Source organism: Ovis aries, chromosome 2 (genome assembly GCF_016772045.2).
Source record: "Ovis aries strain OAR_USU_Benz2616 breed Rambouillet chromosome 2, ARS-UI_Ramb_v3.0, whole genome shotgun sequence".
Lineage (NCBI taxonomy): Eukaryota > Metazoa > Chordata > Mammalia > Artiodactyla > Bovidae > Ovis > Ovis aries.
In genome coordinates this window covers 154,591,806-154,880,163 of record NC_056055.1, presented here as the reverse complement: position 1 = coordinate 154,880,163, position 288,358 = coordinate 154,591,806, and the positions used below count along the sequence as shown (strand labels likewise).

The 288,358-nt window shown below is 37.3% G+C and overlaps 1 protein-coding gene across 4 annotated transcripts; it reads left to right on the top strand.

Annotated features, from left to right (window-relative positions):
• The first annotated feature begins 86,688 nt into the window (after positions 1-86,688).
• KCNJ3 (potassium inwardly rectifying channel subfamily J member 3) lies at positions 86,689-270,683 on the top strand. 4 transcript variants are annotated; one of them, XM_042243848.2, is made up of 4 exons: positions 86,689-87,870; positions 97,814-98,030; positions 218,512-218,572; positions 267,389-267,423. In XM_042243848.2, the coding sequence occupies exons 1-3, from the start codon at positions 87,169-87,171 to the stop codon at positions 218,553-218,555; spliced, it is 963 nt and encodes a 320-aa protein (XP_042099782.1). In that variant the 5' UTR covers positions 86,689-87,168; the 3' UTR covers positions 218,556-218,572; positions 267,389-267,423. The 4 variants fall into 4 exon arrangements, with proteins under 4 accessions (XP_042099782.1, XP_060267131.1, XP_004004738.2 ...); XM_060411148.1 differs by lacking the exon at positions 218,512-218,572 and having other exon boundaries at positions 97,814-97,832; positions 267,389-270,683; XM_004004689.6 differs by lacking the exon at positions 218,512-218,572 and having other exon boundaries at positions 267,389-270,683.
• Positions 270,684-288,358: the final 17,675 nt, after the last annotated feature.

Below are 288,358 nucleotides of genomic sequence, written 5' to 3'. Positions count from 1 at the left end.
CAAGAAGGTTTATGCCATACCCAGGTCTGCTGCACCCAGAGCCCCTGGCCCTGTGGCAGTCTGCTACTGACTCATACCTCCATAGAACATGCTCAAACAGTTCTGTCTCAGTCTCTGCAGGGTCCCTGGGTCCTGGTGCACCCAAGGTTTGTTTGAACCCTCTGAGCATCTCTGGAGGGAATGGGGTTTGATTCTGTATGCATATTGGCCTCTCCTACCATCTTGCTGGGGCTTCTCCTTTGCCCCTGGACATGGGGTATCTCCTCACAGCCACTCCAGCACTGCACAGGTGCCGCTCGAGTGCCTACCATCTTTCTGGGGCTTCTCTGAAATTGGACGTGGGGTATCTTCTCATGAAGTGACTGGGATATCTGCTCATGAAGACACAATGTGACTTTATTCCAGCGAAGTGACTGGACAGTCACTAAGACAATCACTTCAGTTCAGTTCAGTCCCTCAGTCGTGTCCGACTCTTTGCGACCCCATGAATTGCAGCACGCCAGGCCTCCCTGTCCATCACCATCTCCCAGAGTTCACTCAGACTCACGTCCATCGAATCAGTGATGCCATCCAGACATCTCAACCTCTGTCGTCCCTTTCTCCTCCTGCCCCCAATCCTCCCCAGCATCAGTCTTTTCCAATGAGTCAACTCTTCACATGAAGTGGCCAAAGCACTGGAGTTTCAGCTTTAGCATCATTCCATTCAATTCCACCCAGGATTGATCTCCTTTAGAATGGACTGGTTGGATCTCCTTGCAGTCCAAGGGACTCTCAAGAGTCTTCTCCAACACCACAGTTCAAAAGCATCAGTTCTTCGGAACTCAGCTGTCTTCACAGTCCAACTCTCACATCCATAAATGACCACTGGAAAAAACATGGCCTTGACTAGACGGACCTTTGTTGGCAGAGTAATGTCTCTGCTTTTCAATATGCTCTCTAGGTTGGTCATAACTTTCATTCCAAGGGGTAAGCGTCTTTTAATTTCATGGCTGCAGTCACCATCTGCAGTGATTTTGAAGCCCAAAAATATAAACTTCACTCCAGCGAAGTGACTAGACAGTCACTTGGTTAACCAGAAATTCCTCCAAATTCTCTGATAATCATCCTGACTTAAAGTTTTTTTCCTCCCATGGAGTTTTCCATTTGCATCATGAATGTGGACTCTCTTTAACCAGGGTTTGTATGCCTTGCTTTTTGAGTTGGAAATATGTCTCCTTCATGTTAGTTTTGTCAGTCTATTTCATCTTTTTTGCCTCCTTCATAGGTGAACTCATTTTGACAGAGTCATTGTTCTTAACAGGCAATAAATTCACCTATGTTTGTGGGTTCTGCTTCATAAAGCCACTATAGATTTTACTTACTGCTGATTCATATTTTATACTCATGAATTTAGTTATCTTCCATCCACTTCAATGTTTCCAATCTAAAGAAGGTGTTCAGTTGAAGTTCTATATCAGTACTGTGAATTGGCTACTACATAAAATTAAGTTGTACTCAGCTACAAAGAAACAAAAACCCAATACAACTCTTTTTTAAAAGGAGAGATTTTTTATCTCATAAATCCAAATATAGAGCAACTACTAGGTTGATTCAGAGGATGAATATTGATAATACAGCTTCTTTCAATCTTTTTGCACTGCCATTCTCATCATATTGAGTTGTCTTTTTAGATTGGCTACATTCGTGTCCCCAAGAAGACTGTCAGTTCCAGACATCCAGAAAAACTTATAGTCCTTGTATTTTGTCCCTTTGTAAGAGCTAAGAATCTTTAGTAGGTGATGTCAACCAGATTTCTTATCACATCTCATTGGCCGGAATTGAAACACTTGCTCTGTCTAAGCCAATCAAGTATAATGGCAAAACTAATGAGGTCACTGGGCTTCCCAAGTGGCTCAGTGGTAAAGAATCCACCTGCCAAGCAAGAGACACCTGCCAAGAAGGAGACCCAGGTTCGATCCCTGCGTTAAGAAGATCCTCTAGAGCAGGAGATGGCAACCCACTCCAATATTCGTGTCAGGGAAATCCCATGGACAGAGCAGCCTAGCTGGCTATATTCCATGGGGTCGCAAAGAGTCCGACACGACTTAGCGACTGCACAGCAGCATAAGCAATGGGACCATGATGATTGTTTAGATTCATCTTCCCCTCAAACATCGGTCATCTAATGCTTGAAGAAAATCAGGGTTCTGTCTGCAAGGATAGAGAAGTATAGGCAGATGGGAAATCAACAATATTCACCACTGAAATATTATTGAAGAATGTTTTTTCTGGACTATTTTGAAAATTTCTGATTACATAGAATAATATCTGGTAGATAACACTCCCTCAATACCTGCCTGAACTTTGGAGCTTCCAGTATCTATTGATTACTCATTTGGAGAAAGTGGAGAGGACCAGATATCAAGGTTGCTACCACAGGAACATAGTCTCAGGAATTTGAACGGAATATTGGAAACTTTTAACACTGGTCTTTGCTCAACCCCTTTTTCAGTGCCAATCATTTTTCTATTAGAATTTGTTGAATTCTTGCTGCTCTGTGACTGCTCAGATATTTTTTTTCCCCCTTATCTATTTTATCCAATTAGTAGATTTAATTTTCAAGCTTCTCTTTCATCAAAGTGTAACTGTCTTATATCTACTGAACCATGTCTGGTTAATCTAAGAAACTAAACTTTATAGTCACTGGAACTAGTAGATTTGTTTAAAAAGCCATCTCTCAAGCAATGTAAGTGTATTTTGACAAAGATGTGGAAGTTCTAAAGATTACTCCAAAAAGTACACTCATCCAGAAAGAATCCTCTAGTCTGTTGCCCACTTGGCATTTGACATTTGACCGTGCATTGGTTATATCACTTCTCAAAATTAAATCTTCCTACCTCCTTCTCTTTAACGACCAGGTGAAACAATGTATCTGAGGATGCTGTCATTATGAGGTATTGCCTAATTTACCACTAAGAAGTTCTTCTTGGCACTGGAAGCAAAATACCCAGTTTAAGAGCCCAGAACCATGCTGAATGGTGCTCCAGCAAGTTGTAGTTTCAATTTTCAACAGAACCAAACAGTGGAAATTCTGATAGATAATGGTATCAAAAATCTCTGGGAAGCCAAGGAATAACTATTTTACAAACTATTAATGTTTAATGTCCATCTACCTAAGAATAATCTATTTAATTTCTATAATTGATGAGCAGTTATAATGATACTAGTCAGAAAGTAAATATTGTAATGATTATGCCAAATTCATCTCTTCATACAGAGAGATTATCAGCTTTGTATACATGAAGAAGAATAAGGAAATTCTGACGAAATCTCACATTGGTGTAATAAATGTACGGCTTTACAATCTATATATTTTCCAAAATTCAGTAGAAAGTATGTCTTCAATGCCCTGAGTATTTAGAACAACCAGAAAACTATTTGAAAGATTTTGATGATAGAAGAGGAGAATTTGTTTCCATTTCTTCAAACTTTTTCTCTTCCTCCAGTTTTTCCAGATTTCCTATCTATCTTTCTTCTCTGAATATCAAAAATAATTTGTACTAACTTGATAGGGTCTTGGAAAATGATTTAAATTATTAAAATATAGTTTCTGTAGGTATAAGAAGTTCATGTAGGCATTCTATTCTCCCCTATTTCAGAGTGACTTCCTGCCCTTCTCTGTATTTTGTGGCCTTCTGCACTTTGTCTGAACACAGACGACATCTTTTATGTATAAAGTTTCAAGTGAAGTGCTATGAATCATTTACTTTTTAATGTTGCCCATTCAGTATTTCCTCTTGCTGTCAAATAGAAACCCATATTATTCTCTCTTAGATTTAAGCGTGATGAGTTGGCTTTTGCTTGGAGTACTTTTCTATTTTGCTTCTGCATTGTTTCTCGCATCAGGCTTCTTTGCTCCCTGATGCTATACGCCCACACTATTTCTTTGTAACTTGGCCTTGTTATCCAGTGAAATAAGACATTCCAAAGCTCTAAGCATCTGGAAACATGATGATTTAATGATAGAGAACTCAATAAAATAAGATCATGAATTACATAGAATGAAATTTAATAAGTGTAATTTGAGAAGTACCTATAATGATCAAGACCAAAATCAAAGTTTATTCATTTGTCAACCATAGGTAGAGTGTGATAGGACAAACATTAGCATGGGTGTCTGAAAAGGTCACAAAAAACCACTATCATCTTATACAAGTCACTTTATCATCCTGACCCTCTGTTTCCACATTTATAAATATATGAATTTTGACCTAAGTGGTCATTGCGATCTCCTTCAGGTCAACTAATCTCTGATAGTTAATATGATAGGTATCTCCTTTAGGTGACAATGAACTTCCCTGCTGGCTCATACAATAAAGAATCTGCCTGCACTGCAGGAGACTCAGGTTTGATCCCCTGAACCAGGAAGATCCCTTGGAGAAGGGAATGGCTATCAACCCCAGTATTCTTGGGTGGATACTATCCATTCCCAGTATTCTATCCATTCCAAGTATTCTCCACCCTGGAGAATTCCATGGACAGAGGAACCTGGCAGGCTACAGTCTATGGGGGTCACAAAGGGTCGGACACAATTGAGTGACTAACACTTAGGTTGTATTACTTTTTTTTCATCTGTAGGAAATAAGATTTTAATGTTTCTCTTCTCTGAAAATGACTTCTAAAGCACAATTTGTAATTAGAGTTCAGTTGAGTCTCATCAGAGGGTATAGATATTTTAGGTGGTTTTCCATAATGAGTCAGAAAATTTCCCAAGAGAATTTAGGACAGGGCAGCTGAACATAATGTTTACTAGAGAATATTGGTACATTTTAAAGAAATGAAAACTATTTGAAAGGATATTGCCCTATCTTTCCACTCCATTTTTTCAGTCTTTAATTCTACAATTTCAATCTGAGTCTTAATATAAGATTTTGTTATTTATACAGAAAATGTATTTGGTAACTGTCCATTTGCTACCCAGTCTGATTAATGCTGCAGAATAGGTTCATTGTCTGTAATGTATCCCTTACTATCCAAGTCAATGTATCTTTTTATTTTAAATGATAATCACTTAGATAAACAATTTGGATAGAAAGGAATATTATTAACTTTATTTGGTTCTGGGATTTTGGATATCAAGAATTCAGACAGTAAGATTTGAATGTGAAGGATGGGGAACATACCATGAATACTTGGAGAAGTAGAATTTCTTATTGAAAACAGCATGAGAATTCAAGTAAGAGGGGTTCTCTTGTCTTTTTGTGACCGTTAACTATTTGGGAGACCTGGAACAAAGGAATAGAAAAGATACATGTGTTAGTATTCACAGCTGTAAGTAACAGAAAGTAGCAACTCTAGCTAATGAAATGAAATTTGATTTATTGAAAGGATCATGGTAAGACTTGAGGGAATGAAAAGAATAGACTGAAACTAAACTTTATCTGTTCTAAAGGGCTAGAAAGCAAGAAAAACAAAAATTATTTCAAATCTACGAGAGCTAAAGGTATAAGACAAAAGACATAATCAGTCACTGCCCCCATGTCCCACTTGGATAAATCATCTCTAAATATCCAGGCTTGCGGGACTAAAAAGAATAGGCTGAAACGAAACTTCGTCTGTTCTAAAGGGCTAGAAAGCAAGAAAAACAAAAATGATTTCAAATCTAGGAGATCTAAAGGTATAAGACAAAAGACACAAACAGTCACTGCCCCCATGTCCCACTTGGATAAATCACCTCTAAATATCCTTCCACTCTTGCCTCAGAGGCTCTAGATTCAATGCCTTTGAAGGGAGACCAGGATGGTGTTGTACCTCGGGCCCAGGTGTAGATGGCCAGCATAGAGGAAGATGCAGCACCTTTGACAGCCACAGTGTCAATTGCTCACTGCCTCCAAGGTGACCAAAACGGGGAGGCTTAATTCCTCAGGAGGGAATTTAGGCGCCACAAGTAAGGAGGCAACTTAGCAGACAGGAACTAACTAAAGTCCATTGCCTAGAAAATAAACAGATACAAAACATTTGTTTTATTTGATCTTTGTCTTCAAAATTAAGTTATTCAGAAAAATCATCCCAGTATCTTATTTAGCTCTACAGTGCTGTAAATTCTACTATGATTTCTATAAATCATGAGTACTGTAAATATAGCTATTACTATCTGTACTTACCAATGAGGATATTCTATAGAAAAAACAAAACATAAATTATTAAATAAAAACTTTCATTTTCTAGAAGCTTTCAAAAAAGTGCAGAATTTTTTCTGATGGTTTATGCAAGTGTCTTAACATCATGTAGTAGGTAGGAAGGTGTCCCAAAAGATCTATAATGTTTCCAGATTAAAAAATAGATATAGACTAAAAAGCATAACAAGAAAGTGTTTTACAAATATGATTGCATTCTTACCTCTTTAATACAGGTAAGAGTCAGAGTCAACCATATGGTTCAAGTAGCTATTAAGAACATGGACTCTAGACTGAATCTGAATCTTGCTACATACTGACTTACTATCTTTGTGATTCTGGGCAAGCTCCTTAACTTTTGTAGGCCATAGTTTTGCTTATATCAAAAACAGAGAGAACAAAAGTTATGCATACCTCATAGAAGGGTCATGATGAAAACATGAATTAGTGTTCATAGTGAAAGTGAAAGTGAAGTCGCTCAGTCGTGTCCGACTCTTAGCAACCCCATGGACTGTAGCCCACCAGGCTCCTCTGTCCATGGGATTTTCCAGGCAAGAGTTCTGGAGTGGGGTGCCATTGCCTTCATAAGCACTATGCAAATATAAAATTAAAACAGACCTAAAATCATCCTGCCAAAAGTATACTCTCATTAATTCACATAAATGATGTATGTAGATATCCAAAAATTGTTTCTTTCTTCAATTCATTGAGTGTCTATGTAAAACCCCACATTATTAGATGCTTAATAAATATACAGGAAACAATAAATATACATGAAAACTTAATAAATATGAAAAATCATGAAAAAATTACATGAAAAACTAATTTATAAATTTTATTCATCATGTTACTTTCCACTGTGATTGCTTAGGATAGAAGCAATGTGTTGTAAATATCATATAATTTCTGAAGCTGATATTGTTTTATCAATACTAATGCCTTTTGACTTCTACTACTAGTACACTGTTAAAAAGCTATTTCACAAGACTTAAATCCATCACTAGGTAGTGATAGACTAGAAATCCTACTAGGATCTGTTCATTTACTTTTGTATTGTACTTCTAAAAGGTGAAAGTGAAAGTGAAGTTGCTCAGTCATGTCCAACTTTTTGTGACCCCATGGACTATAGCCTACTAGGCTCTTCTGTCCATGGGATTTTCCAGGCAAGAATACTGGAGTGGGCTGCCATTTCCTTCTCCAATCCATAATATATAGCTCTCAGGCGAGAAAACAATACTGAAATCTTTGTGCAGCATTGTTGAATCACATCTCATTCAAGGGATGTAGATGTTAAAACAACTTTATAATAAAATGATCTCACTATTAAAATGGTTGCAAGAAACTAAGACTTCATCAGCTTTAAAAAATTAATTCTTTGTTTAATGTTTCCCCCTTAGTTATTTATAGATCTTAATTATACCTATTCTACCTATAGCTGTCTTAGTTTTGGACATATACATTTACTCAGAATCTCATAAGAAAATTAGCTTGTTTAGTATATGCCCTTTTTCCTTTTATATGAGCTTTACAAATAAGAAGTGACAAGATTAGCCATCCAGGAAACCACAATTAAAGGATATGGTTTATTCATAACTGTTAATCAGTTGGCAGAAATTTCCTGTCAGCATTCTGATAAACCAGTCACAAAAATAGCCAAAACCCTCTTTGACATAAAGAGAGGCAAGGCTAATTTGTTAAAATGTTAGCCCCAGTTTGACTAATATACGGGCTTAGTCATTATGTTTTCTAAAATGTTCACGATAATTTTAAAAATCATTAAATAATTATCACTTTGATCTGAACTACTTTTATTCTTGTATTTTAAATATGAAAATAAAAGAGAATTAGTTTATTGTCTGAGATCTGGACTTCAGAATTTTTCAAGTTTTTTACTGCCTAAAATGAAAATGGAGCATTCATTATACACAATCCTTATCATTATGACAAATTTATTTGATGATAAAGAATAAAGGAAAAGTCATTTTCCCCATCAAGTTGGAGTAGACATATTGATACATAACTAGAGGAAATAGTGGTCAACCTCAATATTCATGTAGTTGATCTCCTTGTTAAAAATGCAGATTTCTGGATGCCATTTCCAGAGATTCTGACTTGTTAGATTAAACAAACAAACATTAGGACATTCTGGTGCCAAAACTCAAGTACCAAATTGGAGAACAGTGCGTATATCAGACATTTTTCTTGATTTTTGCTTTTGTTTTTTTTACAAGCCCATTGGTAATTGGGTGGGCAGCTCATTACCTGAGGTGTAGCTCTCACTTCAGCCTTACTCTTGGCAAAAATCCATCTTGTTAACAGAGTTTTGACTGTAATAGCAGGTAGCACTCTCCTCAGGCATCCTGGCTCAAACAATGACAGCAAGTACTTTAAGTGACACTTTTTTGCACTACCCATGACCTGTGAAACTGCTATTACTGTCAGTGAAAGGATGGAGGAAATCAAGTGAACATGGAAAGGAGAAATCCCTTGCTTTTAGCCACTAGTATTTTCTTATGATGAGATAATCTGTCAGTGGCTGTACTTGTTATCTCAGCATAAATGACAATGCACTGATTTACTCACATCAGATGCGCAAATTAGAGAAGACGAAAAGCTAGCATCCTTTAACACTCAAGCTTCAGAGGAGAGATTCACTGACTCTCTCTCTTACATGGCTAATTTGCTTTGACCATTTCATACTAATATTGTGTGGTTCTACTGTCATTCATTTTTCACCTTGAGTTCTGCCAGCATAATCAGTTCAGTTACCATCCTCCTCAGGTGCCCCAGTCTTGCTATTGCAGACATCACCTTTTTACATAAAAAATAGGTATGTACAATTTTAATAATTTGTCAAAACACGGCTTTTTATTTATTTTATTTTATTTTATTTTTTTTTATTTTAGTTTTTTATTTTTTAAATTTTAAAATCTTTAATTCTTACATGCATTCCCAAACATGAAAAAGCCCTTTAGAAATATCTAAATTATTCCTTAAAAACACACAAGAATAAAATGTCATATTACATGACAAAACTTGTCAGTGATATGATGCAATTAATGGTCTGTGCTACAATTGCCATAGGGAAGCTTTTCATACTTTTATAGCCATCAGGCATTGAGTACATATTAACAAAAAATGCATTTATTTTCTTCTTTACATATTATTATCTGTATAGTTGGACAGTATAAGTCATAATAAAGTGTTTCAGTAGAAAGGATGTTTTGAATTCAAACATGTTTGTTTCGATTTTGTTTGTTGTATGTTTGGATTTTGACCCCTTCTGTTAATGGCAAGTTTACTTAGCCTATTTGAACTGCGGTTCTAACTCACAGGATTTTTCTGAAACTGTTATACATAAATAATCTTAAAGGTAAAAATTGAATCTCACTAAAGCTGGGTCTTTCTATGTGTATAGACGTGGAAAATGTGTTAGTTTATGATGCTCTCAACCAGATATATTTATGTTGTAGACTTCCAGTAGATGGTAAATCACATGGGCATAAAAAGACATGTGGTGGCAAAGACAGAGCAGTGGTTTTGGTGTCCTGGAGCTAACATACACAAGATTAGTAGCTTCATTCCGTATATAGTCTTATGCCCTTTGGGTAATCATATTTTGTGGGGTTTTAAAAAGTTACATAGCCCCCCACATTATTTTAATTTTAGAATTTATTTATATTTACTTGTCTATAGTGAGAATTTCAGCCACATACACAAAACTCCCAATGAAAATGATAGTAAATATAGAGCAAGAAAGTCATAACTGAATAATACAACAAATGGCTAATATGGTAAAAGCAAAAAAAAAGAAAAAATTCAGACCTCATGTTTGTTTCCAAGTTCCTTTTAGCCAGGGTAATATTTGTAAAATAAGTTATAGCATTTTGTAATCATAGGAGAAAATGCATATCATCTCTTGAGCAGAAACAAGAAAAATTTTCACATGGGCCTTCAAAACAGATATTTGATGATTAAAGGGAAATATCACTGATAAATTCTTGATAAAAATAGAAGCAAATTTTATATGACTATTCAAATCTTTAACAGTCTTAAGAAACAAGTATTTATAATTCAGTGAAAGTCATTTTAAGAAGCACTAAGAAAATGTGATCCATGCGTACATTTTTCTAGTTGTTTAAATAACAAACAACTAATAAATAACACTTACAGAAGTGGATAAAGGATGGAAAGCATTTTGCTTAAACAAATTCTCATGATTATTATTCCCATAAGTTGAGTTTTTAAGAGTGGATAATTTGATATGGGTTAGTAACACTGGTGTTCTCCTGGCTGATAGCAAAATCAGATTCTTTGGAGATGAGCTAAGCATGCAACAAAACTGATAGGATATTAGGAAAATAGCAAAATACATTCATGATTTTTTCTTCACTAAAGATCTGCCTACTTCCACATATGCGGTCTGCGAGACCAAAACTTACGTCTCATGATGGAAATATTTATAAATTATTTTTCTATTCTCTTCTTTCAATCTTTTGCATGATTAAAAAATAATGTCCTTGTCTGTTTCCTTTTCTAATTTCCTGACCATCTCTTACTGAACTCTTTCTTCTTCAACTCTCAGGGACTGTCTATGTCCTACTTCATCAAATGAGGCCTGTATTTTTTAGTTCATTAACAGCTTCCACTTCTAAAGACAAATTTATCTATTTCTCAACTTTATCTCCTTGCCTCTAATCACAAATGATGCTAGGTTTGGCTTTTTTCTTAGATCAGTCCAAACGTTTACCCAGATCAACCCCATGTGTGCCTGCCCTCCATGTCTCACTGTGAGCTCTGCACTCTACTTCATACCACTCTGCTGTTCTGTGGCAAGCGTGTAGGTGGCCTCCCTATGTTCTCTGGGCCTCACCCCTGCATCTCTTTGTCTGGGCTTTATCTAGCGGCAGTGCTGCTCTGCTCACATCACCTCATGTGGAGGTCCTAGAGAATTAATCACCCCTTTCCCAGACCTGTCTTCAGCCCTCAACTGATAAGAAGGGCTGAAACCAGGTCAGGGTTTCCATGGTAGCTCAGATGGGTACAAAAGTCTGCCTGAAATGCGGGACACCCTGGTTTCATCCCTGAGTCAGGAAGATCCCCTGGAGAAAAGAATGGATATGCAAGCCAGTATTCGGGCCTGGAGAATTCCATGGACAGAGGAGCCTGGCAATCTATCATCCATGGGGTCACAAAGAGTTGGACATAACTGAGCGACTTCACTTCACTTCCTTGACCAAGTTTCAGTCCTCAACTGATGATTTAAGAAAGCTAGTATATAAACAGTCCAGCTCTCTTGCCCCCCGGATGAGAAAACTATTAGGTAAGTCCAAAGTTTATCAACAGGATTAAATTCTAGAGGGTAGAGTTGTAACTGACTTAGTTATATACCCTTTATCTGCTGCTGTTGTGTCTATCTCACTTCATCTCTGCTGAACCTAGGTGCTTCCTGAGATTGCTTCCCAGAGAAATAGTTTAAAACTAAATCTTTGTCTCAGAATTTGCTTTTTTTGAAGGGAAAAAAAAAATTTCCTTGCATCTGACTCTGAGTCTATCACACAGTCAGAATTTTATAAGTGACTGTTGAATGAATAGATGAATAAATAAGGTTGATGAACCATGAATTTTGCCATATTATTAATTTATATGAACTTCACTTGTCTTTTAAAGTTTGAAATAACTATTGTTCGGTACATATTTTTGCATGACATTGAATTCAGAATTGTGCCTTGATTGTCATGAACTTAGATTGTCTTTGCTAAAATTACTTCACCTTGTCAGTGAATATTCTTCCATGTTGATATTTTCTAGATTGTAAAATGTTTCTAGAAGGATAAAAGTGTGTGCAGTCTACATAGTGTGAATGGTTTGCAAATAGCAGAAATTTAAGATAATGATGCCAGCTCTATCTTTAGAACAGATCACAATGGCAATTGAAGGGTTTGCCTATTGGTGTGAAAATATATCTTTGCTGTGTCTCTTAAACGAAAAATAAAACCTAGTCATAGCAGGTACAGCTGTGCTAGAGATAAGCTTCATTGGACTCCCTTATTATTTCTCAGCTCTGTTGGACCATTATGCCCCTGAATTTTTTGTGATCATTATTTGGTTCTCCTAGTTTCAACATAAATGTAAATAAAATTATGTACCATGTCAATGAAAAAAATTCCGCCCCCCGCCCAAAATAAATATAGATAGATACAGTGTCAAATGAGGATTTGAAGATGTTTTTCTCTCTTTCTCCCACAGTCCAGCAGAGGGAGCAGTGTGTCACCCAGAAAAGCCTCAGCCACCCACATACCTGAGTATTGGACTCTGTGAGGTAAGACAGATTCTCCCATTTACTCTCCCATACAGATAACCTGTATGAGGTTATCTCTGAAAGAAACAGAGCAGAGCTCAAACAAAACTGCAGGTGAAGATGGAAAGGAGAGTCACTTTGGTAAAATCCAAGAGATTGCACCAGACATTTCTTAACCTTAAATCTGTTTCTTTTACTGATGCATTAAAGATTCCCCTGAAAAAGACAACAGTTTTCAGAGAATAGAAAGACACTCTAGAGCCGTACAGGTCATAGATGTCTTTACCAGATTTAGTTTGCTAGGAGCAGTAGATGAGATGATTCAGAGAATGAACCTTGAGATCACACTCCAACTGAACCAGGTGCAATTGCTGGCTCTTTCACATATTACTTGTGCGACTTTATTCAAGGGAAGGAAGACTTTTAACTTTCAAATTCCTCACCTTAAAAACAAAAATCATAGTATCTACTTCATAGAATGGTTGGGAGTATCAGATGTGTTAATGCCTGTGAAGGGCTTAACATAACTAGCCCAATAGTATTTTAGTGAATGTTAGCCCTTTATTAAATTGATTAAAATCCTTTACCGTGGCCCTGAGGAAAAGGAACATGTTAATGTGAATTTTACTGTTAATAAAGAAAAAGGGGAAATTACGTCAAAAGGAAACTCTAGGGAGGAGATAAATGATGGGTATCAAATTTTGGAGGCTGTCCAGCATGTCCACTGGCATTAGGCACCTGAAAACTGAGGCACGAAGGGAGGGAAGGATGGAGAGGTCACCGAAAGAGGCAGGGAGATGATATTTAACTCAAACACTGTCATTTTTGTATACTTAACTGGCTTAACTCTGCCGGGCATGTTTTTCAGTCACTATGATCAAAATGTTAAAGACAAAAATGAGATAGCTAAACTCATTACTGAACTATGTTTAAGTCAGTTTTTCTTTAGTGTACAAAGCACAAAAATACAGGCAAAGACGTGAACACTTGGAAGACACGTGAACACTTGGTATCAAAGGCAGCTGGAAATAAAGGTGCTGAGCGTCCTTTTTGGAGTGGCAGTCTCACTTGAGCTCTGTTTGCTCCTGTGCGCATGCCTTAAGGATGAGCTTTGTGTCCCGTCTCCTTGCCAGTCTTTCCGGAGCAACATCTATCTCTCTGTTTTAGATTTTTAGGAGGCATATTCTGAGTTCTGTGAGACCAGAGATGACCAATAATCTGCACATACCATGCTCTGATGCTTTCCCTTTTCTCCATTTCTCTTGAATTTATTTGCCCTTTGAAAATCAATAATATCACATTCCATAGTCCACGTGTTTCACCTGTATTTCTCCCTCACGCTCCCCGACCCCCCACTGCCATTCACGTATATTGAAGAGATGTTGCTGTGGCAACCTTCTCTGAGGAAGCTTGGAGCTGTTCTATTATGACATATTAAGGAAGATTATAGCAGAGGGAGTCGTTTTTAAAATAGAAGAAGTTTAACCAAATTTATATCTCAAAATTAAGAAGCACCAGGACTCAGGTTGTAAAAATATTCTGTAATTGAGTTCCTCATTTACAAATATTATTAGTGTTGTTACTCTTTGTACTCATTTTTACTTTGGGGTTTGGAAACACACTTCCATCTCCCCCTTTTTACCCTAGAGCACACTGCAAATTGGCATCTGGTACAATTGTTCTCAAGTGTGTTCCTCCATGTGTGCTATGATAAGTGTTCCTCTCTTTAGTTTCTTTGGTTCTCAATAAATATTAACTCATAATTTCCTTTTTCTCCTCTGAATTCCCCTTTGTGAAACATGGGCTTCTCTGTTCGATGAATCTGTCATGTCCAAGAGAGTCGTGAACTTCGCACATTATGGAAAAGCTGTGATTTCTAAATGTGGCTCTCAGGTGGGTATCAAGAGAGAAATATTGGAAGCAAAGTCTAGCCTTCTGTTGTGTCTTTTCCTCTCTTCATACCTCAGTCTCATGTGCCTAATTGCAGTGGACTTGCTGGGCAGTCTTTGAAATTCAACACTCATCATTTATCTCCTCCCTAGAATTTTCTTCCTATGTAGTTATCCCTTTTTACTTATTCATTCTAAAATTCACATTAACATGTTCCTTCTCAGGACCATCGTAAAGAATTTAACAATGTACAATGCAGTGTACTCTACATGCGTTTTTGTTGTTCAGCTGCTCGGTTGTGTCTGATTCTTTGCAACTCCATGGACCTCAGCATGCCAGGCTTCCCTGTCCTTCACTATCTCCCAGAGTTTGCTCAAACTCATGTCCATTGAGTTGATGATGTTATCCAATCATCTTATCCTCTGTCACCGCCTTCTCCTATCCTCAATTTTCCACAACATCAGGGTCTTTTCCAATGAGTCAACTGTTCGCATCAGGTGGCCAAAGTACTAGAGTTTCAGTATCAGCATACATATGAGTCATTATCAGGTATACAGAAATTAATTTAATTTGTCTTAATACTTGTTCCATGTTTGGGGATTGATTAACTAAATATGTTAAGTCATTTGTTTTCATATCAATTTTTTATTCACTAGCATTTGTATATAGATGCCTGCCACTACTTGAAATGTGGTAAAGCAGTTCAGATTTTCAACGAATATTTTGCAGATTCTAAGGAGTAAGGCTATTACCCTCTATAACATTTTTGATATAAAATAATTTTTAATCTTCAAAGAATTAAACATGTAATATTTTAATTTTAGTATATGTATAGCTAATTTAGAAACTGTATTTACTGAATTACATGAGTGAGTGAGTGAAGTCGTTCAGTGGTGTCCAACTCTTTGTGACCCCATGAACTGTAGTCTACCAAGCTCCTCTGTCCATGGAATTTTCCAGGCAAGAGAACTGGAGTGGTTTGCCATTTCCTTCTCCAGGGGATCTTCCTGACTCAGGGATTAAACCCAGGTCTCCCGCATTGCGCGCAGACACTTTACCATCTGAGCCACCAGGGAAGCCAAAAAGGGGACTCTGTGGCTACATAAGCCTGGAAACAAACCCAGGCCTCCCACATGGCAAGTGAGAATTCTACCACTGAATCACCCATGCACCATCTAAAGTGTTAATCGCTCAGTCATGTTTGACTGTTTGCGATCCTATGGACTGTAGCCCACCAGGCTCCTCTGTTCAGGGGATTCTCCAGGCAAGAATATTGCAGTGGTTGTAATATTCTCCAGGGGATCTTCCTGACTCAGGCATAAAACCCCAGCCTCTTGGGTCTCCTGCACTGGCAGGTGGGTTCTTTACCACTAGTGCCACCTGGGAAGGTGTCTACTTGAATTACTTGAGTTTGATATAAAATATGACTTCAAAACAGAGAAGGAAATTCTCCAGAAAAAGAACTGAGGGATTTATTATAAAGCATTGGTTTACATGATAATGGACACTGAGAAGTCCCACAGTTTGCTGTCTGTAAGTTGAAGACCCAGGAAAGCAAGTTGTGTAATTTGAGCAAGGAGCTGGTGGTGTGGATTCCAGACTTGGGACTAAAGGCCTGAAAACAAGGAGTGCAGGGGGGCAAGAAAATCCATGACCCAGCCCAGTGGTTGAGCAGAGAAGCAATTCAAATTTCCTCTGCCTTTTTTATTCTATCAGTCCCTCAAAGGATTGAATGATTGATCTGGGGACCAATGTGGAGATTCTGCCTGCTGCTGAGTATACCAATGCCAATTATGTGTTCTAAAACTGAGGAAATAACCACAGGTTCTATTCAGGGATTCACTGATCCCACTGTCAGAGGGACCTGGGCTAAAACTCCATTGACCACATGACCACTATAAGCCCCTACTCTGACTAGTAGTCCAAGGTGATGTTTTAGGTCTCCTAGAGTTAGTGTCTGGAGAAGGCACTGGTGACCCACTCCAGTACTCTTGCCTGGAAAATCCCATGGATGGAGGAGCCTGGTGGGCTGTAGTCCATGCGGTCACTAAGAGTCGGACGCGACTGAGGGACTTCACTTTCACTTTTCACTTTCATGCATTGGAGAAGGAAATGGCAACCCACTCCAGTGATCTTGCCTGGAGAATCCCAGGAACGGGGAAGCTTGGTGGGCTGCCATCTATGGGGTTGCACAGAGTCGGACACGACTGAAGTGACTTAGCAGCAGCAGCCGTTAGTGTCAGTTTCAAAACTAGCGCCCAGTATAATTCCCCAAAGACATAATGAGTTCCACTTTCCCAGTGAACAATTACCTGAGTAAAAGGCTATAAGACATTCAGAAAGGTTGGAGGAAAGAATAACAATATAAAGTATTGATAGGGTTCCTGGGTCCTTCTTCAAGGAGATTTGACCTCCTCTTTGTTCAAGGGGTTCTGGGTCTATAAACTGGCTCAAATTTGAGATTTCATTGAGAAACTATGTCTGTTTTTGAGATTCAGTTTAGATTTTTGTTCACTCAACATAGAATGTTTGTGCTTCTATAGATTAAGTAAGAATTTAGTAGTCTTCATTTCTATTTTACTTATAGAAATACCATGATCATCCAGCCAATGCCATACGTCTGTGTGAGTCAAACTATTCTGATTCCAGCTGTGACTCTGCTGCTCCTTAGAGAAACCATGCCTACTCTGCCTTTGGCAGTTGAATGCCACCACTTGGCCTCTGTGACCCGAGAAAGCAATTACTTCTTTTGCATTTAGGTTTCCCAATTGAATATCTGCGGTTCCCACTATATTTAGTCTGGCTTACAGAGAACAAGTACAGAGCTATTCAAAGATGCCAGGGCTCTCTCATGAGTTTATTCCTTACAGTACTGTTGAAAAATATGTCTTTTGGACTCTCCCTGTGGGCTTCCTCAGTGGCTCAGCAATAAAGAATATGCCTGCAATGCAGAAGTCAAAGGAGATGCGGGCTCCATTCCTGGGACAGGAAGATCCCCTGGAGAAGGAAATGGCAAATCACTCCAGTATTCTTGCCTGGAAAATCCCATGCACAGAGGAGACTGGTGGCTCATGGGGACACAAAAAGTTGGACACAACTGAGCACAGCCCAGTGTGAGTGAGAAAGCCTTAAGACAAATACACTCTGACATTCCAATCTCCCTAAGCCTTTGAATCCACTCCTCTATACTAAACCAAGGCAGTTTATATATTACATAACCAAGAAATAATACATACACATATGTTTTTATATATTAACATATTAATTGGATACATAATCTGATAAAATATATATTAATATTATACAATATTAATGGTGTGGATTCCAATCTTGGGACTAAAGTCCTGAGAACTAGGAATGTGATAGGCAGGAGAAAATCCATGTCCCAGGTTGGTGGTTTATATATGTATAAAGAGATTTATTATAAGGTATTGACCCACATGATTATGGGAGTTGAAAAGTCTTATGATCTACTATTTGCAAATAGTTTGAAGGCTTGGGAGGTGGAGAGTAGATGGTGTATTAATAGATTCTAATCCTGAGCTGAAGATCTGAATATCAGAAATATCAAGGGCCAGAGACAACTGATATTCCAGCTTACAAGTCTGAGAGTGAATCTAACTTTCCTCTGCCTTTTTGTTCTATTCAGGAACTAAATGAATTGGCTGATGCCCATCCACATGGGAGAAGGCCATCTGCTTTACACAGTCCACCATTCCCAATGCTAGTCTCTTCTGGAAATGCAGACACACACAGGAATAATGTTTAACCAGCCACCTGGGCATCCCTTGGCCCAGTCAAGTTAGCATAAGAAATTAACCGTCATGTAAAGATTTAGTACACGTTCAGAAATATCTTTCATTGTAATATTCTTGATGTGCTGGACATCTTACCAGCAGGATTGCCAGATGGGCTAGCAATATGTAGCCACTAGAAAAATGAATTTTATGTTTCAAATTATTTCCCCTTCATTCATTTTTTAACAATTAATCATCCAATTCTGTTTCATCCATCTAAAGAATTAAAGATTTTAAAATTTAAAAAATAAAAAACTAAAATTAAAAAAAAAATCATCCAATTCTGGGATATGATGATTGTTTGCTTCTCAATTACATTTTTTTTCTGGAAAATTATACAAAATCACATGGTGCTTCTTTGAATGTAAATTTTCAAATATTTCAGAATGACATATTACATTTACATAGTCATTGAAGAGTAGAAAATTTAGCAACATAGTGCAAATTTTTTGCAAATATATTTAGACATTTATGTATCTTTTGTATAATGCTTAAAAATTTTTATACTCCTAACCCCTTTTGCCTTTGGTTTGCTCACCTGCAAAAATGAAAGATGTAATGAAATTATTTCTCAATCTGTTCTTGCAATTTCCTTTTTTGATTCTAAGTATATATTCAGAGGAAACTCACGACCATCACCCAGTTTGACATTTTATCTTCTTCCATCTTTCTGAATTATAGTAATTGTCTCCATCATTCATACTATTTCACAAATTGGGCACAGTGTATTCTTTGAGATCTCTGTCTCTTTCAACTCCATTTGAATTTCTTTCCTCAATTTATTACAAATGATTTTTATGTATTTTCAATAATAATTCAATTATGATCAAATTTTGCTTGGACAATTGCAATTGTCTTCTAAAGGATCTCCCTAAATCCTTCCTTCAGTTCAGTTCAGTTCAGTTGCTCAGTCATGTCCAACTCTTCTCAACCCCATGGACTGCAGCATGCCAGGTTTCCCTGTTCATCGCCAACTCCCGGAGCTTGCTCAAACTCATGTCCATCAAGTCAGTGTAGCCTGGCGGGCTACAGTCCATAGGGCCGCAAATAGCTGGACACAAGTGAGCAACTTTCACTTCACTTTCACATAACTGTGCAAATTTAAGGTTTACAACATGCTAATTTGATACATTAATATATTGTAATATGATTGTCATTTTAGCAATAATTAGCACCTCTATCTTCTTTCATAACTATCTTTTTTCTCTTTAGTGCTTGGAATCATTAGTTCCAGTCTTTTTGCTAGTTTGATGATTATAATACAATATTACTGTTTTTATTCACTACACTGTACATTAGATCTCTAAGCCTTATTTACTACTCCGTAAGTTATTAACAATCAAGAAGAGGTGGCAAGAATACAAAGAAGAACTGTACAAAAAAGATCTTCACAACCAAGATAACCACGATGGCGTGATCACTCACCTAAAGCCAGACATCCTGGAATGTGAAGTCAAGTGGGCCTTAGAAAGCATCACTACAAACAAAGCTAGTGGAGGTGATGGAATTCCAGTTGAGTTGTTTCAAATCCTGAAAGATGACGCTGTGAAAGTGCTGCACTCCATATGCCAGCAAATTTGGAAACTCAGCAGTGGCCACAGGACTGGAAAAGGTCAGTTTTCATTCCAATTCCACAGAAAGGCAATGTAAAAGAATGCTCAAACTACTGCACAATTGCACTCATCTCACAAGATAGTAAAGTAATGCTCAAAATTCCCCAAGCCAGGCTTCAGCAATACGTGAACCATGAAATTCCAGATGTTCAAGCTGGTTTTAGAAAAGGCAGAGGAACCAGAGATCAAACTGCCAACATCTGCTGGATCATGGAAAAAGCAAGAGAGTTCCAGAAAAACATCTATTTCTGCTTTATTGACTATGCCGAAGCCTTTGACTGTGTGGATCACAATCAACTGTGGAAAATTCTTCAAGAGATGGGAATACCAGACCACCTGATCTGCCTCTTGAGAAACCTATATGCAGGTCAGGAAGCAACAGTTAGAACTGGACATGGAACAAGAGACTGGTTCCAAATAGGAAAAGGAGTACATCAAGGCTGTATATTGTCACCTGCTTATTTAACTTATATGCAGAGTACATCATAAAAAATGCTGGGCTGGAAGAAGCACAAACTGGAATCAAGATTGCCGGGAGAAATATCAATAACCTCAGATATGCAGATGACACCACCCTTATGGCAGAAAGTGAAGAGGAACTAAAAAGCCTCTTGATGAAAGTGAAAGAGGAGAGTGGAAAAGTTGGCTTAAAGCTCAGCATTCAAAAAACGAAGATCATGGCATCTGGTCCCATCACTTCATGGAAAATAGATGGGGAAACAGTGGAAACAGTGGCAGACTTTATTTTGGGGGCTCAAAAATCACTGCAGATGGTGATTGTGGTCATTAAATTAAGAGACGCTTACTCCTTGGAAGAAAAGTTATGACCAACCTAGATAGCATATTGAAAAGCAGAGACATTACTCTGCCAGCAAAGGTCCATCTAGTCAAGGCTATGGTTTTTCCAGTGGTCATGTATGAATGTAAGAGTTGGATTGTGAAGAAAGTTGAGTGCTGAAGAACTGAGGCTTTTGAACTGTGGTGTTGGAGAAGACTCTTGAGAGTCCCTTGGACTGCAAGGAGATCCAACCAGTCCATTGTAAAGGAGATCAGTCCTGGGTGTTCTTTGGAAGGATTGATGCTAAAGCTGAAACTCCAGTACTCTGGCCACCTCATGTGAAGAGTTGACTCATTGGAAAAGACCCTGAGGCTGGGAAAGATTGAGGGTAGGAGGAGAAGGGGATGACAGAGGATAGATGGGTGAAAGGCATCACTGACTCTATGGACATGTGTTTGAGTGAACTACAGGAGTTGGTGATGAACAGAGAGGCCTGGCATGCTGCAATTCATGAGGTCACAAAGAGTGGGACACGACTGAGTGGCTGAACTGAACTGAACTGAAGTTATTAATTGGGCAAGTTATTAATTTGGGCTTCCCTGGTGGCTCAGACAGTTAAGAATCTGCCTGCAAAGTGTGAGACGTGGGTTCAGTTCCTGGGTTGGGAAGAAGCACTGGAAAAGAGAACAGCTATCCACTCCAGTGTTCTTGCCTGAACAATTCCATGGACAGAGGAGCCTGGCAGGCTACAGTCCATGCAGTCACAGAGTCAGACACGACCAAGCGACTTCCACTTTCCCTTACAAGTTATTAATAGTAGAGTTAAACAACAACTGTCCTGTCCCCTCACCCTGCAACAATTGTTATAAACTGCAATGAAGTATATTTCAAGATTCTTATATTGTTTTACCAGTTCATTTGCTTTGTTTTTACTAAAAAATAATTCCATAATCATTCATAAAACTCTATTCACTACCACAATCATTTCTAAGCACAGTGTTCTTCAAGTTCCATTCTAAAACAGAGAGGAATAGAAGAATGTGAATCAAGAATGAAGTGGCTCTTACAGAATATTTTGTATAAATTGTGCTATTTTCTTATCTCCTTTGTGTTACCCCAAGGAAATCCAACCAATCCATCCTAAAGGAAATCACTCCTGAGTGTTCATAGGAAGGACTGATGTTGAAGCTGAAACTCCAATACTTCGGTCACCTGATGAGAATAGCTGACTCATTTGAAAAGACTCTGATACTGGGAAAGATTGAAGACGGGAGAAGGGAACAACAGAGGATGAGATGGTTGGATGGCATCATCAACTCAATAGACATGAGTTTGGGTAAACTCCAGGAGTTGGTGATGGACAGGGAGGCCTGGCATGCTGCAGTCCATGGGGTCACGAAGAGTCGGACACTACTGAGAGACTGAACTGAACTGAACTGAACTTATGGTATTGTATTTCAAAGAGTTAAACCCAAATATATATGTAGGTGCAAATAGTAACATTTCATTACTTCATTATGACAGTTCATGTAGAGAAATGGAGAACATGCAATCCTTTTGATCTACTTTATGGAAATGTTGACGAGTCCCATATTGGTTAGATGTGAGCTCACTTGGTTCTTATGTTAAACTCAAAGAATCTCAAATCTACTTGTTAGTCTGTTTCACTGTTTCAAGGCCCTTTTCACCTCGTCTTCCTCCTGGGCAAAAAGATGACTGATAACATTATGCTTTATCACAGTCACTGTGATTTTCATCATTTGCAAATGAATCAAGTCACTAATTAATTCATGAGACTGATCAACAACACTTTTCACCAAATATTCAAACGCTTTCATGCATTTTGTCACGTGTAGTAAAAACAGCCACTCATTTCTCACTTTTAGCATTCAGAATTTTAGCAAGATATTTCCAAATAAATCTGTGAAATCAGTTGATTTAATAATTATAATTTATTGTAATTTTGATTAAAAAAGTTTATTTACCTTAACTAGGCATTTTCTCTGTTTTTATGTTCTTTATTTTCTTCCATAATAAAAATTACCAGTATGACAGAGTTCAAAAAGTCAGAACATTCTTTCTCACTAAATGGCTATACATTCCCCCAAAAGAACTAGCTCTTAAAATTCTCTCCATTTTATTAAATACTTAGTAATAATTTTTCAAGCCGTCTATTTTTTCTTAAAGTTAATTGCATTATCAAAAGTAATAAAAAATCAAGAAAAACAAAATCTTTGATACAACATGCATTTGATAAATAATAGTAAAATAGACTTTGGCACATAAAGCTTTTGATGAAAACTATCACTCTCATAGATCTTTGAGGTCATGTTCATTATTAGAAGCCTAAAAATCACTGCAAATGGTGATTGCAGCCATGAAATTAAAAGACGCTTACTCCTTGGAAGAACAGTTATGACCAACCTAGATAGTATATTGAAAAGCAGAGACATTACTTTGCCGACTAAGGTCCGTCTAGTCAAGGCTATGGTTTTTCCAGTGGTCATGTATGGATGTGAGAAGTGGACTGTGAAGAAAGCTGAGCGCTGAAGAACTGATGCTTTTGAACTGTGGTGTTGAGAAGACTCTTGAGAGTCCCTTGGACTGCAAGGAGAGCCAACCAGCCCATTCTGAAGGAGATCAGCCCTGGGATTTCTTTGGAAGGAATGATGCTAAAGCTGAAACTCCAGTACTTTGGCCACCTCAGGCGAAGCGTTGACTCATTGGAAAAGACTCTGATGCTGGGAGGGATTTGGGGTAGGAGGAGAAGGGGACGACAGAGGATGAGATGGCTGGATGGCATCACGGACTCGATGGACGTGAGTCTGAGTGGGCTCCGGGGGTTGGTGATGGACAGGGAGCCCTGGCGTGCTGCAATTCATGGGGTCGCAAAGAGTTGGACACGACTGAGTGACTGAACCAACCAACCAAGGTCAATATAATGGCAACTGAAAACTCAAGACTCAAAATTTTATGTATTGCATTTTTCTACCTATCTCTTCCATCCGAATTTTATCTTATGCATCAAATTTCTGTTTTTATCTATATTTCTACATTCTCAATTAAAATTATGCTTTTAAAATGACATATAAATTGAGATTAAAATTACTAGCTTCCCATTTTTTAATCTTTGCCTTGAATAAGTAACTGAAAGAGAAATGTTAGTATAATTAATTGTAGTATCCACATGAAATTTAGCTGATTTATTAGAATATATACTTCTTGGAGGGTGAATCAAGATATATAGGAAAATTATAAATTCCAACACATGTAAAAATATGAATTTCAGCAAACTCTTAGGACTCACTGAGTAATCACACAATCCAGTATAATTGCTCAAGGAGCCAAGACTACCCATTAGCCCAGTTTGTACTGACTGCATTTTATAGGATACACTAGTATAAAAGTTTGAGATTCATTAGTCTATGTTCATAGAAATGTTACTTTTTTGATGTCAGGAAAAAATGAACGCTCCCACATCAAATCAGGATCCTAATAATTGCCTGGTTTGGGTATCAGGGTAATGGTGGCCTCATACAATGAGTTTAGAAGCATTCCCTTTAATTTTTTGAGAGAGGTTGAAAAGGGTAAGTATTAAATCTTTTTTGAATGTTTGATAGAATTCACCTGTGAAGCAGATGTTCATGTAACTTTAGATAAATTCTCTGCTCTCTTCTCCCTGTCCCCTTCTCCTTCTGGGATATCTATTTTCCTAAAATTTCCCTACCTAAAGAATTTTTATAGTTCTTATAAGATTTGTGTCATTTTTCTTTAGATCTTAATTTTCTCTCTTCTCCTACCTATATCACTCCTAGATTTGTATCCTCAAGTTTGCTAATTCTCTCTTCCATATAGTCTGCTCTATTTTAAAGGCTTTTTAACTCATTCTTTGGGCTTCCCAGGTGGCACAGTGGTAAAGAATCCACCTACCAATGCAGGAAGGGCAAGAGACATGGGTTCGATTCCTGAGTTAGGAACATCCCCTGGAGGAGGAAATGACAATGCACTCCAGTATTCTTGACTGGAAAATTCCATGGACAGAGGAGCCTGGCAGGCTATAGTCCACGGGGTCACAAAGAGTCTGACATGACTGGGCACACACACTCCACTCCAATGCATCATTTATTCCATTTGTTGAATTCTTTAGCTCCAGCATTTCTGTTTGGTTCATTTTTAGAGTTTAAATCTCTGGCCAAGTATTCCTCCTGTTCATAAATTTTATTTCAAAGCTCATTGAACTGCCTTTTTGTTTCCTTGTAGCTCACTGAGCTTGTTCATGATAGTGATTTTGAATTCTGTTAGACTGACTTTAGTTTCTAGAGAACTGTCGTTTTATTTCTGTGATACTGTGCTATAGCGATTCATAGTGCTTGAGAGTAACTCCACCAATGCATTTGAAGTAACAAACACCCTCTTGGGTAAATGCCCCACCCTCCCCCTTGATTCTATTTAATAGTTTAGAATTAAAGGCACTTCCCTTTATGTCCAGTAGGTGGCAATATAGCACAAGTTGTTGATTTCTCCTACCTGTGCTATCTCCGGTTATATTTGGGAGTTGGCACTTTCCACCTTTCATCACCTCTCAGAGGTGTTGCCTGGTGCCATCGTTGTCCCTGCTTGTGGGGGTCATTGGTGCTACTTGTGTCATTGGCATCACTGCCTGGGGCACCAGGATTGGAGGCCCTTCTGCCATCTCTGGGGTCTCCTGTGTTCCAGGCTCTGCTACTGTGGCAAGAGGGTGAGGGGGATGGAGGAGCCAGGGTCAAGGGAGCCTCTGCTATGTCTGGGACTGTCGGGTTTGTGGGAGCCGCTGCTGTGGACAAAAGTGGGGGGGTAAAGGTACCTCCAAGACTAGAGGACAAGGTCACGGGCCCCGCTCCCACTGCTGCTGGGTTCCCTGTGGTCACAGGGATCACTGTGGCCCAGAGGCTGAAATTGCATGTACTACCCCCCTGATGCTATGGTGTTCTCTGGGGCGGTAGGCTGAGCCACCACAGCTAAGTGTCTGGGACTGAAGCATCACTGGTTCCTCTGTCCCCTGGTTCTGCCTTCCCTGTGTGTTCATGTCCACCTACCTTTCCAAGTACAGGTGTGTGGAATACTCCTGTTGTATTCAGTAGAGACACCTTTGTTGGGCCATGGATGTTTCACTGGTTGCAGATTGAAGGGGAGAGACAAAGGGAATGTCTTATTCTACAATGATACTAATGTTACTCCCTAAAAACATTTTTTAATGAATTTAATCTATACAAGTCTAATAAAAGAAGTGGCTATGAGCAAATTTTTATTGCCTGCAAGCTGTTACACTTAGAATTAAGAGAACTGAGTGATTTAATTCAACATATGAATGATAAGCCTATAAATGACAATAGAACTCTGAACTTCAGTAGCCACAGGTCTGCGAAGCTAAAGCATAACCTCTGTAGACCTCAGATTAGAATGGTCAAGAATTGGTCAGTGACTTCCAGCTGCTCTAATTTTTGCCTTTGCCTTGGCTTCAGATGAAGCCACGTATATTCCTGTGATCAAACATATAAAATACCTCACTTGTAATCAGTCCACCGTCTTATGCCAACAATTTTCAATCAATGCATGCCTGAAGTATTCTTCTTCATAGCCTTTAATTTTTTTCACTGTAAAGCTTTCCCACTTTGTTGCCTGCCTTCGCTGCTGCTGCTGCTAAGTCGCTTCAGTCATGTCCGACTCTGTGCAACCCCATAGATGGCAGCCCGCTAGGCTCCCCCATCCCTGGGATTCTCCAGGCCAGAATTCTGGAGTGGTTTGCCATTTTCTTCTCCAATGCATGAAAGTGAAAAGGGAAAGTGAAATCGCTCAGTCGTGTCTGACTCTTAGAGACCCCACGGACTGCAGCCCACCAGGCTCCTCTGTTCATGGGATTTTCCAGGCGAGAGTACTGGAGTGGGGTGCCATTGCCTTCTCCTGCTTGCCTTTAGGTCCCTGGCAAATGCAAGTGATAGTGGCTGACTCCCTTGCTATAGTAAAGCTGTAAATAAATAGCCTCTATTTGTTCTCATTTTGGTAATCTTTATTTCCAAAGTGACATTCTGCCGGGGGCGGGGAGGGGCGGTGTCCTGGGTCTTCACTGCCATGTGTGGGCAATAGTTGTGGTGCACAGGCTTAATTGCCCCGGAGCATATGGAATCTTCCCAGACCAGGAATTGAGCCTCTGTCCTTGCATTGGCAGGCAGATTCTTAACCATTGGACCACCAGGAAAGTCCCAAAGTGACACGTTTTTGAGCCTTAATAGTTGGTGGGGTTTTGTTTCTACTTTTGAAATTAAAATAATATAAAAAATTATAATAGTCCAGTTGCAAATTGGTTTTTATAGTTAGTTTTGTGTGGAATCCTATAATTACTAAGTACACTCAGTTCTTTTCTCATTGCCAGATATCTTTTCCACATTGTATCGTATATTGTTTCTTCTCTTCCTATTATTATTTGCCTAGACTGAAGCGACTTAGCAGCATCTATATAGTTTACAATATAGTAATAATTATAGTTACAAGTTGGTTTCACACATGCAATCTCACTTAATCCTCATTACAAACAGGCTATTTTGATTTTATTCTCCCCATTTCAGAAGTCAAATTACTGTTGCTAAATGATAGCACATGGCAAGGCCAACCTTTGGCCCAAGATTCTAATTCTGGTGTTCCCTCAACTTCAGAACATATAGTGCGTGAGAAGACTGGAAGAGCAATACCATAGAGAAGTCAATCATTGAAATAAGCAAAGCTCTAAGTGTTAAGGTGCAAAACTTCTATTTAATATATCAAACTTGACTCCTATCCTATGCAAGCTATCAAAGCAGGGAGACTCCTACTGTCTTCTCTTATTGTATAAACCAATTTAATCTTGAATTTTTCATTTATGATGATGGACCTGTAAAATTTGAAAATGATTGCTAAACAATTTGGCAGTCTTTACATGACATCCAAAATGTTGTTTAAGATTCCATACATGTGTTTGTGTATACACACACACACACACACACACACACACACATTGTATAGGTATATATGGGGGTTTTCCAACTTAGCTTAGAGGTAAAAAATTTGCCTGCAATGCAGGTGCTGCAGAAGACATAGATTCAGTCCCTGGGTGGGGCCGATTCCCTGGAAGAGGGCATGGCATATATGCCAAGAATACACTCCAGTATTCTTGCCCGGAGAATTCCATGGACAGAGGAGTCTGGTGGGCTGTAGCCCAGAGGGTCACCAAGAGTTGGACATGACTGAAGTGACCTAGCACACACGCATAGGTATGTATATTATATAAATATACATATAATATACATAAAATATATATGTATATAATATAATATATAACATTCTATATTATAATATATAATATATGCATATAATATACATATAATATATACACATACATGAGTGCTAGGTCACTTATATATATTTTTAAATTTTTCTTTCCCTTTTCTCTCCTTTGAAAAAAGCCCAGTTTGCTTCCTTTGGTGGTTAAGCTAAATCAAAGTGGGAGGATTACAATGCATTGAGCAAGTCTGAAATTTGTCTCTATTTCCTTTAATCATAACTGTCACTAGTTGAGTTTTTGTAGTAGAGTGCCATCTCCCTTTCTGTGCAGTGTTGACATGGAAATTCCATTTCCAACCTCTCCTCCTTGCACCGAGGCTTCTATTCTATAAACATTTCATTTTATTCCTCAGCGTGACTCATATAAAGAGTTTCCCCTACCCAATGTGTTAACTGTAGGTGGAAATTGTACTTGATAAATTATAAAAGGATAGAATTAAAGATTGAATTTCTAAGCTTGTTTTTACTGATAAATGGGATTTTCAAGCTTTGATGGTATGTTTTCTCTTAAGCTCCTGGGATTTTTACTATTTAGCTTTGAGATTGGATGAGGATATGTGCTTTTTATTTGCTAACGAAAGATTAATTTGGTTGCTATGAGATCGATTTCATTTTGCTTTCTGAACATATTTTACTTTTCAGCTCCTTTAGGAAGTTGAAAATTCAATAGCATTTCCTCTTATAGTGAGTTGGCAAGGGTGTCTCAACTTGATATGAAGATATTCTAGCAGTGTTTTAATTCATATCTTCTAAGCACAAAATGTATTTTTTCAGAGTTCTTTCTCACTGCTTATAATAATAGGGGCAGATTGATCATTGAAACCCATTACACGTAATTTTAATTAAATGACTTTATTGCACATAAGGGATTGCAGACTTGATTTTGGGGTGACTGTATGGGACCATCCTCTCCCATGACTTTATTGCACATAAGGGATTACAGACTTGATTTTGGGGTGACTGTAAGGGACCATCCTCTCCCATGCTTTTAACAGTTTCATTTGTACCTTGAAATATGGTCCACCTGACCATGACCTACTGATTAAGTTGGGTTTCTGTTGGATTTCAAAATAACCTTGAATACCTTGTATTCAAATTAGCTATTTGAAACTTCCAGGCTACGTTTGCTCCTGTGTATTTTCTGGATTGCTTTCAAATACACAATTCAAAGATTAAATCATGTTAAATTAACAAAAGTTATGTAATTTACGTTTAAATAACTCCTGGATATTCAAGACTTGGTCATGCACAAGTTCAAATGGCATGATTAAAGGCTAAAACAAAGTAAATCCTATAATCGGCGTTAGAACTTGACCTCAGTGATGTGCAAGGCTGATTTTCAACTTTTTCAGAAGGATAATACTAAACAGAGTGGCAATTTGCATAGTGATAAAATATATAGTCTGTGAAGCCAATCTGGATTCCATTTCTAGTTCTGCCACTTCCTAGCCACGTGCCCTTTAACAAGTTACTTTTATACCTGTTGGAGGAGAAAATCAGGAAGGTGTTACACCAGGTGACCCTCGAGCTGTACCTGGGCAGGGCAGCTGGCACCTGCTCATCCTTGCCCCTGTCTGTGGAATGTACACTCTGTCCACCATGTCCACAGTGGGAGCCGTTCTCAAGGATGCAGCCTTAAGAGATAAGATGTTGGTGAGATTGTCTGGACAATACACATGACTAAACACACTTATGGCTGCTGTATAGACTTTTAAAATTCTGGTGGGCAGGTGCAGACATGCAGAGATCTACTTGTCTTATGACTGCCCAAGACAATCCTTGAATGCAAGTGCCTTTGCTTATAAAATCTGCCAGCTACCCATCTGTAGTGGTCTACCTCTTTCTTTGGTATTTCCTGGTTCTCTGTGTATGGGAGCCAGCTCGTGCACCAAGATCCCATAATTCAGTTTCTCTAAATGAGTATAATAGTAGTGCCTGACTTCACAAGATTCTTGGAATATTTAAATGCAATAATACCTTCAAACACATAGGATCTGTTCCCTCTTCCTTGATGTTTCAAGTTGTTAAGTCATGTCTGACCTTTTGCGACCCCATGGACTACAGCCTGTCAGGCTCCTCCATCCATGGGATTTCCTAGGCAAGAATACTGGAGTGGGTTGCCGTTTCCTTCTTCAGGGACTCTCCTGACTTAGGAATTGAACCCATGTCTCTTGCATTGCAGGCAGATTCTTTACTGCTAAACCACCAGAGAAGATCCCTTCTCAAACACATAGGAAGCACTTGATAAGTGATGATGGATTATGAATCCATAACTGTTTATTCTTGATTACCTGAATTGTTTTTCTCACTAAACAAGTTTAGAGTGTGGTTACAATATAGAAATATGCCACACATAATTTGTTGTTTTACAGCTTTATTCCAGCGTAGATTCATCAGGGAACATGTGTTTTATTCAGATTTGTCTCATGATGACAATTTGGATTCCATTTCAATCTAATTAATTTTATCATTTTCAAGAATGTGCCAGACCTTCATGAAACTCAGAAATTACATTCTCATAAACCCTACAAAGCTTCCTGATTCATGAGCCAAGACCTTCACGCAAGAAAGGGCAAAGCAACACTTTGAAAGAATTTAGCACCATTGCAAAGCTGCTTAGAAATACAGCACATAATATTTGGCTGCAGACCATCATCTCTGTTAGGAAGCTTGGAAACAGAATGGCACTGTATCCCACAAGGTGTTATAGTACATAATGGTCAGCAGCTCTCTATTAAGACTCTTGAGAGATGATTGGTGCTTGGGTCAAAATAAGTTCTGCTCCACATGCCCTTCCGTGCTCTGGGAAACATCCCCTTTACCTTAAAAGGAGTTTATTCTGGGAAAAAGAAAAAAAAAACAATACAGCTGTAACAGAAGGACATAAAACTAATTATATTAATTTATGCCTCTCTATTGATTTTATTCAAACTTCATTGCATTTTGTGGATGTGGATGTCATGAATTTTTCACTTCTAAGAACTTTAGGATGTGACAGTTTGTTTATTAGAAATGAATTCATGATTATCTTTATTCTTCCATTTAGATCTAGGACATGAGCTCTGTATTTTTCAGCTTTTGGCTAAAAGCAGAGTTTCTAAGTTATTTGTGTTTGAGGATAACCTGGAGAGGGAAGTGGAGTTGCCAGGTGATAGAGAAATGACAGAGTGGTTAGCGCAAACCACAATTGATATAAAATCTAAACCTTTACTGAGAAAGTATGCCTATTCCATGGAGTGGTGCCCTGAGAAATACTGCAGCTTTTCCTTCCAAAGGCTTTTATTAAAAAATTACTATATGCCAGATACTGTGTTAACTGGTCTGAGAGATTCCCAGGTGAACCATGCATTCTTCCTTTGTTAAAGTGTTAAGGGTTTAAGAGCAGATCTAGACTCATGAGCTCAAATCGGATGCTGTGGAAAATGCTATATGAGAACTTATGCACACCAGGCTTTGACTACATGGCAAGGAGAGATTAATTCTGGCTGAGAGCTGAGGTTGCTGCTAAGGGTAAATTTTAGAATATTACTGAGCTGAATGTTCAGAGATAATGGTTTTCCAGGCAGAGAAATGAGGTCAGGACATTTGAAGCTGAGAAGGAAACACATATAACTACACAGTATCAAGAGGAAACATGGTATACTTGCAGAAAAGTGAGACACTCTCATCAGATTTCTAGGTTGGAGCCTGCAAATGTGTAGAAGAAAGATACTAGAAGAAAACCAACCCAGAGAGGTGGAATGGGGTCTGGTCATGAAGAGCTGTTGAAGATATGCTGAGCAGTTTGATTTTCTTGTAAGGAAAATCACTTTTTGATTTAGAAAGATAATACTTTGCATGTGGAGGACAGATGTAAGGAGGAGAAATTCATGGCCAGGAGTTCAAACAAGAGGAGACTGCAACATCCCTCGTGAGAGATAAGGAAGAATTTGGCCTACAGGGTTACTCATTGAGGAAAAAGAGTAAATAAATACATGGCTGTTTTAGGTGAAAATTATAAGATTAGAATTCTAATTTGAAGAAACTTGCAGCTAATTCAGGAGGAGATAACTAATGACATCTGAAAATATGAGTTTGGTGCTCAGGAGTGAGTACTGACTTGGATATGTCAATACGTAGAGGGTCATTAGAACCATGAGAAAGGAGGAAAGCAATCAAGGAAACATAGAGATCAAGAGAAGAAAAACGAATGTGATCAGAATGAGCTTATCTGGTCAGATCTGCTCTAATGATCAGAAAGAAAAAGTAGCAGAAGTGCAGAGAATGGTTTTTGTCAGTTAAGATGATTTGGATGCAATGATCTTATTTGGGCTGGCTTAATAAGGAGAAGAATTATCTCACATGGTGGAAGTCCATTCCCTGGACTTTACAAGTAAGGTCACATGACTTTTCAGCCTTAAGCTCTTCCTCAGGCTGGTTTCACTCATCAGCACCAAATGGTTACTAGAAGCACTTAAGGCTATATGCTTGACAAGAGCGGAGAAGGCAATGGCACCCCACTCCAGTACTCCTGCCTGGTAAATCCCACGGAAGGAGGAGCCTGGTAGGAGTCTGCGGGGTCACTAAGAGTTAGACACGACTGAGTGACTTCACTTTCACTTTTCACTTTCATGCACTGGAGAAGGAAATGGCAATCCACTCCAGTGTTCTTGCCTGGAGAATCCCAGGCAGGGTTCTCCTGGGGAGCGGAGGGAGAACCTGGTCGGCTGCCGTCTATGGGGTCGCACAGAGTCGGACACAACTGAAGTGTCTTAGCAGCAGCAGCAGCAGCAGCTTGAGAAGAGAGAGAAAGAAAAAATACTTTTAACCATGGAAATAAAAGATGCTTTCTTCAGACTGTTAGAGCCAAGTAAAGCCTGTGCCCATCTCTGGTCAAATAACAATCACTTGGAGAAGGCCATCTGGCTCACCTACATGAGGTATAGACTGGGAATAATTCTGACTTACAGAATGCAAGCCACTCTGGAGCTGAAAATGCTGTCAGCTTCCCTTGAGTGACATGGGCTGAATTGGGAGAAGTAGATATTTGAACAAAATGACTGTTATATTAGGTAAGAGGAATAAAAAGAATGGTTTCTAGATAAGCAAACAGTCTCTACCACACTAGTGTACAAAGACAAACTGACAATTACTAAAATTCAGGCAAGTTGATGTTTACTTTATACACATGATCAGATATTTTTCCTAAGGAATGATTTTTTTGTTGCCAGTTTAGGGCTGAAAGGAAATAGGATAATCTGTGTAGCAACTCCATCATAGCACTGGGTTAGTTTTCTGAGAATGGAATCTCAGGCAGCATTTGATATCTAACACTTGCTAATTCTAAAAAATTCTATCAAAATATAATTGATCTATAATGTTGTATTAATTTCCACTATACATCAAAGTGATTCAGTTACCATTTAATTCTAAGTATTTTGCTGGATTTTCTTACATGCGTTGCCTCAACCCTACAACACACCAAGGAAATAGACGGTCAGCTTTTCATAGGATCAGATCAGCAGTTTAAAGTTGAACCAGTGTTCAAACTCAGTCCTTAAAATCCCCTAGACCAGAAAGTCAGAGTCAGCACTCTGGCCACCACACATCACCCCCATTCATCAAAGGCAAATGAACCAGGATGGGAAGAAAGTTATGCTTGGGAAAACAAATGCAAAGAAACAAAGTTTTTAAAGGCAAATTATACAGAGTTTGAAATCTCAAGGCTGGTGCACTGGGATGACCCAGAGGGATGGTATGGGGAGGGAGGTGGGAGGGAGGTTTAGGATGGGGAACACATGTACACCCGTGGTGGATTCATGTTGATGTGTAGCAAAACCAATACAATATTGTAAAGTAATTAGACACCAATTAAAATGAATAAATTTATATTAAAAAAAAAGAAATCTCCATGAGTTGTCAGGTACTCTAACAATTAAGCTGAAGTTCAAGATTGTTTGAACTGAACTCTAGCTGATGCAACAGGAAGTAGTCAAAAAGACAAGGGTTAGGAGAAGGCTATTTCTTTGTTTTCTGTATCTTTAGGTACAAAGATTTTCCTGTATCTTTAGGTACAGAGCTTCCCATGGCTTGGCTCCTCATTTGAGACCAATGGCTGCTGACTGATGCTAAATCTTCTATTGAGAAATAAAATTTCCTATCTGAGTTGAATTGGCTCAACAATTTGTACAGAATTTTTGTATAAAGAATGTAAATGCCTGTGGTTGACAAGGTGTAGGGAAGGTGGTTCATATGATAATACTGCTCAGTCACTTGGAGAAGGCAATGGCACCCAACTCCAGTACTCCTGCCTGGAAAATCCCATGGACGGAGGAGCCTGGTGGGCTGTAGTCCATGGGGTCGCCGAGGGTCGGACACAACTGAGCGATTTCACTTTCACTTTTCACTTTCATGCATTGGAGAAGGAAATGGCAACCCACTCCAGTGTTCTTGCCTGGAGAATCCCAGGGACGGGGGAGCCTGGTCGGCTGCCGTCTATGGGGTTGCACAGAGTTGGACATGACTGAAGTGACTTAGCAGTAGCAGCAGCAGCAGCAGCAGCACTGCTCAGTCACTGACTGCTTAGCCTCTCCAACACTGACTGACAGCCAACAGCATCCTCGCCTATAGAGGGAGTTTGCTAAAACCTCACCAAAAAGGCTTAAACTCATACCAGTTCCCAAACCAAAACTTTTAAGGCACTGTTTATGATTTCTTAGCCTTTACATGCTCTTGTTTTTCATAAGACATTATTGTTTCATCTACCAGCATTGGGCTTCCCCAGTGGTTCAGATGGTAAAGAATCTGCCTGCAATGAGGGAGGCCTGGGTATTTGGATCCCATAGTGTAAGCAGGTTTCATTTTGATGAAGACTGACTTAGAATTTCATATCCTAGCGCTCTCTGTAAAATCCCGCATCATTTCCTGAGTTGCAGCTCCACAGTCTTCAGAGAGAGGCTCTTCTGATGTTTTGCTGCCCCACTGCATGTTACCTAGCCTGAATTTTACTGTATATTCTAGCTCAGACCCTATTCTGAGATTCTGTTTCAAAAACATGCAGTGTTCCTAAATCCTCCTTTTAGAGCAGACTTCTTCCTGGTCTCATTAATTAGTCTCCTTAGGAACTTGAATGCTGACTCCTACTAGTTCAACTTGCCCTGGGTCTGAATAGTGAAGGAGTTACCAAGCAGCTTACCTGCTGTGGTGAATATTTCAGGTAGCCACACTATACCAGGGGGCAATTGACCCCAAGATATCTTACAATAAATAAACTGTCCTGCTTCACAGATGGACACTGAGAACACTTGTCATTGTCAACTCCATTGCCTCTGTAACTTTTAGTGGATTCTCAAATATTTCTATTATTCATAAAGTTTATATATCAAATTTTAAAGAAATAAAATATATTTATAAATCACATATATATCACATATTTTAAAGAAGTACCTTATTTATTTATTGGAAGGGAATCAATCAAACCCAGAAAATATACTATGATAAGTTTGGAAAGGAATTCAGACCTTACACTCAGCCTATATAATTTATGTGATTGAAAAATGAAGTGCTTTATGCAGTTTGCAGAGTCAACACAAATTCAGCCCAGCTTGTACTATTGAAAAATCATGACTTTAAGAAACCTTAAAATCAAGGCAGACTATAAACTCTAGACCTCCTCTATGGGACATAAAGAAAAAAATATATTTCCTCAAACCACTTTTATATTTTCAATCTGTCAACCTGAATTGATGTCACTAATTTGATTACAAATTCATCTGTATTACTTCTGGCTTGACAGGAGCTCAGGCTGCAATATCCAGCTCTTCTGGGATTCTGATACTGTCAGGAGGCCAATTTTGTGAAACATTTTAGAGAGAGAAATAGTATTTATATAAAATGGGGACATTGTTCATGCAATTGATTATATTTGATTTATGTTTCTGTCTTTTCAATTGGGTAAATATCTGCAACTGAATCCTTTTAACGCTTTTCCTCTCACAGTTCCCTGTTGTGTATAAGGTGATTGAAAAAGAAATCAAACATTTTAAAAATATATTTTCAGTAAGTTAGGTATATAAGATTATATCATCAAACCAAATTGAAAAGAAGGAACATGAATATCATTGACCATGTTCAACATAGCTCCATTTCACCAGGCACACGTCAATTTTGTGATCTAATTCTTTTAAGATCCCTCTTTTGCATGTTGTCTTCCATGATTGAATAAGAGTTTTACCATGTGTTTCTTCTTTCTCTTAAATGTGAGAAAGAAGTTGTACAACATCAAGGTTATTAATTTATCTCTCTCAGAGTCTTATAATTTGCTATCCAGGAATCTGAGGATTTGGGCATCTATTCTTAAATTATTCATTGTATATATGGAGTGTGTACATACAACTTCCCTGGTGACTCTAGGGTAAAGAATCTGCCTGCAAGGCAAAAGATGTGGGTTTGATCCCTGGGTCAGGAAGATTCCCTGGAGAAGGAAATGGCAACCCACTCCAGTATTCTTGACTGGGAAATCTCATGGACAGAGGGATCTACAGATCCCATGGATGGAGTCACAAAAGAGTAAACACAGCTTAGTGACTGAACAATAGCACATACATATACATTATATATTGCTTTTCAGATATATTATTTATTTATATTATCAAGGATTATATCATGTTAAACTAAAAGTGAAAACTTATATTTCTTGACCACTGTTCGGTTCAGTTCAGTTCAGTTCAGTTCAGTTCAGTCGCTCAGTCGTTTCCAACTCTTTGCGACCCCATGAATCGCAGCACACCAGGCATCCCTGTTCATCACCATCTCCCAGAGTTCACTCAGACTCACGTCCATTGAGTCAGTGATGCCATCCAGCCATCTCATACTCTGTCGTCCCCTTCTCCTCCTGCCCCCAATCCCTCCCAGAATCAGAGTCTTTTCCGATGAGTCAACTCTTCGCATGAGGGGGCCAAAGTACTGGAGTTTCAGCTTTAGCATCATTCCTTCCAAAGAAATCCCAGGGCTGATCTCCTTCAGAATGGACTGGTTGGATCTCCTTGCACTCCAAGGGACCCTCAGGAGTCTTCTCCAACACCACAGTTCAAAAGCATCAATTCTTCAGCACTCAGCCTTCTTCACAGTCCAACTCTCACATCCATACATGACCACTGGAAAAACCATAGCCTTGACTAGACGGACCTTAGCTGGCAAAGTAATGTCTCTGCTTTGGAATACACTGTCTAGGTTGGTCATAACTTTTCTTCCAAGGAGTAAGCGTCTTTTAATCTCATGGCTGCAGTCACCATCTGCAGTGATTTTGGAGCCCAAAAAGATAAAGTCTGACACTGTTTCCACTATTTCCCCATCGATTTCCCATGAAGTGATGGGACCGGATGCCATGATCTTCATTTTCTGAATGTTGAGCTTTAAGCCAACTTTTTCACTCTCCTCTTTCACTTTCATCAAGAGGGGCTTTGTAGCTCCTCTTCACTTTCTGCCATAAGGGTGGTGTCATCTGCATATCTGAGGTTATTGATATTTCTCCTGGCAATCTTGATTCCAGCTTGTGTTTCTTCCAGTCCAGCATTTCTCATGATGTACTCTGCATATAAGTTAAATAAGCAGGGTGACAATATACAGCCCTGACATACTCCTTTTCCTATTTGGAACCAGTCCGTTGTTCCATGTCCAGTTCTAACTGTTGCTTCCTGACCTGCATACAGATTTCTCAAGAGGCAGGTTAGGTGGTCTGGTATTCCCATCTCTTTCAGAATTTTCCATAGTTTATTGTGATCCACACAGTCAAAGGCTATGGCATAGTCAATAAAGCAGAAATAGATGTTTTTCTGGAACTCTCTTGCCTTTTCCATGATCCAGCAGATGTTGGCAATTTGATCTCTGGTTCCTCTGCCTTTTCTAAAATCAGTTTGAACATTAGGGAGTTTTCGGTTCACGTATTGCTGAAGGAAGACTGGCTTGGAGAATTTTGAGCATTACTTTACTAGCATGTGAGATGAGTGCAATTGTGCGGTAGTTTGAGCATTCTTTTGCATTGCCTTTCTGTGGAATCGGAATGAAAACTGACCTTTTCCAGTCCTGTGGCCACTGCTGAGTTTTCCAAATTTGTTGGCATATTGAGTGCAGCACTTTCACAGCATCATCTTTCAGGATTTGAAACAGCTCAACTGGAATTCCATCTCCTCCACTAGCTTTGTTCGTAGCGATGCTTTCTAAGACCTACTTGACTTCACTTTCCGGGATGTCTGGCTCTAGATTAGTGATCACATCATCATGATTATCTGGGTCGTGAAGATCTTTTTAGTACAGTTCTTCCGTGTATTCTTGCCACCTCTTCTAATATCTTCTGCTTCTGTTAGGTCCATACCATTTCTGTCATTTATCGAGCCCATCTTTGCATGAAATGTTCCCTTGGTATCTCTAATTTTCTTGAAGAGATCTCTAGTGTTTCCCATTCTGTTGTTTTCCTCTATTTCTTTGCATTGATCGCTGAAGAAGGCTTTCTTAGCTCTTCTTACTATTGTTTGGAACTCTGCATTCAGATTCTTATATCTTTCCTTTTCTCCTTTGCTTTTCGCCTCTCTTCTTTGATCACTGTTAAAAGATATTAAACAAATGTTTATTTTTCTAATTTGGCATACAGGGTAGGTTAATTACAGTGTTATTTTATTCTAATTTTGGATATGTTACAATGCCACAAATAAAGGAAAGAGGGAATTTACAAAAATAATACTTTTTGAAGTACTCTAAAAAATTAGCACTTTTAAATCCTACATAAATATAGGAGGTCTTGAATATAACATTTCTCAATAAAAGTTCTGATCCAAAAAATGCATATTAATATAGATTTAAATAATAGGAAGTGAGAAAATTGCATTAGTTTGTACCATGTAGACATTAGTTTGTCACTCACAGACATAATGTACTGAATAGATGAAAAAACATTAAAAGTTAGCAACGCAAAGATAACCAAGGAAAATCAAGTCTGCTGTTAAAATGCAGAAAACACGTGCATACAATGTACCATGATTTATAAGGAAGGTTTGATTAATAGAGATGTCTCAAAATTACTAATTTTGATATAAGTAATTTCATATAACTAAGTGATGCACTTGGATTTCAGAAATCAGTGTTTTGGTATAGTAGTTAAAAACACATGGAAAATAGTATCAGAGCCAAGAGAGAAGATGTCCTTGAATCAACTTCAGCATTATAAATAACTCTAACTATCATATATGCTTTATTTTTTAATGGTTTCCTTAAAACTAGATTTAGTGAATGACCCAGTGACAACATTGAATATTTGAAATTATTTTATCTAATTTTTATATTCGTGTAATAACAGAAATGTAGTACAGTATATGGTTAATATAAGTTTAATTTGATAATATAGTATCCCCAGTAAGATAATTTTTAAAAATCACAACGCATACATTAGAAGAGGCTAACTCTAGATGTCAGAATGGTATTGAAAGGCCAACTGAATGATTTAAGCTTCTTGTCATGTTTCATGAAAAATGCACATTTCTAAATGTTCTTTTCCAGAGTTAAGAAATTCAGTGTGGCTATCAGCCAAAAGGAAGGGGTACACTAATACCTAAAAATGAATTTTAAACACACAGGAGGTAATTGTTATGAGCTAAAGCAACCAAACTTGGCAAATATAGAAAATCAGAAATGTTCTCTGGAAGATCAGAATATATGAATGGTTACTGAAGTATAAAGGTGTAAAATGAACATATAATTTTTGTATGACAGAGGATAGTAATGAGAAAAATTAGAGTTATTGAAATGGAAACCAGTAAAGCATGATTGCAGAATGTGCATCGTTGTCACTTCTCCTGTTGTAGGGATAGATTTCATGTCATAATAGGGTTACCATGAAATTATCATGCAGATCAGGATACATTTGAGCATGAATAAGAGTGCTAGTAGTCATTACTACAGGCAAACTGAGACATGTATTCACCATAAGTGGCAAAGGTACTTTCAAAGAATGCCTCTGCCAAAAATTTACTCATACCCTTGCCAGTGCTATAAACTTTCTGAATATGGTGATTAGTTTCTGTATGCCTCTTTCCTTCCCAGTGTAACAGGAATAATAGTTGCATTTGGGGTTGCTATGTAGAAGTTTCCTAAAATTGCTATATAATTTTCAAATATTATTTTGCTTTGTTTCTTCATACTATTCCATTAATAACTGCACATAGCTTACTTAAGAAGTTTAGATTATTTCCAATATTTTGCTATTACAGAAAATACAGGAATATTATTTCACATGTATGTGAGAATATATGTATATATTATGTGAATATATATAATATATTTCTGTAAATTGTCAGGTATGGTATTGATGGGTCAATGGGTCTCTGCATTCAGTGTGTTTCTGAACTCTCAAAAATTTATTTTGGAACATGTGAAGATATACAATTTATAGTATCAGAGATAATCAATTAAAGAATAATATCACACACATATGTATTTCTGAAATTTCCCTCTTATAACAATAATTGAATTACTTAAATCCAGAGAATTCTCTGTGGCTTAAATATTTCATTGCTAAATGATGATGTCTCATTACATTTTCCCCCTGAATTTTTGTCACTTCCTCAACTTCCATTTTTAACTTTTATTTTAAAGGAGTATCTGGTAGAATTTTGTGTTTGCAATGGAGAACAAGGAATGAGAAAGAAAAGGTAAAATAATGTGGCAAATTGGTTGTAGTAGAAGAAAGATGACTTGATGATGTTAATGGCCTTTTTAATTCATTTGGAGCACACTGAAACAATTCATTTCCCTCATGCTTAGCAGAATCATATACATTTATTAAGTGATTTCTTGTATCACTCCTATTTTGGTACTCTCATCCCAATGGTGTACTCTTCAACTAAGTACCAATTTCCATCAGATCACAGTAGTTAATGCTAGTTAATTATTTAAAATGAAGCAAACATGCTGAGAGGAAAATCAATATGTCATTATTATTACCCAAGTAAACTTTAAGATGCTGGAGTCCTCAGCGGCCCTGGAAGGATCTGAGTCAGGTTATATACGTGACCTTTCTGACTTGATTCCTTCTAATGCATTTAAGACTTGTTTTTAAGCTTTTAAAACTGGGTCCTACTCTAAGGGTGCTTTCAATCCGCAACTGAGGTGTGACCCACATTGGATCTCTACTAAATGTCCCTCGTATTCAACATGTGTCTCTCTTCTGACTTGTGGGGACTCAATGACACCTGACTATATGATCTCTTGAAATTATTTGATTTATAGTAACCTGATAATTTCTCTTTCTTTTAAAGGTTTTTCTACTCTGCCTTGAGAGTTTTCACATGCGCAAAGTAGTGTTTATCCATATACTCTAGAGCACCCTGTGGCCCCCTGGATCTCTACCACTTAGTGGAAAAGTTGAGAAGATAATATCTGCAGAAATCGCACTCATATAATGATTATTTAGAAGTTGATGGATAAAAACTCCAGCTTCCTCATCCTTTGGTTGGGATAACTCTGAGACACATTTTACAATATCTCCTAAAGTTCTCTAAGGAGATTGAATTTCAGTTATCTGCAGAGGTAATTCTGTCAATAATGCATCCTTTATTAATTTTTTCTTTTCCTTTTCTTATATCTCCACTCCTCCGAAAAAGTTTTTTTGGAGTCAACTCACTTCAAGAATATTTTTACTTCTTTTACTTTTACTTCTTCTAGGCAGAACCTATTTTACATAGCTTTTAAAATCCCTTTGTGTTTTGTTCATTTTGATTGAGAGTTGTGTTTTAAAAAGTATAGAAAAAAATTAAAAGTAAGAATAATTTTTTATTCCTCTAATGATGATCTCAGTTATTTGCATCATGAAACCTATGTCCAGAGCAGGGATTGGCAAACTTTTTTTCCTGTACAGATTCAGAGAACAAATGTTTCAGGCTTTGAGGGCCACATGACTTCCGTCACAACTACTAAGCTCTGTCAATGAGCAAGAAAACATCATGGACAGTATAAAAATAAATGAATGCAGATTTTTCCAACAAAATAATTTTAGTTAATTTACAAAAACAAGTAGCATGCCAGATCCGACCCACAGGCTAAAGTTTTATGACCTCCAGTTTATAGAAATGTGCAACCCAATTCCTTTTTGGTTTTCCTGCCTAATTTCTGTTCATGCCCCCAAAATCTCCACTTCTTTGGTAGTTCTCTAGTATTTCTAAATACTTTTCACAAAATATATTGAACAGCTTTTCTGGATCTCAGTGGGAGAGTTTGTCCATATTACCTAGTTTCTATTACTGAAACTGGAACTCCTATACTTTACTTGTAGTTATCTGTGGTTAGTTCCTCTCATTTGAAAATTTCCTAGTTTATTGACATTTAAGTATTTTTTAAAAAACCTTTTTTTAATTGGAATATAGCTGATTAAAAATATTTTGATAGCTTTAAGTGGACAGCAAAGGGACTCAGCCATATATATACAAGTATCCATTCTCCCCCAAACTCCCCTCCCATCCAATCTGCCACATAATATTGAGCAGAGTTACCTGAGCTATACGGTAGGTCCTTGCTGGTTATCCATTGTAACGATAGAGGTGTGTACATGCCCTTCCCAAATCATTGATTCTTGTATTTAAAAATTCATATACATGGTTCTTCCATTACACGGACCTCCCAGACATTTCATCTTGTTTCTAACAGTGATCATGTCCCCCACTATGAATGAATCCTCCACTGCTAAATATCGCCTACGTGTTGTCATAATTAATGCATGTTTCAACTTGAGATCAGTGTCTTCTTTGTTTCTTGTTTTTTTGCCTGTAGAACTCCACCTTGAGTTCTAAAAGTCTGCTTTGCTCCTTCCTCATCTCCCAGACCAAAGACTTTACTGTATCAGAGCTTAGTAGCCACTCACTATCTTCATGACCTCTTCCAGTCTTGTGGTTTCTTCTCAAGCCAAGGCAGGAATGCAAAGGAGGGTGGGTCAGAACAAGTTGAGGAAATTGTTCACAACCCAGAAGCTGGGAATTAATTTTGGAGTTGTGGATTTTATTCAAGGCCAGTTGTGAGGCCAAATGCTAAGAAAAGAGATAGTAAAGAAAAGAAACCTTGAAATGGGTTGTATTCTGGCCTCAGAAAGAAAGCTTTCTAGACACTTTCTCTTTCAGTGGAAGCAAATTACTGAACTCTTCCAGGCATTATTCCAGGATATGAATAGTTTAAATGCATTAGGAAGATCATGAAAAGACTTTTAAGTAAAATTAAAGTAGTTCTAATTGTTTGCAAACAAATTTCCTTTTTCTTTCCTACTCTTTAACAAGCCAATTAATTAAGAAGAATCTTTTTCTCTAGCTTTGGTCCACGGAATTCCAAGTATATCCTATTGAAGATGAAGGAAAACATTGCAGACATTACCTCCAAGAAGCTTGGCAGCTAAATTGGTGAAAGGGCTGAGACTTCTGTAAGTTCTGAAAAATTCTTCCATGCAGCATCTGGAAACTTTTGTTCTAGTTTAGTCCCTTTTCAATACCATCATCATAATAAAATGAAACCACCTCTAACCCATAATTTGTACCATCTGGAGATAAACAGGAACTAAGCTCTCCATTGCATCTAACTTTGCCCCTTCAGAGGTACTCCCCCTTGTAGTTTTCCGTGAATAATCTCACCATATTCTTATGAAAGTTTAAAATTTTATGACACATAATACTATTTCTTCCACTCCAGAAAAATTCTAGGTCCATCCAAAGTTCCGTGCAGTCTATTAACTTGACTCTAGAGGTTTTCCTAGGAATACCAAAGCACTAATTCCTACATGCCAAGTTGAAGATTTTTTAAAAAATGAAAATTAATTTTAATTCTATTTAAACAAATGCAGAGATATATAGAAATGTCTACATTCCTATTTCTAGTAAGATAGGGGAAATATTAATTAAATCATGTTGAAATTAGAAATTCTCTTCCAGGTTCTAATGCATAATTGCCTCTAATAGGTCTTTATAGTAAGGTATCATTTTTTAGAAAAGTATGATATAACAGCCAATGTGGTATAAAGACCTGGTTACACCACATAATGCTTCTATGTTTGAGAAAATATTTAAACTCTCTTTCCCTAAATAACCTTATCTGTAAATGGGTTGTGAAGATTCAATAAGATAACTACTCCAATAGTGCCTGAGATATAAGAAGCACTCAACTGATGGATTCACTCATCCTCTCTATCTTTATGATAACTTTTTATTATCATGTTTATCAGCTTTTGTAAAGAGTATATAAAACCTTACAAAAATCTTCAGTAAATATTAACAGAGAAAATAAAAATATGCTGTACCTAACGCAACTCTATAAAATGTTAGCAGGTCAGAAAGGCTTATACAACTATTCATAATTGCCAAAATGGTTACATTTTCATGAATTTTTTTCAAATATTATTTTTGATATATTATTAATTTAATAAAAATGAGTCTTTTGTTGCTTTTCAAATGATCCTCTTCTCCTGACAATTGGGGCTTCCCAATTGGGAAGTGATAAGGAATCTGCCTGCCAGTTCAGGAGACACAAGACACGTGGGTTCAATCCCTGGATTAGGAAGAGTAGGAAGTAGGAAGATTTCAGTTAATCTTCTGACAATTATCTAGCTCAAATTTATTTTCAATTGGTCAGTGAAAATGTGCATAGAATATCTTCTTACAGGACTGGCAGTGTTACCTTCACTGTCCTCTATTGATCATCCTTAAAAGGTAATTTATCTCTTGGTGAATTTTTCTGAGTCAATACATCCTAGGGCAGAGAGTTCTCTAATTGTTAGAAACTATCTCCTTATACTGAGCTTAAATCTATCCCTTAATTACAGATATCCGTTTATTCCAGTTCTGCCTTCTGAAGCTCAAAACCTGTAATTCTAGAATATTTTCAGGAGAATATTCCTTCACTCTTGTGAGAGGATTTAAAATAAACCTAATCAAACAACGTGTTTATGAATGTACACATCTGATTTATTCTGAGCTTAATCTTGAGTAAATAATGGAACATATATATAAAGAAATTTTGTGGCTACTTTTTATTTATTTTAGGATTCTAATTTTAATGTGATTTATAGTATTAGTTACATATATAAGGTATTTCAGCCATTGCTATTGGTAAAATACATCACATTGTTTTAAAATTCAATTTTAATTCAAAATTATATATGCAGTTTATATTCAAAATATATAATTTTTATATATTTGTAAAATATATAAATTCAAAATATATAATTCAAAATAATATGTGCAGTTTAAATTTTTTTTAAAGCATTTCCTTTTATTATGTATGATGTTCCTATTAGGATATGTGTTACAAGCTATAGTTTTCAGGCGAAGAAGTTTTTTATTATCTTCACTTTTGGATCTATATAAAATATATTTACATTTATTTTTAGCTTTTGAAAGGAGAAATGTTTTGGGGTACAGTAACCATGCAAATATTCCATCAGGAGAACTTTTAGAGAGCTCTGAGTAATAGAAAGCACAGCTTAGTAATCATAGTTATCTTTCTGGTAGCGTTTTCTTTCGCAAACTCTGTTACATAGAGTTCCAAAGGTCACTACATTGCAAAAAGTGACCATGAATATGAATGTGAAGTATTTCTTTTCAATTTTTGGTAGCTTATCTTTAACCTGATTTTTATTTTGGAGTATCCTAAAATCCAGCACTATTTGAACTTAAAATACTTATTCTATAAACACAGTGTTTAGAAGTAGAGTGCATTGATTGTTTTAAAAGATGGCCTTTTATTTAGTTACCCATTTTTATAACTTTTACAATTTAAAGTTAATTAACTTCAATACATACAAAATGGTACTCAGCATGGTGATTTCACTTCTTGCCAAGATTCTGTGATTCTTAAGTCATATTTAGAGATGTAATATCATTTTTCCCTCCTCAAACATATGAAGATAAAACCGTGGAGAAAAGGTAGAGTTCTAAAACTATATTCTTTAACAGTTAGTATTTGAAGGTAAAAGACATTATTTCACAGTAGAATAAAGGCCATTATTGTCAACCCCCTATTAGAATGATTGACTGTGAAGTGTTTATTTTCTCTAAACTTTTCCTTTTCTAATTTGTTCCTCTATTTAGAAGCTGGAAAAAGAATGAGCAAATTAACCAAAAGAGACTTTTATATATTTTCACAAAGCAACCAATGCTTCATTCAACAGACCATTGAATAAAACCAATATTTATTAAGCATCAACTCTGCAGTAAACTAGGCATTTCCATAAGTATATTTAACCCTATAGGTGAATGCTGTTATTTCTATTATTTGGATAGAGAAACTAATGCTAAAAAATTACACGAATTTGCCTGGAGTCATGCAATACATTGAAGTTTCAACTTTAACATAAGAAAGTCTTAATTCTATAGTTGTGGCATTTCCCACTTTATACAGCTGCTGCTACAATAACAAGATACCAGATGATCAAATTAGTTACATACATAACCAGAGTTCGTATGAGACATTCCTGATGTAAAACCTTTGGAAACTCTATATATTTAACATGTCAAACATTCTTTTAAACAATTATAGTATGATATAATATTGAATGTATTATATTGATACAAAATAGGTTTGCACATAGAATTAAAATTGATTACTATAATAACTCTTTGAATTAGGTGGGATGATGATATATTGACCACATAATTAATAGATAAGGAAATACATGCAAAGAAGTCTTAGTGTTATAGGTATAGATAGAAAAGTGTAAGAGTTTTAAGAAACTCTTAGAGCTTCTCTACCCTGTCCCTTTTCCCTGTGTAAAGACTCTAGACCCTTCTGCATAACCACCACTCATCCTCACAAATGCCGATTGAGATTTACGCGCGCACACACACACGCACACACATTTTTTCTGACTTTGCAATCTGAATTTGAGCACGGTATCAGACTTGGTACTTGATAAGTTTTGTGGTAAGAATCTATAAGAGATTTATAGAATTTCTTCTTCAGAAGTAATTTAAACTAGGAGTGATTAGAAGTAAATATAATGTTTTTTTAGTCGATATTTCAATCCTCTACTTGTATAGCTTTGAAAAATTCATCATAATTTTTATAAAACATTAACTTAAAGAAGCAGTAATTCACAACTGATTAATTTTTGTATAAAAATACAAGAAAAAAGTGTTCAGAGCTATTTTGGCTTAAGTAGTTATAATATTGTTTGTTCTTTTTGTTCAACATAGTTCTGCATTTGGCTACTTCTGCCCCAATGTGATGCTGACATAATATTAATATTTGACAGTGAAGGGCATTTAGGTCAACATATCCAAGAGCCCTGAAACAAAACCGGATAACACTTGAAAAGGTTTCTTTCACCTTCATAGGAAAACTGGAATACAAAATGACAGCTGTGCCTTAGGCATAATTTTTGAAATTTGTCTTTCTTCCTGTAAGGACTATTTTTCTGAATATGTTTCTTACCAATATCGTGCCCTTATAGACATGTTTGAGCAATCCAACATTTTACTTGGTTCAGTAATTCCCTAAAATGCCTTCATATTCCAAATGTAAGTTTTGTATAACTGATTCTGGGCTAGTGAATCTCAAGTTTTCAATCAGGAATGTATGGAACTTACTGAATCCATCATTTAAATTTAACAGACATAAAAATTTCAAATTGCCCTGTTAACTTTTAAAATTGGACACAAACATCGCTGTTCCCTTACCCATTCTTAACATTCTGGGAGCAGAAAATTCCTTTGAGATTAAAAATTGAGACAAAAGCTATTTTTTGGTGCCAAGAAATGTAACTAAATGATTGTCTAAAAGGTGTTCAACCACAATGATGCTCATAAATTTATCTTAATACTGGTACTTTTTGGCTGTTGGAGTAAATAAATGACATTTTACATATAGATCTTAAATGACATATTAACCATAGATCTTTCAATAGAGAAATTCTATTTATCTACTCATGTATCATCTACCTAGCTAGAGAAATGACTGGGCATAGGTACAGAGAGACATTTTCCAATTTTACAGACAGATAAAATAAAACCATCTAGCTGCAATTAAGATTAAAAGAATACAAACTGAACAGTATATTCAAAAACAGAGACATTACTTTGCCGACTAAGGTCCGTCTAGTCAAGGCTATGGTTTTTCCTGTGGTCATGTATGGATGTGAGAGCTGGACTGTGAAGAAGGTTGAGCACCGAAGAAATGATGCTGTGGTGTTGGAGAAGACTCTTGAGAGTCCCTTGGACTGCAATGAGATCCAACCAGTCTATTCTGAAAGAGATCATCCCTGGGATTTCTTTGGAAGGAATGATGCTAAAGCTGAAACTCCAGTACTTTGGCCCCATCATGGGAAGAGTTGACTCATTGGAAAAGACTCTGATGCTGGGAGGGATTTGGGGCAGGAGGAGAAGGGGACGACAGAGGATGAGATGGCTGGATGGCATCATGGACTCGATGAACCTGAGTCTGAGTGAACTCCGGGAGATGGTGATGGACAGGGAGGCCAGGCATGCTGTGATTCATGGGGTGGCAAAGAGTCAGACACGACTGAGTGACTGAACTGAACTGAACTCAGGAGGAGGAAGAGACATAAAAGCTTTCTCTCCAGGAGTACACCCTGAGGAAAAGCTACATGAGGACAGGGTGAGAAGGCAGCCATCTCGATCCAGGGAAAGGGCCCCCATCTGACACCACGTCTCCTGCCCCCTTGCTCTCAGACTTTGAGTTTCTAGAACGTGAGAAATATAACTCTGTTATTGAATAGTTGTGTTATCTTGTTAGAGGTAAAACAAGTTTACATGCTAGTAAGTTGTAGATCTAGGGCTGAAAAGTACTCTCTGCCATATTCCAGAGCGCATACAGTTAACCATTAAAGTATAAACTTAGATGAACAGTGTTTTATCTTCCTAGCAAGATAAGGAAAAGAGTGAACAGGGTGAATGAGAGATCCTGTTCAATAATTTACCTAATTTCTGGGTCATTCCTAGAAGATACTTAAGCATTTGCTACATTTATATTTGGGCTTCCCTGGTGGCTCAGCTAGTAAAGAATCTGCCTGTAATACAGGAGGCCCCAGTTTGATTCCTGGGTCAGAAAGAAATCTTCCAGGTTTGATTCCTGGCTTCGATTCCTGGCTTTGATTCCTGGGTTGGGAACGTTTCACTCCCTGGGTTCGATTCCTGGGTCAAGACCTAGGTTCTGTTCCTAGGTCAGGAACTTTTATATTTACTTCAGAGATTTTTGACAGTCCTAAGGCTTTACTTCTGGCTGCCTTAGAATTAAGGTTTCACTAGACCATTAATTTTTAAGATACAAGTGATTTGTTGCTAGGAACGTGTAGTATTCCCCATTTTCAGTGCTACATATTAAATTTAAATGAGCATAATATGGCAGTTGGTATAGGTAGACTGTTTATGTCCCTCTACCAAAAATATTATGTTTAAATCTTAACCCTCAAGATGATACTAGGAAGTAGAGTCTTTGGGGGTAGTTTTGTGGCTCAGTGGTAAAGAATCTGCCTGCCCGTGCAGGAGACACAGGTTTGATCCCTGGGTTGGAAAGATTCCCTGGAGAAGGAAACGGCAACCCATTCCAGTATTCTTGCCTGGGAAATCCCGTAGACAGAGGAGCCTGACAGGCTACAGTCTACAGAGTTGCAAAGAGTCCAACATGACTGAGAAGCTGAGAGTGCAGAGTCTTTGGGAGGTGATCAGGTCCGGAGAGCAGAGTTCTCATGATTGGAATTAGCTCCTTTAAGAAAAGAGAGCTCCTTCATCCTTTCTACCATGTCAGGACACAGTGAGACGACTTCTGGGAAGCAGGAAGCAGGCTGTCACCAGACACTGAATCAGCCCATGCCTTCATATTGGACTTCCCAGGCTCTAGAACTGCACAAAAATACATTTATTTTGTGTATACTGTATGCAGTTTATGGTATTTTATGATAGCCACCCAAATGGACTGAGACAGTGGTCCGGGATAAAATTGCAGCTATGAAGTTTGTCAGAGAGATGAAGCAGATATTAAATCAGATGCAGCTATTTTCATTGCAGTTAGACTCATCCTAAGTAAATTAACCGGTTAATATTTTTGAATGTTGGTAGACTTGTTTTGAGCAGACTCAATTTGAATTCACATTCATCTGTCACTCATTAGATTAACAAATATTTAATAGACTTCTACAAATACTCTCAATATGTTTGATTTAATCATGATGACATTGCAAATATGAAGACTAATGAGTTTAAGAGAAAAACTTAACAAATGTGAATCTCATGAGTTTTATATTTGAATATCTTTGGCAAAATGGGGCAAAATTATAAGAAATGAGAAAATAAGCTCTGGAAAAACCAATGTCTTTAGTTTAGCTGTGTAAAAACCTCCTTTTACACATAAACTTTTACTAGTTTTGCTGTAATGCAACACTTTGATCTGAATTTCAAATTCTTTGCACCTTCTCATGAATATTAATATAAATATTGCTAAGAAATTGCCAAGATGGGCAAGAGTAGGAAAAAAGGAAAAAATTACTGGCTTGAATGAATCCTTAGATTTATTAACAGAGTAAATCAAACCAAGGAGCAGAAGTCAGACTGATTTGTGGTGTAGGATTTCAAGATTTCAAGCTCATTAACCAATGGAAAAAGGTAGGGAAGTGGTTTAGGATTTTTTACAGTACAATGATACTTTAAATGTTTTATTGGGACCTTTAATCTCAAAGATCTAATAGTCTCATGGAGAGAAAAAGAACAGCAATGTCTTATGCAGACTATAGAGATATCAATTGTGTGAATGAAGCAGGGATTTCAGGCTAGATATACCTCTGAATTTGGCCCCATCTTCTCTGAAGATTTACCCAGTCAGGAAGAAGTAGTGTAGGGCAAACACAAGATGAAGACACTGATGATGCATTTTAATGTTTATAAGTGAAAAGCACAATTACACAACATGGTACCACGCCCACTAAAAACAAGTTCTGGGGCTAGCAGATATGTTTATTTCTGTCCCTTCACTTCATTTCTGCCTTTGTTCTATTTTCCTGTGTAACTTAATGCTGAACCTAAAACTTTGACTCCTATCTTTTATTCTTTGCCATGTTCACCTTAAGCACACTTTTCTTCTTTTAATCTATGAAACATTATCATAGGTGAACTGCATCTAAGATAATGCATCTGATCTCATTGCATTTTTTTCAGACAGGCCCATGTAACATAAACTGGGGGATAGAAAGCCACTCTTGTGTCAAATCCTACTTGTTTGTCATTCTCAGCGACCTACTGCTCTCCCCAACCTCAGCAACTTATCCCCTCCCTCTTCCACCTTTATGCCCTCCTCCTAAAAGTGATCATATATGTAACTCAGTAATATCTCTGAATATTCCATCATTCCCAGAAATGGATGGAATGGATCATGGTGGAAGATCAACACTTTTCAGAAGAAAACTGAAAAACGATGTCTTGAAGGCAGCAGGTAGGATTTGATTGGATTTGACAGGTAATTGGGAAGTTCTACAGAATGGAGCAAATTATCCCAGGTATATATGTGCGCATCTATTTAGGGACATTTAGCAGGAACTACTTTTACAAATGAGGTCAGCCATGAGATGATGTTTGAAGTGATTCAGAATTAGACTAAATATGTGACTGAAAAATGGAAGAAACTAATCTTAAATAACTTGAACTCTGAAACACTTTTCATGTTATTTTTCTAGCTACCTCATTCTCTTCTCCCTTTCTAGTAGAATAGAGTCATTTACATCTAATCCTAAATTGTTTTGGAAAGTACATCACAGGCATATTTCGATAGTCAACCTAATTCCACACCTGACACACAGGGATTTAATTTTCATTGCAATTAAACTAATTAGTTGATATTTACAACATTCCATGCTTTTTTTTTTTTTCCTGTGAGACAAATTTCCTCTGTTCATCAGTGGAGAGGCTGGAAAATCAACTTCATCATCACATCTTATACCTGTTTCCCTTCTTCTGTAATCATCTAGGATTTCTGAGCATCTGTGAAGCAGAAATCAAAGATGTTGGCTAGGTTCCTGCTCATTTGCTTTTTAGCTGTAGTCACTTCTCTGCTTCTTCATGCTGAAGTTCTGCCCTGTGGTCTATCCTTTTTTCTTGGACACATTTCTTTAGAAAGCTTAGAAATTCCCCTAACAGCAGCCCTCCTTGCTGATAAGCCCCATGGGCATGCAGCCATTTCATTTGCGTCTCTGTTCTCTTGGGGAAGCTCTCATTCTGTCCATGATCTACCTTGTCTATTTTCCCCATTAAAACATTTTCCTACTTCCAAACTCCTTGCAGGGACTTTGTACAAAATTCCGCTCAGGGGACCATTAGAAACTCAGTGCTGGTTTCATCTAGAGTTGGACGGAAATTCTAAAATTCATATGGAAATTCAAAGGTCAAAAATAGATAAAGCAATTATGGAGTAGAACAAACCTGGATGACTTGCACCTCAGGATGGAAGACATATTATATAGTTACAGTAATTAAGTAAATGAAGTTTTGGAGCAAGTGTGTGTGGCGGGGGGCGGGGGGCAAATTGCCAATAGAACAAACTAGAATCTAGAAAGACACCTTCATGTTCAATTACCTGATTTATGAAAATGCAGTGTTCTTGATGTGCTCAATCATTGGATATGCACATGAAAAATATAAATTTTGACTCATTTCTCATACCAGCAATGTTTGGAGTACCAGTCTCCATATCTTCATCAACACTTATCAACCATTCTGTTTTATTTTTGGCATATTAATTTGGCTTTAATTTGCATCCCCATGTTCATGCTGAGTACCTTGCCATTTGTTTTTTGGCCTTCTGATTTCAAGACTGAATCTAAATGGGGATCTTCTATAACATACATCTAATCCATCAAAAAAAGAACATAAATACTTAAATTGCTGAGCTAGACAACAAGAAGGGAAATGCTTGGCAGACAGAGAGCTGAGAAATTCCAACCAGAATTAATCCTTTCTATTCATCTTTTCTCTTCCAGAGCATGGCTTGAGCCTATATTCTGGCATCCATTTAATTCTTGTTACTAGAGTTGGACAGTTTGATGTCCTTCTGCTCCCATTAGTTAATAAGCAAGATATCAAAAGCCATGTTGTTGTTTTTATCTGGATCCACCAAATAGGCTATAGAGCCAGTTTAGAAATGCAGTTAATATGTGTTGAATATTGTAACATTGAGATTGAGAAGAAACCTCTTAAGCTGGATATATTAGTTTTACAGGTCTGAGAATGAGCTTCCCAAAGCCTATTCATTTGTTATATTTTAAAATCAAAGCTAGTGTCCTCCAAGAGAGCATACAAAGTCATAATCTTTTGCTCTATAACATTAAAATAATATATTTATGAGTGGGTTATCAGACAAAGGAAAATATACTTTTTAAAAATACCCATTTCAAATAATATTATAAACTCATTTTTTTAATCTTCTAAAAATTTTATTTTCACTGTCTTCAGAATTGAATTAGAAACCAAAAAGTTTTTAAACATAGTATTATATGTTTAGTTAGGTAAATGGAAATATTTTTCCTATTTGCCATCTTCTGCCTTAAAGAAGGATTATTTCTTTTTTCCAGCTGATATATTATTTATAGTATAAGATTTGAGCATTAATCTCTCTTTTTTTCATAATTTATTTTTTTAATTTTTATTTTACTTTACAATACTGTATTGGTTTTGGCATACATTGACATGAATTCGCCACGGGTGTACATGAGCTCCCAAACATGAACCCCTCTCCCACCTCCCAACCGACATCATCCCTCCTGATCATCCCTGTGCACCAGCCCAAGCATCCTGGATCCTGCATCGAACATAGACTGGTGATTCGTTTCTTACATGATAGTATACATGTTTCAATGCCATTGTCCCAAATCATCCCACCCTCTCCCTCTTCCTCAGAGTCCAAAAGACCCCAATGTTCATCGCAGCACTGTTTGTAATAGCCAGGACATGGAAACAACCTAGATGTCCATCAGCAGATGAATGGATAAGAAAGCTATGGTACATATACACAATGGAGTATTACTCAGCTATTAAAAAGAATACATTTGAATCAGTTCTAATGAGATGGATGAAACTGGAGCCGATTATACAGAGTGAAGTAAGCCAGAAAGAAAAACACCAATACAGTATACGAACACACATATATATATGGAATTTAGAAAGATGGTAATGATGACCCTGTATGCAAGACAGCAAAAGAGACACGGATGTGTATAAACTCATTTTTATGAACGAAATTTGTTGATCGAGTTTGAATGTCCTGTTTGTGACGTTAAACTATGGAAAGAATACCTAGGCAGCTTCCGGAGAACCTCTCTACTGTAGACACTTCCAATAAATATTTTCTCAAAATATTCATAAAAGTACACACCACAATTGAGAGAGGATGAGGAACACAAGGTGACTAATTGGATGAAGATACATCTTTAAGAGTTATCATCAAATATTTAAGTTGCTGTTTGGGTCTCTAAATTGTGACCTAAAAATAAGTTGCTCATTTATCAATAATAGTCCATTTAAAACATAATTAATAATGTTGCCCTAAAAGGCTTATTAACATATCACACAAGACATGGTTTATTTTAGAAGTTATTTTAAAAGCATGAAAGGACAGAAAAGGAAGTTTCTAGTCCAAAGAAACATTATATTTTCAGCTCCATAATTATTGTCATTTGCAGCGCTGTAAGGGACTTAGCAGCAGCAGCAACAGCAGCAGCAGCAGCAGCAAAGCTTTAATCCAGGGGAGCTCATCAGTGGAATATGACTCAGTTTGATCTGAAAGTCCTTGAGAGGAGGAGAAATATCTGCAGATGGTGGTTCATCTGCATCGTGTAATTACAGTATATGTTCACACTCTAATAAACCTAAAAATATATGAAGACCAATATAGCCAATCCTCTGAATAAGCAATAACTAATGAACATCTGGGAATGGCTGCATGACATATAATTGAGTAGATAATTTCCAAATCAGTCAATGAAGTGGTGGCTGTTAATTTCTTAGTATAAGTACATACTCCAGTGCCATCTAGCTAGACTCATTTGAAAGGACTTCCCAGACGGTGTTAGTGGTAAAGAACCCACCTGTCAATGCAGGAGATGTTAGAGATGCTGGTTCAGTCCTTTGGTCGGGAAGATCCCGTGGAGGAGGACATGGCAGCTCACCCCAGTATTCTTGCCTGGAGACTGCCATGGACAGAGGAGCCTGACGGGCTGCAGCCTATAGGATGCACGGAGCAGGACACGACTGAGGCGACTCAGCACTCATGCAGATTCGAAACATTTCTTTATGCAAGTTATAATATGATACACTTTCAAACAAGTCTGTATATGAAAATGTACTTATTGGAGATAAACCACCACACGGTTGGGTGAACAACTGGTAACTGATAAAAATGATTCTAGGAAAAGCAAACAACTGGGAAAATAAATAAGGCCTGTTCATATATTTACTATAACTGTAGCTGAGCCATACAGGGGAAAAAAAAGCACTCTCAGGAAAAAAGATTCAGAGAGGGCCAGCTAGTACTAGCCTCAGTTCCAAAGACATTGCATTTTCTGTTGCCTTTCTAATTCAGTTACACTTACCATTTTTGTGGCCTTTGCAAAAAATGAATTGCTAAGCTTATTCATTGAAAAACATTACATTCTATAAGATAATGGTATTCTTAATTTGTTATTTAACTTAGTGTTCTGGGCTCCTGGCTTCCTGAGTCTGCTTCAACAAGAGGAGCTCTGGTTTTATTTTCATCTTTCAAATGACATTAATGCTTGTTTTAGTAATGCACTGGGCTAACAAAAAGCAAGGTTTGAAATATTTTATTGTAAAAAGCCAAGTCAATACTTGACATCAACAGGTGAAACAATCAATGTGAAATTTCAGGAAAAAAGCACAACACGCTTGACAAGTAGATATTTTTTAAAAGAGAACTTTACTGTCACTTATCTGTAAATGTTACATTGAAGACAAACTTTTTAACCTACAGGAAATACTGGGGCTGATCTTATGTAAAGAAAAGGCACATGAACCAAAATAATTAAAGTCATAATTTTGGATTTGGATATGACTTTATCATTCATGTTTTCCAAAATTCCAATATTACCCCTTCCTTAGTTTTTGGATGAAAATAGTAAATGTGAATAAAAAGAAGAAGGCAAAGCCCTTTCTCTTATTCAGTTGTAAGCACTGAGCTAAGCTTTTAAGCATTGCCTTATTTAATCTTTAAAACAATTTGTTTAAAGGAGGTACTACTTTTATTCCAATTTAATATAGAAACTTGGCCTGGACAACGAGATCCTTAAAAATCTGTGACCAACCTAGATAGTATATTCAGAAGCAGAGATATTACTTTGCTGACTAAGTTCCGTCTAGTCAAGGCTATGGTTTTTCCTGTGGTCATGTATGGATGTGAGAGTTGGACTATGAAGAAGGCTGAGAGCCGAAGAATTGATGCTTTTGAACTGTGGTGTTGGAGAAGACTCTTGAGAGTTCCTTGGACTGCAAGGAGATCCAACCAGTCCATTCTGAAGGAGATCAACCCTGGGATTTCTTTGGAAGGAATGATGCTAAAGCTGAAACTCCAGTACTTTGGCCCCCTCATGCGAAGAGTTGACTCATTGGAAAAGACTGATGCTGGGAGGGATTAGGGGCAGGAGGAGAAGGGGACGACAGAGGATGAGATGGCTGGATGGCATCACTGACTCGATGGACGTGAGTCTGAGTAAACTCCAGGAGATGGTGATGAACAGGGAGGCCTGGCGTGCTGCGATTCATGGGGTCACAAAGAGTCAGACACGACTGAGTGACTAAACTGAACTACATCATTCTTGGTTCCAAAGTCACTTCCTTTTTGTTATCTCTTCAAGGAAGTAATACTTTGAGAGAATTCAGAGTGTGTCACTGTGTGAGTAAACTGGCCCTATTTGCTCTTCAATTCATATTTTTCTTGGGTATGTGAACAAAAGCAAGAATAAATAATGTGTATGTCAGTAAACTAAAAATTTAATTACCTCTTACTTAGGTATAAAAATATGATTAAGAAAAATGTTTTCAACTTAGGCGTCAATGATTATTTTTTCCCAAAGTAGACACTACATTATTTATTTTGGTATAATAGATGGTGCTTGGGTTATTATGAATTTGAATGTATGCATTTCTATTAACTTATTTTCTAATCTCTCAACTAGTTTATGAGAAATACAAACGTTTGGCTCAAAACCAAAATAATACGGCAAAACAATTATCCTTCAACTAAAAATAAATTTTTAAAAATGACTGGTTCTATTTCTTTGGAAAGATTTTTTTTTTTTTTTGCTTTGCTTTCATAAGATAGCCTCATTTGGTACTTTACAACAAATTTTTTTTTTTAGTCCTAAATCTGATACATTTATTTAAGATGCTATTTTAAAGTGATTTTTCTACCTGACAAAAAATTATTTTAACATCTTTCATCTGACATTTTGTACTTGGTTGTCAGAAAATCATGTAAGTTGCTTAAGACAGTATACATTTTTTTAATGAATTAACTTTTGAGGTAACCCTGGTTTATAGCATTATACAAAGTTCACGTGTGCACTTTATATTTCTACGTCTCTAGACACTGAAACATGCTCATCACCAAAAATTTCCTTTTCCTCCATCACCATACAGTTGATCTCCTTTACCCGTGTTGTTCTTCCCCCACAACTTCCCTTCTGGTAAACACTTCTCTATTTTAGTATCTATATGTTAACTGTGTTTGTTTTTGCTTAGTTTGGTTTGTTCATTTACTTATTTTCTTTCTTTTTTATATTTCACATAGGAGTGAAATCATATGATAAGAAATGTAGGAGAAAAGGCAACCCTCATACACTGTTGCTGGAGATGTAAGTCAGTGCAGCTCCTGTGGAAAAGAGTACAGATTCCTAAAAAAAAATTAAAAATAGACCTATTGCATGATCCAGCTATTTTACTCCTGGGTATTTATCCAAAGGATATGAAAACACTAATTTAAAAAGATACATCCACCCCTATGTTCATCTCAGCATTATTTACGGTAGCCAAGATATGGAAACAACCTAAGTGTCCACCTACGAATGAATGGATACAGAAGATGTGTATTTACATACAAAAGAATACTACTCAGTCATACAACAGAAGATATCTTTCCATGTAATAACAGGGATAGACCTTGAGGATATTAAGCTAAGTGAAATAAGTCAGATGAAGAAAAAGGAGAATAGCTCTTAAATGTTCTCATTACAGAAAAAACTAATTATATGATGGATGTATTAGTTAACATTATAGTGGCAATTAGGTTGCAATATATATGTGTATCAAATGACTGTGTTTTACACCTTAAAATTACATAATGTTGTATGTCAACTCTATCTAAGTCTAGAAAAAATAAAAATTAAAATACTATGTTTGATTTCTGTAATGATGTATGTTCTCTCGGCCAAGTGGTACTTCTTTGCAAATTATTTGCCTTGATTTCAGGAAACTGAAACAAATAATCAACATCTTTTACAACTTGTTATTCATATAATTTATTAGAATGGTTACTGTTAAAGACTGAATTCTAAACCCTCAAAGTTCATATGTTGAAGCCCTGACCATTAGTATCGTATCATACGACTGTTTTGGAGATGCCATGGATGTGTTCTGGCACAGAGGAAAGTTTATATAAGTCACAGGAACAAAGCAGCCACCTACAAGCCAAGGAGAGAACCCTTAAGAGAAACCAAACCTGCTGACATTTTGATCTTGGACTTCCAGCATCCAGAATTGTGAGAAAAAGTTGTTTAAGCCACCCAATCTATGGTAATTTATTATGGCAACCCTAGGAATGAATATATATATATATATATATTATATATATATTAAGTTTCTTGGTTGTATAAATATGTGTGAACATAGAAGAACAGAACTCACTGGGACAGAACAAATTGAAAGCTTACCTCTCATCCTTTGTTCATGCAGTAACTTACAAGACAAATATTTAAGAACTATGGAAAGATAGCCAATTTATAAGTGCCCTAAATCTATGGGATGAACATCTCATCATTATTTTCCTGTCCAGTTTTAGAGGGGGTAATCATCATAATCATTATCCTCAATTACTGATCATTTGAAGGATGCGACATTAGATTAGATTCCAAATTCTAATCATGTCAAGTCATCAAACATTAGAAAACAATTACCTGATAATGAGTCAATCTAAATAGTTTGGATCACAAAATCTTCTCTTAGTCTCTCTCTGCTTCTATATTTCCTCAAATCCATTCTTCTCACTCAAAAGAGTGACCATTCTGAAATGCCTTTGACCATGGAACTTTTGGGAAAACACTTTTGAATTGTTCCCTCATTAATTTAAGATAAATGTCAATCTCTGGAGCATAGCACAAAAAGTCTATGGCAACTTGATGACTTCTGCCTTGTCAACTTCCCTCCCAGGCCCTACCCTACTCTGTAGTCCAGCTGCCCAACCTACTGTGTCCCTGGGTTTTCCTTTTTGACATTTCACTTGCCTCTCTCTTTGCTTGATTAGCCTTTCTCAAACACACCATGCCTGACAAATGAGTGTAGTGGTTAAGATTAAGAATTCTGATATTAGACTTAATAGGTTCAAATCCCAGTTCTGTCATTAATTAGCTGTATGATCTGTCTCTGCTTTAGTTTTCTCATCTGTATGTATCTACAAGATTAAATTCAGATCAGAATTAACATCTTAGGACTGTTACACTTAATAAGTTAATTCATGAAGAAAAAATATTATTTGACTCGTTATAAACATTCAGCAAATGTGGTCATTCAGTCTCTAAGTTGTGTCCAACCCTTTGCCACTGCAAGAACCGTAGCACGCCAGGCTTCTCTGTCCTTCACTGTCTCCTGGAGTTTCCTAAACTCATGTCTATTGAGTTAGTGATGACATCCAACCATCTTATCCTCTGTCAGCCTCTTCTCCTCTTGCTCTCAATCTTTCCCAGAATCAGGGTCTTTTCAATGAGTCGGCTCTTTGCATCAGGTGGCCAAAGTATTAGATCTTCAGCTTCAGATTCAGTCTTTCCAGATTAAGATTTAGGATAAGGGTCTCCTCCTCTGGGAAACTGTCCATGAATAGAGTAGCTAACCTCCAAGTTTTTCCAATGTTACCAAGTCCATATTACACTTTATTTTAATTGACAAATACACTAATAATATCTGTGATACACTTAGAGCATCTTGAAAAGAAGAATATGGTCTTATTTTCATTGCATTCCCAGAGCATATCACTGGACCAGATATATAGAAGGGCTTTATAAATATTCATTGGATAAGTGAACAAAACAGTGGAAGAGCAGTGTTTGATTCAAAGATTAAAAAGGCTTAAAATAAATACTTGAGAGAGATGTTGTTCTTATACATAAATCAATTCATCTAGAATGACAATTTTCATTGCTTCTACCAACTAGCGTTTTTAAATATTGAATCACTAGGAAGAAATTTTCATTATGAAACCAATACAAGTTTATTAATAAAATTAATAAATAATTACTTAAATGTTTGAAAATATGAACAGGAAAAATAAATATGAAAAATCCATAATAAAATCATCCAAAGATAACTGTTGTCAACATTTTAATATATTTTTATCTTTTTACTCTTTAAAAAAGAATGTACATACTTTCTACATTATTCCAATATCTTCATAAACATAAACCACACAATAGATGTATCATTGTTTACTAAAATATTTTTTTTATTGTAGGTCATGGGTTTGACCAATCTTGTTAGGCTATAAACAGTGCAAACAATAAACAGCTTTTTATATGAACCTTGTTTCTGCATATAGAATTATTCTTGGAATGCCATGTGAGTAATTCAATTTCCAGTTCAAAGTTTGTGGACACCATTAAGATACTTCAAATCTACTCATAAATTGGCTTCCAAAAGATTTATATTAACATATATTTTGTGAATTTTTCTAGTATTTAAAATTACTATTATAATTATGGAAATGTTTACTTATCAAATATATACCTTCCTTTGAATTATTATCTGTACTTTCTTAGTTTCCTTTGCTGTTTACTCACATCTTGCTAGAAAATGATTAATAATTTCCCTATATCTTAGGACAGGTCTTACAACAGGTATTGAGAATTAGCAAACATAACAAAACCATTCTTAATGATCTTTTTTTCTTTGGAAAATTTGATGGAAGAGCAAAGAAAGAGAAACCAAAGGCATGGAAGAAGAGAATAGGTGGCTACCTGGAAAGGATGTCTTGCTGCTAGATGAGTCTCATTTCAAGGTCTATCCCTCCTTTTTTTAGGATTAGAAATTAAATTAGAGACCCCAGGATTGTGGAAGAAAGTTTTCTGTTAAATGCACTAAAGGGAGCTGATGAATAAAAACCTGAATGGCAAATGATTAATAATTAGTCAGAATAATAATTATGTTTACTGCTCAAGAAATCTTACATGAGAAAGCACATTATTATTAAAAAGTCACTGGGTGACCACGCAGTTAGAAAATGGAGAACTAGTTGCAATATATCTATGGCTGGTGTTGTCAAGTCAGGAATAGAATTCAGCCTTCACTCCTACTGGATGTATGTTATACAGAACCTGTGATCTTATTTATGGAGCACTGTTGGCATGTCAGCAACTTCCCATTTGGCTTATTTTTCCTCTGCCTTCACAGCAGAGAAACTGGCCTCTCGTTAACAGTCTTACATTAGGTACGCTAATGTTCATAGTTCACAGAGTCTAGTTTAGCTGGCTGACAGTCATTTTGCCTAATGATGAAGACAATGATGGTCATTATAGTGATGATTATATTGGGCCTAAAATTGCTTTATGCTTTTCTGCTTTAGCTCTTTGTTGTTGTTGCTTAGTCTTTAAGTCATGTCCAACTCTTTTGTGACCCCATGGACTATAGTCCAGCAGGCTCCTCTGTCTATTGGATTTCCCAGGCAAGAATATTGGAATGGGCTGCCATTTCCTTCTCCAGAGGATCTTCTCAACCCAGGGATCAAACCCACATCTCCTGCATTGGCAGGTGGATTCTATGCCACTGAGCCACCCGGGAAGCCCTTAGTCCTCTATAAATTGTATCTATGGTTTAACTCAATAATCACAACTTTTTTTATTTATGAATTTCATGTCTAGGATGAAAAGGGAGATACCTTATTCCCATGCGTGCGCGCGAGCACACACACACACACACACACACACACTCACCATGAATATCATCCAATTTCTTTGATTGTCTATATACAATTGATTTGATAGTATATAATAATGGTGAAATGAATTTCTCTTTCTTTTACATTATAGGAAGTCAGGACCATACAGGTAAGACCATTTATTCCCTTTTGTATGTGTGTGTGAGCTCAGTTGTGTCCAACTCTTTGCGACTCCGTGGACTACAGCTCTAATTTTACAATTTTACAAGCAAGAATACTGGAGTGGGTTGCCATTTTCTTCTCCAGGGGATCTTCCTGACTCCAGGATTGAATTCATGTCTCTCGTGATTTATTCCCTTGCCTAGTTATAAAGGAAGCACAGCTTTTCTCTTTAGAATTCTTTCATACCCAACACCAACTATGACCCAACACCAGTTTTGGATTTGTCTGTGACTTTCTTTAAAATCTCTCAGATTCTGCTGAATTTCAAAATTCAGTTGCTAACTCAATCTTTTACATCTGCCATTGAGGTCACCCAAATCACCTGAAGCATCACTGAACATTTTCTTTCTGGCTGCTGTGGCTGCAGTGGATTTATCTTTTTATTGTGTCATAATTCCTGTTTGCCAGTTGTTGCCAATGCTGAGCCTGTCAATTGGACCCACAGATCTCTGTAGCAGAAAGCAGAGTGCCGGACGCAAGCCATTATCCCAAGAGCGTGTGTGAGCACTTTTAGGAACAGCCTCACTGCAGTTGTTTTGACTATAGGGCGAGGCTAATGAAGCAACTTCAAGAATTTTTCATAGTGAAAGCAATTACCCAGATATGGGGCTTGAACAACAACAACATGACCTTCCATCATAACACTCTCTTTATTAATATTTTAATTACTTCTACACAGATACCCGGTAATATTGGCCACATTTTATCTGGTAATTTTGTTTTTCTGCAACCCCTGGATCATAGGTCAAAAAAATTGTTGTAGCAAAATTTGGGAGGAAAGAGTCACTATATATTTATACTTATCATCATATTCCCAAAAAATGACAAATCCTTTTTTTTTTTACTTCATTAACTTTGCTGACTGCTGAGTTCTTTTTGCCCTTGGTTCTAACATACACAAGAAAATGTATATTACTTAAGTAATAGAACAAAAAAAATCTATAAAAGATATAAGACTTCTGAATATTTCAAAGTATTGACAATGATATCATGCCAATATGAATATTATGATTATATACAGATTAGTCTAATTTACTGCATTTAATTTGTTATTTTCATTCATTGATAATGCCACTTCTGATTACACATCTTCTCAACAAAATCTGGGTGTGTCTTTGTAGAAAAAAACTAAATTTACCCCCAAGTAAAGCACAAAAGCTTAATTTACTAGAACTTTTGAGGCCAAATATACTTATACTTGGGATATTTTAGTTTTTGTGCAGGCTGCTCTCCCAGGATCAAGTGAATCTTAACTCATAACGTAGACATTATTTTTGTGTTCTTGTCATATATTCTGTAAAAATATACAGCCCAACTGAATTAAAATATAGCAGGCAACATAGATTGGTGGTGGTGGTGGTGGTGTATGTGTGTGTGTGTGTGTGTGTGTGTGTGTGTGTGTGTGAAGAGAGAAGTGAATGTGTATATCAACTTGTGATTATCTGTGGTGAAACTGTGCTTTACATTCATTGGCAACATTTATATTTTAACATAATTGACAGTTCCTAATCAGCTTAATTACCTGTTTGTTGACTTACTGTTTTAATTAGCAGGTCTTGAATTGCAAATAACAGAAAGCTCCACTTTAATTGGCTTAAAAAATAAAGGAACATTCTGGTTGAGTAGATTTATTGGTGGAAAGGGAAGGACGGGCTCAGGCAGGGATTTATCCTGAGGTTTATAATATCATGAGGGATCTAGCTCTGGGTCTCTCAGTTCTGTCCATCTTCATTTATTGGTTTTTCCTCCTGATGACTTTATTAAACTGGCTGCAGCAGACTTAGGCCTCACATCTATACAAAAAATCGTCTAGGGAAGAGAGCCCAGTCGCAGCACACCAACAACCCTGAGGTTTACCATTCTCAGGTAAGTTTAGAATGAATATTCAGGTCTGAACCCCACGACTGTGCTGAAGAGAATAGGATGTACTGAGTCAAGATCACATTCCTGCACCTGAAGCTTGCAGGATGCTCAGCTCCCATTACCAGTACCGGAAGGTAGGAGGGGAGCCAGTTTTCCTGGAAACACTGGGATGTCTAGATAAAAATTAGGGACTGTTAAAAAAGGATAGGATAAAAACAAAAATGCATACTGAGAATAAAATTCACAACTAAGTTGTTTTTTTTTTTTTTTAAATCTGCATTGCCTACCGCAAAAATAGTCTGTGGTACTCACATGCTCATTTCGCTTTTCTGTATGGACTGACATGATTCTAAAAAACATTGAGCCGTTCCTTGTGGTGTCAGAGAGTGGGAGTCAAAGAGAAGTTCGGCGGGGAAGCAGAATGCAAAGAAAGCTGGACCATTTCCCAGCTCTCCTGAGTCAGGTCTTCACAGTATGGCTTCATTAATCTCTTTGAAGTAATTTCTCAGAACATCAGACACACATTCGAATGTTAGTACAAAAATATCTTTCCAAGCCAAATACGAATGCTTTTCACACCATGTATCATTTTGGATTAACCATATCTCTCTGATCAGGTATAACTATTCCTCCGGGTTTTAGGCAGCAATGGCTTCAGGTAGATCTATGAATGTTATGGGCTTCTGCCAATCGCAGCACCCCCAGCCAAGAAGATGGGTTGTCAGCTAATGTTCCTAACTTACGAGTCCAGGTAAAACGACAGTCTGCTTAGATCCTTCCACAAGGAATCCTTGCGTAGTTATATTAATAGTAAATTTTTAAGATTTAAGAAAGATTTATTATTTAAAAAATGCAACTCTAGTGGTAAAAATGGAGGCCAAATGGCTTGATATTTGTGAGTATGAGGTCTCTTCTGTTTCTTTCACTCTTGGTCTTTCACTATTGGCCTCCACTTTTTTACTACAGTGAGTTGGTATAAATTGCTGTTTTATAAACAGATAATTTATCAAACACACCTAAGCTTTATGATAAAGAAGAACAAATAAATGCACCTCCTAATTATAAATTATGTCTCCTATAGTTATAACCAGTTTACTGTTTCATCTTATTTTTCATCTGTTGCTCCTGCGTCAATGATCTGTCAATTATTTCTTACTTTATCTTCTGGGAGAATATGTGTGCTGAAAGAAAACCACCATGTCTTTGACTACTGTCCACTAATTGTCTGCATTCACAGCTCTGCCTGTGTTAGAGATCACAGGGCCCACTCTTGAGATCAGCCAAGCCATAAAGAAGGATCGTTTTGTTAGAAAACTGAATTTTTCTCAGAGAGGCTGCTGGTAACTTCTGGAAAACTTTTAGTAACTACTTTTCACTAGTCACCTATGGTTTCTTGATGCCATAGTCATTGTTCAGATTCATTGTGGAAGTATAACTCTACAGCCAAGAAAATCAATTCCCTTAGTAGATTAGACAACATTTAGACATATTTCTGTAATATCAGGAATAACTCATGTTGGCATATGTGGGTCTATTAACAGATAAAATAAAAATCAAAGAAACTTACTGAAATGATTAGAACTGGATTTCCATTGACTGTAACTGCTATAGAAACTGCTTCTTAATTGCATCTTCCCTTATGTTCTAAGCCAAAGAGAAAAGAAAAAAAACTGCTTTGAAGGATCATTTGGAAACTATTGATCTCTTTTTTTCCCTTCTTCTCAGAACAGCAATGCAGTATCTTAAGCATAGATAAAAGAAGCACATCTTGACCATACTTTAAATAAGTTAAAAAAAATTCTTAGTGCAACCATTTTATACTTTTTAATTCAGCTCATTTCTCATCTCTGTAATAATTCATAGTCCCTAGAACCAATGTGTTATCAAAGAAGAGAGAGCACTGAGTTTGTCAGTATGACAATTAGTCCAAAATTTATTTCTGTATTTTAGATATACATATTCAACTTTGTGCATTTAAAACTTAAATGCCCAAGATAGAATTAAAAATTCGTTTGTTTTGCATTGATCCTAATTAGTAAAATGGTAGCATCTTGTGATCTATTGCTTGTAGAAACCCAGGAGTCATGGCTCACTCCCTCACTCTTTGCCCACACCCAGACAATCAATTGACAATTTTACATCAGTTTTATCTCTTAATGTACCTTGAATCCATCAACTTTTTATTCTCTACTGCTATTTCCCTCACCCAGGTCACTTAATCTTCTGATGTTCACACTTTACCCTCCCTACCCAATTCATTCTGTCCCAGCTGTCAGCATGAGCATATAAAAAATCCTTAAGCCTGATAAGGACACCTTTTTATTCAAAAGCTTTGAGTGGTTTCCATGACTCCTAGAATTAAAAATAAACAAAACTACTGGCCTTGACATTGCACATAAAGACTGATATCAGTGGTTCTCAGTACTTGCTTCAATATTTCAAGTACCCCAAGGCAGATTGATTTTAGTATTTCAGTTTTATTTCTGATATTCAAGGGACAGAGTCTGGTTGGTTTATCCAGTCATGCAGGGTGGAGTGGTGAAATGGGCATTCTCAGCAGATTATGGAGTCCTGCAAATCAATCAATACAAATTCCAGAACCCAGCTTGAGAAACGTTAGAAGTTGAGTAATTGGGCAACTGCTGACATTGTTTTCCCTGTGTATTAGTTAGAGTTCTAATGAGAAACAAAACCAATAGGACAGATTGATCTGTCTATCTATCTGTCGGAGTAACCTCTTGTGATTTTGGAAGACTTAAGTCCAAAATTTGATGGGGATAGGCTAGCAGGTGAGAACCTTCCTTGGTGGCTCAGATGGTAAAGCTTCTGCCTACAATGCAGGAGACCCGAGTTCGATCCCTGGGTCAGGAAGATCCTCTGGAGAAGGAAATGGAAACTCACTCCAATACTCCTGCCTGGGAAATCCCATGGACAGAGGAGAGTAGTAAGCTACAACCCATGGGGTCGCAAGGAGTCGGACACGACTGAGCAACTTCAAAGTAAGTAAGTAAGCAGGTGAGAGACTCAGGAGACTTGCAGTTCAAATCCAAAGGCAGTCTTCTGGTGAAGCAGGAAGATGTGCTGTTGCAGATGGAGTCTGAAAGCAGTGTGCTGGAGAATTTCCTCTTTCTCAGTTGGGAGTGGGGAGGTCAGCCTTTTGATCTAGGTAGTCATTAACTGATTGGATAATGTTACCCACATTATAGCAGGCAATTGGCTTTACTCTAAGTCCACTGATTTAAGTGTGAATTTTGTCAAAAACTTCACAGAAGTTCTTGTTTTCTAATCTTCACAGAAACATTAGAATAATGTGGAACCATCTATCTGGGCACCATGGCCAAACCAGGTTGACACATAAAATTAGCCATCGCACCCTATTCATTCACTTTCTTTTGTGTAGCCTTTCAATAGATTGTTATAAGTGAAGGCAGGGTATGTATAAGTGTTATCTGTTAGTTCTGGACTTTTTGCATAAGAATTACAAGAAAAACTTGTTAAAGGACAGATTCCTGAGTCCCAATACAGGTTGATGTAGTCAGAACTTGCCTCTTTTAATAAAATTTGGCAAATCATTTTCTACCCAGTAAAATATTTGTGTTTCTTCTGAAATACCCTAATCAAAAAGTGTTTTTTATTATATCCTTGGATTGTTTGTTTTAGTACTTACATAATAATGATCAGTGTGCTTATTTTCCATTGTCAGCTTTGCCCTGAGTTCTCAAGGTCTCAAGCCAACAATTTAGTGAAGGATATGAATACAATCCAGAAAAAAATACATGATCTTTTATTTATTATTGTTATTGTTGTCAAGAATATGAAATCATCCACAATATTTGCTTGGAATGGCATTGAAAAATTAACCTTGCCCTGTGTTCCTTTCATCTGCCTTGAAGAATAGTTTAAATTTAATTATAAGTAAACTATATAACCTTTGGGTCATATTATATATTCTTCTGGTGAATAGAGATACATATGAGAGGAACCTGTCTTTATTACTGTCTTATAGTGAATTAGTGAACCTGCTCATAAAAACATTTTCAAAATAATTTCCTTAAAGAATAACTCATTTCAAATATTGGTTTGGTAGCAAAATGTTCAGTGAATATTTTTATACTACATTGCTTTTTTAAGATTCATGATATGCATTAAAAAGAGATTCTGAGTAGTCCAGTTAAAATTATTTCATTTTTTTCTAATATGTCCCCAATTGGTTTATCTACAAAACCATATTTATATATGACAGTATTTTAACATACTTCTGAAACATATTTTTGAAAGATCCTACTTTAGCAATTCCTATCTCTAAATATTCATTCAATAATAACCATTTTTGAGATCCTACTCTGTTCTAGCCAATAGATTATACTCTGCGGCATACAAATATGAATAGTAGAGTTCTTATTATGATGGAAGGCTTAATTTAGAATTTCCAGAAGCATAAATGGTTGACATATATTTCAAAACTAGGATTGAGATGTTTAACAGATGCTTGAACAGTGGAGTACCAGGAGTTGAGGGTTATATATTTGTCTTCCAGGCAAACTTGAGGTTAAAAAATATTGTTTAAAAAAATAATCCTTCTGTGAGAAGTGGGAACAAGGGAGGTTTTAAAACAGGATAGGGACATGATCAATTAAAAATGCTTTCAGGAAGATCATTTGGCAGGAATTTGATGGAGGGACTATAGTAAGAGAGCCTGGTGAGAGAAAGAACAGATGGGAAGCTATTGCAATATTTCAGATGAGTGATCCCGAGTTCCTGAATTAAGGCAGTTGCAATGGAATTAGACAAGATAAGCCAGACTTGAGAAACATTCTGAGAAAGAATTGACAAGAGAGGCTGATGTGTTGAATATGGGAAAGAAAGGAGCCAATGATGACTCTAAGATTTCTATCTCAGGGCATGGCAGGGATAACAATTTCAATAGTGCCTCAAGGCAGAAGAACGACTACTGATATGTCCTGGGAAAGGAGTACTGATTTCAGACTTGAGCCCACAAAATTTGATATGGGTGTATAGCAGCAACATGGGAGAAATACTGATATGGAACTCGAAAGAAATCAGGGTTGACAAAATAGATTTGAAAATGATCAGCCTATGTATAATTGTATTTGAGAGTGTCAACAAGAACATGCAGAGGGCATGGAGCGAGGACAAACAAGGCAAGGATCTGGCAAACCTTACATGTACTGTACAAACCTGGGTGAGAGTCCTTGAGGAGACCAAAGACATGCAATTCAGTGAGACTGAAGGATAACAAGGAGAGGGCAGGGTTCTGGACCACACAGAAGGAAACAGCTTCAAGAAACACATCAATATATCCCTCAGCACTGCACAGAATTGGGACTTCCCTTATCATTTACTTTTGCTTTGCAGTCTCCTCTATCTCCAGTGTTTTTATAAGCTTTTTAGAGATGAATATGCATCAATATCACCTTTTATTTAATGGTTTCATTTTCTATTTTTTTCTGTCTCAGTTCAGTTCAGTTCAGTCACTCAGTCATGTCTGACTCTTTGCGACCCCATGAATTGCAGCGCTCCAGGCCTCCCTGTCCGTCACCAACTCCCAGAGTTCACTCAGACTCACATCCATCGAGTCAGTGATGCCATCCAGCCATCTCATCCTCTGTCGTCTCCTTCTCCTCCTGCCCCCAATCCCTCCCAGCATCAGAGTCTTTTCCAATGAGTCAACTCTTCGCATGAGGGGGCCAAAGTACTGGAATTTCAGCTTTAGCATCATTCCTCCCAAAGAAATCCCAGGGCTGATCTCCTTCAGAATGGACTGGTTGGATGTTCTTGCAGTCCAAGGGACTCTCAAGAGTCTTCTCCAACACCACAGTTCAAATGCATCAATTCTTCGGCGCTCAGCTTTCTTCACAGTCCAACTCTCACATCCATACATGACCACTGGAAAAACCATAGCCTTGACTAGATGGACCTTTGTTGGCAAAGTAATGTCTCTGCTTTTGAATAGGCTCTCTAGGTTGGTCATAACTTTTCTTCCAAGGAGTAAGCGTCTTTAAATTTCATGGCTGCAGTCACCATCTGCAGTGATTTTGGAGCCCCCAAAGTAAAGTCTGACACGTTTTCCACTCTTTCCCCATCTATTTCCCATGAAGTGATGGGACCAGATGCCATGATCTTAGTTTTCTTAATGTTGAGCTTTAAGCCAACCTTTTCACTTTCCTCTTTCACTTTCATCAAGAGGCTTTTTAGTTCCTCTTCACTTTCTGCCATAAGGGTGGTGTCATCTGCATATGTGAGGTTATTGATATTTCTCCCGACAATCTTGATTCCAGCTTGTGTTTCTTCCAGCCCAGAATTTCTCATGATGTACTCTGCATATAAGTTAAATAAGCAGGGTGACAATATACAGCCTTGACGTACTCCTTTTCCTGTTTGGAACCAGTAAGCATTGGCATATAGGTTCAAGTTGATACCTGACTTCCACACAATAGTTAATTTATTTATTTTTTTTGGTTTCAGATACACACTACTTCAAAATGGTTCTCCCTCACCCCTTCCATCTCACTGTTTTACCTGCTCCAACTCCAATAGCCAGAACTAACTGGGGGTAGACTGTGACCAACTTCACAACACAGACTGCCTGCCCTAAGGCCTTCTTATTGAAGAGTAGTGATGTAGAGGTATTTGTAGCTGATGTCAAAATATATACAAGCAGGGGACGTATGTGTGTGGGGGGTATGCATGAGTGTTGTAGGAACTGGAGTAATTAATCTTTTGGGGATACATCCTTGACTAACCAATAACAGGTTGGGGGACAACTAGAGATCACTTTTTTTTTTTTTTTTTTTTGCCTTATGAGAAGCAGTTGTCCATAATGCCTCTTAGAAAATTGTCTTTTGAGATGGAGCAGTTAGTCAACTCAATCCTTGCATCTTCTATTGTCTTTTCCCCCTTCCTAAACTCATTATCCTTTTCTTCACTCTCACTATCTAGGATTGTATTCCCTGATACAGGGGTATCTCATGAATCTTTGCCACAGAATCTGCTTTTCAGGGATCCCCAGTTAAGACATTCCCGGGACGTTCTTGGAGGTCTAGTGGTTGGAACTTTGTTTTCCAGTGCAAGAGGTGTGGGTTCAATCCCTTGTCATGAAGTCAGGATCCTACATGCCTTGTAGCCCAAAATATAAGAACATAAACAACAGAAGTCAATATTGTAACAAATTCAATAAAGACTTTAATAAAAGACATTCCTTAACAATAACAATGCCATTTATTATGAACCCACTCTGCGTCACTAGTTTGGAATTCTTTTAGGTTTTTATGTGGGTTCTGGGTATGTAATCTGTTTAGTTAGTATCTCTTTAGCCTGTTTATTATAACTATATAACATATTTTAGTATGAGATTTACCAATTATCTTTAGAGAATCATTTATTTTCCAATGTTCTTATTTCTTTTGGTTGATGCATAATGCTATCAATGTATAATGTGATCACTTGTCCATGTGATCCATGGGTAATGTTATCAAGTTACAGCTGTGCTTCATTCACCAGGAGTCTGGAAAGTCATGAACAATGCAGTAGTTATGAAGTCCCTACATTTCTGAAATAAAGTGCCAGACAACCTTGAGACATGCTCAGAGATCATAAAATTGGTTCAGTCAAAATTATGTTACCTGCTGCTTAAAAGGCTGTAGTGAGACAGCTTTTCAAAGAATTGACAGATTATTGTATGTCCTTTTCGCAATCTCTCAAGAGGGAAAAAATGAAAGACAATGCCAGATGGAAGGATTTTCAAGAAAATATTTTGGAAAGCTTGACATAGTTTCCCTGGAGCTTGGGGGACCCTGGAACAAGAACCTGAGTCACACCAGGAAAGTGGAACAAAGCTTTGCTTTGGTAGAACATCTGAAGCAGCGAAATAAGAGGCGTATCCCTGGGAACAAGCTGTAAAATATCTGTGGGGAGTGGAACTGGCTGAGGACCATTTTGGAAAAGCCCCCAAGGGTGTTCCTGCTTGGAAAGCAAAAGAGAAAAGAGATGCACTCCCAAGACAGAAAGCTAAAGACAGAAATCTAGGCAGCCAGCACTGTCCATCTGCAATCAGAAGGCACCAGAGAAATTCTGAGGGTTCTCAAACAGAACCCTCAAAAAACCTTTAAAAAAGAAAACGTTCAAGCAATAAGGCAGATGCCTAGAGGTTCGAGTCCTTTTAATTCTCTGTCACTTCATGAACTTGAGACAGTGAGGCTTGGACTAAGGTGGATGCTAGTAGCAGGGCGCATTATAGCTGCTGAGGGGCACTAGGGTGACTCAAGTTGAGGCACTGTCTGAACCAGCCCCCGATGGTTGCCTTTGGAGCACAACTGGAAGACTGTTTTCTCTAGCCAAGGTTCCAGTTCTGGTGAATAAGATTTTCATATCATATATAAGGCTACCTCTCAGAAAGGCAAATCTGGTCCCATGAGCATTGGATCAGGGTAGAAGCCAGCTTCCTACCATCTCATGGACACAGAACACATGTCTTCTTTTGCATTATCTCTCAACCATATGGGGCCACAGTCTTTACCATCCTAAAGCTAAGGCCTCCTCTGTGCATAAGGAAAGCAATTTCCAGTGATTCCAAGATGGATTACCTTTCTTAGCAATGCTAGCCTCAGTGATTCCACAGTAAGTTTCTATCTTATCTGTCTTGTAATGTAGCATCAGCTTTTCACATTAAAGAAAAAAGAAGGGAAGTCCACACATCTAATTTCATGTAAGGTGAACAGACCGAAAAGTACTTATGACATGTGAGCTCCAGAGGGCCACTGAGCTCTACTCAGCACAGAGAAGTATGGTTGGAATGTTCTGGAGGTGCAAAGACAGAGTGTATAAGTAAGTAGAGAAATAATTTGACCAATTACTTTCTTGAAAGAGACCAAATACTTGACCAAATACTTGAAAGAGAAAAGGTTGTGCAGTCTCCTTCTCTGTTGTTGCTGTCCAGTTGCTAAGTCTCTTTGAGACTCCATGGACTGTAGCTCACCAGACTCCTCTGTCCCTGAGATTCTCCAGGCAGGAATACTGAAATGAGTTGCTATTTCCCTCTCCAGAGGATCTTCGTGACCCAGCAACCAAACCCATGTTCTCCTGCATTGCAGGCAGATTCTTTGCAACTGAGCCACCAGGGAAGCCCCTCCTTCTCTATAGTTAACCTCTTTTTCTGTTGTTGCCACTTGATCCTAGCACTTTCTTTTTCAATTAATGCAACTTCCACCATCCATCATATTTTTGTGGGGAATCTTTTGGTGGTCATTCACTATTGTTGAGATATAAGTCTATGTCTGGTCAAGTAACAGAGGCTTTTTTTTTTTTTTTTTTCCTATTTTTTCCTGCTCTGCTGCCTCTCAGGGAATGGAAGTTTCCACTCAGGGGAGGAACCTGTGTGTACTGTCAGCTCTGTCACTTCTGACACTCTGTTCTCCCCTTGAGGAATCACACATGGAGCTGCCTCTTCTGGGCATTTTACTCTCCCTCTGTGACAGCCCCTGTTCTGAAGCTAGGATCAAGATTATTCCATCTCATAGCAGGTAGGCTAGGCACCTTTTCGATATCCCAATGCTCAGAAACCAAGCTTTTTAAAAATAGCTCTTTCATGCAATGTTAATACCATTCCACAAGGGTACCAAAGTGCGCTGTTTATACTCAACATTATTTTCCTCACAGAATTCTTAATGAAACAGCCTCTTCTTTTTGAATTTAGGCTCCCATGAATCCTTCTCCAGACCTGCACATCTGCAAGACTCATAGATTATATTAGACCATTAGTTCCTGGATGAGGACATTTGGTGTGCTAGGTAACCTATGGCACAATTGCTCATCCCTCTATGACTAAGGCTTTGTTACTAGCTTCTCAACCTCACTCCTTCTTCTCTCAGAAGGAATGGACTTCCTTTCATGAGACTTTTAAGTCCTTCAAAGAATTCACTTTCATCAGTTCTGCCTCCTCATTCCTCAGAGCATCCCGGAAGTGGACTCGGTTTGGGATGAATTTGGCATCTCTCCCTCACCCTATTTCCATTCCATTCTATCAATTAAATTCCAGAGACATGAAGGATATGCCCTTCTGAGTGCTATAGTTTCTATTTGTGTTGAGGAGATTCTCTGCCACGACCCAGCCTCAACAGGAATAGCTCTGCTTTTATCTGCTTTATTTTTCCTTTCTTGTAAGTTCTCTTTTAAGAAGGAGTTCTGAGAATATTATTCTTCCTTACCTTCAATTACAGTTCTAGATAGTACATAGGGTCATGAGTTATTTAGCACTGGAAACTCTTCAAAGTAACCCTGGTATTACTGGAGCCAATTAAAACTTACAGCAAACAGATGATGAATGCAATCAAATTCTGAAAAACAATATAAATATTTCTTATTTCCACATACTCATAGTGACAATTTCATGAAACTAATTTATTACTTATAGGTGTTTTGACTTTTGAAAATAAAATACTCTTGCTTTAGAGATGTATGTATTAAGATGTTTCTTATGTATATATACATATGTGTATATATAAAAATATATATACTGCTACAAGTTTTTGCTTTTATTTGAGGTAAACCTTAAAGTGATAGCTTTTCATACTGTTTGAAAGGCATGTAGGATTGAAGTATCAATGTCACTTTTTATAGTACAGCTATTTTACCTTTAAATAGCACCAATTTAAATGTGCACTATTATGTTAGGTGGGTTTACTTTCTAAAGTCACTATCTGAAATACTCTGATAGGATTTTCAGACTGTTATTTGTACAGTTATTTTAATAACTTAGCCCACCGCTATCTCTTAATTTCCAAATGCCCTTTTCTCACTTGTGTCACTTTGTAACCCACACAGAACACAATGAAAGGTTAATGGTGCTAAAGCTGGTCTGGTGCAACCACTGGTCTCTTTGACTTAATAAGGAAAATGTTTTTAAATAAATTCAAAAAACAAAATCAGGACTGTAAACCAAGGGTCACGTTGGAGGCCCCTTACTCTTCACAGAACTATTCCAACTTGATTTGACCCGTATGGCCTTACCCAATCCAAAGCCCTCCCAAGATGTGTCTGTTTTCAGGGCTTATTTCTTCCTGCATCTTTTTATCTTTCAGATCTTGCAGCTGCAAGGACCATCTTGGCTTTCCTTTATGTTATATCAAGAGGAATGTGTGTCTCAAGCACTTCATTGGGTTCAAAAACAATCATCAGACCAATGAACTTTGTAAATTTCAAAGACTGTCATTGGGAGGTCTCCCATCAGCACTGAGACTGCTCTCAGTTCTTCCTCTCTTCCTTTTGTCCTTCTTGCTCTCTCAAGACTAACAAGCACCTCTTGAGTTCTGACTTTGAAATAGCTCCAGCCACTTTCACATGTCTCAGACTCTGCTCAAACACTTCCACATCACAAAAAGTGTTCTGGTGAATACTTCTTTCACTGTTTCATTACAGGAGAAAGTTAAGGAAAGTTTTATTCTGTTTCGCTTCTAGCAGGAGTTTTGTTGTTGTGGAGAATGGATGAGGCCTGTCTTTTTGTTGGACTGCTAAGAAGCCCATTCTTTTCTTATACTGATGCAAGGACTTGGGTAGGGGTGGGGGTGGAACGAGGTGACCTGTGGGCTTCTTCCATCAATAAGCAAAGGTATGCTGAATGAATGAATGCAAGTGCCCATTAGACCACAAATAGTAGACCCAGGTGGCGAAACTTCAGATACAGCCAGCATTGAGTGAGAAACAGGGAAATGGGAGAGTGGGGGGGAACGAAAGGGCTTTCCTGGTGACTCAGCAGTAAACAATCCACATGCCAATGCAGGAGGCTGAGGTTCAGTTGCTAGGTTGGGAAGATCCACAGGAGAAGGAAGTGGCAACCCACTCCAGTATCCTTGCCTGAGAAATTCTGTGGACAGAGAAGCCTGGAGGGCTACAGTCCATGCGGTTGCAAAAGAGTCGTACCTGAATTAGTGACTAAACAACAACAGGGAATGAAAACAGGCACATTCATTTCTGTTGACTCGAGAAAACAGAGTTTGTAACTTGTAATTTACAATGTTACTAAAATCTTTTGACTTTAGTGGTTGCTTCAATTTCATTATATTTCTGTGGCCATAAAATCATCTGTAGGCTAACAGCAGGTGAGATATTCTCCCTGTGGATATTTTATTCATTTATAGATAATTTTTATTTGTTTTTCAGTGAATTTGAAAATATTTTGTGCCAAATATTAGACACTATGATTTATGCAGATTATCAGTTAATTCTCACATCATACTACCTCAAAAAAAGTTACTTTTATCTCATTTTAACAGTAAGAAACGCCAGAAACAAAGAGATCAGTAACTTACCTAAGATGACAAAGCCGGAAATTTCAAAGCAAGGATTCATATTCCAACAACTGGGGGCAGTATCAGAGGTCACAGTGAAGACCCCCCCAAAAGCCTAGCGATTCAGTTAACATCGAATTGTGTTTTGAACATCTAATGTATTAGTACCTGTCAGGATGATGATTAGAAGAAAATGTTAGTAGAATGTTATCCCTAATAAAACAATGTTTTAAAATTACTTTTAATATTTGAAATGTATGGTGACAGATTTATAATCACCTTTCAGATTTTACTGGTTAATTTGATAAAATATTTTCACAATACTTAGTTTTATCCCATTGACCTACCTTAGAGAGAAGGAAATGGCAACCCACTCCAGTACCCTTGCCTGGAAAATCCCATGGATGGAGAAGCCTGGTAGGCTACAGTGCATGAGGTCACAAAGAGTCAGACAGGACTGAGCAACTTCACTTATCTCACTTAGCTGGGAAAGGAGACAAAGGATTCAGGACCAAAGGGGCTGGATATCTTAGTCCCTTTGTGTATATATTGCAAAGATTTTATCACTGTGTCATATGGGTTTATTTTGTCTTATCCAAACTTTATTGGTGATAGCAATCTCCTGTAAATACATGGACTTCAAATTCAATACCAGAAGAAAAAACATCTGAAACAACTTGCAAATAAAGGAGAAAAATAAATGACACTTCTCCTCCAGTACGACTCTCCACTTGATAGCAGGGATTCAGAAAGTCGTTTTAATCATTAAACGCTTTGCATTAAGTTGTTTAGTCAATATTTTTTCAATCAGGAGAATCACAGTTGTGTCTACTGTGTTGGCTGCTGGTAACATACCTAATTTAATGTCACAGCTTAAATGAATTCTGCTGACTACGTTGTCCTTCATCTGTGTTACCTCTAACAATTGGTATGCAACCTTTTGCAGCTATAGAGGCAGCCTTGTCATTCATTGGTATTGTCAAGAAGCATAAATAATCACTATGTGACATTTTGACACAAGGGTTTATTTAGTGATGTTTGCATTCTGACATTGACAGAATATGTGAGGACATTTCATCAGCAGCAACTTTAGCCTCACAGAATGCAAAAAAAGATACGTACTTTACTGATGGCTAGAACTGGGCTGTGACCTCCCTATTCCATCCTCTCTTTCTTCCCTTCTCTAATTGTTGCATCTTGGTCTTTGATTTTGCTAAAAACTACTTGCTGAAAGAATTTTATTTCTACATACATGGAATTATTTGGTCCATTATTTGGTCATACATCCATTATTTGGTTATTTCACAGTATGTTTAATTTCGTTCTTTGGTTGCTCATCTTTATGCAAAACAAAAACAATATAGAAAGGTAACTTTTGAACAGCAGGCATCTTCTTTATCTTACCTGCATAATAGATTGCTAACACCTATCCACTCTCTCTAGAGAAATTCACTAATTAAAAAAAAAAAATGTGTCAATCACCTAAGCTCTGTTTGGAGGAGAGACTTTTCAATTAGTAGAGATGAGAGAGGGAAAAAAAGAGTAGCTTTGGAGAATCATTACATTTAATTATTACTTCAATGCCAAGATGCTTTCAGAGCTACAGTATAATCTATGGTGTCATAATAAATAGGTAGAAGCTCTTTATGAATAAACTAGATATGATCTTTACTTTCAGAGCAGTTTTGACAATAATTGCTTAGTCTAGCCAACCAGAAATTTGAATTGCTGAAGCACCCACTTTGAAAGTTGGAGGAGGAACCATGTAACAGGGAAATGCAGAGTTTTAGTGTACTTCCTCCACTCTACCCCTGGAGTTTACTAACACAGAGCGCCTCTTCTGTTATCTCATAGGGAACATGAAGATGATCCCTGGATGGCTGGATCATCACTAACATGGGTGAGTTTACGATGTCATTTTACTAAATGAAAGCAAAGCTAAATGAAAAAAAATTTTTTTGAGAGTTTTCTCTGAGTTAAAAACTGGGAGGAATTTTAGAAGCGTGCATAAAAAGGACATTCCGGTTTCCAGTTGTGATTGTCTTTATTTCTGTAATTGTTCTTTACCCACTCTTCTCCAGCTAATCATATAATACAAAGCATATATTAGCTGAGATCTGCTAATCTCAGCTTGGCTGTCAGCTGACGCGGCCACCTAGTTTCACGGGTAACGTGCTCTGCTGCAGGTTGATCAGTGATCTTTGTGACAGTTTTAATTTTTGTGCTCTTTCTTCTTCCCTCCTTTTCTTCCTTCCACTCTCCCTCCCTTTCCTAGTTTCAGTTATTTTAATTCAGGCAAGTATGATAAATAGTGGTGAAGAGAGATTATAAAGGTAGGATTTCTAAATTTACATCTGCATTCAGGGAAAGTTGTAGAAACATTATTAATGAAAAAACTTAAAACACTAACGGGCTTAAGAATTTAGTGGCCCCAGATCCTTCTATTTAGTTTCATTGTTTACGAGTGTGGGTGTTAGGACTGGATGAAACTGTAAGCAACCTGCACTGCGTCCTGCTTTGCCCACGTGCTTTTGCAAGGAGGGAAAGATCTTCCTGTTACTTTGCATTCAGATCTACAGGTGTTGGACTCTGGTGATTTGTGACAGTTCATAGAACAAGGGGTGACTAATGCCAACTGTCTTTTTCCAGTTAATCAAAGGATGGGGCCTTTGAGGAATGGGGAAGAAAGAGTGATGATACTTCTACACGTGACACTTCCCAGGGAAGCTCCTCCACCATAAGCAAGCAGTTCCTGCAACCAATGTTTCCCAGTCCTAGCTGTGTTGTCAGAACCACCAAGGGGGCTTCTGAAAAATACTGATGCCTGGGCCTTATGCAGAGAGAATCTGATATAATGACCTGGGGTGAGGTCACAAGGAGATGCTAATGCACAGTTATTGATAGAAACTATAACAGGATAATTAGACTTCAGAAAATTCTACATGTTGTTCCACTTTCCTTTCTGGGGCTTCCCAGGTGGCACAGTGGTAAAGAATCCACCTGTTAATGCAAGAGATGTGAGAGACACAGGCTCAATTCCTGAGTTGGGAAGATCCCCTGGAGAAGGAAATGGCAGCTCATTCTTGCCTGAAAAATTCCACAAATAGAGGAGACTGGTAGGCTACAGAACATAGGGTCTCAAAGAGTCAGACATAACTGAGCACACACAGCAGCACTTTCCTTTCCAATCTGGGTTTCCTGCTATGAAATGTTGCTTGATTTCCATCTTCCATCTCTTTATCATCTCATGTATTTTCTTTCATAACTTCTCTTTTACTCTCTTCTCCTGTCCTATGCCTAACTGTTTCATGACTCTTGTCTCTCCCTGTCAAGCTGCCTCAGTCTTGGAAGATGCTAAAAGAAGTTTTATATATATATATATATATATTCCTACCCTCTAGAATACTATAACTGAAGACAAGATCAGCTTGGCCATAGACTATTACTCCCCTTACTCCTGCCAAAAAAAAAAAAAAAAAAAAAGACAGAGAGATTCATGTCTTTGTACCAGGACAAAACTGAAGATTTATGAACACACTCATAAACAGTTGTTTAGACTATACTAGTATTTCTGGATATTTGTAACAAAACTTCTGAAAAGACTCGGATAGATTCCACTTCTCTGATTAGCAGCCATGGAGGTTTGCCATTTGATCTGTCCTGGAGAATGCCTTCAGCTGGGAGGAGCGCAAGGGATGGTCTGGCTTCTGGTGACAGCATCTTCCTGGTCTGCTGCAGCATTCAGCCAAAGCTGCGTTCTCCTGAGGGCATCCCCTAGCCAATGATAGCTCAGTGAGCCCATAGGACAGGGCTTCCTGTGCCTGACTTTGTATGGGCACTATTCCAGGGGTCAGCTTTTGCTTCTCTTGGGGTTGGCCAATTTGCATCACAGTCTGAGTATCTCTCTATTCTACTTCCTCTCACCTTTCTTTTCATTAGCATGAGATCAACATCACAGCCTAAAGGCTCTTTCTGCTTCATCCTGTCTCTTCCTCTTTTAAGTGTCACCTCTAAGAAAACTTTTGCCCTCCTAGCTTTGTCTCTGTATCTGCATTCCAGATAAACTGTACTGACACAATCTGTCAATCTTCTAACATTTTAACGAAAATGGCAAAAATTGCATTTTTATTTTCCCATAGTGGAAACTAATTATAATCTTTTCTGTGTATACTAGCACAAAAATTAGCATGAAAAATGTACTCTATCGTTCCAAAATGCTACTCTTCATATTTTTTCTTCCAGTATTTTAATGTTTAACTTTTTATAAGTGATTTCTTATCCCATTATGTAGAAATCTTACCTCTTAGAATTCTGGACATTAAAACTCTGTCTTCAGATATCTAAAATAAACTGATTTGGATAGAGATAATTTAATGCCTAAAAATATAAGTGATTCATAGGTTTGGAAAACTCACCTTCAGAAGCATTTCCTAAAGAGACTCGTTCTTCTGAACTTTAACTAAAGCAATCTTTTCCCTTTAGATGCTTACCACATTGTATTATTATTGCTGCTGTTAACATATTTTATTTACATTATGTTGTTATCATTTCTGACCTGCACAACCCTTGGCATAGTGCTGGGCACATGGTTTATGCACTGTGTGCGTTGTATTGAACTAAGCAGCATTTTTGTACATATTTTGATATCTGGGACTTTATCAGTGTTCTCAGGGGAGAAATTCTCAGACATATAACTTCAACTGACATAATTCCAATAGGAAATTATTTTTTCTTTCATATCCTTAGCAAACCCTTGAGTCTGATAATTATTTCTTTTCTAATAAACATTAGTTTTGAAAGACTTTTTAAAAGTCTTTATTCTTTCATAAACCAGAGTATTACCACGTACAGGACTGGAGTAAAGAGCAGGTTTATGTCAGGAAAATTCGCACTAAATAAACGGTCTTCAAGTGACAATGGCATCTTGCCTTTCTCTGAATCCTCTGGCAGAGGCCAGGATTTGGAGCCAAGATGAAGGACTGGGTGAGTCATCTGCTATGGTATGGCAGTGCCTCTGTTCTCAAGTCTGTGCAATCAGATCTCAAACTGATTTCTCCCTTTCATTTTTTTTTCCTTCTTTTTTTGGCAAGAGAGAAAATAACTTCAGTATTTCTTTTTTTAGGAGGATTGAAAAAAAAAAAAAAAACCCACCATTCTATTGCCCAAAATTGCATACAGAATTTCAAAGAGTGACCTCTTCCCAAATATAGCAGAGCTTATGGTGGTAATGGGATGTGTTACCTTTTGAAGCATAGGAGCTTCAGATCCCAAGCCTGCCCATCCCTTCACCAGACTCTGGAGAATGGTAGGATTAGGAGTAAAGGAGTATTAAATATAATACCATTTTCACCCGGGAGTAATTAATATTTCTGGCCGTGCAGACTGTCCCATGGTGGGAGTCACAGTAACAATAAGTGAATGACGAGGAGATGAACCCCAGGTATGCTGAAATGTTCAAAGCCTTGCTTTTTTCACAGTTGACAGACTAAGTCATTTTTAGAATTTGGACTTCTCGGGGGCAGAGGGTTTTTTCTTTTACATTAAATATACTCTTTTCTCTACACTGTTCTGTTATATAATAGGGTGAATGCAAGTGCAAAGTCATGCTTTTTCAGTATTAAAACACAGAATCATATCCTTCATTTTTAAAGTTACAGTTATTCGTGTTATTACTAATTTTGGACACAGCAAATAAGACATTGCCAGAATCACTTTCTGGGAAGAATAAATGTGTAGCTTGTTTAGAACTGAGTTGGTTGTTAAATATAGCTTTGATTCCTTCCCCTCCTCCAGCCAAGAACCGCATGGTAGTTTTGTTGATAACCTACCACCCTGTCTTTAAATGGTAGCTTGTGTATTCTCCAGTTCTATTTTCCACATTGCTCTGGCTTTGTGGCCTTGGCTGAAACTGTGTGCCTCTCCTGTCTTTGACCCATTCTGTCCATGGTGTTTCACTTCAGTGCATCAGACAGCACCTGATTAGGTGGCCTTCTGTCTTCCATTCCCTACACGTCTTGCCTGACCTCAGCACCGTGGGGCTGGCTGCTCTCCAGAACCTCATCATGGAAGCAGCCGCCCTGACAGGGGAAGATGTGCTTGGTTCATCTTTAAACATTTTCAAGGAGTGGGACTGGATGTCACAAACAGGTCAAAGGCTCAGTCACATGTAAAGTGTGACAATGATGGCATCCTGAAAAATCTTTAACTTATCAGGCAGCACTGTTTCTCTCCAAGAGAGACCTTGAAAACAGGGAGACATGCTTTGGGATCTCATCTATACCATCTTGCTAGCTCTGAAATAGGAATACAAACTATAAAGTTTCAAGCAAGTTTTCTGGCACAGTACAGTAGGCTCAGTAGTTTATGTTCTTTCTAAAAATGTATTAAATATTTACCTTTGGAAGGCAGGGTTGGGTAGCTGGAGTGCTAGATAGTATCTAAATATCAAGAGGAGGATGTTCAGGGTGTTTACCATTTTACAAGGGAAATCTTGGTAAATTCTGAACTCAGGCACAGACCAGAAAGTAAAAACCATATTGCAAATCTAGGGGAATTAGAATTCAGAGAAGGGATGATTGTGGCTAGTGGGAGCATAAGGTAAAGGTGGGGGAGATGGCACTTGAAATAAAAACTAAAGAAATTTCCCCCTTCGCTTATGTATACTCTAGAGATGGTGATTTGGACTTTTCAGGGATAGAAAAAGAAAACTTAAAGTGACAGGACAGACGTTGAGCAAATGCAGTTAATGTTTGGGAAACTGCAGAACCAAAGTTGTCTGAATCAGAGACCACATTAAAGGGAATGGAGGAGATAATTTTGGAAAGATAGGTTAGGCTATATTCTGGTGGACCTTAGATCTCAACCTGTATGAGCAGTGTGGTGGAGTGGAAGGAGTCCCTGGCTATGGAGCAGGAATCCCAGATTCCTTTCTATGCACCTGGGAAAAGACGGCAGAGCAACCAGGTTCTAAAGATTCATTGCTTTGGGTTCAAATCTCAAAGTTTCTACGTATTGTCTGTGACATTGACCCAAGTGATTTCCCCCTTCTAGCCTCTAGACTGGACTATGCTTCTTAACATATAAACTTGTTTATAAATTTGATTGTTGGTTAGGGATTTTGGGAAGGTCATGTATACACTGCTATATTAAAAATGGATAACCAACAAGAACCTATTGTATAGCACATGGAGCTCTGATCAATGTTATATGCCAGCCTGGATGAGAGAGGTGTTTTGGGGGGGATAGATATATGTATATGTATGGTTGAGTACCTTGGTTGTTCACTTGAAACTATCACAACATTGTTAATTGGCTATACCTCAATACAAAACAAAAGTTTAAAGTTTGGGGAAAAAGATTGGTTGTTGGAAAATGGCAAAGGTTTTTCATAGAAAAACTTTTTTTTTTTAAGTGCGAATGTTTAAATGCTTGGAAATGACACAATTAAATGAAATAATCAAATAACTCTTTGGTTTCCATGCCACTGATAAATGGATTCTAAGGAGACAGACCTAGTAATATTACCTAGGACAGCCTGAAGGAGTAAAAGGCTAAAGGTAAGAACATCGTTTGACTTTGGGTCTAAAACGAAATGACAATTTGAAGAGAGTAGCATTTTAAAAAGAGAGATCAGAGGGACAATCAAAGGATTTGGCAACTGACTGAATATCAGTTCGAAAACTAACAAGCACAGGAAAGATTGCTTTAATTTACATGCTCTTTTATATTAAATTATTTAAGTGACCTGATTTAGTGATAACTTTTAACTTTGCATTACTCAGTGCATGTGGAGTTTCTAGTGATATATGTATATTGGTATATGCTATTGATCGAATAAATATTTATTATGGACCTAGTATATGACAGATAGTGTTCGAGGTGTTAGGGACAAGATCTGTGCTTTTCCATTCCAGGACTCTGACAGAATGAGGGAGAAACAGGAAACAAATGAAGAAAATAGTAGCTGGAAAAAGACGTATCGTGAAGATGAACTAAGTTGATGTGATAGGGGGTAGCTGAGAGGCTAGTGAAAGAGCTCCTTAAGGAGGACACATTCAAGCTGAGGTGAATGATTGAAGAAATCAGCAACATGGAGTGCCATGGCAAGAACATTTCAGAAAGAGAACACAGATAAACGAAAGTCCAAGGATGGCTCAGTGGGTTTCAGGATTTGAAAGAAGCCAGCCTGGCAAGGGCATCATGACTTAGGAGGAGAGCAGTCAGAGATGAGAGGAGAATATGTGCTAGTTCACAGCTTGAGACCAACTCCAAACACTCATTCCTCATCTCTTGGCCTCATTGCAACTTTACAGCCCAGTCTATGACATCCTTTGCAGCTATAAGTGTTAATGAAACCACATTCATTCTCCTTTTCAGGTATCAACTTTGGGAAAATGTTCAAACTCCCAATTTTCCAGAATAGAAAGCTGAGGGTCAAAGATGTCTTGTGCAACTTGTTCAGGGTCACACAGTTTGTAAACAGCAGGGCCAAAACTCAAATCAGGTCTATGATCCAGGCCCAGAGAAGTTTCCACTTCCCACAGGGTCACTTTCCCTTCTTATGTAATCCTAAAGAATCAGTCACTGACCTCTTATCAGAGAGCCTGCAGAAGTCTGTAACCTGGGGTAGGGATTTTAACCAAACCACAGGGCAAGAGTCCTCTACTTATGGCTGACCTGCACTAAGGTTGAGAGAGAATTAGAAGAGAGCACCTATTGGAGGAGAATTAGTAGAAAGATTCATTTTCCTTTGCCTGGGAGTCTTACAGCAGTCCCTTGTATTTCATGATTTGATGATTTTCCAACAATTCAATTTTATGGATCTGGACTGAATGGAATATGCCATGAGACCATGGCATCTTAGAACAAACATGAAATGTGGTAAACAAACTGATGTTTCCACATGGGCACTATATTAGCTATTTCTGCACTTTGCCCTTCCATCAAGTTACCTGCCAGGCCTTCATCCAGCCTTCATCCGTCAATTACAGCCACACATTAACTCCGGACATTGTAAGCCTTTCTAGTAGAGCCATTCTCAGGCAGGACTGTGAGCTCTCCCAGGAGTGTCTCCCGTCTCTTCTGTTCCCATCTTGAGCCTCCTCTGCTACTTGGAGCTCTGAGTTCTGAACAGGCTTATCACGAAGCCAGTTGCGGTCTCTCTTTATGGTGCATCCTTAAACCCAGGCATCCGTGTAAAGGAGAGCCCTAGTTATACAGACACATTATACTTCTCCCGTTTCAAAGAGAAGCCTTTCCTGCTTGTTGGGGGGTTTCTGCCTGATGCAGAGGGGCGAGGAAGAAGAGTTGGCTGGCTTTGGGGAGCAGATTTAGAGTCGCATCTCATTGGAGGGGCTAGCTTTTTCCTGAGCTGCCAGACACTGCAGGCTCAACTGAGGCGCGGAGGTGCAATTCAGGCTGGTGAAACAGCGGGGGAAGCAGGACAGGCGGGGCTAGCGCGGCTCTGCAGCGGATCACAAGCACCCGCACACACACCACTCTCCCGCCGCCCCCGGCTCGCGCCTCGCTCCTTCCCACCCGGGCCGCAGAGACGCGGACCAGGAGTGGGGGGCCAGGGAGGGAAGAGGAAAAAGGCAGGCGCCGTGAAGCCGAGGAAAAGCTGGAGCGGCGCTGATATTTCACCTGAGAGTCTGACCCGAATCCCGAAGCTCAGACCCCCTTCAGCAGCACCTTTGTCGCCAGCCAGGAGAGCGCGGCGGTGCCTAGGAACCCTCGAGTCCCTCTCCCAAGTCTTCCCGTGACCGGTGCACCAGGATCCTCCCTGTGGGGGCCGCGCGGTGCCCCCAGGAAGGCGCGGAGCTTGGGGGACCGGCGTTGGCGCCCATCGTGGTGCGCGGGGAAAAGTGGAGGCGAGAAGAGCCCTGAGGGCAGAGTGCGAGGCCCTGCGGCCGCTGCTGCCCGCGGTGCCGCCTCCTGCCCTCTCCCTTCGGGTGAGTGCCGGGCGGTAGCGCACAGCCACGTCTCTGCCGGGCGCGGGGGCGGCGGGGGGGCCCTGGTGGCGCCCGCGGAAACTCCGCGGCCCGCGGACGGCAGGCGGACGCGTCTCTAGAGTCCGGAGAGGGGACTCTGAGCCGGGAGGACGTGGGTAGGGACTGCTGCACCCGTGCCCGGGCAGAGATGCCTTTAGGCGGGATTTGGGCCAAAAGATAGGAGGCGGGAGTGCCGGAGGGAGCCGGCAGCCGTCCCGGGGGGTGGGGGGGTGGCGGGCAAGCTGGGAGCGGCGGGGTGGGGGGGGAGGGTCTGGTCGGAGCAGGTAGTGCTGCTTGGGCAACCCGGCGAGTTGGCCGGTGGGGAGGAACACGCTGGTCAACTCGTTAATTTTAAAGCAGTCAGTTTGGGAGTGCGGCAGGATAGTCAGGGGGGCTGTGAGAAAGCGAGAGGTGGCCCTGGGATGCCGGTGGTGGGGGCAGAGAGGAGAAGCCTGGAAAAGCTTGGAGGCGAATTCGCGCTTGGGTTCGTGGTCCTCGCAGCCCTCCTGCCTTGAGTGTGGGAGAACACTTTTTTCGGTTTTAAGACTCAGCGTGGAGAGAAAGCCTCCGTCCCAGGGGAGGAGAGACGTCTGCGGGGGGCAGAGACCGCAGCTACCGCCGGGTGCGCCCCCCACCCCAGGCGCGCCGGCTTTGGTCCCCCCTTTCTCTCCCGCCCCCACCTCCTTATTGGTGCTGGTTTGCAGCGCTCGGCTCCTGCGCCTTCGCTTCGCGTTTGAATCTGGCTCGCCCCTCCGTATTATGTCTGCACTCCGAAGGAAATTTGGGGACGATTACCAGGTAGTGACCACCTCGTCCAGCGGCTCGGGCTTGCAGCCCCAGGGGCCGGGCCAGGGCCCGCAGCAGCAGCTTGTGCCCAAGAAGAAGCGACAGCGGTTCGTGGACAAGAACGGCCGGTGCAATGTCCAACACGGCAACCTGGGCAGTGAGACGAGCCGCTACCTCTCGGACCTTTTCACCACCCTGGTGGACCTCAAGTGGCGCTGGAACCTCTTCATCTTCATCCTCACCTATACAGTGGCCTGGCTCTTCATGGCGTCCATGTGGTGGGTGATCGCCTACACTCGGGGCGACCTGAACAAAGCCCACGTCGGCAACTACACGCCCTGCGTGGCCAATGTCTATAACTTCCCTTCGGCCTTCCTCTTCTTCATCGAGACCGAGGCCACCATCGGCTATGGCTACCGCTACATCACCGACAAGTGCCCCGAGGGCATCATCCTCTTCCTATTCCAGTCCATTCTCGGCTCCATCGTGGACGCCTTCCTCATCGGCTGCATGTTCATCAAGATGTCCCAGCCCAAGAAGCGCGCGGAGACCCTGATGTTTAGCGAGCACGCGGTGATCTCTATGAGGGACGGGAAACTCACGCTCATGTTCCGAGTGGGCAACCTGCGCAACAGCCACATGGTCTCCGCGCAGATCCGCTGTAAGCTGCTCAAAGTAAGTGCTATCCGCCCCCTCCCCACCTGGCGGCCGCCATTCCTCACGCTCGGGGGAATTAACCCACGTGAGAGCTATCCTCAGGCTCCTAGTCTGTCTTACGCTACAGGCAAACTTGTTTCTTCGGGGTGGAGGATGGGGCAAACAGAGTACAGTCGACAGTTCTGTTCTTTTCCCACCCATTCTCTTGCAGTTGTTTGTTTTATTCTTATTTATATTCATCGGACGTACTTGTATCGCTTTCTGGACACTTACGGAGTGGTGTTGGCTCCTGGACCTCTGAGGTAGAGGAAGGCCCTGTTGTCCTTCCTACCCTGGCTCTTTTCCTCTTTAGAGAGATTTGAATTTGTTGTCAATACACCACTTCAGTAAACTTCAAGTAGTAAAACTGAACAGGCTTTTAGTCTGAAGACAAAAGGTGCTGAACTTGCCTCAATTTTCACCTAAGACTTTATTTATTTATTTGTAGTTATCTCTCTCCCTTCATCCCCTCCCTAATAATATCAGCAAGTGGATTATTGCTTCAGACCCAATAACTCTGTGGTTATCTTTTTAACAAGTACACAGATGGGAGAAGCAGTTTATAAAGTGGAAAAAATAACACCTGGTTGTTATCAATTTTTATTTTTACTAAGTATTATCCTAGAGAAGTATTCTGTGAAAGCGGAGTGCCTTTCCATGCAGTTAAATTAATTTTATTCTTAATTGCTTGTTTCTATGAAGCCTTTGTCAATTACAAATTTCACCTGAAACTTCCTAGTATCTATTAAAGAAGATTGCTTCCTACCAACAGCCCTATAAATGCTAAAAGAAATCGCTTCTGGAGTGATTTTTAAAGCAAGGTCCATCTAGTCGTTAGAGGGCACCACTACAAACAAGGAGAGAAGCCCACTCTGCTCACTAACCCAATTAGAGTGAGGGATACAAGCCCAGTTCTCTCTGTGTTATTTAGAGTTCATCTTTTTGAGGGATTCTCCTTAGTTTTCAGGTGTTCATAAACCAAGAAAGATGACCCCGATACAATCTCAACAATTTCTCTGAGATTGCATAGAAAGCTATTGCCCCATTCACAATTTAGCACTAATAAAATGAAAATCTAAAGTATTTAGGTTGACATTTTACCTTTGAGATCTCAATTCTACTTCCCAGGTCTATATGGTTTTATACAGCTTCAGTTTACATGGCAGTTAAAGTAGTAAAAAAGTGCTTTTAAAAAGTTTGGCTCTTGTGTCTTTTTTATTATTCATTTATAAGGTCTTGCCCTAATTAGTTTTGACTATCTTGCTCAGTATGGTGTTAGAATTAAAGTAGCTCAGTTGTCCTGTCACTTCACATCATATGCATATTTCCTATGCTACAGACACTAAATACACAAATTGTGTGTAGCTTTCTGGAAACTTTTTAACCTAGTTCCAATGTATATGTTAATTAAGATAATTGTAAATAAGTAATTTGAGTAGATCATATTCTTTATAAAACTCCAATGAGCTGCATGTAATTTTAAAAACATTTTAACTTAGTGTATCCTGCTATGGACCACTGTTTTAACTGAGTTATTTGGATCAGGCTAAACATGCTGTAGACATGTTTGTTGTATGTGCCTGTTTCTATGTATAGAACGAGATACATAACCTCTTTTAGGTTAGGTGTACTGAGAACATTTTGTAAATATATTGCAAAAGTCTCTATCGTGGAAACCATGTTTGTGTGTCACTTTGAGATTCTTACTGAAGAATAGTTTACCATATTGATTGCTCTACTAGAAATTAAAAATTAGACCTTAAAGATCAGTTATTACTATTCTCTAGTTTTTCAAACACATAAATACATTTATTAAAACAAATATCTTTCTAAGGAAGCATATTTAGATGTTTTTAGATTGATCAGAAGTCAAATAAATATAATTAATATACATAGCATGTTTTGGTTATTGTTTTTGCTTTTTACAAAGTTATAGTGAATCAGAAGCCCCCAGTCTCTAGTGGTTCAGGATGCTGATAGTGATTTTTCTGCATGAGACCATGTAGCGCACGTACTGTAAGAAGTGTCTTTATTAAAAAAAATAGATTTCTAGTGTTGGCAGATTTGGAGCAAGGTGCTATATTAACACAAGGTGATTAAAAACATCTAATTAAAACAATATATATACTATTAAAATTCTTTACTTTTGATATGTTGGGAAGATGTCAGGGTTAAAAGTAAAATTGATTGGCATGTTGCGTCAGTTTATCTCTAAACAAAATTATGATGAAATTCTGTCCTGATTTTTTTGTGAAGGGAGAGCGTTGATGAGTGGCAACTCTTCATCCAGTCACTTACTGTAGTTTGCCTGAATTTGATTTGTCCAGTAGCCATGGTGACTAAAATGAATTCTCAGAATTCTTGTCATTTCCTTAGACTTCATTAAAAAGAAGCCATGTTTTATTGGGAAAATGATAACATTCAGCGAAATTAGAGGGAAGATTTGCCTTTAGTAAATGACTCTTATTTTCTCTTAGGGACTGAGATGAAGTGACCCAAAGCAGCCAAATATATTTTTAAAGTGAAGCTATATCAAAAGCTTAAAGCAATAATATTTTGATGTTAGTCTTATGCATTCTTATTAAATATTATATACATTTCAGTTTCTTCTCTTAACCCATGTTTGACATTTTAAATGTAAAATTTATATATCTTTAATACAAAGAAATACATAGATTTTTAAGGCAACAAAAGCTTAATATTTAACAATAGTTATTATAGTCTGTATGAGTTCTTCCTATTACCTAATTTAATTTCATTTTTATTTTTTTCTATTGCTGTTTTCTTGTTCGCTGAATAAAGCCTATTGTAAATATTAATGTAAGAATTCTATTTGATGATTGTAAAGCGCTTTCTATTCTTGCAAAGACAGTAAGAACATTCACGTGGCTTTCTAGTCCTCGCCACTATGAGGTTTTTCATGCACTTTTGGGGGTTCTCTTTCTTGATGGAAGTTTTTTATAGTTTTTCTGCTTAATTATTAACTGTTGTTAACTTACATGAAAGCAAATTTTATTTCAACTCTATCTGTATTTTCTGAGCTTGCAAATCCTGAAATTTATTTTGATATTTAAATATAGATCTTCCAACTTTATGCTTGGAGTGATCAGTCCTTTTCTACTTAGGAAAAAATGAAAGTAGATTAAATAAAAATTTTAGAATATAATTGGAAATTATTCTTTAAAATTTATAATATTATTATAAATACAGCTATAGGAAGCTCTTTTAAGATGAGTGGTCTTTCTCTTTTCCTCTTTTCATCCCCATAGTGATGTTTTGTTTGAATTTTCAGTTTATTTTAGCTGTCTTTGTACAAAAATCTAAAATATGGGAACTAATGAATGGCACAGTTGTGTTAAGTTAACATAACATCCACTTTAAAATTTTAATAAAAATGCCTGAGTTAGGGAGTTGAGACTAATGGTTGATACATTGGACCTTGTAATTTAGTGTTGGATTAAAAGGATTTGGAAATCTCACTCCTTCCCGCAAATCTAATACTAAAGGTTGACTGCCCCCGACGTCCATCTTAATAGGGAAAGATTTAAACTTTTTGATGCCTCATGTAAGAGCTTGCACACTTACTGTGCAGAAGCCGTTATACTTACATGTATACATGTGTATATGTGTGTGTATGTATATAGATACTCAGTCAAACCTTGTTTACATAAAGTAAACATAAAATCAACTATTGTTAGATACATAATTTAAAATCAAGTGGTAAGGATATTTTTTTCTCATGGAAATATAATTTTATTTTTTCATATTTTTATTCATGGAAAATAGTCATCTTCTTTCTTTCCTAGGATGTCAGCTATGTAACCCTTAAACTCTCACTTAGTGAAAAGTAACGGCTCCCAATTATCTTTTAATATATCACTTACATTATTTTTATAGTCATGTTTTCTGTTCTCCATTTATATGGATACTCAAAATTGGATGTTATCTGGTTTCCTCATATGATTGTGATCCAGTGCAGATGCTATAAAAAACAAAATTGAATCTGCAAAACTAATAAGCTCTTCATTCTCTTCATATGTCTTAATCTTTTAACCACAGTGATTCCTGGACCATATAATTCGTGATTTTTTTCATATATTTATTAGTTTGTCTTCATTCTATACCTTGCACTTAAATGTAATTATGATTTTTGACTCTATATGACCCTATTTTATATGACTGACTCTTTTCCCCAGTTGATCTTGGCCAGGTTGCACTTTAGTTTTAATCTTGAGATTATTAGTCATCTCTTTTAAATAAAATAATTCACAAATGAATACCTATTAAAAAATACTCTTCTCCTGAACATTATACATGTGGCTAGTAAAAAGATTCAAGAAGTCTAAGACTGAGTACCCCAGAACTCTTGGGCTAGATCTTAATGTCAGTGAGTTTTTTTAGGTGGGTTTATTATATCTTACTAAAAAAGTAAAGTTCTTATTTAGCCTAGCTTTGCTTTCTCTGACACAAGTACAATAATTCTGTAATAGGTATAGAATTTGGGTTCCTTTTAAAGACTATAATTATTCTTCTTCTTTTAAATAGTAGTAATATGTTGTTTTGTTTGTTTTTTATTTTTGATATGGTTCCTGTAAAGTACAGGGTGGCTTGTGCTTAGGGGAATACAGCATGAACAAAAATAAGGACATAGAGACCCACAAATACACAGCAGTAGGTAAGAACAAATGAAGTGAAGCAGGGAAAAACACTTGATAGATTTGAGGGTGTTTGGTGAGTAGGAGGACAATGTGCAAGTAGGGTTACAAATCTCATCTACAGTTATTATTATGAATTTCATAAAAAGTCCCCAAAGAATTATAAAGCTGTTCTTTCATTTGAATGGAATAAAAGCCTCACAAAAATTTATTATAAGATAAATTACATTCCATTCTATAAGTTACTTTCTTTAAAAAAAAAATGAACGTATTTTTATGGGATAATTGGCTTAGCATTAAAAAAATCTTGGTTTTAGGTTTGATGTTGGTCATATTTTTTCCACCTGAGTATTGATGGGATTTCAAACTTAAGGAGTAAAAAATGTACAATTGTAGTTTATCCAGATGAAATTCTAGGTCCATACTTTCCTCTGCCTGACTCTAATTTTGGTTTGATCCCAAAAGCATTGCCAGAACAGCTTTGAGTCACAAGACATTGTTGTTCTTTATCTTTGTACCTGCTTTTGGCTCATTTCCTAATTTTAGATTCCACATGGTACCCTGACGTCATTGCGTATAATTTTCTAACTTCAGCATATATTCAACATATACATAGACACACACATATTCCATTTAAAGAGAAGTGAAATTTCAGATAGAATAGTGGAGAGATGGTAGGCAAGAAGAGCCACCCTCTCCATCTTCACCTACTTTGTTCTCTTTTCCTTTCTGAACCACTGGCCCTCATTGCCTTTTCCAGTGGAGACATGTGAAAGGTGGTAGAGGGTAGAACAAGTCTTAGAATATGATAAAGGTGCATCTCACATGTCAGATGTTAGTGATTAAATGTTTTCTTTCTTTTTTCCCCAGATTCCCCTTGGCTCGCCTCTGAGCTAGGAAAGGGCACAATAGTTATAATTACAACACAGTTATGGGTTAGAGAGATGGGAGAAAGAGCAAAGAGATTGATTGTGTTGGTAAAGTTTGTCCATGTTGAATGAATGTTGGCAACTGACCACAAATTTCCCAGAAGGAGAATGAATAAATGTGGATCTGGGTATGCCAGGGTCAGTTGTAACTGTATCCCAGAGCAGTGTGTGTGTGTATGTATGTGTGTGTGTGTCTTTGGATATGTACTCAGCAAGTCTTTCACTATAATAAGAAAGGTATTTGTCTGTAAAGTACATGACCATGATAATCCCTTCCAAGCATCTGTGATTTTTGATTCTTTTTTCACCTATAGTCAGAATTTGTAATTGATTATCTTGCAGCCCTTTTTGGACTCTAAGGGAGTTCAAAGTCATTTGACATTAGCTGCTTCTTTGAAATGAGTACTTGTGACTATAAAATGAGTCACAAACCTTAAGTTCTAGACAGATCCATGTGACTTCTGACTGAAGTATATATAACAGAAATTATATATTTCAGTAATAATATTTTATTACAAAGAATAACTTTATTGCCAAAATCTAAACTGTATAAAATAATTTCAAATATCTATGATATTCTACTTATAATGTATTTGAAAAAAACACTTAAACAAACTTTATGCCTTAGATTTCCTTGATTTTTCTCTTAATTCCCAGAATTTTCGATATGCAACCAACCAGAAAAGCTTTAAAATTTCAAAGAGATCTTTATTTCCTTTTGAAAAGTTAGTCTATACAAATGAAAATAAAAGTTATATGGAAGTCATTCTGAAGTCCTAGTGTTTTCAAATTATGTTCTAAATTTTAAAGAATTAACTAATTTTCCATGAGCTGTTTTTCATTCTACCTTTCCCCCACTTATTGATCCAGTAGTTTCAAGACTCTAAGTGATTATTTCATCAAGTAAAGTCAACCTCAGAAATTTTAATAATTTACCACATTAATCTTAACCCTTAGCAGGTGTTTTGAATTAATTCTTTGATTTTGACTGTATCTGTTTACATATTTTTATACAAAAATGATCATGACTCTGTGTTCTCCTTGGAATTAGGAGGTTTATAGAGCTAAAAGACCATGTAGACTAGGTACAAACTGCTCTACTAATGAAAGATTCTTCTTTTATCATAATTCTTAAGATAACATAATAAATTAGGGTTAAATAGGTTTTTCTCTAAATTTTTTCTGCCTATTATCATTTCTGAGTGAAATACAGTAATTGTTATATAAATAAGATTATTAGAAATAGATGAAATATTATTGCTACTAACTTATCACATACTCAAGGTACAGATCATAGTTTAACTTTATAAAGGCACCTACCTAACCTCTTTTTTCTTTGTATTTCTCATGTATGTATTACAATCCCTTGAGGAAAAATTCTCAAACTCCAGTTATACAAGCTGTATCATAGGCTTCCCCCCCTCCCCCGCCTTGCTCCAGAAAATCTCTAGAATTGCACCAGAATTAGAAAATCCTAGATTAGAATTCCTTGTAAGCCTAGAATAGAATGTGCCTGCTTCTAAAGAGATATTTGGTAGGCATATATCAGTTTCTGGAATATTGTATTTGGCTGAGCATTGATAAGATAACCTTGCTCTTGCCAGGAGCTCTGACTTCAAACAATTCCTGTTCTACAAGCACCTGCCAATCCCATCCCAACCTTTAAATAGAACAGCTTTCCTTTTAATTCACAGTGATTAATAGGCTTCCCCCAGTCTACTACAAAGTCAGAGAAGCAAACAGAAATTAGTGAGGTAAGCATATTGATAGCTAAAATATCTCTTAACCAAACAAAATGGAAGAAGACTTGAAAGATAAAATTGTGGATATATGTAGTACCTCAGAGTCATTTAAAAAAAGGTTTAGGTTTACCCACTGGGAAATAATTTTCAATGAATGTGCAGAGAATTTCACTTATCTAAGAAAGATGTAATTGTGAAAAACTTTATTCAGTGAAATGAAGTATTACTTTCCCTATAGTATCACAAAATGAATGCAGTTAACTTCGTTTAGGCCAAGACTTAGGATATAAAGCATTTGGAGGAGGATATAGGCATAATTTTGAGTACATGGAACACATTTTTAAAATCAGAAGATAACGTGGAGTCTGAATGGAATAGATTCATGCATATTTAAGTGTAAATTACCTCCATATGAATTAACTGCTTTGCTAAAAATAAGATATTTCTTGTTCTAGGTTGGCGTTTTCCTGATAGCCAGTCTGTTTCTAGGCCACTTCTTTTCATGGGTTGTAGAATGAGCAGAGAATACGAAGCTAATAGCTTACTCTGAGAATGAGGCACATGTGTAAATAACAGATATATGAGTGAGGGAGATGAATTTCAGTCTTGGTGTATTATATAAAAGTAAGAAAAATATATGTTCTTTAGGGGAAATTATTTTAAAATGAATGGGAAAGTGAGCTTAAAATTATATTTGTGAATATTTTTATTTCATGCAGAAAAAGCAGAGCTTAGAATAGTTGGTAAAATGACCCAAATTCTGATATTAACTATAAATGTCAGAATACCACCTTGTGTTTATATAGCACCTGTTTCTTAGTAGGTGGGAGAACAATGACCCAGGATTTTTGCTTTTATTTTTGCTTTGTATTTAGCTTTTGCTGCATAATCAATATAACTATACAACTGTATACTTGGAAAGATACTGGTCTCATCTGTATTTTACCAATTTGAGAATATATACTGAAAGATAAGTGAGTTCTGTTGGCTTAGAAATGATTAGTTTTCTCCAACATTGGTTGTTAGAGCTGCTGTTTTTATTTTTGCACCATCAGGTTTTGCTGTGTGTGTGTGTGTGTGTTGTTTTTTTTTTTCCCTTGTCAGTAATCATTTTCTTCTTCTTTTTAAAAATTTAATCAACTACTCCTAGGGCAGAGAAGAAAAATAGTATCCGTCTTTTCATTGGATGTTTTTCCTACTCAAAACTCCTGAGTATCACTAATTACAAAGTAGCTTCATTAACTGACTAGCTTTGTTTTTAAGAATCTGCAATTTCTGCTATAACAGTTTGTCACCAACTTTAAAGTCTTGGTTCTATTTTGCTATGGAGGGCAGCTTACTATATACCATAGTTCTTAGTGTTTTCAGGCTCATTTACAAAACCTTTGTCTTTTCTGGAACTCTAAGAGGAAAGACTCTGTCTTCAATATACTGATTCATTGGACAGACCAGTGTTATGGAGTCTGTTTTGTTTAATAAATTAGCTTTGCAAAGAGTCTCTTAAAATATATTGGATTCTTCGAAACCCCATTTGACCAGCAGCAAGCTTCCCTCCACCCTGATTTTTCTGTATGCAGCTGCTTAACCCAGCTTTTAATTTATCAGCATCAGCATATAAACCTAAATATTTGCCTTTTGTGGTCCTTGTAAGTTAGATAGGGAATACGAATATGGAAAGACCAGATATGGAAAATGAATAGAAAAGGGAAATAAGTTTATTTTCGTGGTTTGCTAATTGTTTATAATCCTGTGTTTAGTTTTTTTTCACATGTAAGCAGTTTGTTGAATTAACCTTTTCAGTGATTTTATTGAATGCCACTGTCTTATAAAAATTTTAGTAAGCTACAGGTTTGTCTAATACAGATATTTTAAACTACATTTTGACTTAAATTCATTTGAGCATAAATTTTCACTATTTTTATAATTCATTAAATAGGTAGAGAAATGAACAACTTTAATGCAGCTATTTAGTAGTAGTTCGAAAACCACTAGTTAACAGCATCTGCCTTTCTTTTTATTATGTGAGCTGTTGTGTACATAACATTATTTAATATGATAACATCTTCACTATCCTATTCTAGTTTATATCTATTTATTACTTTTCAAAGGTCCTGGAAAAATAAATTATTATACTTGCTTTGTAATAATGCAGTAAATCTGTTTTTAAATTATGATCAACCTTTTATCTTTAACTAACTCCGTAAGAATTGCCTACTTATATGCTTTGAGAGGAAGAAACATCTGGCATGCAGTGTGTTATCATTTAGTGATTTATGTCAAGCCATAGCACATGTACAGTTAGTTCCACAGTTTGTGCTAACAGCCATTGTTGGACCAGGCGTTTCTCCAAAGCTCATGAGTTAGGGAGTGGTAATTATAGTAAGTCGTATATTATAAATAATGCATGTATGTTCCACATGAGTTATGTGGGATTTCGGCCCATTTGCTAGAACATAGCTGCATAATGATTTGTTTGGATTTTGTTGCAGATGATTGATAGTGCAGAATGTTGGCAATAATGTAAATTACTGTTGGGCTTCCTTGCAAATTTCAGTACAAGTGGTGATTTCTTCTCTTTTTCTGTGTGCTTGTCTAGTCTCGGCAGACACCTGAGGGTGAGTTCCTTCCCCTTGATCAACTTGAACTGGATGTAGGTTTTAGTACAGGGGCAGATCAACTTTTTCTTGTTTCCCCCCTCACGATTTGCCACGTGATCGATGCCAAAAGCCCCTTTTATGACCTATCTCAGCGAAGCATGCAAAGTGAACAGTTCGAGATTGTCGTCATCCTAGAAGGCATTGTGGAAACAACTGGTGAGTAAAAACATAGCTATGCCATCAAATTTCTTTATTCCATAATAACTTTATATTACATGCATAATACCTCTCATAGATTGGGCTAAATGTCTCAGCTCGCAAATGAAAGTAATGATTTGTCTGTTATTTCTTTGTAACATTCAGTTGATACTGCTTTGAAAATGAAGATTTATTGTTGTGATGATTGCATGTGTAATGTTAACTCAGAAGTACTTACTGCAAGACAAAAAAGGGAACTGAGATGACTCCTAGAAATGGTTATGATGTTCTAGTTTAATTGTGGAGTTGGATTTCCTATAATCATATTTTTTAAAAGGTTTAAGGTTAAAATAAATTCAGGGCAATTAGTGAGCAGCCTGAACTCAGCAGGCATATTCTTGCCTTAGGGATGGTGATTCGGGTGTCACTGATAGAGCTTTGATATGCTACTAAGTGCAACCTCAGTGGAAAATTCCCTGTGTGTACATGTGTGTGTGTGTGTGTGTGTGTGTGTGTGTGTGTGTGTGTGTGTGCTAAAGCAGCATTTTAATTTCAAAGTAGGTCAGTAGATTTCCCCAGCTGAACCTTGACCAAAAATTTTTAAAGAAGATAATTTCTTCCTTTTCTGCTTTGCTATAGCTAGCTGTGTGCTGTATGTTTTTCTTTAAGATGCAATGTTGGTAATGCTGCGAATACTCACAATTTGCTACTCTCTGAGGAGAACAAGGTTGGCAAAAGAAAAATAACAGTAAATCAGAGTATATTATTTGGGACCTAAGCGTTGCCGGTTGGTTCACAATCTGCTGGATGCTTGAGACTAACAATGGAATATCTACATAGTTAAATCTGTCTGTCTGTCTCTCTTGAATTTTATCCTTGCTACAAATAGTGAGAAAGCAGAAATATTTTCACTTTCCATTTTTTTTCTGCCAATATCTTTCTAGTCATCTTAAAGTGCTAGTTATTATGTATAAACTATAGCGCTGAAAGTTTTAATAACACCGGCAATAACATAGATGCATTCAAGCCTTATGTCAAGGTAGACGTTACATAAGGAAAGAATCTCCCACCTTGACATAAAGCTTTGTCCAAGGAGCAGGGTGAGGTAAGCCATTGTAATATTATAGATCTGCTACATAATACATATTTGAAATGTGGGCAAGAGACTTAATCTCTAGAAACTTCTTTCTCTTCTCTCTAAAAGGAGAAAGATATAATAATCACCTTGAAGCTACTTGTTGTATTACTATTATTTTGTTAACATTAGTGCTTCACTTTAAAATTTAAGGTTTGGCGGACAATGAGTAAAGACTTAATTCATCAATCTTTATCTGGAATTTGATTTCTGTGGACAATTTTATGGTTTAAATTCTCTAGATTTTTAACTTACAATTGAAATCATGTAATAGTATATTTAAAAATATATATTGATACATGATTAAACCAATCTGTAAAAGCTTCTAGTTCAAGAAATCTTTAAATTTCAGTTTTATTCGCCTCATTTATTGAAGTAATAATATATTGTTAGCGCTTAAACAGCAGATGGTTTTTATTGATTTGTTTTTATAGCATATGGTTCTACTTTTGACACAGCTGGTTATTGTTTATTAATTGATTATTATTCTAATTACTGCCACAGTGAAATTTCTGTTTCACTAGACAGTCTCAGAAACATTTCACTAGTTCTTTCTGCCCTATCTGTCCATTCATCCATTTTCCCCTACTTATCTCTAGTTAGTGTGTACCTCTTAAGAATGAGAAAATTCTTTTACAAAATCACAATGTAATTAAGAAGAAAAACCAGAAATTAGACAATGATAGAGTACTATTACTTAGCTCATAGGCTACCTTCAGTTGCTTTGCTATCAGTGGTTTAGTAATTTCCATCCTGGCTATTTTTTCCTGGTTCAACATCAGTTTAAGGATTATGCCCGTATTTGTTTACTTGTCTTCTCAGTCTCAAGATGGAATAGTTCCTCAACCTTACTCTGTGTTCTTGACCTTGATGTACTTGAAGTATAAAGGCCAGGTATTTAGTAGGAAGTCTCTCAACTTGGATTTGTCTGAGCCTTTCTTATTCATTAGTTCTTTCAAATTTTGACTTCTACATGGGCATCTTAAGGGAATACTAAAGCAGACTGTTTTTTAAAATACTCATATGTGTTCTTGACTGAACTGATGTGTCTCCATCAGATTTCAGAGGATCATGGTTAGTAAATGATATTCTACATAAAGTAATTTGGAGTTTTGTAACATTAAATTATTCATTAGGACTGTAGATTTCATTTTAACAATTTCTCCCTTCTCCTTTTTGAAAAATAATGAACTGGCAGAGAGTACTTTCCACAGAAAATGTGAAAACTTGACTAGAAACTGAATTTATTTAGAGATTGCCTTTCATGGAGAAAAGAATAAAGTCTACCTCATCTTAACCTCTTAACTAAGCCTGTTTTCTAGATCCAGTATAGCAAGAAAAATAGCAAAACATTACTCATAATTTATACATGTTATTTCATGGAAAATTTATCTGACATTTTGTTTGTATATATGCCCTAACTAATTAAATCATGTACTGTTCAAACTCTGTAAAATCTGTCTATATTCTCAGACCTTCCTGAGTCTGGTAAAAATATCATAAACATTCTTATGTCCATATGATCATTTAAAATTATACTGAGATTTATTTAGATTCATTTTTCAGGATGTTTCCTCCTTTATCCTTTCATTCATAATACTTTCTCATAATAGTTATTTGCTTAGAATAAGGCAAATATGATCTTTGGGGATGTTTTGAACATCAGTAATACCATTTTTTAAATATTATGACCCTGCTTATATGCATCCTGCTTATATGCACAGTGTTCTTTGGAAGGACTGATGCTAAAGCTGAAACTCCAATACCTTGGCCACCTCATGCAAAGAGTTGACTCGTTGGAAAAGACTCTGATGCTGGGAGGGATTGGGGGCAGGAGGAGAAGGGGACGACAGAGGATGAGATGGCTGGATGGCATCATCGACTCGATGGACATGAGTTTGAGTGAACTCCGGGAGATGGTGATAGACAGGGAGGCCTGGTGTGCTGCAGTTCATGGGGGTCACAAAGAGTCTGACACAGCTGAGTGACTGAACTGAACTGAATACCATTTTAGCTCCAATGTTTTTGTTTTTGTTTTACAGGCTTGTGACTAACTGTTTACCCAGTGTAACTTTTCATCAACTTAACATTAAACCACTAAGATTTTTTAAAATCACTCATTCATTCACTGGATAAATATATGAATACATGCTCTGTACTTGGAAAATATTTGAAATTCTGGCAATATAAAACTTGCTTCCCAGTCTTAGGTTGACAGTCAGGAAAGGTCTCTCTGAGAAGGTGATAACAAAGTGGAGACTTGCCTGTCAAGAAGGACCTTCTGGGCCTGTCTGGAGGAGAGTACAGCAGAGGTTGAGAAGCAACTGGTGCAAGGATCCTGAGTCAGGAACCAACCTGACTAATTCCAGGAACTAAAAGAAGGAGGTGGTGGTTAGGATAGAGTGAGCAATGTGGAGTGTGGAGTGAGAAGTCAGAGAGGTGAGGGACACCTCTACATGACAGACGATTTTATTGCATTGCTACAGCAAGTGCTGGGATTTGATTCAAAAGCAAAGCCTGCATTGAAATGCTAAGAGTAGTAAATTAGTAATCTCAAACTCTATATAACTAACAAAAAGCTTTTTTTCATATAAACTGGATTGCATGCAGTTTACTTAAAAACAAGTGACCCCAGTGCCTAGGGAATGTATTAAACTTTCGACAGTTTTTGTATTAATAGTACTAAACTTACAGCCTTTACCCCCCCAACACAAGCACACCAATGCTCACTTGGCTACAGTCCTCTGATGAGAATCTTCTGATGTCATTTGGTTTTTGCCTCTTTTCTGTAGTCACAGTGGGAATGGTGGTGGTGATGGGAGGGGGAAAGGGTGGAAAATTAGAAGCTTTCTCATTTCCTTGAGAGTCTCAGCTTCCAGCTCAAGACTCACAAATAATTACTTTCCCCACCTCCTTGGAAATACTCCTCAGTGATCAGGTTCAGGGATACTGCCTTGCTTGCTTCTAATGAGCTGGTCTTTTACTTCCATCAAGGAACAGAACATCCACCTCTTCATGAATAACCTCTGCTTCTTGGCTCACATAGCAAATTTCTAAACATAGGTTACCTCCAACTCTTGCTCTCTTTGCTGCTTCTCCCAGGAGGGAGAGCACTGCTAGCGGCAAACAGCATTGCAGATTTGGCTCATTAGAACCCGATGCTTTCAAACTTCAATCTGCTCTCCACTGCTATTTGGCAGTCTTCTTAATTGTCTTTTCTGCACTCCCAGGCTCTGTCCCCATGGGATCTATTTTAGCCCTTTTCTCTCTTTCCATGCCCCCAGTCCCAGCTGTCCTATGCCTTAGCACACCGTATTTCTGTTTAGTCTATCAAAAAGAATGTGACGCTTCAATTTTGATACATTTTTTTTGCCCTCTTTGTCTATTTCTCATGACTATCTTCTCTTTTTCTTTGCTGGTGTCTATGGGTAAAATGTCTTTATTCTTCTTCAAAACCATCTCCTTTATTATTATATTTATTACCTGTGACTCAAGTGCCAATACTTATCATACCTAATACTTGAAATAACTGACTCTTATTTCTCTCAAATGTGTTCCAATGTTTTCTTGATAAAAAATATAATCCAATTATTTATTCCTTTATACTCGAGGTTCTTTCTGCAATTCAGAGACATCACATTCTCTCTCTCCTTCTTTTTTGTTTCTTCTAATTGTTATTTTCCAGTTGTTCGTTATAACCTGTATGACTGCCTCTCCCTGTATTTTTTCCTGGATCGCTGCCCTTCCCTTCTTTCCTTTTGAATCAAACTACTTGATTTTTTTGAATGAATCCACAAAGTACTTTCAAGTCCGTTATTTCTCTTATCTCCAGCTATGAGAAGGAAATGGCGACCCACTCCAGTATTCTTGCCTGGAGAATCCCATGGACAGAGGAGCCTGGGAAGCTACAGTTCATAGGGTCACAAGAGTTGGACACGACTTAGCAACTAAACTGCTTTATGAAGTCTCTCACCAGCCTTACACATGCCATCAATTTCCAGGACATTCTACTCAGATGTCACTTTTTTGATTCAGAGTCAACTTGTCTAAATACAAAGTAATCATCTTATCCTCAAATTACATCCTCATCTGGAAAGTTTCTCCCTTTTAATCATGGCTGTTTTATCCAAGATCTCTTCCCTTTTCTTCTGTTTTAAAAATTATCCAATTAAATCATTTCACAAATATCTATTGAGTACCTGTTTCAGGCTAAACGGTATTCTAGACTCTGGGGACATGTTAACAAAACACAATTCCTGTTATAATCACATGTGGAAATCAGACAATAAAATGAAGAAGTGCCTCGTTGAGAATGTTAGAAAATAAATGCTATGGAAAAAAATAAGAAAACAAGGCAAGAGGGATTAGAGTTGTAGGGAAGTCAGGGTAGGCTGCAATGAGAAGATGACGTTTAAGTCCAAACACAGTACCTTGAGTAAAGCAAATCCCTTTTCTTTGAAAGGGATTCTGGATAGAGCTTCAGCAATTGTAAATGCTCCAAGAGAGCTGGTAACTGGCTTCTGCTCTCTCTTAGTGATGTTTCTTAATTCAACTCTTCCTCTTTAAGTTCACTTCTAAATCACAGTAGTTGTCTCAGGAATGGATTTAGTATTTGCTTACATGGAGACTATACATTGAATGGTTGCTTGGTGAATTTGCTTCAACACTACTATCATAATAAACCTGGGCTCAAAAAGCCCTAATGCATGTGTTCCTTCCTAAGAAAATTAGGCTGCTCTGCTTCCTGTAATGTCCATACACTGATGCTCCCTTTTGCTCCTATATCTGCGATAATACCATTTTCAGAGAGCATTTCTGTCTTTTCCTACATGGTATGAGAACTGCCATATTTATTTAGTTATCCCTGGACTCTGTAGTCCATGTGCTTTCCTTTAATAACTCATCTAACATGCTGTTTTACTTTCTTATTATGAAAGGGCTATTATATGCATTTTCATTATAGAAAAAAATTAAAAATGCATATATGCAAAATAAAGACTTTACTCTTATTTTCAGCTACTGTACAGTTAATGTATAGATCATTAACCTTTTGAGTGTGTGTATTCAGGTATATTGTTATTAAACATATGCTGTTTTATAACCTTCTTTATTGTATAATATGTGTTTAACATCTCTCATGTCAAATTACGGAGAAGGCAATGGCAACCCACTCCAGTACTCTTGCCTGGAAAATCTCATGGACTGAGGAGACTGGTAGGCTGCAGTCCATGGGGTCGCGAAAAGTCATACACGGCTGAGCAACTTCACTTTCACTTTTCACTTTCATGCACTGGAGAAGGAAATGGCAGCCCACTTCAGTGTTCTTACTTGGAGAATCCCAGGGACGGCGGGGCCTGGTGGGCTGCTGTCTCTGGGGTCGCATAGAGTCAGACAGCAGCAGCAGCAGCAGCAGCAGCAGCAGCAGCAACGTGTCAAATACTCTTCATTTTAATGACTTTATTGTATGCCAGTTGTATGTATTTGAATTTTTATTACCTATCTCCTAGTCTGGAATCTTTAGCCATTTCCTTTTTACTGAGATAAATACCCTTATAGGCCATAGCTTTAATTTACTACTAACTTTACTATTTTATATTAATTCTTAGAGATGTAATTCCTGGGTGAAGGAACATATATATTTATTTGTTTTTAACATCTATTTCAGGGTTGCTATATAGAAAGTTGATACCAGTTTACATCTGGGTATGAAGGTGCCCATTTCTTCATACCCTTGCCAATAATGAATATTTTAATCAGTTTTATTTTTGCCAATTTGACATCATTTTATTCTAATTGATTACTAGCAAGGTTGAAATTATGGTATTTATTGACTATGAATTTTATCCCATGAAGTCTCAGACACTGTTGCTCATTTTGCTTGCAATTTATTGTATACATAAATTGCTTATATAATTAGAACATTATTTTGAAAAACTATCCCTAGTAGTCTGTACAGTATTATCAAAGTAATTTCTGTATTATATATACATGTATATATTTTTCACATTCATCTCCCGTGTGCTTTATTAATATCTCAAGATAAACTATAAACTGCCAAGATTGATTAAGGACTTTGCTTTGAGGCTATATTTTTTATATCACGTATTGTGTATCATAGATTGATAGTAGTAGATATCAGTAAGCACTTCTAATGTGTTTATTGTTATTTTTAACTGATTTTAATAGAGTTGTTCTCTGTTTATAAGCTAGCTTTCTGAGTCACACATTATTTTCTTATAGGAAATTAATAAACAAATCCTTGTTGATGATTCATGTTATGGTAGGTGTACGTTCGTGCCTGCTCTTTGTGACCCCATGGACTGTAGTCCACCAGGCTCCTCTGTCCTTGGAGTTTTCCAGGCAAGAATACTGGAGCGGGTTGCCATTTCCTCCCCCAGGGGATTTTCCTGACCCCGAGATCGAACCTGCGTCTCCTGTACCTCCTGCATTGGCAGGCAGATTCTTTACCACTGAGACACCTGGGGATCCCCTATGGTAGTTGTAAGATATTACAAAGGTGATAAAGGAGGAAGCCTCCAGTCCAAAGGGAGAAAGAAGTTGAATGAAATTGACTGTTAGCAATATGTGCTCAAACAGATGTATGTCATGCTATAGTATAGGCCAAGAGTAGTGGTTCCTGATGGATTCATTCTTAAGCAGTCTGAGAAAGACCCCTAGAGGACACAGCATGGGTTGAGACAGGAAGGTGAAGCAGAAGGTCGTCAGGAGGGTTAGGAGCTGGACATTCCAGCCCAAGGAACAGCAAATAATTCATTTTGTTAGAATCAAATTGTTTTATGTGGTCCAGATACAGGACAGGTGGAGGGGGAGTGCCTGGAGATGAGCCTATCCCTGAGGCATGATTTGAACCTAATTCTACGAGCAGTAAAGCCCTCCAAGGATTTGAAGCAGGAGAATGCCACAATCCTATTTGCAGGAACGAAAGATCGCTCTGGCTGCAGATGGAGGATGGATTGAGTGGGGCTGAGACTGGAGGCAGACCAATCATTAGCTGTTACAATAGGCCAGACCAGAGATAATTGGTTCCTGCGTGAAATTGTCTGACTCAGACAACTATATAACTGTTGAAAGTAATGAGAAAGGCCTCTGGTTCCAAAGTTGTTACTTATGATTAAACAGGAATGGGAAAAATCAGCTCCAGGATCTTTCCCACTGAAGTCCCTCTGGCTATTTAGAAGAAGCTGAGACAGAGAAACAATAAGATAAATTGAGAAAAAAAAAAAATCAAACAGCATGAACAAGCCACTGACTTCTTCTTACTAGTGAAAAACAGTTGGAAATTTTCTAATGAAAAAAATCACAGAGCAGAAGCTCAACTTGTGAATAATTGAGATGTGCCTACAATTTTCCTATGTGAATGAGTCTACAATATTTAGCTTTATTGGTGGTAATTAATAGTTTCACTTTAATGATCCTTCCAAAGATAGTGTTCAGCAAACCCCTAGTTGTTACTGCAAATGATGTAGCTCCCTCTTGACTATTGGAAATTTTATTCATCTTCCTCATTGAAAGTACTGAATTATTAGCCTATGAGCTCCTTGTCGCTTTTGTAGTCAGGACCTAAATCAGGGATGTCTTGTTTATTTGCTGGTTTCCCTATTCCTGCCCAGGTTGCAGTTGCCTTTTAAGGTAAGTGGTGTTTCAGAAGACTTAGCTTGCCACATAAGACCCATGGATGTGTGTATTTTGGAAATCTCAAAGTACCCTCCTCCAAGTAACTTATATGGTTATATATTTGTTTGACATTTATTGCTTCTTAATTGTGATTTTTTTTTCTCTTTTAGAGATAGCTTTTGAATAATTGTTGAGTTGAAATAGAACTCAGGTTTTTGAGAACCATGAATTCTTTTTAAAATAAAAGGGAAATTTATGAATAATTTCTAAACAAAATCTTGGTTTATTGTTTTCTTTTGATAGGCTATTATAGACATTTTCCCAGGGACTTAAAAAAATTAATGCCTAAACAGTGAGGCATGAAGTAGGATAACTATCTCCACTAATTTGAAACTGAAAGGTTTTCTGAGGCATGTAGCTTTCAGTGCTACAGGAGCTCTGAGCAAACTGGAAAGGTTCGTCACCCAAATTCGCAGTCAGGAATGTTAATTAAGCCCTCCTAGAGGCCTGCTTCAATATAATGAGGAAGTTTGCTTCATTGGTAGTGGAATAGGTCTTCTCAAACTCGTTATTGGAGTTACTCCACTGTTTTCCATATTCTGCCTTTGTCAACACTGAATCCTCAAAAATACATAAAAAGAATATTTTCATATGTTACTTTTTCTATTATTTTCCTATCTTGTATAGATATTTAATTAATGCAATCCTCAGTGTTTTAGATTGAAGTTTATCATTTGTTGTGCAGGACGGTGGTATGGGCAAGTTACTGAGGCTTAAGTGAATTGGGGAGGGTTGACACTATATTTGTCACAATTTGCCTGTGGGGGATATGATAAAGTAGTAGTAGTAATGTGTGCATGCTCAGTTGTGTCTGACTCTTAGTGACCCCATGGACTGTAGCCCATCAGGCTCCTCTGTCCACGAGACTTTTCCAGGCAAGAATACCAGAGTGGGTTGCCACTTCCTACTCCAGGGGATCTTCTGGACCCAGAGATCAAACCCGCATCTCTTGCATCTGCTGCCTTGGCAGGCAGATTCTTTACTTCTGTGCTCCCTGGGAAGCCAGCACAATAAAAGAAGTCAGCAAACCTTATAGATAATGTAGCTAATTTTTAAAATGTAAGCATGAGGGATTGTAATTGGGGAAAACAGTTTTGGTGAAGATGTGGCTTAGTCCAGGGACAAGGAACATGAAGATTTATACCTTAACTAGGTAATTTTCAGAGATTTTCCAGGTAAAGTCCTGGGACTGACTGCATTGGAGTCCCATGGGATACTTATTAAAATACTGATTTTGGGGCCCTCACTTAGTCTTACAGTGTTCAAATATCTGGTATTTGTGAACCAAGAAATTTGCATTTGTAATAGGCACCCCCGTGATTCTTATTAAGAACATTAAAGTTTGAGAACTCCTCAATCCAGCAACTAGTAAAGCCACAAATATTTAGTGAATTAATTACTCAACTGAAATACTAAGGACTAATGAAAGAGAACATAGCTCTTTAAATTTCTGAAGTCTTCAGAGATGAAGCTTTGTGTCGACTCAGACTGTGCTGATCAATGTAGCCAAATGCAAATGAATGTGGGTGGAAAACAGTGAAAATCAGGAGTATGAATTAAAATGCATTGCTATTCATCATCTTAACGAAGAACAAGATGTGATAGCTATTGTAGAACATTGTGTGAAGATGTAATATAAATGCCAAACAGCAGTGTTAGTGTCACTCACTGCTGGAGAGTATTCCGATCACTGAAATCACTACATATGGGCTTGACCAGAATACTGCATGCAAGTATTTAATGCATGCAGTATTTACCGTTTTATAAGAGGAATTATGCCTGTGAATGGCATCAGCCACTGATCCCCACCTTATTTCTGAGTCTTATTTTTCTTTATTCTGTGGCACTGCTCCCTCACGTCGGTTTGTTGTTGTGCTGGTCCCAACATTTGGTGCCCAAACAGGGACCTGAGCTTTCGAGGGTTTTTTGATGGTGCCAGAAGATGCAGGGAATTCCAGCCAAGAGATTGGAGGACAGTGAAAGTACTTGATGATGGACAACACCGTTGAATATCAGGAAGACATGTCAAAGAAAGGAAAGAAGAGGACATAGTTCCACATCGATCCTCCTGGAGAGCCGCCAGTGAGGGGGATAAGAAGACTGACGATCCGCAACCACCCAGAACAGGCTCCAAGGACCAACAAAGCCAAATGGCCCACTTGGGGTCGATTGAAGAAATTGACCATTGAAGGGGAAAAATTGGTCAAAGAGCAGGGACAGCTTTGACCTTGGCTGCCTTGTTCTTGGCTATGCTATCTGTGATAACTACCACGGTAGGTGCCAACCATACTTGATGGGCATATGTACCTAGTCCTCCCCTACTAAGCCCAGTTACATGGGAGGATTCTTCTGTTCCAGTTTTCACAAATGACTCTTCTTTGTTGCTCAGACCTTTTGACCCAAGCCTTCCTTTAAAACCAGAAGAGGGCCGACGGCTTTCAAATGTTAGTGTTAATTATACTGTGGGAACAGGTCTTACCTATATGTATGGGAGTGGAGACTCATTGTCTTGAGAGAGGATTTCAGAGTTCGTTATCTATAGTTAAAGTAAAGTGAAGTTGCTCAGTCGTGTCCGACTCTTTGCAACCCCATGGACTGTAGCCTACCAGGCTCTGAGGAGCCTCTTGGTTCATGGAATTTTTCAGGCAAGAGCACTAGAGTGGGTTGCCATTTCCTTCTCCAGGGGAATCTTTCCAACCCAGGGATCAAACCCAGGTCTCCCGCACTGTGGGCAGACGCATTACTGTCTGAACCACCAGGGAAGCCTAGCTATAGTTAAAGAACCAGTGAACAAAACTCATTTTTTAAAATTAGAATTATTTTCCTTTAATATCACAGGAGAAAGTACTACTATGTTTCCGCCTCATCTACCTAACTATTATTTCTATAAACTCTGGAATAGAACATTGGGTACAATGGAAATTATGTAAAGCTAAACTGGACTTCCCTGGTGGCTCAGAGGGTAAAGTGTCTGCCTGCAATGCAGGAGACCTGGGTTCTTTCCCTGGGTTGGGAAGATCCCCTGGAGAAGGAAATGTCAATCCACTCCAGTACTCTTGCCTGGAAAATCGCATGGATGGAGAAGCCTGGTGGGCTACAGTCCATGGGGTCGCAAAGAGTCGGACATGACTGAGCGACTTCACTTTTACTTTCAAGAGGAATTATCATTATGTTTACTGCAAAGTTCAATAAGACTTTTTTTTCTCTTCATAATTTTACATTAAGGCTAACTCTGGCTGTTAATCATTAAAGCTAAAGATTTGAGGGCTTTGTTTTCTGGGGTAAGTTTTGTGGAAATTGCAGAGATTAAAGAGAAAGTTAAAATAGGAAATGGATAATGAATGAGTAAGATTTGAGATTCAGATAGAGTGAGTTTATCTTGACAAATAAGGATTCTAGACCCAATTTGTATTGCTTCACTTTGATTAGTTTTCTTTGTCCCAGGCTCTGTTTGGAAGAGCTGAGATCATTAACCCATTCAGCTCATAGTGGAGAGCTCAGGACTGCAATTCAAGTGAGAAATCATGGCTGCCGTTGTTACTGTTGCAGTTGAAAATGAATGTTGAATAAGATAAAAATATATGGAGTTATTTCCTAAGCTGTGTATTTTATTAGTCATAAATGATGGTAACGGTGCCATTACAAAACTGAGAAGCTATCATCCTGGGACAGAAGAAAAAGGAGGAGAGTCCCGTCTTTGTTGTCCGAAGATGACTTACCTTTGGAGCCTAAACTTCATTGTGTTGATTATGGATGATGTGTATTTTCTGAAAGTCTTGTGGCAAAAATAACTCATGAGCCTGAGAGTAGCTCTTGTTACAATCATTCCTGCTGTGTAGTTCAAAGAGTGATGTCTGGATGATTCTATCTTAAAGGCTTTTGACAAAAGTGCAGCTTTGTCTTCCAAATATCTGTCAAGCAACTTTTTTGTACACCTCTAAATAATTTTTATTATAATTTAGGCCTTTTATTTTGTTTGATTTTGTTTTTACTTTAGATTTCTTGTCATTTAAAAAAGTAAGTGACAATTTAATGACACTTAGTTTTCAGAGCCCTTTTTAGGCACATGTAGTATTAACTCTGTACCATATCTTAACATTTAGATACAGACAAAATCTGAGTCCATGAGAGGAAATCTTTCTTCCAGATGGACAATATGAAGGGATAACTTTGGGAAGGGAAGAGCTTTGATAATTAGGGAAGGTTTGGACCTTCGGAACAGAATGTATATGTATAAGCTCCCAGCACCGTTTTTATTACTTTTTCAGTGCTGAGGGTTTACTTTCTGACTCATGCTCCTGATTCAGCAGTTCCCCAGAAATGGCTCCGATCCTTCCGTATTTGGCAGCACTGCTTAGAGAATGTAGAGAGAAAATGATGTAGCCTCTTTGTATGTGTGTATTTATTCAGATTAGCATTATCGGTTCCAAAAATGTTTTAACATGTGTTATCTGTTTCTTTCTAGTTTTGCTTTGCTGTACATTTCTCACAGTGGCTTTTTTTTTCTCCAAATATCCTTCATTACCTTCATTTTAATTTATATACATTAAATGCAAAGGTTTGTTAAGCTTATTTGGCTTATTTTCTTCATTTAGTTAAGATTTTAACATTTTATAGCCTGTAAATTATAGAATGGTAGTGACTCACCATAATCCCTTATGAAAAAGTTTAGGAATCTTGAGTTTTTAAGGCCTGTTTGCCAAAATTGAGGACAGACTTTGGTCTTAAACTTTTAGTGTCTCTCTTACGCAATACATTGATGGTTTGTTGTTTTGTGTTCAGTTATTTATTAGTGTTTAAATTCAGTCTAACAGACTGAATTTTGCTTATCTTTTAAATATGTCTAAAACATTACTAAAGAAGGACCTAACCTTTACAGAGTGCCTTTCTATATTCCAGGTTCTCCTAGACCAGTTGTGTCGATATCAACTAAAATATGGTACCTTAGTTGAACTGGTCATTGAATCATATCTGCCCAATATCATATGTTCCTTAGCGTGGATATGCTTGGTTAGTCTAATATGCTATTTCAGTTTTGAATAAGTGTATTTCTTTCTTTTCTTTACACTAGAAGCCATAATATTACCAAAACCAGAGAAAGTTGAGAGGAAGGAAAGCAGGGCACATTTATTATTTTCAAAACCTAATAGAATTGAAATGATAATATTGTAAAGATAAAGTGCACCTTAGTGATATTATAGTTGAAATGGAAATGGAAACTCTTGATTTGATGAGGTGAAATAACTTGCCTGACTTTTGAGAACAAGTTGATGGAAGAGTCTGGAATATATCTTTGTACTTTGAGTCTTATTCAGGCTTTCTTCTCATTACTAGCAATGATTCACTTATTTAAATGTAATTCTTGTTTACCATCTTCAAAATAATTAATAATGATGGCGATTATGTATCTTTTAAGACATGTGAAGGATTTTTTCCCTGTTACTAGAGTTTTAGTTTTTGATCAGGTCAACCAGTTGTCCAGCTAAGGAGGGGGGAAGGTCAGTCAGGAGATGCATGCCTTATAAATAGGCCTGGTCTTGAACAAGACTGCAAAGTCCTTTTTGGGGTAAATACAATATGACTGGTAGTTATCCAGCTCATTCATGTTTTCAATAACTATGTATTCAGTAACTGTGTATTTCAAGCACGGTTCCAGGCAGTGGGTACATAGTGAAGTCTGAGGATGCCAGTTGGCCAAATTCATGATCCAGTGAGAACTAACTCTTACCCAGTGAGAGTTATGTAAATTGGGCAATATACCGTTAGTGGTATAGTTAGTAGGAGATGTCTCAAAGCTACAACCTATGCTTAGAAATGGTAAGGGAGTTAGCCAGGCTAAAAAGGAGTAGAGAGTACTACTGGAAGGCTGAACAAACTTGGAAGACCTCAAGTGTAACAGAAAGAGAACACTTGCTTTGTTTAAGGTATTGAGTGATATTCACATGGTTAGAGATAGAGTGTATATGGGGTTATTGTTGTAGTTCAGCTGCTAAGTCATGTCTGACTCTTAGCGACCCCATGGACTACAGCGCACCAGGCTTACTTGTCCTTCACTGTCTCCCAGAGTTTGCTCAGTTTCATGTCCATTGAGTTGATGATGCTATCTAGCCATCTCACCCTCTGCCACCCTCTTTTCTTTTTGTCTTCAATCTTTCTGAGCATCAGGGTCTTTTCCAATAAATTGGCTCTTCTCATCAAGTAGCCAAAGTATTGGGGCTTCAACTTCAGCATCAGTCCTTCCAATGAATATTCAGGATTGATGTCCTTTAGGAAAATATCATATGCAGATGATATATGGGGTAATGGAGAAATAAAGAAGTTTCAGGAGATGGTATTGGAAAAATAAAGGCTGGAAAATGTAGCACTTTTAAGACATTTATGTGTTTGTACTTAATTATTTTGAGCAATGAGAAACCACAGATGGCTTTTAAGTAGAAGAATGATGTGATCATAATTACATTTTAAGAAAAAAATCACTCTGGCTGAATTTATCAAAAGTATTAAGCAGGAGAAAAAACTAAAGATGGGTTGATCAATTAGGGTGTTAGAGCAATAATTTGGATGAGAAGTGATAATCTGTTGCTAGGGGAAGTTTGAAAATGCATCTGGTGGCTCAGCTGGTAAAGAATCTGCCTGCAGTGTGGAAGACCTGGATTTGATCTCTGGATTGGGAAGATCTCCTGGAGAAGGGAATGGCTACCCACTCTAGTATTCTGGCCTAGAGAATTCCATGGGGTTGCAAAGAATTGGACATGATTGAGCAATTTTCACTTTCACTTTGGCCAGCATATTGGGAAAGACTTGTTGAAAAGTCTTGTTGAGGTATATAAAATTTCACATTGCCCCTGATGAAATTTGATGTCTGAAGATGAAGAGACTTAAGATGAGGAAGTTGCAGACTTAGGGGTGTAAAATACAGGGACTATATAGCACGAGATTTTCTAAATTCATATTTGGACTAAAGAGAGAGATATATGAAGTGGAATAAGCCTAGAAATTAAAACTGGGAACGTATTGGGAAGTCGTGGATAGGTCTCAGGGCTGGAACTTCAATGTGTTAGGGAAAACAGAAGGTATAACAGGTGTTTAGAGCAGGAGAGTGCTATGATCAGATTTGTACCTAAAGGTCTCTGAATAATGATTATAAAATAATAGTAGTGTATATATCAATTAACATTGTCTTTTTCATTTCATTGTTTTCTTTGTTCATTTTCAACCTCCTGGGAGAGGAAAGATAAATAAAATGGATATGGTTTGAATTCCTTTATCTTTTGAAAAATGCTTTACATCAATATGATATGTAAATTTTGGAAATCAAATGAGATATGGTCAATACTTCAGTTAAAATAAGTGGTCCTAAATTATTTTCCATCAATATTTGCTGCAAAAACTTATTCTTTAATTTAGATATGTAGAATGAGTTTGTCTTCAACATGATCTTTTTTTTAAAGACCTACTGTAGTGTGGTATATAAACCAAAATGTCAAATTGAAATTGGAATTTAAAAACCTGTTTTAGATCTGGGTAAAGAAATCCTCTGTGTTAGTTGCTCAGTCATGTCCGATTCTTTGTGATCCCATAGACCATAGCTCACCAGGCTCCTCTGTCCGTGGAATTCTCCAGGCAAAATATTTCTACAGGGAGTCTTCCCAACCCAGGGATCAAACCCAGGTCTCCTGCATTGCAGGCAGATTATTTGCTCTCTGAACCATTGAAATGTTTATTTGTACTGTATAACTTAAAATTAAGTCCTAGACAGCCCTGTTGAATTATGCTCCACTTATCTTTCAGAATTCTTTAAGAGATAAAATTATGACTCTGTGATGAAGATTAAAATCTCAGAAATTTAAAATGTGTTAAAATTAGATAAATGCTTTGTGTGAAGATAAAAATTGTAATTTTATAGTTATAGAAATTAGTCTATTAGTGACAACATCTAAGATGATATTGTGAGTGTCTGAACTTACAAAATGTTGATGTGTGTGTCTGTACAAATGTGTCTTCTGATGAATACACTTAAAATTAACCAAAAGCTGCTATTATTATTTTGATCTTTGCTGTATTAAGAATAATTAAGTTCAGTGAGTGCTGAATATAGGTAAATTCTGCCATGTTTCTTTGAATAAAATACTATTCAAAATGATATAGAAAAGTTCATTTCTCCTTAGAGTCAAGAATTTTCTTTCAGTGTGTTGCCATATTGAAATTTAAGTTGTTATACAAAATCCCATGGATGGAGGAGCATGGTAGGTTACAGTCCATGGGGTCGGAAAGAGTTGCACACGACTGAGTGACTTCACTTTCACTTTCACAGTTCCTGCTCATGCAGTGATTTTTACTCTGCAAGCAAAAGTGAGATTAGAACATAACCTGTTGAAAAATGCCTTCCCTCACATCTTTCATTTCTTGGAATTGTACTAGCAGTGAACACGTAAGGAAATACGTGTAACGATACTCAATAGAGTGTTGTTTCAAATTGGATGATGAGAAGCTTAACTGGCTGGATAAATAAAACCTGATGTAATGGGTTAAAGTAAATTCTATTCTAGTATTATATTATAAATGTAATATTTCACTTTATGTTATTTATAAAGTAAAATGTTGTATTTTATTTTTAACCTATACATGTACCTTTAATGCAGAGCTGAGACATGAAATATTACTTAACTCTGAAAGAGTTTTTATGACTCATCTGGACTTTAAGTGTTTCATTTGGGAGATTCTTCTGCAGCTTAATGGTTCATATTTCAAAAATAATTTTCCTAGGCATTCAAAATCTTCTTCAAGAAATAAAACTTCACTGATAATAATATTAACTAGAGCCTTTGACTTTTTTCTTTTTAAATGAAATCTTTGAACTTTTTTCTGGTTTTAACCGTATTCCTGCCATCACTCACTGGTCAGACAATAAATGTTTATTTTCTTTTTTTTTTCCTTCCAAAACTTTCTTTTGGAAACTTGTCTTTTATTACTTTTTACATTTTGTATCTGGCAGCCTCCACCAACTACCTGTGTGTTTTGGGAAGATATTGAACAATTCCTGTTTTTAAAACTGGTAATAATACCTTCTCCACTTACCTCTCAGTTCCTATTGTGAAAATTCAAAGGGATGATGCCTAGACCATGCTTTGCAAAACTGAAGTTCTGAATGGCACCCCAACTCCAGTACTCTTGTCTGGAAAATCACGTGACCGGAGAAGCCTGGTGGGCTGCTGTCCATGGGGTCGCTAAGAGTTGGACACAGCTGAGCGACTTCACTTTCACTTTTCACTTGCATGCATTGGAGAAGGAAATGGCAACCTACCCCAGTGTTCTTGCCTGGAGAATCCCAGGGACAAGGGAGCCAGGTAGGCTGCCGTCTATGGGGTCACACAGAGTCAGACACGACTGAAGTGACTTAGCAGCAGCAGCATAGTAAAACATCCTCAAACTCACTGTATTTTCCATTTTTCACTTCTGCCCACACCAGTGCCACTTTGAAAACATAAACTTGTATGGTTTTGCTTCCTTTGTTTTTCCCTAGTAATATTTGAATTAATTTTCTTTTGTCAAACTTTATTTCATTAACTCTTTTTCTCTTTTTAAAGTTTTTATTGCAGTATAGTTGATGTACAATATTGTGTTAGTTTCAGATGTAGAGCAAAGTGATTCAGTCATATATATCCCTATGCTTTTTGAGATTCTATTCCCATATACATCATTACAGAGTATTGAATAGAGTTCCCTGTGCTATACAGTAGCTCCTTTAGTTATCTGTTTAATATATAGTAATGTGTTTATGTCTGTCCCAATATTCCAATCTATTTGTTTCATTAACACTTGACAGTACCCTTAAAGTCCCCATTTTTAGCTGTTTGGCATGATCTACACAAATCTACCAATAACCTGAAGATTGTTTTAATTTATGGAAAGATTATAAATCAGATTTACTCAAAAGCTGAATGTTTATGTGTTTATAGAATACTATAGATTCTTTTACAAGATTTCTTACACTAATAGTTTGATTATATTGAAAACTAGAGTGCAGATGTTATGTATGGTATTAACTTTTTCAAGTGACATTTAGAGTAGTCTTCTACCAGTGTGGCCAGTTACTGTGCTAGAATGCTGAGTCAGAATCCAGTTCTGCCCCTAAATGGCCATGTTATCATTGCCAAGTCAAATAATATCCTTGAATAAAATTTTCATCATTTACAATATATGAATAATACTCCTTGTTCTGGTTTTTGCTAAGGCAAAGGATAATTTAATATTTTTTGAAATTATTAAGTGTCATAATATATAAAATATAATGATTTTGATGAATGGAAATAACAAATCACTTTTTTATATTTCATCTTATTAGTATTTTATTTATGTCACGGTTTTTCAGTAGGTTCCTTTAATACTTTTTTTTTTTGGTTGTATCAAAATTTCAATAGCATTTCGTGTCATTTTGCATAGATGTTTAGTAAAAATTTATCTTTTTTTTTGACAGTGCAGTTATAGCTAGTGAAACCTCTGATACTCTTGAGCTTGTTTATTTTTTATAGAAAGCCTTGTAGCTTGCTTTCATCCACCATGTTTTATGCTTGTCTGTGTATTTTAAAATACTGTGCTCTGATGCTGGATAGCCATATAAAGCCAGAACTCCCTTATATTGATGTCAGTTTGAAAGGGGAATATATAAAAGATCATCCATTCTCAAAGCTTTTGTCATGTTACAGTAAACCACTTCCCTATTAATCTACACAAGGATGTGATTTCACTTTCTGGGAGTTATGTGGTGGATTCCTGAAACCACTGGAACAAATTATTCATCCTTAGTGAAAAGATTCAATATTTGAACAGTTGACTCACTGTAAGAGAATGTGTTGCATGATATTTCAACTTGCTGATTTTTAAAATGTGTCCATTGGTAAGAGGTTATTGGGTTGTTTGTTGAATTTGAGAGAGTAAACTCACCTATAAGTTATAATCTATTGATTATAGATACAGACTTTCACAGTTAGATTGCCTGACTTTAAAGACTATATGATGTCTGTTATTCACACTGATTCTAGGAAAGTTGATTAATTTTCCTCTACCTTGATATCTTCATCAGTAAAATTAAGGTAAAAGATTTTCCTATCTCTTTTTCTTAGTGTGTGTATGGGGGGTATTAAACTAACAATATTAAAACAAGATAATGTAGTGATTGTGCTTAGTATATTTAGGACTTAAGGGCCACCCAGTAAAATGACTACTTGCTGTTGCTATCATCAAAATCCTTAGGTCTTAGTTGAACTCATTTTTCAATAACTTATTAACATATGTAATATATACCAATTTCTTCAGACTAATGCTCTAAAACAATTGACTAATGATAAGCCTTTGTGTGAAATTGCAATGAAATTTTATTAATGAGTGACAGAAATGAAGCCTTCTTCAGTTTCAGCAGGCTTTTAAATGACAGGTGCAGGTTGAGCATGATTGTGATAAATTGAAAATAGTATTTATTTATGCCAGTTTGGAAGAATTATACCCCAAATTTATTGTTGTTGTCATTGTTCAGTTGTTGTTCAGTCATGTTCAACTTTGTGATTCCATGAACTTCAGCATGCCAAGCTTCCCTGTCCTTCACTGTCTCACAGAGTTAGCTCAAATTCATGTACAGTGAGTTGGTGATGCTATCTAAGCATTTCATCCTCTGTTTGCCCCCTTTTCCTCCTGCCCTCGATCATTCTCAGCATCATGGTCTTTTCCAATGAGTTGACTCGTGGCATCAGGTAGCCAAAGTATTTGAGCTTTAGCTTCAGCATCAGTCCTTCCAATGAAAATTCGGGGTTGATTTCCTTTAGGATTGACTGGTTTGATCTCCCTGCAGTCCAAGGGACTCTCAGGAGTCTTCTCCTCCACTGCTATTCAAAAGCATCAATTCTCGGTGCTTAACCTTCTTTTTGGTCTAACTCTTACATCTGTACGTGTGATGGAAAACCACACTAGAAAAACCATAGCTTTGACTATACAGATCGTTGTCAGCACAGTGATGTCTCTCCTTTTAAATACACTGTCTAGGTTTGTCATAGCTTTCCTTCCAAGGAGCAAACATCTTTTATATATATATATATATATATATACATATATATATGTATATATATATATATACACACACATATATATATAGTTTTACAATGACTAATAGTTTTTAGGTAGTTAGTTTTTAGTTTAGTTAGTTTTACTAATAGTTTTTGCTAACTATACATGGAGGAATTTCATCTATCTTTTGTTTGCAAGTGCTGTAAAATGTCATAAAGTTCTGACAAGAGTGAGGAGCTTTCCTTTAACTGAGTCAGCTATGGTCATAATTAAGTTCTTCTTGAACTGGTCCATGAACTTGAATATAATATCCAGTGTTCAGAACATTCTTAGATATTTTATGTTTAACTCCTAATTGACTTAGGCTTTTTTATTTTTTCCTGTTCTGTGGTGCTATATTTTTGAAAGTGTTTTTCAGTAGCTTTATCATTTTATAAGCCACTGCCAATAAATCATATTGGCATAAAATGACTGACAAAAAAAGGTTAATTATTCTGACCTCTCATCAGTGAAAATCATGGACTTGGGATGAAAACGCTACATGTAGAGAGCAATAGAGACTATATTTCTGTTGTTGTTGTTTAGTCACGTCCAACTCTTTTGTGACTCCATGGACTGTGGCCCACAGTCTCCTCTGTACTTGGAATTTCCCAGGCAAGAATACTGGAGTTGGTTGCCATTTCCTTCACTGTGCTACCTGGGAATCCTAGAGACTATGTAGATCCATTTTAAAAACAAATGAATAAGTTTTATTATAAAATAAACTACACTGAAATAATTTAAAATCAGAATTACCTTAACTCAGAAATTTTTATTTGTATTTGCAGTACTAAATAATACTGAATGCATAAGGCATGGATTTGATGGCAAATAGTAGAAAATCCAGTCAACAGTGATTTCAACAGCTAGAGCTTTATTTTTCATTTCTAACAAGATGTTCAGAAGCTGGCAGACAGGCTGGTCCAGCTGCTCAAAGACTGCTTAAAGACTCAAACACCTTCTTTCTTCTTGCTGTGCCATCTTTAACATATGTCTTTCCTGCCAGTGGCCATTATGGCTGCCTCACTTTTAGACATTATTTAAAGTTACAAGCAGAAAGAAGGGGAAGGAGGAAAGCTAACAGAGCTCTGTCCTAGCTCTGTCCTAGTGAGATTTATACGTCATATTTAGGAGAGGAAATTTCCTAGCAGATTCTCTCTCCATTGCATGGGTCAAAACCTCTTCTGACTCTCTTATCACCCATGAAAGAGTTTTAGAGATTGAATATTTTGAGCAGTGCATAATTTCTTAGATTAAATCAAATTGTTAATATTAAGGTTTTATTTGTTTTTTTGGGGGCTGTGCCTTGTGGCATGTGGGATAGTTCCCCAACCAGGGAACAAACCTGTGCCCCCTGCATTGAAAGTACATAGTCTTCACTGGACTGCCAGGGAAGTCGCTAGATTAAATAATACAGTGCAGTGTTACTCAGCCGTAAAAAGGAGCGAATGTAGTCAGTTGAACTGATGTAGATGAACCTAGAGCCTCTTATACAGAGTGAAGCAAGTCAGAAGGAAAAGAACAAATATTGTCCATTAACACATTTATATGGAATCTAGAAAAATGAGACAGATGAATCTATTAGCAAAGCAAGAATAGAGACACAAATGTAGAAAACAGACTTGTGGACACAGTGAGGAAGGAGAGGGTGAGACGAACTGAGAGAGTAGCATTGACATATATACATTTCCATGTGTAAAACAGATAGCTAGTGGGAAGTTGCTGTATGGCCCAGGGAGCTCAGCCAGGTGTTCTGTAATGACCTAGAGGGGTGGGGTTGGAGGGGGGTATTGTGAGGGAGGGTGAAGAGGGAGGGGATATATGTATACTTATGGCTGATTCGTGTTATATGGCAGAAACCAACACAACATTGTAAAGAAATTATCCTATAATTAAAAATAAAAACACATTAAAAAAATTAGAATGAAAATCTTGCTCTTTATAAGTCAAAGTTTCTACTTAAACCTTGTAAGGTAAGCCAAGATACCTACCTAATAGTTTAAAACGTGCTGGCAGTATCCTTTATTATTTTTCCTACCATTCTGAAACTATTTGTAGAGATAAAGCTTGATAGAAAGTGAGTTTGTCTGCTGTGTTGAATTCTGCATATGTTTGTATTTTAAATTTCAAAATGTCCTAGGTATCCCAGGACAATTTTGTTGCTCTGGAATTTGTCATTGTTTCCTAATTAGCATAGTATTTATGGGCTTTTCTCTTTCTCAGCCCTTACCTCCTTTTCTTCATATCAGTCCATACTTTTCTTACTTACTGGTATTTAGATAAATGAAAGACAATGGTAGGCTTCAATGGACTCTTTAGAAACATAAAAACATCTTACAGGGTCATATTCTGGAACAGGATTCAAAAAGATTTGTGGCTTTCATCAATTATTTTTCCCTCTGTATCACCACTTGGTTTGAAGTTTTTCTTGGATGCAGTGCCAGGCTGGCATCCCAAGTAGCTCATTAGCTGTTCATTTCTGCCTTCTTTGCATTATTTCACTAACTGCCCATCAAAATTCAGTGTGTAGCTCTAGGCCTGCTAAGAACAATCTGGCAAGATATCATTCAAAAGCATGTATTATTTACATATCACTTGAAAGTATCAGGGATTAATCAAGGATAGAAAGTACAAAAACACATTTAGCTTCTATGAGTGATTCATTTTAAAAGTGGAAAATAAATCAGATGTTTAGTGCATTTCTAGAAAACAGAGGCTAAGTTTCACCACCATGATATTGAAAAAAGCAAGCAAGTAAAAGCTTTAGTATTGATTTTTGCTTTAACCTATTGATATGTAGACATTTTGTTTCTTGAAATCTACTTTCCTTATACAGATTTAGAGACTAAACCAGCCAGCTTATCTAGACAACTGACTGGTGTTAACCAGGTGAAACTAAAGAGCTGTCAGTGTTGTGCTCCTCTGCCTCGAATCTCTCTTCCTACTGTCCTTTCCAATTTTGCAGAACTAGCAGGTGGAAAAAGGATGAGAGAGGTGATGGAGAGAGGGAAGGATCAGACCATATGCCCCTGCTTATTTGGATTAAAAAAAAAATAAAGTGACATTGAAGTTTGATTTTAGACAAGACTGAGCCATTTAGTAGTAAAAGTGAATTGTCATGATCAGCAAAGATATGATTCTTTCCATGGAAACTGAGATGTTGTCATTCATTGAAGAATCAGGAGCCAACAGAGTGAACTAAAAGGAATTAAGTAGAGAAAAAGGAAGCTTTTTTTTTTTCCTGTTCACCTCGCATTCAGGTTGTTCATTAAGCAGGTTCTGTTTATGTTCAGTCAAGTAATAGCTCTGGCTTTAGCTTACTGGACTTTGCACCCAGTTGTGGTCTGTCTCCAGGTCACAGGAGTGAGTATGTTATCTGTGTTCTTGTTGACACAAACCACCTGAGATTATAAGGCAGTCAGCCTTCCAGGGTAAAGAAGAGGCCTAATTTTGTGGCAGTTTTTCTCCAAGCATGAAGGGAGACCCTGGAAATACGCTTAGTAAAATCCTACATTATTTTGTTTTCATCTGGAATGTAGTTAACTTAATTTGCTTGAATTATTGATATAAGTACAAAATGTTTTTGAATATTGAGAAGTCCATTTTAAAAGTGAAACTTGGCATATATAGACATAGTGCCAATTGCTCTGAGAATTGTTTTTCTTTGTATATTATTATCGATGGCTTCATTTATTTAACATTTTTGTATTTATTTCCTTCAGAATAGTCAAAGTTACATTTTGTAAAGTCATTGTGTATCACTTAGTTTTTCCCCTATATTATCTTTTAGGAGAAGCAAAAGAAAACTGTGAAATTTTGATTTTAGTGACAGGTCCTGGACTGTTTCATAGAAATATATTCTAGTTTGGCTTAAGAATTTTAGCTCTATCCTTCTAATTTGATACAATGAAGTAAATAATAAACTCAATTCTGATTTTTAAGTTATAAGTTTTGACTATTAGAAGAAGGCTACTGTGTCTCTATGAATGTCCTACGCCAGTGTGTACCATGTGTGTGGCATTACTCTTTGAAAATTCGCAGTGTCTTCTGAATAATTCTTGGAGTTTCTGTTTCCTATGCTTCTTTCTCTCTTGTTGCTATAAACTATATAAGGTTTTCCTGAACTTCACTGGTTGGTATAATAAGTCATAAACTTAGTTATTGCAGATCTCAGTGCAGGTCACTTTAATGTCTAGAACCTGAGGCTGTTTCAAAACTAATAGGCCCTGGATACTTCCCTGGTTGTCCAGTGGTTAGGACTCTGAGCGGAGGCCAGGCTTCAGTTCCTAGTCAGGGAACTAGATCTTGCAAGCTGCACTGCACAGCCAAAAAAGGAAAAACAACAACAAAAAAACCCTATAAAAGTAAGAGATCCTCAAAGCCATAAGAAGTAGGAGAAAGTGACAGGGTCACTGGTCCTAAGTATGAAGAAACAAAACAAAATGAAAAGACCTAAAGATTGAATTCTGCTTGTGGCCAGTCTGATTCAGGTTGCCAAGTCTGAGGGTTTACAGTGTATATTTACTGAAGCAAAAGAAATGGTAAAGAATAATGAATGTGGGGAGGAGGAAAGAACAGACTCTTACTCTTAAAACTATACATTTTAAAGAAGAAAAACAGATATCTGACCGAGCTACTAAATCATCATCATCCTGCAAAGATAGATTGACAAAGTATATTATCTTGCCTGAAACATCTAAAAAAGAACACACTGTATTAGACAACAGTTTTCAAGACATTGGATATTAAACATGGAGAGGCTGTGATTCTTGAGACAAGAAACAAGTGAGGTGAGTGAGCCTGTGACTGCCCCTGCTTGACCCCTGTGCAGCTTCCAGGCTGTGGTGCAGGGAGAGAGCGCCAGTGGAGCCTGAGGGTTTCCCTGGGTGAAAGGAAGAGCGGGGAACCCAGAGAGATGAAAGTGGTGGAACATTCCAGAGGAGAGATGCACACAGACTGACTTTTGGAGATCTGCTGAGGTCTGCAGTCTTCAGATTCATGTGCATGGGAACTACCTCAGGTGAGGGAAAGAACCACTGAAAAGGTTAGAGGGACCTGACAGGGATTGTTCTTATTTTCACCTGCCAGATTGTAAAACCTCTTAATTTATAGGGCCTCAAAATTAAGTCTTGGGGAGAATGCACACAAAAATATACTGGCCAGTACTTAGGCTATACTTCAAGATATAAGCTGCAATGTATGCTTTAACAGATATGTTCTTTCTGCCTTTATGTTGATATTTGGGAAATAATTGAGTATTTTCATTTGCATTTGGCAATTGACTAAGGTGGTTTTGTGTCTTATAGGCATGTATGTGAGTTTTTTTCTCTGTAAGTAGAAATGAGAAGCAGTGAGGTTTAGAAATAGAAAACACTGGCTGATGGGAAGAAAATCTCCTTATCAGTTTGCCTTAGAATAAAATGAAATATGAGTGGATAATTAGGGTTTCCTGGGGTGAAGTAAAATTTGAAGTTGACAAAATATTCACCTATGGTACTTTTTAAATTAAAATATTCACCTATGGTACTTCTTTTATTAATTCTTTTCTTTGGATTATTTATTGGTGTTTGTTTTTTCTCATACATTGGAAAATTTATTTATTTGATTCTCTTTTATAGAGTTGTCTTTAGTGGCTCATATCTCATTAATTAAGTCACTTAGTCATGTCTGACTCTTTTGAGAACCCATGGATTGTAGCCCACCAGGCTCCTCTGTCCATGGAACTGTCCAAGCAAGAATACTGGAGTGGGTGGCCATTCCCTTCTTTGGGGAATCTTCTCAACACAGGGGTCGAACTTGGGTCTCCCACATTGCAGGCAGATCCTCTACTATCTGAACCACCAGGGAAGCCCATCATAGCTCATTACAACATAGGCTTTATTAATGATTTTATTTTCCTCTGAAACACTGAATAAGTTAGTAACCATACTGGATTATTATTATTATTATTAGTGCTCCTTCTCACCTAAAACACAAGTAGAAATGTATACTGTTCTGTTACCTTTTAGAAATAAAGAAATAACAGCTAGATTTCTCTGATTTTTCCTTTCATTTCCTGATAAATCTAGAATTACTTCTGACATTGGGGTGCTTTATAATCCAGTTTTTATTAGCCAGTTTATATCTCTTACTTGCAAAAACTGAACAGAATTTACAAATCACAAGGCTTTATCTTCATGTAAAAAATCATGTGATATTTGGATTGCGTGGCTGTATCATACTTCCCAAACAAAGCAGAACAAACAAAACAGCCTTCTTTATCTTTTTGAGTTTACTTAAATTTGAGACCTTTCAAGAGATTACCATCTGGCAACCTGTGTTGGATTTAGTTCACTGATGTATATGATGCCCATAGTTTTAAAATAATTCTTGGTATTTCTTTTTTAGAAAACAACACGTATGTAACTTGGAGATTCAAATAGATGTGGTGTTGTTCAGTTGCTAAGATATGTCCGACTCTTTGTGACCCCACGGACTGTAGCACGCTGGACTCCTCTGTCCTTCACTTTCTCCTGGAAGTATGGAATTACAAAATTTTATTTGAAAAGTGAGATTTAACTACATCAGGGTTGCTTTATCACACCAAGCTGAATAGCACTCATCTTCTGTCCTTGGGCCATTCTCTCTCCTGGTCCCCACAGTTCTCACACTGTTGGCCTCACTCATCCATGTTACCTGCTTGGCACTTGAAGTTTGCAAGCTTATGCTTTAGAAAATAAAGCCCTACTCATCAAGTATACTTTCAGATTTAGCCTGATTGACAAACAGCTGAAGACTATGAAACCTTTAAAGCCAAGCTCCTCCTCTGATAGAATGAAAATCTAAAGGGAGTAAAAAATCAAGTTCAAAATACTTGAATGAGCATGAAATAGGTTTTACTAAAGGCTATCTCTGCTTCTGGATCATAAATTCCCCACTGTAATGGTATTAATTATAGATTGTTTTTCATTTTTCATGCTGCAAGCTGTCTTTGAATTATCAGTTTTCATTATCAGGTCTATATCTTTGTATTGTTAAAACAGCAGGAGAGATTTCCTTATTGTTTTTCATCATCTCTGCACTGTCATTAGAAACTATTTTTAGTAATGGCTTCTGTTATTATATTGCTGGTTGATCATATGTTCCCTGTTGTCACCCATGATTAAAAAAAAAATACCTCCTGGTCTCTTGGAAACCAGTTCAATCCAGATTTTACTTCCCATCCCGCAAGCCAGTATGTTCAGTTTTGTTAATAAATTTTAGTCGTATAACTGTTTAATGGAAGCCATTTTTCATTAAGAAGCGTGCTTTTGTTTTCTTCTTAATACTTTGTTGCCATTGTTACTGATGCTTTTTTAGAGAGAAATCATAGAACTCTGATGTCACGCCCTAGATGAGACTTTCCAGTTTTAGCATCTGTCCCCTTGGCATAATTCCTGGTGTTGACAGTTGGGTAAGAAGACACCCCTGGGTTTTAAGAAGTCCTCCTGCTACAGATGGTAGTTTTTGCTTGAGTCTGCTTTAGTACTGACTCTAATCTCCTTCCTATTTTTTTTTTTTGTGTGTGAAAATTTTATATAATCGAAAAATGAGAAGTTTCTCATATAAAATCAATATAAAATTTTACTATGGCATAGAACGTGAAATTAAAACCACATATTTTGAATTGGCCAAATCTACCAGTTCTGGCTTTACTTTCTACCAGACAGAAAGTAAACTGCAAATAAGCTGAAGACAAAGCTCTTTGGTCATTTTTCTTGAGCTTTTGGATTGAGTACAGAGTAACTCAACATTTTACTCACTATGACATAGCTTTTCAGGGAATCCTGTAACCGAAATAATTAAGGTTGAAAGGATATATCATCCGGATTTCCAGGCATTGCCATCTCTATGCTTTCTGAGAAACACAGCTTTTTGTTTTTTGCCATATCGTGTGGCATGTGGGATCTTAGTTCCCCGACCAGGACTGAACCCCTGCCCCCTACATTGGGAGCATGGAGTTTTAATTAGTAGATCTCCAAGGAAGTCTCTACCTTTTAATAATTGTAAGCAATATTTATTGAGCAACTATTTTAGAGTGATTCTTATTTTGTGTCTTCATATATTATTTAAACCTATCTATTTAGGTAGACACTGTTATCATAGGTGATGTAACTAATTGTCAGAGAGGTTAAGTAACTTCCTTACCGTCACACAGCTGATCAGTGATGCCTGTGAGATATGAGCCCTTCTGGGCTGCCTCCAGCACATGTTCATGTGCTAATGAAACAATATGCTGCACTGCTTGATTATCTCTAGGTTACTCCATAAAACTCTTTTGTGTCGTATTTGATAAGTTTAATTCAAACTATCCTGTGTAGAAATAAAAATATATTTGGTTTAGCTTTTCAGTATTATTTTCCAATATTGTAATAAATATTTTGCTCACCACCCCTATCACCTTAGGCAATTTTTTTTCCTGTCTTCTTGAAATGGGTGACAAGGAATTGATTGCATTAACAATTCTAATTCTTCACTTCTCCATTCAAATCTTCTTCTATGGAAGTAGGCAGAATAGGATGAAAATTAGAGCAAAAATTCTTCCAGTTGTTTGTGTGGAAAAGTACAGCTGGAAACACAACTTAAGAGTATTGACTTGTGGTTTCAGATGGGAGGTTTAACATGTGAGTTTAGCCCAAATTTCATTGAAATGGCAGAAAAAGTAAGTGCAAAAAAATGAGTCCATTTAAGAATCATAGAAGCCAGAAAGGATATAATCAGTAAATAAGCCACCTTGATGAATTTCTAAAGTGTGTAAAACAAATGAAATGGAATAAGGGAGAAATCAGAGGAGAGAAATTCAAACCACAAAAGTTGACACTGAAATTTGCTTCAGAGCAAAGAGACATTGCTCCCAATGGACCTCACAAAAATTTTCTTCCCCTTAGGGAGGGGGATAAACAGGAATTCTTGAAGACAGTCTGCTTAAGGGGTGGTCCATGTGGGTCCCTTTGCCCTTCAGCTTGATTTCGGTGCTTGCAACCTGGATACATCTTGGAGAACAGTTGTTTAGGTTAAGTGAGAATTTTCTCCTCTGAGACTGGGAGAAAGATGATGTTGCCATGGACTGAGGGAAGAGACAGACAAACCTCATCGAAGCCTCAAGATTCCAAACTGATAAATCAGAGGTGCGTTTTCTGTTTGAAAGGAGCTCTTAGATTAGTTTGTATATCCTAGCTCTTTGATACTTAAAATGACAAAGAAAGCTCAGTTAGGGAGATGGAACTATTGTAGCAAATGAATAGGCAAAGATACACCAAGCAGAATGAACTCAATGATTTTTTAAAAACTCAAGCAATGCGTAATTTAGAGTCTAATGCATCATCAGATAGAAAAACAATTGTTAAAAGTTCCAGTCTACCAGAAGATAAAGCTTAAACCTCTTGGGTAATAAATGGAAGAAACTTAAAAACATTGAAATATTAGAAAAGAATTACAAAATACAAGGAAAACTTGACAAATCTACAGCATTTCCAAAATTGATACTCATTTGACCACATTTCTTGCGACCATGACATAAAAATAGAAATTCAAAGCAAAAGATGTATTTTTTACATCTCTAACCCCAATCTGTAGCTCTGGAAATTTACAAAGTTTAGAAAATGCAAAAATTAAACAAGCAGCAATTTATTTTATGACATTTTGAGTTTAAATAATTCATACTAAATTTACAGACTGTTTGATTCAAAATGACCAAGAATTCCACAAATTAAATCCTGTTTGGTGTCTGAATTTGTAGTCTTAATGGTATCTATTAGCAAATAAAAAGACATCACGAACTGAACTTAAACTAGAAAAGAACAATGAAATAGAACTACAGAAGTAAATGAAACAGAGTAAAACCGAGATTTGTTGAATAACCCTCTCCAGTCCCAAAGTAGAAGAGAACACAGAACCCTAAACCTGATTTGTTTAGCGGGTAAAAAAAAAAAAAAAAAAAGGACAAATAATTAGCAAATCAGCGAGATGCAGGGAGAGAAGATGTAATGCAAATGACTCTTTGAGAGTAAATGTGAACAGTAGGCTTGGTATCAACAATAAATAAATTTGAGAAATGTACAATATTGTTGTAGAATTGAGATTTACTTCTTGTAAGACATGAAGCATGTATGTCACCTGTGGATTCTATTTAACTCACTTTACAGTCTTTTGAAATTAAAGTCACAAAGGGCTGACTTTGAATTACTGATTTCAGGTTAAGTGGGTTCCTAAGGAAGAAATAAAGCCATCTATCTATTGCAAGATTGTATTGCAAGATAGCGTCTTCAGATGCCTTATGTTTTCTAAAATAAATTTGCAAATAATGCTTTGCCAAAAGTATATGGTTATATTAACATTATAGATTGGAATATTTCATTTGTATTGTTTTGTCATGAAACAGAATTTCTATATGCACTAAATTATTTGTGGTTATCCATTCCAGTATTCTTGCCTGGAGAATCCCATGGACAGAGAAGCCTGGCGGGCGATAGTCCATAGTGTCACAGGAGCTGGATACAACTGAAGTGACTTTGCATGAATGCATACCTTACATACATACATACATACATATATATAGGAGGGGAGAGAGAGAGAGAGTTTCACTTTTGCTAGGTGAATAGTTTTACTTTTGCTAAAGTGATCTATTAAAAAAGCATGTATCTACAAATACGGGCTTTTGCATATGACAATAAAAGTGTCTTGACTTTTTAACAATGAATCTAAATGCCATAAATCAATATGTAATAGAGTAAGTATGCCAATAAAAGAGCTTAGAAATTAATGTGAATACCTCTTTGCTTTTTTATAGTACTGAGTGAAGTGTTAGGAAAAGCCAAGGACTCAGTTAATTGTCCTATGATTATGACTATGCCTCATAAGGACGCTTTCTCTATAAGTTTCTTATTCAAATTTATAATGGAACTCTATTTGATATCTCCATTAGGAATTCCAGTATATATTTCCAATTCAGTTAGGATGAGTCTGGAATATGTGGATCTGGGCAGAGTCACAACTTTCATAAATACGGAAAAAAAAAAGCACATTTGTTTTCAAATAGCACACCATTATATATTAAGATGAAAATGTAAGGGATGTAATTATTTGTTTTTTAAGATTGTAAGGCAATTTAAATTACAGAATACAAAAGATGAGCTTTAGTCAAATATCTTCTAACCTGATGATTTTTTTCTTCTATATATTATCTACTTGAGACACAAGATTTACATTTAGACTTGGTTTTTATTGAATTTTTATAAGTAATCAGCATCTGATATCTCGTTTGATCCTTATAAAACCATTGTATATTCAAAATATTCTAATTTTATTAATGGAGAAGCCAATCACCTCAGAGAAGTTCAGAAATTTGTGCAAAGGTAAATAACTAATGCTTCTCTGGTGATTCAGTGGTAAAGAATCTGCCTGCTATTGCAGGAGACAAGGCTCGATTCCTGGGTTGGAAAGATCCTCTGGAGAAGGAAATGGTAACGCACTCCAGTATTCTTGCCTGGAACATAACATGGACAGAGGAGCCTTGCAGTCTCTTTAGCCCATGAGGTCACCAAAGAGTCAGACATGACTTAGTGCCTTAACAACAACAACATAACTTGTAAGTGGTGAAACAGTCAATGCGCTAACCTGCAAACCCATTTACTCTTGAACTTAATGTTCATAATGGTTTTACTTATAATAAACAATTTTGTACTGTTTTCTTATTACATTTTAAAATCCTTCAGGACAGATTTTATGCAATACCCTTCCCAAGTACTAAATATTTCTTGTAAGCTCTGCATAAATATTTATTAATTGATTTCTGATCCAAACTGGTGCTGGAGGAGGAGAGTTAGTTTTGTTATGTAGGAATCAACCTTTGAACCAGTGAAAGTGAAGCATGTGCCATCAAGTGCAATATAGCCAAGTATTAATATTTGAAACTCCCAAGCAATTTTCTGTTTCTAAATGTTCTGCTTTCTGTCTTTCCCATAGTCTAGACAGAAAACTTAACATTTCGCTTTTACTTTTTGACTTAGATCTCCTATTCTTGATTTTGCTTCTGACTCGACTTTTTCTGCTGATTGATCTGCCTGTTTTAGATCCTGTCAACCCTGCTTTCTAATTCCTTCTCTCATTTCAAACTTTTGTTTAGATTCTGTGCTATACAGTTGGCCTTCTGTATCCACGGGTCCCACATTTACAGATTCAAACAACCAGGGATTGAAAATATTTTTAAAAATTCCAGAAAGTTCCAAAAAGCAAAATGTTGCCACTCATTGGCAACTATTTCCATAGCATGTACATGGTATTTATAACTATTTATATAACATTTATACTGTATTATATATTATAGGTACTCCAGAGATGATTTAAAGTATAGGGGAGGATACAGGTAGGTTATATATAAATACTACCAATTTTATATAAGAGACTTAAGCAACCTCTCAGATTTTGGTATCTTCAGAAGTCCTGGAATCTATTCCCTGTGGATACCGAGGAATAACCATATTCTAAGCTTGATTAACTCAGGCAGAGTGACTCATAAGAAAAAACTAGGGCATCTTTCTAGCTAATTTCAGAATCAGTTAGCATTTTTGAGCCTTAATTTTTAAAACTTTTTAAGAAATAATTGCAAATTCACATGTGCTTGTTAATACAGATCCCATGTACTCTTTACCTCATTTCCCCTAATGGTTACCTCTTGCATAACTATGAACACGACATCACAATTAAGATAATGACATCGGAACAGTCAAGATATTAGAATATTTCCATTACTATTATATAGATTGCTTATGTTGAATTTTGAAAGTTCTTTGTATATTCTAGACACAAGTCTTTTGTTGGTTATGTGGTTTGCAAATATTCTCACCTAGTCTGTAGCCTATCTTTTTATCTTCTTCACCAGGTCTTTCAGAGAGTAATATTTTTAAGTTTATATGAGGTCCAATGTACCAACTTTTCACTTTATGAATTATGTGTTCCGAGTTAAGTGTAATACCTCTTCCCCTGACCCTAGATCCCAAAGACTGTTTTCTGTTTTTTTCTAATAGTTTTTTAGTTTTACATTTAACATGTATCTTTTGTATGTAGTGTAAGATTTAAATCTAGGTTCGTTTTTCCATGTATGCCAATGAATGTTGGATTGATCTAGCACTGTTGAAAGTGCCGTCTTTCCTCCATCAAATTGCTTTTGCGTTTTTGTCAAAAGTGAGTTAGGCGTATTCATGAGGATCTATTTTTGGATTCTCTGCTCTGTGCCATTGATCTATGTGTCTGTTGCTTTGACAAAACCAAATAGTCTTATTTCTGTAGTTGTATAGTAAGTCTCAAATCAGGTAGACAGATTCTTCCTGCCTTGTTCTTTTTCAAGGTTGTTTAGAAATTCTAGTCCATTTGCCTTTTCATATAAATTTTAGAGTAATCTTATCATGTCTATAAAACACCTTGCTGAGATTTTGAAACATATTAATTTGAACCTATAGATCAATTTGGGAGAGAATTGACTTCTTTACAATTTTGAATCTTCCAATTCAGGAACAATGTATGTCTCTCCATTTATAAGATATTCTTTGATATATACACTTAGCACTTAATAATTTTTCAGGACACAAATCTTGTGTATGTTTTGTTAGATTTACTCCTAACTAGTTTCTTTTTTATTGATTGTGATGGTATTAGGTTTTTTGTTTGTTTGTTTGAGTGTCTGTGTGTTCATTTCTAGTATATAGGGATAAAATAGATTTTAAAAAATTTAAAAATAGATTTAAAAATATTATACCTTCATATAGACTGAATATTTATGTTTCCTCCCCCCACCCCCAATTCATATATTGAAATTAAATCCCCAGTGCGATGGTATTAGGAAGGGGGGCCTTTAGGGTGGAATCTTCATCAACAGGAAAAGTGTTTGTATAAAAGAGATCTTAGAGCACTCCCTTGCCCCTTCTGCCTTGTGATGACACAGCAGAAAGATGGCAATCTTTGAGCTAGGAAACAGAAACTCAACAGACAACAAATTTGATGGTGCCATAATCTTGGACTCCTCAGCTTCTAGAACTGTTTGTTTATAAGTTACACAGTCCAGGATAATTCTGTTATAGCAGACTGAATGGACTAAGACATACCTATAACCTTGCTGAACTCATTTATTAGTTCTAGGACATTATATATATATATATATATATATATATATACACACACATATATTTGTGTGCATATATATATTTGTGTGGAGAAGGCAATGGCAAGCCACTCCAGTACCCTTGCCTAGAAAATCCCATGGACAGAGGAGCCTGGTAGGCTGCAGTCCATGGGGTCACTACGAGTTGGACACGACTGGGTGACTTCACTTTCGCTTTTCACTTTCATGCACTGGAGGAGGAAATGGCAACCCACTCCTGTGTTCTTGCCTGGAGAATCCCAGGGACGGGGGTGCCTGGTGGGCTGCCGTCTATGGGGTCACACAGAGTCAGACACGACTGAAGCGACTTAGCAGCAGTAGCAGCATATATATTTGTGAGATTTCCTACAAGAAAATCATGCCATCTATAAAATTTTATTTATAAATTTATTTCTGATGTGAATGCATTTTTATTTTCTTGCATAATTGCATAGGCTTGAACTTTCAATGCTATGTTGATTATGCATTATTAGTATGGACATTCTTGCCTTGGTCTCTATTTGAAAAAGTAGCATTCATTATTTAACATTAAATATAGTATTACCTGTAATTTTGCAGATATTCTTTATAAAGTTGAAGAATCTACCCTCTTATTTTTATTTTCATGTTTTTAAGTGTTAATTTGTATTTATTTATTTTGGCTGTGCTGGGTCTTAGTTGTGGCATGCAGGATTTTTCGCTGTGGCATGAGAATCCTTACTTGAGATGTGTGAGATCTCGTTCCCTGACCAGGGAGAGGTCAGGGAACCTGACCCCTATACAGAGAGTGCAGAGTCTTTGCCATTGAACCACTAAGGAAGTCCCTATTCCTATTTTCTGAGTATCTTTAAACTTATGAATGGATATTAAATTTTGTCAAATATTTTTCTGCATCAATTAATATGATGCAGTGATTTTTCTCTTTTAATGGGCTAGTGTGGTAGATCATATTGATTGATTTTTTTCATATTGAAACAGCTATGCATCCTTGGACTAAACCTCACTTGGTCATGATTTATAATTGTTTTTTATATGTTGCTGAACTCTATTTGCTTATATTTGTTAGAAATTTTGGCATCTATATTCATGAGGGTTATCAATATTTTTTTTAATTGACATGACAATTAATAGTTTATTTTTCTTTATTTATTTAAAAAATGTGTTTTTTTGGTTGTGCTAGGTCTTCGTTGCTGTCTGGGCTTTTCTTTAGTTGTAGCGAGCAGGGGCTTCTTTCTAGTTGCAATATGAGGGCTTCTTGGGATAGCGTCTCTTGTTGCCAAGTGTAAGCTCTAGGGCGTGCGAGCTTCAGTAATTGCAACACATGGCTCAGCAGTTGTGGCTCTTGGGCTCTAGGGAAAAGGTTCAGTAGTTGTAGCACATGGGTTTAGTTGCCTGAGGCATGTGGCATCTTCCCAGATCAGGGATCAAACCCATGTCTCCTACATTGGCAGGTGGATTCTTTACCACTGAGCAACCAGAGAAGCTTGGATATTGATATTTTTTGTATGTTTTGTTTTGGTATCAGGTTAATCCTGGCTTCATAAATGAATTTGTGAGTACTTCCTTCCTCTTCCTTTTTTTTGGGAAGAGATTGTGTAAAATGGGTATTCATTACTATTTAAATATTTGTTAGAATTTTCCAGTAAAAATTTCTATCTGGGGGATTTTTAGGTAAGACTTAAATTCTTTATATCTGTAAGGCTGTTCATATTTTCTGTGTCATATTCTATTTTGCTAGTTTATTTTTTTTTAAGGAATTAAGTCATTTTATCTGAGTTGTCAAACATTTCTGTGTAGAATCGCTCATAGTATTATCTTATAAGCCTTCTAATGTCTACAAGGTCTGTCATGGTATGCCTTGCATTGGTTATGTTTATTTTCCTTCTTTTCTGTTAGATCTTTGATTGCGTTTTGTTGATTTTGGTAATTGTTTCAAAACCCCAGCTATTTGCAACATTGATTTTTTTAAGAGTGTTTTTCTGGTTTAAAATTTCTTCCTTTTTTTTCCTTTACTTTTGTTTGTGCTCATCCTCCTTGCTGTGCATAGGCTTTATCTAGCTGGGTGAGCAGGGGCTGCTCTAGTTGTGGCTCGTAGGCTCTAGATAGTAGGTTCAGTAGCTGTGGTGCACAGTCTTTTTGCACTGTGGCATGTGGAAATATTCTGGATCAGGGATCACACCTGTGTTCCGTGTATTGGCAGGCAGATTCTTAACCAGTGAACCACCAGGGAAGGCCATGTTTTTAATTTCATTTTTTTTAATGTACTTTATTGTTTCTTCCTTCAGGCTTCTTGGCAGGCAGATTCTTAACCAGTGGACCACCAGGGAAGTCCATGTTTTTAATTTCTTTTTTTTTGAATGTTCTTTATTGTTTCTTCCTTCTGGCTTCTTGGGCTTATTTTACTTTTCTTTTTCTAAGTTCTTGAGGTAGGATTTTAGAGTATTCATTTGAGGCCTCTCCTCTGTGCAAACATATGCATTTAGTGCTATACATTTCCCTCTAGTGTTGCTTTATCTGTGTGGTGCTTTTTTCAATATGTTGTGGGGCTTCCCTGGTGGCTCAGTGGTAAAGAATCTGCCTGCAGTGCGGAGACTGCCTGCCATGCAGAAGACGCAGATTTGATCCCTGGGTAAAACAATCTCCTGAAGAAGGAAATGACAACCCACTCCAGTATTCTTAACTGGGAAATCTCATGGACAGAGGAGCCTGGTGGGCTACAGTCCATGGGGTCATAAGAGTCGGACATGACTTAGGGTCTAACCCACCACCAGGTATGTTATTTTTTTCATTTTCATGCAGTTCATTGTGGTTTTTTGGATTTCCTCTGAGATTTCCTCTTGACTTATGAAATACTTAGAAGTACGTTGTTGGATTGTCCAGTATTTGCAGATTTCCCTTTTATCTTTTGTCACTGATTCCTGATTTGGTTCCGTTGTGGTCAGTGAACTCATGCTGCATGATTTCAGCTCTCTTAAACCTGATGAGATTTATTTTATGGTCCACATTGTTCTAGGTTCTGTGGGTATTGGAAATTAATGTACAGTTCTGATGTTCGTTAGTGGAATATTTTATAAATGTTGATTAGATTCTGTTGGTGGCTGATGTTTGAACTTATTCTGTATCCTTCCTAGTTTTCGGTGTAACTGTTCTATCAATAGGACAAAAGGGGGTTTTGGGTCTCCAACTAGAGTTGCCAATTTGTGTACTTTTCCTTTCATTTCTGTCAGGTTTTGTTTCACGTGTTTTCATCTTTGCTGTTTGGGTATGAACACATTTAGGGTTGCTGTATCTTCTTGGTGGTTTGGCTTTTTATCATTATTTAATCTCCCTCTGTGTCCCTGGTAATTTTTATTTCAGTTATTGTGTTTCATACTTCTAAAATTTCCATTTTGTTTCTCTTTGTATCTTCTATTTCTTTGATAAGATTGTCTTTTCCATTTCCTTCAAGAGGCTTTACACTTGCTCATTAAAGCATTTTTAGGAAGTCTGCTTTCAGTTTTTTCTCAAATAATTAACAGCATCTTTGTCACCTTGGTTTTGGCATCTATTGGTTGCATTTTTTTAAATTTATTTTTTTTTCATTTTTACTTTACAATATTGTATTGGTTTTGCCATGCATCAACATGTTCAGGATTGGGAACATGTGCATTTGATCATTCAGTTTGAGACCTTCCTGGTTCTTGGAATGACTAGTGGACATTTTATGTGTCTCTGAAATTCATTTAACCTTTCTGGTTTAGCTGGTTTCCTCTGACTCTGCTTGGATAGGAGAGGGTAAGATGGCAGTAGAAATTTAGGTTCTCACTCAGCCTGCATTGACACTGGAGTCTCGTCTTGACTGCTGAGCAGGAATGGGAATTCTGGCCCTCTACTCGGCTTCTGCTGGTATGTCTCTGTTGGGAGGTATAGCAAAGCCACCATACTTCTCCACAGGTGGCCTCCACTGACTGTAGAGGTGGAGGGGTGTGACATGGTTATGGCGAAAGTTTTGTCTCTCGACCAGGCCTCCTCTGACACTGCTGTAACGGTACTGGGGGATACCTTGTTGCTGCCTGTTGGTTATAGACATCCAGATTCCTCATGCGGTCTCCACCAACACAAGAGAGGAGCAGGCAGGAGTTCCCTGCTCAGTCTTCTCCAAGATCCCTCCAGTAGAAGTGGGCTACTCTGTGATAGTCAGGGGAGGGTGGAAGTCTATATTCCCTACTTGACACTTGCTGGTGTGAGTGAGGTAAGGGCCAAGGGTTTTGTGTGGTGTTTGAATGGAGTCGGATTTTTGCCTAACAGCTTTCCATCTTGTTGGGCTGTCCTTTCTCTTTTCTTTTGGCTAGAGGGAACAAACTTTTGTTGAGGCATTTTGTGTCTGTGTCTTTTGGTGTTTCTTAGTTGTGAGTTCTTTTGTTCCAAGTCTGGAATATATATGAAGTAAAAAGGAGATTCAGTGAACTAATTATTATGTCTTTTCTGGGGCCCTGAGATCCACTGCTATTTTGCCTTATTAGCCTACCAGGCTTCTCCGTCCATGGGATTCTCCAGGCAAGAATACTGGAGTAGATTACCATTTCCTTCTCCAGGGGATCTTCCCGACCCAGGGATCGAACTTGGGTTTCCAGCATTGGAGGCAGACGCTTTAACCTCTGAGCCACCAGGGAAGTCCAACTCTCTTTCTTGTGTTTGCTTTAAATATAACATTTCTTATCTTTGCTTTAAATATAACATCTATGGATTTTAGTTGTACTTAACTAGAGACACAGGGATAAGTATATTTACTCTGTCTTCCCAGGATTGGAAGTCCCTCTGAACTTTATTTTATTTATAAAATGTATACCATAAAATCTATTAACTGGTTTTCTACTAGAGAAATTTATAAAAATTTTTGATTCATAGATATACATGTACTAAAATTATAAAGACATGTAATAATATTATTATATTATCATTACTGGCGGTAAGGATGTACATACACACATATATATGTATTTGAAATGTATGTATTTTGAAAGGAAATGACAGTGAGCACAAAAATGTTCATAAAGATGAATAAAGCTACATAGAAAATTAATAAGCACCAAATTCTTCTCTCACATGTTTCTTGCTATAACTTCCTGGAAAATCATTCATGAAATACATTGCCTGTCTTATGACATCATAGTTATATGGACAGTGTTTTTATCTAAATGAGCAATAATTGCTTGCTGTTCAGATCATATCAATATAATTGAGTCTGCCATTGTACAATGTCAGTAAGAACTTCTAGCAAGCAAACTACTTCCTGTTGTTGCTGTTGGAAGATGAGGGAAGCTCCAGAACATTATTTTTGTGCAGCAGGGGACACATACCAAGCTTACAGTACTTTTGCACTGCATAAACCCACTTTAAAGTTGAACTTTATAGTCTATTAAGTAAGAAGTGAATTGAAAATAATACTTCTCTTGAGAGGTCAGTATTACATTTGTCATAAAATGTATACCTTTTGAGCTGTTAACAGTTATTCCTTGTACTCATTTATCAGTGTGATTAAAGCTATATTCTCTAGTTCTCTTAGAATGGTTTGCAAACTAGAAGAGTTACAAAACATAAGGCTAAAGAATTACTGAAAGGGAAATTGAGAAAATTCAATTAGTGTTCTACTTTATTTTTTTAACTTTTTTATTTTTTCTTATAAAATTAATGCAACAAGGTATATTTTTAAGAAGAAAACTAGTGTCCAGGTTTTTCTTTTAATTGTTGTTGCTGTGGTTCCATTAGGGAAGAATGAACATAATATGTTTTCTATCCCTATTGTGGGAAAATGGGGGGTGTAGTGGAGGGGTAAAGTGGGGTGGTAAGGCACCACATTAATATTTCTAAAAGTCTGAACTCTCCTTACATTACCCCCATCACTACAGGTAAACAGCTTTGCAATCTCATGCCCTTTCCAGACAAGTGAAAGAAGAGGTTATTGCTTGAATTTGAAAAGGACAAATAGCCCTCTGTGAATGTAATTTTTCAGGAGAAATGGGTTTAGAGCTGTAGATCTTTGAAGTGGCAAGAGTTTGATTGAGCCCAAAACACTATAGAGTCCCAGAGGAAGACCGGATGTTTGATGGAGCCAAATACCAAGAACCCTGACTTTGGGAAATAAAGTAAAAGATTCCAGTGCCTGAGGCAGGAAAACAGTTAATCTTCAATGAACACGTGGACTTGGTCAGGGAGCATTTTCAGTGTCCAATTCTCATTAAACTCAGTTTTTCTCCAAGTTTTCTAGACAAAATATGCCTCCCTGGGACTCTAGTAATAGAGATCATTAAGCTTCCTTGCCTCTACCACCTACCACCTCAAAATATAATACATGAAAAAGTTAGAATTTTCTGTGACCTTTTTGTGACAAGGAGAAATAAACCTATTATATTATTTTGATTGTTTTAAATTTATATCTTGACTTTTCTTCCACTTGAATTCATAACCAAAATCATAACTATTACATATAGGCTTATTAAACAATATTTAAAAAGATGTGACTCCTAATTCAAAATCAGTTTAAATTGTTAGATCACTTGTCCTTTTTTTTTTCTTTATTCTCTTTCATGCACTAAAGGTACAGTGGCCTTTCAAGTAAGACTTCTGTAAAATATAAAAGTATTAGTTGCTCAGTTGTGTCCAGCTCTTTGCAACACCTCAACTGTAGCCCACCTGGCTCCTCTGTCCATGGAATTCTCCAGGCAAGAATACTAGAGTGAGTAGCCATTCCCTTCTCCAGGGGATCTTCCCAACCCAGGGACTAAAGCCTTGTTCCCTGCATTGCAGGAAGACTCTCTACCATCTGAGCCACCAGGGAAGCCAGTGCATTGGCATCTTAGAGGTGTGATTGCTCACCTTGATTATCACGTGTAAGAGCTGAAAAGTTGAAAGATACAGGTGGGTTCTCTGGCAGAGGCTAGTTTTTCTTTTCCAGTTGTTGAGGTGTATGATATTATCCAATGAGAACAAGTAAGAAAGCAATTCTGTGTTATATTTCTAGAATGCCTGGTACCCTGTGTCTCATATCTTAGAACTAAATTCATCCAGTTGTAAGATCTAATTTAGAAGAAATATGAGTGCATTAAAAACTATCAGTCATACACTGATTGACAAATTTCTTAGACACCTATACTCCTTTATTCAGATGTATTAGGGAAATAGAATAAATAATGATTTACATGCTCAGTTCAGTTCAGTTCAGTCGCTCAGTCGCGTCTGACTCTTTGCGACCCCATGAATTGCAACACGCCAGGCCTCCCTGTCCATCACCAACTCCTGGAGTTCACTCAAACTCACGTCCATCAAGTCGGTGATTGCAGCCATGAAATTAAAAGATGCTTACTCCTTGCAAGGAAACTTATGACCAACCTAGATAGCATATTGAAAAGCAGAGACGTTACTTTGCCAACAAAGGTCCATCTAGTCAAGGCTATGGTTTTTCCTGTGGTCATGTATGGCTATAAGAGTTGGACTCTGAAGAAAGCTGAGTGCCAAAGAATTGATGCTTTTGAGTTGTGGTGTTGTAGAAGACTCTTGAGAGTCCCTTGGACTGCAAGGAGATCCAGCCAGTCCATTCTAAAGGAGATCAGCTCTGGGTGTTCTTTGGAAGGAATGATGCTAAAGCTGAAACTCTAGTACTTTGGCCACCTCGTGCGAAGAGTTGACTCACTGGAAAAGACTCTGATGCTGGGAGGGATTTGGGGCAGGAGGAGAAGGGGACGACAGAGGATGAGATGGCTGGATGGCATCACTGACTTCGATGGACGTGAGTCTGAGTGAACTCCGGGTGATGGTGATGGACAGGGAGGCCTGGCGTGCTGCAATTCATAGGGTCGCAAAGAGTTGGACACGACTGAGCGACTGAAATGAACTGAAATTAATTAAACCTTCCTAGAGTTTCTTCATCTGTGAATTGGGGATAGTTAATATAGCTATAGGTATCTAGAAGACTCTGTCGCCAGTTCTAAGTGTGTTAATGTTCTTCCATATCATCTCCCCTAAAGATGTCACTTTGAGGACCTTCACTGTTTACCTTTATTCCAGTGGTCTTCAGTATTTTTCTGTTATGGTTCCTGGATTTCCAGACAGTTTATGTCTTTGTGTAAATAGCATATATGATACATGCCTTCTTATTATCACCATTTGATCAATCCTAGAATAGAATCTGTCTTCCTTGCTTCAAGTCAATAGAAATTTCATGTTTACAAATATATAGTGACTCTATTCTATACTTTCTTATATTCTTCTTAGTGTACAAACAATGGGACTTAATTCAATAGAAAAGGACTTAACTATTATCTATGAATATAAATAATAATAATGATAGTGATTATAGCAATTATCATATATATTAACAACTTCCTATGTATAAAGTTCTATCTTAAGTACTTTATATAATTCAATTTTTCAAACTAATGCTGTATTATGTACTCAAGGGCTGGTATCCTCTAGTGTAATGGTGACTCATGTTTGATAATTCATTGAATAATAAATGAATTCATATTTTATATATTGGAAATCCTTACACTAGATTTCTATACAATTGCTTCTATAGATGGCTGTATGTTCACAGTGCCATTTTTATCAAATGTGCTGTGTGGTATAAGAGAGCAAATACCTTTATTTTAAGTCTAATTTAATATTTAGGATAAAAGAATTCATTCAAATTTATAAATTCTAAGAAATTTATAGTAGAAAGAGCCCAAGATGTGTGTCAGAGGATTTTGTCTGAGATTTAGTGGGAAACTATGTAATCTTGGGAAGTTATAAAACTTAACAAATCTAGGCTTCTCTATCCTTCCAGATTAAATAAGTAAAAAAAAAAAAAAAAAAGATAACTTGACAGGCCATTACAAATACATTAATAATGAATTTAAAAGATACTTTTTAGTAGGCATTATATAAATATTTTCACAACAAATGTGGGTTTTTTAGAGTGAAATACAATATATTAATAGATACAGTATTAAAATGAAGACTATAAATCAACATATTTGAATGCAACGGAATGTTCTTTCCATTCCTCATTTTTTTTTTTTTTTTTGGCTCTTTCTGGATGAGCAACTAAAGAAAGCTGCTGATTTTGTATTTGTGAGCAGCAGAGCGGTATAATAAGTGAAGTGAATATTTTGGGGGAAGAAGGTTTAGTATTGCGACAGCTGGTTCAGGCTGTTCCTTTATCAGAAATAGTGCCTCTAGACTATCAAAAATAGGAATAGGAACTTAAAATATAATTTTCACTCAATGAAGTAAACTTTGCCCTTTTTCCCTTCTTATATTCATCTCTGTATCTCCCAACTTACAAATGTGCACATTTTGGCTTTTCCCCCCTTCATGGGAGGTCTTCTTATGTAGTATCAAATAGAAGAAAGATTTGGATACTTCAGTATATTTTGCAAGCTTAGTTTTAATCTCTGATTTTGATGGCCTCCTTAAAAATTCTCTGCTTAAAGTTGGAGAAATGCTCAGCATTTCAAGCTTATTGAACATAATCTTGACTAAGTAAGTTTCCTTAATTTCAGGCATTTTTGTAAATCTCTTGACAATAGAGAATCTTTTGACAATTAGTCCCTACATTTAAGTTGAGTGGTTTTGCAGGGATGTTGGCGGGGGATCCCTCAGAATTTCAGAACAAGGATTATTTTAGTGTGGGGAGGATGGCACTGGGTCAGCAACAGTGTTCAGAATTTATATCAAGTTTGACTTCCAGAGAAGCCATAGTATTTGAAATGCAACTGAATACAAATTAAAGGCCAAGAACAAAAGGTAGTGATGTCTAAACTGCTTCTAGCCAAGTTTAGAACTTTGCTTAGTACTATTGGGTGTCCCTGTAGGGACTGCAGTCTTGGACAACAGGCGAAATGTGATAAAGGAAAAAGGATCTTTTTTTCACATGAAACATATGATAATTCTTTAATTGGATTAAATAATAAACTGAATATGTAAGAGACAATTTAACTACTTGAGAGCCCAGGTTTAAGGAAAAGGGTATTTCTAAATTGTCTTGAGAGCTCTTTTTTTAGCTTTTTCTTCAGGGCATTGTGCTTAGTGATTTTAAGTTTGCAGCTTACACTGATGATTGAACTCTTGAGTTGGCCCTGGAGGCCTCTGACAACAGAAAACAAGGCTCATAAGCAAAGAATTAAAATAGATGACAGAAATTCCCTGGTTTTGCTGACTCATGAACAGATGGTGCTCCCAATCTTTCCATTAAATGCGCTTTTATAAAATTGCTGTCTGTAGCCAACCGAGAATGAGTCTCATGGCTATAAAGTCTAGGTTTGTGTGAAATTGGGATGAACTTTGGGACAAACTCAGAGTTCTGGGACACTAATGTCAATTCTTAGTCCTTCGTACAGTTGAACTGCACTCCAGTCTAGTGTTGAGCCTAAGATGAATTTCAGATGCACCAGAAGGATGTTGTACTTTTGATGTTAACGTGGTTCCAAGCGATTTGCCATTTGAGCCAGTTCCTTTTGCAATATACTTCAAGGACCTTCTTCATATTGGTTCTATTTCAATTGAATCCTATTTATAAAATATTTCAAACATATGGGTTTAAAGAAACATTTGTGTGTCCACTACTCAGTCTTAACATTTGTTTGCAAGTTGAAATGTTTGTTTGAAATGTTGTTTTAAAAACACAAATTGCTAAGATCTAACTGCACTTTTTTCCACTTCCTTATTCCCCCAAGGAAATTACTGTTCTGAAATGATGTGTATCAATACCATGCACAGTTTTTATTTTCATCATATTTGTATGCATTTCTAAAATAAATATTGATTATTCTGCCCATATTTAAAATGTAAGTAAATTATATCACTTGTGACTACTTGCTTGTTTTTTGTTGTTGTTGACTTCACTGTGTGGGTTGAAAACTTAGATCAGCTTATCAGTTTCTAAAAAAAGACTCTCTGGAATGCTGATCGGAATCTTAATTTTAGACTTAAGTAGGGAAATTTGCAATTTTCATAATATTTAAATAATCATAATATTTATTTGGAAAAACTCATAATCTCCATAATATTCCCATCCTTATATATTTTCAATATTTTAATTGTTTTATTATGCTTTCTTAGGATACTCAGCATTACAGAACTTGTAAATATATTAATATTACCTTACATATTGAAAGGAGCTTTGCAGATGTATAACTTGAGTATTTTGAGATGGTGAGATGATCCTGGATTATCTAGATGGACCCAGTGTTACAACAAGTGTTCTTATAGGCTAAAGAGGAAGGTAGGAGGTAGAAAAAAGACTTGTAACTGATGGAAGTAGAAGTAGAGACAATGTTGATGGGGCCGCAAATCAAGTAATGTAGGCAGCCTCTAGAGGCTACAAAAGGCAAAGAATGGATTCTCTCCTAGAGCCTCTAGAAGAAACTCGGTCCTACCATTTCTTGGTTTTGTATTTCTGACTTCCAGACAGCTAAGATAACAAATTTGTGCTTAAATAACTAGGTGGTGATTTTTACTGAAGAAATAGGAAACGAATGGGCCTTCTGAAGAAATTGCTTTGCAAGGCTCTGATCTGATTTAGTGTGAGAAAGAAAATACCTTTAATATTATGTATCAAATATCAAATGCTGTGTCTGTTTTTAAAAGGTGGTTATTTTGGTGAGATTAATCTGAAATGAACATTTAGAAGAGGTTCATTCAGCCTTACCCAGTGTGTATAGGTGATGTATCCACATGCGTCTCAGAGAATGGGCCAGAATTTTAAGCCTGGTTGAACATGAAGGAGGCAGTTACTTGTAATAAGTGAAATTTGAAGTAGATGTTTGAAGATATGGTGGTTACTTGTTTACCTAAGTACCCCAGCAAAACCAGTTCACCTCCTGGGAACTTGGTTTCTATTTTTTGTGCAGCAGGATGTGTACTATTTCCTATATCCAAGAGTTGTTTACAGAAACAAATAGGATTTTGTATATAAACTGTCAAGAGATACCACAGAGGGCTATGGTTAGAGGGACTGTAATCCTAGAGGCCTGCACATAGAGAAATAGTATCAAAAAGAGAAAACAAACTGGAAATCAAAATGGATGAGAGTCCCTTCTAACTGTGGCTGTCACATTAAATTGGATGTTGACTTGAAAAATATTGTAAGTGACCTCCACTGGTTATTGAGAAGGCTGGGAAGCTTTGAAGGAAATGGGCTGGGGGTTGGTTGGGAAAGAGATCCTAGCAGGTGGTCTGCTGAAAATACAGAGAATTCCTTGTTCTGATAGCAGCCAGGGTTCTTGTCCTTCACTAATCAGGAGAAATTGACCTGTGACCAGACAAGAAACTCAGCCAAAGCTTTATTGGGGCTATGCTGCAGCAGAGGGGAGCAAGAATAAATAACAGGTTCCCTTGCTCGCAAGCTTGCTGAAGATGGGGTGGAAGCTTGTTCCTTATATGGGGTAAGGGTAGGACTGTGTCCAGGAGTCAGGCTGGAAGTGTGACTTATGCGGGTTGTCCACTGTGTCTGGTGGTATTGATTTCAGGGGCCATGCACAGTACCCTGCTTTTGCTCCCAACACCCTGTTTTTGCTTCTGGCTCTTCAGAAGTGGCAGGAGGGGCTTTTTTGTCTTTTTGTATCTTTTGTCCAGAATTTATCCCAGTTGCTCCTTTAGTCCCATATAGTTTCTCTATATTTTGTTACTGGAGGAGAGGTTTATCCAGGTACATGCACTTCAGCAAAGGGCCCCAGGCCCCAGCCTGTCTCAGCTCTACTTTGAACTATCTACTGAGGCAGATTATTTAATTTCTCCAAGCCCTGGTTTCTTCATCTGTGACATTATGATTCCAAAGCTTTCCAGAACTGTTGTGATGATAAAATAAAATAATGAAAATACTTAGTCCAGGATATTTATAATAGTAGCTTTGAAATTCACATTTCTGCCACATTTCTTTTATTAGATTTTTTAACTTAGTTATTAAAAGTTTAAATATATTATTGAGTGCCTTTTTAATTTCTTTTCAGTGAATCAAATCTGATTTGGACTGGTGACTTCTCTTTGTATGACCTGTTTTCTCTGCCTTAACATGAGGATTTTGAGGAGCTGAATGTAAGCAAGTGAGAAGTTTTAGCTCTAAACCTATCACATACAAACTAGATGTTTTGTATATATATCTGCTGCTCCTGCTAAGTTGCTTCAGTCGTGTCCGACTCTGTGTGACCCCATAGATGGCAGCCCACCAGGCTCCCCTGTGCCTGGGATTCTCCAGGCAAGAACACTGGAGTGGGTTGCCATTTCCTTCTCCAATGCATGAAGGCGAAAAGTGAAAGGGAAGTCGCTCAGTCATGTCCGATTCTTCGCAACCCCACGGACTGCAGCCTACCAGGCTCCTCTGTCCATGGGATTTACCAGGCAAGAGTACAGGAGTGGGTTGCCATTGCCTTCTCCATATATACATCTCTGTGTGTGTGTGTGTATATATATAAACCTATTACATATAAACTAGATGTTTATATATATAATATGTATCAGTTCAGTTCAGTTCAGTTCAGTCACTCAGTCCTGTCCAACTCTTTGCGACCCCATGAATCGCAGCATATATATATATATATATAAACACATCCTTTCTCTTTCTTTTATCTATTGTGCAGCTGCTAATATTAGGAGGACTTTTTTAAGAGTGTATATTTCTTATCAGAGCCTCTATCTGATGGCTTATAGCTGGTGGGGATCCTACCTGGATTCTTCAAAGATGTCATTTAAACAAATTAGTCTCTGTACTCAGTTGTGACATCAGTTTCTGTTGTCAGTTTACTAAGTCATTGAGTTAAGTATGAAAATCCATCTGCAATGCAGGAGACGTAGAAGACTTGGGTTTAGTCCCTGGGTAGGGAAGATCCTCTGGAGAAGGAAATGGAAACCCACTCCAGTATTTTTACCTGGGAAATCTAATGGACAGAGGACCTTGGTGGGCTATAGCCCATGGAGTCACAAACAGTTGGGCACAACTTAGCAACTAAATGGCAGCAGCTTACTGTAACTATATCAATTATGTTCTGGGATAAAAGAAATATCAATGTTAAAAGTAATGAAAGTAACTATTTAAAATGGGAACTAAAGGGTGAAAGTGTCTCTGATTATAAAATGCCCTCCTCTCTTTGTTCCTTCAGGTTTTTTGGTTTGACCAAAAACCAAAGTTATGCTTGATCAGCTATAGAATCTCACAGTTGCCCAGAGGCCAGTACAAGCCACGACACAGCCATTTAGTCACTGTGTAGGCCTTTGTGTAGATCAGTATTTTCCTTACTGTGTCACATTTTACAGCAGAAGGTAAAGTGGAATACTGTCATAATATACTGCCTGATATTTCCTTGAATAATTAAAATAACAGCTACTGTGCTCCCCTTCTTTTTACCCTAAGGATTATTTAGGCAGAACAGCCTTTTTGATTTCATTTTCCTCCAACTTTCTTGAGTGACTTTGAGAGTTGTTGCAGTTGTCTGCACTGGCCTCCATCTGTACAAGCCCTCTCTTTGTTCATTGGGTGCACTATGAAAGTGAACGTGAAAGTGAAGTTGCTCAGTCGTGTCCGACCCTTTGCGACCCCGTGGACTATAGCCTATTAGGCTCCTCTGTCCATGGGATTTTCCAGGCAAGGCAACTGGAATGGGTTGCCATTTTCTTCTCCAGGGGATCTTTCCAACCCAGGGATTGAACCCGGGTCTCCTGCACTGCAGGCAGACGCTTTACCATCTGAGCCACCAGGGAAGCCATTGGATGTACTATACTCTTATTATTTAAGAGTCTGTGAGTTCTGTTCCTTTTTCCTGGAATGCCCACTGATCCCCACCAACCCCAACACCCCACCACACACACCTATGTAAAAGCTTCTCAGCATCGTGAACATTTGGGGTCAGATAATTCTTTGTCAGGGGGTAGTACATGTGGGCTATGCTGTGTATTCTAGGATGTTTGCAGCATCTGTGACATTTACCTGCTGGATTGCCTGCAGCATCCCTCCCAGTCACAACAGGCAGAATGTCTTCAGACTTTTATAGATGTCCCATGGGAAGCAGACTCACCTTCCATTGAAAATCACTGCTTCAGAGTTTACCGCACATGTTATCTCCTTTAAGGAGGACTTCTCATACCCCTTAAAGTAACTTGATTCCCTCCACCTGTATTTATTCTCAAGTCAGCCTATACTCTTTGTCAGTTTCCTTTGTAGCCCTTACCACAAATAAAATGACATAATGAACATTTCTTTAGATATTTTGCATTAGCTGTTTTTGCTAGAATGTGAAGTGCAGAAGGGGAGTGACTTTTCTGCCTGGTTCCTCATTGTACTCCTTGCGTCTCATGTGCTGCAGCCTGTATGTAGGTACTCAGTATACACTGATCACCTTTGTGATCTTTGACTTGGGTTCAGTTGATATCCTACTGCATAAAATTAATAGTTTTGAAATGAATGATTCTTTGTTTTTGGCCACATAGCTGTAGAATCTTAGTTCCCGGACCAGGGATCAAACCCTGGCCCAGGGCAGTGAAAACACTGAGTCTTAACCACTGGACTAACAGGAAATTCTCAAAATGAATGTGATCATTGGAGCCCCAGCATTGAGTTTTGCTACTGTGATCCTAAAGCATCCTCAGCCCTGTGGGTTTCTAAACCATGTGCCAAGGCACTCCCATTGAACTCACAGGGGCTATGGAATATTTTAAATTTTCAAGGAAAATACAATAACATTTCCCATACACCCTGCAAACTACATGCTCAAGTTAGTTCAGTTTCAACATCAGACTGCATTACATTACTTTTGATGATGTCATATATTTGTGAAGTATAGGCTTTTGACAGTGCTGTGATACAAAGCTATTACAAGGAAAATTAATGTGTAACAGAGAATGGGGGTAATGATAGTCAAAGTGATTCCAGGATTTGAGATATGATATGGTGCCAAACAGGTGTACACATGCCAATAGTAACTGTGGTTATTTAAGAATGAAATAAAATATTATTTTTCTTTTGATTTAGTTTTTAAAAATGACTACTGATTTGTTAAAGGCATAAATAATTAGTAAGTTGTTTGAATTTAACTGCTTAATGAATAGAACAAGCAGATATTTCTTGATAAAAAGGTAAAGAAAAGAATTTACTGAAGCAGGAAGGGAGCAATGAAGATAGAAAGTGTGGAAATCTCTGCATTCACCATTTAACCATTTTCATTTTAAACATTATTTTTAATTGATCCTAGTTTATAGTTTCTTAAATAAGCAGTAACGTATTTTAAAAGATCTGACTATATTTCTCAGGTGATGAATCATTATTTCTTATGAAAGAATATGTGATAAGAAACTTCAGATGGATATGAGTTGCAAATTTTCTTTTGCCGTTATGTGGAAATTCAGTCCTCAAGGAAAATGAGATTGGTTTTAGAGAGTTTTCTGTTACTCAAATTAGAAAGAAAAATATTTAGTTAAAATAATCTATTTTTTTATGTTCTCATTTTTATAGGGAGTGTCTGTTAATGCTGAAACTGAGCTTAATATATGTTTGAACTTATCATTGTATCTAGTAGGGTTACTAAGCTACTCACAGGTTATTAATATTCTTGGCTGTACTAGATAGGGTTCTTATAAGAAGTTATTTGAAATAGGCCTTAACTGTCACTTTTAATTAAATTTCAGATCTCTTTGCTTTTGCCTTTTCAATAACTTTCAGTAAATTGTGCCATAGATTGCATAAATGCCGTTATAATTAAAGCAAAATTATTTTAGCTGAAAATCTTACTTTGATATTCTTTACATTTGTAATAGACTCCTTATACTGATACCAACAGTCTGTGGTTATATGAATTACTGCCGACATGGGTAGAAGGGAAGCTTTATGAAAGCTGAAACTATTAATAAATTTTGCATACTCAGTATTCTTCTATTGGTAGTTTTAATGCAGAAATTTTCAGTAAAAAATTCAGGTGTTTTAAAAGAAATTTATAATTGTGATTGTATCTACAGACTTATTATTGCTGGCTCTGGAAAAGTACTACAAAAAGAGATGAAATTTTAAACTGAGTTCCACACTTTGGGGAAATTCAATAATTTACAATTCTCAGTGTTAAACATATTTACAAAAGATACAACATTTTAAAAAACTATTTTATTATTGAAGGATAATTGCTTTACAGAATTTTGTTGTTTTCTGGTAAACCTCAACATGAATCAGCCATAGGTATACATATAATCCCCTCCCTTTTGAACCTCCCTTCCATCTCCCTCCCCATCCCACCCCTCTAGGTTGGTACAGAGCCACTGTTTGAGTTTCCTGAGCCATACAGCAAATTCCCGTTGGCTATCTATTTTACATACAGTAATGTAAGTTTCCATGTTACTCTTTCCATACATCTCACCCTCTTCTCCCCTCTCCCCATGTCCATAAGTCTGTTCTCTATGTCTGTTTCTTCATTGCTGTACTGTAAATAAATTCTAGATTCTATACATGTGCATTAGAATATAATATTTTATCTTTCTCTAAAGGATATAGCATTTTTTGCTTTCTTATGCTTTCTCCATTAGTTCATATCTTTGAAATTCATTGCTGTCTCAATGTTCTCTTTGAAATTCCAGATATTGTGCACCAAACTAATTTGTTAAAAATTTGTGTCACTGAGATTTCTTTGAAGGATGGGTAGAATTCATGTTGGTGGAAATCTTCCTAGTCCTAAATTCTGCTCCAGCACAGCTCTTGGAACTGATAGCAGCATATTTGAAAGATTAAAGGAACTGAGAAATAGAAATTTTTGCCTCTGGTTTTTAATTTTTTTTCTTTGTCTTTCTTGCCTGCAGTGTTTTAAGGATTATTTATTATTTTTAAGGATTATTATTAAGTTATTATTTTTTACTATTGCTAATTAGATGGTTTTCTGAATTAAAGGGGTTGTGTTTTATGATTTTATTCCTTCCATGGCTGATTAATCTTACAATATTGTTCTTGTTATTGCTTTGAAGTATTGAGGAAACAGTGAATTGGGGGAGGTCAAGAATCATAAGGATTCATAAAGATCCTGTAATTTTCATTAACTGTCTTATTAGAAGTAGTTTTGTTTTCCCCCATTCTAGTCTTCGGATGACAGCTTCCTCAGAGCAAAATACTGAAGCCAAACTTTTGAAGATGCTAGCAGAATTTGATTAATGTAATAAATTTGTGATAAAATAAATATTACATTTCTTTTCATAGATAACAAGCCTCAAGAAGATAAATTTTAAAGGTTATTTGTTAAAATTAATTTGTTCAAAAGATGGAAAAAGGAGAACCAACTAGGTCGTCTCATCTACACAGACACAGAAAACAGGCCTTTTTGATAAATGATGACGTACTTTTGATGAGTAACACTAAAACAAGTAAACTGTCATCTGGAAAAAAATAAATTTGAATCTGTATCTCACATATGTGAGATGAATTATAAGTGTATTAAATATAAGAAATGAAGTAATGAAAGTACTCAATAATAATAATAATATTGAGGGATTTTTGTGAACGTGGAATGGTGCTGTATAAAGCTAACTTACTGTCAGCAAAAACTTTCTGTAGGAAACTTTAAAGTTAATGGGGTCAGATAGCTAAAAAGACAGTGATAGGGAGGCAGAATAGGACAGACCCAACTCTGGGAATTGAGAGGTGATGTATTCCATAAAGTAGAACCTGTCATACCTTGGGCCATTTATCGAGCCACTGTTACTCATTACTGTTGGTGTCAACTGCATCCAACATGGTCACAGTATTCTGAGAGTCCAGTAGAAAAGAAACAAACACTTTTCAAGAGGATAGTAGACTCTAGGTACTAGACAATGTTATTAATCAATGGCAAGACCATAGCCTTACACTGAGGTCAGGATTTGGATTCCTCTAATCCTTAGAGGAGAAATTGGTACTAGCAAGGTAGACTATACAAGTTACTGTGTAAAGAACTTGGAGCACAAAATTAGTGGTGGCTTCATGCAAAGGGTGACTTTTTAAGTATTAGGAATAATATATTAGTTTGAATTTCCCTTGTTTATGTTTGAAAATAAGCAGAGAAACTACATGGGTTGTAGGCATTTAGTCCCATGTGTGCTGGGAAATAGAGGCCAAGATAGAAGTGAAAGGAAATCTGTCAAGATGCTAGAAATACATACATTGATACTGAGAAAGATGACTGGTTTTGAGTGAGGTCATAAGCCAAAATTGACATAAACTAATCATCTGTGTTGATAATTTGGATTTAGGGAGAAATCTAAACAGAAATAAAGGATTCTGAAATTGCTTGCAAAGATGCAGGGTTGTTTTTATATTTCACATGCTGAATAATATATTCAGCAGATCAGTCCAATTTCCTATCCCCTAGCCTTATATTTATATTCTCCCTGGGATAGGACATTGAGTAAAGAGAGGGAACAAGAAATAAAAGCTGAGAATAATAGGCAATAGTTTCTCAGTTGTTTTTTAATTTGTTGCATACTCCTGGAATAAAGAAAACTCTAATGTGCAATTCATGGGTATTAAAAACACATCATGGAATTTGGAATGGTTGGAACACAGAAATATAAAATCTACACTGAGTTGCTTTTGTTCTTGAAGTATGGTTTTTGACAGTATGATGATGAATGGTAATCTTAACTTTTTACTTTCCTTGTGATAAGCTGTGCTATGTCGTTTCAGTTGTGTCTGACTCTTTGTGACCCCATAGACTGTAGCCCACAAGGCTTCTCTGTCCACGGGATTCACCAGGCAAGAATACTGGAGTGGGTTGCCATGCCCTACTCCAGAGGATCTTCCTGACTCGGGGCTTGAACGTGTGTCTCTTATGTCTCCTGGACTGGCAGGCGGGTTCTTTACAAATAGCACTACCTGGGAAGACCCTCACTTTCCTTGTTACTTTCCCTCAATTGGTGGAAGAGAAAATGTACTTTAGCAAGAAAAAACATATATAAAGTATTTGATTGGTTTTAAGCTTTACCTCAGAAAATCAGAGCAATGTGAAAGCTGAGAATCATTCTGAATTATTATCCTTAAATCCTGTTTTCAGAAGCCAGTTCTTATAAGCTAGATCAGAAATGGTAGTGGCATCTTTCAAAGCCTTCTTGCCTTTACCAATCTCAGTGTCTAAAAAAGCTCAGAAAGTTTGTAATTATTTGAACTGTACAGTTAAACAAATGTGTTGAAATTTTTTTCTCAAAAATAGTTTTATTAACTCAGAATTGTATTAAATGATATTTCCAAATTTAAATTTAAGTTCAGTTCAGTTCAGTCGCGCAGTCGTGTCCAACTCTTTGCGACCCCATGAATTGCAGCACACCAGGCCTCCCTGTCCATCAGTAACTCCCGGAGTTTACTCAAACTCATGTCCATTGAGTCAGTGATGCCATCCAGCCATCTCATCCTCTGTCGTCCCCTTCTCCTCCTGCCCCCTAATCCCTCCCAGCCTCAGGGTCTTTTCCAATGAGTCAACTCTTCACTTGAGGTGGCTAAAGTATTGGATTTTCAGCTTTAGCATCAGTCCTTCCATTGAACACCCAGGACTGATCTCCTTTAGAATGGACTGGTTGGATCTCCTTGCAGTCCAAGGGACTCTCAAGAGTCTTTTCCAACACCACAGTTCAAAAGCATCAATTCTTCGGTGCTCAGCTTTATTATAATTCCTGTGAAAATCACTGGAGTATTTAGTGGTTTTTGATGTACCATTCATCAGCCTCCTGTACTATACAGGAGGCAGTTATCAAGACCATCCCCAAGAAAAAGAAATGCAAAAAGGGAAAATAGTTGTCTGAGGAAGCCTTACAGATAGCTGAGAAAAGAAGAGAAACTAAAGGCAAAGGAGAAAAGGAAAGATATACCCATTTGAATGCAAAGTTCCAAAGAACAGCAAGGAGAGATAAGAAAGCCTTCCTCAGTGATCAATCCAAACAAACAGAGGAAAGCAATAGAATGGGAAAGACTAGAGATATTTTCAAGAAAATTAGAGATACCAAGAGAACATTTCATGCAAAGATGGCCACAATAAAGGATAGAAATGGTATGGACTGAAAAGAAGCAGAAGATACTAAGAGGTGACAGAATACACAGAAGAACTATACAAAGAAGATCTCAATGACCCAAATAACCATGATGGTGTGATCACTGGCCTAGAGCCAGTCATCCTAGAATGTGAAATGGGCTTTAGGAAGCATCATTATGAACAAAGCTAGTGGAGGTGATGGAATTACAGTTGAGCTATTTCAAATACTAAAAGATGATGCTGTGAAAATGATGCACTCAAATGTCAGCAAAATGGAAAATCAGTAGTGGCCACAGGACTGTAAAAGGTCAGTTTTCATTCCAATCCCAAAGAAAACCCATGCTAAAGAATGTTTAAACTACTGCACAATTGCACTCATTTCACATGCCAGCAGAGTAATGCACAAAATTCTCCAAGCCAGGCTTCAACAGTACATGAATTGTGAACCTCCAGATGTTCAAGCTGGATTTAGAAAAGGCAGAGGAACCAGAGATCAAATTGCCAACATCCGTTGGATCATTGAAAAAGGACAAGAGTTCCAGAGAAGCATCTATTCCTGCTTTATTGACTATGCCAAAGCCTTTGATTGTGTGGATCACAACAAACTCTGGAAAATTCTGAAAGATATGGGAATACCACACCACCTTACCTGCCTCCTGAGAAATCTGTATGCAGGTCAGGAAGCAACAGGTAGAACTGGATATGGAAAGCAGACCAGTTCCAAATTGGGATAGGAGTATGTCAAGGCTGTATATTGTCACCCTGCTTATTTAACTTACATGCAGAGTACATCATGCAAAATGCCGGACTGGGTGAAAGAACAGGCTGGAATCGAGATTGCTGGGAGAAATATCAGTAACCTCAGATATGCAGATGACACCACCCTTATGGCAAAAATTGAAGAAGAACTAAAGAGCTCTTAATGAAAGTGAAAGAGGAGAGGGAAAAAGTTGGCTGAAAACTCAACATGCAGAAAACATGGTCCCATCACTTCTTGGCAAATAGATGGGAAAACAGCAGAAATAGTGACAGACTTTATTTTTGGGGGACTCTAAAATCACTGAAGATGGTGACTGCTGCCATGAAATTAAAAGATGCTTGCTGCTTGGAAAAAAACCTATGACCAACCTAGACAGCATATTAAAAAGCAGAGACATTACTTTGCCAACAAAAATCCATCTAGTCAAAGCCATGATTTTCCAGTAGTGATGTATGGATGTGAGAGTTGGACTATAAAGAAAGCTGAGCGCTGAAGAATTGATGCTTTTGAACTGTGGTGTTGGAGAAGACTCTTGAGAGTCCCTTGGACTGCAAGGAGATCCAACCAGTCCATCCTAAGGAGATGGAGATCAGTCCTGGGTGTTCACTGGGAGAACTGATGTTGAAGCTGAAACTCTAATATTTTGGCTACGTTGATGGAAAGAGGTGACTCATTTGAAAAGACCCTGATTCTGGGAAAATTGAAGGCTGCAGAAGAAGGGGTGACAAAGGATGAGATGGTTGGATGGCATCACCAAGTTGATGGACTTAAGTTTGGGTAAGCTCTGGGAGTAAGTTCCAGGGTGATGCACAGGGAGGGCTGGCGTGCTGCAGTCCCTGGGGTCACAAAGAGTCGGACATGACTGAGCGACTGAACTGAACTGAACTGATTCATCAGCTTCTAGGAACTCAGGTGGCAAATTCCATTGAATAGATTGAGACAATGAAGTTAGCATGAGATCTAAGAAGATGCTCTGGATTAAAAGTTACTACATTTTTTTTTATGGGGTAAGTGGTATATTTCAACAATTTTAATTAATTTTTAATTTATATTAATTTATTTATACTTTAATGTAGTCTTTGATTTTAAAATATAATCACCTCCTTAAATAACTCACTATATTTCTTTTAAGCATAGCACCATGGGATTTCTTTCTTCTTTGATAATTAGATAGCACCAAAAGATGAATTTTAACAGTGTGTCTGAGGGATGGCTGTTAAATCTGGCAGCTTTTTGGACTGTGGGCAACTTTACTAGATGTTGACTTACATGTTATTCTGAAAATAAGAATTTGGAGTAGTTTAAGGGATGCATTTGGAGAGTAGATATGTAGAGTTTGGTAGAGATTTTATGATACAGAATTTTTATGGAATACTTCTCAGTTTTGAGCAGATCTATGGTGCTGTCAAATTCATTTCTCTCCCACATGTTAAGAACCATCGAGTTGAGTTATTTGAAATCATGTTTCAGTTAACACCTTTAATTTCTGATATGGGTATCTCTAGTATTTTAATATTATTTTAATAATTCAGACTTTTACCTTTTTGGGTTGCACATTTTTCTTTTATGCACTTTTAAAAGTTTTAAAGTGTTATTAAAGTGATTCAATGTCTAATATTCATACTTGAGAGCATATCTTAATATACCTGCTAAAAGCATTCTGAAGGAGGTCAGCCCTGGGATTTCTTTGGAAGGAATGATGCTGAAGCTGAAACTCCAGTACTTTGGCCACCTCATGTGAAGAGATGACTCATTGGAAAAGACTGATGCTGGGAGGGATTGGGGGCAGGAGGAGAAGGGGATGACCGAGTATGAGATGGCTGGATGGCATCACTGACTCGGTGGACGCGAGTCTGAGTGAACTCCGGGAGATGGTGATGGACAGGGAGGCCTGGTGTGCTGCAATTCATGGGGTCGCAAAGAGTCAGACACAACTGAGCAACTGAACTGAACTGAAAAACATTTGTGTAGTGATTATGTTACATTTTTTTCTTTAATACTTTGTCAGAGAATGATTTTTTTTAAGATACAAATTCATTAACCTCCAGCTGTTTTTATACTTACTATGCGATTTTTAACACCACCAGTGCATAATTGCTAGAGGGTTTTCTGTAACTCTGTCCTTTCCTAAAAGTTCTTCTTTTCATTTATAGCATCACAATGAGCTGCAAAAAAAGGTCATCAAATGTACTTTTTTGTCATATTAAGTTGGCCAAGGATGGTTTCCTCTATTTTATTAAATTTTAAAAAGTTAGTAAACTAATATTTTAATCACTTACAAGTATATTGATCATCATTTCCCAAGCATAATTTGCTTTCAAGCATGTCTGAAATGACACATATCCTCAAAATGAAAAAAAAAAATTCTGGTCCAGGGCAGATACTTCAAAGTAAATCTTACAGAGTAGAACTAGTTCTCTCAGATAGAAACTAATTTCCATGCATATAAACTCTGCTTCATTTCCTCTTCAACACTGGATGAACAGCACTTGAATAAATAAGGTTACACTTTTCCACTTGCATCGATTCAGTGTTTTAACAAAGTCGTTTATGATCAGATAGGTAAATTTAAGATTTTTATCAAATATTTATATACATTCCAATCTTTATTATACCCAAATAATACAAATATCTGATGTAAGAGAATTTGGTCAGCTTAGTTTTATATTTGAGGCTTCTTGGGTGGCGCTAGTGGTGAAGAATCAGAGATGCAGGAGACTATGGGTTCAATTCCTGGGCTGGGAAGATACTCTGGAGTAGGAAATGGCAACCGACTCTTTGGGTAGCCAAGTATTCTTGCTAGGAAAGTCCCATGGGGAGAGGATCCTGGTGGGCTACAGTCCATGGGGATGCAAAGAGTCAGACACTACTGAGCTCACACACAGCTTTACATTGAGAAATAAGTAATATAATTTCCTGCAACATCTTTATTTTAGGATTTAATTATTTAGATTGATTTTTATTGGAGAAATATTTATTTTTTTGACTTTCTATTTTGTATCAGAGTATAGCTGATTAACAAACAACGTTGTGATCATTTCAGGTGAACAGCAAGGTGACTCAGCCATCTATACATGCATGTATCCATTCTCCCCCAAACTCCTTCCCATCCAGGGTTCCATTAACATTGAGCAGAGTTCCCTGTGCTAGTAGGTCCTTGTTGGTAATCCATTTTAAATATGGCAAATGAGAAATATTTATTTTTGAAGCATCAGATGCTTTCAGTGTTTCGAAAACTAACTATAGTAATAACGGGGCATATGTTTTGATGAAATGGTGAAATCAGGTGGGGGTACTATAACAAACAGGTGATGGAAAACATATACTTCATTTAAAATGATCAATTTTATACATAATGTGTGGAAGCAATTCTGAAATACATGGGAAAGACTTAGAATTCTGAACATATTGGCAAAAGCAAATGCAGAGTAGTTTTTCTAAACCATGGTTAGCTTTTAAGGATGTAGATTATTTTTAGCATTTATAATGACAATGTAATAACTGGGCACTTTTTAATTATTAAATTCAGATGAATAGCCCATGAGGCTATTCCTCTTTTTTAACCTCTCACACTAAATTTTTTTTGCTACTTTTATTTCTTTTAAGATAAAAGAATTGAAAAAAAAAAAAAGAATTGTCTTCTCTATGATACTTTTATATATCACAGAAAAGTGTCCTTCCTGTTGGATAGAATTAAAAAAAAGAATTCAAAGGAGCTTGGTCAGTTTATCTTGGTATTCAAGAGCCAATATTTTGCAGAAAAGTTTTTTGGTAAACCACTCATCTATGTTATTTGTATCATATTCCTTTATAAGGCTGTTTGCTTCACAGATTTGGGTATCTCTCTTCTTCTAGATGAAAGTTTCTTTATAAATTCTTTATTTTTTTTCTTTCTAATAGTTACTACTGCTAAAAAATAAAAGATTGAGGTTACAGCATATTTTGTAAGTAAACATCAAAAATAATCAAATAGATTTTATAAAATATACTAATTTAATTAAAATACATTTTTACTAATGTCACTATGTAACACAATAGGCCTTCTCTGGTATTCAGTTCTGTTGCTCAGGAATGTCCAACCCATGTGACCCCATGGACTGCAGTATGCCAGGCTTCCCTGTACATCACCAGCTCTTGAAGCTTGCTCAAACTCATGTCCATTGAGTCGGTCATGCCATCCAACCATCTCATCCTCTGTCATCCCCTTCTCCTTTTGCCTTCAGTCTTTACCAGCAGCAGGGTATTTTCCAGTGAGTGACACCTTTGCATCAGGTGGCCAAAGTACTGGAGTTTCAGCTTCAACATCAGTCCTTACAATGAATAGTCAGGATTTGCTTAAGGATGGACTGGTTGGATCTCCTTGCAGTCCAAGGGACTCTCAAGAGTCTTCAACACCACGGTTCAAAAGCATCAATTCTTTATCACTCAGCTTTCTTTATGGGCCAACTTTCATATCCATACATGCCTACTGGAAAAATTGTAGCTTTGACTAGACAGACCTTTGTAAGTAAAGTAATGTCTCTGCTTTTTAATAGGCCATCTAGGTTGGTTATAGTTTTTCTTCCAAGGAGCAAGTGCCTTTTAAGTTCATAGCTGTGGTCACCATCTGCAGTGATTTTGGAGCCCAAGAAAATAAAGTCTGTCATTGTTTCCATTGTTTCCCCATATATTTTCCATGAAGTGATGAGACTGGATTCCATGAGCTTAGTTTTCTGAATATTGAGTTTTAAGCCAACTTTTCACTCTCCTCTTTCATTTTCATCAAGAGACTCTTACTTCCTCTTCGCTTTCTGCCATAATAGTGGTGTCATCTGCATATCTGAGGTTATTGGTATTTTTCCCAGCAATCTTGATTCCAGTTTGTGCTTCATCCAGCCTGCATTTTGCATGGTGTACTCTGCATTTAAGTTAAATAAGCAGGGTGACAATACTGTCTTGACGTACTCCTTTCCCAATGTGGAGCCAGTCTGTTGTTCCATGTCCAGTTCTAACTGTTGCTTCCTGACCTGCATACAGATTTCTCAAGAGGCAGGTCAGGTGGTCTGGTATTCCCATCTCTTTCAGAATTTTCCAGAGTTTGTTGTGATCCACACAATCAAAGGCTTTGGCATAGTCAATAAAGCAGGAATAGATGTTTTTCTGGAATGCTTGTGCATTTTCGATGATCCAGTGGATATTGGCAGTTTGATCTCTGGTTCCTCTGCCTTTTCTATACCAAGCTTGAACATCTGGAAGTTCTTGGTTCACGTACTATTGAAGCCTGCCTTGGAAAATTTTGAGCATTACTCTGCTGGCATGTGAGATGAGTGCAATTGTGTGGTAGTTTGAACATTCTTTGGCATTGGCTTTCTTTGGGATTGGAATGAAAACTGACCTTTTCCAGTCCTGTGGCCACTGCTGAGTCTTCCAAATTTGCTGGCATTTGAATGCATCACTTTCACAGCATCATCTTTTAGAATTTAAAATTCCATCACTTCCACTAGCTTTGTTCATAATGATGCTTCCTAAGGCCCACTTGACTTCACATTCCAGGATGTCTGGCTCTAGGCCAGTGACCACACCATCATGCTTATTTGGGTCATTGAGATCTTCTTTGTATAGTTCTTCTGTGTATTCTTGTCACCTCTTTGTATCTTCTGCTTCTTTTCAGTCCATATCATTTCTGTCCCTTATTGTGGCCTTATTTGCATGAAATATTCCCTTGGTATCTCTAATTTTCTTGAAGATATCTCTAGTCTTTCCCATTCTATTGTTTTCCTCTATTTGTTTGCGTTGATCACTGAGGAATGCTTTCTTATCTCTCCTTGCTGTTCTTTGGAACTCATTCAGATGAGTATATCTTTCTTCTGCTTTGTCTTTAGCTTCTCTTCTTTTTTCAGCTATTTGTAAGGCCTCCTTAGACAACCATTTTTCCCTTTTTGCATTTCTTTTTCTTGGGAATGGTCTTGATCACTGCCTCCTGTACAATATTACAAACCTCTGTCTATAGTTCTTCAGGGACTCTGTCTGTCTGTCTGGTGTCTATCGGTCTATCTTCAGGCACTCAGTCTATTCATCTGTCTGTCTTCCCTGGTGGCTCCGTGGTAAATAATCCACCTGCAAGGCAGTATATGCAGGTTAAATCTCGCAGTTTGTAAGATCCCCTGGTGAAGGAAATGGTAGTCCACTCCAGTATTCTTGCCTGGGAAATACCATGGACAGAGGCTCTTGGTAGCTATAGTCCATGGGGTCACAAAGAGTCAGACATGACTGAGCAACTCAACAACAGCAGTGTGGCACAATATTCATTTTAGAGTCAAGGGAATTCAGTATGTGTCTTTTTGAAATTGTATAGAAGTGTTTCAGTTAATGACTGTACATAAGTAATTACACAGAATATAGAGGGGACAAGACTGTAGACCCTGGCAATCTTGGGAAATGGAAAAAGTGCAAGGAAGTATGGAGATAATAGAATTTTGGTACACTTGCCTTATCGATGAGGTAGGATATTCCCTTCAAAATACTGAGCTTGCTTTTTTCTTATTAGTCCATAACAAATTGCAAACTGAGAAAAATTTTATGAGCACTTTTAATTGGAATTTAGGAGAAAGGAGTTCTTAGGGTTTCTGCTGTTTCACTGTCTCATGATTTCCTTTCTCATGCCCCTCTGCCTGGAAGTTTGGTGACTAGATTGGGAAGGAGGTTGAATAAAAGCAGTTGTTCACTATCAGTCATGATAAAGAAGCATATATAATATACTGATATACATATAATTAATGAATTAATTTGTAAACTATTAAATTTATTGTATTTGAAGCTGAAGATTTCAGACATTTTTCAGTAATTTTTAGCCCTAATATTTGGTAAATATATGTTTTTTCTATACCTAATATAGGAAACATTCTTTCAATTATGTGATCATATCTCTACAGTATGATTCAGAAAGGGCAGATAAGTATTTTACAAAATTATTCTTGATTATATTGAATAAATGTCTTAGTTTAACTGAAGAAAAAAAACTATATATAGAGAGACAGATATAGAATATGTACAATATTGGTTTTAAAAAATTACTATAGTTAAATGCTGATAATACCAGAAAAAGATGGCAGTACTAAATGTTTAGCAATGTTCTGCAGATTATTAAACATTTATTATTTTTTGTCCTGTATATTCATGTTTTGTAGCAATCCATTGGTAATAAATGCTCCAGTCCTTGCTGTCGCACAGTCGGACAAGACTGAGCAACCGAACAACAACTTCCACATTTAGAAAAATTAGGTTTTCAGAAAAGCAGAATTATGTTCTGGAGTTCTATTTTTAAATGACATCACACATAACCAATCACTCAGTTTCTAAATATTCCAAAGAAAAATTTTCAGAAGTCTCTTCAATCAATTCTCTCTCTCTCTCTCTATCACACACACAAAGACACACACACACACACACACAGACACAAATCATCAAATTGGAAAGATGCAATTGGGACATGAGCTAAATTTGTCTGAATGATCAGAATGGTAAATCCAGCTTGAAAACACCTCTTTATACATAATGCACATTAATAAAGATTTTTTGTGCAAGTAGGATCTTTTCAAAGTTTTCACTGAGAATATGTCGATTGAATCACAGTAGGCCTTGTTATTTACCTTTGACTGTGTATTCTGGGACTTTGTGTGAGTATGAGTGTGTGCATGTATGTGTCAAACTTAAGCAAATATTCTTTTTTTTCCTTTTTATTCAATATCACATGCATTTCTTAGTTTAGCCAGGTTGATTTTGTCTGCTGTCAAAAGTTACTGACCTGTACAAGCCAGACAACTATCAACAATCCTATGAAAGTCATTACTTGCCTTCCTCTTTGCTGTCACTTTGACAAATCCTCTTTATTGTTTGTCTCTATTTCACTTTTCCCTTCTCTCCCATTCTGTGCCAGTGACCTGATACTTTTTATTCCTCCTCATGATGAAGGATGTTGAAAAGCGATAGCCTTATTAATTGAATCAGTAACCACCCTACCGCCACCTCCATTGTTTGGTGTATTCTGTTTAAATATATTGGACTTTAGGAGTGTTTCATTTCTTTAATATCTTTCCTTTGAAGTATATCCTCTAGTGATGCTTTTTCAAAGAATTAAAAGTTTTTCGTATAAACATGCTGAATATTTCAATCATAGCTGCTCTGAGTCAGTTGTTAAATTTAATGCACAGACTAAGTTGACAAAAGGAAACTAAAGAGAGAAAGGAGATTGCCTTTCTGTTAACCATAAGGCAATAAAAATCAGTGTGAATATGGAGCTTTAATGGCAGAGAACCAAAAACTAACTCAGTGGACTGCTTCTTTCACAAACTCTGTTCCCTGCATGCCAACTCATGGATATAGTTTACTTTGTTCATTGGCTTGTTCTTAATTATTCTTCATAAAGAAAAGGAATAATCACAAATTTTAAAAGAAAGATACCAAATGTGATAATCTGTCAAATGTATTATTTTCTGAATCTTTATTGAAATAACTTTATGTCTGCTTATACAAGATGATTAATTAAAAGCTAAAGGTTTCTGAAAAAATTTTACAACTATATTTTATAGTCTCAGTATAGAGATCACATTTTGAAAAAATAAATTTCAAAAAAATAATAATTCATTTTTTGTTAATATATAGTTAATGATCAGTTACAGCTTCCATATTACTATGCTGTTACCAAGATTACTATGTAGAACTGAGATACTTAAAGGCCAAAGCAAAGCAACAAATATTGCTTTCAAGAATAAGTGACAGATTTCTATTTTGTAATTTTTATCTGGTAGACTAAAGCTCTACTGTAGGAAGTGCTTTCTGCAGTATCACTCAGAGGGTCTTGGTTTTTATTTTATATATTTATCTATTTACTTTTGGCCTGCTCTGGGTCTGTGTTGCTGTGTGTGGGTTTTCTCTAGTTGTGGTGGTCTCTCCTGTTGCAGAGCATGGACTATAGGCATGCAGGCTTGAGTAGTTATAGTGCACGGGCTCAGTTGCTCCACAGCATGTGGGATCTTCTTAGACCAGGGATTGAACTTGTGTCTTCTGCATTGGCAGGCAGATTTTTAACTCCTGGACCACCAGGGAAGTTTGAGAGTGATGTTTTTGACAATTTAAAATACTAAACCTCTTTCAAATTTTTAGCCTATTACATTATAAAGATTTAAGAGTTAAACATGGGTAGTTTTCCCTTAAGACAATTAAGTACTATGTAAATATAAATGATACAACAGCTTTAGTAGCTGAGATTAATTTTATTTAATTATTATTATTTAATCATTATAACATGTATGCATACATTGGTCTCTTTTGGTGAGCAGTAATTTTCTTATGTATTTGAGACTGGAGATACTCTCCCTTCTCTGTGGTCTAAGAGAGGTTTATCTTTTTTTTTCTCCTTTGCTTCAGGGAATGTAGGAAAGCCTACAGTTTAAGAGCATCGGCTTGTCTTTGGAGGGGACCAAAGCTTTGTGACTTTAGCAACAGGGGCTGCTGTAATGCCCTAATCATTACTTTCTTCCTATGTGAATTCGAAAGATAATATTCCTCTCAGTGAGGTGTCGTAAGGACTGGATCTGTCCCATTATGTGTGTGGGCTCAGTGGCTTCAGTCATGTACGACTCTTTGCGACCTCATGGACCTCATGGACCATAGCCTGCCAGGCTCCTCTGTCCATGGGATTTCCAAGCAAGAATACTGGAGTAGGTTGCCATGCCCTCCTCCAGGAGATCTTCCTGACCCAGAGATCATACTCATGTCTTGTGCATTTGCAAGCAGATTCTTTATCACTGAGCCACCCTGGAAACCCCATCATAAGGATTCAGTTCAGTTCAGTTCAGTCACTCAGACATGTCCGACTCTTTGCAACCCCATGAATCCCAGCACGCCAGGCCTCCCTGTCCACCACCAACTCCCGGAGTTCACTCAAACTCACATCCATTGAGTCGGTGATGCCATCCAGCCATCTCATCCTCTGTTGTCCCCTTCTCCTCCTGCCCCTAGTCTCTCCCAGCATCAGAGTCTTTTCCAATGAGTCAACTCTTCGCATGAGGTGGCCAAAGTACTGGAGTTTCAGCTTTAGCATCATAACTTCCAAAGAACACCCAGGGCTGATCTCCTTTAGGTTAGGCTGGTTGGATCTCCTTGCAGTCCAAGGGACTCTCAAGAGTCTTCTCCAACACCACAGTTCAAAAGTATTAATTATTCAATGCTCAGCTTTCTTCACTGTCCAACTCTCACATCCATACATGACCACTGGAAAAACCATAGCCTTGACTAGACGGACCTTTGTTGGCAAAGCAATGTCTCTGCTTTTCAATATGCTATCTAGGTTGGTCATAACTTTCCTTCCAAGGATTAAATATATGTAAATCCAATACTTGCTTGGCAAAAAGTAGGTGCCTAGTAAAGCGTAGTATTACTTGTCTTCTGAAATGAAAAGAAAAACAATTAATAATAATTCATTGATGGTTTACTTTTTCTTATGTAGTACAAGGAACATCACAATATGCTGATCATTCATTGCATTGTGTAGTTGGAGATTGATTACTTACCTCTAGCCTGGAAGTAGTTTCTGTAGACTTTGTGCAAAGCAATTAGTGATAAAAGGAGACCATCCTGGATGATACTTTGGGACCTGAAGTTGTTCAAGGTGTTTGCTTCTTTAACATGGCAGCTCCCACTAGCACCTCAATGAATTTAAATACTTGATGACTTATCAGACTAGTTCTCAGAGTCAGTGTTAGAATAATGCACTGATTAGCCTGTCTCCCAAATTGCTTCCAAAGTCCGACTCCCAAAGGAGTTGGACACTTCCCATGTATTCTTCTAGTTTAGGATTACGATGAGGTGTTTGAGTTTTTTTCTATTGTTTCAAAATGTGTCTCAGCGCTTGTGACCTGGTAACTAAATACTAATAATAAGTTAGTATAATAAAATAATTAATTGTATATTACATATATAAGGCAATGCCAAAGAATACTCAAACTGCCACACAATTGCACTCATCTCACGCAGTAAAGTAATGCTCAAAATTCTCCAAGCCAGGTCTCAGCAATATGTGAACTGTGAACTTTCAGATGTTCAAACTGGTTTTAGGAAAAGCAGAGGAACCAGAGATCAAATTGCCAACATCCACTGGACCATTGAAAAAGCAAGAGAGTTCCAGAAAAAACATCTATTTCTGCTTTATTGACTATGCCAAAGCCTTTGACTGTGTGGATCACAATAAACTGTGGAAAATTCTGAGAGATGGGAATACCAGACCACCTGACCTGCCTCTTGAGAAACCTCTATGCAGGTCAGGAAGCAACAGGTAGAACTGGACATGGAACAACAGACTGGTTCCAAATAGGAAAAGGAGTACGTCAAGGCTGTATATTGTCACCCTGCTTGTTTAACTTCTATGCAGAGTACATCTTGAGAAACACTGGGCTGGATGAAACACAAGCTGGAATCAAGATTGCCGGGGGAAATATCAATAACCTCAGATATGCAGATGACATCACCTTTATGGCAGAAAGTGAAGAAGAACTAAAAAGCCTCATGATGAAAGTGAAAGAAGAGAGTGAAAAAGTTGGCTTAAAGCTCAACATTCAGAAAACTAAGATCATGGCATCTGGTCCCATCACTTCTTGGCAAATAGATGGGGAAACAGTGGAAACAGCAGCTGACTTTATTTTTGGAGAGGCTCCAAAATCCCTGCAGATGGTGACTGCAGCCATGAAATTAAAAGACACTTACTCTTTGGCAGGAAAGTTATGACCAACATAGACAGCATATTAAAAAGCAGAGACATTATTTTGCCAACAAAGGTCCATCTACTCAAGGCTGTGGTTTTCCCAGTAGTCATATATGGATGTGAGAGTTGGACTGTGAAGAAAGCTGAGTGCTGAAGAATTGATGCTTTTGAACTGTGGTATTGGAGAAGACTCTTGAGAGTCCCTTGGACTGCAAGGAGATCCAACCAGTCCATCCTAAAGGAGATCAGTCCTAAGTGTTCATTGGAAGGACTGATGTTGAAGCTGAAACTCCAATACTTTGGCCACCTGATGCGAAGAACTGACTAATTTGAAAAGACTCTGATGCTGGGAAGGATTGAAAGCGGGAGGAGAAGGAGATGACAGAGGATGAGATGGCTGGATGGCATCACCGACTCAATGGACATGAGTTTGAGTAAACTCCAGGAGTTCGTGATAGACAGGAAAGCCTGGTGTGCTGCAGTCCGTGGGGTCGCAAAGAGTCAGACATGACTGAGTGACTGAACTGAACTGATATTACATATATAATACAGCAATCAAAGAGTAACTTTTATTTCAGCAATATTTATTTAGAGCCAGCAGAAGCTCCAGTTACATGTTGAATAGATTAAAAATGATGGTTGTACCATTCTTGTACTTGAAGGGATTAGTCAGAGATCAAGAGAAATGAGAAAGACAGGAAGAGAGGAAAAGAGACAGAAAGAGGAGAGCAATATGTGTGTAAGTATGTGAGAGAGACAGAGAGGGAGCGAGAGAGAGATGCGGGAACACATATTTCAGTGTGACATGATAATGTCACCAATAGAGTAGTATATCCTATTATATAAGGGAATACAGAGAAGGAAATATCCTATTTTGGGAAGGCCACAGAGGAATTTACTCATGAGGAATTATTTGAACTGAATTACTGAAAGGAGTTTTTGAGGCACACAAAGAAGGGATTTTTATAAAAGGGAAAACAAGGTACAAAAGTAGGAGACAGCCTGGCACATTCTGGGCATAATAACTATTTCAGTATGGGGGGAGGTATGTATGTGTTTGTGCACAGGTATGTGTGTATATGTTGTGACAGAGAGGATTATGTGTCAAGTGATTTGACTGCTGGATACTGAGACAGATTACTTTCACAAATGTCTTACTTTTATCCCACAGTGATGCAGAACTATTTTAATCAAAGGGGTTATAATAGGATTAACATCATAGAAACTGACTGTCATCAGTGGGAAAGATGTTGGAAGAGGAAAAACCTGGTAATAGTAAATGTGTGTGTGCTCAGTCTTGTCTAACTCTTTCATGCCTAGTTGCTCAGTCATGTCTGACTCTTTGTGACCTCAGGGACTGTAGCCACCCAGACTCCTCTGTCCACGGAGTACAATACTGGAGTATCTCCTGTATTGGCAGGCAGACTCTTTACCACTGACTTACCTGATTCTTTGCAACATGCCAAAAGTCGATGGGCTTTAGTCCCAGGCAACAGAATTTAAGATGGAGGAGAGGAACCTGATTGTTGCTGAAGCGAGTTAGCTGGAGTGAGAGGGGATGGGTCCAGTGAGAGAACCTGAGTTCTGGTTTGCACAGTCTCTCAGGTGTGGGCTACAGGAGGTTTGTAGTGATGACATTCTTGTTTTATCCATATGTATTACATGTGATGCACATCTCTTCAGAAGCTCTCGTTTAGGATTTCCTCTTTTTGGAACAGAAAGATTAGTATGAATAATTTCTCAATATCAAAGGAAAACTGGCCTTTTTTTGGTAGAGAGAATCATAGCCCTTCCCCCTGAAGATGTTCACATATGACTCTCAGAGCCTCTAATTAAATGTTACACTACAAGGCAAGGGGGAATTAAAGTGGAAGGTGGAATGAAAGCTGTTAACAAGCTGAATTTAAATTTGGGTGAGTCTCCATGATTTCCAACTTCCTTAATAAAGCTATCTCTCTTTTTATTCCCCACCCCAAATTAATAAATTAGGGAGAGTATCTTGAGTTATCTGGTGGGCCCAGCATAATCACGGGGGTCCTAAAATGTGGAGGAGAAAAGCAGAAGAGTCAGTGTCAGTTGATAATTTGTGAGACTCAACCAACCCTTGCTGTCTTTGAAGATGGAAAGGGGCCATGAGCCGACGAATTAAGGTATAATCATTTTTATAAAATGAAAAAGATCAAGGAAATGAATTTTCCCCTACAGCTTCCAGAAAGGAATGCAGCCTAGATGATACCTTGATTTTAGCCTGGAGACACTCATTTCAGATTTCTGATTTACATAACTATAAGATATACATTTATTTTAGACTACTGAATTTGTGATAGTTAAAACAGCACTAAGAAATCATTTCACCCTGGTACAACACTGAGCCTTATGACTGTAACTTTTGCCCTACAATCTTGTGTTCAATTATTTACATGAAGATTACAAATGTTACATTAGTACTAAAACATCACTCACAATTTTCCAAAGAAGTCTTACCTTTGAATTTTAGTCTTTTGCTGATGGTAAAAGCAGTCTAGAGAGAAAAAAAAAGAACACAGCAGTGAAACAGAAATACAGATGCATGAATTAGCCATGAGGACTGTTTAGAAATTTATACTTAAGTAATGTGCATTTTAATTACTGAAATGATAGAATTCAACAGCATGCAAGGTCTTGACTTTTTATTGACTTGCTTCTTGGTTACTGATGATATGGTAAGACAAAAATAGATCTTAGAAAAAAATAAATATTTGGATACTTTTATTCCTCTGAACTATCTAGTAATTTATTTACTGTTGCTATATCTATGGGTAGAGGTTAATGATCTAAGTGTGGAGCACATCTGTAATTTTTTATTTCTCCCACTTTGCCTACCTTGTACTTAGTGGGAGCTCAGTAAAGACTTAATGAATTCAGCTATTTTTATTTAGTGTTTTATTGGGTCAGACTAACAATGGTGAACTGGTATGTACCGCTGGGCAGAACGTTCAGTGGTTTTGAGTTCTGCGAAGTTTTCTGAAGTGAGTGTATAATACTTTGTGCCTTTAAAGATGTTCTTGTGATTATTTGCCCTGTCAGTGAAATTGAATTAAATATATTGCTGTTTTATTTGTGATATTTTAGGAGCTTCTTCTTGCTCATGTGTATTGTGATTATTGGGAAGTTTTACTTGATGAGGTTTTCTAAGGAAGCATTGTAGTGCTTGAGAAGAATAATTATGGAGCCAGAATACCAGCTTAAATGTGGTTCTGGTATCTGCTTACCATATAATTCTGGTCAAATTCCGTATCCTTCATATCCCTCACTTTCCTTATATGTGAAATGGTGATGATAATAATGCCTATCTGAGAAGGATGTTGGAAGAATCAAATGAGTTAGTGTATTTAAGATACTCAAGACAAGATAAATGTACTGGACAAATCTTCAGGCAGTTCAGCTCAGTTCAGTCGTTCAGTCGTGTCTGACTCTTTGCCACCCTGTGAATCACAGCACGCCAGGCCTCCCTGTCCATCACCAACTCCTGGAGTTTACTCAAACTCGTCCATTGAGTCGGTGATGCCATCCAACCATCTCATCCTGTTGTCCCTTTCTCCTCCCGCCTTCAATCTTTCCCAGCATCAGGGTCTTTTCAAATGAGTCAGCTCTTCGCATCAGGTGGCCAAAGTGCTAGAGTTTCAGCATCAGTCCTCCCAATGAATATTCAGAACTGATTTCCTTTAGGATGGACTGGTTGTATCTCCTTGCAGTCCAAAGGACTCTCAAGAGTCTTCTCCAGCACCACAGTTCAAAAGCATCAATTCTTTGGCACTCAGCTTTCTTTATAGTCCAATTCTCATGTCCATACATGACAACTGGAAAAACCATAGCCTTGAATAGACAGACTTTTGTCAAAATAATGTCTCTGCTTTTTAATATGCTGTCTAGGTTGGTCATAAGCATTAGCTATAATTATTTACTCTACACATGATTGCAAATGGGTGAAACATCCATTTTAAACTGTTATGAAATAGAGCATATTCATATTCCTACAAAGGTGTGCACACACACACACACACACACACACATGATTCTTTCACCTCCAGCATATATTTTATAGATTAGAAAATTGGAGGCAAAATGACATGATAAAATATCTGCTAATAAAAGTGTGTCCCCAGCTGCCTGTCTGGTGCCATGCATGGGAACTAATAAAATATTCCCTTGCAGTCTGCCTCAGTGAAAGATTGGGAAGAGAGATAGTTTCTTTACAGTATTCTACTCAGATCAATCATCTACAAAGAATCCTTATTTATTTTGTTTACTTTCTTAGTTGACCAGGGTGTGTGACGATACAAAAAGAGAATAAGGCTTAAAATGACTTCAGCCAAAATTTCATACATCTTTTGAATGAAGAGCTCCACATTGAAATAATGAAGAGTGATTTTAGCATGTTTTGGTGAAGAAGCACTCACAGTTGACTTTAAAGCAACGGGCTTAGATTTCAGTAGCACTGGAATAGTCATGGATGTTAACATTTTTATCTCGTCTGCCAGTGCCTTTTGCATGAGTCCAGTGAGTTTTTAAAAAATGAGCTTAAATAATGTTCCCAGATCTATACCTTGTTTTTTGGTCTTTTTGTTTCACTTGAAATCAGACGGAGATGAGGAAACAGGTTGTTTTTTCATGACATAGTAAGAGAATGACTCCTTAGTACATTTATTTCTGCCACCGCTAACTTCCTGGATTAACCACAAAATTATTATATTTCCATGTCTTTAAAAAATACATAGAAGATACCGTGACTAAATCACAGTTTTAAGCGCCATATAAATGTAAACTTGTTAAATCCTCATAAAAACTCTATCAAGCAGACACTATGGTTTTCCACTAGGAGCAGAAGAAAATGAGGCATAGAGAGGTTAAATAACTTGCCCAGTATCCCACAGCTATAAAGTGATGGAGTCGTATCTGCACTCAGTAACCTTCTACTCTACTTTTCTCGACTTCAGGAGACAGTTTTGTTTTTTTTCCCCATACAAGAAACTCATTTGTAATTATTTCCATTATTCTATTTTTTTAATGCCTAGTTTAAATTCTGTGTATGCTATAGACTTAAAATGTATTTGGATTACTATGCTTTTATTGAATTCAGTGGAGAAAGGTATTTCTCAAACATATCATGATGAAATTCAACTTGGATTTATGAACAAGTGATGGAAGACTTTGGTACACTTTCCAATTTATAAACTTTAAAATCTGTTTTTTTTTTTCTTTCTGGGAGATAAAGTTGGAAGTTTATAGTGTACTTCATTAAATTTTAGGTTATTACTTTAATGATACATCAATAATTGTGGCAAGAGTAATTTGGTTTTCCAACTGGTACTGTTACCAAGGATTTTCAAACAATTTTTAATATTTACAAGTTCTCATTTATCACAGAAATATTATTTATGACCATTTCTAAACTGGAAACCTGGTAGGCTGCAGTCCATGGGGTCGCAAAGAGTCGGACAGGGCTGAGCGATTTCACTTTCACTTTTCACTTTCATGCATTGGAGGAGGAAATGGCAACCCACTCCAGTGTTCTTGCCTGGGGAATCCTAGGGACGAGGGAGCCTAGAAGGCTGCTGAATATGGGATTGCACAGAGTTGGACACTACTGAAGCGACTTAGCAGCAGCAGCAGCTAAACTGGAAAAAATTCTATTTAGCTTATCTCTCTGAACCAAAAAGCTATTACTATTATATAAAAGAAAAAAAAAAAAAAACTTTTGAGTGGAAAACAGGTATGACTTCTGTAATAAAAATTCAGGTTGTTTAAGGATAATAATTAAACCAAAATGGAAGGCAACTATACTTTCTAAAAGGCAGAATACTATTTAAACCCTGTAATGTAAAATACAGTCCCAGTTGACTGCCAAAGTTTGTACTTTTGGCCAAGATACCTACCTCCCTGTGTCTATTTCCCAGTTAATAAAATGATCCTAAAAATAAATGTAACTGTGGAATCATGAGAATTGAGTGATTCAGTATGTCAAGCATTTAGAATAGTGCCTATAACATACTTTTTGCTGTTGTTGGAGTGATTAATGGTGGTGGATAGGAGGAAGGAGAGAAGGACTAGGAGGGGGAGAGCTTTACTGGATTGTGATCTAATGTGCCAGTAGTACAAGGCAGCATAGTATAAGTGAAACATTCCTCCAAATGTTGTTGTCAACTGTTCTCTCACAGAGAATATAGGATGATTCAATAAACTGTGTAATGGTAAATTCCGTGTAAATGGTAAAGATGCATGGTAAAATTATCAGTATTAGTTTACTATGGATGCCATAACAAAATATCCCAAACTGGATAGAATGAAAACAGGAATTTATTTTTTAACAGCATTGCAGACTAGATGTCCAAAGCCAGGTGGCAAGTTTAGTTTCTCCGGAGGTCTCTGTCCTTGGTTTGCAAATGGCATTCTCACTGTCCTCACGTAGTGTTTCATCTGTCTGCAGTCATCCCAGGTCTCTGTGTGCAAATTTCCTCTTCACATAAGGACATCAGTCAGGTTGAATTAAAGCCTACCCTAATGGCCTCATTTTACTTCATACCACCTTTGAACTTCCTATCTCCATATGTAGTCACATTCTAAGGACTACGGGTTAGGAATCAATTCAAAACATGAATTATAAAGAATGCAATTCAGCCCGTAAGAGTCATATTTAGGGTAGATGAATTTAAGACCAATCGCTGAGTATCTGGACCAACCTTGTTGCTGTTGTTTAGTTGCTCAGTTCTGCCCGAATCTTGACAACCCCATGGGCTGCAGCACACCAGGTTTCCCTATCCTTCACCATCTCTTGCAGTTTGCTCAAACTCATGTCCATTGAGTCAGTGACGCCATCCAACCATCTCATCCTCTGTTGTCCCCTTCTCCTCCTGCCTTCCGTCTTTCCCACATCAGAGTCTTTTCCAGTGATTTGGCTCTTTGCATCAGGTGAACAAAGTATTGGAGCTTCAGCTTCAGCATCAGTCCTTCCAATGAATATTCAGGACTGATGTCCTTTACGACTGACTGGTTGGCTCTCCTTGCAGTCCAAGGGACTCTTAAGAGTCTTCTCCAGCATCACAGTTTGAAGGCATTTTTGGCACTCAGCCTTTTTTATTGTCCAGGTCTCACATCCATACATGACTTCTGGAAAAACCATAGCTTATTAGCCTCCAATTAAAAAAAAAAATTTATTTTAATTGGAGGCTAATTACTTTATAATATTGTAGTGGTTTTTGCCACATGTTGACATGACTCAGCCATGGGAGTACATGTGTCCTCCATCCTGAACCCCTCTCCTACCTCCCTCCCTATCCCATCCCTCAGGGTCATCCCAGTGCACTGGCCCTGAGTACCTTGTCTCATGCATCGAACCTGGACTGGCGATCTATTTCACATATGGTAATATACTTGTTTCAGGGCTATCCTCTCAAATCATCCCACCCTTACCTTTTCCCACAGAGTCTAAAAGTCTGTTCTTTACTCCTGTATCTCTTTTGTTGTCTCGCATATAGGGTCATCATTACCATCTTTCTAAATTCCATATATATGCATTAATATACTGTATTAGTGTTTTTCTCTGACTTACTTCACTCTGTATAACAGGCTCCAATTTCATCTACCTCGTTAGAATTAATTCAAATGCATTCTTTTTAATAGCTGAGTAATATTCCATTGTATATTTGTACCACAGCTTTCTTATCCATTCATCTGCTGATGGACAACCTAGGTTGCTTCCATATCCTGGCTATTGTAAACAGTGCTGCAATGAACATTGGGATACACGTGTCTCTTTCAATTCCGGTTTCCTCAGTGTGTATGCCCAGCAGTGGGATTGCTGTGTCATATGGCAGTTCTATTTCCAGTTTTTAAGGAATCTCCACACTGTTTTCCATAGTGGCTGTACTAGTTTGCATTTCCATCAACAGTGTAAGAGGGTTCCCTTTTCTCTGCAACTTCTCCAGCATTAATTGTTTGTAGACTTTTTGATAGCAGCCATTCTGACTGCTGTGAGATGGTACCTCACTGTGGTTTTGATTTGCATTTCTCTGATCATGAGTGATATTGAGCATCTTTTCATGTGTTTGTTAGCCATCTGTGTGTCTTTTGTGGAGAAATGTCTGTTTAGTTCTTTGGCCTGTTTTTTGATTGGGTTGTTTATTTTTCTGGAATTGAGCTGCATGAGTTGCTTGTATATTTTTGAGATTAATTCTTTGTCAGTTGCTTCGTTTGCTATTATTTTCTCCCATTCAGAAGGCTGTCGTTTCACCTTGGTTTTTACCTTTCTTTCGTTGTGCAAAAGCTTTTAAGTTTAATTAGGCCCCATTTGTTTATTTTTGCTTTTATTTGCATTACTCTGAGAGGTGAATCATACAGGATCCTGCTTTGATTTATGTAAGAGAGTGTTTGCCTATGTTTTCCTCTAGGAGTTTTATAGTTTCTGATCTTACATTTAGATCTTTAATCCATTTTGTTTATTTTTGTGTATGGTATTAGAAACTGTTCTAGTTTCATTCTTTTACAAGTGGTTGACCAGTTATCCCAGCATTACTTGTTAAAGAGATTGTCTTTTCTCTGTTGTATATTCTTGCTTCCCTTGTCAAAGATAAGGTGTCCATAGATGTGTGGATTTATCTCTGGGCTTCCTATTTTGTGCCACTGAACTATATTTCTGTCTTTGTGCCAGTACCATACTGTCTTAATGAATGTAGCTTTGTAATATAGTCTGAAGTCAAGCAGATTGATTCCTCCAGATCCATTCCTCTTTCTCAAGATTGCTTTGGCTATTTGAGGTTTTTGTATTTCCATATAAATTGTGAAATAATTTGTTCTAGTTCTCTGAAAAATACCATTAGTAGCTTGATAGGGATTGCATTGAATCTAAGATTGCTTTGGGTTCAGTTCAGTTCTGTCTCTCAGTCGTGTCCGACACTTTGTGATTCCGTGAACTGCAATGCTCCAGGCACTCTGTCCAACACCAGCTCCCGGAGTTTACCCCAGGTAGTCGGACACGACTGAAGTGACTTAGCAGCAGCAGCGTGTCCATTGAATTAGTGATGCCATCCAACCATCTATCCTCTGTCGTCCTCTTCTCCTCCTGCCCTCAATCTTTCCCAGCATCAGGGTCTTTTCAAATGAGTCAACTCTTTGCATCAAGTGGCCAAAATATTGGAGTTTTAGCTTAAACATCAGTCCTTCAAATGAACACCCAGGACTGATCTCCCTTAGGATGGACTGGTTGGATCTCCTTGCAGTCCAAGGGACTCTCAAGAGTCTTCTCCAACACCACAGTTCAAAAGCATCAATTCTTCGGTGCTTAGTTTTCTTTATAGTCCAACTCTCATATCCATACATCACTACTGGAAAAACCATAGCCTTGACTAGATGGACGTTTGTTGGCAAAGTAATGTCTCTGCTTTTTAATATGCTGTTTAGATTGGTCATAACTTTCCTGCCAAGGAATAAGTGTCTTTTAATTTCATGACTGCAGTCACCATCTTCAGTGATTTTGAGCCCCCAAATAATAAAGTCAGCCATTGTTTCCACTGTTTCCCATCTATTTCCCATGAAGTGATGGGACCGGATGCCATGATCTTAGTTTTCTGAATGCTGAGCTTTAAGCCAACTGTTTCACTCTCTTCTTTCACTTTCATCAAGAGGCTCTTTATTTCTTCTTCACTTTCTGCCATAAGGGTGGTGTCACCTGCATATCTGACATTATTTATATTTCTCCTGGCAGTCTTGATTCCAGCTTGTGCTTCCTCCAGCCCAGCATCTCTTATGATATACTCTGCATATAAGTTAAATAAACAGGGTGACAATATACAGCCTTGATATACTCCTTTTCCTATTTGGAACCAGTCTGTTGTTCCATGTCCAGTTCTACCTGTTGCTTCCTGACCTGCACAGACGTTTCTCAAGAGGCAGGTCAGGTGGTCTTGTATTCCCATCTCTTTCAGAATTTTCCAGTTTATTGTGATCCACATAGTCAAAGGCTTTGGCATAGTCAATAAAGCAGATATAGATGTTTTTCTGGAGCTCTCTTGTGTTTCCAGTGGTCCAAAGGATGTTGGTAATTTGATCTCTGGTTCCTCTGCCTTTTCTAGAACCAACTTGAACATCTGGAAGTTCATAGTTCACATAATGCTGAAGCCTGGCTTGGAGAATTTTGAGCATTACTTTACTAGCGTGTGAGATGAGTTCAATTGTTCGGTAGTTTGAGCATTCTTTGGCCTTGCGTTTCTTTGGGATTGGAATGAAAACTGACCTTTTCCAGTCCTGTGGCCACTGCTGAGTTTTTTCAAATTTGCTGGCATATTGAGTGCAGCACTTTCACAGCATCATCTTTTAGGATCTGAGGTAGCTCACCTGGAATTCCATCACCTCCACTAGCTTTGTTTGGGTAGTATAGTCATTTTCACTCTATTATTTCTTCCAATTCATGAGCATGGTATATTTCTCCATCTATTTGTGTTACCTTTGAATTCTTTCATAAGTGCTTTATAGTTTTCTATATATAGATCTTTTGTTTCTTTCTGTAGATTTGTTCTTAAGTATTTTATTCTTTTCATTGCAGTGGTGAATGGAATTGTTTCCTTAATTCCTCTGTTTTTTCATTGTTAGTGTATAGGGAATGCAAGTGGTTTCTGTTTGTTAATTTTATATCTTGCAACTTTACTATATTCATTGGTTAGCTCTACTAATTTTCTGGTGGTGTCTTTAGGATTTTCTATGTAGAGGATCATGTCATCTGCAAACAATGAGAGTTTACTTCTTTTCAAATCTGGATTCCTTTTATTTCTTTTTCTGCTCTGATTGCTGTGGCCAGAACTTCCAAAACTATGTTGAATAGTAGTGGTGAGAGTGGGCACCCTTGTCTTGTTCCTGATTATGGGAAATACTTTCAATTTTTCACCATTGAGGATAATGTTTGCTGTGGGTTTATCATATATTGCTTTTATTATCTTGAGGTATGTTCCTTCTGTGCCTGCTTTCTGGAGGGTTTTTATCATAAATGGATATTGAATTTTATCAGAGACTTTCTCTTCATCTTTTGAAATAATCATATAGTTTTTATCTTTCAGTTTGTTAATGGGGTGTATGACATTGATTGATTTGCAAATTTTAAAGATTCCTTGCATGCCTGGGATAAAGCCCACTTGGTCATGATGTATGATCTTTTTAATATGTTGTTGAATTCTGTTTGTTAGAATTTTGTTAAGGATTTTTGCATCTATGTTCATCAGTGATATTGGCCTATAGTTTTCTTTTTTTTTTCTGTGGCATCTTTGGTTTTGGTATTAGGGTGATGGTGGCCTCCTAGAATGAGTTTGGGAGTTTACCTTCCTCTGCAATTTTTTGGAAGAGTTTGAGTAGGATAGATGTTAGCTCTTCTCTAAATTTTTGGTAGAATTCACCTGTGAAGTCATCTCATCCTAGGCTTTTGTTTGTTGGAAGATTTTTGATTCCAGTTTTGATTTCTGTGCTTATGATAGGTCAGTTAAGATTTTCCATTTCTTCCTGGTTCAGTTTTGGAAGGTTATAATTTTCTAAGAATTTGTCCATTTCATCCGAGTTGTCCATTTTATTGGCATATAGTTGCTGGTAGTGGTCTCTTATGATCCTTTGTATTTCTGTGTTGTCTGTTGTGATCTCTCCATTTTCATTTCTAATTTTGTTGATTTGATTCTTCTCCTTTTTTTTCTTGATGAGTCTGGCTAATGGTTTGCCTATTTTATTTATCTTCTCAAAAAACCAGCTTTTAGTTTTGTTGATTTTTGCTATAGTTTCCTTTGTTTCTTTTTCACTTATTTTTGCCCTAATTTTTATGATTTCTTTCCTTCTACTAATCCTGAGGTTCTTCATTTCTTCTTTTTCTATTTGCTTTAGGTGTAAAGTTAGGTTATTTATTTGATTTTTCTCTTGTTTCTTTGAAACTACAGTATTTTGGCCACCTGATATGAAGAGCTGACTCATTTGAAAAGACCCTGATGCTGGGAAAGATTGAGGGCAGGAGGAGAAGGGGACAACAGAGGATGAGATGGTTGGATGGCATCACTGACTCGATGGACATGGGTTTGGGTGGACTCTGGGAGTTGGTGATGGACAGGGAGGCCTGGCATGCTGCAGTTCATGGGTTGCAAAGAGTCGGACACAACTGAGTGGCTGAACTGAAGTGAACTGAACTCTTCTTTCTTGAGTTAAGCGTGTATTGCTATGAACCTTCCCCTTAGCACTGCTTTTACTGAATCCTATCGGCTGTGGGTTGTCGTGTTTTGATTTTCATTCATTTCTATGCATATTTTGATTTCTTTTTGGATTTCTTCTGTGATTTGTTGGTTATTCAGAAGCGTGTTGTTTAGCTTCCATATGTTTGTATTTTTATTAGTTTTTTTTCCTGTAGTTGACATCTAATCTTACTGCACTGTGATCAGAAAAGATGCTTAAAATGATTTCAGTTTTTTTGAGTTTACCAAGGCTAGATTTATGGCCCAAGATGTGATCTATCCTGGAGAATGTTTCATGTGCACTTGAGGAAAAGGTGAAATTCATTTTTGGGGAATAAATTGTCATATAGATATCAATTAGGTCTATCTGGTCCATTGCATCATTTAAAGTTTGTGTTTCCTTGCTAATTTTCTGTTTAGTTGATCCTTCCATAGGTCTGAGTGGAGTATTAAAGTCTCCCACTATTATTGTGTTACTGTTAATTTCCCCTTTCATACTTGTTAGCATTTTTCTTACATATTGCGGTGCTCCTATGTTGGGTGCATATGTATTTATTATTGTTATATCTTCTTCTTGGATCGATCCTTTGGTCATTATGTAGTGTCCTTCTTTGTCTCTTTTCACGACCTTTATTTCAAAGTCTATTTTATCTGATATGATTATTGCTACTCCTGCTTTCTTTTGGTCTCCATTTGCATGAAGTATCTTTTTCCAGCCCTTCACTTTCAGTCTGTATGTGTCCCTTGTTTTGAGGTGGGTCTCTTGTAGACAACATATATAGGGGTCTTGTTTTTGTGTCCATTCAGCCAGTCTTTGTCTTTTGGTTGGGGCATTCAACCCATTTACGTTTAAGGTAATTATTGGTAAGTATGTTCCCACTGCCATTGTACTTTGTTGTTTTGGGTTCAAGTTTATAAACCTTTTCTGTGTTTCTTGTCTAGAGAAGATCCTTTAGCATTTGTTGAAGAGCTGGTTTGGTCTTAGCTTTTGCTTGTCTGTAAAGCTTTTGATTTCTCCTTCAAATTTGAATTAAATCCTCGCTGGGTATAGTAATCTGGGTTGTAGGTTTTCTCTTTCATGACTTTAGGTATGTCCAGCCGTTCCTTTCTGGCCTGAAGAGTTTCTATTGAAAAATCAGCTGTTATGCTTTCTAATATGTTGTCTAGGTTTGTGGTAGCTTTTCTTCCAAGGAGCAAGTGTCTTTTAATTCCATGACTGCAGTCACCGTCCACAGTGATTTTGAAGCCCAAGAAAATAAAGTGTGTCACTGTTTCTATTGTTTCCCCATCTATTTGCCATGAAGCGATGGGACCAGATGCTATGATCTTAGTTTTTTGAATGTTGAATTTTAAGACAGCTTTTTCACTCTCCTCTTTCACTTTCATCAAAATGCTCTTTAATTACTCTTCATTTTCTGCCAAAAGGGTGTTGTCATCTGCATGTCTGAAGTTATTGATATTTCTTGCAGCAATCTTGATTTCAGCCTGTGTTCCACCCAGCCTGGCATTTCACATGATGTATTCTGCATGTAAGTTGAATAACAGGGTGACAGTACTTGGAGCCTTGGTGTACTCTCTTCCCAATTTTGAACCAGTCCTTTATTCCATGTCCGACTCTAACTGTTGCTTCTTGACCTGCATACAGGTTTCGCAGGAAGGAGGAAAGGTGGTCTTGTATTTCCATCTGTTTAAGAATTTTCCACAGTTTTTTGGACCTACCTAGAAATGTCACCATCTCCTTTCAAGGTCTCAATCTTGAAATTGATGGCTGTCAATTCTTTTAGGATCCCTTGTTGTGATATGAATATTATTTTCTAAAGGAATAGATTGACTGTATTCGAATCACTATTCTTACTCAGACTGAACCTATTTTAGAAATTAGGTGGAAACTGTTGAAATACAGTTTTGACTCTGTATATTTAGAACTGAAATGATTACTAGTTAGAAAATTCAGTGTTTACTTTTTATTCTTTAATTTTAAGAACTGAAGTGAGAAAGTTATTAAATTTTCCTTCATAGACCCTTGGGAACTTAAGGATACTAAAGGTCCTTTCCAAAAAAAAGTTATTCAAACATAAGTATTTCCCTCATTTGTGAGGCCAGAGACAGTAGACATGAGAAATGTTTGTCAGAATCAATGATGTCATCCACCAAAACCATAAAACCACCCTTTGGTTATTGGGCACCATTTTATATGAGGAATGAAATGTCATTCCTCAGGTTATTTTAAGTCAGTCAAATTGTTCCTTAGTACTCTGTGCTATTTTATTTTACCAGTGAGATGCAGGTATATAGTCAAGATTCCTCTGTTATTTATTACCCTGGCCAAATTGCTGTGCATCATTAATAAAACTGTGTTATCATAAAGGAGTTTAATTTTGATCAAGAAAAGTACATGTATTCTTTTGTTTAGTACAGTATTCTGAAAGCTAAATTATAAAAAATTATTTTTTATGAAGAACAAACCAAGAATGAATTAGCCATAATATATTAGTATAATGCACATTATAAGGGAAGCAAAAGATTTAATAGTTGTATTTCAAATATAAACCAGAGAATATCAATTTGTTAATTTCAGATTTCATTTACTTTACAACATACAGGACTCTTGAGATATCAAGTGGTAACAATGAATGATATTACTTGGCTTTCTATAAATCTTAAAAAAAATTTTTTTCTGCCACTCTAAAGAATGTATGTCAGTTTAAAGACAGTAAAACATATATTGAGATGAAAAAGATTTCCATACTTGGAAAATGGAGGAAAACATTTTTTTTAAATTCTGTTTTGGAATTAAGATTCCATCTCATTGTCCTTGCATTTTCTATGATATAAAATATTACTGACATTGTATTGTATTCCTCTCGTTTTTCCAGATCCAGCAGTCACTAATGGCTCTATTTCCTAGCATTCTTTCTGAAAAAAATTGATCTTCATAATGTATTTTTCTCTTATTTACTCTTTTCACTGTTTTTTTTCCCTGCTAAACTTCACTATTAGCATATCTTTAGATATTAGCATCTCTTTATGGAGCTGCCCTGCACCAGGGGCTGTGTCAACCTTATTTGTTCTTCTCTGCTTTTGCCTCCCTCCCACCCCCCAACACATCACAGCAACTATTGGCTGCCTCTTGGAAACCCTAGGGAACCAGGAAAAAGATATGACTATGACTGCTCCAAGCATTACAGAGATATTTGTTTACCTCTTGTTATTCTTTCTGTTTTCTCAAACTTCCCTAAGTCCAATTCTCATGAAAGGAGTTTAATAAACACAAAAGCCGTATCCGGGTTGATTTAGATGTAGATAAATGTGGCACACTTCCCCCACTATTCACCCTGTACTTCTCAAGTTCCTTGAATTTACCCTGTGTCCTTCTGCATTCACTTCTCCAGGATTTTCCCTTTAAGTAGAACATAGCTTCTTCCATCTCTGCCTTTTGAAAAACCATACATCCTTTGGCAGTCATCTCAAGTACTCTCTCATTCCTTGATGCTTTCCAACTGAGTGAGAGTAGACAATTATGATTGTAATCTTACCCTTCCTTGTAATATATTACAAAATACACTGGTGTTGTTGGCAAAAACAAAAAACAAAAAAACCAAAAACCTCCTTCAGTGGAGGAAAGAATGTTCAGGGAAAGACTCAGGTATTCATCCACACCCATTTCTTCAGTTCGGAATTTTAACAAATAGAGTAGCTGATATTGCTGTGAAAATATGCATGAAAAATGAGATGAGAAGAGCCTTCAAGATAACTAATATGTAAGATAGAGCAAAGAAGGTCAATCAGAATGATTAAGAAGAAACACATACATATCACATATCTATATGCTTTATTGACAAGTAAGATAAATAAAGTTACACATATTTCATCTATAATGTACACTATGCAAAATAGAAATGGTGAGAAGATATAATGAAAACTACAAAACTATCCCAAATTATTGTATTCAGTTGCTTTTTGGTGTTAGTTGAATGGCGTTAGTCACTCAGTCATGTTCGACTCTTTGCAATCCCATGGACTTTAGCCTGCCAGACTCCTCTGTCCATGGAATTCTCCAGGCAAGAAAACTGGAGTGGTTAGCTGTTCTCTTCTCCATGAGATCTTCCAGACCCAGGGACTGAATATGAATCCATGAGTGGTCCTGGTGTGTACCACAGACTGCTGGTATTTTGGAGCTTGAATTGTGGTGTTATACCACTACAACTGAGAAAATGGCAGTCTTTTCTCATTTTGCAGAAGAAGCAATTTACTGTATACCATTTTCTTGCACCTAAATGGATATTTTGTCATTTTCTCTTATTCCTTTGATACCACAGCTTGTCTGCTAGCAGGGTCTTTTATATAAATATTGATGGAAACATTTGAGATGGCTCATGACATTTACAATAGACAAGTGTTTTCCATGGCCCCATGTTCTTATTTTAAAAATATTAACTTAAAATATATTTATGTTTTTTGACATTAGTATTGCTATCATTTTTAAGACAGAGGAAAAGATATCACTGGCTGAGTTTGAGGTATTTTTCAACTCAAATATGAGGACTACTAGTCAAATATATTCGAAGGGATAATTTTCAAAAAAATAAGTTAGCGTGCTCTTTCCTTGAAAAATGTGAATATCCATGGAGAAAAAAAAAATGTTATCCACAATTTGCCTTGGTGTGGATGTGAGGGTTTTTTAAAAACCTTATCTTTTCTTGATTCAGAGTCATTTGTGATTCTCACTCTGAGTTCAGATTTAGAGTTTGAGAAACCTTTGCCATGTGGTCAAGAATGTGTTGATATAAATGTTAACTTTTGATATTATTGGTAGTTCTGTGTTATATTATTTTCATAAGCCTTAATTTGCTGAAAACTCAGGGATTTGGTGGCTGATATTTTTCTTAGCTGTATAATATTGCAGTGAGATAAAGTACAAGAATTTCTGTATATTAGATTTTTTTTTCTAACCAGCAAGTCCAGAAGTTATCATGTACCTTGGGCCTAATAGTAATCAGCTTAAGCCTAAAATGAAGAAGACTGTGGCTCCAGGGGAAATTAAACCCACTATTACTTTGAATTTGTTTGTTAGAATATCATGAGGCTTTTATATGAAGAGAACACTAAGGATATATATTTACGTTATCAAGGAATCCGAATTGCGCTAGTTTGTTTTATACAGGGTTTTATTAGAAACTAGAGAAGCGAAGGGATCCTGGAAACTAGAGTTATTTTCTTTGGAAAATACTAACTCTAAATATTATGATCTTAATAGACTTAACAGAACACAATAGAAATCTGCTTTGCTTACTGAGATAATGCACTCAAAACTGCCTTTAAATATACAAAACACCATTCAAATGATAGATATCATTATTTTATTAAAATGTAAACTCTTCTTGACAAAGCACAGTCACGCAAGATAATAGGGAAAACAATTTTATTTATCCTCTATTCTCAATTATATAGATGTGTATATTTACCCAGGTATTCCGCATTGTCCTCTTGAATATAAAATCTTCATTGACTTTCTATGGAAAAATGTACAGTATTGACATTGAGAAGCCCAAATAGAAAAGGCTTTGGATATTCAAAAATAAATGGGTAGATACAAGAAGAAAATTTAAAGACAATGTGATGGAGAGAATAAGGATTTACAACAGAGAGCGTTTGAAGCAAAATTTAAGTGAAAGAATGAATACTACTGTGATCAAAGTTCTCTAATAAGAATATTATTAACAATACATTCTAATATTTTAGAAATTCATAGGAATCAGATTCCGTTCAGTATGTTCAGTAACAAGCAGCTGTTTTATAACAGAAAAGGGGAAGGCATCATAAATATGACTGTCATCATGAAGCATGACCTTGTCTCCTTTTCTTGAACAGACATATATTTGATAGTACTTTGATAAAAGCCTGCAAATAGCACAGCTTTCAAGACAGGCTGACCAAATTATTCAAAGTAATTCAGAGAACTATAAAGATACCCTGTTGCTGCTGCTGCTAAGTTACTTCAGTCTGTGCGACTCCATAGACGGCAGCCCACCAGGCTCCCCCGTCCCTGGGATTCTCCAGGCAAGAACACTGGAGCGGGTAACCATTTCCTTCTCCAATGCATGAAAGAGAAAAGTGAAAGTGAAGTTGCTTAGTCATGTCCGACTCTTCGCGACCCCAAGGACTGCAGCCTACCAGGTTCCTCTGCCCATGGGATTTTCCAGGCAAGAGTACTGGAGTGGGTTGCCATTGCCTTCTCCAAAAGATACCCTAGAATGTCTATTTTGTCATCACAGGTAATATAGTCATGTGTGAAACAAACCTTAATTTTGGTGAATCTTACTCTGACAACCAAATTACTAGGGAATAGAGCAAGAGACACCAGATATAAGTTGTGCCTTCTTCTGACATTGTGGATGCTTCCCTACTTATATTGTTGCATGAACTGCAATTATCTCCTGTACTTGCTTTCTTCTTAATACTTGTCCTGAATCTGACACTCTTAAATGACTCTGAGGCTTTCCAAATGAATGACTAGTGAGGCAAGACAATAGATACACTAACATTTAGCTATTTCATTTGTCTTCATTTTTCACCATCATTTTGTTGTGAGGTTATGTGCTTTGTAGAAAGTTGCCTCTCCCTTCAAAAAAACCAAACAGCTTTATAAGGGTTATCATAAGATGCAAATGAAAAGAGTGAATGTGAAGTCTCTCAGTCATGTCTCTTTGTGACTCCATGGACTGTAGCCTACCAGGCTTCTCTGTCCATGGGATTTTCCAGGCAAGAGTATTGGAGCGAGTTGCTATTTCCTTCCCCAGGGGTCTTTAGGGATCGAACCCAGGTTTCCTGCATTGCAGGCAGACACCTTACCCTCTGAGCCACTAGGGAAGCCCCATAAGATGTAAGAGTATTTCCTTATTTTTGATGACTAAGATTCTGGGGTTTGGTGGGAGGAGTTGCCAGTTAGAAGGCATATGTTTTCAAATGTATATCCTTCCAAAAGTGGTGGTGCGAGCAGGGAAGAGCTCTATGGAATGTACATCAGGAGTTGGATAAGAATCTGGTGGGTTCTGCCAGGGAGTTTTTGTTCGTGTTGCCTAGGAATGGGTTAGGCGGAGGACTCCAGCAAGGTTAAAGGGTGATCTTTGAATAAGTCAGAAAAATACTCCAATAAAGATAACTAGTACTTGGATTTCAACAGCAATAGTTAAGTAAGACCTTGATTTTATCCTTATTTCTCCTCTTCTTCTTCAGTCTAGATAGTCAGAAGATGATAAGAGGTTAAGAGGAGAAGGTGAAACTTTGAGCAGGAGGAGAAAACACAGGGAAGAATACCGAAAAAAGATAAGTCCTACCTCTACTGTCAGCATTTGGAAATCATTAGTTGTACCTGAGTTAGGGAAGTATTGCAGTTTTAATTGGTTAAGATTAAAGTTTTAGGAGACATTAGAACATATCCAGGGACATAAAAGAAGGTGCAAAAATTTCATGATCTAAAGGTTTGTACCTTGTTTTATGCCCCTGGGAATATTCCAGTGTCATCTGGTTTATAGTCTGTGAGAACTTGAATAGAATATGTACCCTGCTGTTGTGTGAAAGTTATATAAATCTTCATTATGTTGAATTGGTTTATAGTGCTTTTCAGGTCTACTGTATCTTTCTACTTTTCTGTCTATTCATTCTACGAATTTTTGAGAGTTTGATATTGAAACTCTAAATATCTTAATTTATCTATTTAAAAATAAATATAATATATAGTAGAACTATATATAACTTTGTTCTGTTTTTTCCAAGTCTCCTGTGTGTTATCATTCCAATTCCAAAGAAAGGCAATGCCAAAGAATGCTCAAACTACTGCACAATTGCACTCATCTCACATGCTAGTAAAGTAATGCTCAAAATTTTCCAAGCCAGGCTTCAGCAATATGTGAACCGTGAACTCCCTGATGTTCAAGCTGGTTTTAGAAAAGGCAGAGGAACCAGAGATCAAATTGCCAACATCCACTGGATCATGGAAAAAGCAAGAGAGTTCCAGAAAAACATCTATTTCTGCTTTATTGACTATGCCAAAGCCTTTGACTGTGTGGATCACAATCAACTGTGGAAAATTCTTCAAGAGATGGGAATACCAGACCACCTAACCTGCCTTTTGAGAAATCTGTATGCAGGCCAGGAAGCAACAGTTAGAACTGGACATGGAACAACAGACTGGTTCCAAATAGGAAAAGGAGTACGTCAAGGCTGTCTATTGTCACCCTGCTTATTTAACTTCTATGCAGAGTACATCATGAGAAACGCTGGACTGGAAGAAACACAAGCTGGAATCAAGATTGCCAGGAGAAATATCAATCACCTCAGATATGCAGATGACACCACCCTTATGGCAGAAAGTGAAAAGGAGCTAAAAAGCCTGTCGATGAAAGTGAAAGAGGAGAGCGAAAAGGTTGGTTTAAAGCTCAACATTCAGAAAACGAAGATCATGGCATCCCGTCCCATCACTTCATGGGAAATAGATGGGAAACAGTGAAAACAGTGTCAGACTTTATTTCTTTGGGCTCCAAAATCCCTGCAGATGGTGACTGCAGCCATGAAATTAAAAGATGCTTACTCCTTGGAAGAAAAGTTATGACCAACCTAGATAGCATATTCAAAAGCAGAGACATTACTTTGCTGACTAAGGTCTGTCTAGTCAAGGCTATGGTTTTTCCAGTGGTCATGTATGGATGTGAGAGTTGGACTGCGAAGAAGGCTGAGCGCCGAAGAATTGATGCTTTTGAACTGTGGTGTTGGAGAAGACTCTTGAGAGTCCCTTGGACTGCAAGGAGATGCAACCAGTCCATTCTGAAGGAGATCAGCCCTGGGATTTCTTTGGAAGGAATGATGCTAAAGCTGAAGCTCCAGTACTTTGGCCACCTCATGCGAAGAGTTGACTCATTGGAAAAGACTTTGATGCTGGGAGGGATTGGGGGCAGGAGGAGAAGGGGATGACAGAGGATGAGATGGCTGGATGGCATCACTCACTCGATGGACGTGAGTCTGAGTGAACTCCGGGAGTTGTTGATAGACAAGGAGGCCTGGTGTGCTGCGATTCATGGGGTCGCAAAGAGTCAGACATGACTGAGCGACTGAACTGAACTGAACTGAACTGTGTGTTATCATGGTTTCATAATTTAAAAATAAATATTAAAATTTTATTATCTTAAAATACATAAGAACTGCTAGTTCATTAACTTCTGAAAGTGGTTAAAAATCTAAAGGGTGTACCTCACATTTTGTCCAGGAAAGAGGTGAAGGGGTGCAGGAAAGTTAATTTTGGAAGCTAGCATGTAAAAAAAAATAAAGTTTTTTTATTGCTAATTGAACTCTCTGGATCTATCCTGTTCTGTGAACTGTTTGCACATGGTTTACCTCATTTAATTTTCATGAGGTGGATTATATTATTATTATCATTTTAACAAATGCAAGTCAAAGCGAGACTACAAGGCCTGAGTTCATACAGCTAGTAGCTAACTAAATCACATTTTGAAAGTAGACTTTGACCAAGAAATTCACTCTTTTAAACAATATGGGCAAGTGTTCAGAGCTGGTTAGAACAGTAAGTAAGGATCCACAACTGGAGAACAGAAATGAAGTAGTGATCTAAAAACTCTGAGGGAGATAAAAGTGAGAGTTAAAGCAAGGGTCTGGAAACAAGGGCATCCAAGAAGAAACCAGAATGTCTTCAGTATTAGTTGACAGCAGCAAGTCACATTTTATCACAGCCAAGGATGGTGATTCAAGCAGAAAGTACCCCAGATTCAACTGGTTAAATCAGCAAAGTGCCTAATTGAATGGGACAAATGGCAGACATAATTTATTTAATCATTCGACAAAAAAATACATTGAACTTTTCTTAACCCCATTAGACTTCCTGGTAACACAATGGACAGGAATCTGCCAGCCAATGCAGGGGTCACAGGTTGATCCCTGGTCCAGGAAGATTGCACATGCCACTGAGCAGCTAAGCCCAGGAACAACAAGTACTAAGCCCACCATCTAGAGCCCACAAGCAGCAACTACTGAGCCAGTGTGCTGCGACTCCTGAAGCCCGTGCATCCTAGAGCATGGGCTCTGCAACAAGACCACCTCAGTGAGAAGTCTGAGCACTGCAACAGAGTAGCCCCTGCTTGCCACAACTAGAGAAAAGCTCCTGAGCAGCAGCAAAGACCCAGTGCAACCAATAAATAAATAGTTAAAAAAATCTTAACCCTCAATTAGAGTCCAGGTTCTATGTTTTGCCCTAAGATTAAATTAACCTAAGGAACAAATAAAATCTTCTATCCTTGTGCAGCTTCTTCAGAAGGCAAAATAAAACTATAATTGGGAAGTTTTTCCTTGAACTATTTTTTTTGGTATTGCATTATTACATATTTTAGATTTCTAGATCTAAAATATTTGTTATTCTGTTATTGCTGTTCAGTCACTCAGTCATGCCTGACTCTTTGCGATCCCATGGACTGCAGCATGCCAGGCTTCCCTGTCCTTAACCTTCTCCCAGAGTTTGCTCAAACTCATGTCCATTGAGTCGATGATACCATCAACCATCTCATCCTTTGCCGTCCCCTTTTCCTCCTGCCTTCAATCTTTCCCAGCATCAGGGTCTTTTTAATGAGTTGGCTCTTCCCATCAAGTGGCCAAATTATTGGACCTTTAGCTTTGGCATCAGTCCTTCCAATGAATGAATATTCAGGACTGATTTCCTTTAGGATTGATTAGTTTGATCTTATTCCAGTCCAAGGGACTCTCAAGAGTCTTCTCCAACACCACAGTTCAGAAGCATCATTTCTTTGGTGTTCAGACTTTTTTATGGTCGAACTCTCACATCTATACATAACTATTGGAAAAACCATAGCTTTGACTATACAGACCTTTGTTTACAAAGGAATGTCTCTTCTATTTAATACACTTTCTAGATTTATCATAGCTTTTCTTCCAAGGAGCAAACGTCTTTTAGTTTCACATCTGCAGAAACCATCAGGAGTCATTTTGGAGGCCCCCAAAATAAAGTGTGTCACTGTTTCCATTGTTTCCCCTTCTGTTTGTCACGAAGTGATGGGACCATATGTCATGATCTTCATTTTTTGAATGTTAAGTTTTAAGGCAGCCTTTGCACTCTCCTCTTTCACCTCCATCAAGAGGCTCTTCAGTTACTCTTCACTTTCTGCCAAAAGGGTGGTGTCATCAGCATATCTGAGGTTATTGATATTTCTCCCAGCCATCTTGATTCCAGCTTGTGCTTCATCCAGCCTGCATTTCACATGATGTATTCTGGATATAAGTTAAATAAGCAGAGTGACAATATACAGTCTTGACATATTCCTCTCACAATTTTGAACCAGTCCAATGTTCCATGTTCCATTCTAACTATTTCTTCTTGTCCTGCATGCCTGTTTCTCAGGAGGCAGGTCAGGTGGTCTGGTATTTCCATGTCTTGAAGAATTCTCCACAGTTTGTTGTGATCCACACAGTCAAAGGCTTTAGCATAGTCAGTGAAGCAGAAGTAGATGTTTTTCTGGAATTTTCTTGCTTTTTCTATGATCCAGCAGATGTTGGCAGTTTGATTTCTTATTCCTCTGCCATTTCTTTTTTTTTTTTTTTTATTTTATTTTATTTTATTTTATTTTATTTTTTTATTTTTTAAATTTTAAAATCTTTAATTCTTACATGCCAGCTTCAACATCTAGAAGTTCTTCATTCAAGTACTGTTGAAGCCTAACTTGGAAAATTTTGAGCATTACTTTGCTAGTATGTGAAATGAGTGCATTTGTGTGGTAGTTTGAACATTCTTTGGCATTGTCCTTCTTTGTGATTGAATGAAAATGGACCTTTTCCAGTCCTGTGGCCACTGCCTAGTTTTCCAAATTCTGGCATATTGAGGATAGCACTTTCACAACATCATCTTTTAGGATTTGACATAGCTCAGCTGGAATTCCATCACCTCCAGTAGCTTTGTTCCTAGTGATGCTTTCTAAGGCCCTCTTGACTTCACACTCCAAGATGTCTGGCTCTAGGTGAGTGATCACACCATTGTGGTTATCTGGGTCATGAAGATCTTTTTTTGTATAGTTCTTCTGTGTATTCTTGCCACCTCTTCTTAATATCTTCTTAATGGTATGTTTGGTCCATACCATTTCTCCTCTCTATTGTGCCCATTTTTGCATGAAGTGTTCCCTTAATGTCTTTAATTTTCTTGAAGATATCTCTAGTCTTACCCATTCTATTGTTTCCTCTGTTTCTTTGCATTGTTCACTTAGGAAGGCTTTCTTATCTCTCTTTGCCGTTCTTTGTAACTCTGCATTCAAATGGGTATATTCTTTCCTTTTTTACTTTGCCTTTAGCTTCTCTTCTTTTCCCGGCTATTTGTAAAGCCTCCTCAGACAGCCATTTCACTGACATGTAAATTGACATATAGCAGTGTATAAATTTAAGGTGTGCGGCATCATGATTTGACTTATGTAAGTCATGAAATTGTTTTTATTTTTTAATTCATTTGTTTTTAATTGAATGATAATTTCTTTGCATTGTTGTGTTGGTTTCGGCCATACATCAGCCACAGTTATACATATGTCCCCTACCTCTTGACCCTCCCTCCCACCTCATCCCACCCCTCTAGGTTATTACAGAGCCCCAGTTGAGGTCCCTGAGTCATAGAGCAAATTCCCACTGGCTATCTATTTTACATATGGTAGGGAGTTTAGAGAACGTCCATCAACTTGTATACATACAAAATTAAAGAAATAGAAATCAGTTTTCCTTGTGATGAGATCTCTTAGGATTTAACTTATTAACAACTTTCATATATAACATATAGTAATGCTAATAATACTTACCATGGCATAAATTGCATCTGTGCTACTCATCTTATAACTAGAAGTTGGTACTTTTTGATTACCTTCCGCTACTTCCCCTCCCTCCATCATCCACCTCATATAACCACAAATCCGACCTCTTTTTCTCTGAGTTTGTTTTTCATTTTTACTCTATGGGACTTTCCAGCTGTAGGTGCATGCAAATCAATTGTCAGATCTGTTGCCTGGCAGTCCACCATGGTCCTCTTGACATCTTCCATGTCTTGGCACAGTGTGCCAAACCATCCTTTACCTACGTTCCTTCTTAGGATTGTATATGCAGCTGCTGATTCTGAAGGTAGGGAAACACATCCCAGGGGTGCACCATTTAGTCCTAAACTAGACTTGGTTTCCTTCTGGGCAGAACTGCATGTAAGAGCAGCATGTCCCCTGAGCTTGGGGTTCCTCTCTGCTGACATGTCCCACTGCATGTCCAAGCTCCACACAGACCTTTAGGTTACCTTGTGGGTTTGGGGGCTCAGCAAACCAGAGCAGCTATGCTGAAACTTTTACCTCTGATTTTGCTGTGAGTAATAAAGTTAATTGTCCTTGATCAAGGATTCCTTGTCTTCTGTGAGAATCCATGGGGCTGTGACAGACTAACTTATGAGCCCATATAGTTATTTTAATAAGAATTCTCCTGCTTCTAGCATTTAATCACACTTATTTTAGTCGTGAAAATTCAAAAAAAAAATCTATTTGGAGCAGTGCAGATTTTGTTCAAATCACTGATGGGTTATTGTATTGACCTGGAGAATCATTCCGTATTTTGATCATAGCCAAGGGCAAAGGCAGAAACCTTATGGCCTCACAGAATGTTTGACCTTGTTTATTTATTTCTCTTTCAGTTATCTGTGTATTTTTAAACATGACTACCCTCATGAAAAATCTTAACTGTATTGTGCTGTCAGACACACTTCAACCCACTTGAATAGAAAAACATCTTCTGGAGCCTATTATACAGGGTGAAGTAAGCCAGAAAGAAAAACACCAACACAGTATACTAACGCATATATATGGAATTTAGAAAGATGGTAATGATAACCTTGTATGCGAGATGGCAAAAGAGACACAGATGTATAGAACAGTCTTTTGGACTCTGTGGGAGAGGGCGAGGGTGTGATGATTTGGGAGAATGGCGTTGAAACATGTATAATATCATATGTGAAACAAATCGCCAGTCCAGGGTCGATGCATAATACAGGATGCTTGGGGCTGGTGCACTGGGATGACCCAGAGGGATGGTACGGGGAGGGAGGTGGGAGGGGGTATAGGATGGGGAACACATGTACACCTGTGGCAGATTCATGTTGATGTATGGCAAAACCAATACAACATTGTAAAGTAATTAGCCTCCAATTAAAATAAATTTATATTAAAAAACATTCTGAACAAAGTTGCCATTTATGATTATAAACAAAATCATAGAAGTAGGGGAAAGAGAAAGGAAATCTCTACTACAAGCTCCTAGCACAAATTTTCAGAAAAGTGAGAGTTTATCACTCAGTTGTGTCTGACTCTTTATAATCCCATGGATTATAGCCTGCCCAGCTCCTCTGTCCATGGCATTCTCCAGGCAAGAGTACTGGAGTGGGTTGTCATTTCCTTCTTCAGGGGATCTTCCCAACCCAGAGATCAAACCCGGGTCTCCTGCATTGCAGGCAGATTCTTTACCAACTGAACCACTGGGGCATTAAAAATAAAATGAAATTTTGTTGAAAATGAAAACCCAGAGTTGTACTAAGTAGAACTTTAGGAAATACTTCTTAAAATGGTCAGTTTAAACGTAGGCACCAGGCTGACTTAATTTTTTCTTTCCTCAGAAAATAGTATAGTTTCTAAGGATTCATTCCATGGCCCTTGAAAGTAAAAGACTGCAAGTACTTGGGGAAATAAATGAGCTAATGAAAAATGCAAGTCACATCATAAGAATTACATTGGTGAGTTTCCACTGTTTCCCCTCTTTTTGCAGCAGTTCAATACCTGCATTCTGCTTTCCACCACCTCGTTTTACTCTGTGGAAAACATCCACTGATGACATTGAGTCGTTTTAAGTAATCAAAGGCAACTGCATAAACTCCATCAGGATTATGCCTTCCAGGCACATGCTCATCAATTTATGGAGAAAGCTGGAGACTGCATGCATATATCTGAGCAGATGAAAACGAGATGAAAATGTTGCTCTAGCACTCTGCCTTTTCATGTCTTTCTTAAATCATGATTTCTAAGACTATACTCTACCATAAAAATTCAGAAAAATGTGATTGTGTGACTTTACCATAATCACACAGTCCTCAATCTTTTAACATTTTTACCCGCATGAAGTTTTCTAAAGTGATTTCAGAATGCAATATCTGTGGTTTAAAACCTATAAACAGAAATCTTCTGAATGAGGGCATTGCAGCATATAGTATTTATCATCTTAAACTTTTCAAATTTGGGATTTGCCAAGTATTGACTCCTGGATAGCTCCTTTAAAAACACACAAACACATACAGACACAGATACACAGACACACACATACACACACACACACAGACACAGACACACACACCACGGCAGCTACATTGCAATTTAAGTTTCCAGAAACTGATGACTAACCTTTAATACATATGTCTGTAAGCTCACCAACTAGTGCAAGGAGCCTGGCATTTAACAAATATTTGTTGATTGAATGAATAAATGTGAGTGAATAGCAGCACAAGAGATGGTCATGAATTGAATATAGGTAATTGGATTTAATGCCTGTAGGCATTCATACTGTAGATTCTGAGCCCCGACTTTATGGTAATTTTTTTTTTTTTCCTGAAGCAAATGCCTTGCTATTTTCAGGGACTGGTATATGTTCACTTCCAGCAATGTAACATGGAGGTGTCTGGAAATGCCTCCAAACTAATCTAGGAGGAAAGTTTGGTTTTCCTGAATTGGGAGCTGACAGTTCACATCTAACTGGAAAAATCAGATTAATACATAATTTCACAGCCTGGGCCCTTGAGTAAGAATTTCTGTTGCTTTATTGATAGGAATCTATTCTTCAGATAGAATTGTTTTTGTGAAATAGGAGAGAATATATGTTTTGTTCTCATTTCTCATTGATGTTTTTATTTCCTTTAAGGGAACTGACTTTAGAAACTTTTGTTCTTATTCAGTATTTCCTTTCAATGTTCTTAAAAACATATCTGCCAAGAAAAATAATTCACCTTCTTGCAAAATGTTAACATTTTCCATTTTAAGTTAAAGCCACCTTGCCAACAGTGTTATTTCAAATCGTTTGATTTGTCATGATATGTTTAGTCTATTTTTAAGGTTCTCCAAATTATATTTTGAAGTTGGTACTTGTTCCAAGTTAAAGCAGTGTGCAATATGTTGCAGTATGACTGAGTGGAGGAGAGAAAGAGATCCAGGAATAAATATAACTAAGAGAAGAGCACTCACAGCTACATTCTCTCTTTTCATTTCCAAGCAAAGGGGATTAACCTGCCAAATGGCAGCTTGCCCTCAAAGTCATACTGGATCTCATTCATGAATGAGTGTGATCATTACTTTTTAAACATTTAATTTTTTAAAAATTAAAGGATAATTACCATAATGTTGTGGTGATTTTTGATGAAAATTTTCACTGATATGAAGCACTCAATATTGTTGAATAATAAGAAAATCATCTGAATTCTCATTGTTTTCCATTAGAGGTAGTTTTGTGCCCAGTTCTAGTGAAATAAATAATTGCACAATACTCAAGATATAGTAGGTATTCCATGAATATAAATGGATGATGAAATATATTAAAAAAGCCTAGCTCTTTTCCTAGAAAAGAATGCTTGCAATATATCGTTTTCTTTCCTAATACCCAAACTTTATGCCAGCCACTGTGTAATGGGATATATAAATGAGTATAAAACAATTTTAGCCATCACGACATTTGCAATCACAGTAGCCAGGGACACAGGTCTGTAATCAGTCAGTTCAGTTCAGTTACTCAGTTGTGTCTGACACTTTGTGACCCCATGGACTGCAGGCTTCCCTGTCCATCACCAGGTATCGGAGCTCGCTCAAACCCATGTGCATTGCATCAGTGATGCCATCCAACCATCTCATCCTCTGTCATCCCCTTCTCCTCCCACCTTCAATCTTTCCCAGCATCAGGGTCTTTTCAGATGAGTCAGTTCTTTGCATCAGGTGGCCAAAGTGTTCGGAGTTTCAGCTTCAACATCAGTCCTTCCAATGAATATTCAGGACTGATTTCCTTTAGGATTGACTGGTTTGATCTTATTGCAGTCCAAGGGACTCTCAAGAGTCTTCTCTAACACCACAGTTCAAAAGCACCAATTCTTCAGTACTCAGCTTTCTTTATAGTCCAACTCTCACATCCATGCATGACTAGTGGAAATACCATAGCTTTGACTAGACGGATCTTTGTTGGCAAAGTAATGCCTCTGCTTTTTAATATGCTGTCTAAGTTGGTCATAGCTTTTCTTCCAAGGAGCAAGCATCTTTTAACTTCATGGCTTCAATCACCATCTGCAGTGATTTTTGTAGCCCCCCAAAATAAAGTCTGTCACTGTTTCCATTGTTTGCCCACATATTTGCCATGAAGTGATGGGACTGGATGCCATGAAGTGATGGGACCAGATGGTATGATCTTAGTTTTTTGAATGTTGAGTTTTAAGCCAGCTTTTTCACTCTCTTCTTTCACTTTCATCAAGAGTCTTTTTAGTTACTCTTCACTTTTTGCCATATGGGTGGTATAATCTGTGTATCTGAGTGACAATCTTGACTCCAGCTTGTACTTCATCCAGCCTGGCATTTCACATGATGTACTGTGCATGTAAGTTAAATAAGCAGGGTGACAATATACAGCCATGATGTACTCCTTTCCCAGTTTGGAACCAGTCCAGTGTTCCATGTCCAGTTCTAACTGTTGCTTCTTGACTTAAATACAGATTTCTCAAGAGGCAGGTCGGGTGGTCTGGTATTCCCATCTCTTTAAGAATTTTCCACAGTTTGTTGGGATCTACACAGTCAAAGGATTTGATATAATCAATAAAGCAGTAATAGATGTTTTCCTAGAATTCTCTTGCTTTTTCTGTGTCCAATGGATGTTGGTAACTTGATCTCTGTTTCCTCTGCCCTTTCTAAATCCAGCTTGAACACCTGGAAGTTCATGGTTCATGTACCTTTGAAGCCTAGCTTGAAGAATTTTGAGCATTACTTTGCTGGCATGTGAGATGAGTGCAATTGTGCAGTAGTTTGAACCCTTTGGGACTGGAATGAAAACTGACTTTTTCCAGTCCTGTGGCCACTCCTGAGTTTTCCAAATTTTCTTGATGTTATAGGGAGAAAATGTTGCACAGGATGTTTCAACAAGGAAGCCATCATTTTAGTAACATTTGCAAATATTTTAATATAATCTGATTGAAACTACCATTTTTGGAGAATCTGCTCTATAACAATCATTATTTTCTTTTCTCTATGAAGCCTATATTTTAAGCTTAGCAAATGAATTTGCTTTGTTGAACATTACATGCATATACCTTGTCACAAATCAGTGTTCTTCGGTAGATAACTTTGGTTAACACCATATATCTTTACTAGATTATATTCAGACTTATTAAACATATGTTTTGTTTCATCTATGTGTAACTTGTTTCAATTTTGTTCATTTTTTCTTTGTAAGTTTTGTGCCTAAGAAGGCCTATTATATTGACTTTCTCATTTCTCCTTGATATGACTTGGTGTGTACAATTATATATTTTCTACAGTTTTAAAGGAAAATTAGTGCTTTTTTTAGAGGAAAATTGGAGATCATGAATCTATAATCTTTACCTAGGAAAAAAAAATCAAGTCAAACTGTGTCTTTGAAGCTGAAATTATATTTTGCTGCCTATTTTATCAATATGTGTGAATATTATATTCTACATGTTAATATATTTATATGTGTGTATATATATGTATATAGTGAGTGTGTGTTATTATACACAGTCATTTAGTGGACAACCAACACTTAAAATTAATTTCCTATAGCTATTTCACTATTCTAATGTAATAATACTTTTTATTTTACTTTTTGTAAATGTTTCAGAAACTTTAAATGCTAAGACTCAGGTTTTTTTTTTTTTGTTTCCATGTATAATTTTTTTTATTTCAAATTTTTCAAGTCTTTCAGCTTCTTGAGGATATTTTTATTTAGTATTCCAGAGCCAATCTAATAGGCTTAAAGTCTTTTAAATGCTTTATAATACTGATTTGCCACCTGTCTAGATGAAATAGATTATGATTGATACTTTTTGTCCTGTAGACTCTTGAAAAGCAGACCCTTTTGGAATCATAAAAGAAACCCTGGTGTTTTACTTTTGCATTTCTTTGTGAGGTGCTTTTCTTTTCATCCTCCCTGTTAAATCAGTGTGGAGCCCAAAGCATCATTACAGAGTAAGGAATGACTTAGGTAATTGGATTTCTACCTGGGAAATTGGATTTTGAGGAATTGGATTTCCCCATTGGAGTGTGAATGACAGTAACACAAATTCTAAAGGAAGGGCATCTTTTGCAATATCCTTGCAGACTAATTCACAAACCCTGTACTGATGTTATTTTCTACAAAACTGCAGATTTTTTTCATTGCCATTTCTCTTACTATCACTTGCATAACATAGATTATGGATTAACCAGCAAATTATGTTGAGTGTCTGAATGAAGATTGTGACATAGTGCTGAATTACATAATCATGTGAGGTTATCTGAAGGACTTGAATCTATCTTTAAGGTAGAAGATTTACAAAAAGAGACTCATTTTAGGAATGGCACTGAGGATATACAATACAAACAGAAAAAATGCCAAATCAGGTAGGTAATGAATAGAACTGGATTTCCCCGATATAAAAAATCCTGCAGAGTATCTTCATGAAAAAGGGAAAACTGAAGTTTTTCCAGTTATGTTATTTAGACAATATTTATGTATCATATTATTGACTATACCAAAGCCTTTGATTGTGTGGATCACAAAAATCTGTGGAAAATTCTTAAAGAGATGGGAATACCAGACCACCTGACCTGCGGAGAAATCTGTATTTAAGTCAAGAAGCAACAGTTAGAACTGGACATGGAAGAACAGACTGGTTCCAAATCAGGAAAGGAGTATGTCATGGCTGTATATTGTCACCCTGCTTATTTAACTTATATGCAGAGTACATGATGAGAAATGCTGGACTGGATGAAGCACAAGCTGAAATCAAAATTTACAGGAGAAATATCAATAACCTCAGATATGCAAATAACACCACCCTTATGGCAGAAAGCGAAGAAGAACTCAATAGCCTCTTGTGAAAGTGAAAAGGGAGAGTGGAGAAAAGCTGGCTTAAAACTCAGCCTTCAGAAAACTGAGATCATGGCATCTGGCCCCATCACTTCATGGCAAATAGATGGGGAAACAATGGAAACAGTGACAGACTTTTTTTGGTGGGGGGGCTCCAAAATCACTGCAGATGATGACTGCAGTCATGAAATTAAAAGATGCTTACTCCTTGGAAGAAAAGTTAAGACCAACCTAGACAGCATATTAAAAAGCAGAGACATTACTTTGCCAACAAAGGTCCATCTAGTCAAGGCTATGGTTTTTCCAGTAGTCATGTATGGATGTGAGTTGGACTAGAAAGAAAGCTGAGCACCGAAGAATTGATGCTTTTGAACTGTGTTGTTGGAGAAGACTCTTGAGAGTCCACTCGACTGCAAGGAGATAAAACCAGTCCATCCTAAAGGAAGTCAATCCTGAATATTCATTGGAAGGACTGATGTTGAAGCTGAAACTCCAAACACTTTGGCCACCTGATGCAAAGAACTGACTTATTGGAAAAGACCCTGATCTGGGAAAGATTGAAAGCGGGAGGAAAAGGGGATGATGGAGGATGAGATGGTTGGATGGCATCACCAAATAATGGACATGAGTTTGAGTAAACTCCAGGAGCTGCTGATGGACAAGGAGGCCTGGAGTGCTGCAGTCCATGGGGTTGCAAAGAGTCAGACATGACTGAACCACTGAACTGAACTGAAGTATCACATTTAGCTACCTTGGTTATTTTGTCTCAGTGATTTCACTGAAATGTTGACAGAATTATTTGTTTTGTGTCTTTTAAATGCTAACCACCTTGCTCAATGAAGTGACAACTTTTTGTCCTTACACACTTGATACTTCTGGGTCATGTTTTTCTATCAAGTGGAGGCGAAGAATTTAATATTTGAAAAGCTAATATGGTAGTCTGTGTTGCTCTGTAACTTTTGAGTCACTGAGTTCAAATCATGTGTTAAAGTTTCCTTCATGATTTTGATTATGAAAAAGATACTATTAATATATAACAGTAGAATGGCTTTATGCAGACATCATTTAAAGTAGGTTACCTGGATAAACAACTGAATACCTTATTAGTGTTTTTTGCTGTTATTACTTAAAATTTAGTACGTAAGCGTACTTAAGAGTCATCAAATATATTTCTTAGGAGGAACAATAAATTCAACTGTGTAAACTATTCCTTTAAAGATAAAGAATTCTTTTCAGAATACTTGCTTTAGGATCTGTGGTGATAGCTTGCTGAGTCTTTTCTATTCTAGACCCATTCTCAAGCCTCTTTTATTGTAACATTGCTGATCAAAAGTCATAACCTGTTCAGGAGTGTCTAGAAAGGACTCACCTGCCCGGGTATAGGTGATAAAAAGAGCCTCAAATTAGATGTTTAGGTTCCTGGTCCCTAGAAATCTGTCTTTTATTTGTGTCATTGAGTACCTACTGAGATATGCTATGTATCACCTGGTATTCTAATTGCTTTGCATATAAAGGCAGCTGTCATCTTTCCAGTGCCTAAGCATTCCCATTGTCTTCTATGGAGCATTTTTTATTTCATTACTAACTTTGTGAAATTGAATATTAACATGTATGATTGTGTTTCACAAAGTTGATGTGAGACTTTAGTTAGATAATGGATATTCTTCAAAGATCCTGAAATTTGATATCATGATATGTGTATAGATGTATGTTTAACTACAAAAGCAAAGCATGAAATATGTTCTTTGTTTAAAATTTCCAATAACACAGAATCCTAAAATGAAAAGTAAAGTCCTGCTTTTCCAAACCTTACTGTTCAGTTTAGTGTGTTCTCTGATGTTTTTAGCCATGTGCATGTATACAGTGCAAATACATTTAATCTTGTTATTGTTTCTGAGTGTTAATATTTTATAAAAATGGGAGCATATTTTATATGTATGTATGTGTATGCATGGACATATGTGTATGTACATATATGTATGTACATACATATAGTATAATTTGCTTTTCTCTTATAAAGAAAATATTACAGGCATTCTTCCTTACACACTATATTTTGTAGTATGTATGATAATTTATCTAATAATCTTCCCTAGGTTGAACATTTAGATTGTCTCTATTATAATATTAACTGAAGTTGCAACAAATGTCATAGTTTATTTATCTTGATGCTGAAGTCCAAACATTCATGGGATTCTTTTTTTTTTTTTTTTTACTAATTCCTGCACTGAAAACACTATATTAATGACTAAAAGTTTTTGTACATTTGTACTTTTTTATATCTAAAAGGCTAGCCTTCCTTATTATCCCACTTGGCTGTTCTTTCAGTTTTTCTTCCAGATGGATATTATAATCAACCTGAAAAAGTCTACACACACACACACACACACACACACACACACACACACACACACACACACACACAACTTTGTTGAAATTTTGATTAAGATTGCCTTGAATTTTAGATGTGTTTGGGAAAAGTTCGCATAATTAAAGTGTTGAATATTTGTCTAGGAGTCTTCGAAGTTTAACCATGTGTCTTAACATTTGGTGTGCACACACCAAATGTGGCTGAGGAACAGACTGCGTGTGTTGGGTTTGTGTGTGTGCATGCCACAGTGTATGCTGGGGTAGGAAAGAAGCAGGGCTGAACATGTAAGACTGGAGTCTTTGAGGGTTGTATGTATGTTTTTATGAATTTGTAGGAGGGTGGTGGAGAAGAAGGGGATGCATAGAGAAGCCAGTAGTGTAACCAGGTTCTAGATGTTTCCAAGGCTCTTCTTGTTGGATTTAAACACCCCACTCTTCTTTTAACTTGGACAACTTCATAAATCCTAATAATATATAAGAATTTATATCATACATTATTATGTGCTAGGCACTTAACATAGATAAAAACAGAGCAGAGTGGGATCGAGTAGAGAGTAGACTGTAATTTTAAATAGGATAGTCAGGACAGAGTCAACAGAGGTGACATTTTTGTCACCTAGTCTTGAAAGTGACAGGGGATTAGCAGTGCAAATATCTGGTCTCTACAGTAAAAGGCTTATTTTTGTTGCCCCTGAAACCCAAAAAGGTCAAGAAAATGTGTACATATTGTTTCATTTGTGTTATGCTTGTCTAGTCTTCAGTGACTTATTTTGATCTATAGGTTCAGGTACTTCCCACTCCCAGCTCTGGGAAGTTTACTGTCCAAAACTTTGAACACATCTTAGTTTCTTCTAGCTTTTTCTGTAATAATCCTTGGGACTTCACTAAAATTCAAGCAAAGTGAGGGTAAAAGATCAGCTTCTTTCAATTTATGAGTTCTATAAAAATATAGGTATGATTTTAGAGCAAGGAATTTTAGATTTTGAGCAGTCGTAGTGGGGAAAGATATCTGTTGAAAGGAGGGGCAGAAATGGATGTGTAGGTTTGCCTCCCTCCCGCCATTCTATTTTCCCCACGTCTATCATGTTTATTATACTGAATAGCTTTTTTTTCAGTTGTCTTTTTTTTATGTTTAAAGTACTTATGCTTTTCCTCTACATCGCTTATTTTCAGTTTTTAACTCTGCTTTTTATTGCCTATTGGCTTCAATATGGATTTTAATTGAGCTTCGGTATTTAGAATATTTTGCATTTTCTTCCTATTTCTGCCAACTTCTTTTATCAATCTTGTTCATTCTCACTTATTTTCTCCTTGTGGCATGTTTTGTTTTTTTTTTTTTTTTCCTTGATGCTCTTTTATTACACTAACCAATTATTTTAAAAAATATATTTGAGTCCTATAGAAAAACTATTTTATTTTTACTGTTGTGCTTTTCCCTGGTGACTTTGGAAGGAGCTTTGGGTTGTTGTATAGATTATGTTTTAAGTGAAAATTATATACAAAAACCAAATTGAAAACTGGCTGTGCATATCAGGACCTTTGGTATCATCCCCACCAGAGAAGCATGCTGCATTGACCTTCCTGTCCTTGAGAGCCTCCTGCCTATTTGACTCCACTTGATTTGGAGTAGGCACCCAGTAGTGTTTTAAGAATCTGTGGTAGATGTTCTCACTTTCTTGAAATCCTCAGATGTATCAAAGAAAATGAATGTTAAGTCTGTGTACTCTGGAGTCAGATGCCTGGAGTTTTAATTCCCCCTTTTGCCTACTTGTGCTCACTGCCTGACCCAGCATAAATCACTTACCTTAACTTGGTAAGTTACTTGGCTTCATTTTTCCTATTTCTAAGATAGATATAAAAGCCTATTGACTATAGAGGATTGTCATTAGGATTAAATAAGTGGATATGTGTTAAATATATAAAAACATAATTGGCAAATAGTAAGAACCTAGTAAAAGTAGCACTAGGAGTAACTAACTCTAAGTGTAGCAAGTTTATTCTTAATTTTTATGATTATTTGTAGATCTCATAGCTTTTGTTTGTTTACTCAATGCAGAACCTCCAAAATTAGCCTTAGCCCTGTTCTCTTAGTATGTATGAATGTAGTTTGGATCTGTATACTGCTGATTCGGGATTTTCGCCTGCTCTGGCTATTTGGTGCTGACTCTAGTTCAGTCAGGGTTAGTGTGCTAACTGTTTATATGCGTCTTTGATGAAAGAATCTGCTACTCATTATGTGATGTTATCAGGGTTTTAAAAGAGTTCTTGTTTTTGACAACCACTCTTCAGCTGCACTGTGCCTCTAGGATTCTTGTCTATAGAAAGTGCTGGTGGGGGCAGAAGAGGAGTGGCCACGTGAGGAGGTGTGATTCAGTGTGGCTGGGGGAGGGAGGGAGCTGAGTTTTGCTACTGGTGTCTGGTCCCTGCTGAGACTTGGTTCTGTTATCCTCATATATCCTTTCAGTTCCTCTTGCCAGTTCTGCAGTTGCATATCTCCATAGTGTTTCTGAGCAGCAAGCTTCAGAGAAAAACTAAGAAAATCTGTATCACAGGTTCTTGATCATGAATTTATCCTTCAGTCTTTAACTGAATTATTGTATCTCTTTAACCTTAACTTAAAAAAAAAAACAAAACTATGATTTAAATTCTGGCTGCTAACTATATTCTTTTACATGAGGGTATGCTGACTTCTTTTCTTCTGTCATGTATTTGAAATTAGAGTGAAAATAGTTAATTAGAGCATCTTGTTAACAAGATGCCTATAGAAATAAAGTTATTTTGTGGCATGAAAAGGCAATGTATTCAAGATTAATAGTGAAATTTGAACTGAAGTGTAGTACAAAATGAGGTAATAATGCTGATTACCTTGTAGATGAATAAATAATGCTGCTGTTGCTATAGAAAATTGTTCTAAGTATAATTTTTGAATTGCATGAAAGAAATAAAAACACCAGAATACCTTCTATGTTCAAAATAGTATCACTGATAACTTCAGCTAAGTCAGGGACATGTATGTTTTCTAATTGGATGGCTCCAATTTTAAGGATGGCCACCCAATGACTGCATATACCACGAGTACAGCCATTTGTTAGTAACTAAGGTTGTCCAATCCCCAAAGACCTCCACATTTATCTGAGAACTACATGATTCACTGGTAGTATTTCCTTAAACCCTTGAAGGGCTCGTTTGACCACTCCTGAGGTACAAGTCAAATCAAAGCAATTTATAGATAAATTAATGTCTGGCTTCCACAGAAATAGTGCAGTCCCAGAGACAGACATGGTGCCCCTGGAAAGAAGATGTTAATTGAGATGGTTCTTCTATCTAAGGGTAATATACATCAATCAGGGGACACAGGGTAGAGATACTTCCAACGTGGCTTCCTGGCCAGCTAGTAAATCTTAGGTTCCCCAAGTCCAGTTCAACCCGTGTCTTTAGAAGGATTACTTAAAGGAAGTCAGTCAGATCTATCATACTTGACTACACCCCTGGCCAGGTGGCACTCATCCATCACGTGTAAAAACCAAGCGAGAGAGATGGGAATGGAAACACTTAGGTGCTGAAAGGCATTTTGCATGAGAGCTGCAGGAGCTGGGGCCACACTTCATGCTTCTTATTGACTTCTATAAAGTTGTAGAGACTGGAGATCAAGTCAAAGTTATCACCATTTAATGAGGAATGGCAGATCTAGGAGTCTTTTAAATGTAACCAGCTTACTACCTTTTGAGAGAGTGTATCAAGATGTTTTCTTTTCTTTTTATTTTTTGTAAAGAAGACTCCAGAGTGGCTTTGTAAAGACGAGAGGTCATTAACGTCTCTCCCTGCTCTGTACATCCTGAATTCTAAGGTGACTCCTCTCCCAGTGCTGGCATTGTTCCTCTCCCTGGACACTGACAGAATCAGTGTATCCTGTTCCACTAACTGTAAATCCACCTTTTCTCTAATCACCATCTCCATGTATCCAGACCTGTCATCTAGAGTGTCCAATGCAAGAAGAATAAGGGCATTTTGATAAAATTTATTGAGATGCATTAATACCTTCCTTGCTTCATATGGATCTCATCAGCTACCTTTTGACCAGGTACCCCCACTTGCCTGGAAATTACCTGCCACTCTGGCCTGAGGCTGTTGTTAGGGGAAAAAAAGCAGCAGCATCATGGGCAGGAATGATAGGATGGAATCCTAAAGTTTCAAAGAAGAGGTCTGTATAATTCCTCAACCCTGTGGTTCTAATCACTACCCAGGAGGTGGCTAAGAAAAGAATTATTGGGGGAAACTTCCTTATTTAGTAATCAGACTGCCTTTACAAAGGTGTTTGGATTGGAGAAAAGGTGAGGGAGGTGCAATCAAAAAGATAAATTTTTTTTCAGAGTATTCAAAGACCATTCAACTTTTTAACGAGACCAACATTTAAGGATGAGAAGAGGCATGGATTGCCCTGACTGTTGGTTTAATGCTGAGTGACCTTTGTGACAAAAGTTACACCATTGTTGGAGGGTAAAACCCACCCTAATCACCGCCCTAAGACTGTCATGGGCAGTTAGATGTGGTGGGAGCTTTCCCTTCATTAGCTCAACTACTATGACAATCACCTACAGCTGCATTGCAAATCACTGAGCGGTCCTAGTGGAGCTGGCCCTAAACAGTGGCTCTCTTATCAGGAAGCAGAAGCAGCAGTGCTTAAACCAGTACTTCTTAAAGCTGAACCAAAGATCATAATTCAAATGGGAAGCTTACACTTATTATAAGACTGCTTCACTGGACTGGCAGTGAGGAGGTACCCCACGTCCAAGGTCAGAGAAACCCCAGTAAAACGGTAGGCACTGGAGCAGCTGTGAGGAGATACCCCACGTCCAAGGGCAAAGGAGAAGCCCCAGCAAGTGGTAGAAGGGGTGAATTCGCGTTTACAATTAAACCCCATTCCCGCCAGAGATGCTAAAAAGGCTTAACAAACCTTGTATGCACCAGGATCCAGGGACCCCACAGAGACTGAGACAGAACAGTGTTTGAACATCTTCTGTGGAGGTACGGGTCAGCAGTGGACTGCCACAGGGACAGGGGCTCTGGGTGCAGCAGATTTGGGTATGGCATAAGCCCTCTTGGAGGCGGTTACCCTTAACTCTACCATAGAGGCTGCCAGAACTTACACGGGACTGGGAAATAGACTCTTGGAGGGCACAAACAGAACCTTGTGCACCAGGACCCAGGAGAAGGGAGCAGTGACCATATAAGAGACTGATTCAGACTTGCCTGTGACTGTCCAGGAGTCTCCAGTGGAAGCAGGGTTTGGAGTGGCCTGCTATAGAGTTGGGGGCACTCAGTGTAGCAGTCCATGCATGGGATCTGGCGGTGCAGAGGTTAAAGTGTCTGCCTGCAATGTGGGAGACCTGGGTTTGATCCCTGGATTGGGAAGATCCCCGGGAGAAGGAAATGGCAACCCACTCTAGTATTCTTGCCTGGAGAATCCCATGGATGGAGGAGCTTGGTGGGCTACAGTCTAGGGGCCCCAAAGAGTCTGACACTACTGAGGGACTTTCACTTTCGCTTTCACCATTTTCTTCATTACCTCTACTATGATTTGGCCCAAGGTAAATAGCAGGGAGAGAATACAGCTCCACCCATCAACAGAAAATTGGATTATAGGTTTACTGAGTATCAGTTCACTTCAGTCTCTCAGTCCAGCCAACTCTTTCCCACCCCATGAACTGCAGCATGCCACTGCCTCCCAGTTCGTCACCAACACCCGGAGTTTACTCAAACTCATGCCCATTGAGTCAATGATGCCATCCAACCATCTCATCCTCTGTCGTCCCCTTCTCCTCCCACCTTCAATCTTTCCCAGCATCAGGGTCTTTTCAAATGAGTCAGCTCTTCGCATCAGGTGACCAAAGTATTGGAGTTTCAGCTTCAACATCAGTCCTTCCAGTGAACACCCAGGACTGATCCCCTTTAGGATGGCCTGGTTGGATCTCCTTGCAGTCCAAGGGACTCTCAAGAGTCTTCTCCAATACCACAGTTTAAAAGAATCAACTCTTCAGCACTCAGCTTTCTTTATAGTCCAACTCTCACATTCACACATGACTACTGGAAAAGCTATAGCCTTGACGAGATGGACCTTTGTTGGCAAAGTAATGTCTCTGCTTTTTAATATGCTCTCTAGGTTGGTCATAACTTTTCTTCCAAGGAGTAAGCGTCTTTTAATTTCCTGTCTGCAGTCACCATCTGCAGTGATTTTGGAGCCCAAAAAATAAAGTCTGCTTACTGAGCATGGAGCCACACATCTGAGTCAGACCCAGTTGCCCCTCAGTAAGTCTCTCCCATCATAAGCCTCTTAACTTTCTCCAGCAGAGGGAAGACAGACAGAAAACCACAATCATAGAAAACTAACCAATCTAGTCACATGGACCACAGTGTTGTCTAACTCAAGGAAACTATGAGCCATGCTGTGTAGGGCCACCCAAGACGGACAAGTCATGGTGGAGAGTTCTGACAAAATGTGGTTCACTGGAGAAGGGAATGACGAACCATTTCAGTATTCATGCCTTGAGAACCCCATAAACAGTATGAAAAGGCAAAAAGATAGGACACTAAAAGATGAAAACCCCAGGTTGGTAGGTACCCAATATGTTACTGCATCAGTGGAGAAATAACTCGAGAAAGAATGAAGAGATGGAGCCAAAGCAAAAACACCACCCAGTTGTGGATGTGACTGGTGATGGAAGCAAGGACAATGCTGTAAAGAGCAATACTGCACAGGAAATTGAAATGTTAAGTCCATGAATCAAGGCAAATTGGAAGTGGTCAAAGAGTAGAAGGCAAGAGTGAATGTCGACATTTTAGGAATCAGCAAACTAAAATGGACTGGAATGGGTAAATTTAACTCAGATGACTATTATATCTACTACTGTGGGCAAGAATCACTTAGCCATCATAGTCAACAAAACAGTCCAAAATGAAGTACTTGGATGCAATCTCAAAAACGACAGAATGATCTCTGTTCATTTCCAAGGCAAACCATTTAATATCACAGTAATCCAAGTCTCTGCCCCAAACAGTAATGCTAAACAAGCTGAAGTTGAATGGTTCTATGAAGAACTACAAGACCTTTTAGAACTAACATCCAAAAAAGATGTCCTTTTCATTATAGGGGACTGGAATGCAAAAGTAGGAAGTCAAGAAACACCTGGAATAACAGGCAAATTTGGCCTTCGAGTACAGATGAAGCAGGACAAAGGCTAATAGAGTTTTGCCAAGAGAACACACTGATCATACCAAGCACTGTCTCCCAACAACACAAGAGAAGACTCTACACATGGACATCACCAGATGGTCAACACCGAAATCAGACTGATTATATTCTTTGCAGCCAAAGATGGAGAAGCTCTATACAGTCAGCAAAACAAGACCAGGAGCTGACTGTGGCTCAGATCATGAACTTCTTATTGCCAAATTTAGAGTTAAATTGAAGAAAGTAGGGAAAACCACTAGACCATTCAGCTATGACCTAAATCAAATCCCTTATGACTATACAGTGGAAGTGAGAAATAGATTTAAGGCACTAAATCTGATAGAGTGCTTGATGAAGTATGGATGGAGGTTCATGACATTGTATACGAGACAAGGATCAAGACCATCACCAAAAAAAAGAAATGCAAAAAAGCCAAATAGCTGTCTGAGGAGGCCTTACAAATAGCTGTGAAAAGAAGAGAAATGGAAAGCAAAGGAGAAAAGGAAAGATATAAGCATCTGAATGCAGAGTTCCAGGGAATAGCAAGGAGAAATAAGAAAGCCTTCCTCAGTGATCCATGCAAAAAAATAGATGAAAACAATAGAATGGAAAAGACTAGAGATCTCTTCAGGAAAATTAGAGATACCAAGGGAACAGTTCATGCAAAGATGGGCTCGATAAAGGACAGAAATGGTATGGATCTAACAGAAGCAGAAGATATTAAGAAGAGGTGGCAAGAATACACAGAAGAACTGTATGAAAAAGATGTTCATGACCCTTATAATAACTGTGGTATAATCACTCACCTAGAGCCATACATCCTGGAATGTGAAGTCAAGTGGGCTTTAGGAAGCATCACTATGAACAAAGCTAGTGGAGGTGATGGAATTCCAGTTGAGCTATTTCAAATCCTGAAAGATGATGCTGTGAAAGAGCTGCACTCAATATGCCAGCAAATGTGGAAAACTCAGCAGTGGCCACAGGACTGGAAAAGGTCAGTGTTCATTCCAATCCCTAAGAAAGGCAATGCCAAAGAATGCTGAAACCACCGCACAACTGCACTCATCTCACATGCTAGCAAAGTAATGCTCAAAATTGTTCAAGCCAGGCTTCAAGCATACATGAATCATGAACTTCCATATGTTCAAGCTGGTTTTAGAAAAGGCAGAGGAACCAGAGATCTAATTGCCAACATTCATTGGATCATCAAAGAAGCAAGAGAGTTCCAGGAAAAAATCTATTTCTGCTTTATCGACTATGCCAAAACCTTTGACGACGTGGATCATAGTAAACTGTGGAAAATTCTGAAAGAGATGGGAATACCAGACCACCTAACCTGCCTCTTGAGAAATCTGTATGCAGATATAGAAGTAACAGTTAGACTAGACATGAGCAACAGACAGGTTCCAAATAGGAAAAGGAGTACGTCAAGGCTGTATATTGTCACCCTGCTTATTTAACTTATATGCAGAGTACATCATGAGAAATGCTGGACTGGATGAAGCACAAGCTGAAATCAAGATTGCCCGGAGAATTATAGAAAACCTCAGATATGCAGATAACACCACCTTTATGGCAGAAAGTGAAGAAAAACTAAAGAACCTCTTGATGACAGTGAAAGAGGAAAGTGAAAAAGTTGGCTTAAAACTCAACATTCAGAAAACGAAGATCATGGCATCTGGTCCCATCACTTCATGACAAATAGTTGGGGAAACAGTGGATACAGTGGCAGACTTTTTTGCGGGGGGGCTCCAAATTCACTGCAGATGGTGACTACAGCCATGAAATTAAAAGTTGCTTACTCCTTGGAAGGAAAGTTATGACCAACCTAGACAGCATATTAAAAAGCAGAGACATCACTTTGCCAACAAAGGTCTATCTAGTCAAGGCTATGGTTTTTCCAGTAGTCTTATTTGGATGTGTGAGTTGGACTATAAAGAAAGCTGAGCGCCAAAGAATTGATGCTTTTGTACTGTGGTGTTGGAGAAGACTCTTGAAAGTCCCTTGGACTGCAAGAAGTCCACCCAGTCCATTCTAAAGGAGATCAGCCCTGGGTGTTCATTGGAAGGACTGAAACTTAAACTCTAGTACGTTGGCCACCTGATGCAAAGAGCCGACTTATTTGAAAAGACCCTGATGCTAGGAAAGATTGAAGGTGGAAGGAGAAGGGACGACAGAGGATGAGATGGTTGCATGGCATTACCGACTCAATGGAGATGTCTTTGAGTAAACTCTTGAGTTGGTGATGGAGAGGGAGGCCTGGCATGCTGCAGTCCATGGGTCGCAAAGAGTTGGACACGACTGAGTGACTGAACTGAAGTGAAGTGACTGAAATTGGTAAATGGTATGGAATGCCTAAAACACAACACTGCTTAGTTTCCTTGGTTACACTGATGTGACTGTTGTTGGGCTGAGTGATTGGAATAGCAGTTGTTTCATGGTTTCCCATCAGCTTATTTCACTAGTTATGAGCAACTCCAAGCATTGCAGGTAACTCTTTTCAGGGTTGGCATCTGACCACATAGCAGAACGAGGCAGTAGGAAGAAAACCTGCAATTCCTGAAAAATCACCCAGTTCTTTTTCCTGGTCTCCATGGTCAAATAAGTAAGATTAGGTTAGAGGGGTTTCCCTGTTATCTCTGAGAGATGAGAATGTTGTTTCAATAGTCAGAAAACTGAGAAGAGGGAATGATATCACCTGAACAGTGCTAGACTAGAGAGTAAGCTAATTAAATTGGAAAAATCAAGTTAATTAACAAATTGAGAGGCAAAGTGAATTGTCTACACAAGCAATTATCTGAAACACTCATACAAAGCTGAAAATAAGTAGCATTGGACGGGCAGAATTGTCAGGTTTTTGTTTCAGTAAGATCTACCACAGAAAGCCTTAGCTTGGAATTTTTCTTTATTCACCATGCTTCCATCAGAAGCAGTGGCGTCAGTGGTGTCTTTTTTTTTTTTTTTTAAATAAAACTTTAAACTGAAACCCAAAACCTTCTTGACTATGTACTAATATAGAGCAATATTAAATGTATTTCCTAGAATAAAATACTTTATTTTTACGTGGTACTCAAGGAACTGACATTACATACCTAGTTTTTACAAGTTCTTATACCTTTGTATGAATTTTTATAAAGAGATAACATTAGCTATTTCACAAAATGAATATAAATTCCACATCATTGAAAAAAATATATATATATATGTACATGTGCATGTATATAATGTATAAAATTTATTTTACTTTTAGGTCACCCAGAGCATTGAGTAGAGTTCCCTGTGCTATACAGTAGGATCTCATTAGTTATTTATTTTTTACATGCTGCTGCTAAGTCACTTTGAAACTCTCTACATTAAAAGGGTCAAAGTATAAGAGAAACAGATAAGACAAGGGCATATTTATTATTTTTTTATTTTATTTTTTAATAAATTTTTATTTTTACTTTATTTTACTTTACAGTACTGTATTGGTTTCGCCATATCTTGACATGAATCCACCACGGGTATACACGAGTTCCCAAACATGAACCCCTCTTCCACCTCTCACCCCGTATCATCTCTCTGGATCATCCCCCTGCACTAGCCCCAAGCATCATGTATCCTGCATTGAACATAGACTGGTGATTCATTTCTTACATGATAGTATACATGTTTCAATGCCATTCTCCCAAATCATCTCACCCTCTCCCTCTCCCTCAAGAGTCCAAAAGTCTGCTCTACACATCTGTGTCTCTTTTGCTGTCTCGCATACAGGGTCATCATTACCATCTTTCTAAATACCATATATATGTATTAGTATACTGTATTGGTGTTTTTCTTTCTGGCTTACTTCATTCTGTATAATCAGTTCCAGTTTCATCCATCTCATTAGAACTGATTCAAATGTATTCTTTTTAATGGCTGAGTAATACTCCATTGTGTATATGTACCACAGCTTATCTCTGGGCTTTCTATTTTGTTCCATTGATCTATATTTCTGTCTTTGTGCCAGTACCATACTGTCTTGATGACTGTGGCTTTGTAGTAGAGCCTGAAGTCAGGCAAGTTGATTCCTCCAGTTCCATTCTTCCTTCTCAAGATTGCTTTGGCTATTTGAGGTTTTTTGTATTTCCATACAAATCTTGAAATTATTTGTTCTAGTTCTGTGAAAATTATCGCTGGTAGCTTGATAGGGATTGCATTGAATCTGTAGATTGCTTTGGGTAGTATACTCATTTTCACTATATTGATTCTTCCAATCCATGAACGTATTTCTCCATCTATTAGTGTCCTCCTTGATTTCTTTCATCAGTGTTTTATAGTTTTCTATATATAGGTCTTTAGTTTCTTTAGGTAGATATATTCCTAAGTATTTTATTCTTATCATTGCAATGGTGAATGGAATTGTTTCCATAATTTCTTTTTTTACTTTCTCATTATTCGTGTATAGGAATGCAAGGGATTTCTGTGTGTTGATTTTATATCCTGCAACTTTACTATATTCATTGGTTAGCTCTAGTAATTTTCTGGTGGAGTCTTTAGGGTTTTCTATGTAGAGGATCATGTCATCTGCAAACAGTGAGAGTTTTACTTCTTCTTTTTCAACTTGGATTCTTTTTATTTCTTTTTCTGCTCTGATTGCTATGGCCAAAACTTCCAGAACTATGTTGAATAGTAGTGGTGAAAGTGGGCACCCGACAAGGGCATATTTAAAAGCATATCCTACTGTGTGCTTAGTCACTCAGTCATGTCTGACTCTTTGTGACCCCATGGACTGTAGCCCACCAGGCTTCTCTGTCCATGGGGATTCTCCAGGCAAGAATATTGGAGTGGGTTGCCATGCCCTCCTCCAGGAGATCTTCCCAACCCAGGGATAGAACCTAGGTCACTTGCATTGAAGGCAGATTCTTTTCCATAGGATCACCAGGGGAGCCTACTAGATAGGCTAAAATATGGGCCAGTAAAAGCAGTTTGTGAAATTAAGAGATTATGTACTTAAAACAATACTAGCATAAGAATTCAGGGAAGCCTGGCACCCTGCAGTCCATGGGATTGCAAAGAGTCGGACACAACTGAGCAACTGAACTGAACTGAACTGAGCATAAGAATATACAGAAAAGTTAATCAGAACAAAGGACACAGAAATAGATTCAGCATATCTTAAACTTGGCATTTTAAATCATTTTATTTTTAAAAAATTATTAAATGATACTATAACAGTAGGTTTACTATTTGAAAAATATTCAAAAATATATAAAGTTCCCATGAATTAAAGCCAAAATTAACTAGATAATAATGTAATTTAAATATTTAAGCTCATTTGTGACTAAGGTATTTATTAGATCAGTAAAAAGAAATTATAATAGATAAATATATTAAACTTACTTTCCTGGAAAGGGCTTTGGTCTCACCCTTTAATAAAATTTTATCAGAATAAAAATATTTTATTTCCCACTGCTTATAGGTGGTCCTTTCGCTATTCCAAAAATTTAGAATGTATGTCTCTTGCATTTTCTTGCCCAGGGTGGAAATAGAATGATTAGGTGTTTTTCAGTGTGGGATAAAGCCTTGGTAACATTTTTTTTCCCCCATTTTATGTATTTATTTCATTGGCTGTATACTTAGTATGTTCCAAGCAGTACTCTAAGTTAAGTGTTAAAAAGTCACTTAAACCCAGCTGTAGTCTGATTGACACCTGAGTTCAAGTGAGGGACGTGAGTGGGAAAGCCCATGCTGGAAGAATTAAGTGCCTTTTTTATGTTATTTGGTCCCTAAGTTGTGTCCGACCCTTTGCTAACACATGGACTGAAGCTCACCAGGTTGTTCTGCCCATGGGATTTTCCAGGCAAGAATACTGGTGTGGAATGCCATTTCCTTTTCTAGGGGATTTTTCGACCCAGGGATTGTACCCACATCTTTTGTATTGGCAGGAGGATTCTTTACCACTGAGCTACCAGGGAAGAGTCTTTTGGGGATACTCAGATCTTCTGAAAGGCATGGTCAAAAGAGAGGTAGATCAGGGCGGTGTTAAATGACAAGCTGTGGACTTTTTTTCCTTTTTATTTATTTTGTAAAAATAATTTTTATTGGAATATAGTTGCTTTACAATGTTATATTTAGTTTCTGCTGTATAGCAGTGTGAATCAGTTACACATATATCCCCCTTTTTATGGATTTCCTTCCCATTTAGGTCACCACAGAGCACTTGGTAGAGATCCCTATACTATATGGTAGGTTGCCAATGAAAGTGAAAGTTGCTCAGTTGTGTCTGACTCTGCGAATTCTACAGGCCAGAGTACTAGAGTGGATAGCTGCTCGCTTCTCCAAGGGATCTTCCCAACCCAGGGATTAAACCCAGGTCTCCCACATTGCAGGTGGATTCTTTACCAGCTGAGTTACCAGGGAAGCCCGGGTTCCTACTAATTATCTATTTTGTACATAGTTGTGTATATATGTACATCCCAATTTCCCTATTCATTCAACGTCCTGCCCTGCTTTCTTTCCCATCTTGGTGCCCCTACATTTGTTCTCTACCTTTGTGTCTCTATTTCTGCTTTGTAAATAAGTTCATCTGTATCATTTTTCTAGATTGCACATAAAAGTGGTATTATATGATACTTATTTTTCTCTTTTCTGACTTACTTTTCTCTGTATGGGAGTCTCTAGTGCCATCCATATATCTGCAAATGGCACTATTTCATTTTTTTTTATGACTGAGTAGCATTCCATTGGCATCTGGTCCCATCACTTCATGGGAAATAGATGGAGAAACAGTGGAAATAGTGTTAGACTTTATTTTTTGGGGCTCCAAAATCACTGCAGATGGTGACTGCAGCCATGAAATTAAAAGACGCTTACTCCTTGGAAGGAAAGTTATGACCAACCTAGATAACTTTGCAAAGCAGAGATATTACTTTGCCAGCAAAGGTCTATCTAGTCAAGGCTATGTATGGATGTGAGAGTTGGACTGTGAAGAAAGCTGAGGGCTGAAGGATTGATGCTTTTGAACTGTGGTGTTGGAGAAGACTCTTGAGAGTCCCTTGGACTACAAGGAGATCCAACCAGTCCATCCTAAAGGAGATCAGTCCTGGGTGTTCATTGGAAGAACTGATGCTGAAGCTGAAACTCCAATACTTTGGCCACCTGATGCAAAGGGTTGACTCATTTGAAAAGACCCTGATGCTGGGAAAGATTGAAGGTGGGAGAAGGGGATGACAGAGGGTGAGACGGTTGGATGGCATCACCGACTCAATGGACATGAGTTTGAGTGAACTCCGGGAGTTGGTGATGGACAGGGAGGCCTGGCGTGCTGTGATTCACGGGGTCACAAAGAGTCGGACACAACTGAGCGACTGAACTGAACTGAACTGAACTGAATATTCCATTGTATATATGTACTACATCTTTATTCATTCATCTGTTGATTAACATTTCAGTTGCTTCCTAGTCTTGGCTATTGTAAATAGTGCTCCAGTGTACACTGGGCACATGTACCTTTTTGAATTGTGTTTTTTTTCTGGGTATATGCTCAGGAATGGATTGCTGGGTCATATGGTAGTTCTATTTAGTTTTTTAAGGAACCGCCATACTGTTCTCCATAGTGATTGTATCAAATTACATACCTACCAACAGTGTAAGAGGATTCCCTTTGCTTCACAGCCCCTCCAGCATTTATTGTTTGTAGATTTTTTAATGATGGCCTTTTGACCAGTGTGAGGTGATACTTCACTGTTATTTTGATTTGCATTTCTCTCATAATTAGTGATATTGAGCATCTTTCCATGTGCCTTTTGGTCATCTATATGTCTTTGGAGAAATGTCTATTAGGTCTTCTGTCCATTTATTTATTTATTTTTTTTATGGAGCTGTATGAGCTATTACTATATTTTGGAGATTAATCCCTTGCCAGTTGCATCATTTGCAAATATTTTCTCCCATTCTGTAAGCTGGCTTTTTATTTTGCTTATAGTTTCCTTTGCTGCACAGAAGTTTTTAATTAGATCCCTAATATAACATTATAAAATGACTATAATTCTATTTTAAAATAAATTAAAACAAGAAAATATAAAAATGAATCTGAAAAATAAGGTTGTATGAAATGTTATAGGAAGGAGAGGGTGATGCCTCTAAAGTGATTTCCTATGCTTTTATTCTTTGGGAGCTCTGCTAATGAAGAAGTTCCTCAAGAAAGACAAGAATGTTTGGGAACAGTTTTCAAGTTTGTTTCAAGCCCCTCCATCACTTCTTGGAGAGCTGCAGCTTTGTCTCCCTTTGGCCGCCATCAACTAACCATGAGCCCATCACATCTTGTCCGTTCTTGTCCCACTGGCATGAGTTGCTCCATGCTCCCATTTCAGTATATCCAGGAAAGAAGCAATTTTCAGTGTGCTTTGAGCTGTCTTAGCGAAAAAGGATATGAGAAGGAGAATTGCAGGTGTGCTACAAAGACTGGTGGAATTTCATCCAATTCCTAGGTGACGCAGTGGTAAAGAATCCACCAGCCAGTGCAGGAGATGTAGGAGACATGGGTTCAATCCCTTGGTTGGGAAGATCTCCTCGAGGAGGAAATGGCAAACCACTCCAGTGTTCTTGCCTGGAAAATCCCATGGACAAAGGAGCCAGATGGACTACAGTCCATGCGGGTCACAAAAGAGTCGAACACAACTAATGGAGCATGCATAGTGGCTGCCACACGTAATAAGCCTGGAAGGAAGGTGTGGTCCCTGTTGCTTTAAGTTCTCTTTAAAATAAAAATTTTAAAACTACTAAAAACTTTCTTGGGGTTTAGATTGTTCCCTAGGTGTCAATTGTTGGGCAAAGGAAGTCTCATTCAGCAGACTTTCTTACTAGTGATAATTAAATATAAAATTTTGTAAGAGGAAAAAGATTTAATTTACCAAAAATATCTTGAATCAACTTGAAATTTTAGGACCTATTCTAAGAGCATGACAAAAATCACTGAGTGGGATTTATTTATTCCTTAGATAAATGCCTATTGACTGAGTATTATACAAAAGAAAATTTGAATGTCAGTACCGTCAATGAGAGGAATCAATATTGAAACTTTACTCAAATTGATCTCTTAACGCAATAGTGATCAAAAGCTCAGTGCAACCAAACAGGCACTTATTTAATCAAGAAAATTTTGACAAAGTGCCTTGTCATAGTGTGGGGCATACCTAACTTGTCCTATTTGTTAATTGAAAAAGAAGTGTAAAAACAAAAGTTAATATACATATATATACACACATATATGTATTTATATATGTATATATATGGTTTTTAAAAATTTTTTAATTTTATTATTGGGGTGTAATTGCTTTATAATGTTATATTAGTTTCTGCTATACAACAGAGTTAATAAGCTATATGTATATTTTTTGATTTTAAAAAAGTGTTTAAAAAATTCAGTCTAAATTTTCCTAGTGTATTATAACCATACTGTTGTGAAAGCCACAGAATCTTTTGAATTCTGTTAGAAATTAGAAACTTTCTACAGCTGTTTCACATTTTTTGTAGGCTTATTGATTTCATGGTAAGTCAGTGATTCTGTCTCCATGGTACCCCCTTTTTTTCAGACTAAAGAATCTTTTGTTTTTAAGCACTGACAGATCTGTTTTCTCATTCTTACAGGCACAGTACAATACTGGCAGTTGATTTGGGCTCTACAAAAGTTTGTTTTGACTAATTTGGTTCTCCCATAACCAGGTCAAGAGATATTAAAATAGTTTGTCTACAGATTATTTTGCTATGTCATATGGCAGTCAGATTGTCTTACATATGACATAGTCAGTGAGTGAAGCTGGAAAAGCTTCATTTTACAGATATTATGGATATTAATAATAAAACTAACATTTATTGAGCACTTTCTATGTGTCTCCTATATGCTTTTCATTCAGTGTCTCTGTTAATCCCAGCAATACAGACAAGCTAGGTATTATTATTATTGTCATTTCTGTTTTTTCAGATGCGGGAATTGATGTTAGTAAGGAATTGAAGTTAACTTATTAACCCAGGATATATAGAGAGTAAGTATCTGGAATATACCCCTAAGCATTATTCTGAATGGCTAAAGAGTTTTTTTTTCATATATTTAGTGTCAGCAAGGGCTGCTGTCCCATGTTTTTTATTTTATTCCTAGCCTATGTGCCTTCATTAGTAACCAGCTTACAGCTGTGCCCCACTTTCTTTCTACCTGGCATAGCAGTCTTTTCCACATGCAAACCTCAAGCCTCTACTTGAAGATTACTAGATAGGAACCTATAGTCCATGAAGTCTCTTCTTGGAGAGCAGGATATCCATGTCTTCTGAGATCTGCTCTACTTTTTTTCTGAATCATGGATTAGAGTTGCATTTCCATTTTCTGGTTCCACATTCTATTTGACAGAGTTTTCTTCTGTTAGGATCCAAATTTAACTCCAGTTTCCCCTTTTCCTTACCTGGTTTTGCCTACTTCAGTGACTGCTGATAAGAGCATAGCTTTAGATAGATATGGTGATATGCCACTGTTCAAGGTAAATTTATTATTTGGGGTCAGTTTTATGACTATCTTGGCAAGATATGAAATAATATATGTTAAATGTTGGCATCATCCAGTAAGTTGAAACAGATTTCACTGTAGAAACTGAAATATGAAAAAATTGTTATTGATCTTATCAAGTCAACCTTTTTGCCTTAAGAACAAAATGTTAGGAATGGGGGAGATTTTGAGTTAAAAACTCTAATGGTGTCAACTGGCACTTTCCTTACCTATGAAGAACTATACATTATACCCTACTGCATCAGAGATAAATGCATTGTCCATGTAATAATGTGTTTCAAAATTGGGTTTACATGCCCCAGATAAATTGTCAAAACTCACAGCTATAAAAATGCATATATTAATCAACTTGGTGTGGTGTCTACAGAGTTGCCACTCACTGCACACTTACTACTTTTCTCTCTAAATGGTGTCACCAATTCCAATCTGAACACATTCTCTCCTGTCTTGTTTCTTCCTCAAAATTTCTGCCAAGATTATTACCTGATGCATACAGTTTTTAAAGAAGAGGTAGCTTTTCTTTTTAAAAGAGATAACTTTTCTTTTTAAACTAATTTTGGTGATTTCTCTTGGTTTTCAGTACTTAAGTAACTTTTGGCATTGATGACATATCTCCATTCCTAGGGGACAAATATCATTTTATGAATTATTAGCAATGTTTTCAGATATATCATTCTTAATATAATGTATGTGAAAGTGAAAGTGAAGTCGCTCAGTTGTGTCCGACTCTTTGGCAACTCCATGGACTGTAGCCTACCAGGTTCCTCCGTCCATGGGATTTTCCAGGCAAGAGTGCTGGAGTGAATTTCCATTTCCTTCTCCAGGGGATCTTCCCGACCCAGGAATTGAACCCGGGTCTCCCTCATTGCAGGCAGACACTTTACCGTCTGAGCCACCAGGGAAGCTCATAATATAATGTATAGGTATAGCAATAGTATGGCTTCCCAGGTGGTGCTAAGAGCATGCGTGCCAATGCAAAGAGACACCAGAGATGCAGGTTTGATTTCCGGCTCAGGAAGACTGCCTAGAGGAGGGAATGGTAATCCACTCCAGTATTCTTGCCTGGAGAATACCATGGACAGAAGAGCCTGGCAAACTAAAGTCCATAGGGTTGCAAAGAGTTGGACAAGACAAGTGACTTCACACACACACACACACAATAATAGTATAAGTCATGGTGAAATTGTATATAAAAATGAAGTATTTTAAAGGAGGAGATCACAATATAGTAAGCTAATAAAATGATTTTTGCTCATTTTTTGGTCTTTTTCTTTTATAATTTAATCTCAATAGAAATGCCTTACAGGGCCTTTGGCTGAAGAATATATAATCAGTAATGTTATGTGCATTATTGTGAAAGGTGACTACCCAGCAACATTTTAAGATCTTTGTCAAATCCTAGAAATACAGTGGTAACAAAAGGATTTATTGTAAACCAGGCAATTTAACAAAATACTTTTAGAGCCAGATAGCAATTCTGGAAAAGATCACAGCCATAAATAGGTAAGACAGTTAAAACCAGGCACCGTGACTTCCACAGACAAGGCTGGTGTATTTATGGCATGTTGAATGTGCAGGAATAGCTGCCGTAGCCCCGGTAGTTAGACAGATAGGAAAGTAGAGTTGCCTAATTTGTTTGACTTTTATTCAGTATAAACACTTCCTTTAGAGTCATGTCTGTGTGCATGCTCAGTTGCTCAGTCGTATTCAACTCTTGCGACCCCATGGTCTTTTAGCCCACTAGGTTCCTCTGTCCATGAAATTTTCCAGGCAAGAATACTGGCATGGGTTGCCATTTGCTATCCCAGGAGATCTTCCCAACCCAGAGATTGAACCCTCATCTCTTGCACCTCCTGCATTGGCAGGCAGATTTTTTTTTACCACTGTGCCACCTGAGAAGCCATGTTTCTATTAATTATTCTTGTATATCCTTGTTTTCTTTCTGCTTAAGGAAAAGGTCCTCCTTAGCTTCTTAAATATATGTTTTGAATTTAACTCAGTCCTAAAGAGGTGAAGATTATGGTTATTAATTATGTTGTAGAAAATTCTCAGGAATTTAACAAGTATCAACAGTTCATTCTGTTCCAAAGAAGTATATTAATAATCAGTAATTGCAAATAGATTCTGTGGATTTTATTCAATTCTTTACCTCTTTTTGTTTACTAAAACTGCCTTAGACATTAATATTGATTGTAGAGTCGGCTTTCAACAGTGTCCTTCTCTGTAATTTAATTATAGATTTATTATACATGCCCTTGTTCACCAGAAAGAATCAATGCTGAATAGATGGAAAATGTGTTAGTCAACCCAGTTTTGACCTTATGTACTTAAGCGTAGGTGTATATGAAGCCCTCCTGGGATTTGACAGGCTATAGATCCCCTTCCTGTTGTCCTTATATCCTTCCTCCAATCTATGAGGTTCACATGAGCAGTCTCCCTGACTCCATTCTTAATATTCATCGCCTTGCATTTTGCCCTGCAGTCATGGTGGACTCTCACCCCACCCCCACAACTACTGTTGTTTATACTTGCCATCTTTATACCCACCCCAGGACCTTTGCATTCATGGTCCTGTTGATGAACCCCAGTTCTGCCAGATGTTTTCATGGTTTCCTTTGCTTGCTTTATTTACACATCTGCCCATCAGGGAGTTATTTCTTGACACCTAACATATGGATGCCTGCTCCATCAATCACACTGCTTTATTATTCCTTTCCTTATGGCTCAGCTGGTAAAGAATTTGCCTGCAATGCAGGAGACTTGGGTTTGATCCCTGGTTTGGGAAGACCCCCTAGAGAAGGGAAAGGCTACCCAATCCAGTATTCTGGCCTAAAGAATTCCACAAACTGTATAGTCCATGGGGTCACAAAGAGCTGGACAATACTGAGTAACTTTCACTATTATTCCTCAAAGAGCTTATCATTTTCTAGCATGATGTCATTCAGTTGTCTATCTTTTCTGTCTTTCCATTAGAATATATATTTCATGAGGGTGTTCCTTTGCTTGGTATATAGTACTTTCTCAAGATTATTTATAATAGAAATAATTAAGAATTAATATTTAATAATTAATAAAAATATTTTATGAGAAATTCAGAATATTTTTAGTGAAAAGGAATAAATAGTTAATGTAATTGAACAAAGAAAAGTTCTGTATAAAAGCTACACTGAGTAAAAACTGCTGTATATCATACTATGCAAAAGGGAATATTGATTGTTGGGACTTGATCAGAAGTTTTTAAAAGTTGTAAATGTTAGAAAATAGTTTCCACACTACAGTATGATTATCACTGTCTCAGAAGAAAAAATAGTTGTTTCTGGTTTTGACTTATTTTTACTTTTCCCTTCATCTGTGTTACATTTTGGAGCTTGCTATCTTTATGTATATATAGATACAAATATAGATATATACAAACATATACATATGTCTATACCTCTATCTACTTACATATCTATCATCTATCTATCTCATACAGTATGGTGTTTGGGTAAATGAGATTCTTAAGCCAAAGGAGATCAGATTAGAGTTGGGGAAGAAAAGCACATCCACAAATATCATTCGGTATGTGTGAACTGTTACAAACATAAAAGCACTAGAAATTGACTATAAAAAATTATATCTGTGTTATTTAATAAATGTAAATGGGTATGTATTGTTTGACAATATTCTTTATAACTTTAGGTTATAAGATGATAGAAAATTATGAATACATCAGCAAATGTTTTTGTAAATAACCTACCATTAAACTTTCAGTTTATACATTTTCATATATGTGAATAATTATTCTGTAGATATATTCTGATATATGGTTTTAACTTGTAGTTCAGAGTTAGTTTTTTTATCTCTATTGCAATTTCTCATTGACCTTTACTTTAGTCACTAATAATAGTTTCAGATCTTAAAGATAAAGCCTTGTGGGAGATTTTAAACAACTCAGGACTTTGTTTTTGTTCTCCTGACGAGTCATTTGGCCCTGAGGCATTATGTCATATCTATGCATGTCCTGAGTTATAAAAGTGACTAATGTGAGAAAACAACAGAACACCATTTACAATCATTTTAGTGCATTAATTGCATTCAAGATACAATCTTTTTCTTCCCTCAGATAATAAGAACTCATGTTTGGTTTTCTTCCCATTTACTGCATATTCCTTTTTCATTCTAATAATAACCTGCAATCTGCAGCCTTAATCATGATAAGCAGTCTCAAATCACTTTATCTCATCACAGTGTTGGATAAACACTTCTGATTTAAATTTCAATAATTCTGCATTAGCAGTGCTGATATGAGCCTTAGATGTCTGATGGAAATTCTGCACAGGGATTGCTTAGTAATTATTGGTTTCATTGAGGTTTACATTAGAGCTATAGTTAGTGCAGTGCCAGTAACCCAAGCCCCAGAGAGCAAGCCAGGCCAAGCTTGCATGATCACTGCTGTTCACCTATTAAATGTGTCATAAAAAATGAAATTAAAGTCTCTACAGGGTGATCAAGCTGTCTAAAAATCTTACAGAATTTTAGAATCATGGACATTTAAAGATGAGACAGTTCTATTACATTATCTAATCAACCTCTCACCCCTATCTTCCTCCTGAGGGACTGTTCTCTTAATGCCATTTTTGATGATTTTGTCTTTTGAAGTGACTTGGTTCATAAGACTTCGATACTTCCCCCAGGAGAACTTGCCCTGCTCTAATAGATTTCCTTATTGGGAAGTGCTTTTTAATTGCTAAATCTCTCCTGTTTAATTTCATGCTATTGTCTTATTTTTTTAATCTTTGTTTTACTGTATGGTCATACAATCCACATCTCAAATAAGTTCTACATTTGTCCTATTGGGATTCAGAAAATGAGCAATAAGAAAACTCACAAAAAGTAAAACTTAGTTAACCGTCATATTCATCAACTAAGAAATTCTCTTATTTAATATGTCTGTTGGAGACTGAACTAATCATTTTTATATAATTGTTTCTCCCTTCATGTTCCTATATTAAAACACTGAGCCACACTTGGTCATTCAGAGATGTTTGTCCCTTCACCCTTGATGGTGGTGGGAGAGTCAGAACAAATATTCCATTGATATGTGCCGTGGATTGGATTGCTCCATTGCTCAGTCATATCCAACTCTTTGTGACCCCTTGGGCTGTAGTCCACCAGGCTCCTCTGTCCATGGGATTTTTCAGGCAAGAATACTGGAGTGGGATGCCATTTCTTCTTCCAGGGGATGTTCCCATCCCACGGATTGAACCCATGTCTCCTGTATCTCCTGCACTGGCAGGCAAATTCTGTGCCACTTAGCCACCTGGGAAGCCCCATGGACTGAATTTTAATCCTCTAAGTTCATTTTTTGAAGCCCTAAACCCCAAGGTGACTACATTTGGAGATAGGATATTTATGAGGTAATTAAGGTTAAATGAGGTCATGAAGGGTTGGACCCTAATCCAGTAGAATTGGTGGCTTCATAAGAAGAGGAAAAGAGACATTTCTCTCTCTGTCTCTCTCTTTCTCCCCCTCCCCACCCACCCATGTACAGAGAAAAGGCTATGTGAAGTCTCATCAAGAAGGTGACTATGTGCAAGCCAGGAAGAGAGCTTTCCCCAGGATTTGAATTGGCTGGTATCTTGATCTAGGACTTACAGCCTCAAGAATTTTTAGAAAATAAACTTCTGTTGTTTAAGTCACCCCATCTGAAGTATTTTGTTGTGGCAACCCAACAAACGTGACTGTTGCATCTGACATTTTGTTTTTTAGAAGTTGGTAGCATGCTAGTGTATGCTATTATAGCATGCTATAATAAAAATCCCATAGCACTTGGACTTAAGTTACTAAAACTTTTTTTTTATTATTAATATCTTGTGAGATTCTCCTGCAGGCTCATAGTAGGCACAGAGATTGCCAGGCAGCCCTCGTTGGTCATAAGGCAGTTGTGGGATTCAATAGCATATATATAGCCAGTGAATGATGTGGGTCAGGGCTGAGTGAGCCCAGAACTCTGTTCTTATTGCATGACCAAGCAGAGGTTACACAATATAAACCTTTTAAAAACTAACACAGATGTGGAAACTATGTTATAATGAACTCCCATATACTTATCCCCAGATTCAACCCATATCAATGAAAAATCATCAGTGTGAATTTTCCTTTTTTCACTTATATAGAATTTTAAAGTCAAATCCTTGGCACCATGACATTCATCTCTAATTACATCTGTATTTGTTTCTTTCAAAATAATTTGTTCTTCTACATTCGTAATGCTATTGTCATACCTACAAAATTAAGTATATCTAAGATTGAATTCATCTTTGAATTTCCCAATTTGTCAGGAAGATCTCCTGGAGTAGGAAATAGCAACCCACTCCAATATTCTTGCCTGGGAAATCCCATGGACAGAGGAGTCTGGAGGGCTACAGTCCATGGTGTTGCAAAGAGTCTGACACTACTTGAGTGAATGCACACAGACACACACACACAGAGACACACACACACACACACACACACACACACACAAGGTGTCTTAAAAAATGTCTCTGTAATTAAATGTTCAAATTGGGAAGCAAGAACACTGTGAACTTTGCATTTGTTGTATGTCACTTTCTTTTTAACTTTCAAATTTGAAATAATTTTAGTTATTTGAACATTGCAGATTACAGTAAGTTGCAGAATAGCATTTACCCTTTCCTTTAATGTTACCATCTTGGTTCATAGTACAACGATCCAAGGGAAGAAGTTAGTATTGGTGCAGTATTACTGACTAAACTATACACTTTGTTTGAATTTCATCAGTTTCTCACTGATGTTTTTTACCCCCAGAATCCGAAGTGTCTCTTGTATATACAATCCAGTCTCCCACTCCCTTATCTCCAGTCACCTAATTAAAAAAGCAAAACAATTAGTGGGCAGAATGTCTTACTTTCTAACCTTGTCTGCTTCCTCAAGGTCTTACTAAATATGTACCTGCATCTATAGTTGTATTTTCTGAGAATTGGAAGTGAAAGCCAAGCATGTAATTGAATTTAGGTTTATATTTTTGACAAAAATATTTCAACGCTGATACTGTATAATTAATGTCATATCACATAGGGTACAGGTAATATCTGCTTGTTCCACTTTGGTGATGGAGACAGGTTGAGGGATAAAGGTGGTCCCAGACAGGTTGTTTTGTTGTTAATTTTGTTGTTAAATGGATTTTAGTATCCATTGATGATCATTGCCTGAATCATTGTTTCACCTGGGATTGAAAAACGGTGGTGATTTTCTTATTTTGTGGTTTCTTATATAATTTGTTATCAGGAATGATAACTGTAAAGGCACACTTGCCCTTAATGACTAGAAGTTTTTAGTTACCTAATGTAATAGTTGGGTTAGCTGGGGTGACCATAACAAATTACCACCTACCGAGTGGTTAAAAACACTTTAAAAAATTTGTTTGTCACAGTTCTGGAAGTTGCAAGTCTAAAACTTAGGTGTCAGCAGGCTTGGTTTCTCCTGAGCTCTGTCTCCTTGGCTTGCACATGGCAGTCTTCTCACTGTGCCCTTACGTGGCTTTTTCTCTGTGCTGGTTTCCCTTTCTCATCCTATATTAACACTAGTCATATTGGCTTAAACCCCACACTAGTGACCTCATTTAATCGTTATTACCTCTTTAAAAGCCTTGTCTCTAAATATAGTCATATTCTAAGGTATAGGGGCTTAGAGTTTCAGTTTATAAATTTTGAGGGGATACAAATTCATTCCATAACACCCCGGATATTAATTTTCCATTTAATCGCCAGTTTCTGTCTAAAGGATTGGTGTTCCAGCTACCTCCAATGAAAACCAGAAATTTTATTTTATTTTATTCTGTTTGGGCACTTTGTCTTTCTTTGTAGCTGTGTCTGTCTATATCTATTTCTATAGAGAGAGATGTTTTGAAGTGTCATAATGAGTTCATGGATTTTTGTACATTCAGTGTTTCTATTAATAGTACCTGTTATTCTTTTTCATGCTGAAATCCTCCATCTCTTATCAGTACTAACCGAATTGACTTGTTTCCCGTGTTCTTTTTACATGACTTTTAGATTTTGACAGGTTTCTTGTTTTCCAGTATAAAAAGTCCGAGTTTCACCTTGTGCATTTCTTGTTTAAGACCTGGAATGAGTTATTTCTTCAAAGTGCCTGAGCTCTTTGTATGTTAAAATGAGATTGAGAATCATAAGCTGGAAGCATGATTCAAAAGCATAGACACTATTTCCTTGAAGTACATTATTTCGTGGGCAGATTACTGAGCAATTGACTATTGGAAAATAATCTCCTGTGAAAATTAAAAGGTTGAACATATTTTGAAAAAAAAATTTTTCCTGTAACTTTTCAAAATCAGGTTATCTACAAATCATTTTTCTTCAGAGTACTTTAAACAGAATTCCATTAGTTATATCTGTACCCTTGTAGAGATGGCTTTCTGATTTCAAGAAAGCAAAACCACCCACAGAAGCTTATAGTCACTGGATGGAAATGCTCGCACCAAAACCTTTCCAGGAAAGGAAAAGAGAAAGCACTAATTTTTTCAAATAAGTGTACGTCTGTCTGGCAGCAGAAGTACACCAAACACTGCAGCCATGCTACTTTTTTTATTTTTGGACTTAGACCACCTTAGCATGCTACTGCTACTGCTCACTACATACCCTACACTCCACTTGTCCCACTTAATGATGTTTTTCTTCACAAAAACCTTCAAAACCAGGTGCAGTGTAATATTCTGACTCTAGTATGAGGTTTGGAACATGATCTCCACAGATGTTTACAAGTGAAACTGAGCAGGTTTTCAAATATCTGAGGTGAAATAAGTCATATATTAGTGACTGATTATTATTTTTTTTCAATATGTGAATTTAAAACTACAACACTAAAGAAGGTATCCACCTTGCTTTCATCTCCAGTCTCTATGTCTCATAATTTTCTTGAACCAGTGGGACATTTCAGCAGCCCTAACTGACCTAGGATAACGTTTAAATGTTTTATTCAGTTTCTGTTATTGACAAATGAAATAGTGAGTGTGGCATATAGTAAAAGAATTGGATCCAAGACAATCCATCCATTCATTATGAACCAGAAACCCAGTCTCTTTCCATTTGCCTTTGCTTCATTGACAAGGGTGAACTGTAACCAGTGCAGTTGAAACTTTATGGAGCATAGATTCCAAATATTTTGCTGTAATAATGGATACTATGTTTCCATGGGAACAGAATATACCTGTTACATTATAAAAGTAAATGAATCATTATTTTAATTAACATGCTAATTAGATATTATTAAAGCTATATTTTAATTTCTCAAGTTATTACAGTAAAAATATCCTTTCTAAAAGTATCAGCATTTATGTGTACAGCATACCAATAAAGAATAGGATAAAAAAATCTGATGCAATAGAAATACAGTTTGTAGTAGTTTATTATAAATGCTTTTTGCTTGACTAAGCAGTAGTTGAGTCTTTAAATTTGGCATTGAATATTTTGTGAAGATATTGAAGCTTGGGATGCTTTTCTAACATGGAGGATATTATTTTAATGAAAATGATACATATATATTTATTTTTTGACAGCTTGGAACTTTAGCAGATGATTCTTAATAATTTATATTGCATAATATTGATTCAACACTAATAGAAAGTATGACATATAAATCATGCGTATGCAACACTGAGTTGACTTTTATCCATTTTTACTAGTTTACACTAATGTAGCTTTATGAATCATGATTGAAAGACAGTGATACAACAAGGGATAATCAATGTTGATATAGAAAGGAACATTGAAGGAGTTAAAAAAGGAAAACAAAAAAGAGGCCAGGGTCAAGTCGAGGAATGAGATACCATAGCTGCTGCTGCTAAGTCGCTTCAGTTGTGTCTGACTCTGTGCGACCCCATAGACAGCAGCCCACCAGGCTTCTCTGTCCCTGGGATTCTCCAGGCAAGAATACTGGAGTGGGCTTCCATTTCTTTCTCCAATGCATGCATACATGCTAAGTCACTTCAGTCGTGTCCGACTCTTTGCGACCCCATGGACAGCAGCCCACCAGGCTTCTCTGTCCCTGGGATTCTCCAGGCAGGAATACTCAGTTGGTTGCCATTTCCTTCTCCAATGCATGAATGCATGCTAAGTTGCTTCAGTTGTGTCCAACTCTGTGCGACCCCATGGACAGCAGCCCACCAGGCTCCTCTGTCCACGGGATTCTTCAGACAAGAATACTGGAGTGGGTTCCCATTTCCTTCTCTGAGATACCATAGAGATTTCTCTTATCTACTCAGTGAACAAAGTCCAGTGATAATTCATGGTTTTATTTATTCAGTCTTTTTTTCCCTCAATCAACAAATATTTTTCTAACACCTAACATGATAATCTCATGAATCCTAATGCCTCTGGCTGTCTCATGTAATCTGTCTCTAATTTTACTGCCTTCGTTATACTCTGAATATATTATATCCATTCTTTTTCTTATATTTCCCCTTTTAATCATATATCTTCTCCACATATTTTAATATTTCTGATCTCACCCACAATGACCAGTATCAGTTACTTCCTTTTTCGTTATCTCTCTATATGTACATATATGTCTTGCTTTGTTCCTATTGCATTTTAGTGGGGTATTTGTTTATAATTTTGCTTCTATATAAGGCCGGGATCTCCTAAATCAAAGGTCTTGTCTTATTTATTCATCTCTGGTCTGGTGACCATTTAGTATTGTGCACAAAGCAAGTATTCACATACTTGAATGGAGGAGTGCATTTTTGATGTGCAGTATTTGATTTCTTTGCTTAGGTTTTAAAGGAGTGAGAATTTGAGAAGAGTCTGTTTGGCCCTAAATTATTTCATACTTGAGAATATATCATTGTGTTAGTAATTTTATTAATATTTATTTCTTGGTATACTCATCTTTGTCTCCTTAAATATTAAGTACGAGGCTTTCATTTTTAACAAAGAGCTGAGTACCTAAAGTAATAGACATTAAAGTCACAGTGTACCAGTTTTCAGTCCTTTCAAAGTTATTTAAAAGTCAAGAGTTCATTGTGCGATGTCACTGAAATAAAATCAGTGGACAGTCTGTTAAAAAAAACTCAATGTATACCTCTGGCCTGCAGCGATATTCCTTAACTTAGAAATATGTAAATCCACTTACAAAATGGAGAAATTATTTGAATCGTATGACCCAGATCATAAATATACATTTTCATGTATAGAAGCCAGAAAGCAGAATCAAGTCACAAGAAACTCAGATGAGGAACTGTGAACTAGAAACTGCCTATATCAAAAACAGATTTATAGGTAACCTTCCAGGGGATGCAGGTCAAAGTACCGGAAACTAATGACTGTAATAAAGTCTTCTTGAAAGGGCTTTAGTAAACCACATGTGATGCTCCTTTAAGGGAAAATAGTCATGTGGATTATTGGGTGCTAGCCATCCTGTGCAATCTATGTAAAGGAGACCTTTGAAAGGGAAATCAAACAAATCTGTAAGGGAAGTGATCACTTGCTAGGTATGTGACACATTTAATGTTCTTCAATGCTTCTGTGTTTCTCTCAAGTTCACTCTGCTTAGTATGACTTCATGGCTCTCTCTGACCTGGCTGTCTATGAAATGCCTCTCTATGACTCAGCCATGTCTGACTCTTTGCAACCTCATGGACTGTAGCCCACCAGGCTTCTCTGTCCATGAAATTCTCCAGGTAAGAATACTGGAGTGGGTAGCCATTCCCTTCTCCAGGAGATCTTCCCAACCCAGGGATCAACCTGGGTCTCTCATTCCAGGCAGATTCTTTACCATCTGAGCCACCAGGGGAGCCCATAGCCTGGTCATTGCCTACTTACTTGTTATGTTATTATTGCTTCAGTTCAGTTCAGTTCAGTTCAGTCGCTCAGTCGTGTCCGACTCTTTGCGACCCCATGAATCGCAGCACACCAGGCCTCCCTGTCATTCACCATCTCCCAGAGTTCACTCAGACTATTGTCCATCGAGTCTGTGATGCCATCCAGCCATCTCATCCTCCGTCGTCCCCTTCTTCTCCTGCCCCCAATCCCTCCCAGCATCAAAGTCTTTTCCAATGAGTCAGCTCTTCGCATGAGGTGGCCAAAGTACCGGAGCTTCAGCTTTAGCATCATTCCTTCCAAAGAAATCCCAGGGTTGATCTCCTTCAGAATGGACTGCTTGGATCTCCTTGCAGTCCAAGGGACCCTCAAGAGTCTTCTCCAACACCACAGTTCAAAAGCATCAATTCTTCGGTGCTCAGCCTTCTTCATAGTCCGACTCTCACATCCATACATGACCACACGAAAAACCATAGGCTTGACTAGACGGACCTTAGTCGGCAAAGTAATGTCTCTGCTTTTGAATATACTATCAGGGTTGGTCATAACTTTTCTTCCAAGGAGTAAGCGTCTTTTAATTTCATGGCTGCAGTCACTATCTGCAGTGGTTTTGGAGAACAAAAAAATAAAGTCTGACACTGTTTTCACTGTTTCCCCATCTATTCCCCATGAAGTGATGGGACCAGATGCCATAATCTTCGTTTTCTGAATGTTGAACTTTAAGCCAACTTTTTCACTCTCCTCTTTCACTTTCATCAAGAGGCTTTTTAGCTCCTCTTCACTTTCTGCCATAAGGGTGGTGTCATCTGCCTATCTGAGGTGATTGATATTTCTCCTGGCAATCTTGATTCCAGCTTGTGTTTCTTCCAGTCCAGCGTTTCTTATGATGTACTCTGCATATAAGTTAAATAAGCAGGGTGACAATTTACAGCCTTGAGGTACTCCTTTTCCTATTTGGAACCAGTCTGTTGTTCTATGTCTAGTTCTAACTGTTGCTTCCTGACCTGCATACAGATTTCTCAAGAGGCAGGTGAGGTGGTCTGGTATTCCCATCTCTCTCAGAATTTCCCACAGTTTATTGTGATCCACACAATCAAAAGCTTTGGCATAGTCAATAAAGCAGAAATAGATGTTTTTCTGGAACTCTCTTGCTTTTTCCATGATCCAGCAGATGTTGGCAATTTGATCTCTGGTTCCTCTGCCTTTTCTAAAACAAGCTTGAACATCATGGAGTTCACGGTTCATGTATTGCTGAAGCCTGGCTTGGAGAATTTTGAGCATTACTTTACTAGCATGTGAGATGAGTGCAATTGTGTGGTAGTTTGAGCATTCTTTGGCATTGCCTTTCTTTGGAATTGGAATGAAATCTGACCTTTTCCAGTCCTGTGGCCACTGCTGAGTTTTCCAAATTTGCTGAGATATTGAGTGCAGCACTTTCACAGCATCATCTTTCAGGATTTGAAACAACTCAACTGGAATTCCATCACCTCCACTGGCTTTGTTTGTAGTGATGCTTTCTAAGGCCCACTTGACTTCACATTCCAAGATGTCTGGCTCTAGATTAGTGATCACATCATCGTGATTATCTGGGTCGTGAAGATCTTTTTTGTATTGTTCTTCCATGTATTCTTGCCACCTCTTCTTAATATCTTCTGCTTCTGTTAGGTCCATACCATTTCTGTCCTTTATCGAGCCCATCTTTGCATGAAATGTTCCCTTGGTATCTTTAATTTTCTTGAAGAGATCTCTAGTCTTTCCCATTCTGTTCTTTTCCTCTATTGCTTTGCATTGATCACTGAAGAAGGCTTTCTTATCTCTTCTTGCTATTCTTTGGATCTCTGCATTCAGATGCTTATATCTTTCCTTTTCTCCTTTACTTTTCACCTCTCTTCTTTTCATAGATATTTGTAAGGCCTCCCCAGACAGCCATTTTGCTTTTTTGCATTTCTTTTCCATGGGGATGGTCTTGATCCCTGTCTCCTGTACAATGTCACAAACCTCAGTCCATAGTTCATCAGGCACACTGTCTATCAGATCTAGGCCCTTAAATCTATTTCTCACTTCCACTGTATAATCATAAGGGATTTGACATTCGTCATAGCTGAATAGTCTAGTGGTTTTCCCTATTTTCTTCAGTTTGAGTCTGAATTTGGCAATAAGGAGTTCATGATCTGAGCCACAGTCAGCTCCTGGTCTTGTTTTTGTTGACGGTATAGAGCTTCTCCATCTTTGGCTGCAAAGAATATAATCAGTCTGATTTCGGTATTGACCATCTGGTGATGTCCATGTGTAGAGTCTTCTCTTGTGTTTTTGGGAGAGGGTGTTTGCTATGACCAGTGCATTTTCTTGGCAAAACTCTATTAGTCTTTGCCCTGCTTCATTCCGTATTCCAAGGCCAAATTTGCCTGTTACTCCAGGTGTTTCTTGACTTCCTACTTTTGCATTCCAGTCCCCTGTAATGAAAAGGACATCTTTTTGGGTGTTAGTTCTAAAAGGTCTTGTAGGTCTTCATAAAACCATTCAACTTCAGCTTCTTCAGTATTACTGGTTGGGGCATAGATTTGGATTACTGTAATATTGAATGGTTTGCCTTGGAGACGAACAGAGATCATTCTGTCGTTTCTGACATTGCATCCAAGTACTGCATTTTGGAATCTTTTGTTGACCGTGATGGCTACTCCATTTCTTCTGAGGGATTCCTGCCCACAGTAGTAGATATAATGGCCATCTGAGTTAAATTCACCCTTTCCAGTCCATTTTAGTTCGCTGATTCCTAGAATGTCGACGTTCACCCTTGTCATCTCTTATTTGACCACTTCCAATTTGCCTTCATTCATGGACCTGACATTCCAGGTTCCTATGCAATATTGCTCTTTACAGCATCAGATCTTGCTTCTATCACCAGTCGCATCCACAGCTGGGTATTGTTTTTGCTTTGGCCTCATCCCTCCATTCTTTCTGGAGTTATTTCTCCACTGATCTCCAGTAGCATATTGGGCACCTACTGACCTGGGCAGTTCCTCTTTTGGTATCCTATCATTTTGCCTTTTCATACCATTCATGGGGTTCTCAAGGCAAGAATACAGAAGTGGCTTGCCATTCCCTTCTCCAGTGGACCACACTCTGTCAGGCCTCTCCACCATGACCCACCCGTCTTGGGTTGCCCTCCAAGCATGGCTTGGTTTCATTGAGTTAGACAAGGCTGTGGTCCTAGTGTGATAAGATTGACTAGTTTTCTGTGAGTATGGTTTCATTGTGTCTGCCCTCTGATGCCCTCTTGCAACACCTACCATCTCACTTGGGTTTCTCTTACCTTGGGTGTGGGGTATCTCTTCACAGCTGCTCCAGCAAAGCACAGCCGCTGCTCCTTACCTTGAATGAAGGGTATGTCCTTACTGCTGCCATTCCTGACCTTCAACATGGGATAGCTCCTGTAGGCCCTCCTGTGCCTGCTCAGCCACCACTCCTCGGGTTGCTCCTTCTGGCCGCCAGCCCTGGCCTCGGACGGGGGTGGCTCCTTCCCAGCTGTTGCCCCTGGCCTCAGGCTCGGGGTGGCTCCTCAGGGTCATCACCCCTGGCCTCGGGCACGAGGTGGCTTCTCCCAGCCACCCCTGACCTTGGACATGGGGTGTCTCCTCTCAGCCCCCACTGGCCTCGGATGCTGGGTAGCTTCTCCCGGCCGCTGCCCTGACCTTGGATGTGAGGTGTCTCCTCCCGGCCGCCACTGACCTCGGACGCGGGGTGGCTCTTCCCGGCCGTTCCTGCGCCGTCGCAGCCTGGCACTCTGGGCCGCTGTCCTTGACTTCAGACGTGGGGTAGCTTTGGGCCGCGCTTAGTGCGCCTGCCCGCCGCCACCTTATTTTTAATAGTCTTTGTTTGTCCATAACTGGTTTTATTCAATATATTTAGTGTTTTTTCTGGCTTCCACTTCCAGCATTTAAGTTTTCCTATCTCTTGGCCTGGAACAATCTCCCTCCCAGTTTGCTTTTTCATTATCATTTCTCTGTGTACTATCTACTGTGGGAGACCTTACTTTTCCTAACCTGGGTGGGTACATCAGCCTTGTGTTCCAGAAGTGCCTAGAGGGAAGTTATCACATTTTATTGAAATGTGATTAGAAATCTGTTCTTTCCTACACTCTTGTGTCAACTAGGTGGGGATCAAACTGCTTTTATTGTTCTATTTATATTTAGTGCCTAGGTGGCTCAGCCGGTAAAGCATCTGCCTACAATGCGGGAGACCCGGGTTCGATCCCTGGGTTGGGAAGATCTCCTGGAGAAGGAAATGGCAACCCACTCCTGCCTTGAAAATCCCATGGGTAGAGGAGCCTGGTAGGCTACAAACCATAGGGTCACAAAGAGTCGGACACGACTGAGTGACTTCGCATTCACATTCACATTAAATATAATGCTCAATACCTCAATGTTTGAGTGTATTAATGACATAACTGAAATATTTAGAGAAATGTTAAGAAACAAGTAGTAATTTTGAGGAGTTAGTCATGGGAATGAAGACTCAGGACCCAAGTTCCCTTGTGATATTTTTCATTAGACATCAGCTATTACAAATGAACTTAATTGTACATTCATACTCAACCAAGAATACAGGACTGGGATAGAAATTTTAAGAGTTAAAGATCAGTGGTAGAATTACCTAACATGAACTCACTCACCATTTGTTTTGTTGAAGACATCCTAGGTAATGCTTCTATCCTAGTTTTTGACCTTGGAGAGGAGGCATTCTCCCCTCTATTTAATTTAGAGGGGAGAGTAAGAGAAAGAGAGTTTGATTGAGGCTCTGATTCACTTCCCCATGACATCCTTAGTCACTTGGTATACAGGATTCATGAACTGTTTGAATGAATGTGAATGTGAAGTCACTCAGTCGTGTCCGACTCTTTGTGACCCCATGGTTTGTAGCCTACCAGGCTCCTCCGCCCATGGGATTTTCAAGGCAAGAATACTGGAGTGGGTTGCCATTTCCTTCTCCAATGTTTAGTGAGGGTCAGATATGCAGCTGAGCACAGCTAATCATTAGAAAAGGCACAGAAAATTAAGGAATAGTCTTTGCCTAATGAGATATGTGAAAATATCCATAAATAAAAGTTCAGAGGACATAGCATTTGACTAACATTTTTTTTTTCTAAAATGTTATTGGAAATCTGGAAACTTTCCAAAACTTATAAAATATTTAGAGTTTCTAGCTCCATGTTACTTTCTTTTTATTTATATAAAAGGAAATTTGGTTAAGAAATTAATTTATAATATAACTTCATGGAGTTTTACTAATTTAACTTAATGTGGGGCCAACTTTCCCACACAGATAAAAAACTGTTTCCACACATATAATTTGAGAATTGTCGCTAACATTTGCTTTTCAGAGATAACATTAAAGCTAATTTTGTATTTAATTAGAAATAAATACATGTGGATACTTTTGAACAGTGGTTTCTCTTTGATGAGAGCTTGCCAATAATTAGGGTATTTAGGTTAGATAGTATGGGTTCCAGCAACACAGCTTGTTCTAAAATGCTTCACAGTGAATCCAGAGAGTACCAATTCTGTTATGTGCATTTTGACTGGACATTTTATTTCTCAGATAAACCTACCTGTACCTGTACTTCTATATGTATAAGTGTGTGTTAGTTTAGGGGGATATTTTCTGCAATTACATTTTAATGTAAAGCAGACACACTTGATGTAACAGAATAACTTATTAACTTTGCATATATGTGTAGTTACTGCTCAAAAACAGCATACATGATTTAGGGGCCTCTGGTCATCTTGCACAATTTCATTTTCAAGAAAAGATTCGGTTCAGTTCAGTCGCTCAGTTGTGTCCGACTCTTTGCAACCCCATGAATCGCAGGACGCCAGGCCTCCCTGTCCATCACCAACTCCTGGAGTTCACTCAGACTCACGTCCATCGAGTCCGTGATGCCATCCAGCCATCTCATCCTCTGTCGTCCCCTTCTCCTCCTGCTCCCAATCCCTCCCAGCATCAGAGTCTTTTCCATTGAGTCAACTCTTCGCATGAGGTGCCCAAAGTACTGGAGTTTCAGCTTTAGCATCGTTCCTTCCAAAGAAATCCCAGGGTTGATCTTCTTCAGAATGGACTGGTTGGATCTCCTTGCAGTCCAAAGGACTGTCAAGAGTCTTCTCCAACACCACAGTTCAAAAGCATCAATTCTTCAGTGCTCAGCCTTCTTCACAGTCCAACGCTCACATCCATGCAAGACCACTGGAAAAGCCATAACCTTGACTAGACGGACCTTAGTCGGCAAAGTAATGTCTCTGCTTTTGAATATACTGTCTAGGTTGGTCATAACTTTTCTTCCAAGGAGTAAGTGTCTTTTAGTTTCATGGCTGCAGTCATCATCTGCAGTGATTTTGGAGCCCCAAAAAATAATCAATAAAGCAGAAATAGATGTTTTTCTGGAACTCTCTTGCTTTTTTGATGATCCAGCAGATGTTGGCAATTAGATCTCTGGTTCCTCTGCCTTTTCTAAAACCAGCATGAACATCAGGAAGTTCATGGTTCATGTATTGCTGAAGCCTGGCTTGGAGAATTTTGAGCATTACTTTATTAGCATGTGAGATGAGTGCAATTCTGCGGTAGTTTGAGCATTCTTTGGCATTGCCTTTCTTTGGGATTGGAATGAAAACTGACCTTTTCCAGTCCTGTGGCCACTGCTGAGTTTTCCAAATGTGCTGGCATATTGAGTGCAGCACTTTCACAGCATTATCTTTCAGGATTTGAAATAGCTCAACTGGAATTCCATCACCTCCACTAGCTTTTTTCGTAGTGATGCTTTCTAAGGCCCACTTGACTTCACATTCTAGGATGTCTGGCTCTAGATGAGTGATCACACTATCGTGATTATCTGGGTCATGACGATCCTTTTTGTACAGTTCTTCTGTGTATTCTTGCCACCTCTTCTTAATATCTTCTGCTTCTGTTAGGTCCATACCATTTCTGTCCTTTATCGAGCCCATCTTTGCATGAAATGTTCCCTTGGTATCTCTAATTTCCTTGAAGAGATCTCTAATCTTTCCCATTCTGTTGTTTTCCTCTATTTCTTTGCATTGATCACTGAAGGTTTTCTTATGTCTCCTTGCTATTTTTTGGAACTCTGCATTCAGATGCTTATATCTTCCCTTTTCTCCTTAGCTTTTCACTTCTCTTCTTTTCACAGCTATTTGTAAGGCCTCTCCAGACAGCCATTTTGCTTTTTTTTCATTTCTTTTCCATGGGGATGGTCTTGATCCCTGTCTCCTGTACAGTGTCACGAACCTCATTCCATAGTTCATCAGGCACTCTATCCATCAGATCTAGAGGTGAAGTCGCTCAGTCATGTTCGACTCTTTGCGACCCCGTGGGCTGTATCCTACCAGGCTCCTCCCTCCATGGGATTCTCCAGGCAAGAGTACTGGAGTGGGTTGCTATTGCCTTCCCTAGGGGATCTTCCCGACCCAGGGATCGAACCCGGGTCTCCCACATTCCAGGCGGATGCTTTAACCTCTAAGCCACCAGGGAAGCCCCAATCTACACCATTAAATCTATTTCTCACTTCCACTGTATAATCATAAGGGATTTGATTTAGGTCATACCTGAATGGTCTAGTGGTTTTCCGTACTTTCTTCAATTTAAGTCTGAATTTGGTAATAAGGAGTTCATGATCTGAGCCACAGTCAGCTCCTGGTCTTGTTTTTGTTGACTGTGTAGAGCTTCTCCGTCTTTGGCTGCAAAGAATATAATCAATCTGATTTCGGTGTTGACCATCTGGTGATGTCCATGTGTAGGGTCTTCTCTTGTGTTGTTGGAAGAGGGTGTTTGCTATGACCAGTGCATTTTCTTGGCAAGACTCTATTAGCCCATGCCCTGCTTCATTCCGCATTCCAAGGCCAAATTTGCCTGTTACTCCAGGTGTTTCTTGACTTCCTACTTTTGCATTCCAGTCCCCTGTAATGAAAAGGACATCTTTTCGGGTGTTAGTTCTAAAAGATCTTGTAGGTCTTCATAGAACCATCCAACTTCAGATTCTTCAGTATTACTGGTTGGGGCATAGATTTGGATTACTGTAATATTGAATGGTTTGCCTTGGAGACGAACAGAGATCATTCTGTCGTTTCTGACATCGCATCCAAGTACTGCATTTTGGAATCTTTTGTTGACCGTGATGGCTACTCCATTTCTTCTGAGGGATTCCTGCCCACAGTAGTAGATATAATGGCCATCTGAGTTAAATTCACCCTTTCCAGTCCATTTTAGTTCGCTGATTCCTAGAATGTCGACATTCACCCTTGTCATCTCTCATTTGACCACTTCCAATTTGCCTTCATTCATGGACCTGACATTCCAGGTTCCTATGCAATATTGCTCTTTACAGCATCAGATCTTGCTTCTATCACCAGTCGCATCCACAGCTGGGTATTGTTTTTGCTTTGGCTTCATCCCTCCATTCTTTCTGGAGTTATTTCTCCACTGATCTCCAGTAGCATATTGGGCACCTACTGACCTGGGGAGTTTCTCTTTTGGTATCCTATCATTTTGCCTTTTCATGCTGTTCATGGGGTTCTCAAGGCAAGAATACAGAAGAACAGGTTAGAATGTGTAAATTTCCATTACTTTTATGTGTCTGTGTATCTGAGCCTCCAGGATCCCCATTTCCCTTTATTGTTGGTGCATTCTATTCTCTAAGATGACAACCTTTCGCCACATCAAATCCTTCACTCCTTTCCAACTTAATAAATCTTCCTTTATATCCCATTCTGACCATAAACATATCTTTTAACTTATACCTTTCTTGATTTGCTGAGAAAACCTAACTCCTGCAAGCAAAGTGAATTAGACATAAGCTTCTTTTTGGCTTTTTAGTGTTTTGGTTAGCAGTATATATTTCTTTTATACTTCAATCAAATAAGTTCTCAAAATGATCTCTCCTTCCTTTTGACTTGTGTGTTGATAAAATCTATCACTTTTCTGTGGCTTAGTACTTAGAAATTTCAGTAACTCAGACATTTCCTTTAAGACGTTTGAAAGGTGACATTTTCCTAAGTCAGTTTAACAGGTGTTCTACTAAATTAACTGCCTCATTCATGTTGATGACTCTCTCTGCATGTCAAGTATGAAGAGACCATTGCCTCTTTCCTGTGATGACCCTTACTTGAAATACAGTTCATCTCAGCTCTAAACTTCTAAGAGTCTCACAAACTAGTGATTGTTCGAGGACACAAGGATCAGAGATAGTAAACAATTTGAAGACAGAAGTGTATAGGTGCTTCCTGTGAATGTTCAGAAAATTGCCAATTTTATTGAAACAAGTGCATTTAAGAGATTTCATGTGCAAATAGGTTTTTAAGATAGATGCTCTCTCGAGTGTAATATATTCCAATCTAATATATTTAATAGAGTATAAACATATTTTATAAGCCATATAGTTCAACATAATTATGATAAGGAATTTTATTTTCTGATATCACTGGTAATGATTCTAATAATCAGATTCTGGAGAAAACTTTTTCCTATAATTTATATTTTAGAAAATACAAGCAGACTATCAGAGACTAATAGTAGGTTAGTGTGGTATACATAACACTCATATTATATATAATATCTTGTTATATATGTAAGAGAGCATATATAGGCATACTAATATGGAATCTGTTTGTACAATCTAACAATATATTAGATTCAAGAACACATTTTTTAGTGCATTTCTGTACTCTGCTTTCATATTAAACTGATGACGAGTTTGACATTTGCATTCTAGTTGTGCTAAAATTAAGTGCTAGAAGATTAAGTAAATAGCCAGAGCAACAATGACTCCATTTTCAAAATCACTACTGCTTGCTTATTAACATGTACATTAAAAATGTTTAAAGCATATTTTCATGCGATCACTAGATGTGTAGGTTTCACTGACAAGAGCCATCTTCTGAAAGCCTCATAAACCTGAACCTACCCCAAACTTGGAAAACCTACCCAAATGTTTTAAGAGACATCAAAATCTTTAGGTAGCTTCATAGAGATCCCAGTGACCTCAGCCCTGCCCATCTCCCATGTGTAAGAACAAACAAAGCAAAGAGTAGATTCTCAAATACTCAAAGAAAGAAAGAGAGTTATTACCACGTGTAAAACAGATAACCAGGGCTAGTTTGAAATATGATGCATCCAAAGCCAGTGCTCTGGAGGGATGGGTGGTGGTGGGGGAAGTGAAAGAGGTTTTGAGGATGGAGGAGACACATGTATACCTGTAGCCAATTCATATTGATGTATGGCAAAAACCACCACAATACTGAAAAGTAATTATCCTCCTATTAAATAAATAATATTTTTAAAAATTTCAAGTTTGCTAGATGGGGAAGGAGTGTTGGCATTTCGGGGTGTTGATTTGGGAAGACTGGTTGGGGAATTTGAAGTAATCAGTGGCTTTAGTACCATCAGAATTGAGAGATGTCATCATGGAATGGCAAGGAGAACGGAGTTCAGATGGACTACTGGTTCAGTTAAAACAGAGCTATTCTGTTCTAACGTGAAGCACAAGGTTAAGACATACACTTCAAACATGAGCTGCTTCCTTGCATGGTGCTTCTTCTGGCAGGAATGGGAAATTTCATTACTCTCATTTTTTTCCATGTCTTTGGATACATAAAATCTTATATATCCTTTCAAAATCAAAAACTTTCACACTATATTGCTAGAGAGATATATTCAGGGGGAAAATATTTATAGAATTTTTGAAAAATAATCAGTGGAAGTAGAATTTACTTAACCAATCAGTTCAGTTCAATTACTGAGTTATGTCTGACTCTTTGTGACCCCATGGACTTTAGCGTGCCAGGCTTCCCTGTCTATCATCTTTTCCCAGAGCTTACTCAAACTCAAGTCTATTGAGCTGGTGATGCCATTCAGCTATCTGATCCTCTGTCGTCCCCTTCTCCTCTTGCCCTCAATCTTTCTCAGCATCAGGGTCTTTTCCAATGAGTCAGTTCTTCGCATCAAGTGGCCACAGTATTGAAGCTTCAGCTTTACCATCAGTCCTTCCAATGAATATTCAGGGCTGATTTCCTTTAGGATAGACTGGTTGGATCTCCTTGCAGTCCAAGGGACTCTCAAGAGTATTTGCCAAAACCACAGTAGAAAAACATCAATTCTTCAGCGCTCAGGATTCTTTATAGTCCAACTGTCACATCCATACATGACTACTGGAAAAACCATAGCTTTGAATGGACAAACCTTTGTCGGCAAAGTAATGTCTATGCTTTTTAAAATGCTGTATAGGTTGGTCATAGCTTTTCTTCCAGGGAGCAAGCAGCTTTTAATTTCTTGGCTGCAGTCACCATCTGCAGTGATTTGGAGTCCAAAAAAATAGTCTGTCACTGTTTCCATTGTTTCCCCATCTATTTGCCATGAAGTGATGGGATCAGATGCCATTAGTTTTCTGAATGTTGAGCTTGAAGCCAACTCTTTCACTCTACTCTTGCACTTTCAGCAAGAGGCTATTTAGTTCTTCTTCACTTTCTGCCATAAGGGTGGTGTCATCTGCATATCTGAGGTTATTGATATTTCTCCTGGCAATCTTGATTCCAGCTTGTGCTTCATCCAGCCTGGTATTTCTCATGAAGTACTCTGCGTATAAGTTAAATAAGCAGGGTGACAATATACAGCCTTGACGTACTCCTTTCCCAGTTTGGAACCAGTCTGTTGTTCCATGTCCAGTTCTAACTGTTGCTTCTTGACCTGCATACAGATTTCTCAGGAGGCAGGTCAGGTGGTCTCATATTCTCATCTCTTGAAGAATTCTCCATAGTTGTTTGTTATCCACACAGTCAAAGGCTTTGGCATAGTCAATAAAGCAGAAGTAGATTTTTTTTCTGGAACTCTCTTGCTTTTTCGATAATCCGGTGAATGTTGGCAGTTTGATCTCTGGTTCCTCTGCCTTTTCTAAAATCAATTTGAACATCTGGAAGTCATGGTTCACGTACTGATGAAGCCTGGCTTGGAGAATTTTGAGCATTACTTTACTAGTGTGTGGTATGAGTGTAATTGTGCAGTAGTTTGAACTATTTTTGGTGTTGCCTTTCTTTGGGATTGGAGTGAAAACTGACCTTTTCCAGTCCTGTGGCCACTGCTGAATTTTCCAAATTTGCTGGCATATTGAGTGCAGCACTTTCACAGCATCATCTTTTAGGATTTGAAACAGCTCCACTGGAATTCCATCGCCTCCACTAGCTTTGTTAGTACTGATGCTTCCTAAGGCCCACTTGACTTCACATTTCAGGATGTCTGGTTCTTGGTGATCATACTATTGTGGTTATCTGGGTCATGAACATCTTTTTTGTACAATTCTTCTGTGTATTCTTGCCACCTCTTGTTAACATCTTTTGCTTCTGTTAGGTCCATACCATTTCTGTCCTTTATTGAGCCCATCTTTGCATGAAATGTTCCCTTGATACCTCTAATTGTCTTGAAGAGATCTCTGGTCTTTCCCATTCTGTTGTTTTTCTCTATTCCTTTGCATTGATCACTGAGGAAGGCTTTCTTATCTCTTCTTGCTATTCTTTGGAACTCTGCATTCAGATGCTTATATCTTTCCTTTTCTTTTTCGCTTTTCACTTCTCTTCTTTTCTCAGATATCTATAAGGCCTCCTCAGACAACCATTTTGCCTTTTTGCATTTTCTTTTTCTTGGGGATGGTCTTGATCACTGCCTCCTCCTTAACCAATGCACTGTATCGAAAATGTGTTATGCCAGCTATGCTGTCTTGTATATAATAGATTTTGTATAATGTTTAGATCTAAAGGAATAAACTTTAAAAACCCTCTGCTTAATGGTACCATATCATCTGCCATACCATCCAGGTTCTGTTACTTGCTTCTTCGCCTAGGTAAGCAAAGGTTGAAAGTACCTGAAAGGACCTTGGAATAGATATAAAGGTTTGAAACACAGACATTATTTTTAAATGGCAACAAAGAGAGAGACAGATGGCTGTTCCCTTTACATATTGTAATAACAACCAGTACTGTCAATTAAAATAAGACATAGCTCAAAATATAACTAAACCTATACTGAGAGTGAAATTACTGAGACAAGACCACAGCTCTCTTCACTTTAAAGCAAGGCTTTAGGTTGTGTTCAAATTAGTTGGTCATTGAACTCACATTCCCAGTTCACTTTCCTAGTATTGAAATCATCTTATACATTGAATCGTGTTATAAGCGAAAAATAGATGAGACTGGCACCTTTATAGGAATTTGTTCTTGTATCTCAGTTTCCCTCTTTGAAACAAGTTAATGTTTTAGATTATGTTTCCTAAGCCCTAACTCAAAGTTATTCTGAGTTTCTTTAATTGTGTTATTCAGGCTAAGATTGCTCAGCTTACCTTAGATACATTTCTTTGTCACAGTTCTTAATAAAGTACTTTCTTTTTTGGGTGGGGAGGGCTATTTTGCTCTTGTATTCTTGGAAAAGAAGCAGTGAATTGTGGCTGTTTTCCAACAGATTTCTATTGATTTTAGGAAAGTTAATGGCTTCCATAAAAACTATATTTTAAAATATCACCAAATCACTGTAATATTATTGATAGCTATTTGTCCAGAAAGGAGCCTTGGAAAAACAATTGCATTGATGTGCATCATGTACTTCAAATTCAATGTATTTAATCTGATTTACTTGGCTGAGACCTAGTCAGTGCTTTGTCAGCATATCAGGAGTGAAACAAAGAAGCTATAATTAATTAAATAAATGCTAGATATAGAAACTTGAGATTTGAGGTGACATTTTGGTCATAACATTTCCTTTGAGCTCAGCAGAATGGACAGACAGCTTAGTTGAAAGTAATTGTTCTTGGTTTAATGGCACATGATTAGATGAGGATGGTTATTTTTCTCATGCTACTGGCTGCGAGGACACTCAGTTGGCAGGCAGGATGGTACGAAACTGTCAAACATTTAATCAAAAAGTTCAGAAAATAAAAGGGTATGATTTAATTTGCTATTATTATCTTCTCTTTCTTATGAGAAGTACTAGTAAAATCTCATGGCCTGTCCATCCATCTTTGTCTTTCTAACAATATGAAATTGTTGGTCTCCCGTCTTTCTCACCTTCTAAATATAATCAGTTTTCAAGTCTTGTTAAATTTGCCTCTTAAGTATCTTTTCAATCTATCTCCACAGTCATTGTCTTTTAACACAGCTTCTCAACCGGTCTACTTGCTTTAGTCTTGCCCTGATCAGATATTTTCTCCAGGAAACAGTCAAGGTGATTTCTGCAAAGCCTGTCAGACAGTGTCACAACCTTTGATTAAACACATCAATTACCCCCCACTGAGTGGAGCAGCACATTTTTTTTCCAGGTGATAAGTAAAATTTCCTTCAATATAAAACAGCAGATACTCCTTGTCAGATAGAGGTTTTTCAGCATTCCAAGGAAATAAGAGAGTTTAACCTTTCACTATAAAATAGTTGTGTTTAATATGATCTTGGTCCCTGAAAGTAAACATTGAAATCTTGATAATAGTAGTAGTACTAATAACAGGCAATATTTAGTGAATTTTCTATGAAATCAAAGAATGGAAATGGTGAGGAAGAGTCCTTAGGCTAATTGCCAGGTGCTGTTTTCTGAATTAGATCTGAGGTGGGGAAACATGATGTCATGTTTGGGCAGTTTGTACAGATAAGTTATGTACTTGAGGTGAAATAGGGAATATTGTTAAAAGGTGTGCAGAATGTATAATCTCCTTCCAAAGGTAAAAAACACTAAGAACAGCTAAATTATAAAATAATTGCACCAAGATAATGGAAAATCTTTTTAATTGTGCATGCCGTCTGTCACTGAGCGTGTCACTTTGATCGCATGTTTTAGCACTTTGTGGGTACAAGTCTAAGCAGGAATGGATGCTCTCATAATTTGAGGAGGAGGTCTTTTTAAGGAAAAACGAATACAAAATGATGAAATCAAGTATGTGAAAATGAAAAGGACGTGTGCTAGTGGAAGTCCCTGAAGCATAAGCTTCATGAGTATCATCTTAAATCACCTCTGGCAGATTGAGGTTTTGAATGTTTACTTTCTCCTTCTCTTGATGAATAGTCTATGTACATTTCCCTCTCTCTTCTGATGATAGGAACATTTCTTCATTAAGATCCTAAAATGTTCTCCTAACAGGCCTAGACTTAGATCTTGTTTGTTAAATACTTTACAGTAAGCTCTACTTCTTCCACTGTTTATTAGATATTATATGCACTTAAAGAATTCATGTCTGAAGAAAGATTAAAAAAAGAGTCTGTATTGCTTAAGGGAAGACGTAGATTAAAAAGAGCATGAAAACAGCCTATAAATAACTAGCAACTGTCAGTATCAGAGGGAATGGAGCCCCTGTAGATGGTATAAGCAGTCATGATAGTTTAAAATTACAGAGGGAGAATTTTGTTTATATTTTTAAAGAATGGCTGCATAATTATATCTTTGTTTGTGGAAACTTTGACTTTAAACTTAGGTTCTGAAAATTAACTTAGCCTACATAGAAAATATACCTATTTCTTACTTCCATTCATTTCATGGAGATAAAATATAGGCACACTAAGAGAGATGTACCCATTTACACTTATGTAAATAGGCTAGGCCCATTGTGGTGAGCAGGATAGTTAGAGTGTACAAATATAAGAACAGCAAAATAGGGTATTTAATTATGTGACTTTTCAGTCCACCCTTAAAAGTAATTTTTTTAAAAAATTTAAGTGTTTCAGACCCCTTTGCGAATTATAATATTAAAAATTTAGAGGCTGTTAAAGAAAACAGATTTGATAGTGTATCTCTGTCAATAGTTTTTTTGTTTTGTTTTTCCCACCACGTGCATCCTGGTACCTAGGTTCACCTTTAAGGCAGACTGAAATGGTTGAAATGTAGCATGTAAGCACTGATAAGGGCTCCTGCGGTGTAGAAGAGTTAATTCCAAAATAGAAGCAGTCTGTTTTCATCACTTACAATCATTCAGTCACTTCAGTCACTTACATTGGTACCAACACTGACACGTCCTTGTTAGCCTACATCCATAGTTTACATTAGGGTTCACCTTTTGTGTTGTGCATTCTAAATTTTGACAACTATGTAATGACATCACACAGATAGTTTTACTGCCCTAAAAACCCTGGTGTGCCAGCTGTTCATCCCCAAACACTGTACTGATTAATCTTTTCACTCTCTCCATCACTGCCTTTTCCAGACCAGAATGCCACATAATTGGAATCATACAGTATGTAGACTTTTCAGATTTACTCATTTTCACTTAATATCCATTTGAAATTACTCCATGTCTCTTTGTGGCATGATAGCTCATTTATTTTTATCACTGACTAGTATTCTTTTGTGGAGATACACACCAGTTTGTTTATCTATTTATCTATTGAAGAATATTTTGGTTGCTTCCAAGTTTGGGCAATTATGAATAATGTTGCTGTAAATATTCATGTGCAGATTTTTGTGTGGACATGAATTTTCAATTCATTTGAATAAATAACAGACTTATTGCTGGACCATATAGTAAGACTACATTTTGTTTTGGAAGAAATTGTCAAACTGTCTTCCAAAGTGGCTGTACCATTTTGCGTTCCCATAGCAGTGCCTGGGAGTTCCAGTTGCTTCGCAGCCCCATCAGCATTTGCTATGGTCTGTGCTCCAGATTTTGGCCATTCTAATCAGGGGCAGGAGAAGAAGGGGACGACCGAGGATGAGATGCCTGGATGGCATCACTGACTCGATGGACGTGAGTCTCAGTGAACTCCGGGACTTGGTGATGGACAGGGAGGCCTGGCGTGCTGCGATTCATGGGGTCGCAAAGAGTTGGACACGACTGAGCGACTGAACTGAGCTGACCTGAACTGAACTGAATAAGGGCATAGTGGTATCTCTTTTTTATTTTACTCTTCAATTTTTTAATGACATACAACGTGGAGCATCTTTTCATATGATTCATTGCCATCTGTATATCTTCTTTGATGAATGGTTTGTTCAGCTCTTTTGCCCTTTTTTTTAGGTGTAGGTTTATTAGCTAAAAATGAGATAGCAACAACTTTACATGAATTTTGAAAATAAAATAATTCATTTCAAATCTTAGCATAGACTAGAATATGTATATACAATAGATTTTAGGTGATATTGCTATAAACTGTGTATATTTCATCATAATAATATGTCTGCAACAAAGCTTACTCCCCATACCTCATCCCATCAACCAACTTCCCTTCCCTCTTATTAAAAATTAAATACTGCCAATATTCTTCCTTTTGATTTAGTTTAAAAGATTTCTATTATTCTTTATGTATTCCCAAAATGCGGACAAATTTATTTCACTTCTTTTGGAATTCTTGATAAATAAAGGTATAAATTAGTGAATGAAACAGTCTCAGGATAACTTTGGATTCTTTTGTGTCAGTATATTTCAGAGGATTTAATAATACACATTTCATGTATTTTTCAGGTCAGTCAAAAGAAATATAACCTTGTTTAACTTCAGGAATGTTTATCAGAAAGGGTAAAATATTTCTTGAAATAAAATAACTGTAAGATGTTATTTTCTAATCCTTGTTTTAATCTTGTTCACAAAGTCATGTATCGAAGTATAAACATCAATAGCTGCAAGTCTGTTAAAATTGGCAGAATATTTGAGAATGTAGTTTCTGATGATAATTCATCTAAAAATTGATACCTGTAGGTATGTATGGTCACAAAATGAGCCTCTTCTTTACCAGTTATTAATTCTATCTTATGTTTCATTAAGTCGGCATCCATCCAGAGAGCTTGGGTCCTAATATTCCAAGTGGATTAATTTACTTGCCTTTTCTCCTTTCTCTATCTCTTCTTTAGTTCAGTTCAGTTGCTCAGTCGTGTCCAACTCTTTGAGACCCCATGAATCGCAGCACGCCAGGCCTCCCTGTCCATCACCATCTCCTGCAGTTCACTCAGACTCACGTCCATCGAGTCAGTGATGCCATCCAGCCATCTCATCCTCTGTCATCCCCTTCTCCTCCTGCCCCAAATCCCTCCCAGCATCAGAGTCTTTTCCAATGAGTCAACTCTTCGCATGAGGTGGCCAAAGTACTGGAGTTTCAGCTTTAGCATCATTCCTTCCAAAGAAATCCCAGGGCTGATCTCCTTCAGAATGGACTGCTTGGATCTCCTTGCAGTCCAAGGGATTCTAAAGAGTCTTCTCCAACACCACAGTTCAAAAGCATCAATTCTTCGGTGCTCAGACTTCTTCACAGTCCAACTCTCAAATCCATACATGACCACAGGACAAACCATAGCCTTGACTAGACGGACCTTAGTTGGCAAAGCACTGTCTGTGCTTTTAAATATACTATCTAGATTGGTCATAACTTTTCTTCCAAGGAGTAAGCATCTTTTAATTTCGTGGTTGCAGCCACCATCTGCAGTGATTTTGGAGCCAAAAAAAAAATAAAGTCAGCCACTGTTTCCACTGTTTCCCCATCTATTTCCCATAAAATGATGGTACCAGTTGCCATGATCTTTGTTTTCTGAATGTTGAGCTTTATGCCAACTTTTTCACTCTCCTGTTTCACTTTCATCAAGAGATGTTTTAGTTCCTCATCACTTTCTGCCATAAGGATGGTGTCATCTGCATATCTGAGGTGATTGATATTTCTCCCAGCAATCTTGATTCCAGCTTGTGTTTCTTCCAGTCCAGCGTTTTTCATGATGTACTCTGCATAGAACTTAAATAAGCAGGGTGACAATATACAGCCTTGACGTACTCCTTTTCTTATTTGAAACCAGTCTGTTTTTCTATGTCAAGTTCTAACTGTTGCTTCCTGACCTGCATACAGATTTCTCAAGAGGCAGGTCAGGTGTTCTGGTATTCCCATCTCTTTCAGAATTTTCCACAGTTTATTGTGATCCACATAGTCAAAGGCTTTGGCATAGTCAATAAAGCAGAAATAGATGTTTTTCTGGAACTCTCTTGCTTTTTCCATGATGTTGGCAATTTGATCTCTGATTCCTCTGCCTTTTCTAAAACCAGCTAGAATATCAGGAAGTTCATGGTTCACGTATTGCTGAAGCTTGGCTTGGAGAATTTTGAGCATTTCTTTACTAACATTAAAAGATACTTACTCCTGGGAAGAAAAGTTATGACCAACCTAGATGGCATATTCAAAAGCAGAGACATTACTTTGCCAACTAAGGTCCATCTAGTCAAGGCTATGGTTTTTCCTGTGGTCATGTATGGATGTGAGAGTTGGACTTTGAAGAAGGCTGAGCACCAAAGAATTGATGCTTTTGAACTGTGGTGTTGGAGAAGACTCTTGAGAGTCCCGTGGACTGCAAGGAGATCCAACCAGTCCATTCTGAAGGAGATCAGCCCTGGGATTTCTTTGGAAGGAATGATGCTAAATCTGAAACTCCAGTACTTTGGCCACCTCATGTGAAGAGTTGACTCATTGGAAAAGACTGATGCTGGAAGGGATTGGGGGTAGGAGGAGAAGGGGACAACAGAGGATGAGATGGCTGGATGGCATCACTGACTCGATGGACGTGAGTCTGAGTGAACTCCGGGAGTTGATGGACAGCAAGGCCTGGCATGCTGCGATTCATGGGGTCACAAAGAGTCAGACACAACTGAGCAAATGAACTGAGATGAGTGCAATTTTGCAGTAGTTTGAACATTCTTTGGCATTACCTTTCTTTGGGATTGGAATGAAAACTGACCTTTTCCAGTCCTGTGGCCACTGCTGAGTTTTCCACATTTGCTGGCATATTGAGTGCAGCACTTTCACAGCATCATCTTTCAGGATTTGCAATAACTCAACTGGAATTCCATCATCTCCACTAGCTTTGTTCGTAGTGATGCTTTCTAAGGCCCACTTGACTTCACATTCTAGGATGTCTGGCTCTAGATGAGTGATCACACCATCATAATTATCTGGGTCGTGAAGATCTTTTTTGTACAGTTCTTCTGTGTATTCTTGCCACCTCTTCTTAATATCTTCTGCTTCTGTTAGGTCCATACCATTTCTGTCCTGTTCGAGCCCATCTTTTCATGAAATGTTCCCTTGGTATCTCTAATTTTCTTGAAGAGATCTCTAGTCTTTCCCATTCTGTTATTTTCCTCTGTTTTTTTGCATTGACCACTGAAGAAGGCTTTCTTATCTCTCCTGGCTATTCTTTGGAACTCTGCATTCCGATGCTTATGTCTTTCCCTTTCTCCTTTGCTTTTCACTTCTCTTCTTTTCACAGCTGTTTGTAAGGCCTCCCCAGACAGCCATTTTGCCTTTTTCATTTCTTTTCCATGGGGATGGTCTTGATCCCTGTCTCCTGTACAATGTCAATTAGGTCATAATTTAGACCTTTTTAATATTAAGAAGTATTTGAATATTAGACAATTTTATATATTATATACTGAGCATCATTTATATGATATAAATAATTCTGTTTATAAATGTCCAAACTTTCTGCAAAGATATATATGATAAAATTTCCCTACAAGTTCACCAAACCAGTGGGGACCACTATGGGGGATCACTATTTGAGAATTTGTCCTTTATATCTTGGTTCCCTCCATTAACGAAATGCTGTAGAGAGATCATTTTTTACTTAAAACATGGGAAAAAATTTAGGGTGCCTTAGGAGTTGAGCTATATTTTAGCATAAAGCTACAAAATTTGGCTTCTTCTGAAAATGTCGATTTAAGGAAGTTACTATTCACATCTCATATGTTATTTGCCTTAGCATTTTTATATATGACTTTTTACTTGAAGTGATTTTATTTTTTTTTATTTCAAATAGTTTAAAGTGTTATTCATGGAGATGAGAAACAATGTAGTTTAAGGAAACCTTTAATAGTTTGACTTTTAAATACCTGCTTATGTCGTGGAAGATAAATAGATTATTTAAAAGACGTGTATATGTGTTCAAACCAATCATTTTCCTATAAAATATCATATATTTGTGATTATTACTGTGATGTGGAGTTTTTCACTCCTGAAATAAAAGCTACTCTGTAATAGTTATCATAAAATTTTAGGGACTTTATTTTTCATTTAGGCTTTGTAAATAACAACAACAAAATTAGAAGCAAAATTCTCTGACCTTTTACTGCAAAGCGTAGAACCAGCACAACCACTGAATTGCAAATATTTATTCAGGCTCTGTTCTAAGCCTGCAAGCAAACAAAATGTATTTGAATTTCTGCCAAGGAAGATGTTAAAAAAATAGCCGTAGTTTGTGATGCAAAAAGATATAGCAACCTATATAAAAAGTCAATCTCATGAATTAAAGGGAAAATAAGATTTCAAATATCCGATAAAAATGGATTGTCTCCATTTTCTAAGGTGATCAATTATAGTTGCATAAGGGGTAGTTTCTTCAAAACTTTAGCTATAACTAGAGGTCACATATTCAAGTGTATCAAAATATTCAAGTAATTTAATTATCATAATACTTAATGGTTAAGTGGAGATAAATCTAACCTCTAGTAGATGTATCTAGTTGTACATCTATCAGTGTATAATTTCACAAAAATGTAAGGAAAAAAATGACTGATTATCATTGAATATAATTTATTAGCAAGTATGTCTTGCTTCTTTGTGCAAGAATCATTCAGAGTGATTATATATAATACATAGTCATTATATATAATATATTTTAAGATTTTCCCTTTCCTACTTTACTAATCAAAATAAGAAGCTCTTAATATAGTTATTTCAAAGTGGATTTTTGAGTTCATGTGTTGAACTAATTAATAGATCATCACCTTAAAAGCATAGAAAGTAATCAATATTGTCATATTATATGTATCTATACTGCAGTTATATCCCTTCCATTTTGTTGACTACAGTCTCTCCTGGTGGTGAATAAATTATCCATGTGTATGGAAACTTTGTTCATTCAAAAAGTTGACTTTTCTTGCACTGCCGTTTTAGCCTTCCCATTCATCACTTTCCTCTATTCCTTTTACTGTCTCTTCTGAAGAAAGCATTAGGCATCCAATACAGGCACAGTGTTGGATACTAGCAATGTTATGTTGATAAAAAGTTCTCTTAAGAAGCTTACTCTAATATTTATCTGTAACCATAATGAATGAACAGAAAGTGAAGTTGCTCAGTTGTGTCTGGCTGTTTGTGATCCCGTGGACTGTAGCCTACCAGACTCCTCCGTCCGCAGAATTCTCCAGGCAAGAATACTGGAGAGGGTTGCCATTTCTTTCTCCAGGGGATCTTACTGACCCAGGGATTGAACCCAGGTCTCCTGCATTGCAGGCAGACACTTTACCCTCTGAGCCACCAGGGGACATATACAGTGTAAGGTACATAGTAAATATGGATCAAATATGTGATTTCTCCATTACTTATCACTGCATAAAAATGAACTGTATCCTAAATTCAGGTACAATTGGTTGTGCCCTTACATAGCTGAATGTATGCACAAATCTGTCCTCACCCCAGAATTTTTTTTTTTCACATAGTGGCTGTGAACTGTGTGGTAGACCACTAGTCATTTTTCAGACTAGGTTTATTTTTTTATTTTTAATTGAAAATGTAAATGTGGTATTCCACTGCATCCTAAAAGACAAATTGCTTTGTCTTTTATTTATGTTTTAAATTTTTCTGGCTCTGTGGCAGAAAAATGTACTCTGTGGCATATGGGATCCCTGTTCCCCATCCAGGAATCAAACCTGTGCCCTCTGCAGTGGATGAGCAGGGTCATAACCATTGGACTGCCAGGGAAGTACCCAAAAGCTTGGGTTTAAACATGGAGGTTGAGAGTGTTGATCTTTCATCCCATTGCCATAACACCTTGTAATTCAGCATCTAGAAGAGTGCCTGGCAGAAAGGAGATGCTTAACAAATTAATAAATGTTAAACATTATCATCGATGAATATGTGTATATATGTGTGTGTCATTGAGATATTTAATACACTTACTTGTCAAAGAATGTGAATGTGTGTATATGTGCATATGAACATGAAAATAAGACACATTTAAAACATAGTAAATTAAAGTAGAAAAATCCTGTTAGGAAAAACTCCATAGAATTAATGACATTTGATCTGAACTTCAAGTTCAGTTCAGTTCAGTTCAGTCACTCAGTCGTGTCCAACTCTTTGTGACCCCATGAATCGCAGCACGCCAGGCCTCCCTGTCCACCACCAATTCCCGGAGTTGACTCAAACTCATGTCCATCGAGTTGGTGATGCCATCCAGCAATCTCATCCTCTGTTGTCCCCTTCTCTTCCTGTCCCCAGTCCCTTGCAGCATCAGAGTCTTTTCCAATGAATCAACTCTTTGCATGAGGTGGCCAAAGTACTGGAGTTTCAGCTTCAACATCAGACCTTCCAATGAACAGCCAGGACTGATCTCCTTTAGGATGGACTGGTTGGATCTCCTTGCAGTCCACGGGACTCTCAAGAGTCTTCTCCAACACCACAGTTCAAAAGCATCAATTCTTCAGTGCTCAGCTTTCTCTATAGTCCAACTCTCACATCCAAACATGACTACTGGAAAAACCATAACCTTTACTAGACAGACCTTTGTTGGCAAAGTAATGTCTCTGCTTTTGAATATGCCATCTAGGTTGGTCATAACTTTCCTTCCAAGGAGTAAGCGTCTTTTAATTTCATGGCTGCAATCACCATCTGCAGTGATTTTGAAGCCCCCCAAAATAAAGTCAGCCACTGTTTCCACTGTTTTCTCATCTATTTGCCATGAAGTGATGGGACTGGATGCTGTGATCTTAGTTTTCTGAATGTTGAGCTTTAAGCCAACTTTTTCACTCTCCTCTTTTTTTTTTTTCTGTTTTCTTTTTTTTATTTTATTATTTTTTTAATTTACATTTTATTTTTTTTACTTTACAATACTGTATAGGTTTTGTCATACATTGACATGAATCTACCACAGGTGTACATGAGTTCCCAATCCTGAACCCCCTCCCACCACCCTCCTCATATCATCTCTCTGGGTCATCCCAGTGCACCAGCCCCAAGCATCCTGTATCCTGTATCTAACCTAGACTAGATATTCATTTCTTACATGATAGTATACATGTTTCAATGCCATTCTCCCAAATCATCCCACCCTCTCCCTCTCCCACAAAGTCCAAAAGTCTGTTCTTTACATCTGTGTCTCTTTTGCTGTCTCACATATCGGGTTATTATTACCATCTTTCTAAATTCCATATATATGTGTTAGTATTCTGTATTGGTGTTTTTCTTTCTGGCTTACTTCACTCTGTATAATCAGCTCCAGTTTCATCCACCTCATTAGAACGGATTCAAATGTAGTCTTTTTAATGGCTGAGTAATACTCCATAGTGTATATGTACCACAACTTTTCTTATCCATTCATCTGCTGATGGACATCTAGGTTGTTTCCATGTCCTGGCTATTATAAACAGTGCTGTGATGAACATTGGGGTACGTGTGTCTCTTTCAATTCTGGTTTCCTCGGTGTGTATGCCCAGCAATGGGATTGCTGGGTCATAAGGTAGTTCTATTTCTAGTTTTTTAAGGAATCTCCACATTGTTCTCCATAGCGACTGTACTAGTTTGCATTCCCACCAACAGTGTAAGAGGGTTCCCTTTTCTCCACACCCTCTCCAGCAAACTGGTCAACCACTTGTAAAAGAATGAAACTAGATCACTTTCTAACACCATTCACAAAAATAAACTCAAAATGGATTAAAGATATAAATGTAAGACCAGAAACTATACAACTCCTAGAGGAGAACATAGGCAAAACACTCTCCGACATAAATCACAGCAGGATCCTCTATGATCCACCTCCCAGAATACTGGAAATAAAAGCAAAAATAAACAAATGGGATCTAATTAAAATTAAAAGTTTCTGCACAACAAAGGAAACTATAAGCAAGGTGAAAAGACAGCCTTCGGAATGGGAGAAAATAATAGCAAATGAAGCAACTGACAAACAACTAATCTCAAAAATATACAAGCAACTGATCCAGCTCAATTCCAGAAAAATAAACGACCCAATCAAAAAATGGGCCAAAGAACTAAATAGACATTTCTCCAAAGAAGGCATATGGATGGCTAACAAACACATGAAAAGATGCTCAACATCAGTCATTATCAGAGAAATGCAATCACGACCACAATGAGGTACCATTTCACTCTCCTCTTTAAATACGAGGAATTACGTCAACAGGTAGAGAGATGGTAGAGGACAATTCAAGCAGTCAAAATAGCATAAACTAAGCAGTATATATGGAAAACAGTACTTAACTAATAGGAAAGTCATCCATTTAAGAAAACAAGAGAAGAGTATCATAGAGGTTAAAAAGACTGGCTCTGGATTTGGAGGTTTGAGTTTATATCTGGACTGCAGCATACTTTGTCATGTATCAGTGGACAAGCTGTTGATTAAATTCCAGTATTCAATTCAGTTTAGTTCAGTCACTTAGTCATGTACGACTCTTTGTGATGCCATGGACTGCAGCACGCCAGGCTTTGCTCTCCATCACCAACTCCCAGAGCTTACTCAAACTCACGTGTATTGCGTTGGTGATGGCATGCAACATCCTCATTTGTTATCCTCTGTTGTCCCCTTCTCCTCCTGCCTTCAATGTTTCCAAGCATCAGGGTCTTTTCCAATCAATCAGATCTTCTCATCAGGTGGCCAAAGTATTGAAGTTTCAGCTTCAGCATCAGTTCTTCCAGTGAATATTCAAGTACTGATTTCCTTTAGGATGGACTGGTTGGATCTCCTTGCAGTCCAAGGGACTCTCAAGAGTCTTCTCCAACACCACAGTTCAAAAGCATCAATTCTTTGGTACTCAGCCTTTATAGTCCAACTCTCACATCCATACACGACTACTGGAAAAACCATAGCTTTGACTAGACGGACTTTTTTGGCCAAGTAATGTCTCTGCTTTACAATATGCTGTCTAGGTTGGTGATAGCTTTTCTTCCAAGGATCAAGAGTTTTTAAATTTTAAGGCTGCAGTCACCATCTGCAGTGATTTTGGAACCTCCCAATAGAAAGTTTCTTACTGTTTCCATTGTTACCCCATCTAGTTGCCATGAAGTGATAAACTTCATTAGTTCCTCTTCACTTTCTCCCATAAAGGTGGGGTCATCTGCATATCTGAGGTTATTGATTTTTCTCCCAGTAGTCTTCATTCCATCTTGTGCTTCATCCAGCCTGGTATTTCTCATGATGTACTTTGCATATAAGTTAAATAAGCACGGTGACAATATACAGCCTTGACGTACTCCTTTCCTAATTTTGAACCAGTTCCTTATTCCATGTCCAGTTCTAACTGTTGCTTCCTGATCTGCATATAGGTTTCTCAAGAGGCAGGTCAGGTGGTCTGGTATGCCCATCTCTCTCAGAATTTTCCAGTTTATTGTGATCCACACAGTCAAAGGTTTTGGCATAGTCAATAAAGCAGAAATAGATGTTTTTCTGGAACTCTCTTGCTTTTTCCATGATCCAGCAGATGTTGGCAGTTTGATCTCTGGTTCCTCTGCCTTTTCTAAAACAAGCTTGAACATCTGGAATTTCACAGTTCACGTACTGTTGAAGCCTAGCTTGGAGAATTTTGAGCATTACTTTTCTAGCTTGTGAGATGTGTGCAGTTGTGTGGTAGTTTGAACATTCTTTGGCTTTGTCTTTCTTTAGGATTGGAATCAACACTGACCTTTTCCAGTCCTGTGGCCACTGCTGAATTTTGCAAATTTGCTGCCTTATTGAGTGCAGCACTTTCACAGCATCATCATATAGGATTTTAAATAGTTACACTGGAATTCCATCACCTCCATTAGCTTTGTTACTACTGATGCTTCTAAGACCCACTTGACTTCACATTCCAGGATGTCTGGCTCTAGGTGAATGGCCTTACCACTTATCACTAAGATCTTTTTTTGTATAATTCTTCTGTGTATTCTTCCCATGTTTAATTAATATATTTTGCTTCTGCTAGGTCCATACCATTTGTGTCCTTTATTGTGCCCATCTTTGCATCAAATATTCCCTTGATATTTCTAATTTTCTTGAAGAGATCTCTAGTCTTTCCCATTCCCTTGTTTCCCTCTATTTCTGCCAGCATTATGTGAAAGATATTCTATTTTCTTTTAAGCTAAAACTCTATTACATTTTTCCCTTTGAAAAGTATCTTTTATTATTTCAGTCTAATAATATGGGATATTTTACTATACATTGGTATATTCCTAATAGTAATTAGGTTACATTATACCTATACTATTAAGATATTTCAGAAGCTAAAAATCATATCTTAACAGGAGAAAACAATAGCATGAATGGATTTAGGTAGCTTTGATTCTGTAGTTGTTAGTGCAAGAAAGAATGTTTAATAGATGCCATGAAGGAAAAACAGAAAAAGATATGCAAGAATTGAACATTTCCAGTTAGTTAAGGGAATGATAATCATTTGAAAATATATCCTTTAAATTCTACAGTGCTTCTATATGAAGTGAGTGTGGAGAGCTGAAGATAGTGCCTTGTCAACAAAGTAGAGAATTTAATTGTATTTTGGGGGGAATAGTTGCTGCTGTAAAGTTAGTCACATTTGTGCAGGGCAGTCCAGGTTAACTGTGCTAGACTTGACTCACTTTATTATGTATGCAGTAATAGATCTTCCCTCATGTTCTAGATAAATATAAACAACCTGGAGTATATCAGGTTAATAGGAACAAGATGAAAATTATTTCATTTACCTTGAGTTGATCCTAAAGAAGTGTTCACTAAAGAATTGAAATAAAATGATCTTTTATCTAGTTGGAACATTAATAATAATAATAATTGATAATAGCTACCAATTATTGAACCTTTATTATTTATCAGATATATGGTAAACCGATCAGCTAGATAATATAATCATAATAGCCTTATAAATATTATATTTTTATCCTAAATATATTTTTATCCCTATTACTATTGTTTTTTTTTAGTAATCAAAATTCAGATCATTAAAATAGTATGCCCAAGGCCTTACTGCTACTGCTGCTGCTGTCGCTTCAGTCGTGTCCGACTCTGTGTGACCCCATAGACGGCAGCCCACCAGGCTCCCCTATCCCTGGGATTCTCCAGGCAAGAACACTGGAGTGGGTTGCCATTTTCTTTCCAATGCATCAAAGTGAAAAGTAAAAGTGAAGTCGCTCAGTCATGTCCTACCCTCAGCGACCCCATGGACTGCAGGCTTCCAGGCTCCTCTGTCCATGGGATTTTCCAGGCAAGAATACTGGAGTGGGATGCCCATTGCCTTCTCCGCAAGGACTTACTAACGAGTGGTTAAAACAGCAACAGTCTTGTTTATATTCAAGGCCCATGTCCTTTTACTTAATATTACCCTGATTCTTTTAACTATATTTTCATCAGTATGATAATGAATTCTGTATCATATATTCCATCTGCCATTGACCCTTAGGACCTGTACTTATATTCCTTTCTGGGAAGCTAACATTTTGTTCTGTTGGAATTGGATAAAAATCTATTTTCTTTTCTTTTGTTCTTCTGGGAACTCAGAAATCTAAAGTAATTCATTTGAAACATTTATTGCTAAATGTTCTATTTACACTTTATTCTCTAACAAATATAATTGTGTTTTTCTTCTTGTGTTTTTATTTATTTATTTAATTATTGGACTTTGACCTAATTTAGGCAATAATAGCAATTTGATGTCTGTAAGCACATTGTAAGACCAAGTGCTTATAAATAATAGAGGATAATATTTGGTTGAATGTATGCCAGAAACATCTTACCAAAGTCTGTCTGATCAAAATATGCTGAGCTTTAAAGACATACATCTTTTTGAAAACTGCAGTGTTTGGAAGCCAATGATGCATTCTTAGAAACTTTGCAACATATATCCCAGAAGAGCCTGATGCCATGACCTTAGTATTATCGAGTAGCAGTGTACACAGGGTCTTTATGCTTTGTAAACAAAATAAAGCCCCAAACATCATATGCTTCCTCAGAACCTTTATCCTTTAGAGTTCAGCTCAGTGTAACACAATAGGGAGCATGCAGAGAATGCCAAGTGAGATTTACAGTTGTTACATCTTGGGTGATTGGTGAAATTTTGGAAGTGCTTTAGGAACGGCACAGCTACAGACCTTATTCAGTAATCCTCAGAGCAGTGCATAGGGCAGACTAGGAAATTACTTTGTGATATAGCACATGGGCTTCCCTGATAGCTCAGTTGGTAAAGAATCCGCCTGCAGTGCAGGAGACCTCAGTTCGATTCCTGGGTTGGGAAGATCAGCTGGAGAAGGGATAGGCTACCCTCTCCAGTATTCTTGGGCTTCCCTGGTGGCTCAGCTGGTAAAGAATCTGCCTTTAATGTGGGAGACCTGGGTGGGATCTCTGGGCTGGGGAGATCCTCTGGAGAAAGGAAAGGCTCCCCGCTCTGGTATTCTGGCCTGGAAAATTCCACGGACTGTATAATCCATGGGATCACAAAGAGTCGGACATGACTGAGCAACTTTCACTTCACTTCCATAGCACATGACATGCACGCTAAGCTATTAGTCAGCTGACTTATAAAAACCACTGCCAATTTAAAGACAGAATAGACAAAGAGGGTAGAATTAAGAAACAAAAAGATGTAACTTGGCTAAATATTTCAGTTGTGTGTGTATAAATGTATAATGAAATTTCTAGAGTTGTATAGCCTCTAAGTCTTCTGGATGAAAGTGACAAATTTTTATTGCACAAGCTATATATATATATTTTTATAATTATAATGATATATATAATTATATATATATAATTTAATTAGACAAGTAAGTTACATAAGTATAACTTAATTACATATATTTATTAATTAATTTCATTTAATTCTCAGAATATTCAGGTGCAAATATTTGTTCAGTCACTCAGTCGTTGCAACCCCATGGACTATAGAATGCCAGGCTTCCCTGTCCTTCCTTCATCATCTCCCAGAGCTTGCTCAAACTCATGTCCATTGAGTCAGTGATGCCATCCAACCATCTCGTCCTCTGTCATCCCCTTCTCCTCCTGCCTTCAGTCTTTCCCAGCATCACGGTCTTTTCTAATGAGCCAGCTCTTCACATCAGGTGGCCAAAGTGTTGGAGCTTCAGCATCAGTCCTTCCAATGAATATTCAGGTTTGGTTTCCTTTAGGATTGACTGGTTGGATCTCCTTGCTGTCCAAGGGACTCTCAAGAGTCTTCTCCAACACTACAGTTCAAAAGCATCAATTCTTTGGCACTCAGCCTTCCTTTGTCCAACTCTCACATCCATACATAACCACTGGAAAAACCATAGCTTTGACTAGATGGACCTTTATCAGCAAGATAATGTCTCTGCTTTTATCACACTATCTAGGTTGGTCAGAGCTTTTCTTCCAAGGAACAAGTGTCTTTAATTTTACAGATGATGAAATTGAAGTTTAAGAGATTTAGTAGATTTTTTTTTAAGATCATATGTTAATTAGTGGTAGAGCTGAGATTCACATACTTTCTTTAAGGAGTTGTGAAGATTCTGAAAAATGCTGAGAATGATATTTGACACACAGTAAGTCTTATAGCAATGTTATTTATTATTATTATGTCATGGCTTATTTAAAGGAGTTCTGTTTTTGTCTTTCTTTTTATTACACACATGATAAATCACAGTCACAACCACCATTGCTGAAGAATTTCTAACCCTCCACCCCTCTTTCTCTCTCATCAACTTCTATTTTGAGTAAGGGTTAGGTTAAGCTTCCACAGTGTAGAAGTTATTGATTATTTGGTATTTTTGTATCACAACACCCACTCACCTTAGACTGTGGTAATACTGTATTTAACTATCACATACCCACTGCATGTAGGTGACATATGTATCACGGCTGGCCAGAAGAAGCAACAGAGGACAGCTAACTTAGAGATATTCTGATAGTTTAATTAAAGACTTATCAGGTAACAACTCACTTTACCATTTTTACTTTAAAAGCTTTCACACTTCTTATCTGAATGAACATTCAATTTAGTTAAGGAAATGAACTTAGTGATATAAAGGCAGAATCAGGAAAAAGAAAAGTCAAAAATAAAAAGATTAGACTACATTGCCTCTATCATTTTAAATTAAAACACTGACTTTGGAATAAATAATAATTTTTAATATATTAAAAAATAATATATAGTTTATTTGTCCATGAATCAATGAACAGATAAGTCATTTTATCACAAAATGTTTTTCATCTCAGGATTCAAAAGTCCCAGCTATTTCCAGTTAAAGCAGCATCTGTTGCTTTGCCAGTTTCCACAGAGATGAGCCTGTGTTGATTTTCATCACATTTGTTCAAGTCTGGAATCTGGTTAAAACATGCAAACAGTTGCATTGCAAGTTAAGAGGCGCAATCAGATAGTATCTTTTCACCTGCATTTATTTTGATTCAAATGGCATTTGTAATTACGATTCCAAGCATGGATTATTTTTAAATAATTCGGCTAGGAGCAGGAATATCGTAAGTTAAAGCATTCAAGAAGGATGAATACTATGATATATACATATTCTTAGAAAACAGTTATGTTTACATTAAATCATCTCTTGGATTCTGTGTTCTTTTTTTTTTTTTCAACACCGTTTTGGGTGTTACTTATTTGGGATAATTGTAAAAAGAAGTCGTTTATCAATTATGTCTTAGCACATTGTCTAAACTACAGACTGACCATCATAGACATTTCCCTGTTATTCAGTTTATAATGTCATTATCCATACATTGATTGTGCATTAATATTCTGAGGTGAAACCAGATTTTTTAAAAATGATGTTGTTGAATTGGAAATTTCTGATATTTGTGTACCTACTTTTAATGACAGGGTAAAAGGTACAGAAGAAGAACAAGCAAAGGTTAAAGTTCTGCAAATGTCCTTCATTACCCAAGTTTACAGTGGATTGTGGTCACTTAACTTGTCATGGCCTTTTTAGTACACCCCAAGTTTCCACTCTTGGTCTCCTCTGCTATTCTAGATAATTAGGTGGAAAATGTTAAGAAACCCTAAAAATTGGGAAGATGAGTAACATATCTTTTTCCGCATTTTTAAATATTTCAGATTTTAATTCACCATTTCAAAAGAAAATTGCTGTGTGATACCTAGCAATTTTAAGTAAATTTCCTATATTACTAATATGGGACAAATTACTAATATGTCAAAATTGTCCAGTTATAATAATGCTTTATCACTAATGTCTAGGAAAAACAGGAAATACAAATGATCACCCACAGAATGATTAAAAAAAAAAAAGTAGTTATGATTGAGCATTGTCTAATACCAAGTACTGTTTTAGACACTTCACTTATCTCAAACTCTCAGTAGCTCAGAGGATACTGTTATCCTTACTACATAGAAGAGTAAACTGAAGCTCAGAGAGCTTTAAGTGATTTCTACAAGCTGTTTAGTAGTGTATTAGGAAGCCATTTATATATATGTTTCAATTATATAAAGATGTTGCCTCACAAGTATTAGTTCGCTATGGAAGGAAGTAAAGTCAACTTCATATAGTAGAATAAAATTACCACCCTCTTTTTCAGTCAGAATTAACCACTGGCAATTTAGTAACAAAGCTTACAGGTATTTTTATGCAAACAAATATCTGAATTTGAAATACCTGTTTCCATTGTAGATGTCATATCACCTCAGTTAACAGTCCTGTTTCCTCAAAATGAAAACTTTACAAGATTTTATTTCCCCATTTTTTTCCTTCCATTTAAGTTTCTCTCTCTGGTTTCTGATAACTTCATAATAAACAACTCAGGGTAGGCATTGTGGATCAGCAATGCTGTATATTATAATAAGTAATGGAGATAGTATTTGGATTTTTTAATTTCACAGACCTTTCCTAATGTTAAAAAAGGGTCACTAAATATGGGCTTAGATGGTGATAGGAATCAAATTTTGTTTCAGTATGTACTCTATTGTTAGAAATAATTGAACAAAGTTCATGATATGAATTTACTTCAGCTGTTAATATATACATACATTATAGTGATCAAAGGACAAGCACACAGGTCTATGTTCCAAAAGTAAATACCAAGTTAGTTATATATGCCCTCCTGTCAGATAATCCCATCCACTATCAATTTTCAGTGGTGTGTTTTTAAAATTAAAATGAGGTTGTAAGGGAAGTACTGTCACTTAACAGTAAGTATATATTTATAATCATTTTTCTTTAAATTAATACCCCATACTGGAAACCATTCATAAAGAATTCTTGAGAATGATTGCTCTTGGAGAGAAATTAAAGGGTACTTTTAAACTAAACAAATAAAAGGTATTTACTCACTTTCATATTCCTATATTGATACTAATGGATAAGAACATCAGTATTTGTTTTTCTAAGTAGTTTGTTCAATATTTAAACATCTTGAAATTAAACCAAGTAGATATATCAGGAAATACATTTTTTATCATTTTAAATAAGTGATGATCTATAATTTTTTGTCATGAAATATTTAGTCAGAGGCTAGAAATGTTTGAAAATACAGAATGCTACTTACTGTATGCATGTCTATAAAATGTACAAATCATTTTTAAACTATTTTGTTATTTTCACTGTACATATTTCTGGAGGTTGGAGTGCTTCCCTGGTGGCTCAGTGGTTAAGAATTCACCCACCAGTGCAGGAGACATGGGTTCGAACCCTGGTCTGGGAGGATCCCACATGCCATGGAGCAACTAAGCCTGTGCAACTCAACTATTGAGCCTGTGCTCAAGAGCCTAGGAACCACCACTGCTGAGCCCACACACCACAGCCGCTGAAGACAGCATGCCCTCCACAGCAAGAGGAGCCGCCGCAACGAGAAACTCATGCTCCACAGCTAGAGAGTGACCCCCACTCATGGCAACTAGAGGAATACCTGCATATTAACAAAGACCCAGCACAGCTTAAATAAATAAATATTTCTGGGGGCTATTGTTGATATGATAAAGATTATGAAGACTAATACTGGATCACTATTAGATATCCACCATAATGGTGAGATTGATAAGTTGTTTAGAATCAGGTTCCTAACTAAAATAACAGAGACATCATGGCAAAGTAAAAATAGCAACGAAAAACATAAGTTAGAATAATACTGACGTCTTTTCTTTTTAGCTTCCTAGATCTATGTACTAGGAGGGCAAGAGATTGAACCTCTCTGAGAACTACATTCCTTTTCTTTAAAATGGACATAAGATTGTCTTAGCAAGATAATACTGATGATTAGAGATAATATGGAGAGAGAGCACCTCACATAGTGCCTGAGATGAGCATTTATTTTCTCCATAAGTTTCTTTAAAAGCTGTCTGGAGAAAACCAATATATATGTCATAACAACTGATTTCCTGGTCGTATTGAACTGATAATAATTATAAGGTAAGATTTTGGAAGGATTTCAGTGAAGGATTTAATTTCTCTTCAATATGATTTTGGAATTATGCCTTTTATCTTCATTCTTAGTATTATATGTGTGATTACTAGTCAGGGGAAAAAAGGAGTATCTCTTTATCCAAACTATTCCAGGCTTAAACACAATAGAAATTATTTATAAATTGGCAAAAAGAGAATAGAAATGAAAGAAGAAAGACTGTCATTACTTGTTTAAATTATACTTAACTATTGAAGAGATGCATTTTTAAAATTCAACTTTTATTTTACAGTTTAATAGCCTTTAATAGAAGTCTAATGGTAAAGGTAGAGGACAGTAATGATTTTTGCAAACGATACAGAAAATTGTACCTTTTGATGAATATAAAACTGAAATATAATATATGGCTTTAATTTATTAATATATTTCGAATATTCACAAAGGAATATTGAAGTTGGCTGATTTAACAGTAACTCAGTCTTAACATATGATTTATGAGAACAGAGCTGAGTAAATCAGAGTAGCATAAGGTAAATGATATCCAAGCAACATAATATTAATATACAAATAGCAACATTTCACATCTTATATGCAGCATCCAGTTTCCAAAGCTTTTATAGCAGGAATAGAACTTGTAACATCACAGTGGCCCAGAGTACAGATTTTATAGGTTTCTAAAACTTGAGCAAAAGTTCATTCTGGCCTTAAAGAAGATGGATGGAAGATGTACGTAACTTTACATTATGCAACAGAAATGTTTTCAACTTTTATTCATTTAGCAAATCCTTGAGATGGTTATCATGCTCTCATTTATAAAAGGCAACCATTTTTAGACATTATACGATATGTTTTGCATTTCTATATGAGTACTTTGGGGGCTTACCTGGTGAGAAAAATGTGAGTGAAAGCTGACTTAAATTCAACATTCAAAATATTAAGATCATGGCATCCGGTTGCATCACTTCATGGCAAATGGATGGGGAAAAGTAGAAACAGTGACAGATTTTATTTTTGGGGGTTCCAAAATCACAGTAGATAGTGACTGCAGCCATGAAATTAAAAGATGCTTGCTCCATGGAAGAAAAGCTATGATAGACCTAGACAGCATATTAAAAGCAGAGATCTCACTTTGCCAACAAAGTTCCATATAATCAAAGCTATGGTTTTTCCAGTAGTCATGTACAGATGTGAGATTTGGACCATAAAGAAAGCTGAGCACTGAAGAATTAATGCTTTTGAAGTGTGCTGGAGAAGACTCGAGAGTCCCTTGGACTGCAAGGAGATCAAATCAATCCTAGAGGAAATCAACTCTGAATATTCATTGGAAAGACTGACTGATGCTGAAGCTGAAGGTCCAATATTTTGGCCACCTGATGGGAACAGCTGGAAAAGACACTGATGCTGGGAAAGATTGAAGGCAGGAGGAAAAGGCAGTGACAGAGGATGAAATGGTTAGATGGCATTACCAACTCAATGGACATGAGTTTGAGCAAACCTCAGGAGATAGAGAAGGACAAGGAAGCCTGGCATGCTGCAGTGCGTGGGGTCACAAAGAGTTGAACACAAGTTAGCGACTAAACAACAACATGAGTGATTTTATTTCATACTCACAGCATTCCTGGGAGATAGGTGTTGCTTTTTATGCTTTACTCATCAGAAGAGAAAGCTGTACTCAATCAACTAAATATCCTTAAGTTTCCACAGACATAAAGTTTGGATTCAAAGGCAGGTTTGTTTGTTTCATATATCATATTGCTTCTTCAATGATGGAAAATGACTGTGATTTTTTTTTTCACTTTATCTCCTTGTAGAAGAGACATACGTTATGACACTGTTCTGTGCCATTTTTAATTTTGGTTTATGATAATAAACAATTAGCAATGCTTTGACATACTATCCTTCAAATGTAAGCACTGGATGTACCCTTCATTTTTTATGGGAACAAAGTATATGTATCCAAGTTACTAACACCACAACTTTGAACTTATTCTATATTCAGTCTACTCAGATAAACAGTCCAGAGTTTAGATAAGAAAGCAAAATGAATTCCTTTGTGAAAAATTCCTGAACATGTGCTTCTGCTATGCCTAATTTATCAAATACTTTCTTTTTGCTTTCAGGGATGACTTGTCAAGCTCGAACATCGTACACCGAAGATGAAGTTCTCTGGGGTCATCGTTTTTTCCCTGTAATTTCCTTAGAAGAAGGATTCTTTAAAGTTGATTACTCCCAGTTCCATGCAACATTTGAAGTCCCCACCCCACCTTACAGTGTGAAAGAACAGGAGGAAATGCTCCTTATGTCATCTCCTTTAATAGCACCAGCCATAACTAACAGCAAAGAAAGACATAACTCTGTGGAATGCTTAGATGGACTTGATGACATTAGTACCAAACTTCCATCTAAGCTGCAGAAAATTACTGGAAGAGAAGACTTTCCCAAAAAACTCTTGAGAATGAGTTCTACAACTTCTGAAAAAGCCTACAGCTTGGGCGATTTGCCCATGAAACTTCAACGAATAAGTTCAGTACCTGGCAACTCAGAAGAAAAACTGGTATCTAAAACCACCAAAATGTTGTCTGATCCCATGAGCCAGTCAGTGGCTGATTTGCCACCAAAGCTTCAAAAGATGGCAGGAGGAGCAACCAGGATGGAAGGCAATCTTCCAGCAAAATTAAGAAAAATGAACTCTGATAGATTCACATAACAAAACACCCCTTCAGGCATTAGTTATTGTTTGATTTCGTAATAGTCCAATATTTGGCTGATGAGGTAATCCTCTCTAAGGAATTTGAAAGGTACATTTTTTTCTCCCAGTCATATATGCATATTTGAGAACCCTACCTTTTCAAGTATTGCTACTGTGCAGAAAGAAAATGTTGTAAAGGGAGGACATCAGAAGGAAGTTCTTAATAATGGGCATGTATTATCACATCAAGCATGCAATAATGTGCAAATTTTGCATTTAGTTTTCTGGCATGATTTATATATGGTATATTTATATTGTATATTATGGAAAATGTATATATATATTTAAAGTGGTGGTACTATCCACAATATTTCTAACATATATATTAAGCCAAACATGAGTTGATAGCTTTCAGGGTGATAAAACTATATATATGTGTGTGTGTACACATAGTTTTATATATACACACACACATATATATATATATACATATATATATATATACACACACATACAGACATATATCTATAAAATTGTGATGTTTTGTTCAAAGTTGTAGTTCTTGTGCATGTTTACTTTATTAGGCTAGGAAAGCTTCTGGCATTAATTATTAATACCAAATATTTTAGCCTTAAATTATTTGTCATTTTAAAATCTGATTTAATGTTTTCTGCTGTTTAAGGACCTGGAAAGTTTTCAGTTGTACTTTATATGAGGGAGTCACACAAGTATGTGCTACTTATGGCCCTGCAAAAATGTAACCATTATATATTTGACATGTAAATTTTGAAGCATACTAATATACTGACAATTTCTAATGATTTTTAAAAGCTGCTAGTACTGGGGAAAAAATAAACATTGCTTATTTTGAGAGTTGGTCCTTTCCTGGACTAAAGTCTGGAAATCTCTTTTGTATATGATCTAATTTAAATATAAGCTCTGAACAAATGCTGAGTCATTGTAATAGTCAGTAGCCAAGTAATATTGAATATATTGGAATCTGTGTGAAATTGCATAATGAATGGTCCCTGTTTCAAGCTGAGTGAATTGGTAATATTTTTCACTCTTTTTCTCAAACTTTTGTCATTTTAAAAACCAATAATTAATCCTTGAGTAGACAAAACAACACAATGAAATAGATGATAGATATTTATGCATAAAATATGTATGTCTAATTGTGTCTCTCATTTTATGCCATTTTCTTGTTTGTGGCATTTGTTATAAAAGGACAGATTTTTTCCTCACCTGGGCAACCTATTTTATCCCATACCTGTCACTCAATTCAGACAGAATGTTTTGTACATACCTGAGAAAATTTAAAATCAGATAACTTGAAGACATTTTACCCATGTGAGTTTTTTGCTTTGTTTTGTTTCAGTAAACAATCAATTTATTAGTGTCTTGGATCTCTGGCCTACCAAAATAAGTGTAGCGGTACTATTTTTTTAACCCAAAGGTCTGATATTTATGACTCATTAATGGGAATTAAAACTATTCCTCAAAAGAACACAGTCGAAATAAAGATTTGGAATGTAGAGATTTTAATGAAAATTTATAAGTGCTCCTTATTGGAATATCATGGACTTTCCTATAAAACTTCTTTGGGTGTTGTAATTAAAGTCTGTCCAGAATTAATCTATTTCTCCTTATAAATATGTAAATCCTTAACAGCTGGTTTGGGCTCCTACCATTCCCCCCCTTTTTAGCAATCCTGTGATGATTTTCATATTGGAAAATTATTACATCAACAATTCTGCCATTGATACAATAATATTAATACCTTCTGGCTACCTCTGTATCAATCAAATTCTGCAGGTGCAAACATATACCAGGGAATTGTTACTGGCAAAATGATCAACTTGGGGCATCCATCCACTGTGAATAGACCTGGCTGACCTAACCCTTTACCCCCAAACTTTCTTATTTGCTGGATACAGGAAATGAAATAGTAACAGAGCAAGAAAGGGCCCGAGGGGCACAGTATATTTGTCATCAGTGGAAAAAGCTGCACGGATCATTTAGTCCAACCACTTAAAACTAAAAAGCCATAATTTAATTTGGAGAGTCATTTGAGTTTGGTTTTGGTGCCAAGGGGAAAATGGGACCAAAAATAAACTCTCCAAGTACATTCAATCATTCATTCAATGAAATTCTGCATTTCTTTTAAGTTCCAGGCATTTTTAGCTCCTGTAGATTTGGATATGACTAAGTCAGAGGTGGTCATTGCTCATTCAAACACCACATATCAGTTGGAGAGGGGGGAAGGGAAATAAAAATAACACAATTTTAGAGTCAAAATATCAGTTAATGGAAGGAAAGCAGAGTAACACAATGGAAAATGATTGGGTGAAATAATTGATTATTTTGGAATGGGGAGAGAGTGGTATTTAAACAGAGACCTGAATGATGAGAAAGAACCACTGTTGCCAAAATAATTTTTCTTAGTGAATGCTGTTCCTTTATCTTTCCCACATGTATATGGGAAAGGTATAATTTCTGCATGTAATTGCAGTTTAACTCCTGTTACTAAGTTGATCATCGGTCCCGGTTTACCCAGGAGAGTTCCAGTTTTTACCTGTTGTACCTGTGTAATTATTAATAGTACTCCCTTTCACTCTTATAATGTCTTGGTTTGGATGATATATGGTGACTCTACATTTTTGTTGAGACTATATTATGAAGTCTGATATATTTGGATAAAAATAAAGAATTGCTTTTTCTTCTCATTTTGCTGATTTTTTTGACACTGGCATTCCAAGCAAAGTCATCTCAGTTTCATATATTTCTTCCTGGAGGACTTCTTAACAAAGTTATTTCTTGTAACATTTGTTTAATCTGTACATGACATGTCTTCCTAGCAGTGAAAAGTTACGCATTTTATTGACTGAATAAAAGGTAAACCTCTGATATTTCCATTTCAGGAATTTGTAAGAGCTCAAATCAAAGGGAGTAAAAGTCAACTTAAGTCAAGATAATTTTCAGCCCACCAATGTGGCAACTATTGTAAAGCAAAATATAGTATTCATTGAACTGAATAATTCAACTTTATTAGAAACTAATCCCTTATAAGTGTATTTTCATGGATAGTTCTGTCATGGTAAAATATTTCACTCTATTTATTAAAATGTAAATGAAAATACAATTATTTTGATAATGCCTATCTTCAATTTAAATATCCTCAGCAATATGTGGATACATTTTTGTAAATATATATTCAATTAAAAATTAGGATATTTTATCATTAATTATTTATGAAAAAATTCTTATGCTGTTTTAAATTCATCCATATATGGGATTAAATACTTTGGAAAAGTATTTAGTTGTGTCAGTACTCAAGAGACACTTTGTAGAAATAGGATGCAACCTTAAAGTGTGATTTCTTTTGGAGGAAAAGTGAGATTATGGGGAAGGATGTTTACATTCCATTTGAATGAAGGTTTCTACTATTTCATACCTTGAAGAGAATTCAGCTTGACAACACAGCACATCTGTGAACTCTACTTCAGAATTTGTGCTTGAGTTATGTTGAACATATTTAAATTAGCATCAAGCTAATTGCATTGTCTGGCAAGCAGTTTATTATTATTTAAATATGCAAGGTCATTTAGGTTACAAAAGTAGTAACTTACGTATTCAATACTGCAAGTTCAGTTTTATAAAAACTGTTTTAAACTTTCAAAATATGATTGGGTTAAATTTTTATAGCGTGCTCTTCCTTTCTCTACTTCCCAAAGTTGATTACTCATTACATTATTTGGTCTATCATAAGACTTTTAACTACTGAAAATCAATAATTCAGTCCATTACAAGCCTTTCCTCAAAGTTTACTTTTATTTTGGCTCCTTACTGATGAGATGCTTCAGCAATATGGAACCTGAACTTACTAATACAGATCATTTGAGACCTGCATTTCTTGGAAGAAGCTTCATGACCATCTTACCCTTTGCTGAACCTGAGTCTCAAAAGCCACAGTAAGTAAAGCAGACAAATACACAGTTTTCCTAATTTCTTTTAAGTATCAAATCACCTTTTGGAAAAATGGTCATTTACTTTTTCTGATAGTGTTTCAAGGAAAAAGTGTTTTCCTAATTTCAGATCAGATCAGTTTGATGATATGTCATATGTTCAAGTCTCTGGTGCCTCACAGAATTAATCCACAAAGTCATGTTCCTACAGATCCTGCCGTAGTGGAGTTCAAAAAGGATGATCTGCATTATCCACTAGAATTTTTTTCCAAATTACGGTTTTTTGTACCTGAAAATTTTCTCAAAATCATGGCTGTTTTTGAATATTCAGGCTGTGTGTTACCAATGGACAAAAGATATAGTAGGGCCCATTATCTTTTCTCATTACTTATTAAATTCAGCATTCAATTTAACTACTCTATCCTTTCCCAGCTTCGCTAGTCAATCACTTGCGTACTAATTTGCACATAGTTGTGGAAATTGAATCTTTACATCAACTTTACGTGGTGGAGATTATCCGTTTTACACTTGATAAAAATGATTCTCAGTGAGGTTGTTTAGAGGGTTTTTAATTAAATGAAATCCACAAAGCTGAGTAGCTCCTGCCTTCTTGTGTGGTTCTATTGCTTTGCTGTCGCTTCTGGATTTTCCATTTGGGGCATTATCTGTTTACATTGTGGTAGATGGAGATATATTTCTACGTCTACACTTGCTGTTCACCACACCTCTACTGTGTACACATGTGCATGTTCAGTTCTCAGTCATGTCCAACTCTTTGCACCCCCATGGACTCCTATGTCCATGGGGTTATCCAGGCAAGAATACTGGAGTGGGCTGCCATTTCCTCCTGCAGGGGATCTTCCCAATCTAGGAATCGAACCCATGTCTCCTACGGCTCCTGCATTGACAGGCGGACTCTTTACCACTGAGCCGCCTGGGAAGCCCCTGCTGTGTACACCCTACCCTAGAGTTCCAATATTATTATATATTTTCATATTTTTACTAGATTAATTAGCAGTGTTTTAAGTTCTACTACTTCCCTTGTAGCTCAGTTGGTAAAGAATCTGCCTGTGATGTAGGAGACCTGGGTTTGATTCCTGGGTTGGGAAGATTCCCTGGAGAAGGAAATGGCAACCCACTCCAGTATTCTTGCCTGGAGAATCCCACGGACAAAGGAGCCTGGAAGGTACAGTCCATAGGGTCACAAGACTTAGCTACTAAACCACCACCACATTTGAATTCATATATTTTGATCATTTTTCTCATCCTTCACAGCTTTTCCCCCCTAAAGCTGGCAGAGTGTTTTTCCTTTGCTTATTCTTACATATACATGTGGGACTAGTGGTAAAAGAATCCATCTGCCAATGAAGGAGACACAAGAGATGCGTGTTACATGTTTGATCCCTGGTTTGAGATGATCCCCTGGAGGAGGAAATGGCAACCCACTCCAGTATTCTTGCCTGGAAAATTGCATGGGTAGAGAAGCCTGGCAGGCTACAGGCCATAGACCCCAAAGAGTCAGACACAACTGAACACACACAGGCATACATCACAAATTTAGCCATAGTGTCTTTCCCAATTATAAATATTTTCCTATTAAATTCCTCAAACACATAAAATATTGGAACAGTGTTATCTTCTTGATGAAATCTCTATCAGAACATCCTGATCTGCTCAGTTGTGTAAATCCCTCTCCATTTAGAGCACAGCTGTTGTCTTGGGATCTCCCTTTATAATCATGGGAATTCCGTTCATGTCTTTCCTGGTATAGAAACCCAGTTTCATGGAACATACATAGCTTACTTGGTTTACTCCTTGTTTTTGTTTTTCTGGCTGTGCTACATGGCACATGGGATCTTTCTTAGTTCCCTAAAAAGGTTGGAACCATGGCTCTTCAGCAGAAGGACAGAGTCTTAACCGTTGGACTGCCAGGGAAGTCTTTACTCGTTCAGTTTTGATGAATCACATTTCCCAGGGGTTTCTCAGGAGAAAAAGGAAAAACAAAACCAAAAAAAACTAGAAGTAAACTTTTTGAAAGTTTGATATCTTTAAATAAAATAACTTGTCCCTAATAATTAAGAGTTTGGTCTAGTATAGAGATTATGTTCCTTCTGAATTTCTGCAACATTGTTCCTTTTACAGCTAGACTCTAATGTTGCTATTGAGATGTCTGACACCATTAAGTTTTAGGCCCTTGTGTAAAACTGATTTCTCTGCTTAAAAGCTAATAGGGTATTCTAATCATCCCTGGTGTTCTAAAATGTCAAAATTTCTGCCTAAGTGTGCATTCATTTTAATCTATTTAGCTGTGCACTTTCAATCTGGAAATTCATGACCATCAGGAAAATTTTCTTAAGTTCTTTTCCCTTTATTTACTCTTTTCCATCTTCCTCTAGGCTTCTTTCTGGAATCTTCATTATTTGGATGTCAGAACTCTTGGAATGATTTTCTAATATTCTCCTGTTTTCTCTTCTATGTAACTCTTGGTATTTTTCATCCACTTTCTTGGAGATTTTCTTGATTTTATCATCTATAACTTTCATCTATATGCATCTATTTGATTTCATGTATCTTCCAAAATGTTCTTCTATGGTAGTCTCAATTTTCAAGAATATTTTGTTGTTGTTTTCTAAAGGTTTACTTTTTTTTGTTAAGAGTCTCTTGTATCATAAGTGAAGGATTTTAGTGCTGTCATACTTTTTACTGTGTTTTAACTGTTTCTTCTGCACACATTCTATTTCTAATATCTATTAATATATATGATTTTGAATTTAAGATTATTGAGACTCTGCACAATTGTATGCAGTAAGTCTGTCCACTTCCATTTTCAGTGATGTGGTTCAACTCTTAACTGGAAGTTAGTGTCTTTAGACTTCTTTAAAGTCAATGACATTGTCCAGGTAAGACACTTAATCACCTTCCTACAGAGAGGTGCCTCGCTGTCATTGTTCTGAAAACAAGTTGAGTTGATTAAAACAAAGGTAAGTGTGCTTTTTAAACAGGGTTTCAAGGAGTTCTTTTTACACTCTCCTTTCCTAATCTTTTTACTCTGCTATGCTTTGAAAATCCCTCTACTATTGTTTCAATAGTTTCAGAAAGTAGCAGTAATAAATACTTAACGGTTAATCTTCCATTTGGAGAAGAAAGGCCAGCTTTCCTGTATTAGTTTCCTATCACTGTTATAATTCCCAGGTGATGCTAGTGGTAAAGAACTCACCTGACAATGAGGGAGATGTAAGAGACTCAGGTTTGATCCCTGTGTTGGGAAGATCCCCGGGAGTAGATAATGGCAACCCACTGCAGTATTCCTGCCTGGGGAATCCTATGGACAAAGGAGCTTGGTGGGTTACAATCCACTGTGTCGCAGAGTCTGACACAGCTGAAGTGACTTGGCACACATAACATACACTGCAAATTGAAGCCTCAGTAGCACAAATGTATAATGCTACAGTCTATAGGTAGAAGTTTGACATAGGCCTCATTGGGCTAAAATCAATACGCTACCAGGGCTTAAGTTCTGTCTGGAAGCTCTAGAAGAGAGTTGATTTCCTTGATGTTTTCAGTTTCTATAGGCCATCCCTATTCTTCAGCTCATTGCCCTCTCCTTCCATCATCAAAGCCAAAAAATTTGCATCTCTCCGTGCTTTTGTTCATAGTCACATCTTCTTCTGCCTCTTCTACCTTCTTCCTCCAATTTTAAGGACCGTTGTGATTACACTGGCCTCACCTGGATAATCTGAAATAATCTTCCCATATCTATCCTTAATATAGTCACATATGCCAGTCACTTTTGCCAAGTAAGGCAGCATATTCACAGGTTCCATAGATTACGATGTAGATTTCTTTGAGGATCATTGTATCTCACTAATTTTTCTTTCCTCCTTTTATATCAAATGAAATATTGTCTCAACAAAATATTTTTTCCAGTGTCTCAGTATATGTAAAAATAGGAGCAGTATTTATTCTCATTAATAACATCCTTCTTTGTAAAGAAACATATTTAACAAGACATTATTTAATTATTCTCTTAGGAATTTATTTTTGTCATAGTCTATGAGCAAGCCTCATAGTCTATAAGGTTTTATTTTCCACATTTTTAGAGAGGAGAAAAAAAAAACAAACAAACAGTGTTTCATTAAATAGATTGAAAATGACATCCAAAACTTCAGTGTCCTGAATCTGAGCTTGTATATCAAGTTCACTTTTCTGGGTAAAAACCCTATCCTTTGGTCTTAAAAAAAATATCAAAGATGGATTTACATTTCAGTACATAACCTAAAAGCCGGTGTCAGTATTTGTTGGCAGAAAACTGTCTGCCATATAGACACTTAAAATGTATGAAAGCTTGTGACCTAGAAGTTAATTTTAGAAATAAATCCCGTCATATTTTAACCAAATGATCAATGAACAGTATGCAGAGACAGTGGATGGGCCCATGAGACTTGTGTTAAGATCAAGGTTATACTTCAGTGGCTGACTAAATGAGAAGGGAAAATCAGAAAATATCACTTACATTAAGGTTTATTTTTATAAATGAATGGTAACAGCATGTCCTTTACCAGCAGTCTGTTATTATAATGATATGGACTTACAGTAATATAAATTTTTAAAGTGTGAGATATATGGCTTCCTTTTTCGTTAAAGGTTCCTGAATAAATGACTGCTTTTTATTAGCAACTTTTATCTCTTCCCCCTATTCACTGATGATATAGTTTCTTGGTTTCATAAGCTATTTGTATTAAAAGGAAAGTTGTGCACAGAATAAGACAGTTAATGATATCATAGACTAGTTTTTTTGTAACCCTGTAAAGGTTTGACTTCACTGGCTCTCACTTCCCCGTATGTACAGTTTATAGTGTGAAACTGTATTACACTATATTCTGAGATTTGTATTCCACATTATTCAGAGCTTCACTTATTAATAAAATATTTAGATTTGCACATGTGAATGAACCCTCTCATCCAACTGTGGTGTTTTTACTAAGATGACTCATGTTTAACACTAGACGCTTTCCATTCTGGGTGACTTACTGAGTTGATATTTAACAGTAAAGAAGACACGGTGGCAGATATTTGGTAAATTGAGATCTATGCTGTGATAAGATATATAGTATCTTAAAGAAAGTAAGGATTAATCACAAATTTTAGGCTTATTAGAGGATAAAATAATGATTGATGATCAAGTTGGAGGACAAAAAATTTGCTTGGGAAAGTGTGTACTTGTGTGCAAATGATTAGTCATGTCTGACTTTTTGTGGCCCCATGGACTGTAGCCCACCAGGCACCTCTGTCCATGGAATTGCCCAGGCAAGAATGCTGAAGTTGGTTGCCATTTACTCCTCCAGGGGATCTTTGCAACCCATGGATCAAACCCGCATCTCTCAGGTCTCCTGCATTGGCAAGCAGGTTCCTTACCACTAGCACCGTCTGGGAAGCCCTTGGGGAAGTACACATTACAGTTACTCTCGAAGAGGGCAGTCTCCCTCTCCACTGAGAATCTAATGTTGGTAAAGTTGGAATGGAGCACTACTGTGAATGACCAGTATTTATGCCAATAATCTACTCTGAATCCATAAATTATTTTTTAGCCATTGGTTATATATTTTACTTTGTTTCTTTTCCCAGTGCCCCCTTTTAATACTTTCCAAATTCTCAAGCATGCCTTTTATGTAGGGGAGATCTTATTTGAAGATGATGTAATCAATTTTACCATATGTACAATCTATGACACCTTTTGTCCATTGACATGAATTTTCTGGGTGCTCATCCAGTTTGAAATTTTCTGCAGGGTTGATATATCCACAGAAACCCATCAACTTAAAAGTCAAATCACTAAACACTTGTTTGATCAATTTTGTATGCCTATTATGTTGTAAGTGTTAAGATATACACTAGAGTTATATAAAAGCATCTCAGTCAGTGTTCTGAATGTTTTGAAGCATAACTATGCATGATACTATGGGCACAATGAGGAAGAAAGTGATGCAACTCATATCAGGTTTGGGATTGGGATGGGTTTAAACAATGTGGGAGGATCTTGAAAAGCATTTTGTAGTAAGGGATACTGGGACTGTATTTTCACAGATTTGGAGAAATTACATAGATAATGAAAAGAAGAAGTAAAAGAAGCACTGTTATAGATTAATACAGTTTGGAAAACATATTATGTGTTGCAAATATAAGTAGTTCAGAAAGACTAGATGTTGGGTCATGAGAAGTACATTAATATAGGTGATAATTAGAAAGGTAAATAGGGACCCATTCATGAATATTATAATCCTCAAAAAAGTTGGGTTTTTATGTTGAAAACCAACTTTTAAAGATTTTAAAAGGATGGTGGAATCAGATACATATTTTAGGAAGTTTACTTTTCCAATATATACATGGGATAAATGGACTTCACAATTTTTATTTCAATGGAACCAATATGTTGCTCATTAAACTTTACAGCTTTACATCCATCAGAATTTATGGGGCTTACAAAATAATATAAAATACAAATAAGATTGAATGCATAAGAAGTGAGAAAAACAAAAAACTTATTCTTATTGCAATGGTTGATATAGATTCTGTAATTGATGTAACATTTCACTCCTGAAAAGTAGGGAGGAAAAAGAGAACCACTTTATGTGGTTCCCCTTACCTGAAAAGGAAAACACTAACATTTCTCCAAATAACAGCCAGCAATTTCAGATCTTTTAAACTCTCATTATATTTTCACAACATTGTCTCCTTCCTCAAACATTGCAATCAAGCACTCCAAATTACCTGAACTGTTCCCAAAAGGAAAATGTTATTCGAAAGTTTATTTCCTCTCTTTACTTTTCTTGCTGCATTTAAGAGCGTTAACTTGATTTAAAGAAAGATGGTAAAATGCAAACTATGAAGAAGCAAATATTGAAACAATAAAACAGTTTTGATATTGGCCATTTGCTAATCAAGAGGTGATTTTTCGTTTAGGTGTGTGTTTCAGAGGAATAATTCCTGATTTCTAATCCAAGATGGAATTTAAGAAAAAACAATGTTGAGTGTTAACACATAATTTAGAATCATCTGGAATAATATTTTAGATTTTCCACTACTTAAAATTTAATAGTGAATGATTCACTGGTTAAATCACTTGAATTTAAAATTTATGCAAAAAATGTATTTTTCAAATAATTATTTGTAGGAAAATAAAAACTTGATTGTTACTCAACATTACTCAAGGAAATAAATGTTCATATATTGACCCTTTCATTCAGCCTTGGGATTCAACATAGTGATGTGCCAAGGTAGACCACATATAGACTGATATTCATACACAAACCACATATAGTTAAATTCCTGCACCTGTGTGAGCTTTGATGAGGTACAAATCAGAATCTCTGCTTTACAATTTTAATTTATAGCTAACTTGTAGGGCCTTACCTTTGGCTTCCCTGGTGGCTCAGATTATAAAGTGTCTGCCTACAATGAGGGAGACCCAGGTTCAATCCCTGGGTTGGAAAGATCTCCTGGAGAAGGAAATGCAACCACTCCAGTACTCTTGCCTGGAAAATCCCATGGACGGAGGAGCCTGGTAGGCTACAGTCTCAGTTCAGTTCAGTTCAAGCGATCAGTCGTGTGACCCCATGAAATGCATGGAGCACGCCAGGCCTTCCTGTCCATCACCAACTCCCAGAGTTGACTCAAATTCACGTCCATCGAGTTGGTGATGCCATTCAGCCATCTCTTCCTCTGTTGTCCTCTTCTCCTCCTGCCCCCAATCCCTCCCAGCATCAGAGTCTTTTCCAATGAGTCAGTTCTTCCCATGAGGTGGCCAAAGTACTGGAGTTTCAGCTTTAGCATCATTCCTTAAAAAGAACACCCAGGACTGATCTCCTTTAGAATGGACTGGTTGGATCTCCTTGTAGTCCAAGGGACTCTCAAGCATCCTCCAACACCACAGATCAAAAGCATCAATTCTTCGACACTCAGCTTTATTCACAGTCCAACTCTCACATCCATACATGACTACTGGAAAAACCATAGTCTTGACTAGACGGACCTTTAGTGGCAATGTAATGTCTCTGCTTTTGAATATGCTATCTAGTTTGGTATTAACTTTCCTTCCAAGCAGTAAGCGTCTTTTAATTTCATGGCTGCAGTCACTATCTGCAGTGATTTTGGAGCCCCCAAAAATAAAGTACAACACTGTTTCCACTGTTTCCCCATCTATTTGCCATGAAGTGATGGGACCAGATGCCATGATCTTCGTTTTCTGAATGTTGAGCTTTAAGCCAACTTTTTCACTCTCCTCTTTCACTTTCATTGGGAGGCTTTTTAGTTCCTCTTCACTTTCTGCCATAAGGGTGGTGTCATTCTGCATATCTGAGGTTATTGATATTTCTCCTGGCAATCTTGATTCCAGCTTGTGCTTCTTCCAGCCCAGCGTTTCTCATGATGTACTCTGCATATAAGTTAAATAAGCAGGGTGACAATATACAGCCTTGACATACTCCTTTTCCTATTTGGAACCAGTCTGTTGTTGTATGTCCAGTTCTAACTGTTGCTTCCTGACCTGCATATAGGTTTCTTAAGAGGCAGGTCAGGTGGTCTGTATTCCCATCTCTTTCAGAATTTCCCACAGTTTATTGTGATCCACACAGTCAGAGGCTTTGGCATAATCAACAAAGCAGAAATTAGATGTTTTTCTGAAACTCTCTTGCTTTTTCCATGATCCAGCAGATGTTGGCAATTTGATCTCTGGTTCCTCTGCCTTTTCTTATACCAGCTTGAACATCAGGATGTTCATGGTTCATGTATTGCTGAAGCCTGGCTTGGAGAATTTTGAGCATTACTTTACTAGCGTGTGAGGTGAGTGCAATTGTGCAGTAGTTTGAACATTCTTTGGCATTGCCTTTCTTTGGGATTGGAATGAAAACTGACGTTTTCCAGTCCTGTGGCCACTGCTGAGTTTTCCAAATTTGCTGAGATATTGAGTGCAGCACTTTCACAGCATCATCTTCCAGGATTTGAAACAGCTCAACTGGAATTCCATTACCTCCACTAGCTTTGTTCGTAGTGATGCTTTCTAAGGCCCACTTGATTTCACATTCCAGCATGTATGGCTCTAGATGAGTGATCACACTGTGATTATCTTGGTCGTGAAGATCTTTTTTGTACAGCTCTTCTGCATATTCTTGCCACCTCGTCTTAATATCTTCTTCTTCTGTTAGGTCCATACCATTTCTGTACTTTATCGAGCCCATCTTTGCATGAAATGTTCCCTTGGTGTCTCTAATTTTCTTGAAGAGATCTCTAGTCTTTTCCATTCTGTTGTTTTCCTCTATTTCTTTGCATTGACCGCTGAGGATGGCTTTCTTATCTCTTCTTGCTATTCTCCAGAACTCTGCATTCAGATGCTTATATCTTTCCTTTTCTCCTTTGCTTTTCACCTCTCTTCTTTTCACAGCTATTTGTAAGGTCTCCCCAGACAGCCATTTTACTTTTTTGCATTTCTTTTCCATGGGGATGGTATTGATCTCTGTCTCCTGTACAATGTCACAAACCTCAGTCCATAGTTCATCAGGCACCCTATCTTGGCAAAACTCTATTAGCCTTTGCCCTGCTTCATTCCATATTCTAAGGCTAAATTTGCCTGTTATCCCAGGTGTTCTTGACTTCCTACTTTTTCATTCCAGTCCTGTATAATGAAAAGGACATCTTTTTTGGGTGTGAGTTCTAAAAGGTCTCGTAGGTCTTCATAGAACCGTTCAACTTCAGCTTCTTCAGCGTTACTGGTTGGGGCATAGACTTGGATAATTGTGATATTGAATGGTTTGCCCTGGAGACGAACAGAGTTCATTCTGTCATTTTTGAGATTGCATCTAAGTACTGCATTTTGGACTCTTCTGTTGACCATGATGGCTACTCCATTTCTTCTAAGGGATTCTTGCCTGCAGTAGTAGATATAATAGTCATCTGAGTTAAATTCACCCATTCCAGTCCATTTTAGTTCACTGATTTCTAGAATATTGATGTTCACTCTTGACATCTCCTGTTTGACCACTTCCAATTTGCCTTGATTCATGAACCTAACATTCCAGGTTCCTATGCAATATTGCTCTTTACAGCATCGGACCTTGCCTCTATCACCTGTCACATCCACAACTGGGTAATGCTTTTGCTTTTGCTCCATCCCTTCATTCTTTCTGGAGTTATTTCTCCAGTAGCATATTGGGCACCTACTGACCTGGGGAGTTCCTCTTTCAGGATCCTATCATTTTGCCTTTTCATACTGTTCATGGGGTTCTCAAGGCAAGAATACAGAAGTGGCTTGCCATTCCCTTCTCCAGTGGACCACATTCTGTCAGACCTCTCCACCATGCCCGCCCGTCTTGGGTGGCCCCACAGGGCATAGCTTAGTTTCATTGGTGCCCTCTCGCAACACTTACCATCTTACTGGGTTTCTCTTACCTTGGAGGTGGGATATCTCTTCACGGCTGCTCCAGCAAAGTGCAGCCGCTGCTGCTTACCTTGGACGAGGGGTACCTCCTCACCGCTGCCCCTCCTGACCTTGAACATGGAGTAGCTCCAACCTATGGGTCACAAAGAGTCAGACACAAACGAGTGACTTCACTTTCACTTTGCTGTAATATAGCAAATTTCCCACATCTGGGCAAAGAGAATCAGTGGTATATATCTTGGTCCTCCCCCAGGTCATATAGATCATTTGAAATTTCAATAGAAATTGAATTGAATAGACCACTGTAAGCAATATCTGGTATGATGGGCACAGATACAATGTATTCTCTGAGTATCCTGGTTGGGTTAGACAAATGCCATTTGACAAATGCCAATCTCCACCCAGTTTCACCGTGTAAATTGGTCTAATTTATATCCAGTGAAAAGTTAAATAAACACGGCAGACATTGTTTTGCCATACTAAGATAATTGTAATTTTAATTAAAGGTTTAACTTTAACTTTCTTTCAGAATAAGTCCTCAACTTAGTGTGCTCTCTCAAAAGGAACTCATTCCTGAACTATCTGAGTATTTACTGTGCTTAATGGCAGCTGACTTGGCAAAACCTAAAAGGAAATACTGAAGCCTGATGACAAGAAAGCAAGTCAACCAAACTCCATCTCAAAGTAATTTTTTAAAAATCTAAATTTCCAGATCACTATTCCAAGTACTTGCTTTAATTAATGTTGGAATTCATGCCTATTCAGTGCATTAAAAATAACTAAATCATAGTTTCAAAATAATAAAATGACCTGAAATTCTGATATATATATGTATATATACACACATATATATATGTATATACATATTCCCATAAAGTTTGAAATGTGGAAATGATATTCTTTGAGATGGAAGAAAAAGACCACAAAAATTACTTTAGATATTTGCATGTCTTTGTTGTTATTCAGTCACTAAGTCAGACTGTCTGACTCTTTGGGACCCCATGGGCTGCAGCATCCAGGATCCTCTGTCCTCCACTATCTCCCAGAGTGTGCTCATATTCACGCCCATTGTGTCAGTGATGCTATCTAACCATCTCATCCTCTGCTGCTCCCTTCTCTTTTGGCTTTCAATCCTTCCCAGCATCAGGGTCTTTCCAAATGAGTCAGGTCTTCGCATTAGATGGCCAAGGTATTGGAGCTTCAGCAACAGTCCTTCCAATGAATATTCATGGTTGGTATTCATTCATATTGACTGGTTTGATGATTTTACTGTCCAAGGGACTCTCAAGAGTCTTTTCCAGCACCACAACTTGGAAACATCAATTCTTCGGCACTCAGCCTTTTTTATGGTCCAGCTCTTATATCTGTGAGTGACTACTGGAAAAACCATAGCTTTGACTTTACAGACCTTATGAATTATATTCTTTGAGATGGAATAAATAACTATTTTAGATGTTTGCATTCATGTATATAAATGATTTCAAATTTAGTGTGCAAGTTTTAAGAGAATATGTAAAATAGAATAATCAGATAATTTTTAAGATATTAGGAAAACCATTTTTGTATTTACCTATAAATGAGAGAATCAGATCAGAGAATAATTTTATTCAGTCAAGAAGAGGGAACTAATTATAATGCAAAGAATTTGGCGACTCTAGTTTGTACTAGGCCTCCATGTAAACAAACTGAATGATGTGAACAGATTGCTTCATTCTGTGACTTGATTGTTATTCATTGTTCTCAGGAAACAGGTGACCCCTTATTTGCCAAACTGTAGAACCATTTTTCCCCCATACTCATCTTCCAGATAATCATTTTCCAGTAATCATGTACAGATATGAGAGCTGGACCATAATAAAGGCTGAATGCTGAAGAATTGATCCTTTCAAGCTGTAGTGCTGGAGAAGACTCTTGAGAGTCCCTTGGACTACAAGGAAGTCAAACCAGTCAATCCTAAGGGAAATCAACCCTGAATATTGATTGAAAGGACTGATGCTGAAGCTGAAGCTCCCATACTTTAGCCACCTGATGTGAAGAGTCAACTCAGTGTAAAAGACCCTGATGCCAGGAAAGATTGAGGGCAGGAGGAGAAGGGGATGACAGAGGATAAGATGGTTGGATGGCATCACCAACTCAATGGACATCAGTTTGAGCAAATTCTGGGAGATAGTGAAGAACAGGGATGCCTGGCATGCTCCAGTCCATGGGGTCGCAAAGAGTCAGACACAACTGAGTGACTGAAAAACAACAAATCTTCCTGATATGTTACTCCCATGCCAGTGAGGACATATTTGATAGTGAATTACATCCCATTCTCTTCCAGAACTATGGAATTGAATGTGCAACTACTGTTTCAACCATCCTATGGATAATTTTAGATATATGCTCACTGAACTCTTAATCTGCATTCCTTTCACATCCAACACAATGGTAGCTTCTAACATAAAATATGTAATATAATTGATGAGTGCTATTTTCCTGATAAAGTCTAATTAAATTGACTCTCTTGATCTCTGGCCCTTGAATGAGAAGTATATAGGTCTGTCTTATCTTTGAATAATAATTAAGTTATATATTATAACAACCCTGCTATGCAGAAGTAATATGAGCAAGGTAAGTGAGAAATATTCCTTTCCTTGCAGCTGTAGGATTCATGGAAACTTGGTTCTTTTTATTATTATTATTTTTTTAAATTTTTACAAAGTTGTGTTGGTTTCTGCCATACAGCAATGGGAAGAAACTTGCTTTTTTAAAGCCAGCAATAGAAAGAGAGACAGGTGCTATCACATCTACGTAACTATTTAAATCCCTTTGTCTTTCCTCCATTTTTTTCTATGTAAGCAAGCCACAGGTGCTGCCCACACTCAAGGGTAGAGATTACATAAAAGCGTTAATATCAGGAGATAGGGTTCAGGGATTTATTTCTTTATTTGATCTGTCTTGAAGACTATGACAATTTTGAATAAAATTTAACAATCTGAACAGATAAATTCCCAAAATTATAGGTCATCAGGAAATTTCCAGAATGCATCCTCTGCTTCTCTTTCCATCTTAAAAAATATCAAATGTGTAGGACTCCATACAGACCTCTAAGTAGCTCACTTTTATTTAGTCCTACAGAAGTATCAAGATTTCCAAAATGACCTGAAGAAAATGTGTCTACCTCTGAGTCAGATCTTACCCAGGATGTTAAGTGCGAATTTTATAGGGAAAGAAAAGTTGTGTAGCAGTAACTAGAAAAGGTAATTTTTTATTTATCCTTATATTAATATTTTTCCTTCCTAATATTATTTATAAATAGTGAACCTTTCTTTTTACTTGCTTATTTACTCATTTATAATTTTATTCTTTTCCCTGTGTTTAGAATCCCTAACCACAAAGAATCTAAGGTAGTTTTTAAAATACAATAAAACTGTAATATTATTATTTAAAAATCCAAACATAGAAGTATGCCCAAACTGAAAAGAACAAAAAATTAAACAGAAATATGTGACTTAAAAGACCATTGTATTTTAATTGGGCTGAGAATTTGGGTTGAGTCTGCCAGCAAAGTAATATGAGGAACATTTATTTCATTTTTATATAAAAAACCTCATTGAAAAATATGGCTGTAGGTATTAAAGTTGAAACTATCTATATTCAGAATCAGTATTTCCTCTTCTATGTATAAGCACTAGAGAAACTCAGGAATATTTTTACGCCAGGGTACATGAAAAAGAATATTTACAATCTTTTTTTCCATAATGTTGAAAAATAAAAAGATCCAAATGCCCTTCAGTAGTAGAAAGGAAAAATAAATTGTGGTAAATGTATACAATCAAATCCTATAAAATAATGAAAATAAAAGAACCAGACTACAGATAACTGTGTGGATTAATCTTGCAAGCATGATATTAATATAGGAAAAAGAAAAAAATAAAAATTGACTTAATTAATTTTTTGCAAAAGAAAACCTGATAGATACTTTATATGATGTCACCAATCAAACTGTATCAGCAACCACGTTTTGTAATAACCAGGCTTGTGTAGCTTTATCCTGTAGCTTCCATCTGTAACTAGTAAAACATAGCAGCTATCACTATCATTACAACAAAACCTCACAAGCTAAAATTTGAAAATGTCAGCACTGTTGTTTGGATAACCACTTTAAAAACTCAGAAAGAAATGTGATATTGCATTTCTCATGAAAATGGTCAACAAGAAAATAGTCATTTCTGTGCACATTCATAGAATATTATCCTGTTTTCAAAAAATGTGACTTATTGTCTATGTTTTAATTTTTTTTGGTGTTTTTGAGTATTTAGATTATACTGCTTTTGTTAAAAGGGAGCAATTTATCAAAGAGTTATTCCATTGATAATTTGGGCTTTCTGTTTCTCCTTAAAATCTTTTCCTACAAAAGTAACTGTAGTATAAGTGAAAGCATACAAGTGCACTCAGTCACTGAATTCACCATCTAGTTTCAAATAGCAAGCATTTAAAAACTGGCTTAACTACAAATACATTCCTTTGTGTTAAGGTTCAAGTACAACTAATTTCAACAGTACAAATATTAGCGATGTTTATTTCACTAGAATATTTTTTAAAAAACAAAAACAATCTTTGGTTATAACTTTGAAAATCTTCATTCTTCTGGGTTAACAAGGGAACTTTTTTGTTGTTTCTTTGCATATTAAAACTGTGTTGACTAAAATTGCTGAAAAAATAGACCATATCCATATTTCAGCTTCTAAGATCAGTTTTTTAAAATCAAATGTTGAAAAGTTAATTTGCAAAGTTCAATAAAAATTCATATGGAATATATTTAAGACAGTCTGTTTGATAATGTACCTCAAAATTAGTAAGCTCTTTAGGTAAAGCTGATTGCAGAATGGTAGTAATAATTTTGACATGTGTATTATAAACCTATTTGATAAAGTAGTAATAGTATCAGTAAATTGCTAAAACAATCATATCCAATTATTTAGAGAATGAAGTTTTAAGCAATGAAGCAAAGAATAAACACATACAATTGAAGATAACAATAAGAATGAGTATGGATATATAAGTAAGAGCCCAATAATGTGGAAGGGAAAGTGGTTTTTTATTCACCTGAAATGGAAAACTTATAAAAAGAAGTTATATTTAGTGAGATGATTTGGTAACAGGGACCAGCGGCTGTAAGTGCCTCTGAGAATTAAAGCCTTGAGAAAATCAAAAGTTTGCCTCTATGTTTTAGACTGCACAGCTTGAATAATGAAACATGGGAGAGGAGACTCTTTTGTTTCAAAAGATGATTTGTTTGATTTGACAGTGTATATAGGAAGGAGAATTATGATAAAATGAAGTGGCAAGGTAGAGAAGGAGACAAATTATACATTTGAAATGGACTTCCCTGGTGAATGTAGGATAACCAGCCAATACTAACAAACTCCTGATTGTGAGTCTTTAGCTCATCAGCTTCTAGTTGTTCAAGCTCTTTTTAAGGGATAGGCAATGAGCTTTTTATTTTTTTTAAATTTTTATTCTTTTTGTATTTCAAGAGACCAAATCCAGCCAAGTATTCCCTGAATCAGGTAACAAACAATCATTCATCATTATTATCATGCTTATAAAGTCATATTTATGGCGTCCTTACTATGTTCCTGATAGTGACAACTTTTATGGGATTTTTTTCTTTTTAACCTTCACAAACATTCAATAGGTTAAAAGAATTGTTATCTTTGTATTAAAAATGATAATATTGACACACATATACATTAAGTAGATATAGCTCTTAATGCAGGAAAGTATATGTTCAATGAATGAAATAAATATCTTTCCTACACAAGTATACATTTCAGAAGACTGAATACCCAAAGCAAACAAAAATATTTTATGGAGTCGTGTATTGTTTTGTTGTAAATATAAGCAATAACTTCAAATAGGTAAAGTAAAGAATCCACCTGCCAATGCAGGAGACACAGGCGAAGTGGGTTCAATCCTTGGGTCAGGAATATCCTCTGGAGGAGGAACTGGCAACCCACTC

Coding starts and splice junctions, on each gene's coding strand:
- KCNJ3 (XM_004004689.6), top strand. CDS start 87,169: ATGTCTGCACTCCGAAGGAAATTTGGGGACGATTACCAGGTAGTGACC. Junction 87,871..97,813: donor TCCGCTGTAAGCTGCTCAAA/GTAAGTGCTATC, acceptor GTGCTTGTCTAG/TCTCGGCAGACACCTGAGGG. Junction 98,031..267,388: donor AGGCATTGTGGAAACAACTG/GTGAGTAAAAAC, acceptor TTTTGCTTTCAG/GGATGACTTGTCAAGCTCGA.